Source organism: Prinia subflava, chromosome 8 (genome assembly GCF_021018805.1).
Source record: "Prinia subflava isolate CZ2003 ecotype Zambia chromosome 8, Cam_Psub_1.2, whole genome shotgun sequence".
Lineage (NCBI taxonomy): Eukaryota > Metazoa > Chordata > Aves > Passeriformes > Cisticolidae > Prinia > Prinia subflava.
This window is the reverse complement of record NC_086254.1, coordinates 4,050,363-4,256,692: the sequence shown is the minus strand read 5'-3', so window position 1 is coordinate 4,256,692 and position 206,330 is coordinate 4,050,363. Positions and strand designations below refer to the sequence as shown.

General features: G+C 50.5%; 3 protein-coding genes across 14 annotated transcripts; all 3 read right to left on the bottom strand.

Moving 5' to 3' along the window:
* Nucleotides 1–4,795: 4,795 nt before the first annotated feature.
* Nucleotides 4,796–97,725, bottom strand: CAMKK1 (calcium/calmodulin dependent protein kinase kinase 1). Of its 2 annotated transcripts, none has more exons than XM_063402437.1 (16): nt 97,633–97,725; nt 59,766–60,284; nt 51,296–51,343; nt 49,649–49,702; nt 42,537–42,588; nt 41,840–41,973; nt 41,226–41,262; nt 38,976–38,997; nt 36,323–36,411; nt 24,868–25,067; nt 24,154–24,207; nt 23,182–23,255; nt 18,964–19,051; nt 17,628–17,756; nt 17,198–17,301; nt 4,796–9,612 (listed from the first exon to the last, which is right to left on the bottom strand). In XM_063402437.1, exons 2-16 carry the CDS (start codon nt 60,204–60,206, stop codon nt 9,540–9,542), a joined length of 1,599 nt encoding a protein of 532 aa, XP_063258507.1. In that variant the 5' UTR covers nt 60,207–60,284; nt 97,633–97,725; the 3' UTR covers nt 4,796–9,539. The 2 variants fall into 2 exon arrangements, with proteins under 2 accessions (XP_063258507.1, XP_063258506.1); XM_063402436.1 differs by lacking the exon at nt 97,633–97,725 and adding an exon at nt 97,467–97,488.
* A 6,105-nt stretch (nt 97,726–103,830) lies between these two features.
* On the bottom strand, nt 103,831–115,700 carry P2RX1 (purinergic receptor P2X 1). 2 transcript variants are annotated; one of them, XM_063402434.1, is made up of 13 exons: nt 115,375–115,700; nt 111,885–112,032; nt 111,408–111,479; nt 110,891–110,960; nt 110,270–110,366; nt 109,958–110,038; nt 108,616–108,757; nt 107,373–107,503; nt 106,671–106,761; nt 105,939–106,004; nt 105,247–105,339; nt 104,673–104,720; nt 103,831–104,420 (listed from the first exon to the last, which is right to left on the bottom strand). In XM_063402434.1, exons 1-12 carry the CDS (start codon nt 115,509–115,511, stop codon nt 104,676–104,678), a joined length of 1,173 nt encoding a protein of 390 aa, XP_063258504.1. In that variant the 5' UTR covers nt 115,512–115,700; the 3' UTR covers nt 103,831–104,420; nt 104,673–104,675. The 2 variants fall into 2 exon arrangements, with proteins under 2 accessions (XP_063258504.1, XP_063258505.1); XM_063402435.1 differs by having other exon boundaries at nt 103,831–104,357.
* A 5,169-nt stretch (nt 115,701–120,869) lies between these two features.
* On the bottom strand, nt 120,870–176,089 carry ATP2A3 (ATPase sarcoplasmic/endoplasmic reticulum Ca2+ transporting 3). Of its 10 annotated transcripts, none has more exons than XR_010081033.1 (23): nt 175,875–176,089; nt 155,435–155,452; nt 154,544–154,626; nt 153,268–153,372; nt 152,368–152,506; nt 149,152–149,232; nt 148,701–148,786; nt 147,721–148,185; nt 141,961–142,049; nt 139,326–139,428; nt 139,002–139,133; nt 138,077–138,202; nt 136,820–137,038; nt 136,024–136,359; nt 135,715–135,935; nt 134,858–135,060; nt 133,953–134,038; nt 133,199–133,332; nt 132,656–132,773; nt 131,911–132,028; nt 129,906–129,978; nt 123,531–125,799; nt 120,870–123,458 (listed from the first exon to the last, which is right to left on the bottom strand). XR_010081033.1 is itself a non-coding variant. In XM_063402424.1 (22 exons), exons 1-22 carry the CDS (start codon nt 175,990–175,992, stop codon nt 125,724–125,726), a joined length of 3,129 nt encoding a protein of 1,042 aa, XP_063258494.1. In that variant the 5' UTR covers nt 175,993–176,089; the 3' UTR covers nt 120,870–125,723. The 10 variants fall into 10 exon arrangements, 8 of the variants coding, with proteins under 8 accessions (XP_063258494.1, XP_063258503.1, XP_063258497.1 ...); XR_010081034.1 differs by having other exon boundaries at nt 123,585–125,799; XM_063402424.1 differs by having other exon boundaries at nt 120,870–125,799.
* Nucleotides 176,090–206,330: the final 30,241 nt, after the last annotated feature.

Genomic DNA, 206,330 nt, shown 5'->3' with positions numbered 1-206,330 from the left:
CCCACGGATACCAACAGCACGGGCGCAACCCTGACCATTGAGGTGGCCAGGGAAAGCCCACAAGTCCAAGTGGGAGCCCAGCCCGAGCCAGGGGAGCCGTCTCAGGAGCAGGTGGCGGAGCAGCAAGTGTCCTGGAGGCAGCAGTGCCCGGCCCACAGCTCCCAGGACACTGTGCCAGGTGTGCCAGCTGGCAAGAGCCCGTGCCTGGAGGTGGAGGGGATCCTTGAGACACCAAGGAGCTTCCTCCATCTCCAGGAAGCTGCTCCTGGCCAGCCACCAGCTACCAGCCAGGAGCTTCTAGTAGCAGGTGAGATATTCAGAGGAGCTGTCTGAGGCTCCCCTGGGGCTCTTGAGGGGCATTCGCAGGCCAGGCCAGGGCCTCTGAGAGGAGCCCAGTCCCTGGCCATTTTCAGTGCCTCTGGTGCCAGGGCTTCAGAAAACCCCTCTCTGGTTTGCAGGTGCTCCTGAGATCCCCCTGTGCAAAGCCTCGGGCTGCAGCCCCGGCTGTCCAGACCACCAGAGTCCAGCCCAGGACGCCGGGGCCAGCGACGGTGCCGCCCTGCCCCGCTGCCCTGCGGCTCGTGCAGCCGCCTGTGCGCCCTGCGCTGGCCCAGCTGTGCCGCTCGCCAGCCCCACGGCTGCAGGGCGGCGGGCGCTGCCCGGCGCGCAGCGGGAAGCAGGTCAGAGCAACGGGGCCCGCGCTGGCTCGGCCCGCTTCACTCGAGGGCACTTGGGGGTTGGTGGGCGCAAGGCTGATGGCTCGGTCTCGGCCGCAGGGCAAAAGAAGACGCTGCTGGAGCTGTACCAGCTGGGCCCGCAGCTGGGCAGCGGTGGCTTCGGCACCGTTTTCTCGGGGACCCGCGTGTCGGACGGGAGTCCGGTAAGTGGCCGCCACGGGCGGGCACAGGAGAAGGGTCAGGGGCGGGGCGGGCAGGGCTTGAGCTCAGCCCCCCGTCTCCGTGGCTTGCAGGTGGCCATCAAGCGCGTGGCCCGGGACGGCGTCCTGCAGTGGGTCGAGCTGGTGAGTGAGCGGGGCCAGCGGCACAGGACGGGCCGTGGCGGGCAGGGATAAGCCCGGGCCCGAGGGCGGCAGGCGGGGGATGGCGAGGGGAGCGGGTGTGAGCTCAGCGTGCGAGGCCGAGCGTGGCGGGCCCGGGGATGCCAAACACCGGTGGGCGGTCCAGGCCGAGGAGCACCTCCCAAGCACTCCCTGGGCGGGAGGAGTCCCAAGCACCAGGGAGGCTGCCCAAAGGGCATCCCAGGCAGGGGCCAGCGCAGCCAGAGGGCAGCATCAGGCGTGCTGGAGGCCTTGTCTTCTCCTGACAGCCCGACGGCACCCGTGTTCCCATGGAGGTTGTGCTGATGCAGACGGTGGGCTCTGGCTGCCAGTACATCATCCAGCTCCTCGACTGCTTTGAGCTGCCTGACAGCTTCGTGCTGGTGATGGAGCGTCCGGAGAACTCGCAGGATCTCTTGCACCTCCTGCTGGAGCAAGAGTTCCTGTCCGAGGAGGCGGCGCGCTGGCTTTTCTGGCAGGTGCTGTATGCCGTGCAGCACTGCACGGCCTGCGGCGTCCTGCACCGGGACATCAAGCCACAGAACCTCCTCGTGAACCCGGAGACTGGCGAGCTGAAGCTCATCGACTTTGGTTGCGGCACCTTCCTCCAGGAGCGGGCCTTCACAACATTTGCGGGTGAGCCCCAGGCCGGGCCCTGCCGCCAGTGCCAGGCACTGCACGGCCCCATTCCCTCCTGGGCTCTGGGGTGCAGCGCTCAGCCGGCTGCCGCCTGCCCTGCGGCACGGGGCAGATGCTGTGGCCCAGGAGCCGGCTGCCAGCCCTGCCCACAGAGGGGGGCTGCAAAAGCCAGGCCCCGGCCCCTGAGCTTGGCAGGCCCACAAGGGCTTAGGCTGCTGCTGGCCTTCTCTGCCTTGCAGAATGGGTTCTCGGCTTGGGCCAATTGTCTGGGGGATGCGGGGTGGCCTTGGGGGAAGTTGTGGCCTCTGGTGCAGCCCCTGCCTCTGCCAGGGCGCTGGCACCAGGCTCTGGAGGGCAGCAGCCTGCGCCTGGACAGCGCCGCCTGTGTCCCCTAGGAACACGCGCGTACTGCCCACCCGAGTGGATCGGCCTTGGCTGCTACCAGGGCCACACGGCGACCATCTGGTCCCTGGGTGTGCTGCTGTATGTCATGGTCTGCGGGGACCTGCCCTTCTGGGAGGACCGTGACATCGTGTGGGGGCAGCTCTTCTTCAGGCAGCAGGTCTCTCCAGGTGGGTATGGGGCCTCAAGAAGGCAGGCTTTGGCAGGGGGCTCGGCGCAGCCCAGCACGGCCCTGAGGCAGCTCCGCGGGAGGGAGGTCAATGTGCCCTCAAGGGCCGGCTGCAGGAGGTGGCCCGTGACGGGCTCGGTGTGGCACGCTTGGCTGAAGGAGGTGGCGCTTGTCCTGCCGTGCCGCTGTCCCGCAAAGGGCGGCTCTGGGCACACGCAGCGTGGCCCGGGCTCTGCAGGCGCCGGCAGCAGCTGGGCAGGAGCTTTCTGCAAGTGACCGGCGCTTTCTGCCTTCTCTCCCCAGAGTGCCAGCATCTCATCCGCTGGTGTTTGTCCAAGCACCCCGCGGACCGGCCACTGCTGGAGCAGATCCTGCAGCACCCTTGGGTGTGGGGCGGGCGTCTTTGATGCCTTGCCCGAGCCTCTGCAGCACCCATTTACCGAGTCCCATGCAGGACTGAGGGCCTGAAAAATAAAACAACCACCCACCTATTCCAGGCTGTCAAGTCTGGTCCTTGTTAGCAACTCCAGCTCAAGGAACGTGTTGGGGAAAGGGGCAAAGAGAGTGTTCCCTTCAGTCTTTGTTATGCGTTTGATGCCTTTCCTCCACACAGGTATTTTTGTGCCTTCAAGCACAAGTTGTAGTACAGATAGGAGGAGCTTTAGGAAGGCCAGTAAAATCCAACAGTAGAACACCTGCTTTCAAACTGATGCCGCCACTTGGGGTCTCTCTATCCTTCTCTCCCCTTTGGGTTGGCCCGGGATTTTCTGTGGTTCTCCCTTTCGGGGGCGCCAGGGGATGTCCTTCCTTTTTTGCCCTGTGGGGGACTGGCAATCCTTCGTCCGCTCTCCCTTTTGGGTGGCTGGGGGGGTCTCTGTCCTCCTCCTCATCCGGGGAGGGACAGAGGTGGTCCATGCTCCTTTCCCAGATGGGGGACCCAGCACCTCTGTTCTCCTCTCCCCTGGGGGATGGCCGGGGTGGTCTCCCTTGTGTTTTCTTCATATGCGGCAAATATCAGGGAAAGCGTTTGATGTGTTATTTTGTTTGATTTCTGCCAATTTTAGTTTATCTGGTCCCCGGGATGTGCTTGAGGGGTCTCCGACCCTCTCACCTGGGGGATGCTTGGGAGGGTCTCTAGGACTGAGGGAAGCGTTCCTGTCCCTGTCACCCCGCAGGATGAGCTGGAATTTCTCCATCCTCCTTAACTTTGCTGGGCTGGTGGAGGTTTCCGACTCCCAAAGTGGAGGGGGTGCCGTCACTGTCACTGTCCTCTCACCCTGGGCGGTTCTCTGTCCTCCTTACCTTTGAGCTGGCAGTGCTCTTGGTCGCCCAGCGCTTTTAGGGGGGCCCTCTGTGTCTGTCCCCCTCTGCTCTGGGCGGGGCAGGCGTTGTGTCTGTGCTCTTCTAATTTAGGGGGACGGGATTTTCACTGCCTCCTTTCTGCTTTGGGGGGGCCAGCGTGGGCTCTCCATCCCACTCCAATTTAGGGGTCCAGCATTCTCTCCATTCCCCTCTGATATGGGGGTGCCAGCTCTTTGTCCCCCTCTGATTTGGCGGGGGGCTGGCACTGTCACTGTCCTCACAGCCCCTGGCCGCTCTCTGTCCTACTTAACTTTTGAGATTGCCCTTGGGCTTGGGCTTAGAGTTGCAATTGGGGCTGGTTTGGGGTTTAGGGCTAAACGTGCCATTTGGTTTAGGGCTGAGCATTTGGGAAGGGCCTGGAATTGGGGCTGGGCTTAGAGTTAGGGCTGGCTTTTAGATTAGAGCTGGGATTGGGTTTAAGGTTGAATGCAGCATTTGCCCTAGGCCTGGCCTTGAGATTAAATCTGGGACTGGGATGAGGTTAAATCCAGGCCAGTGAGCGCGTCTCGATGCTGAGTGAGATCGGGATCAGCAGCAGGGTGAGGTTTGGGACCGAGCACATGCCCAGTGGCAGGGGAGAGGGTTCACTGCAGGTGTCCCTGGCATCGTCTTCTCCAGGCTGAACACCCCCAGCTTTCTCAGCCTTGCAACATCACTGACAGGGCTTAGGGAGATGCCTTCACCTTTTAATTTTTTTTTTCAATATAAAAATGAGAGAAGCTTGGTGCCTCTGGCTTCCTCTCCTGGAGGAAGATGCCTGGAGCAGGGCAGACTCAGCCAGTCCTGCCCCATGGCACCAGCTGAGCTCAGGATTTGCTGGGGTTTCCACAACTGTGCTGAGTGAGCTCTAACCCAGGCCAGCCCCAGCCCCTCTGCAAAGGAAATTGCACTTTTCTTTGGAAGCAAATGGAATGAAGGCAAGACAATTTCACCAGCCCCATTACAGCAAGAGGCTGGAATAGCTGGGGATGTGTCACCTGAGCATGACAGACAGACCCCTGAGCTGCTTCATCCAGGAAAAGCCCAGCATGGAAAGGGCAATGAAAGGAATCCCTCCAAGCCCCTTTGCTGGAGCTACAAGCACAGAGAGGGGTGGAGCAGCAGAGAACACCCAAAAGCCAGCAGCCAGTGCTGCCTTAGGAATGGCACTCACATCCAGGGTCATCTCTGTGGAATTTATTGTCATTTTCTCATCAGTTCTACAGTACAAAAGCATGCAAAAAATAGCCTCTCTCTTCATGGTACATATTTACAGTGCAACAGCCACGTGCTGTCACAGTACTGAGTGCATTTACATCATGCTTGAATCATAGCAGAGCACATACAGGGGCAGAGGTTTAACTTCAAGTGCAACAAGAGACTGAAATACCAACAGAACAGGCTTAGAAATCAGAAAGAGCAGCAAAATTACAGCACAGAGGATCTGCATTGTACCCTCAAGAGTTGCAATTCATGTTTTCTTGAATTTACACCATTTTTTGGAGCACTTTGATTGATGGCTTGTGGATACTGACGGAGGGTGTGGGCTCTGCCAGCAGCAGCTCTGAGCATACATGGCTTTTCTTCAGGAAGGGAAGGAGCAAGGCAGGGACTGATGAGCTGCTCTCCTTCCCTCATCCCGTGGAAGGCTGCATTCACAGCAACAAGGTCATGGCATAATCCAAGTTAATTCAGCCTGGGAGGGACTCGAGCAGAGCATGGACTTGTGTAGGAGGATCTCGGCCAGAAAGGAATGCCTTGCACTGCTTTTGCTCAGCAAACTCCACTACAAATGTGCCCTGCTAAAGCAGAGAAGTTTGGCACCTCATCCAAGTTCTATTTCCACACAAACCCTCCACTCTCTGCTGCACACCAGAGGTGTTCAGGCTCTCAGTGGCACCTCTGGCACAGCTCTTCTGCCTTGGGAAATTTACTGAGATCCTTGTCCCTGGGAGAGCCTGGGCTTCTTAGGGGCTGGGACAAAGGCCCTGGGCTGGTGGGACAAAGCTCTTGGGGTTTTTGGGCAAGATGGGAGGGAAAGCACTGAGCTGGGAAGAGCAAACAAGGTCCCAGCCACACACCACAAACAGAGGAATTCCCCCATGGCAGCACTGCCAAGGGCTTCAGGACAGAGTTGTGCTGAATGAATAGAAAATTTCTTCCAGCAGCTCCTCCTTGCAAGTCTGGCAATAAATAAGGAATGAAATCACATCCTGGGAGTTATTTTACCGAGCCACTGTTTGTTTTACGTGGAGCAGGTACACTGTCCCTTGTCAGGCTCCCTCTGGTTGTAGCCCTACACAAAGTCAGCTTTCCCACCAGTAGACCTGATGCTGAAAACTTCATCTGCTTGCGAGTGTGACATTCACAGCAGCACATTCCTGCCCAAAGGAATGACATGTGCATTCCTCAGTGCAGGACAGAAGAGACTTGACCAGGATTTTTGCTTAGCACTACCCCCCAGAACAAAAAGCCTAGAGCCATTAATTAAGACAAATCCATCTCCTGGAGATCAAAGAGATGTGCTGTTCCCCCAGATCAGAAATTTCTTTCAAGAAAATCATCCTCAGCCTGGAAGAGGCTGGAAAACTTGACAAGGTGCAATGGTGTTGGGGAAACAGGAGCTCTCCTGGTGACTCTGAGCCCAGCTAACACAGGCCAGAGCATCCCAGTGCTCCAGGAACAGCAGAGGTGAGGATTTGGAAGGGAAAAACACAGAGCACGCACCAAAGCACGAGTGTGCCACACCTGCTCTGCTCGCTGCCCTGCGGAGCCCACACTGAACCCTCTCCCCTCCATCACAGAAAGGAGCAGACAAATATTTACCCATTCAGCTAAAGAGAATGGTTTTACTCAAGAGCTAAAAGCGCTGCTTTGCCAGGGATGTTTATTCTCAAATAAATCCCCTCTCTTCAGTCTGTTCCTTTCTTCAGAGCAGAACCAGTGTTGCTCTGAGCTGCTCTAACATGCACATAAACAAGCAAGGATTTCATTGCAGATGAGTGAGTAGAGCCCATTTTTGCCTATCTGAGCGTTTCTCCTGCTGCCAGGGCACATTTTTCATCTCATTTCATGCAAGTTTTCAGGCTGCTGTTTGTGACACGATAGGGGTGATTTCTGGGGTATAAAGGAAAGACTGTTGGCAGATTTGCTGAAGAAGCAAGGTGTGACATGAGCTCAGAGCTCAGCTGTACAACTTGAGGGGTTGGTTCTTGGACCTGTGGGAACAGTGCCAGAAGGATTTATTTTAGCTGAAAGGGCAAATATTTCAAAGTAGATTTTGAGATGATCATTAAAAAATATCCATTCCTGTCCAAAACTGAACTGATGATTTAGGTACCATTAAAGAAACATGATATGGAGCTCATTTGTACTTACCAGTTGTTTGCTTTGCATTCACTGAGGCTGAGAACAGCCTTCCTGCAGCCTTGCCCCACCAGCTCCCACCCCCTGGGCATCACTAAAATAACCCCAACTGCCTGGGTTAGCCAATTATTCTTGCCACAGATTAAAAATACAATAACTAACCCCATGTTTGCATTCTTAGAGCTCTTTGAGCACAACCCAGGTATTGCTTAGACTTAGAAGTCCCACAGGGATGAGGATTATGAGAACTCCCTTTTCTGTCTGGGGTAGGGCATGTTCCTGAGGTGTGTCCTTGTTCCAAGGTCACTCCCTGGCCCTGTCCTGGGGACACCGGTTGGAGAAAGATTTTTCCACAAGCTGGAGGACAGTTTGCCCAGCCTGGCCCTGGCGTGCAGCAGGAGCTGGTGGCACCACAGCACAGATCACTTTGTATCCAGAGATATTTGTCCCTTCCACAGGCAGCGATTCCACCTGGACAATCTCTCCCATTTGCAGAATCCCCTGTGCTCTCAGACTTCTCACTCCCTACCTCTGGGTACTTAAATCTTCATTACAAGGCAGCAGGATCCAAGCAGAAGGTCCAGAGTCCCAGGCTGGGGAAGGATCAGGGCCTCCTCCTGGTGCAGGCCCAGGCTGCTCAGAGGATGCTGAGCTCACAGCTGATGCAGACACCAACAGGCAGGATTTAGCACCTGGAAGCAGCAGTGCAGAGCTCAGGCCTACAGCAGTAACCTTTCCAGGATCCAACACCATTGCCAGCTTTCAACATTAAAAGTCTCCATTAAATAGAGAAGCTGCAATGTTATTTCCCATTTTGCCAATATTTACAGGTGAGATGCAAGGAAGAGCCCAGGCTGATGACTGCTGGGCGTCCCACTGAGGTGGCTGAGGATGAGTGAGGGGAGGTGACGGGCTGGGGACAGACAAAAGGCACCAGCAGCAAAGCCCAGCTATAAAATGTTGGGAACCATCAATTTGGATTGCAGCAAACAGAGCAGGAACACCAGGACACACCAGTAACTATCAAAACCCTCGTACATGTGTTCCCCTGCACAAAAAAATGAGGGAACAAAGTCCCAAGTCCTCAGGATTAACCTAAAAACAGACACTAAGATGATTATGTAGGAACCAAATTTAATTACATCCTTTCTTTAAGTACTATAAAATAAGATTCCAATCCCAGTGGCTTCCCAGGGGCATGTTCAGACCCCATAAGGCTCAAGGGAAAATAATGACATACATTTTGACAGATGGATGTCATTGGTTTTTATTCTCTGAATGGAGGAGTGAAATTCCTGATTATCCACACAGTCTGTACAGTCAACAGCCACAGAAATGGCTGTATTTGCCTTTTTGTGTTTGCCTTTTTAAGTGCAATCTCTTACTGGTTGTCAAACTGTTGAGATGAAGCTTCTAACCCCAAGTTTAGAAGCAATCTATGGATAAAATAGCAGCATCAGCACATGCATAAAAATCAGAGTCTTAAAACAAAATTAAAAATTAAAGCCTTTAAAAAAATGAAAAGATCAAGTTGTGAACTTGTGCTCTGTAGCTTTTGAAAAAGCCTCCACCAACATTTTCCATCCTAGCAACCTCTCCAGTTTGGGTCATTTTCGGGACACTAAAGTTTAAAAGCATCAGGTACACAAGAGATGAGTGAAGAGAAGGAAATGAAATAAAATAAAGCCCAAATATGCCACTCGTTTCAGCTGGAGAACATGGTCCCATGGGTGCAGGACTGAGTGCAGCTGATGGGGTCCTTGGGAATTCCCATTCATTCCCAGCTCTTCGGGAAGAGCAGCCCTGGCAGATGTCCCTGGAGCACTAAGCTGTTCTGTGGAGCAGCATATCCCCATGTTCAGAGCTCTGTGACATTCCAAGGCTCATTGCACATACAGGGAATCTCGTGTAACTCCTCTGCTTGACAGCACTGCCCTGACTAAAGCCATGGCTGGGGCAGGACTGATACTGTGCAAAACTGAGGGCTAAGAGGAAAAGGGAAGAAAGAGGAAGAAAGGCAAAGGGAGGGACTGTGTTCACTCCAACAGCAAGATCTCATCCTCATTTACTGATATCCAAAAACATTTTGCCATCAACTCCACACCATGAGCAGGACTCCTGATGTACACAAGCGCTTTACCTGTGCATTAAATAAAACAGTTGCCCTCCGATATAAAACCTGTCTGTAATGCCGTTTTTTCTTTCCTGATGCTTGAAGTAAAGAATGCAAAAACGCAAGGAAAACTCTCTGGGGGGAAAAGGACCCTTGAGACAAACAAACCCCCATTCCTCAGCTGAGACCCCCGAGGTGAAGCACAAGTGGAGAGCAAGGCACACACGGAGGAGCCCCGGACACCTTGCCCAAGGAGCGCGGGCGCACTGCCCCGAGGCCGGCCCTGCTCCTCGGCTGCTCTGATCCTCCCGCCTGGCTTTCTGGCTTGCTCCGCTCCTGGTGGCTTTAGTCTGGTTCTGGCTTTGCTGTGCAGGCCCCGGGCTGGGTGATGAGGGCAGATGTGACACCACGAAGGGCACGGCGGCATGGCCAGCCCGTGGCAGCCGCCGGCCTCAGGACGCGGCCTCGTCTTCGCACACGTCAGGCAGCTCGGGGTCCCTGGCTGCTTCTCTGCTCCCTTGTGTTCTACACGGGGGCAAGGAAACAGAGACATTGTAAGCACAGAGCAGGGCAGAGGGGGCTTCTCCCAACCCAGGTCAGCAATATCAACAGGGAATAGCAATGAACCAGCCTGCTGTGCTGGTGCCATGTAAACACCTCAGCAATATCCCAGCACGATGCCCTGCAGTGATGTGCAGCTTGTGCCCGGACACCTGCTTGGCCTCTGCTCCCAAAAACTGAGCTCTGCACTTCCCTGAATGCTCTTCTCCACGAGGAGGTATCTGGTTCTAGGGGAAAGTCTTGCAGACCAGCAGCGTGGTTTCCAAATTATCTAGTTTGCATTTGGAGAGTTCTGGCTTGCTCTCCTTCAATCTGATTTTTTAATAAAGATCAGAGTGATGGGTTGATCCCGCAACTGCTTCTGCAAATGTAAAACAAATGTTTCTATCAGAACCCAGTTTGTTCTACACGAAACCTGTGTGATTTCAGTTTCTGTGAGTTTGCCTGGTTCCCAAAACAGCAGTCCCTGAAACCTGAGAGCAGCAGCCCTAGAATTTCAGCCAAGGTCACTTACTTGCATTGCACATACACAATAACTCCAGCCTTTTCCTCCTACTCCTAACTTTTGATGTTTTCTCATGTAGAAGGCTTGAGCTGTACTGCACTCCAGGGCATCCTTGAGAAGCAACATTTCCACCACCCAGCCACCCTCAGACAGCGTGTGACTGTCACTGTGAGTGGATGGAGAAAAGGGGACACCTCCAGGTGCCACCCACAGCAGAAACCGATCACAGGCAGGTGACTTCACCTAAAACACCCGTTTCTCCATCATAAAGATATCCACAACACAAAGGAGGAGATAATCTCCAAGCAATTGTGTCTCCCAAGTGTCCAGCGTCGCTCACACCAGTCTGGCTGTATCACAGAATCATGGAATGGTTTGGGTTGGAAGGAGACCTTGAAGATCATCTTGCTCCACCTCCTGCCAAGGGCAGAGACTCTTTCCACTATCCCAGGTTGCTCCAAGCCCTGTCCAACCTGGCCTGGGACACTTCCAGGGATGGGGCAGCCACCCTGTGCCCAGGGCATTCTGCAGAACCTGCATGGACAAGCCAGCTTGGCAGTGGAGTGCCAGTGCAGTTGCATGTGCCTGGAGCACAGAGTGTTTGGGGAGAGTGGGCTGGGGGTTCTGGGGGTATTTCCTGGCTAGGAACAACACAAAGTACAAACAGGACTAACCCAATTTTTGAAGAAACCAGAAATTATCAAAAATCAGGTCCCTTTCTCCCTCCACTTCAGCAAAGCCCTGCAATAAACCTGACCTTGAACCTATGAAACATTTCCCAGCAGGGAAGGCTGAGTAACAGCCCTGTCTTCAGTGCCTGTCATCCCCCTCTTCAAATGATTGATCACCTCATTTAGCAGCAGAGGCTCTGTTCTGTGGCAGCTCAGCACAGCCCCACTCCCTGTCTGGCATCCTGCTCCTGTCAGGGCTGTCTTCAATGCTGTCCCACCACTCTGAGCAGCTCTGCCTCTCCAAACACCTCAATGTCAGGGTGACAAACACCAGCCAAAATGCTGGGGCTGCCTGAGAAGCAGCAGGGATCCAGTACCAGAGCTCCATGTCTGCACAGGAGCCGGGCTCGTGCTGTGAGGCCTGAGGCTGGATGGGAATCTCCTGTAAATAACTCCTGGTAACAAATAAGACTCTGTTTCTCCTACATTTTTTAAGCCACAGGGGAGCAATGCTTGGTTTGTGCAGTTACCCAGGAGAGTGGATGGCTGTCACCCACAGCAGCTGTGGAGGGAATCACAGCCACAAAATTCACACGAGTTTTGTGTCCAGCAAGGAATGAACCTCCCACACTGCCTTCCCAAACACAGGAGCTCGGGACACGGATGGTGCTGGGCAACCTGCACAGCACAAACACACACCCCTAGCAAGTGTTTCATTCCTCCACTGAGTCCCCATTCAGTGCAATATTTGCCCTCATGCAGGCTGCTCAAGTCCCTTCCTCCCGAGGGAAAATGCAGCAGCAGGAGGCAGTGGCACCAGCTGTCCCCGCCGGCGCCGTCCGTCCCCTCCGCCTCCGCCTCTGCCTGCTCCTGCTCCTGCCTATTTTTGGAGGATCCCTGCAAGTCCTTCCTCACTCAGAGTGGGCAACATCCTGGCTCCGGCTCATCCATTTGTCTCAGAGCAATAAACCAGGCCAGGCAGAGTCTCCAGAGTGCTGGAGCTGCTCCCAAAGGAATTTAGAGATGTGTGGTTGTTTCCAGTGTCTCAGCCCAGATCTTCCCAGCCTGGCTGGAGGCTGTGTCCTGCCTGACCCTTGGATCCTAGGCCTTCCCAATGAGGTGTCTGTAAGCAGCTCATCGTGGTTTGCATTAATGTTGTTATTTAACAGAATTAACTGGACCAACACTTCCTAGAAGGGTCTGTGCGAGTGGTTGGAGAAGTGACCATGTTTTGGTGAAGTCCTGGCTGGGGTGAAGTGGACATTTGGAGCAACCAATTCTGGTCTGCCCAGAGCCCTCCCAGTGCTGCACCAGAGGCAGAAGCACAAGAAGTTGTGGAGCATCTGGAGCAGAGATCCAGCCCTTTCATTTGCACAACCACTAAATATTAAACTCAAATTACAAAGCTCAGCCTTTCCCAAATTCTGTAGCTATTCCCTCTGCAAACGTGGGGCTGAGCACCAGTTCCTGCTAAAACCCAACTGCTTATTTCCCTCCCTAAAAGCAGCTGAAATGCCAAAGAATCACAAATAGAAATAATAATGAAAAGCATACATAAACATTAGTGTCACACACACAGAATGACTGCAGGAAAACTGCTCCTACAGGAAGGAAGGATGGAGCTAAATGCTCTCACTACCACACAAATCAAACAGGCTGAGGAGGGGACACAGGTTTCTACAGCACCCAGGGAAACACAGACATGGAATTACCTTAAAGATGGATGCAAATACACAGATGTGTTTAAGAGGAATCTGTCCCTGAGAACAAAACAATGAGACAAAGGAAGAAAGTGATCATGAAGACACTGGCAGCAGGTGAAGGAGCTTGTATTGCTGTGCCTATCCAGCCTGGAGTGCAGAGTGGAATGGGGATGGAACATCAGCCACATTTACCTGAAGGACAGGTGAGGACGGGCACTGGTAGCGCTTGTACAAACCCACCCCAGCCCCTACCACTGCTGGAAGCTCCCACACACTGCTGGTGCCCAGCTGTGCTTCCCTGGGCCGTGTCATTTGGCACCTCTGGGCTTTTGTGTCCTGTCAGCACCTTGTGCAATGGGGCAGAGCCCCACGAGCACTGGGCCCCTCACTGGACCTGCTGATGGAGGGTCCTTCCAGAGGAACACCCTGTGAGGATACCTGCCTGCATGTGGGGCACGGCTCTTCCCACAAAACATGCAGTTCTGTCTTTGGGAAAAGCTGGTTTTGCTTGGAGGCCTGGGGCAGACACTTTTTTAATCTCCTTTCCCCCCTTGGCTTCCTTGTGCTTAACCTACATGGATAATACGGCCCTAAGGGCAGTGTGAGCCCTTTTGGGCTCTTTTTGGGAAGGCTGGAAACAGGGTAGGCTTTTAAAATATCAACTGATCCCCCACAGAGGAGCTGACAACCACATTTCATCAATAGTATTAGCAGCCATAATGGGAAAGTAAATTGTGTCTGTCAAAACACAGCAATTAATTTGATAGGTAGTAGTTGCAATAAATGAGAGCAATAAAATGTGGTGAAGCCAGTGCTGACTCAATTAGGAGAAATGTGGAGCAGGCAGAAGAAATGCTGCAAACACTGCTACCAGAAATCCAGAATTTAGCTGTGAATGTTGAACTGGGCTTAAAAAATATTATGGAGATGGAAAATTAGAAAAGATCAGTTGCTTCTGCAGCCACCATTGATGATGGGCTGGAACCTGGCCACGGTCTGCAGGATGTGTGAGACTCCCTGAATCACTGCCCCTCCTGGGAGATGCTGCATGAAAGGCAGGATCCAGTGACACGTGGCCACTGCCCAGCTGACAGGGTGAGGTGACAGCTGGCAGCACTCACACCATTCTAGGTGTGCAAAAACAAGCACTGCTAAATGAGGCATCTTCATTTTAGTTCCCCTCCACCTGCTGAGTGTGTCTGCACTGAGCATCTGCCTTTTAAACTGCTCAGTGCTGATAAACAGAGCAATAAATAATGGCCAGGAGAGGATTCGCTTCTTCCAGGTCTAAAGAGTCCTAAAAAAACTTTTCTCTCCTCCCAGTATTAACTTAAGAACTGTTTCCTATCAGTGGTGTCTTAATGGTGTCCTGTAAAGGCATCAAGGCTACACCAGCAGAGCCCTGCTGCTGCCACAGACACCTGCACAGGCATCTCCAGGAACAGAGCCCAGCACGCTGTGTAGGTAATGCAGGGAGAAATTAAAACAAGATTCAGCCACATGATTTAGTTTCCTCCTCTCCAAATCCCAGAGAGTGAGCTTGAAGGACAGCTCCATATTAAGAGTCATCAATTAGGCACTGAATACCAGAGAGCCTCTGGTACCAGAGCTCAGCTCAGCTGCCAGAGGATTTCCTACAGGGTACATCCTCAGAAATGGCACAGATGTAAGATGCTTGAAGCAGCACTGAGTGGGGCTCTGGCAATTTCACATGCAGCCTAATTAAATAAATTGAATGTGGAACTGGAGTATTCAAATTGCTTTCCTTCCTTCTTCTGTAGAAACACAACAAATTATTTCCTACCTACAACTAGAAGGAGATGCAGTATTACAAAAGCTGACTTGTGTCCCTCTAAAGACACTGCCACAGGGGAGAAGGAGCTCTGTAGAGGAGAGCTTGGGAATGTGTGGCTCATTTTTCTCTCAGCTCCTCCTGGGCAGCCACATGTCCAGAGCACAGTGGTGGCTGCAGGCACTGCTTTTCTGGCATGTCCCAATTTTGGGGTCCCCTGTCCAGCTGCAAGGGTGATGGACATGCAGAAACTCTGCAGAGCCTTACTACACCAAAATTATCTGCTCCTGCAAGATCCTAAAACTTTACAGAAATCCAGACTCACTTGAAACTTATTTTAACACAGTTCTATTCATAACACTGGCACTTTATATGTGTAGCAAGGGTGTTTTTTCTAGGGAACAACCCATATGAATTAGGAAGTGGATGAGCTTGGTGTCTACTCTGTTTGTCCCTGAGGAAATAACACTGTCATCAAGAGATAACTCAGTGAACAATGAATATTTCCCATTTAGCCATGGTTCACTTGAAATTAACATCATTAGATCCAACACATCTATTTAAATTTGAAGTTATTTTCATTAGATTCAGTCAGTAAAGCATTTTCCCAAGTTTGAAATAATAATAATCCATATGCCTTAAAAGGAGCATCCCTGCTGTGGTGTTTAATATACAACACCATTTTTTGGAGAGACTTGGCAAGGATCTTTCTTTTAAGCAACAATTTTGAGATGAGTTCTCAAAGCTCCAGTTGTGCATGAAATAATTTAGGATTAAGTCAATTGTTACTGCCAAAAATTGGCACTGATGGCACGAGACTGAGAAATTAAGCACAGGGATTAGTGCAGTGGAGAATTGGCACACTCACGTTGATTTTGGGTATTTTTGAGTGCTCACACAGCTGGGCAGAGGCCAGCCCAGCATGGCTGCAGCTCCATCCCTGGCCTGGCATGGTTTTGTAAACTAAGGGCACAGACACAGCAGCACAACAGTGGAAATTACACACTGCTTTAAAAAATAACCTTTTAGTCTGTACAAGGAGCCTGAAAATACACAGGACCAGAATGAGCTGAGATAGGAAAAGATGCTGGGTTTCAATGAACTGAGAAAAATCTGACTAGCAACTTTAAAAAGGAGACAAAAGTGAAGGTTCACAGCTCATCTTGAAGGCCTAAGAATATTTTATAAAGGACAAGACATTGATAATGTGGCTGATCAGAAGTTTCACAACTACCTGAGATCAAATGAATTTTGTTTTTTCTGAGCAGATACTAAAGCATCCAGCTCCAGGCAGGAACCAGCATCAAGGGTCAAGGAGTTTTCCCACCACCTGGGTGAGTTTTCAAGCATCTCAAATGAAGGTAGAAGGGAACAGATCTCTTTTGGAAACAGGCTTAGGGTGACCACCCTGAAATATCAGTTCAGGCAGGGTTTGAAAAGAAATTCTGCTTTGCTCCAAGTTACCTGTCTAGGACAGTGGGAAGAATAAAATACATTTTTCTTCAAATTTGGTAAATATTTCCCCATTTCAGAGCAATGCAATGCAATGACCAGGAAGGATAGTGAAGATATGGGTAAGGACGTGTGTCCAATTAGCAACAACTAATTTGGGAGGCATTGAGAGAAGAGAAATCGGGGCAAATCCCTTGTGCTGAGATGCCAAAGGAGCTGTGAATGCCACGCTCCAGCTGTGTCCCACAGCAGCCCTCATGAACAGGGTGTTTAAATGGACACCAAACTGGCCATGGACACCAAGAGAAAGTCTTCACTAAAGTCTCCAATACACAGCTGAGACCTGGAACATTGTCATCCCTGACTGAGCTGAGCCCTTAAATCCCCACACACCTGAGAGAGACAGAGAGAGACTCCTCTAATTGTGTTGTCAATGTGCAGTGAGATTCAGTCCACCCTCGTGGGAATCTGCTAGGAGTGGTGCTGGGATTCTGGGTGGAAAAGAATCATTTTGGGACAACACAGCTTTGTTGTCAGCCACAGCCTTATAGATCCTGTGAGGTGAGGACTTTATTTATATAAAAATAATTGTCTCAGATCAGGCTGCTGGTCCAGTTGGTATTTACTGGACTGATGGCCCAGAATCCTGGCTCTGAAAGGAATCAGTGACAAAAATGAGGGAGAAAGAGTAAGAACCAAGTAAAGGACAGCAGAATTTTCTCCCCATCCCTGTACACACCATCATGGTTATAAACTGCTGATGAATCTGTTAGTCATCAATACCTCTGTTCCCTTTTTAACCCCAATTTGGTAATTTATACCCAACCTCCAAAGTATCCCCTTGCAATGTGTTCCACTATTTCATTAACTGGCAAAAACCTGTGTCCAAAAATATTGTATACATTCTCAAGTGAAAAAGCAATTTCAAAGTCTTCTCTTTTGTCTGACCATGTCTCTGCCCAGACTTGGGCCCCAGGTCAAATCCCATCATCTCATTTTGGGTTCAAAAACTGCCCATTTGGTACCATTTCTGTTGTCCATAGAAAGGAGAGAAAAATTAAACCCTGCAATATAAATTAGGGTCTATCCAAACTAGACCCTAATTAAACTTATTTTACTTCACTAATCTCTAATGGAACTTTGATCACAGCAGTATAAACTAACAGGTGAAATAACAGACTCAAGTTTAGCACCTTACATGTGTTTAGGTCAAACCCACCTTACAGAGAGAACTGCATCTATGAAAGAGTTTTTAGGCTGCAGTAGTACACTGTATTTCAACCTGAGAGGACTTGAGGTAGATTATATCTCCAGTGTTTGATGCAGAAGGGAGTTTTGTCTTTAAATGCTACAGAAAAGATTTGCAAAGTGCTTCCCCCACCCTCCCTCCCTCCCCACAGAGCCAGGCCTGGCTGGAGGTACCTACATCAGCAGGTTCCCTGGAGCAGACATGGATCTCTCCTCCCGCCTCGTCTGGACCTCAAAGGGATTCCCAAAGGAGCGTTTCCTTAGCATGGCCTTCACGAGGATCTTTGAGGAACAGAACAGAGCAGTGAGAACAGCAGGACTGACTCCTGGAAGCTAGTTCAAAGGAGTAACAACAGCTTCTTTAATAATTCAGCTGACATTTTACAGCACTACAGCAAAGGGATCCACAGAAGAGCTGCTTGAGACAGCCACGCTGCTGCAGTGCTCACACACAACAAGTTCACACTGGGTCAAAAGGCCAAGATTTCATGCCAGGAACACAAACGTCCCCTCTCCAAACCTCCTCCAGCAGCTGAAGGCTTCAGCACAGCCCCCTGCCCAGAGGAGGAGGTGTATTTCTGTGAATTCACTCAGAGTTTCACACGTACCACGGCTGGCAGGCTGGGGATGGTCTTCACGGAGTTCTTGACCTCCTCCTCGGTGACCTCCACCACGGAGCAGTGCTCCTCCTCCAGCGGCAGCGGCTCCGCGCCGCCCCGGCTCAGCCACGGGTGCACCTGCAGGGGACACACAGCTCTGGCTGCCACAGCAAGGGCCACAGGGCTCCCTGCAGGGCAGCTCCCAGCACTGCTCCTTCTCCCACTGCCAGGGGTGTTTGTGAACCAGCTTCCTTGGAAATGGCTGCACTGTGGCTCAGTGCTGTCACACCTGTGCCACCAACCAGCACCACAGCACCCTCTGAAGCAAGTCTGAAACACTTTGAAAAGCTGAGTTATCTGGAGGGTTTTCATTTTTTGTCTTGCATGCAGCAGAGCAAAGGCCCCTTGTCTTGCTGCCTCTCATGGGATGGGTTCTTGGCTGGGAACAGGAAGAAAGCCCTGTCTGAGGGCCGGGGCTGAGCACAGAGCCCAGCCTGACACGTCCTCTGTCAGCATCCCAGGCAAGTCCCCAAGCACAGCAGCCATCTCCTGTGCACAGCCAGGGACAAGGGCCAGCACTCAGCTCTGCTCTTCTACACACAGGCCTTACACTGTGCCTGCAAGAGCTGTCAAGTGAAATCCCACAAATACAGCTCCAAACCTGGCTTTGGCCTCCTGGGCATGGAGGGAAGGGATGTCACGATTTTTTTCCCGTCAGCTTGGGTGGTAATACTGGTGTTGGCCTGGGACAAAGCAGAGCAGAGCTTGCCCTGCAGAGCATGCTGACGGATCTCTGGAAATTTTGAGCTCCCCCAGCAGTCCAAAGCCTTGGAGAGGGGTGATAGGAGGACAGCAAACCCATGCAAACCCAGAATGAAACCACAACCTGTGAAGCATTGTGCTCTGCCAGGCCTGCTCATTCTTTCTATTATTAAACACCTCCCAAATTATGGTGGTAGAAATAAAAGTGCTGCCTTGAGGCCACAAAAGGACCAGAGGAGGAACACACATCCAGTCCCTGGAATGCACATCCAACACTGCCAGCCCAGGCTCTGCAGCTAGCAGCTCCCCTGACAGTGTTGGTTCTCCCAGGGATTCACTGAGATCAGCCAGCTTTTGAGTAATTTTCATTTAAATAAGTAAACAAGAAAGCTTTTTGTCAATATTCCCCAAGCAAGAAGCAGGGATGGAGCTGTGGCTGCAAATGAGTGCTCTCCCTTTCCAAGGGAGGGTGCTAGAGACAGCTCCTAAAACAAACCCTGTGAGCAGCTCTGCCTCATTGGAAGGTACCAAAGGACATAAGATCAGCTGAGACTAAAAACTATGATATCAAGGCCCAAGTTACCTTTATTTCAGGGACTGTTATCCTTGTTTCTGGATTTTTGTCAAGCATGCGCAGAATCAGTTCCTTGAGCTCGTCACTGATCTGTGCTCTGAGAGAAGAAAACAGCAGCACACAGTTAACAAGGGAACTGTAAGTGCAGCAATGCACAGTTCTTACTGCAGTCACCTGGTGGAGAATCTGCCCTGCTCGGGAGATATTTTCTCTGCAAACCTGGCTTGAAAAAGGAAGGCACCACAGTCACTGCTACAGGGCTTGGTCATCCTGTTCTGCCCCCTAACACAACAGCACAGGCTCAAAATGCAGGATGAGGGGTCAGGTGAAGGGGTCTAAGGACATTCTTGAAGGCAGCACCCCGTAGGGGAATTTCTGAGGGGAGATTTGGAACAACAAAGTGTTCCTGAGAGCAGAACTGGAGTTGAACTCTGAATCAGGAGGGGCACAGCTTGATTTGCTGAACCTGCATCATGAGCAACTGTATGCTGGATAAAACACCCCCATCTGACATTCAAGTTCCCAGCTCAGCTTCCAGGTTGTGTTATTTAAATTGCTTCCAGAACACTGATTGCAGGCAGCCTGTAGCTCAGCATTCCCTACCTGCAAAGCTCAGCCTTAGGGTAACAAAAGGAGGGAATGAAAAAACGCAGCTAAGAGAAATACATCTAAATTTTTAACTGTTTCCAAGATGTAAATGTGAGGGCACCTGAACCCAGAAGCCACTCTATTGACAAGGAGCCCTTGGTCCTGCAGCCCCAAGGCTGCAATGACTGCTGTGGTTAATGATGCAGGAGATGCCTTTAAAATGCACTAGATCCGAATGATCAAAGTGCTACTGCAGTAAAATGCCAGCATGTGACTGAATTGTATTAGGCAGCTGAAAGTCTGTGTCACAAATGACTTTTGAAGAACTGCATTTCTTCATGTAGATGGAAGTTAGCAGCATGAAATGTCACTCCCCAGGAAGGCTGGATTTGAGACTGAGAACTACAGTGAGCACCCCCTCTGCACCCCCCTCCTCAAGCAGAGAAGGGAATAAACTATCACAAACCAAAATGAAAACCACATCACAGCAAGGGATATTTCAGTCTGATGAAAACAGAGCTGCTGTTTAATAATTCATGGATATTTTATTTGGACTTTGGCTACGAGATCTTTACAAACAACCACAAGGAAATGCTGCTCGTTCAGAGGCAAAAAGGGGGTTCAGTTTGAAGTCTAAACCCTCAGAGTTGCATCAAGGGTCAGCTGTACACAGGCAATAGAGCCCAGACAAGGGGAACAACAGGGGGAGTCCTCAGAGACTTAGGTGACAATTTCAGCTGGAATGGAAAGAGTTTCAGCTGCTCTTGAGATGAGCTCCAGAGGAACAGCCACAGGCAGTGACAGTGCATTTAGCAGGTCAGAACAAACAGATTCCTTTCAGACACCACACTGATGCAGGTGAGACAGCATTTTAAAAATACTTAAAATCAGTTCTGTGCCAAAGTGTCAACAGCTTTACTTAAAATACAAGAAGTAGAATATAAAATCACCTAACATTTCTGGGCACCAGATTGATTTCTATGCAATGCAGGATTAAAGTCATAGGGAAAAGCTCCATAAAAAGGATCACCAGGTGTCAGGGGGGTTATGGCCAGGTAACAGATCCCAGCCCCCTGTCTCTGGTTTCCCTGCTCTCCAGTCTGCAGCACAGTGTGAACACTGTGCCTGATGGCATTTTTCATTTGAAAAGCCTGCACTGCCTGGGACTTCTCACATCCGTAGTCCAGTGAGAGCTCTCAGGAAAATGCCAAGCACAGAGCTCAGCATCCATTCGGGAGGGCTGCCAGCAGCACAGATCACTTTACAGGGTGCCCCCAGGTCAGGGAATATTGTCCTGGGCTTCACCAGCAGGGACTGGGCAGAGCTTCTGGCTCTCCTGACATGTCTGAAGAGAAGCTCAGCTTGCTTTTTAGTCATGCCAGGATCCTCAGGGTATGAGCTAAGCCCTCTTGCCTCGTGTCACGCCAAGGACTCAGTGACATGAATGGGAACCCCAGTGCCATAAATATTTATCCTGGTGTCTCTAAGGGAAGGGACAGGATGGTGACACCACTACAGTCAGATCCATCTGTCCTAAAGGTTGTCAGGAAACAGGCAATGAGTTTCCATGGGCTGTGTGCAAACAGGAATGTCTCTTTTGTAGCCATGGTGAAATAAATTGAAACCAAAATACTCCTCACTACAGCGAGGTGCTAATTCTGTGGGAGGTCAGGGTGGATCCACTCCAGTGAATTCCATGTCTCTGTTGCTGCCTCTAACAAATAGATGTGGTTTGGACAGCTGTCAACACCTAGTAACCCTCAGCTCCTCCAACAACATAATCAGGGGTGCAGCTTTTTTTAGACTGGGAGAACAGGTCACTGAGGAATCCACATAAATCATGCAGCCCAATTATTGCTGAAGGAAATGCCTGAATGAAGGAATGGATCTCAGCACAACCCAGTTAGCCCATTAAATGTTAATAACTTACTGCAGAGGCAGATGGGAACAGTCACTTGTAAGCTGACTGCTAACCCAAATACATGGTGGCTGAGGGAGGGGTGGGAGTTTTGCCAGCCCTGAGCAAGGGAGAAAACTGCCAGGGGAACATAAACAGGTTTGGGGTTTTTTGGCTGCAGTGCTGTCAAGACAAAGTCCTGTTCCAGCTGCAGGTGGGGACACAGCAGTGGAGCATGAGCAGCCTTTGTGCTCCTAAAGCCTCAGGCCCAGAATCCTGCCAGAATTGCTGCCTGCCCACGCTGGGGCCTGAGCCCCAGGAGCTCCAGAGACCCGCGGGGCCCAGCTGGGCAGGGGGGCTGAGCTGTGGCTGTGCCTCCTCCTCAGTGCAGGAGGAATTCATGCAGCCCGTGGAGCCCAGATGTCTAAAACAGGGCACCCTGAGAATCCAAGGCTTCCTGTGGAATCAGAGGAAGTTTGGGACTGCCAAGGTAGAGGCCCAGCCCTTTACCGTAATGTGAAAATTCAGGGAGCATCTCACAAAAAAGTCTTGCCTTGCCATAGATGTTGGAAACATGCACACACCACAGGCTCCCTGACAACATCCCTCCCTTCCTCTCTAATCCCACATGTGCCTCTCATTATTAGAGTTTTAATTTGTGATTGCTCTAAATCAAGTAATTTTATCTATATATTTTTATTCAAATGAGCAATTAAGTCAAGAATTCTTTGCTTGATGACTGTGTGGATTTGGGAAGGAAAACAAAGAGTCCAGCTCTGGCTACTTCATCTGTCAGGAACCAGGGGAAACAAATTCTTCACCAACAGAAGACCACCAAAGGCCTGAAGCTGGAGGAGATGCTGGAGTGGCCAACACTTGAAGCTGCAGGAATGGTGACCATCGAGGCAGCTGAGCACACAGGAGAGCCATCACCTCCTGCCACACTCTGACAACACCACAAACATCCTCACCTCCCTACTGAACTTCCACTGCTGAAATGCCACAAGAGTGGCCTTGGCTTGTCCCCTGCACTGCTGAGCACCTGCTGTGAGCACGGCTGCCCTTCCCACCTGAGCATCCCAGCACTGCCACTGCCCCACGGGGGTTTCCTTCACTGACCAAGGCAGGGTGGCAGCAGTAGCACACAGGTAAACTAATTCCTGTTTTTTTCATAACTGGCCCCTCTCTGCCAGTGCAAAAGACAAATCCATGTTTTCCTGGGGTGTGCTGGAGGAGTGGGATTTGCTGAGCTGTGGCTGCAGATCTCAGGACAAGCATCCTTCCATCAGACAATTCCCCTGGCTCCAAGGGAAGTCCACAGGAGAGGGATGTGTTTATTTAGACCAAGACCGAGGTTTATCACCACATTGTTTTGGAAAATGAAAATATTAAATCATTCTGGTGGCTGCTGCATGGGGAGAAAGAAAACTCCAACCAAACCATGCATCCAGCATCTCCAGAGTCAAGTATGTAGGGAAAAACTTCCTAGATCCTGGAATCCCTTCACTTCCAAAGAGCCATTTCCTTTAGTCCCTGTCTGCACAACAAGGACAGAGGAAGAACAGAAGCACTTTTAAACACCTCAACAACATCACCAGCACAAAACACATGTGAAGGACCCAGGAGAGCACAGAGCACCTCACCCACTCATGTCCATCCCTCCGTGGTGACCCACTGTGCCACACAGAGAATAATGCTGAAAACTAACTTTATTTGACAGTAGCAGAGTAAAGGTTACTCACTCTTCTGGGAACTCCACAGGCTTGGTCTTGATCCTGTTATGAAGACCCAGAATATATTCATCTATAAAAGGGCACTGTAAAACAAACAAGAGATTTTGCAGTTGTCCAGGATCCTGGCAGCACTCAGGGATTTGTCATTCATGTAACACCAAATACAACCTCTGCACTCCCTAGATTTTACACGGAGACGGAAATAAATTAAATCTCCCCACACACAATAAATTGATTCATTCCTTATTAAAAAATAAATTCAGAAGAACAGCAGAGGCATCCAAGGAATACATAATTGGACTGGAATATCCTCCTTCATGCAGGCTGCCAGGTGACCATGAACTGCCTCTGTCACCTTCCCTGGCCTCTTCTTACCCCAGAGCTGGATGCCTGGTGCCTGTGTGGTGGGGCCTGCAGAGGTCTGTGCTTGCACAGAGCTTCAGGTGACACTCCTGGCCACAGACACTGCCCACACCTGCTGTGCTGCCCACCCTGGGACAGGGGGTTCTGGCCACAGGTGAGGGAAAAGCCACAACAGGACACGGAGTGTGCAGAAGGCAGCACTGAAGAGTTGCCTCTGCCAAACTGGACCCCTCATCAGTCCTAACTCAGCTTTGGCAGACAGAGCTTTCTGTCATCTGCTTCCAAAAGTGCAGTTTGGGATCAACCCTACACCTCTATCCAGGCTCTGGCTCATTTCTAAATGCAGGCAATGTGGATAACCCCCCTCCCAAACTGCTGGTGGTGCTGCTGATGCTGCTCTGGGTTTGCAGCACAAACAATGGCTCCACATTCAGGGCCCAGTGCTGGGAATGATCCTTTCCACAGATCACAGCATCAGCCCCCCTGACCTGCAGGGGGATTTTTGAACTTACAGAAGGTAGGTCTTTGTCTCTAATCTCTGCCTTTATTTGGAAAGGAATGAGTCAAAACCAGGCAGACAGTGCAGTGCAGGGCTCCAGCAGCTGAAAGGCAGCTTACCTTGCCATAAACAAAGCAGTACAGGGTGATTCCCATGGCCCACACATCCAGTGCCTGAAAGAGAGCAGGAACAGAGGCTAAAGGAGAGGCAACACAGATGATCAGAGCAAGCTGGATTTCCCCTCCAATTCAGAAAACACTATCTGTATGGATTTAACATTTTCTGTGTCACTTTGAAGTTGGGTTCCTAAGGGCAGCTCTTGCACACCTGGGGAGTGAGGGCTGTGCTGGGCCAGGCATTGCTCCCTGCCCCTGCTGTGACCAGCAAGCAGCCCCTTCTTTCAGGAAATGACACTGTTCAGGGCTGAACCTCAAAGGCTTTCCAGACAAAAGAATCCCTGTTAGACTCCATCCCTGTGTCTGCATCACCACCCTCGGCAGTGTCTCTCACTTCCAGGGAATCAAGAGGTGACCTTGGTGCTCAGCAGCCCCCTGTGCCTCTTGATTATTTTGGAGGGGAATCAAAGGCTCCCTCCTTTCCCTTTGGGCAGGGAAAGGGCTCTGGCACGGCTTCTGCCCAGGCAGGGATCCACAGCAAAGTGTCTGCACAGAACAACCAACGTGAGCTGTGCTGGACTGGAGAGAATCAGAGCTTCAGTTTCACTAAATGACAGCTCTACTTTGTGCTACAGTCAGGATGGAGGTGTGGCACTGCCCTTTGTGCCACACCTGGGGGTCCCAGGGGGCACCAGCTTGAGCAAAGACCTGACCTACCTTCCCACTGAAACTTTTGCCAGTCTGTGAGATGGCCTCGGGTGCCATGAAGGCTGGTGTCCCTGCCGTGCTGGAAAGCTGGGCATCATTCCCTTCAAACTGATTGCTGACACCAAAATCAGCAATTTTGACGTGGCCATCATCTCCTAAGAGCAAGTTGGAAGGCTTGATGTCCCGGTGGATGATCTTCTGGTAGTGCACTGAAAAATACCCAAAGAAGGGAGCGTGGTCAGCCACGGCAGCCAACACCCCCAGGGGAAACCTTTCCAGGAGGTGAAAATAAAGGTGCAAGCTCAGGCAGCACACTGCCAGCTGCTGCTGGAGGTGGAATATAATGGAGCAGAAGGGCCATTTCCTACAGCCATTCCTTTTTGGTACCTCACTGGGACACAATTCTCAGAAATACCTAGGAATTATGCAATGAAAAGACACAAACTCAGGGAAAGCTCAACCAGTGGGAACAACCAATGCTGCTGGAGAAGGAAAACACTCAAATCCTGCAGATTTGCTTGGCCTCACCAAGCCAGCTGCTGTATTAAAGGTTTATGGGACCCAGATAAAGAGGTTCACTTTTAATTTATTTATTTTGAAACTGCAATGCTGTGAAGTTCATCAGAAGGGGCAGAACCACAGGCAGACCGAAACAGGTGACAAGCAGCTGAGTGCCAAGCCCAGCCAACAGCTCAGAAATCAGCGGGCATTTCCAGCTCAAAAGATGGAATAATGGAGCTCCAAGCTTGGAGGCACCCCAAAGAGGCACCCTTTATTTAGCCAAGCTTCTCAATGAGAATAGAGAATACAAATAGAGAAACAACCTCAACTTGCTCTGCACCACCCCAAACCCCCACCCTGGCACAAGCTCCCAGCCATTCCCACCACTGCTGCACCTCCTGTGGCCAAACCTGGCCCTTCATTCCACAGGCTCCAGGAAAGGCTCCAGCTCTGTCTCAGCTTCATGAGGCCAACCCTGGGCACCAGCTGAAGTGCTTGTACACTGAACATGAAACAAGCCCTTGCAAAGAGCTTGGAGGCTGAGATGCACTGAAAACAACAACAAAAACCACCCTTCTTGTGCAATATTGCAGTTGAAAGACATTTCCAGGCCACTGAGGGAGGCAGGGAGCTGTAGGAAAGTGGCTGATTTCTCAGGAACTCAGAGAACTTGAAAAATAAAACCCCACCAACTTTCAGAACATGAAATGACCTGAAAAGCAGAACAGTACAAAACCCAGGAGACTTTACTAAGGGAACAGGAGGAAATCCTCTAATCCAGCCCTCCCCAGAGGACCAGGACCCCCTGGCCTCATCCTCCCCTGGCTCCAACCACTGTTTTCACATTTCCTTCTTGCAAACAGAGCATGTTTGTTTTTATATCTCCCCATGAGCACTTTTCATATCTCCTAGGAAATACACATTGGGTGGAGGAAAATGCTGGTCTAACCCTTTCCTGCTTTACAAACCTGACCAACACACTGCCACAAAGGCAGCCTGCCCTATGGAGCATCCCAGCCTGTGCTTTAGGACCAAGAATGAACAAACTTCATTTAACTTTCTGCTCTTTTCAAGCCAGCTTTCCAGCAGGCCACGCTTGGGGAGGGAAGTCACACTTGCAGATATTTTTTCTGCAAAGGCCTCTTCTCAGTTTGAAGCACTGTTGGGGGATGCTGTCCTTGGCACGTGAAAGAGCTGCTCTGGAGATCCAGCACACAAAACTTATTTATGTCTTCTTCCAGATGTGCACCAACTGCATGGCCAGGCTGTGATGGGAGGCAGTTATTGCTGTAACAGCCTGCCTAGACAGGCAGGATAAACACCAAAACCCTGCAACAACAGTAATTAGGAGGAGACATCTGCTCAGCAGCAGAGCTGGTGGCAAGCTGACATTTCATTATGGTAATATAGGGAGAGCAAATAAGAGTGAGGGGGGAGTGAAGTTTTCCTTCAAGACATGATGAGCTGCCTTTCAGGCAGGTGTCTGCTGTCATGCCTGATGCCACAGGGCTAAGAGTCCCAAAGCCTCTAAAAAGCCCCAAAACAAATATGGACCATATTTGTACATCCCTGGAGCTTGGTCTGTGAAAATTAAGGCAAGCAAGTACTCCAGGGCTTTTTATTATTTCCTTTTTATAGGAAAGTAAAAAAAACACAAACAAAATAAAACCACAAACCATTTTCTCTATCATATAACTGTGTATTTTGTAAAATACATTCTCTGCCTCTGCACCATGTGATGAAAGTTGAGGAACACTGTGGGCAGTTTTCCAGCTGCCATGTGTTCCCTCAGTGCCCATCTCTGCTGGTCCCCAGCAGGTCTGGACACTGCTGACTGCTGGGCACAGAAACACAGAACAAAGAAATCAGAAACACATCCTCTGCAAAAATCAAAGCCATCAAACAACGGCTCATTTGGCCAATGAATATTTGAGTTTCCAGGTGAGAACATTCCCATGCCCTGGGGGCAGTGACAGTCTGACCTGGGTGCTCAGAGGAGAGACAGCACAAGTGAGTGAGCCAGGAGTGAGCCTGGTCTCTGGAATGCCACATCCCAGGGGCTTCTGGACACCTGGCATCCACTGAAACAAGGACAGACTGGGCTGGGAAGGGGACAGATGCAGAGGGGAGGTGAGTGGGCAGGGGCAGTGCTGGGAGCAGTGTCCCACCCACACACCGTGCTGCTGTGAGTGACAGCAACCAAAGTCTGCTCCCAGCAGAAGGATTTCTGCTATCTGCAAATCCCCTTCCCTATCCAGCCTTTTGCAGAGGCAACAGCCACGAAGGGAGAAGGACAGGGGACTGAGCACCAGCTGGTGTAAATGAACATCACAGCCATAAAAACTGGAAGAGCAGTGCCCACATCTGTCAAGAAATGATTTGGTGTGGAGCTGCTAACCTGATGAAGGAAACCCAAAATCTCTGTTCTGTTCTGAAGAAACAGAATCCGAAGTCCCAGCCTGCAAGTTCTGTGGGCATCCTCCCCTGCACAGCTTTCCAAAATTAACTTCTGGCTTCAAAATGCACAGGCTTATCCTCTCCTGTGCTGTGCCTCGCCACTGGTGCAGAGTAAAATCTCCCCCCAAGTCTGCTTGTAGGCAATGGGCAAGAGCTGCTTTGTTTGGGAGCTGCAGGAAGGAAGCAGGACTGCTCACCTGCAGGACACCAACACAACTAAGGCTGGAAAAACTTCCCAACCCACCAACTTGTGCTGCCAGTCCAGATCTCCTGCAGATAGAAAGGCACTGCAGGGAGAAAGGCAGGGGCCAATGAATCCAGCAGGACTGGCCAGAGGCTGCCTGGAGGTGCCTGCCGTGACACACATCCCGCTGCCCTGGGGGAAAGGTGCTGGTTAAAGCAGCATGATCTGCATTTCCAGCACAGCACACAGAGGAAATGATGGTGTTATCCCTGCAGAACTCCAGAGGGAGAGCTCAGCATCTCGGAAATGAAAGCCACTAATGACACCCTCCAGACTGTTAATGACTGTACAGAAGGGACAAAGAGCACAGGAGCCACCCTAAGGGGAGCAGGGGACAGCCACAGTCAGTCTAACACAATCACCAGCATAAATTAACCCTCTCATTTCACCATCCTGAAGCATTTGGGAGCAAGCTTCATCCTCTGCAGATTTGAGAGCAGCAGGTAGGAAAGGCAGCCTCGTTAGGATTAGTTCACTAAAATCCAGGACCAGAGGTCCCAGAAACAAAACATGTGTCCTGTCCTTAGAATTAAGGACACATTGTGACACCAAGAGGAGCAGGGCTGCATCAGGCTCAGCAGAGAAGGAAAAGCACTTTCAACATGTAAATCAAACCCCTAAAGGTGTTTTAAACAAACATAACCTAATAATGATCTGTATTGCTGCACTTAAACGTGCTCCATGAGGATCTGGGAATTATTCTTCTTTCAGACAAAGTCATGACCTCCACTTAGCTCCCTTTATGAGCAACTGGGACCCCTAAAGTGAATCCATGCCTTTGAGAGAACTTCCAGCTACCCTGTGTCCTGCTCAAAGAGCAAGGCTCTGTTTCTTTTTGCTTGCTGCAGTACAGAAGGAATCACAAAGCAGGCAGAGACTGCCTTCAGACCCAGCCCAGCCACGGGATGCAGGAAGCCTTGGGAAGGACCCTCCCACTGGTGCTGCCCTCCAGGTCATGCACAAGGCCACACCAACAGCTGACAAACACTCATTCCCATGCAAATGCTCTTGCCTGCACCCCTCCCCAGGTTAAAATCGATGCTGAGCTGCCCAAGCAGGGCATTTTGCTGAAGCTGCTTTGCAAACTGACAAAATGGCTCCACATGTTGCTTTTACCTGGAGAGGCTTTTGCTCTTAAAGCAGGGGTCAGCAGCTCACCAGAATGACTTCCCTAGGCTCCAAAACACCCTGCACTTTCTGTGCTGACAGACCTGATGCAGGGCATAGATTGGTATTTCTTCATAATGAAAATGAAACCACCTAGGATATCACAGAGCCCTCAGGACAAAGTCTGATTATGCAGCGCTCTGTGAAATTTGGTTTTATTAGACCCATTCTTCATTTCAGTGGAAAGGTGACACTGTTTCAGGCTTATTTGCATCTAGATAACAATCTCATGGATTCCTAGAGCATCATCCAGGAAAAGATCTCAAATGTGTTACAAATACTTATTTGTTAACCCTCACAGCCACCTCATGAACAAAGGGCAGGTGAGTGCCTGGGTACATTTTATCACAACTCGTGTTAGAAAGCCTGACCAGGGATATCTGAAGTTGGATTTAGTCAAAACCTGGAGCTCCAGGGTGCTGAGAAACAAGGAAATGATGCCTAAAAGTCTGGTCTGTCTCCAGAACTTGGGTGTGGAGCACTATTGCCTAAGAACAGCCTGCTGAAGGCTGATGCTGAGGAGACAGAACCTCAAAGGAGGATTCAGAGCTCTCAGGGTGTGAGCAATCCTTGGGAAAGGACCATCCTTCCTCTGGCCCTCTTGATTTCAGACATAAAGGCATGCTGAACCTACTGTAGCTGGCAAAAACCTGCACTGGGTGTTCAAATTCAAGCCCATATGAAAAAAACTGCCGAAAATAAAAGGTCTTCCTGAAAATCTGGATTTTTAGGGCTTTTTTTTTGTTTGTTTGTTTCTTCACTGCAAATTGAACTGAGCTGGTAATAGCAGCCAGCTGTGATCCAGTAGATGGAAGTGGAGAAAAAGTGGATTTTGGGGAAGTTCTGTGCTGCTGGGCCAGCTGGTTCCTATCTGTACATCCTGTCTGGGTCTCCACAGTTCTGCTATTGCCTCCCTGCTCCTTGGTAAAGCCCTGCTGAGCACATCACTCCTTTCTGCTCAGTCCCCCAGCTGCCCTCAGTGGGACTAAACAGCTGATTCCCCAATACTGCTCATTCTAGACCCCACAGCCTTCTCCTTTCAGAGGGAAATGCCTGGGAACTGTCTGCCAGCAAATCCACTAGCAGGGAGTGCAGACCCAGAGGAGCATAAAGAGAAGTGGTTCAAAGATATCTTGTTCCTTAATCCTTTTAGAAAAGGTGCTTTGCACTGTACTCCCCTCTGGAAATCTTGGAGATCCAGCAGGTTAACACAAAGTTGCTAAAAGCTTATTTAAAAATTATACATATGAAACTTTGCAATGCACTGACACGTCCTGCTATTTACTGAGGCCAGTGCTGAATTCTGCCTGATTAAAACCAGAATCCCATTCCCATTCAAGGGCAAAAGCAATCCATATGGTGCTACTGCAGAGTCTGCTTAGTATGACTCTCACACTGCCCCTGTAGCAAAGAAATGATTTAACACCCTCTCAGGAAAACTGCTGCACCACCATCCAGAGCTCAAAACAGATGGCTGCTCATCGTCCACAGTGCTCTGCTGAGGAAGGGCTGGAGGACAGGGGTGACAGGGGCTGTCCAGGGGAACACCCCATCCCATGCTCAGCTCACTGCAGGAGGGTCCCAGCTGTGGTGGTGTCAGCTCTCTCCACTCTTTTGCTGCACCCATTAAGCCTCTGCCACTTGGATAAGTTGCTTACACCCAAGTTTTGCACCCTCAGCACTACCTGGCCCTTTGGAGGAGCTCAGCTGCCCTCTGTGCTCCGTCTGCAGCTGAGCACCCTCCTGGCAGAGGCTGTGGGGTGGATACTGCCAGCAGGGAGCAACAGGGAAGAGAGGCAGGGAACCCTGCAGAAGGTGTCCTTCTGCACCTGCCCTGCAGCCCACACGAGCACAGCGTCAGCAGCAGCCCCAGGGGATGTGCAGAGCTCCCTGCCAGGGCTGCACACACACCAGGGCTCCCAGGGAATGAGGGGAGCAGGGTGCAACAGGCAGCAGCTACTGACAAAACAACAACACAGGCTGTGCCAGGGGCTGTGTCTAACCCCCAGCAGGCACAGAACTGCATCAAACAACAACAAAAAAAAATCAAACTGCCTGATCTAAAGAGGCTCCAGAACATTTCTCTGATCTTCTCCATCAGCTAATTACTCTCACTCTTGCACAGGGTCCTTATCGATCAGTATCAGCAACACTTGCAGCTCATGAAAGAGTTCTTTGTTTGGTTTTTATCAGCTAAGGAGAGCTTGTCTGCACGTGATAGAACACAAGCCAGCCTCTCTTCTCCTGCTAGTGTCACTTATAACACCCAGAACCTTGCAGCTGTAGCTCTCACCTCAACACGCTCTGTTTGAGGAGCTCCAAACTTGAAGCAGGCAGGAGGCAGCAGCAGGGAAGAGGTAGGTCCCCATCTCCCACATGGGAGCAAGCAGCTTGCTGGGACTCACATAGAGCATGCAGCAGCTCCACCACAGACTTGTATCCCAGCTCTGCTGACCCACACCAGCCTGAGGAACTCACATCTGGCAAGAGCCAAACCACATCAAACCATCTACACCACTGATGCTTTAGACTCACCCTGGGTTTAGCCTGCACTAGATATTCTTCAGAAGACACAAGCCTGTGTTGGTTCATTTGCTTAAATTTTCTTTTAAGATAATGGAAATTATACTCATATATTGATAACCAAGTAGATTAAGCCTTATCTCAGCAAAGGCAGCTTTGAAAAGCCAGACCCTCTGTTAAGGCTCCAGGCTCAGCATGCAGGGCCCTGGGTCACTGCAGTTCTCACTGCAGAGAGCTGCTGCTGCAAAGGGAATTTCCCAATGGCTTTAGCTGCATGTCATTACCCTCCCTTCAACCCCAGAGCTCAGAGGAGCTGCAGAGCCTTCCTCTGCAGAGCGGAGACCAAAACTGCCCCCCTTAGACACAGTCACAGGAGAACTGCAGGCTTTGACAGGGAATGCAGGAAATAAGGCTCTTCTTCTTCAGCAAGGCTGACAGAAACTGTGTTTAGCTTCTCGTGACTCGAATACTGAGCCTGCAGCTCCAGAGCAGCAGGGACAGTCCCTGTGCTTCATCTGGACTGTGCAAGTCAGCAGGGCTTTCCCCTGGGTCACACTTGTGTGCGTGTTCTGCCCTCTCTGCTGCTGCCCCGTGTCACAGCCAGGCTGCTGCTCAGGCAGCCCTTTTGTCTGCTTATTCTTACTCCTTACTCAGGCTCTTACTACATGAAGATTCTCATGTCTCAGTTTGTCCTAAAATCAAACTGGGATACCTACCTGGCATATCCCTCGTGTCTTTTGGTGAAGCATGATGACTATTTCCTCTCCAGCACACCCATTTCTGCTGAGTATTTCTATAAAAGCAAAGTTTGCCTTACTAGAAGGGAGACTGAAGTTTAAATAATCCCAGCCAAGCACTACTAGAGGGGAGTTACAAGTGGAAAGGGTGGCAATTGCACATATCCCTAATTCACAGCGATCCTTAAGCACATGCTTTAGTTAATGAAAGAAATAATCCAGCAAACTTTCCATCCAAAGGACTTGAGCACACTCTGGAATTACCACCCTGGTGGTGCTTACACAGAGGCCAGACTGCCTCCCCAGCTCCTGAGGGTGTTTGCAGGGCCAGCACTGCTGGAAAGCCTTGAAAGTGGGAGTAAAATCACTGTCCTTTGAAGGGCCCATTCCAGCAGGAACCCAATCACAGTTTGCATGTTTAAACAACTCCTGACCCAGCCCACACCACAGAGCCCAGCTCTAGACAGGGGCACTGAAACAGAACACAAAAATCAGTAACATCACCATGCCTAAACTCAAAACATATTCCCAGCATTGCAGGGGCCAGAGGAAGGGAGACTGGACCATGGGCAGATCTCCCTGACTCTCAGACCTCGGACCAGTTTCTTCACTGCTGGGTGAACAAGGCTGGGACTGTGCTTGTATCAAAGGGCTCTCCTGGTATCAGATACACCAAACCCAGCCAGCCAGCCAAAGGCAGGTGACAGCAGGTGACACTGCCTGCATCAGGGAGCTCCTGCCTCTCTCCAGGGCTCTGTCCCTGCCTCCCTCCAGGCCTAAGGCAGGCTTCCCACCCAGCTCTCATCACCTGGACCACTGCCTCCCTCCAAACCTCCCCCACAGCCAGCCCCCTCTTGCAGGAGGCCTCCACCCCAGCAAACTCCATGAAAAACCAGTGAGCCCAGTCCCCAGGGACACACAGTGGTCACAGACCACAGGCCACCACCGGTGATTTAAAAGGTCAGCCCACATCTCCCCCCACCTTGGCTCCTGCAGCCCCTCCCTGCTCACCATTAACACCTTTCAGGCTCCAACAGGAATCCAGTTTGCAACTTCTAACCTAATAAAATCCAACCAACAATGATGCATTTGCTGCTGTGATGACTCTGAGCTTCAAGCAGCTGCATGGTTATTGAGCCTCCCAAATTACACAACAATTATGGATGCTTACTTTAAAATTACCTTGCAATCTCTGGATTGCCTGGCAACACTTTTCCTTCAGCATGCACAAACGGTGCACTTTTCCTCTTAATTACACAATAATTGCCATGCATTTACCCAGCAGTTCAGAGAGAACACCATTTTAAACTTTCATTTGCTAATAAAATAAGTGGTTACTCAATGGTCCAAAATAAAGCATCCTATTGTTCCTGTTGCTGGGAGTGCTTGGGCATCCTATCATTTATTGTTGAATTTCAGTCTCTCTGTTTAAGACTACCCCCACTTAGCTGTTGTTTTTTTTTTTTCCTATCTACTAGACTCAAAGTCTCCTCTGAGCAGGAACTGTTCCTGCAGCAGCATCCAGCACAGCAGAGTTTGGATCTCCCAGCTGAGGCACACAGGCTGTGCTGCAATCTGAATGCTAATGTGAATATAAAAAGCTGCATCTCCATCCTTCAAGCTCTACTCAAAGCCAGTCTTGATATTCCCATTCATATATTAACTTCTACCAACTTTCTGGAGTGACCTGACTAATTCTGGCAGCACCTGGAAGCTTCTGGACTGTCAGGCTTGCAAACACTGATTTTATTCCTTGCTGGTTTTAGACAAAAAATGAGGCAGTGCTGCATTTCAATGTGGAGAGGGACTGAGACCCTGCAAGCATTGTTCCTCTGTCTCAGCAAGGCCCATCATGCTCAGAGACTTGTTCTGTCTCAGTGGTTGAAGCCAAGTGGGTAATTCCTTTTGGTTTAAACTGGCTACCTGATTATTTTGTTTGCTATCCATTAGTTATTGTGTTTTTAGAGACAGAAAAGATTCATTTCCTGTCCAGCACTTCCCTGACACTTAGGATTTTAAAAGCCTCTGCCATAGCACCCTTCCCAAGATAATTTTTCAGTCTTAACAGCTTTGCTCATATCTCTGTATATAAGATATTGCAGGACCATCCTGATCCTTCTTGGGCCTCAGTTCTAGGGAGCTGTTTCTAAGGCAGGCTGAGCCAAGTTGCACATAATATTCAGGATACTCCTGGTCTGTACCTAAGAGCTCTTGGCGATCCAAACAACTGCATAATAACATTTTCTACTTTCTTCTTTCTTTCATTCCAAATAATTCCCCAAATCTTGTTAGCCTTGTTGAATGTCACTACGTAATGGGCTGGCATTTTCAAAAGAACTCTCCAGAATAAGGTCTGAGTGAGAAGAGATAATTTAGAGCCCATCACATTGTATGTATTTTCAGTGTTGTTTCTCTCCCTCGTGTATTACCCTGCAGTCAGCAACATGAATTTTTATCTGTCATTTTATCATGCCATCACTTGCTATCATGGCATTTTCCTGCCAGTCTTCCCAGTTCTAACAACTGTCCTGAATAACTCAGTGCCATCAATCTCTCTTTTTGTCCTCTACTCTTTTCTGGTCATTTAGGAATACACTGAACAACCCAGCCCACATTATGGATTCTTGTTTAACTGTTCTGGTGACTTTTCTCAGTTGTGAAAGCTGTATTCCAACTTTCCTGATTGCTAGTAATTAATCCACAAGAGCCAACCTAAGAGATTTAGGAGCTGCTTTATGAGCCACTGTTAATGGATCTAATCACAAGCTGTTTGGCAATTGAAACACAAGGCAATAACAGCATCACCTTATCTACATATTTGGTGTCTCCTCTGGAAAACAATCAGACCTCCAAGGTGGGAATGTCCTCTGCAGAAGCTGTACTGCCTCTTCCTCCCCAAATTCACCATGGGCAATTCTTCAGTGTGCAGAGGGAGCAGCCAGTGCTGAGAGCACTGAACTCCCAGAGGAGCACCAGGATCTACCAGGCACAGAGCCAAGCTCAGCTCACCAGCAGCTGAGGTACAGCAGCAGTAACTGTGTTCAGGATGCCTTCACACAGACCATTCCACCTCGTCTTTAATTCAGGAACCCCTCTTTGCTCACCCTGCCAGGTTTGTGCCAGCAGGGACATGTCAATGACAGTGGGGACAGAAAAATCCCTGCCATTCACAGACCTGTCGTGGTCTCCCTGTACTCTGCAGAACAGGCACTCAGCAGTGAATGTGGCCTTAGCCACATGGGAACAAGATGTCACCAAAAAGGTGACAATAATTAAACAGGCTACAGAGAGGAACCCTGCTCTGGAGTCTGGGCAGAGCCTGGGAACACACTTGATCCACCACTCCCCTGTGAGGGCACAGCAGTGCTGGTTCTTGTCACTCCACAGCCCTGGGTGACAGTCACCCAGATCCAGTCACCCGGATTCTGCAGAGGGGTGGACAAGGACAGACATCCTCCCTGTGCTGCTCACCAGCTCTGCCACGGCCGGTGCTTGCCCTGCTGAGCTAGAGACAGGGATTGTTCCAGCTGAGGCTGACTGACCGAGTCCATGACACTGCACCATTTTCTGGCTCTGCTGCTGCCTTCAAAGACAGTCTCCAAAAAGAAATAAATGGAAGAAAAAAGAGAGGCACTATCTGCCTAATGTCCTTCCCAAGGGTTCTGTGACACTTCCAGGCTAAACCCAAGCTGAGCAGGGCCACCTCCAAGGGTGACAACCCCAGGGGACCCCTCTGGCTGACCCAAGAGCCCCCCAGGGTGCAGCTGGCCCTCCCCAGCTGAGCAGGGGGCTGAGGCTGTGCCTCTGCAGGGCACTGCTGGTGCTGGGTACTCACAGTACTCGATGCCCAGGACGATGTCTCGGAAGTAGAGGCGAGCCTGCTCCTCGCTGAAGGGCTGCTCGCAAGGCACCTCCATGACAGGCCTGTGGGGAAGAGGGACAGCAGCTCAGGGCTCTGCAAAAGTGCTGGAGAAGATGAAAGTTTAACAGGAAAATTTTACAGATAGGAATGCTTAGCAGAAGGCTCTCTGAATGTGGAACCTGTAAGTGAAATAGAGATGGAAGCAAGTTTTGATATAGAAGGATAAAAGATGTTTAAGTTAGGGATTGCTGAGTAAGTTGTTACTGAACAAAGGTTAAGATGAGTTGGAAGGAGATTTCACAATTAGAACAAAGGATATGTTGACCACAAACAAAAAGATGTTTTTACCAAGTAAAGATAAATCTCAGGAAAACCCTACACAAAGAAAAAGATGTTTTTACCAAGTAGAAAAAAGGTCTAAGAAATTTCCACTGCAAAACAACTTTAAGTTTAAACTGTAACATACTAACTTGAGGTGATTGGATTGTGCTAACCATAGTATGGTAATGTTAATCGTTGTGATAGGCTATAGGTAAATGTAAAGGTATTGTGTATGATGCTGATTGGTTTTATGTATTAAGATGCTTGGTAAAGAAAACTATATAATGCATTGTAACCAAAACTAAAGTGGCTTCAGGCATGCCTGTAAGCTGTGGCTGGCAGCTTTAGGCTGGGCTCTGTATACCCACAACCCAGGACTGTAACACCATCTCTGCAATAAACAGCATTTTGAAGAGCTGCTTGTTATCCCACATCTCTCTCTCTCTCATCTCTCACAGAAGGGCACTCACACCCCTTGCTGGACGAGTGTGTTCTCCATCCCCATGTCCCAGGCTCCCCAAAGGCCCTGGGTGCTGTGACACAGGATGGAGGTGTGTCCATTCCTTCTGGACGTGGTGATGCTTTGATTACTGAGCTTGGCTAGTGATGGGTGGCTTTGCACAGCCCCTGAGCCAGCATGAGCCACAGAGCCCTCAGCACCATCAGGATTAACTGCTGATGTCTGCTCAGAATCAGACAAACTCTACTCATGGACGGTCCTAATGGGAGAGGAACAAAGCTGGATCTGGCCTTTGGCTTCCTGCTAAAGCTGCTCGTGGCTGTGAGCACCAGCATTCCCAGAGATCCCAGTCAGCAGTGGGGACAGTGACATTGCTGTGCACTGCCTGTCCTGCCTGCTGGAGCTCAGTCCTGATGCAGTATCATTGTGCAGCTGGTCTACACTGGGGCAGAATCTAGACATGAACCACTGGCTCAAAGGTTAAATGGAAATATTTTCAGTGCATTGTGCTAAACTTCTTAAAAAACCTGTTTAGCTGCTCAGGGTTCAGCCACCACCAGAGCTCAGCCATTCAGCCCTGAACAGCCAAGGATACCTGGTCAGCTTCTCCTCTCCTTTCTTTGAATGCTGCCACTGCTGAGGGATGCACAGTCTCCTCTAAAGCCCCTCTTCTGCCTGTGCCTGCTGAAAGCTAAGGACAAAGGCTGTAAGAGCTAGTCAGAATCTCCTGTTCCCCCGTGGAGGAATGGCTGGAGCATTCACTGCACAGAGGGCTGGTCCTGCCTGTGCTCAGCAGCTTGGCTTTGCATTTGGACATACCTCCACTGACTGGAGCTGCATTTGAGTGAGTGCTCCTGGGACACCATCCTGGCAACCCTAGCAGAGAACAGCCCATTGCCAAAACCAGGCTCTGTGGCTCTTCCCCTCAGCACCCCGCAGAAAATCCTTCCTGCAGCATTTCCCTCTTCTCCCTTGCTGCCCATTTGATTGATGACCTTCGTCTCCCATTCGCATTTTCCTGCCACTGCCTTCCCTCCTTCTTTTATGCACATTTTTCTGTTGCTGAGACCAGGGAGAAATAATGTGTGAGCAGGGCTGGCAGAGCCACTAATGGAGTCTAATTGCCTCCTGCCAGAGGCAGCCAGGCTGCACTTGGATGAGCCACAGGTTCCCCAGCCTCAGCTGTTTACAGGAGCTCCCTCTCCTACAGGACAGGCATCAGCCTGGTCACCAGGGAGACTGTGGAGCCTCTTGCCAGCAACCCACCGGAGCTGGCAGCTTGTTCATGGGGCCAGAGAGAAAAATAACCCCTCTGGGAATCTCCTCCCTGCTGGGCACAGAAATCATGACCTCCCTGGGACTGCAGAGCTGCAGAATCAGTGCAGGTGTAGCAAAGAGCAGTGAGGAACCTCTTACCACCTTATCCCTTCTTCCACTATGCAAAAGAAATGTGCCAACAGAGCAGCCTCCCATGAGGGGTTAGTGCTGAGGACAAAAGAAGGCAGCAGGTGGCAAGAAAATCTTGATGCAAGCACGCACCCCTTGTGTCAGAGGAAGCCACAATGTGGCTGGAACCCAGCAGAATATTCCTATCCAAAGCCTTTCTTCCAGGCACCTGATGAGGAATTTGTTCTGCAGAGTCTGGCACCAGGATGTGTCCTCCCAGCCCATTTCTATTCACTGCATCATTCCAGGCTGTAGCAGTGCAAAGGAAATACAGCTGGGGTTTGCCTCTCCTGCAGACAGGGTTTGCCCCACTGGACATATCAAACCCCCATTTCACATGGGAACCTGATGATGAACACCAAAATTTTCAACAGAAGGGATCCCAGGAGAGCTACTTACCCTTTCCTCATGAGGTCAAACACTGCAAGAAAAGGAAATAAACCATGAATGAATGAGAAGAGCAGCCTGAGCTTATTTGTAATTCATCACCTACAAAAACACATCCATTCCCATACCTGCAAAATCAATTTATCTCTACTCATTTCTCTTCCCTCACTCGTGACAAGGACACCAGAGGAGGCAAAATGAAAATATTCATCTCTTCAGCACAAATATCCCCCCTCCTGCCAGCTCTGCACAGGGAGACAGCGGGTACTAATTTATCAACCACGGTGCTGCTGCTCTGGGTGTCAGCCCTCGTTGATTTGAGCCCTGTTGTACCTCCAAGGGAGGGTGTTTGGTGTGATATTGCTACTAAATTGCTGATAGTGAAGGAGATGCTGTAGGAACATGCTGCTCCATTTCTGCTGTGTCAATCAGCAGCACAGCTACAGCTTTGGCAGAGCCCAACACTCCCGGGTGAGAGCGACTGGAGAGGATTTGCTGGTGTGAGCTGAGGTTTGCAGAGCACGTGGGTTTGTGTGACTGATTAGGAGGTTGGTGAAAAGTGTTTTTCTGATCCTGCTCTGCCCTGTCCTGCAAACAGGAGAAGGATCTGCTTTTCTCTAGAGTAGGGGAGCTCTTTCCCCATGAATTATATGGGGATTTCTTGCACCTCCCAAGAAATCTGAGCGGATCCCCTCCCCAAAGCAGCGGGGTGTGGGATCCTCTGAAGGTACAAACACAACTGGGCAGCCTGAATTGGCTCATCTTGCCCTCCAGGCTGAAGAAGCTGCAGCTTGTGGAAGCATTTAGTTATTTAACCACCCTGTACCTTTGCAGGTTGCTCAGTGCCTGCTGACACCCCATCCCAGACACACACACAGCTCACAGCAGTGCCTGACCCCAGCAGTCACAGGCAAGGAGCAAACACCACTTCCTCCAGATCTGCTTTGCACTGGGGGGCATTTTTGGAAGGAGAAAGGTGCAGTTATCATCACCTGGGGCAGCAGCAGGAGGGAACAAACCCACTTGCAGGAAGTTCAGCCCTGAGCAGTGCTACTCCTTCTGCCAAGGGAACTGCAGAGGCAGGAGCTTGATGTGCCTGGACTTCATGGGCTCCCAGGCAGAGGAACGGGGTGGTGGAACAAGGACAACAGGGACGTGGCTACTGTCAACACTCAGGGACCAGCACAACCCCCAGTGGGACCAGCAGACTCCTGATCCACCTGTCCTGCTGCTGTTGCTGCTATTTCTGGGACAGTTCTCTCGCTCCACATGTAGAGAGTGGTTTAGGTTTGGGTTTTTTTTCCCATCTGCAGCTTTTTACCTCATCTCTCCCTTTACTTCCATCCCCAGGAGTTTCAGGCCTTCAAACACCCTCCCTACCACAAGTGCCATCACTTTGAGATGCTGCCAGATGCCACTGGCGCTTCAGCCCAAAGGAAAAAGTGGCCTTTCAAAGGCAAATGGCTTCATTTGCTAGGCAGAGTCCTCCTTCACAGCAGCCTCAGAAGTGTTCCATAATTAGTTCATGAGGAGCAGTCTTTGAACCTGCTTCATCAGGAAACAGTTTGGGGAAGCAGAGATGTAAAAGGGTCAGTCATCCCCTCCTCCAGCCTGTCTCACAGGGCACCTCAGGGCCTCCCAGGCCTGCCCCTCAGTGTTTTACCCAAAGGGGTTTGGCTGTGGTTAGGACTTACAGGGTTTGGAGGAGAGGAAGACAAAACCAGTGGAATTACCTCTGCACAAACACCCAGTCAGGCATGGCTTCCCCACCAAAGGCAGGAGTGCTGAGGAGGTCCTTAGGAGGTTCTGAGGCTCACCAGGGTGGTCAGAGTCTCTGCAGGGGTCACAGGGAACACCCCCAGACAAGACTGGAGCCACTCTGGAGTCACTACCACTATCCACAGCCCACAGAAGTTTCATAGCAGGAGGACAAGGAAACCATCCTGCCCCCTTCTCTTCCCTCCTGGCTCCAGGACTGGAACCAGCTCAGCAGAGGGGAGGGCAGAGCAGCTGTCAGGTCTTTTCAGTGTCCCCATGGCAAAGAGATGTGCACAGCTGTACTGACACAAGGTTGCCTTACCCTACTGCACAGGGCCTTTCCATCCCAGCTGCATTTACAGGCGTTTTAACTTTGCAGAAACAAATAAGTCTGCTGAAGCTGGCACAAGTTTCCTCCCGTATTGACCCCGAGTGCTGGTACGTGTCACTTGCATCACCAGGCCTAAGCCCAGATGGTTCTGTTAGCTTATGAGACTCACATACCCATGTACAAGTTGTCCTCTGCAGGATCATCAAGGACCTGAGAGATCACAGAGGAAAGAGGAAAAAAGTGAGAAACAGCAGGAAAAAAAAGATTTTAAAGCAAGTAACACTCCCAGCGCACTGTGCTGAGCTGCAGAACACTGAGAACAACTTTGGCTAATATTTAGAGAGTCCTGCAGAGTGGGGTTTTGGAAGACAGATTTTCCTGTCTCCAGAAAAATCTGGGCTTCTGCCTGTATTTGGAGAAACAGCCTACCAATAAAGGCACTGCTTGTCCTAAACTAACCTCAATCAATAATTAAAATGGCACTGAAGCCTTGCACTTGTGCACCTTCCCAGGCTTGTCTGCACACAAGTTCCACTGATCAAAGCTCACTGCTATTTCTACCAGCACAGTGAGCTGCCTTCTCCTGGGCAGCAGCCCAGAGTGCAGGGTGAGTGTGCAGTTTGTCCTACACAGTCAGTGAGGCTTTGCTTGGAATCACCAGCTCAAATTTCTGAACATTTATTTTAAACCAATTCTGGCTGAATTAGGAGCAGTTGAAGAAAAATCCTCTTGTTGCAATACAAAGCAGACTTGTTTCAGCATAACTTAAGGTGGAAAAGCAGCTCACCTCTATCAGCTTAACGATATTGATGTGGTCCAGCTTCTTTAGGATGGCTATTTCCTGATAGACTCTGTCCAGGGGTGCCATGGGTTTGGGCTGCTCTCCAGAGGAAGCTTTTGACCCTCTGGGAGGAGGCCGACCTGCAAGTGTGACAGCACAGCAAAGAATTCCTCATTAGGCAGCAGCACCTGCAGGATGAGCAGCCCTCCCCCCTCTGAAGGTACCTCCAGCTGTTCTGGAAGATCTCACCACCTTCTTCTCATCCCAAAGCTTTGCAGTCTCCCACCTGGAACTGAGATCTCCAAGCCCCTTTCAGAGCAGCTGCTCCCAGCTTCCCAGATGGGTCTGGGGCATCCCAGGGCCCAGCCTGCACCCAGTGCTATCCCAGGGGGAGAAGAGACTGAAAGGAGGGGGAAGATCCTGCCTAATTTCCAGTGCCTAATTAGGCTTCATAAATGGTGAACATGGAAGAGTCGCCACTTCAAAGAGACTCACAAAAATCAGAGCCAGGGATCTCATTAGTGGGTATGCTGAATTTCCCTGAGGCTGTATGTGCCCCCTCACCACCCACTGCATTTTAACCAGCTCCAACTGCATGGGCAGCTCTCACAGGAGGCCACGTTCTGCAGTCCTTGCAGACAATGTTTCTACAGAGAGATCTGGCTGAGGACAACAGGCAGACCTCTAAATGTGAGATACCCACGTGGAAATCCATACTGCTTCAAGAGCTTCTTTTTGGAGAGGACTTTCATAGCCTGGAGGAAGAAGAAAAAGCATTGTTAAAGCTGAACAAGAGCCTAAGAGCTGATTGCTGTGACCTGGGAGTGTGCTGGGCATCAGGGACTGGCTCAGGGCTGCTCCTCAACCTAGAGAAGGGTCCTGGCTAGTGGTGGCCACAACAGACAGACACTGACCCAGGCTTTCCTGAAAGCACTGCTAGCCATTTGTTCCACTCAGTTTTCCCCATGAAAAAAATTGATTTCTTTTCAAATGGACAAAGAAAAATGAGCCCAAAAAGAAGCTTCAGGGAAGAGGGGGGTTGCTGTGGCTGACCCACTGTTTAGGATGATATTAAGGCCATGCTCCAGGTCAGAGCCACTTCAAGGCTGCTTCATCTTATGTTTTGTGTTGTCAGGGGGTATAAGAAGGAAACTGAACCCAGGTAGCTGAGGCATGGGAAGGGGTCAAGGTAATTCTTCCTGCCATCCAGCTGGCTTTAGCATAGTGGCAAAAGGCAATCTGAATTTAATAAACAGTTTTTGTGCTTCCATCTGCTCTGTGCATTAATAACCTTTTGGAGGGCCACTCAAATGCCCCAAGTGGCCCAGTAGATGAATATTTAATGAGAAACCAGCTCATGGTACAATTTGTTTAAGAAAACAGTCTGTGCTTCCAGGAGCTGGGATGGTCACTCACTCCTTCCCCTAGCCTAAGCAGTTACTCCTGTTAATAAAGCATCCAATATGTAATTCCCACTGGAGTGATCCCTACAAAATCTGACTAACCAAGGAGTCCTGCAGGACACGGTTAAACACGCAGGAATTTTGCATTAGTACCACAGAGGCAGGGTCTCTGCCCACTACCTGTTTTTAACACACAGACCAGGAACAGGTCACCAAACCCATTCCAGTGAGCTCCTTCCCAAGCTGTTGTTCCTGTCAATGATGGCACCACATGCCCAAGCATTCCCACCTCCCATCAGTGCTCCCAGTGCAGCCAGGTCCATGGCTTGCTGAAAGGATTGTTATTTTTGGTACTGATCCAGTGGAATCCTCTGGATTTGCACCCGTGTAATTGAGAAGAGGCACTGTGCAGTGTTTCAATCCTGCCTGACAGCTCCAAACCAACTGTTAGAAATGATGGTGTTGAGAGACAGACTCAGAAGTGCTTATCTTTGACTTAGCACAGCTCTGTGTCCAATACAGGCAGCCAAATGACTCATGGTCTGCTGCAAGAGGATCCAAGATGTGCACAACCACCTCCAAATACGGCCAGGACCAAGCCTGGAGGACTTCCTACGCTTCCCACTTTTATCTCTCCATAATGAAAATTTATGAGGAAAATCAAAGGAATTGGTACATCCATTTCTCTTTCAACCATTGCCAACCCAGGAGGAGAATATTCCTCTTGCTCCAATCCCATCTTGAGTCCTTGCTGCCTTCTGGCAAGGACAAAATAGAAAATGCAATTTGCTGCTGAAAGCTCCCAAGTTTGGGAGTTTGGGGGCCTCAGCCTGAGGAACTGAACCATCACCACCAGCCATGAGCACATCAGGATAGTCCTTTCCAGAAGAAGCTGGAGGGGGCAGGAAGGCTCAGAGAGGAGCAATAGCTAAGACAGGACTTGCTCTCAGGGACAGAAATGGAGGGAACAGGAGCTGCTGCTGTCACCCAAACTCCTTGAAGGACCCTTGAGGGGCAATGGGGGGTTGTGCATCGTAGGTGAGTTGTCTGCAAACCACCACAGCTGCTGGGAAAGAAGCACCAGGACATGCTTGTACCAGTTTTGAAGCACCAGCATCTGCTACTGCACAAGCAGGGCTGGCTCAGAAGAGAGGACCTGTCCCACTGCGCTGACAAACTCAAACAGGGACAAAAAGCAAAGTTCATCATGCAACAGGCCAGAACCACTTAATTATCACAAGAGCAGAGAGGAGGGCACGTGGCTGTGAAGCCTCACTTTAATTACAGCGAGCTGGCAGGACCAGGCTTCCTCCTGAATTGTGGCTGCTGTAATGGGAGCATCTAAGGGATGCTTCAGCAAACCTCTCCTTCCGGGCTCACACGCATGACAGAGCCAAAGACATTTGTACTCACAGGCAGAGCTAATTACCCAGATAATGCCTTTCTGATAAAGAACCAGCTCAGAGCCAAGCTGAGGGATTTTCCCTTTGCACAGGCAAGTGCTGCTTCAGTCTTCTCAGGATAAGAGGGAGCCTGGAGATTTCCTCCACACATCCTCCTCCCAATTCACACGTGGACATGGCCTTGACATTTCCCTTTGAGAAACAGCAGGAACCGTGTGCTTTTCTCTGATGTATGTTTATTATCTAAGTTTACTGCTGTCTTCCTATCAACCTTACAGCTGGAAACCACAGGGAAGCTGCCTAAGGGAAGGGAGATCCCAGGCTCATGGAGAGGAGGAATGCCTGTGACACAGCAGCTTTCACAACAGTGAGCCCACAAGCTGTGGGTAATGACAACAGCAAAATGGCCATTAGTTTTGGGAAGGAAGGGTGACAAAATGATTGAGCCAAGTGAACTTATCACCTGTCCTTGGTGATGCTCTCACAGTGCTTAGAATGTCATTTTATTTGCTAAGGGAGACTTGCACTGCAAGGGCAGAAGCCTGAGCACAGTCCCTACCTACAGCTCCCAGGGGAGTGAGATACTGCTCAGAGGTCCCTACTAACCACCTAAATCCTCTGCTAGTGCATGAGGGCACATTGTGGGAATGCTGAACAGACCAGAAAGTGTTTCCAGCCCTTCTTCACCTCTCCTACCTAACAATAAAATCCCTCAGACGAAGCAGCTGAGAGGGAAGCTCTGCTAGGAAAGAGGAGTGTTATGAACGGAAAGAAAATCCTAAACCAGACAGGCTTAGCTGCCATGGCCTTAAAATCCTTCTCCTGTGTTTGTCACCTTCTGTCCCATCTGAGCAGAATTCCCTCATCAGGCTGTGCCCCATCCACGCCGTGCCCCCACAGCAGGGATGCTGTCCTGGAGCTCACCTGTCCCCAGCTGCCTCCCGAGGATGCTGCTCTCACCCCGGGTGACCCAGCCCCTCACAAACCCTCAGCAGAACAGCACGAGGCCTCAGAGAAAGCCAGAGATCACCTCCCTGCTCCCCACTGCTCTGGGGTGCAGCTGGCAGGGGTGCAGCAGCTGTTGTGTGAGCAAGAGGATGAGAAACGCAGGAGCTGTGCCTTCCCTTTCTGCCTGGATGGCAACCAAGGGGATTCTCCAGGGGCTGCAAAGTTCAAGGCTTGCTGCTGGCCACCTTCTCAGCAGCAGCCCTTTGTTCAGCCACTCCTTTTGTAAACTTGGAAGGAATTTGTCTCCATCACTGCGACTTGGTAGGAAACTGCCCCCCATGCAAAGATTGTGAGGTACAGAGGCAGAGAGCACAATCACACAAATCTTGTTTCTTAGGAAACAAGATTAAAAAAGAAGGATGAAAAAAAGAAAAATCCACTGACAACCTAAATGCTATTGCCTTATTCCAGCAGTAGCATAACAAATGCCCATCACAACCACTTTTCTTTGCAAGCTGATTTAGAGATTGAAAATAGGAGGAAAACATGACCTGAGGCATCAAAGAATCAAGTTCCATCAGCACAATGATTCCAATCTAGATCTCTGCTTGGACACATTTGCCTTTGCTTTTTATTTGCTGCTTTTTCACAGAACTTGGCCTTTGATTTTTCCCCCAGTCATCGTCAAAGCATCTCCTTCAAACTGAGCCACTGAAACCTTTCCAGTGTAAAGGGTTCCTTGGCAGAGCCCCACAGAAGCTGCTGTAACAGCTCCATGTGCCCCAGGAGCAGCTGGGTCCTCTGCTCTGGCAGCCAGCTCTGCTTTCCAGTGGGGTCTCCTCCTTGGAGGGAGCACACCTGGGGCAGAAATCCCAGTTTCCATGGTCAGACACATTCCCTGCATCCACTGCTGTGAGCCAGGACACTTTACAGCCCTCCCAGGCACTGCGGGTGCTCACAGCAACCGAGGGCAAAGCTCTTAGAAGCACTCCCTCATCTTTAATGGGAGGTAAAAAACCCACAAAGTAAAAACAACCCATCTACATTTTTCCCCAAATGTGGTGATTGAATTTTTTTTCTTGAGAGTTTTTCCTAATTCTAGGCCAGATCTGAAACTCATTAAAGCAGCAGCAATCTTTCCTTTTGCTTTGACAGGACCTATATTCAGTCCTTGCTCCCTATAAGCTCTGCCTTTTTGAAGGGAGCTAGCAAAGAGTCCCACACCTCAGCCAGAATCAGGAGCCACACTCTGAATTACACACCCAAATAATTTTTTTGCCTATTTCTTTACAATTTTGGTCCTTATTATTGCAGCACACTAGCTTAAAGATGATAAAGAAGGCAGCAACACCCTGAACCACTGCAAATGAAAATCAGTTATTGAAACAGGGTATCATAGAATGGTTTGGGTTGGAAGGGACCTTAAAGGTCATCAACTCCAACTCCCTTCCATGGGCAAGGACACCTTCCACTAGATCAGAGACCTCCAAGCCCCATCCAGCCTGGCCTTGCTCACTAAACACCAACCAAGGGCTGATTTCCTCCAATTACCTCTTACTGCTTTTCACCACTGAGATGAAAAACACCATCCAGAGATAAATCTGGGGGAAAACAGGCACACAGGAAAGGCCCTTCCCAATTATTAGAATTACAATTGCTTCTATTAACTGCTGGTAAGAGTCAGGATGCACTGCCGAGGAAGAGCCGGGGATGGGAAGGACAGGCAGGGCAGGATGGAGGTTGTCTCAGCTCTGGGAGAGCGCCAGGTCAGAGCTAAGCAACCATTAGCCAGTGCAATCAGCACTGTTTCTGGAAGCTTTGAAAAGCTCCTGAGCTGCCTTACTGTCTTGGAAAAGCAGAGGTGTCTCCATCATGGCTTGTTCTCCCAGAAAACACAAGCACAGGTAGCTGGGAGGATGAGGATGTGACTGCAGCTGGGGAAGGGGACAGCTCCCCCTGCCCCAGCCAAGAGGTGAACAAGGCCATGGGACACAGAGCTCAGAGATCACTGCCTCACACAGCAGCCTGCTCCCTCCTGTCCCTCACAGCCACACAGAGCCCTGGCCCAGCCCTCCACACACCTCCCAGGATCACCTCCACAGCCCCAGGATCCCAGCTGGGATCCAGCTCAAGCCCAGCAGGAGGATGGGGCGAAGCAAAGAGCACATCCCTGCAGTGCTGGCACTAAGGGGTCCTTGTGCCCTGCCTGCCTTCAGGTGAGGCTCAAACAGCCCCCAGGCACGGTGCCCCTCCCAGGCTGCAGCACCTTTAAAGTGTTTGCTTAGATTAGAAACAGAGATTAAGTGGGGATTAACCAACACACGAGGCTAACCTGCAAACAGGCTTTCACTTCTGGTTTTGATTTGACCTGCTAAATCTACATGCATGGGGTTAATCTGCATCCAAAACAGGGACAGGAATGCAGCAGGCAATGCTATCCTAAACCCAGCTCTCCCCTGCCAAGCTGTAACAGATGCCCTGCCCACCACTGGGCAGCTCAGTGGGATTTCCTGAACAAAAGGGCAGTGCCAAAATGTAAGGATTACAGTTTCCAAAGGAAAAGTATTTTCAGCTGGAAATAAATATGACTTATAGATGTGATGCATTTCCACTCTGTGCTACTGGTGCTGGCATGCCTGTGCTGGTGGGACAGATGGATCAGGGAAGCCAGGCTGGCACCATCACTCTCTGCAGAACAAACCATCCTGCTGCAGGGCATGGCAGGGAGGATTTGGAGGGCAGCAGAGAAAAGGAGCCATTGGAAAAAGCTCCAGTGCAGCTGTGAATCAGCTTGGAAAGGACGGGAGATGGAAAGAATTGTGGCTCCTTTCCTTGGCCAGCTCCAGGGCACCTTGTCCAGATTTTTGTCTCATCTCTTCCATCCTTCATTTCAAGACATTCCTGCCACAGTTTCAAGCCTGCTGGAAGCACAGAAAAGCTAAGGAATACCCACAGGCATACAATTCCCACCTGACCCTTTCAACCTGGTGTGTCACTTGTAATAAAGATTCAGGGGGGAAAAGCTATCTGGGGAGCAGTGGGGAATGAGCATGCTTTATGTTCCACAACACATTCTCATTCCCCTTTGTCCCCAGGCCAGCAGGGACAAGCAGCAGCTCAGGGGACTGCCTGGGTGCTCTGATGGGCCCATTTTCATCCACATGCAGGAGCAGCAGCAGGACACGTTCACCAAATGCAGCTTATCAGGGCTGTGTTGGGTTGAGTTTCAACAGCACTGCAACCACACAGCTCTGCTCAGCAGATTCCTGCCTTGGGATCCATCAGAAACTGCTGGAAGCTCTGTCCAGGAGCCTCCAGGCACAGCCACACATAGCAAGGAAGTTTTCCTTCCTTCCAGCTCCTGCTCTCAGCCTGAACAAAACAAGCCACAGGGCAAGCCCAGGGACATGAGAACATCTGCAGGCAGATTTTGCAGGAATTCCAGCTGGGATGGTTGGGATTCAGCTGTCTCTGTAAGGGGAGGCACAGAGCAGGAGCTTTCAGCATAAGCAGCCTTTTGGAATATGAAACTCTCCAACTCTGGCTTTGTTGAACCCCAAGATTTGCCTTCTGTCTTGCACCCTACACCTCATGCCCTGACAGTGAGGCTCGTTCAGTGTCCCCCAGGCATCCCCCAAGGGGGCAGGATGCAGGGGAGCTTGGCAGTGCCCAGGCACACCACACTGTCAGCATTTTTCTGAACAGAAACGGGGGAGAAACACCTCCCATTCCCTTACAAAACGCCTGCTCATTCCAGGCCAGGCTCCCAATGCACAGCAGGTGCTGAATACCACCACCCACATGCCTCTAATTTCAGGTGACCTGCTTCATAGCTAGAAAATGCCAAGGCAAATCAGCAGCGTGGCTCTGCAGCCTGCCTGTTACATAAGGCACCCACCCGGTCCCCTCCCGCGCGGCGCCTCCGTGCCCAGCGGGAGCCTCAGCTCCTGCCAAGGCACCCAAATCACAGAGGAACCTGCTGAAAGCAGCCAGGTAGAGAGGAACCAGCTCTCGGGGGGGGACAGCAGCAGCAAAGAGGAGCAGAGGAGAGACACACTTACGTAATACTTGTCATCGTTCTCGTTGTAGGCCAGTTTCACAACGCCGTAGGAACCCTAAAAATAAACAGGAATTGCACAGTCAGTTGAGCAGCTTCACCTCATCTTCTTGCTGGGAGAAAAACAACTCCTGAGGCCCCAGACCATGCTGACCCCTGAGCAGTGTGCAGGTGATGTGAGCCTGCAGCAAGGCTGTATGCTTTGGCAGCTCTGTTGGAGCCACGGGGCACTGGAGGATTGTCGATGTCTGGAGGAGCTGAGTACCAGCAATCACCTCCTGCCCTGAGCCAAAGCCACCACGGCTGTCTGAACTCACACAGGGCTGGGGAGCAGAGAGAAAAACCTCCCAGAAAACTTTTTTTTGGTGCAAATTTGGAAATTCTGCATGGATACCTTTCCTTTTCCACCAACCACATGCTGCCCAGGCAGGTGCAGACCTGGGACTGCTGCTGCATCCACAGCTCCAGGGACAGCCTGAAGCCAAGCTCCATCCAAACTGCTGTTTTTTCAAAGTTCCAAGTGAACACTCATTTTATGCAAGTGAGACATGACCAGGTATTATCCCTGACAGATGCCTGTTGAATAAATGAGTGGGGTGAACACCAGAGCCTTCAAAATATTTCTCTTGACTTCACTGAAAGTTGAAAGAAGGTTCTGGTCTCAGAGGAGACTAATAAACCATCTGGCTGATCCAGAAGCACAGCAGACCCTCTACCAACCTCACAGTGCCCATCTGCTTGGGAAGATGGTGACCCTGTGACCCACAGGGAAGGAGGCAGGGACAGATCCACCTGAGAGAAGGTTTCCCACTCTCCTTAAATCATACAGAAGTCATAAGTAGGTCTGAAGCTGCGTGTGAGTTTGGGATGGCATCTGCTGTGCCAGCAGTGGTGTCTCCAGCCTTACTCCCTGCCTGCCAGCAGCCAAATGCACAGCCCACGGCACAGATGGTGGGGGTGCCATCCCACAGCCTGAGGCTTCTTGTTTTGGAGGCATTTGGGCTAATTAAACTGCTGGTGAAGGTCTCTGCTGCTCAGGGTGCAGCCTCCTCTGACTGCAGTGTTCCAGCTGCAGAGGCAGACGCAGCTTCCAGACAGCACCACTGCTTGTGGACCCATCTGCAACGGTGGCACGTGGCCAAAAGTGCAGGAGTCTGAGCTGCTCACCAGCCCAGACCTCTAAATAACTTCAGAGGAACCTCTTTTGAATCACTCTGCAGCTTTTAAACATGCACTAGAATTAAACGAGCATTCCACATGATGTAAAAACTTTAACTAGTCCTGATGGGGACCAAACATCTGCCCTGATCATATTTTTGGGGTTTTTTGTCCTTGTTGTGTTGTGTTAGTGTATCAAAGGCTCTTAGTGTTACATTTGGCAAGCAAACACCCTGAAAGGGAGCCAGCTTAACCACCTTCTGAGGGAGGAAAAATAAATTTAGATTTCAAAGGAAGTAGCTCCACTGTGACCTTGAACAAAACTTGCTCAATCTAATAAGGAAAAAAAACCCCAAACAATTAAAAAAAACCCAAACCAAACACAACTTGCAAGGAGTCTTGGCCAGTGAGGTCCCTTGGGCTGGGACAGCCTTTCCACCCCTACTCACATGTGTGACACAGGCTGGTGACCAACACGAGCCCCAATACATACCTTGCCTATTTCACTCTGCAGCTTGTACTGGTTTAATTGCACACAGTCCTGCAGATGAAAAGGAGAACATAATTAGAGTATTGGTAAATGAAATGACTGAGTTTGAATCAGGTTCAACTAGTGGCAGAGTATTAAATAATTAATCTTACTTAAACTGGTGTATGTTACACTATAAGCACTGTGGTGGTTTTTTTTTTTTTTTTTGACAACTCAAGATATATCAAGTATGGGCTGAATTCTGATTCTGATTGTGCTGGTGTAAAACCACCCCAACTCCCCAACACTGCCCTAGGTTCAGCCCAGAGGGCCTGACAGCAGCCCCTGGCCTGTTTACATTAACCCTCTACTGGACTGTGCTCAGTACCAGGCAGGAAAACCCCTGTCCCTGCTTCCCTGGGCTTTCACAGTCTGTGAAAGCTGTGACCCCAGGGTCACAGCATGAACCTGTGCCCTTCCCAGCACCAGCCTGGCAGAGACAGGGCCACTCTGGCTGTGCAGGGTGGCTGTGGCTGCACCCAGAGGAAGCCTCCCCTGGATCGTGGGCTGCTCTTCCAGGAGAGCACACAGAGCCCAGCTCCTCTGCTGTGCCACACAAGCAATGGGTTCCCTTCAGCTGATAGGTATTTGCTAAAATAAATCACCCAGAGCAGGTCTGGCCCTGAAACCCCACAGGGTTGATGGGGTGCTGGGCTACTCCACAGACCAGGAGCAGCACAGGGGGAAAACAAGGTGGAACAAAGATCCATGAGGCACCTGATGTCAAACCCACCTTCCCTTAGAACCGTACAGCCTAAAGGAAAACATTGCACTGTGAGGGGGTCCATGGGGCACAGCACAGACCTGGCTGCAGAGCCAAGCTCTGGGCAAAGCTGGAGAGCTCTTGCTGGGATCTCTGCAGTGCTGGCACCAGGCAGAGTGGGCTGCAGTGGGGTTTGCCTTGGTCCTCACTGAACACAGCACTGAACTGCACTGCAGGGCAGGGAGGAGCCCTCACCTCGGTGGGGTGAGGAAAAGTAGGAGTTTCCAAGCCCAGGACATGGTGTGGCCTGAGCCTTAGATGGGATGCACTTCCCAAGCCAGCATCTTTGAACATTTCTCCCCAAGGCTGCTGAGAACCAAAGCAGGCTGGAAATTCACAGCCACCCTCTGTGCTTCTTTGGGAACCAAGCTGATATAAAACATGCAGACAGGTAGAACAGCCTTCCCATAAACCTCAAAATAGCCCTGCCATCTACAAAAGCAGCACCCCAACATAAAAGCGGTGCCAGATGCCTTGAGTCCATTTGTAAGAACAGGGGTGTAAGAGTCCCTGTCCCAGGGAGCATTCCCACCAACAGCAACACTCTGCCTCTCAGGACCCAGCACAAGTGTGGGAGATGATAATTTTGACTCTTCTCCATCACCAACCAGAAAACATTCCTAATGCTCCTAACTCAAGAGGTCATCACAATAAAAAGTAAAGAAATGGGGGACTAGTGACTTTTAAAGCCTACAAGCTGTGGCTTGTCAGGAATACAAGGAATGGTTTAAATCTTGATCTTGTTGCCAGGGAAGGAAGTTTTTTCCATCTCCCTGACAGGGAAGAACAGCCAGCTGTGAGTAATGGGGCCATAGAAGTGTATTAACTCTGCTGCTAGCAAAGCACATACCTTTCCAAAGGTAAAAACCAATCCATCAGAACCAGGAGCACCAAGAGAGGAGAAAGCATGACCCAGCAAAAGCCAAAAGGTAAGGCATGAGGGGCCTGAAAGGATGCCCTTCCCCCAAGGAGGGGGCAGCATACAGGAATCCAGGGTAGAGACACAAGGAGGACAAATTCCCCTGCAAACACTGTGCCAGCAGATTCACTTCCCAGTGTGAGGCTGTGCTTTGCCTCGTGGTGATTTTCACAAATTCAGCAGAAACACTTTTCTGATGGTTTCTCCTGTCCTGGTTTCTCTGTGCTCAACTTTGTACCCCTCACCTAGTCCTGTGGAAACTGCAGTGCTGCAGAGAGTGAAACACCCACTGGAGCAGCTGGGACAGGCAGGAAAAGCAACCATTCCTCCAAGAAAGCCTCCAACCACTTCACATCTCCTGCTCTGCAAACCAGCAGCCTTGAAATGACCAGGTCTTGCTATGAGGCCTCTTCCCTGAGCAGGAATCACTTGCAGGAGTAGATACAGCCTTTCACACACAGCCATCAACTCTTTGCTCTGCACTCAGTATCCTGTTTCAAGCCAAGCTGGCATCTCTAAAGCACCAAGTGCTGCTGCTTCTTGCTCACAGACTGCCAAGGAAGCCATGGTGGCATCTTTTCCCTCCCTCCAGAAGGAGCAGAGCCCCTTGTGTGGGATGCAGTCCAACCATCCATCCATCCATCCTGGCAAACCCACACACAAAGCAGGGAGAGTGTCTGTGCCTTATCCCTGTGGCCAAGCCACCAATTCCTTTGACTCTGACCTTCCCACCATCCCTGTTACCTCTGGCCAGATATTACCATTCTTATCCCCCACCAGACTGATGACCTGAAGCATCTCCCTGGTGTTTCACTGCTGCTAGATGGAGCTTGTGACACCAGAACCACCATTTTAGGGACAGTTTTTTGAAAGGGGTGGATAAACACTGGGAGGGAACACCCAGAAAGGGTCCAAGGGAAAGGCAATGCCCAGATGTGCAGCACAGTCTCCCAGAGCTTCCACTCACTGTCACCACATCCTGCCTGGCCCACACCCCCATCGCTCTCCACTCAGATAATTCCTGGTGGGAAGCACCAGCACTTCAGCTTCTGCTCTGCTCCCAGCACTTGAGCTGAACACAGCAAAAATCAAAGCAGATTATAGGTGTTTTCTATTTTTTTTCCCCTGCTGAAAAGACCATAATTCACCGCTGAAGCGACTCCTGCCACGTGTTGCTGCAGACGGGAAGGGCTGTTATTCTGTTATTTGGTTCTCCTGCAGGAAGTGGGATAATTATCCTATTCCTTTATCAGAGAAAAACACCTAGCTCTGGGCCAAGTGTTTCTTTAAGATAACATTGTACAATTCTCTTGATTTCATCACGCCGATGGATTTGCAACTGCTGATAAATACAAACAGAGCAAGAACCTTAATGAGATCCTTTAATGAAAAGCTGTCACCAAATTAGACTGAGCCAGTCCAAGTGAGCAATAATTGTTTCACCTTAAAAAACAAGATGCTCTCTCTGTTAACAAGGTATAGTTAAGAGAGGAAGGGAGAGGAATCAATGCCACAGAAACAAAAAATTGGCCAAAAATCATAAAGCGCAGTGCAGCCCAGGCCCAGGCTCAGTTCCAGAAATCCACTGTGGCCACCATTGGGTGACAGAAACCCTGAGAAACTGAGAATTGAGCCTTTGCTGTCCCCAGGGGAAATGCATGGATGGGAAGGGAGAACCAGAGCTGATTTCCAAAATCAGACATTTCTGAAAACAGACTACATACATATGTATGCCTACAGACATATAATGGAGAACACATATATAATGGAGAATTTTGTCCCCTAAACAAAGCCAAATTCTATAATCTGAAAAGAATTTTCAGCAATTCAGAGATACACCTTTAAAGAGAGGCATGGAAGAAAAATGAGGAAGCACTGGTTTAAACTCATCCTGCCTAGAAGGGGAAGTGAAGGCAGTTCTGAACACAGGCAAAATGAAAAGCCAGAAAATGCATATTAAGGGCAGCAATGAATTCAAATTACAAATTTGTTCAGGGACAGAGAAAGATGGACAGGAAGCCCAGAACTTGTGGTGGTAAGAAAATAAACAGATTTTGAAACAACATCCAAAGAGAAGTGCAAAAATTCAACCCAGCCCTGCTGCACTGCACTGGGCAGAGCACAGCACTGGGGCTCACCCACCTGAGACCCCAGAGCTGATGCAGGAGCCTGGGACTCGTGGGACCAAGGCAGACCCTTCCCAGCCCCTCTCCAGCTGCAGCCTGGGGCTTTCTCCTTCTCTCAAACCATACCCTTAGGTTAGAAATGCAACTTTAAATAAAGGTTAATTAATCCGAGGAAAAGAAACTAGCCATGTGGGGGAGTCTTCTTTGAAGAATTTTTCTCCAAGTATCTTTAGTCTTTTCAAGAGCTCCAGTTTGAAGACCACAGTAAGGCCCCTAGAAGAAATTCACCTGGGGGACTTGTGAGGCTGGAAGGGGAAGCTCTCAGCCCACACTGAGTAGGAGCCCAGTTCTTGCCTCTGCCCTGGTCCCACCTGAGTTTACCTTTGTGCACAGCAAGGAAATCACTTTATGAAGAAAACCAGGCAGCTCCCAGGCCCTGGAGGAGTGTGAGACCTGGATCAGCTGAGCACCAAGGCACTGCCTCTCAGCTCTTGACACCAGTTGCTCCAAACCAGCTGGCCAAACAAGGAGAGGGCTGTGATGAAGATGGGGAAAGGCAAGGAAAGAAAGGACAAAGAAGTGATTTATTTTCATTGCCTCTGGAGTAAGCCATGGACGTCCAGCATAGGAAAATTCCTGTAGTCAGCTCGTTTTCCTCCCTGCATCCAAAGCCAGGAGCATCTCCAGAAGGCCTGACTCACCCTCTCCACTCCTGCTGAAGCACACGTAGCTGCAGCTGATACCAGGACTGCAGGGACACCTGGAACAGTCTCCCACTGATCCCAGAGCGGGGAGACACAACGTGGACACCAGGGCAGGGGGAACTGGGGTTCAGGGAGAGAAAGAGAACATGTGAAAGGGAAAGGAAATTCAGCTGGAAGAGACTGTATAAAGCAATTAACTGTGCTGGCAGGTCTGAGGAGAAAGCCTGAAAAAAAGACATGTTTTATTCTTCTCCTAACTACTCTTCACGTAAGATTTTCTTGGCTAACTAAAAAGGTTGCTTTAAAACAGCAGACTCTAAAAAAACAAACAACAAACTAAACCCACCAGCACTGCACTTTCAAATGCACTTTCAAATTCCAACATGCAGCACCTCTCCTCTTTCACAGGCCCAAGACCTGCTCTTGTAGATGGAACAAGCTCCATCAGTCACACAGGGACAAGATGCTCATGTACAAACATCTTCAGAGAGTCTTTCCCTGCCACATACAAACACCAGGGCATCATCTGGGCAGCAAAGCAGAAACTGCTGCTTTTAGCAGCCTCTGGAAAATCCTCTCCTCTTGCCTTGCTGCCAGCACCGAGCAGGAGCTGGGAATGTCACATCAACAGAGGCAAAGTGGGCCTAAACTCTGGGGCCTGTGCCTCAGCTCTGCAGCTTTATGTACCCTTAATAGCTTCAGCTTAATCACTTCTGTGCCACAGCTAAAGGCAAAGCCATTCCCTTGTCAGAGCAAAGCACTGATAGGCAGCAAGGCAGCAGAAATCCCATCAGGCATTCCTGCCAGGGAAGGCAGCACTGAGAGGACCTTCCAGCCCATAGGCCATGAATAATCTACGAAAGGAGGGGAATAAACAAGGAACTTTTAAAATTACAGATCATCTTTTTGATAGAGAAATGACAGATAAGGTTAATTAAGAACACAGTAACAGTTGGGAGAGCAGAACACGTTACTTCTCTCGCAGAGTTAACACTGCAGACCCAGACTTGTCAGCAGTGGTGCAAGATGCCAGCAGCTGCCAACTCTTTGTCCAAGGGCAGTTGGCTGATTGGTGTCTCTGGGAATAGTATTTGTGCAAGACAACAAGTCCCAGCCCTGCTGCAGCCCTGCCAGCCCAGGAGCTTCCACCTGCCTAAACATCAAATCCAAAAGCCGTGCTCAGAAGGCAGGTGTCTGTGGAATAGGTCCCAGTGACAGGACAACTCCAATTCACTGCCTGCTGCTGCCACTTGATAAATCCTCCCTCAGCCTCACAGGTTCAGCTTCAGCTCTTGGCCCTCTTGATCCCTGAACAGAACTTTTCCTCTCAGCCTGTGAACAAACATTAAATCAGCACTAAAAAGCTCAGCAGTATCTCTCTAAGAGAACACAATGTTCTTCCATAGTTCATCAATGGAAGCAGGGCATTCAGCTCTGCTGTATCCCCACACAGCTCATCTCTCCAGATCAGTCCAGGATACAGCATCAATGACAGGCAGGCACTGAGCTGCCATCCTGCTGGAGAGGGAAGCACACTCACTCTGAGATGGTATCAGCACAACAGGAAATTGTGACATGCAGCTGTGCCATCCATCCCTGCTCCTGACAGACACTGCCTGCTCATGGTACTGATAAAGCCTGAGTGCTCCTGAACTCCATCTCCAGCTTTGCACAGACTGTGACTGACCCGGGCAGTGGCCACGAGCGGGAGCAATCAATGTTCTGCTGCTGAAAGGCACTGACTGAGGGTGCCAGAAACCCAAAACAAGGGGAAAGAACCAACTCCCAAATGGCCTTAGGCAGGTGAGAGGCACTGACTGGAATAAAAATGTGCAGCTTGCCTAGAACAAGGTGTGCAACGGAGCCATTTGCAGGCAGGTCAGGGCAGTGCTGGGTCTTGTCAGTGACCCACCAGCCTCGCTGCTCACTGAGGGTCTGCAGAGCAGAGCGACCAACAGACACCCAGCAGCAGCTACTGCCAAGTGCACCATGACTGTATCTCTCATTTAGGGCTGATTTTATCCCCAATAGGACCAAAAGCCTCAACATTAGAGACCCTGGTAACTTTGAGAATCCCTGACAGAGAACAAAAGATCTGCTCTCCATTTCTTTCAGAGCTCCCTGCTGTCTCTGTCAGCTGCACAGCTCAGATCAGGACTGGCAGTGCCTCTCTCAGCCACCAACACAACAACCCTTGAAGAGCCCCTTGGCAGGAGCAGTGGTGACACAGGGCACTGGAGCTGGGCTGTGTGAGGCTGCACACTCACCTTGCTGTCACACACTGCTCACCATTCAGTGCCCAGCCTCAAATTTTACCCTGTGTGCAAGCACGCATTTTCCGAATCCTTTTGCTCTTTATAGGACATAGATACTGTCCCTGTAAATTGGGAAGGAGCAGCGCAGCTCCTGAGAGCACCTCTGTGAGGGCAAGCACCCTCAGAATGTTCCCAGCTCGCCCAGGCTCCCTTCCCACTCTTACCACAGCCATTCCCTGTTAATATGAATGATGGTTTCCAACGAGCACAGCTCTGCTGCACCACAGCCGTGCTCTCTTAGTGACATCAAAGTGACCATGAAAAAGGCAGCTGCAAGAGCAGGGACACAAGAGCTCCACATCTGCATTTCAAACCAAGCACTTCCCACCCCCAGGCAGTAACCCTTGCTCCCCAGGATGCAGATGCTGTGGAAGAGGATGGAGTACTTTGAATTTGCTTGCAGATGGGAATGTGCCAGTCACACTTGACTGCAGTTATATTGAAAGATTTCAGAAAAAGCCTCACTCCTGGCACAGTCACAGCACTGCAGGATGGGAGAGCTGGCACTCAAGTCACGTCCTGCTTCCAAGAACTGGCTCCTTTCCCCCCTTGCCTCCCTTATTAAAGCATATGGCTGCTGTCAGAGAAGCTGCAGTCTCTGCAGTGCACCTTCTGCATGCATCCTCTGTCAGCTGGGGATGCACCACCCATCCCACAGTTGATGTGACTTGCACAACTCTCCAGAGGACAAGGGCTGATTTGATATGCACCACCATCTTCTCAGATGTGCAAGGGAAAACACTCACTCCTCAAAGGGGAAGCACCAAGTCACACAGATGCTAAGCTCCAGGTCCCTTGGACCCACACTGGCAGAAGTCTGAACTGCAGTGATTTGGGTCCCTGCATTGCTGCAGGCATCTAGGGCATGACACTGGGCAGTGTGGTCTGAACAGCCCCTCTGCACTGCAGCACATCCAGCCTGGGAATTGCAACCATCACCACTTCCATCAAGACATTCAACCACTGACAGCACGTCACAGCTCCTCCAGGACAGGTCTGGGACCAGGAGAGCAGCTGCAGAACACCCACAGCCACCCCTCTGAAGGAGAGTAGGGTCACAGCCTTCCCTTATCACTGCTGTTACAAATGCTTTAAAGAGAAAAGAAAACCCTGACAGGAGCCAGGCATTTAAGCTCTTTATAAAATTAAATCGTGCCTTCAATTACGGCAAAACACAATAGCAGATACATAATCTCCAGAAGTTTAAATCCATAAAATACTATCAGCGAAGCTGCTGTGACTGCTTAATTCCCAAAGGGCACCTACAGCAGGGACACAAGAGGAAAGGCATTTGGCCACAACCCTTTCTTTGAACAACCTGAAAGACTTCCCATGTGCTACCATGACACAGGGGTCATGGTCCCTTGGCAGGACTATCCCAGGTAGGTGAGGGCTAAAGGAGCCAAAAGGTCAGGGCTACACCCAGCAGAGCTCTCCAATTCCAAGCTAATACAATCCCTGGTTCCAGGGATTTTTCCACAACCCCCCTCCCTTAAAAATAACAGTGCTTTCAGATCTACCACTCCAGAAGACTGAAGGCTCCCATTAGCACCTGAGAAAGACTTACCTTCCCTCAACACCTCAGCTGTAGGGGAGAACATGCCTACCTCAGAGTCAGATATGGAGACCCGATTGGACTCTATCGTTGGTCTCCTCATTATACGTGGTGATGGCCCTGTGGCATAAGGACCAGAACCTGGAGTGTTGCTAGAAGCTAAATAACCTCCTGATGATCTCTCCTGAAGGGACAGCTTCCTACTTGATAGACCAGGTCTAGTTAGAGGTTTCTTGGGAAGATGCCTCAAGTGAGCATCTTCTGACTGTTGGGAAGGCAGAAATTCACTGATTCCCACGTCACTGCTGACTCCATTTCTTTGGATGTCCTTTATGTTATCAGCAAAGACCGTGTCATTTTCTTCAGGGTTGTCTTCACCATTTTGGTCACTTTTGTCTGTGACAACAGACACCTCTATAGCTGCCACCCTCTCCACCAGGTCAGTCTGTGTGTCCATGCCTCCATCCATGACATTTGCTGGAGAGTCCCCCATGGCTGTGTCCAGCTTGTTTGGTCTCAGATGGTCACGCAGAGAGCAGTGATGTTAGTGCTCAAAGGCTCCATGAAATACCTGAGAGGAATCACAAACAGAGGTAAACTGAATAATAATGTCCACACAACACAAATATAATCAAACAGTCATCCCTGGCTTCTTCCAGCATGCAAGAAAGTGAAGGCAAAACACTGGCAGGCTGTAAACAAGGTACAAACACACAGACTGAAAGGCAAACCCAGGCACTGAGCTAGACAGGAAAGAGATAAAAATGAGATTTTATCTGATGTGTAACAAGTGACACAGCTAAAGAGAACTTCTCCTTCTGTAGCCAGACCTACAGACAACCAGAGCTCATAATACTGGGAGCAGCATCCCAACAGCTGAGGGCCAAGGGTCGAACTTCTGACCTCTTGAATTCTTATTTATAGGATACAAGAGCTTCTGGCGTGTACTCAAACCCAACAGGCACAACAACAACTCCACAGCCATTTAGGGCTCCCCCGTAGTCTCTCTGCTGCCCTGTGGGACATTAGAGAGTGTCACAGAATGGCCAAGCCTGGTGACTTCCACATTGCAACATGGTAAGCAAAAGTAGAATTTAAAAGCAAATCGGGTTCCAGGGTCACCCCTGGCCCTACATAGTTGCAGTCTGTGTGCATGCATATGTTAATCTTGCTGCCCACCATGTATAAAAGCTATAGTGAGTTGCAAATCAACAATGCTTAATGATTAAAGAGTGGTGGGAATCAGCTTTTCCTCAGGAAAAGACCTACAGAACACAAAAGTGCAATACAAAGCTAAAACTGCTGCATAAAATCGCTGTTTCCTGGATGCTAATTTCAGTCTCAATTTAAAACAGATTTCAGTCTTCCCAGCACAGTGCAGAGCAGGAAATGATCCTCTGCAGCACATGGCTGTCAACACTTAATCACCTCTGAAGATGCAGCACTGCATCATTTCATCCCTCTGCCCAGCTTCTGGGGATAGTGGGGAGTACTGAACTTCACTCACAGCATCCTGGCCTGCATCCAGTGAATTCCAGAGCAGCCTTAACCCTGAAATATTGCAACCTGTGGTTCTCTGTATTCAAAGCAGGTTATGCATAAAACCCCAGCAAGCCAGGTGACACTTGCATCTCCATTTCATTTACATGAGGATAGGGTGGGGGTCAGCGAGTCTGAAGAGCCCCATCCAGCGTCAGCCTGGGAACACACACAGCCCTTGCCAAGCAGCACAGGTGGAGCTGGGCTCAGAGCTGCCCAGCAGTGCTCAGTTAAACACACTACAGCGAGCTCTGCTGCACAGGGATGACCTCCTGAGTGCCCCCATGGCAGCCAAGTTCAAGCAATCTTTTATATCAATGAGAAAACCAGATTAAGATCTCGACTGGAGGCTTCACCCTAGGTCATGTGCCAATCAGGGATACATGCTGGGCACTCGGTGTCACAGAAAGGGAATATCCAAAGCTAAGATTTTCCTCTCCACATCCCACTATTCACCTCCTTTCTCCCTCCTGTCTTTTCTGCAGGCTTGCTTGAAACAAATTGACAGAAGTGTCACTCACTCAAAACAGTAATGAAATGGTGAGATCAGCTTTAAAAGCTTCTATTAAAACTATATTTAAACACATCAATCCCAAAGCACAAATCCCCTTTGGAGCCAGGGTGCAGGCACTGGGGGTGGCTGTCAGCAGTGAGGGAAGGGGTGTGGGGTTCAGTCCAGCACTCACTGCACATGGCCCCACAAACCTGGGGCACGAGCTTCCCCTCTGCCAGACCTCCCTGCTCTCCAAACCCCCAAACCCAGGCTGCAAAGCAGCAAGCCAACAGTGACCCTTCCAAACCGATTTGGGGGGAAGCCCTCCAAGGATTTGCTGTCTGCAGAATGCTTTTGTGAGGTCTGGAAAGCTTCTGAGCTAAACAAGGAGCATCAGGTCAGGGCAACTGCAAGCCTGCAGTCACCCCACTTCCTCTGCAGAGGCTTTCCCTGCACTGCGGAGCCTGGGGAGCAGCACATTTCCCAGTGACACACACGGGATGCCTGCATGCTTGGCTCTAGGGGAGGGTCATCTCCTCAGCCCCAGGGAAGCACAATCTCCAGCCCTGCCTGTGGATCTGGGCTCCCCAGGGCTGCTCTGCACGGCCAGGAAAGCCCCAGGCACATCCCTGCTGCCAGCAGCCTCTGCCAGAGCTGGGCTGCAGCTCTCCTGGCAGGCTGGTACATCGCAGAAATCATTCTAAATGAAGGCAAGGAGGGAGCAAAAAGGCTTCCACCATTTAACCCAGCTTGCCCATGGGATAGGAGGAAACCTCCAAGGCTACCCTGCACTAAAAGTTGTTTCTTCTGCCTATAGAGAAAAAAACCCAAGACCTTTCCTTGATGCAGCTTTAGCCCCTGGACAGCCACAGCTCACCTCACTCCTAGGCAGCACCAAGAGGAAAATGAATCTGCTACTGAAGTCTGCAGCTCCTAAACCTTCTTCCCTCCTCTCTCCATGAGGTTTTCCCCATATGTGGGAGCCAAGGGAAGGAAGAATCTGCCCATGTTGCTGTGTGGCTGGGTGTGAAAGCCCACAAACCACCCACCTGGACTGAACATTTGTGAGCCTCGTGCTGCTCAGCCAGCAGGAAAAAACAGGCCAGGAGCACTGGGAAGAGCAGCCAGCAAAGAGTGATGCTTAAATCAGTCACCTGAGCAGCTCCTCACCACCCAGACCAGGCACCCAGGGGTTCTTCCCCTCAAAAGCTGAAGCAAACTTGCTCAGTTCTAACCCACAGCACAGGCTGCAAAATAAATCTTCAGCTAACTGACAACTGAACTAGATAAACTAAAGATAAACCCCATAAATCAGTCCATCCAATCAAAACAAACAGACCTATACACTGTTGAAACAAATAATACAGTGCTGCTAAAAGCAGGCTAAAAAATCTAGCAAGACTTTAAAGAAAATAATTGTTCATCTGTAGAGCTGGGCTTTTTTTCAAGTTCTGCTCTTTTGAAGGATTCCTTTTCACTGATAAATCCTCCAAAACTGTATTGGAAACCAAAGATTTCTGAATAAGCAAATCAGTTATGCACAGCCCACTGTGTATAAACTCAGTACAAAACACAACTATTAATTTCTGCAAGGATAAATCAATAGTGGATTTGCAATTTTTCAGGCTGCGGCACAACCATACCTTGCTGTGATGGAAATCCCAGCAAAACAGAAATTCTGCCACCACCATCTCCCAGCTCCTGCGCAGCTTTGCTGTTCCTCTGATTCCCCAGAACACTGAACACCTGCTCTAGAGCAGAGCAAAATGCTGCAGACACGAACCAAAGCTGCAAACAAGCTTATATGAGCAAAATTAATTTACTTACAGATATCTTATTTACCATTTTCCCCTGTAGCTATTCCTCTGCTGCAGGCAGACTGCCACTTCAACCATGATTTTCACAATGTATTTATCAAATGGCTGCACATGTTTCCCAGACTGGCACTGAGCAGAGAATGGTACAAAAAACCCTTTTGAAAGGAATATGATCCTGGAGAAAACCTCTCTGTATTTTATGTGGGAGTGGGAGATGAGCAGATGCAATTCGTTTTGCTGCTCAATAAAGTATTCCAAAGCATTGTCTGAAAAATAAAAAACTGTAAATCCAGTTTACAGCCTGGTCTGTCCTCTTGGCTGACTAGAAATGTTCCTATCAGAAAGGATGGGGAGGCTAAAAGGCCCTAGCCACAGCAAACCCAGCTTCATTTCCCAAATTTGCTGCAGGCTGTAGGAAAGTGACTTTACGGCTTTGTTGCAGTTCCAGGTGAAGGGGAATGACGCTGTTTCTTCGTGTCCCTGAGAACACACCTGCCCTGTGCTGAGGCCCCAAGGGCCCCTGCAGTAAAAGAATCCCAGTGAGCAATAACTGCAATGAGCATTTGCACAGAAAGGGTTCAGGCAGCGACTCTGCTGCTCACTCAGAGGCTTCAAATGCTCCTGGCTGGCACCAGGGCTGGCACACTGAGACCTCCCTGCAGGCACGTCCTTCAGGTACCTCTGAACCACACAAGACCCTCAGGCACTGTCACAGAGAGGTCCCAAAGATCACAGCAGCTGTACTCAGTGCTTTACTGTACACCTGCAAGGTCAGGAATGAGGCCAGGTTTTCCAGTCAGTGCAATGATCCATGTAGCAGGACTGGCTGTGTGCAGAGGGGATGTCATCCCCATCACCAGCATCCACCAGCTCAGGTGAGACCCCCTCCAGGAACTCCCTCCTGCCTGGGGCAGAGCTGGCAGCACACCCAGCCCTGGCTTGCGTGTGTTTGTTCAGACATTGCCCCCAGCAGCACGGCCACGATGAAGGATCTGCTCTGACTGCTGCCAACAGCAGCAGAACCTCCCTTTAAGGAGAGGAGCAGCATGTCCTGGGCTGGGCTGCCAAGTCCCTGGACAGCTCCTCAAATGACATTTTAGAAATATCAGGTCAGCAAGTCCCTTCCAGAGCCAAAGCTGTCTCCTCACACCAAGCAACACAGACTAGGAGGATTTCCACCCTGGAGTGTCTCCTGTGCTCCCAGTTCTGCAGCACTTCCCCAAACACTGCTACCCTGATAGGAGGGAGATAATTCCACACTCCCCACCCTGACCTCATCAACTTTTTATACATGTGGGAGGCACCTGCCCCAAGGCCAGCCAGCTCACTGCAATACCTTTAGTCTGGAGAAGTTTGAGGGGGACTTGGGTCCCACAGCCATGCACTGGAGCAACATCTGAGCTGCCACAAACCCCACAAGCAGTTTGCAACACATGGAACTTCACCTATAATGCACCAGCCATTTATGGGTCTCACTGCTGTGGTGGGAGAGCAGCTAGAGGGGTCATTTTTCCTGCAGTAATTAAATTCAGACCATGCTGGCCCACAGTTCAGCTCTGCCCACCCTGGCACACCAAGCAGGGCACCTGAGGGTGAGATTGCCTCCTGCCCATCTCCACTCACACTGCTCCTGCCAGGAATCAGGCCTCAGAAATGCAAATGAGCCTATTTGCATCTGTGAAAACCTGTTTCAGACATCACTGGCCAAAAGGCAGCCCAAACCAAGAGGCAAAGGACAATAAGAAGTTGCAGGTCTGTGAAGCTAAAAAGAAGCAAATCTCTTCAGTCTTTGCAGGGATAATGAAGGCAGGTGTACTCCAGACTGCTCATTTGGACTGTGTCCTCCCTGGGAAGGGGCAGTAATCACTTTGGGTACTAATTTCTGATTGGAAGCAGAAGACATTAACACAACCTAAATGATAAATAAGAACATACTGTTGGTGCTTTTTGCACACACCCCATATGTTTGCTTTGTCCTGGGGCTCACAAGGCTCTTGTTTCAGGGCACAGACAAGCACATCTTGCTGAGAAATCACTCAATCCTGCTGTAATCATCCAGTCACTCTTCTCTCCACAGCTCCTGGCAGTGAGCCTGGCTGTTGTGCCACAGCTGAAATCACATCTAAAGCAAGGTGCTTTGATGACCTGTGTGAAGCTCCTTGCACAGCTTTAAGAGGAACCAGGGAATAAGAACAGCAACTTCTGCAATTCAAGCACTGTGTGAGAAATCTGAAAAGTAGGTTCAGACCCCTGCTCCTGCCAGACCTCTTAAATGACAACAAACATCTCCAGACCAGTCTGGAAAATGCAGTGTTCTACCTCCTTCTCCTCCTCAGTCCTTTTCAAGGCAGGGTGCCTTCCAAAGGGATTTTGGGGCCAGTTCTGCCCCTGAGCTACAGACAACAAGCACCCCAAGGTGAACAACTCTGTGCTTGTCCTGCCCTCCTCTCTTCTCCCCAAGAGGCTCCCTCTGAAGGCAGAATCTGGGGTTTCCATCTGATGGACTGATGCTTCCATGGATGTAAAGTACAGACGCACATATGAGACACAGGCTGAGCTCAGCAGTGATCTCCTGTGAAAAACAGAAGCTACACACTATGAAGGCCATGTAACCACTTTTAAGAGCAATTAATACCATATTTAAAATATGTTTTGAAACTAGCCAGGATGCTGAACCAAGATCTCCAGTCTACCAATCTACAATTCAAGAGACAACAACCACCTTGCACAGTCTTGAGCCTGTAAAGTTTTACAAAAGATTTCCCAACTGCATTATCTTTCATCCCTCCACGTTCTAATTATATGGTTAAATACATTTGCATAATCAGACGCAATTACACTAATTGCATATATAAGCAATAATCAACCAAAAATTACTCTGAAGAAAAAAGTTTCTACTTAAGGAAATTTCTGTAACAAGAAAACACTGAGGAATGCCAAGTCTATCTAAATGAGAGTGATATTAACATCAAACAATCCAGATAATGCAGGTGAAACAGGAGCCCTGCCAGAGCATTACCTGAGTGCAGCTCTGTTGGCACATTTTAACCACGTCTTTGGTGGGGACAACACCAAAGGACTGAAGAGGAGTTGTACTCAAAGGAGTTGCTCCTTTGTACTCAAGCCCTGGCTATAAATGACTTTGGTAAGGCAGGTTTGGCTGCTGTGTTTTATTGTTTCATAGCAGAGATTCAGCGAGACTTGTAGGCATCAGCTCCTGATGCTGGACTATATTCACTTCTGCTTTAATCTTTTAAAGCTGTTTATCAGTGTATGAGCATCAGAGCTGCTTTTATTTTGCAAATTACAGCTGGGAAAGCACGAGGAGCAGGCAATGAGAGGCACTCAGCCCACATATCCCAGAGTTTTTGCTTTCAGTGGTGCCAGGTGCTGTGACTCACCATCTCTGCAAGAGCCCAAAGTGACCACAAACCAGCACATCCCAGCACCCAACTCCACACCGACTCTGGCAACGACCTGAGCTCAGATTGTAACAAATCCCATTTGCCCTTGAGAGATGGGACACAAAACCCTGTGGGGGAAGGACCCTGGCCACTGTTCCAGCCTGATCCCAGCTCCTGCTGCTGTGGCAGTGAGGGATGGGAGGATGGAGGAGGTTGGTGTGGGCAGAGAGCCCAGCTCCAGTCCTGCTGTGTCCCCACCAGCCTCACTGGGTGCCTCACGTCCAAGTGACCCTAGGGAAAGCAGTGTGAAGGATTTGGGCATGTTAATATGCACACACAGCCTGGACAGCATGGGGACCCCTACTCGGTTAGGAGTCGGAGGAGAACAAAATCCCATTTCTAAAGCTGCCCTCAGCCAACACCAACTCAGACCTCAGAGCCTGCCTAGCCCAACCCCTCTTCCAGTCACCATCAAGAGGGCAGGAAATACCCCAAATGCAACCTGCTGCACAGAGAAAGCTGATCCCCATAAATCCATGGAAATGCAGCCTCCCAGCCAGCACCTGTAACAGCACTTGGGGCTCCAGCTTGAGGGGGGCACAGACAACATCAGCTCCCACAGGAGGATCCCATGTAGGGTCAGAGCAGGACCTGTGCATGGAGGGAGCAGGCTCCTGGGGCTGAACATGAGCAGGGGAGAGGAGGAGGAGGAAGAGGAGGAAGAGGTGCCATGGTTTGCTGTCACTCTCCTGGGCAGCGTGATTCCCAGGAGAGGAGGCAGTCGTGGAAGGGAGCACAGCTTGCTGGAGGTGGATTTAAACAGTGAGGGGGTGCTTCAAAAAATAACTGAGAATGTCAGATTATATGAAAGTTGAAAGACTTAGATTATTTGCAAAACACTAACAAGTAAGGCAGTAGCCAGGCTCTGTTGATTAATGAGCAAAATAACTGCCTCAGAAGCAGGGAGGCTTTAATATTTAGGGCCTTCATTGCAATAATGTTTTTCCAAACATCTGTACCATAGCAAGGTAAATGGCAGGTTAAAGAAAAAGAAGGTTTTCAGTTGTTCTAAGGGAAAGGGATTGGTCACAGGTGAGCCATCTTCTGCTGCAATCTGTAACAAACCTCAGAATTGCCACAGAAGATGATACAGACCCATGTATTACTGTTTGCTGTGATAAACAAACTGAAAATGAAGGAATCAAGAGGACCTGAACAGCCTCTCAGAATGCAAGGGCTAAGTCTAATATTTCCACAATGGTCAGATCCCCACTGATCTCTTGGGAGCAGAACCAGGCACTCAAATCAAACCTGTCTCTAAGCCAGTTTCAAAGCCTTCAGGTGACTTTGCTGCACAGCAGGACTGGGGCACCAGCAAGAAGCCTATGGAAAGCACCTCTGTGGCACAGAGAAAGAAAAGGGAATAGAAGAGAAACAGAACTGAAAGCAGAACTCAAAGCAATGAGCTCATGCACAGATTTGTGTGAACAGCAACAGCTCAAGGCACCTGCCCTCTGGTTTTAGTGTAAGGGCTGGTTTTTAAACCTGGTAAGCCCAGCCTGCAGCAAAGGCTCTGGAGCAGCCAGGCAAGCCAGCTCTCACACAGACCAATCTGTCACCCTAAGGAACAGGAACCAAGTGCAAGCAACAGCTGATCTCGTGGGACTGCATCCTGCTTCCACAGCAGAGCCCATGAGATACACCAGTAATTAAATAAATTAAGGGGGAGGAGGGAAGGAGCATCCTGGAGTTGTACAGACAGGCTGCTGCTTTAGCAGCCCAAGCTGCACATTGACACCCAGATGCTTCCAGGACATCTCTGCTCTCCTCCACAATTTATTCATTTCACCAGCACATTTCTCTGCTCTGCCTGCCTCCCCTGCAGCCACCAGCATCTTCTGTACTGACTGCCATGGCTAACTCTGCTTTCCAGGTGCTCACAGAATTCCTATTGCTGCTCAATACATAAGAAATCGATGATAGGAAGCAAATCACTGCAGGACAATGCTGGTTATTCAGTTTAAGAGCAGCATAGTGGGATCTGGGGAAGGACACACACAGATAATCAACACAGCAAAAGAATTCAGCATCAAGCACCTTTGCCAGGCTCAGATCTCACAGCACAGAACAACACTTTAAACAATTGTTTAAAAAGCATCCACAACAAGCCCAACAAGCCACCAGGCAGAACATGTTTGCATTTATACATGTCAGGTCTTAGAGGTTTATCTCCCTCCCAGATAAGGAGAGAGCTTTCAGCTGCCTTTGAGAGATCTGGAGGTATTTCAGGGAATATATCAAGTTGCTTAGTTCTGTAAGCTAGCTGCAGTGAAAAGTCTTTTCAGCATTTTAAAAACATTAATTTCCACCTGTTCCAGGATTGCAAATTTACAATACAAGTGTAAGCACAGAACACTGCAGGCTTTCCTCTTCCCAGCAGTTCAAACACGGGTAGAGATTTCTATTCAAGGTGATCTCTGCAAAGAGTTTTAACCAGGGAAATTATCCCAGCACCCATCTCCAAATGTCCGTGGGCTGAAGGTCTTCATCAACAAAATTCTGCCAACCTGCATAGCCCCAGGCAAAGGGCAAAGCACAGAACTGCACAGGGCAAGGTAAAAACAATCTACTCTCTACAACAAGACAAATGGACTTTAAATTCAGAGCTCGAAGTATCTGTTCTGTTTCCACATGGATAACTTCCATCGTCTGATAATCCTCACGTCTTTAGAAACCCCAGGACTTGAAAACATGTCCTCAGATAACCTGCACAATATCAAAGGCAGCAGCAGCAGAGAGGCTCCAGACAGAGGGAACAGGCTCTGGGGGATGAACAACAGATCCCACAGGAGTCAGAACCAGGTACACCACAACAATTACCCTTGCCCTGCACACGCAACCCACACTTGGAAATGGGCAGCAGGCTTCTCACTTCCTTTGAAGCCCTAAGCTTTAGCTTTTTAAGCCTAAATGCACTTTCAAAGCCCCAAGGTCAGTGACTGGAGATTATCCAGGCAAAGGCTGCTGGGGAGGAAGCTGTACTTTTGAGTCACTGCAATGCTACCCCTGAAATTTAGGCTGACGGCAAGTAAGCATTGGTCAGAGGGAAAAAGGCTTGACAGCACCAAGGGGCCAACAATAATTCCCAGGTGCAATGCCACCCCAGGGCACCCTGATTTCACCCCAGTGAACAGACTGAACCCAGGCTGGGGTTCCAGGCTGTCCTGGGACACCACAGCAGTGCCCCTGTTCTTGTGGCTCAGGGCAAGTACTGTGCATTGTCCAGTACTTTCTTTCTCCAGAGTTAGAAATGATGCAAAGCCACAGGAGCAGTGGACAAAGGCAAGTTTGTGGTCACCAAGTCAGCAGGTGCAGGAGCAGAACAGGGAGTAAATCTGCTGGCAAGGAGGTGTCCAGACAGTTTTTGAGAAGGCAGGGTTCAGTCCTGACCTGCATGTCCCAGTGAGACACAGGGAGCTGCAGGAGGTGCTGCCCCAGCTGCAGGCGCAGGGACAGAACAGACACAGCCAAGTGTCGATGGCAGCACACACGGGAAAATCTCTGTGCACAAAGCTCCTTCCAGCCTCCAACCTGGGCTGCAGCACCTTCCTCCTGCTGACAGCAGGCAAAGCCAAAACCTTGAAAACAAGAGAGTTAGAAGCCATCAACCTCCAGAGGGCTCCTCTCTTCCCTGCCCTGAGCTCCACTGCAGCTGATACCAATGCCAAATAAAACCTGAAATTGGCTGTTTGCTGCGAAAATGTTCAAGGCAGAGGAAAGGCAAACACAGTCTAAGATGAAAGGGTGGTAAGGAAATAAGATCTGTGCAATTTAATAGCAAGCAAAGACGTGTGGAAAGATGGGATGTGGTTTTCCAACATAGTTTGAGCACTGCTCACACAGCCTGGCCTGCCTCCTGCCCAGGAAGAGAGCAAAGAAGGAAAACTCTGAAGCCAGCTGACTTGGGCACTGGTAGCAATACCTGATCCCAACAGCTGTATCCTATGTCCTGGAAGACATCCCTGTGGTACAGGTTGGGGTGTCGCTGGCAAATGAATTGCACTGCTCTGGCTACTCAGATATCCTTCTCCAGTTGCTATGGGGAAAGAAATCAAAGAACAAGACTGGTAACAATATGAAAAAACTAAGCAAAGCATGTGTTTAAAAGCCTTGCTGGCTGCCAGCCAGGGGCTCAGCACCTTCCAGGTTGTATCCCAGAACAATTAGTCTGTATGCAACCACTGAGTTTCCCAACACACTGCTCATCTCTGTGATGGAGATGTTGGCTCCACTCCAGCGGAACACTTAAACACATTCTTGAACTTTAACTGTGCTCTCAGGACATCAGAATGGGTGATCACCCCTGTGCCAAAGTGTGAACACAAAAAATCTCAGCCTAAAAAATGTGGAAATGCTCATAGGAGTGTCTGGGTAAATGTGTTTCACATGTGTCTAAAAGAGAGCTGCCCAGTTACTGTGGGAGCCATCCCAGGACTCCTTTCCCAGGAGGAGAGGAGGCCAACAACATTTTCTTCCACATTTGCATTTTCTTAGGCTAGCAGGGCTCTTGTCAAAGCAGTATCAGAAATAGCTCTCATTGCATTCATCCTCTTAGGAGGGGTCTACCTCCATCCATCTTTCTTCCTTCCACCAGTGCACGTTGCAACAGAGAGAGCTCAGTGCGGAGAGGTGACCCCCTTGGAGGCAGCTTTTGAGCTATCCTCATCTGGAAGGGCTTTTTGTTCAGTAACAACAGCAAAACACTAATATTATTACTATTACTACTACTATTTTTAATATTATTATTGCTATTATCATAATATTACAATGTATTAGTACCATTCTTTTGCCTTGCAAGCTAGCAACAACAGGTAAATTAGGTAAATTTTGAAAACATTTTGAAACAGAACACAAAAAACCCTTTTTCTGCAATTAAGAGACAAAGCAAACTAGAAGATTTCTTGAGGAAGTGAGAGATTCCTCTTGAATTATCTGAGAGGAACTGTTGATAAAATCCTGCACACCTGTGACCCAGGAGACCTAGCACAGACAGCTAAAGAAAACTGAAAACCTACAAGCCTGTGAATTATCCTCTATTACCTGACAAAAGACACCCATAGGAAAACTATTTTTAGCTTTCCTTTCACCAGTTCTGTTTAACAATAAAATCCAGTTCTTCAGCTGTTTTTGAAAATCTTGCCTAATACATTTCCACAGTGCCTGCCACCTGCCATAACCTACCTGTGTTTTACAGACAGTGCTTACTCACCAAGGGCCAAAACCACATTTACACAGAGGAGACAGGAGAGACACTCTTGCCCAGAATCACCCAGACACCACCTCAGTGGTGAGTGAGAGAATCCCAAATTTCTGATTCCCAAAGTCTGCCTGTTTCATGCACCTTTGTACTCTTCCTATAATGAACACACCTTTGGAAGGGTAAATCTATAACAACTCTACATCGTCATTCCTGACACAAACCAAAACTGGGCTCACGCTTTCAGACCTGCTTCTGATGGTCAGTGCATCCCCATTTTCAACACTTGAAGCAGTGATAGGAGTTTAGCCACACCCATCTTAGCAAAGCCTAAGCCTAAGCCAGCAGCAAAGCCCCAGGTCACTCCCTGTGTGCCTCTCCTTCAGCTGCAGCCCAGCCACATGGGGCAAGGGAGATGCACAGATCACACTGTGCCACTGAGCTCAACTGATCCCCCAGGAACTTGCATTAATCAGGAATTAGATCAGGAATTGCCTACATTTTGTTTGTTGCAGGATGACTGTGACATCAGAGAGATGAAAGATCAGAAAGAGGAAGAAAAACCCATCAGGTTTACTTGGTATATAAAGCTTACAGTGGATTACAAAGGAATTTCCCTAGGCTCTCAGATATGCTATTCACTTGCTTACATATGTGCATGCTTCTGAACAATCATAATGCAATTTCATCAATATTTTGATACTAGAAAAAATATAATTACATATAAATAAAAGCTGAGAACAAGGTTTTATTTGCATAGCAATGTTGACTGTTTCAGGGGGCAGCTTCCATCTGAGGGTGTTTTTACTCACTGCTGGTGGCACAGGAGTTTGAGAATAGGCTCAGACTTGCACCTACCCACAAAAGGGATTCACTAGAGAATAGGCTGAGAATAAAACTTGAGAAGTCTAATCTAAGGCCTGAGATCACTCTGCCTGACCAGGAAGCAAACAGCAAAATTTAAGTCTCACATTTCTGTGGAATTCAGACAAATCTCCTGGGATACACCATACTCACAAGATAGAGCTGTTTCCTCTTGTGTCTGATGAAACATTCCATCATGTTCTAGATGCTAGTAAAAAAAAATCAGTGGCAGGGGTGGAAATTTTCAGCTCATCTCCACCCATCCCATTCTGGAAGCACCCAAAAGAGAATCACTTATTCTAAAAGTGACTAAGACATGAGTCATCTGATGAGTAAGCACATTGGCTCTGCAAATATTATTCAATCCATGACCATATCCGAGTCATTTCATTACCTAAATCATTTATCCATTTTATACATTAATGCAGTAGCACTCCAAGGCCAGGAAGAAGCTCTTGTTTCCAACACCAGGGTAATTGCAGCTTATCTTGTCCTGCTATGATAGAGCACTGCCAGGAAAACCCTGTGCTGAAACAGCAGAGCAAAACCTCATGGCAAGTTTGCTTATTATACACTGCTCCGAAAGTCAGCTTTGGAGGTGCCTCCAGCCTCAGCCAACACTTGAATTAAGCTGTACTGGCACCAGCCACTTGTGCAGCTCAGCACCCCAGCAAAGGCAAACACAGGTCCTGCTGCAGGCAGCAGGATGCCAGCAGGGCTCCGTGCAGGCAGTGCCAGGACTGCAGCCAAACGCTTTCAGCGTCCTCCTGTTACTCTCCCAAAAGCTCTCATATGAAGCTGCAAAAGCAGTAAGTCAAACCACTAATGAGGCTTAACTATCTCTCCATTCTGGAGGAACATGAGCACCTCACAAAGCAAAGATTTGCTCATCTTTACAAGCATCCTGTGGGATACGTTCACGGGCAAGGAACTGTGCTGGGGAGAAGATATATTTCCCAAGAATCCTTCTTAAGAGACTCCAATAGATACCTTGATGGCATTTCAATGCTAGCTTAAGATCCAACAGGAGATCTGTGGCTGATGTTCCTCTGCCCTCTTCCTAAAATCCTGGAGAGCACATCAGGGAGCAGGTCTGGTCTGTCCTTGGAAAGCCCCTCACACCTCAGCCCCAAGCACAGCAGCAGGGATGCAAACAGCCTGGGCACCCCCTGAGATGATGAGTTTGTTCAGCCTGTTTTACAGCCCACTGCACAACCTTTCCTCAGGGCTGCTGCTTTCTCTGTGTTCCATCAGCACAGCACAAAAAGTACACTTGTAAGTGGAATAACTTCAAAGGACTAATTTAAGTTGTTCCACACCATTCCACTGGCATCACACTATGACCGCTGTCTTGATATTGCACTTCCACAGCTTTAGGTTTTCTGAATATTTTAACAGATTTACAGGAGAACACAGACAGGGTTTTCACCTGAATGGCCAGCCCTGTGAGCATCTGCCTTTACATAAACAAGGGTAAAAGAATAGATTTCTCACCAGGGGGTGAAATTGCAATTCACCTCTGCTGGACTATATATTATCAGTTGCCACCACCCACCTGCTTCCTCCGTGGAGCCAAGGCTGCTCTGCCTTCATTATTCCCTTTGGCACTGAGGAAAACTTTTCATCCCTTTGCTCTAAATCCAGTGACCACAACTCAACCTCTCACAAAGGTCAAATGACAGGACTTAATCCCATGCACACAGTGAGCCTTGGCTTCACAGCTGCCGTGCTGGTGTGGCAGGGATCTTCCTTGCCTGAAATATTAGATCATGTCTGCCCACAGCTCCTGACCACCTTCCCACATCCCACCTCTTTCCAAGAAATTCAAGTTCACCACAAACTAATCTGCTAAAAGGGAAGAAGACCCACCTCTGGAAGTTGAATGGAAGACAGCCCACACAACAGGCTGGCCTGAGGATGAAGAGACTGCACACAAAGCAACAGCCCAGAAAAGGTTTGCTGTTACCACAAAGCAGCAGGTGCCAGCACTGATGAAGGAGGATGAAAAGGCTGAAAATCTCCACAAAGGCTCCTTACAGCTGCCTGCAGCTGCAGGTACAAGATGAACACGGGATAAGCTGGTTTTCAGCACCATTACAGCAAACACCTGTGAAGCTGCAGTGGGCTGACACTCACCCCCAGAGGGTTTGGATGGAGGTCCCTGCACTGACAGCTCAGCTGTGACCACAGCCCAAAGGGCAGAGCTGCAATCCCACCAGCACATCACCATCCATCACTCCCCACGGCGATCCAATCAGATGCACCAAGAGTCTCCAGGAGGGAGGAAAACCCAAGAGCCTTCGAGAAGAGTGCCCAGCAGCTCCAACACAAATCCACTTCACACTGAGGCAAGCACAGCCCCTCTCTCTCATGCTAAAGGCATCCTTCAAAATGAAATTACCATGTCTTCTGCCATGCCTGTAGCATCGTGAGATCTGTCTGGTCCCTACTGGGATGACTGCTCTGTGTGTCTGCCTCTGTCCAGCCACTCTCCCAAGCACTTGACAGGGCAGCAAGACTTCACTGGCCTCCTCCAGCTCCCCTGGCCATCACTCACTGGCTGCTGGAGGACTGCAGACCAGCATGGTGCCATAGCCCTTTGAATTTATGCCTCTGGAACTGGAAAGGGAATTCAAGGACAGATAGATCCTCTGAGCAGACAAATAGCTGTACCTTGGGGAAGAGAGAGGCAGGTAGAAAGGAGCTTAGTGTTTTCCTTAATCCCTTTCTCTGGGAGTTCTCTACAGAGGTCTAAGGATGGTCTCACCTCTGCAAACCCTTCTCCTCAGCAGTTTGCATCCAGCCCATGGACAAGGCAGGACTGTCCCCAAGCAACACAATGCCACAGCTCCTTCCTGGCCATGCAATTCAGAGGGAAGCAAAGAAGCAGCAGGAAAACACCCTGGGTAAAACACTTTATAAAGACCATCAATTACAACCACACCCATTTCAAGCTAAGGGTTTCATTCTGCACAAGTCCCAGAGAGGTTACACACTTCACACAGATTTCTCAGCCCACCATAAGCACATCAGTGAAGTCAATAATGAGAGATCTCCCCACAGATGGATCTGTGTGCAGCCACCACCATCCTGTCCCACTGCTGGCACTGCATCTGCTCCATGGAGGGGCACTGACTGCAGCCAAGGCAACTCCACTGCCACTCTGCTTTAAATAACCAGAGCTCTCTGAAGTCATTAACTCATATAAACATTTCATGTCTGTTTAGGGAGCTCCATTTTTACAAGCATTCACACATGAAAAGCAATCACTGAGTGCATTCAAGAAGAGGTAGAATCAAGAGAGGAAGAAGCTTCTGCTATAAATAGTGGAACATTTCTTGTATTTTGTGCCACGCAGTCTTAAAATCCTGTTACCTTCAACATCTGCATCTTCACTTTATATGTTCTGCTTCCCCAAACTGCTGCTGTATTTTTCAGAAAGTCAAGCGAGCCAGAGCCTTTGTGGTCTGCCCAGGGGAGACTTGTCTGGCTAAAAATTTGTGCTCTTTCCCCTGCTTTCCCACCCTTCTCTCCTCCCTTTGCTATATCTTGACTTTTAGACAGTAAGTTTGAGTTAGGGTCTGTCACCAACCCTGTCTGTGTACAGCACCAGTGCCATCACCCAGTATGAACCATCAACAGTATAAATGCAAAATTCTGCTTGTACAGAGGCTGGCCCAAAGCTCATTGGAAAAACATTTTTCTCCAATAGCACATGGACCTGAGCCAGCATGAACAGAAAAGCATGATTTGCAAAGGTGACTATTTGGAGAATACAATCATGCAAAACCCTCATCCTCCATCAGAATGTCTTTGCACTTTCCAACAGAACAAAAAGGTGTGTGCACATGTACTGTATGTTTTTATCAAGTGCTTTTGACATAGGAAGCATTTTGATGCCATGGTGATGGGTGCATCTTGTAAGCCCTTAAACATAATAGACAGAGATAAACCTGAAGCCAATTAGGAAAACAGCACTGCTGTGCTTACATGATCCACAGCTACTCTGAAAGGGACAAAAATTTAACTCCTATGGAAAAGATCAAAACAAAAACCCAGATCCATTGTTAAACAGATTAATCAGACTCTTGGAAAGCTCATGGGGGATTGGGTTCAGTCTCTGCAGCTGTTATTAGCATAAGCCCTGTACAGCAGTAACAAAAGACCTGCCTAAGTCCCACGCTCCTGTTTACTTTGCAATGAGACTCTGCTTGGGCTCACAGCATTAAACATACACACTCTTAATTAAGGGGACAGGACAAGAGGAAGGAGTTGGCTGAAGTTTATATTGCAGCAAAACAAAACTCTTAATGGCCCTTTTTATAAGGGTAGGACTACCAGTATGGAAGGAAACAGAGCCCCAGTGCCAGCAACACCTTTCCTGATCCAGCAGAGTCTGGGCATGATGCTGTGCAGGGCCCCAGCCCAGGTACAGCAAGAGCCAGTCCTTTCCCAGGGAGATGAAGCCCTGTCAGGGACAGGGGAGAACCAGGGATGAGCACATGTAAAGTAAGGAAAAGCACACTTGTTGGCTGGAGCAAGCCTGGAGCAGATGGAGCATCATCCAGCTCAGGAGGCCAGACACAGCCACAGAGGGACTTAGGGCAGGAAGGCTCCTGCTCACAAGTGCAGCAAAGGTACAGCCAAGAGAAACCCCCTCAGCACAACTCCAGAGAGGCTCCCCACAGCTGCAGGGACTGCATGGGCCCCTCCTGTGCCACTGGCTCCCGTGAGAGGCTGCAGGGACCTGCTCTGGGAAATGGGTTAATGGCATCTGGAGTGAGAAGTCTCTGCAGGAGAGCACTCAGGTAAGCTGAGAAACATCCTGCACCCCTCGTTGGGGGTCAATCACATGCTTCCCAAAAATCCCCAGATTAGAATTAAATATGATGCTGCCACCTCCAGAACAAAAATTATTCATTCCATAAAAAGCATTTTCATACATCTCTCTTATGACTCTTCCATTCCTCTCCAGGCCCACTCACTCCTCGCCCGCAGAGGAGTCATTTGATGAAGGAACTTTTCTGATTGCAGCATTCTGCAAACTTTTTCTGTAGAAGGGTTAAAGGAGCATATTCCTGCAGGGATGGCCAGAGGAAAGGGCCTCTGGTTACAACAGTGACAGCAAGGGACAGGGGATTCCTCCCACTGCAGCTGAGCACGACATCTGCTTTGCTGAAGGCAGAGGTAGTCCTGCCACCCCTTCCACTGTGATTTTATCACACTGTTTTTCAAGATGTGCAGATCAGAACTAAGTAACTATCTTAACACACACTTCATGTGCTTAAGTCTTGTTACAGCTAAGCAAATGCTTAAGGACATGCATTGCTTCAGGAAGCACTGCTGGGTGGGATCTGTGTTTTGCTCACGACCAGGCTTCGCATGAATCCAAGAGGTTTTCCAGGCACAGCTCAGGAACCTGGGCAGGAATAGAGAGGTTGGTGCCTGGTCTCACATACAGTAACACCTAACAATGGGTGCAGGGGGCATGTGGAGCCAGCAGGCTGCTGGAGTGTGGCCTGAGAGCCCATGGATTCAGAACCAGGGGCATGGCTGAGGCAGGTAAAAGCCACTTTGTTTTTTCATGCACTTCTCTACTCCAGCCTAGAGGAGGAACCACTGCTGTAGAAGCAGGGAAGAAGCATTCTGGAAGTCCCTGCTGGCAGCCCAATGCTTGGGAGCAAAGTTTAAACTCCTGACTGCCATCACTTCATCAGACAGAGTCAGGCACTTTAACCCCACCTTGCTGCTTCTCCACAAACTGGAGCCAGCAAGTTTTGTGGCTGGGGCTGGAGGACTGAGCCATCCCTGAGCACCTCCCAGATCCCACCCACTTCCCCTGGTGCTTGCACCAAGTGCCACACTCTCACTTTCCACTGCTCCAACTCCCATTGTCCATAAATCAACTGCAGCACTTGCATCTCCTGAAACATTTAACTGGGACAAATGCCACTTTAGACTGCTGAAGCACTGCTTGGTGAAGACTACAAAGAGCCATAACACCAACCAAAAGATTTCAAGTGGTAATTAATCAGCTACAATAATAAATAATACATATACTTTCAAGTGTTTACTCATTTCCTGAATGTCTCCCATAAATATCTAACCAATAAAGCACACTTTGAGCAGTGGCACTTGTATCTTTTCCCTTCTGAGCTAACTCTGTGCTATTTACTTAAAATAGAAAATTCTTTAAGAGAAAGACAGGTTGAAAGGTAACAGAATTTTGGAAGTAGCTTGAGCATTCAAATTTGCTCTGAACAAAGAATACTTAATGCAAGTATTTAAACTTTTCTCAGTCTTACCTTATTTTATGGACAAAGTTTATGCACCTGTTTTAATCCACTCAGTCAGTAGGGTGGTGTACAGCTCTCCTCAGCAAGTGTCACATGTGATGCTCACTGGTGAGGCTGCACTCCTGCCAGGGCACAGCTGGCCCATGCAGCTTGGAAACCAGCACCAAGATAAAATCCTGACCCCAAAAACACAGCCCTAGAAACCTTCACTGAAGTACAGGAGCTTTGCTTTTCATGTAGATGGAATTTCTAGTTCAGGCTTTTGAAACAAAGTGTTGAGTTAAAAAGTAATATACAAGAAATTAGTGCAGATCTCCCCCCAGAAAAGGAAACCAGGGTTGTGAAAACACTGGAATGCTCTCCACAGCCTTTGGCATTTGCCATAAGTGGCTGGAAAAGGCCAGTGTCATTTGGCTCTTTGCAAGGTTTAAATGAGCTTCAGCCCTTTGTGGAGGGCTGGCCAGTTTGACAGGGCTTACCTTATGACAGTGACCTCCAGAGCCCTGAGGACACCCCAGCACAGTCAGGACCAAGAGCTGCTCATCCCCATCATCCTCCCAGGGAAGCTCCTGGGTCCCACACCAGCCTCAGTCTCCTCTCCACCACAGCCCAGGGACACTCAGCCATATTCACCCATCCCACAAGGGCTGACCAGACTTTTAAGCTACAAATTTATCAGGAAGGTACAAAAAACCTACCTTAATATTCCAGCTGGTACCTAATCCCTTCAACTCTCCTGGAGAGGTGCTTTTCATTTCCAAAAAGAACCACGAGTTAATGTTCTTGCCAGTGTCAGAGCAGCAAAGCCTCTTTTCACCGTGCAGGGCCCAGGTGACTGTCTCCAAGGGATTAGCTGTTACCACATTTAGTTCAGTAAAGGGTTTATCTCAGCCATGTTCACAAAGGCAGACTCTGCAGACATTCGCCGCCTGAATTCCTGGGGACTGACACCTTGAGCAGCCGCAAGGCTTGGAGCACACCCGGGAAAGGCATGGAATGGTAATGGGTAGGAGCAGGTAGTTTTTTACCCCTCTCCAGTGCAAGAAGCCAGGGCAAGAGACAGCTCTTTTTGAGGGATAAAGCCACTGTCAGCTGCCAGCCAAGGGATGACAGGAGGGTGAAGGAGCAGGAGGGGTGAAGGAGCCAGGGACAGGAGAGAGAAGATTTTCAAAGCCCTCCAGGCAGGCACCAAGTCTCTGTGCTGATGGTCACAGCAGCTGCTGTCAGGGACACGTGGTTGCCAAAACCATGAAATGTATTTCAGAGAGCCTCTGAAAAGTCCACAGGGTGAAACAACTGGACTTGTGCCACCAGCTTTAATCTGGAGCTCAGTGAGACTCTGCTAAGCACTGTGAACCAGCAGCAGGGCTAAGGGAGGGATTGGTGTCTGCAGTCACCTTGAAGGTTTCAGAGCAGACCACCATCCAAGCTCTTCTCAGACCACTGAGACCTTCCATCTAGGAAGAGGAATCATGTCCTAAAAACCTCGACTTTGTGCACCACTGTTCCCTTGGCATTGATCAAGCATTTTGATTCCTAACTTGCTGCCTGCTCCAACCTGAGCAGTGGCTCAAGTTTTTATTACTGCCAAGGATAAACACTGAAGCTTTAGGACTGCTTCTTAAACTGTTCACCAGAACAGAGGGAAATTCATATTTTCCCTCTTGCTCATTGAGAAAGCAGGCTGGGGTGGGGCTGGAAAGACTTACAAAGCCCTGGGATAAGAAATTCCACTGTGGTGCTGCCTCCCCCAGCTTGCAGTGGGCTCTGCTGGCATCTCACACCAGCTGGCTGAGCACTCAGTGCCTGCATCGTGCCAACACGGCTGCCTGAACCCTGGAGAGAGCTCTTCTAATGGCAATGTCAAGTGGGTGAACAAAGAAATATCAGAAAACAGGGCTGGAAGGAAAATGCCTGAAGATATCAGTGAGCGGGATATCACTGGGCACTTAGAAGAATGACAAAGGCAATTTTCACAAATGGAAGGGTGAAATAAAGGAGAAATGAGAGTGAAGATTGAAAACAATTTCCTACTGTTTGGCATGCTCTAAAATTAGGGCTGTAATAGATCTCATCAGCCAGCATTTATTTTCCATTCTGAAGACAAGAATTCAAATAAGCTGCAGCAAGTGAAGCACTTGCTTAGCTGAGCAGCAGACCTCGAACACAGGCAGCAGCACAAACCAGGCTGTTCAAACCCACCTGGGTCTTGCTTGGGATTTTCAAAAGTGAAAATTCAGGCTGGAGACTCACTTTCCTCGACCACATTACAACCCCACCAGTACAGACATGACAGAGCGTCTGGAGCAGGAGGGGACAGGCTGCCCATGGCAGAGATTTGCTGCGTTCGTACAACTGGAGGAGACAACTGAGGGAATCCCAAAGTTACACTGCCTGGAAAGGACCTGAGGCAACAGGTTACACACCATGCTTTGGGAATCCCCTGCTGTTAATTGTCCTGATGGCTCTCACAAGCCCTGCTCACCTGGCTCTGCCAGAGCCCTGAAGGGGCTGGGAGCCCCCAACAGCTCCAACATTTTGCTGTGACTGCCCAGGGGAGTTCAAGCTCACTCTGGGGACAGAGTTTGAGCTCTCACCTGGCTGAACTCAAACTCTGTCCCCAGAACCTGCACATGGGTCACCAGACCCCAGGTGGAAATGCTGGCACACATCTGAACCCCACCTGCTGCTGTGCTGATCTGCACATCTTGGGGACCAGGCCCACAAAGTCTGGCACAAACAAATGCTCTGTGGTTTTGAGTTCAAAAAGCAAACAGCCCATCTCTACAGGCCTCATCTTGCTCCTCCCACAGCTACACTCCCTCCTTCAAGCAGGCACACACATGTGAAGGTATTTTACACACAGGGGGAGTATGGACTACCAGGGACACACAGCAGTGCCTGGGGAGCTCTGGAAAAGCCCCCAGACTCAGCTGGGAGCAGCAATGGAAGCACTGATGTGACACACCCACTGCTCTTTCAAAGTTTAAGAACAAATCCCTGATGACAGAAGAGAACTGGCAGCATCACTCAGCTATGAGGTGTCAGAGATATTTCAAGCAGCCATTCCTGAAATATATTCTCATGCAGAAACCCAGAAAAAGTCACCCCCTCACTCCCCCAGCTGCCTCTCTTTGCATTACTGCTAACATGGATGTGACTCACTAGAGCTGGGTTTATATTAAACTCCTGAAACAGATTGTTTGGCTGTTATGTAAATCCAGTAAATGTTAAAACACCAGAATAAATCAGTCAGGCAGTTACCACTGCCAGTTCTCCAGAGACATCCAAAGGACTGATTTTTTTAAAAGATAGAGGTGGTAAGAGATGAGGGGGAAACAATAACAGCAACGACAATAGTAATAACAACAACTATAATATCACCACAGCCTTTCAGCACTTTTCAGGGAGAGCTGTGCCAGTGACTGCAGTGCCCCCACCACTGCTGATACCAGTGTCCTGCCCAGCCATACACAGGCAAATCCCCCAAATTCTGCTGTGCCCAGGCTGTGCAGCATCACCTGCACAAGGCACAAACTCTGTGGCAGCAGAAGTGCCTCCTTACCACGCCACCTGAAACAGCAATGCAACCTCAGGGGAGGTCAGTATGATAACACTGATGCTGGAGATAGACTTCAGCCATATCATGCTTTAAAATAAAATAAGCCCCAAACGAGGCATGAAGATTGTTCTTCACAGGAAGGAGGTTCTTCTTTAGGAGCTGCCTCTCTCCCATGGTGCAGAGGGCATTTGCCACTCAGAGAAGTCTCCTGCTCACAGTGACATCAGCAAGCCAGCACAGGAACAGATTTTAAAATTTGCAAACACAAGTGTTTTTACCCGAAACCTGACTCCAGGTTTATAAACAGTCTATGGGCCAAAGGATTAGTCAGAAAAATTATCTGGCAAATAATCTGCAAGAATAAGCAAAACCAGAACATATCACCATCTGCTCACGGGTAACTCCTAAGGCAGAAATGAGGAGCCTTCAAATTAAAGCCTTCACTTTGTAATTGTTGATAACCAGGCCACTGCACTCAAAATGCTCCCATAGCTACATTAGCAACCAGAAAAGGAAGCAGACAGAAATTAGGACCCCAAATTTTAGTTGTAGTGTAAAACATTTTGGCTGAACTGCCACTTGCATAGGCTACACAGCTCAGACCAAGCCCATACTCAGCTTCAAAAGCAAGTGGAACCTGTGGGTCTCTACAAATGTGAGCCCCTCTGGGATTTCCACACCACTGGGCACATCTGGACAGGCACATCTGGGCAGGACACAGTGACCTGCCCAGCCCATGCACCGGCGGAGCACAAGTTACAACTGCCCTGGAGGTAAGACTGCAGAGCAGCATTATCACAGCACTGAAATGAAGAGATCTCCGAGCTGTGTTTAATTAAACATAGTCTGGGAAAGTCCCTGCTTTTGTTAAACACTGCCTAGAAAGAAAAGGGCTGAGTAATCCACCAATGGGGAAAAACACACTCTTTAGCTACAAGGTGTTATTATTATAGGCTTAATATCAAAATGGCTTGTTCAGCTTATTAGGCTGGAGCAAACACTCCCAGCCTTGGCAAGACCAATATTACAGCTCTATATTTCACACCTACATAAGCACTTGTATGGAGAGGAGTCTCCCATCTGGAGAGGGAAGGCATTGATTTGCACCAGGTTTCTGTGGCCCAGTAAAACTGGTCAGACAGACAGCAGAGGAGCTGTGTCTGTACTGGGCACCAGCAGGAACAGGAGCCTGCACTGCAGCAAGGACAGGGAAACCAGTGGTGGGAATTGATCACCCTGACTGGGGCCAGCAGCATCACAGTGGGTGGCTGCAGTAGCTCCACGCACGATGGCACAAGCACAGGCCATCAGGGCAACACTCCACAGGTCTCCTGAACTCTGGGGACACTGACCAGCACCATAAATCCAACACAGACCTCACGCCCTGGTTAACCCTGGACCACTGGCTTTCTCCTTCTGCAGAACAGAGGTGATCACTGACACACAGGGAAAAGGTTTGGGAGCAGAGGCTTGAGCAGAGCTTAAGTTACTGCTTCTGTGCCTTGGGGACAGCCCACCCCAGCAGCCAGGGACTGCTCTGTGGCTCTGCAGCACTCTTGGGTTGGTGATGCATTGCTGCCTCCAGCACCCACTCACCTGCCTGCAGGTGCAGCCAGCCCCAGGCTGACCCTCCACCTCAAACACACAAGCCTTTGCAAGTAATAAGTATGTGAGCCTTTCACGACACCAAGACATTTAAGGGTCTTTTTTGAATACTTGGTGCAGCAGAAGCTTTCACTTCTTAAGTTGAAAAACAAATCCTTTCGCTGTCTTTTATTTGTTAATTAAATGTGTTCATTGTATTCAGATCTCATTTTTTGTGCATAATGTTTTGCCCATCTGTTTGATTAAAAAAAGAACCCAACCACCCAGCTTCATTAAGCTAATTGGATGCATTCAGCCTTTGGTTAATATTCTGAAGTAGTTTACAATTATTCTCCCCAGTTATTAAATCTCCTCTGAGAATCTTATTTTCTGTACTAGACTCTTTATTAGCCAGCACTCGAGCTGGACTGCATTTGCCCACTCTTTACCCACATGCAGACATCCCACCAACTCCCTCAAAGGTTTGTGATTTAAGACATGGAGATAAATTTGTGCCTTGATCTGACACTCTTCAGCTCACCCTGACCTCAAAACAGAGCATCTTCCTCCCTCTAGGCAAGAGGGTTCAGCGCTTCAGGAGGATGATGAAGTATTAAAGAGAGAACTACAAATTCTGCATCCTTTGGGAGCTCCCATGTGAATACCAAGACTTTCCATGCTGAGAAAGAGCTGCAAGAGATGAAGCTTTCTCCACATGTACATTATGGAACTGTGACTGCTGTTCCCTCCTGAACCAGCACCAAGTTTGAGATGTAGGTCAAGAGCTTCTAGAAAACAAGCCAGCAGATCATTTATAGGAAAAGCCATACTGAGTCAAGCCATGTATCCACCCTGCCCTGATTTCTGTCTCTAGCAGTGGCCAGCAGTGGATGTTGGGAGGAGTGCTGCTGCAGAAACCAAGAGCTTAAAAATAGGTATAATAATGAGGAAAAGTTTAGAGTTTGGCCTCCTGACAGCACCTCCTGGCTTCAAGCAGTCACTCAGGGAGCCCTGACAGAACATCTCCGAATTTGTTACAACCAATCTGAAGCTGTTTTTTCAGTCTCCACAACATTGTAGGGAATTGAGCTCTGCAACATGACAAGCATTGTGCAGGAAGCATTATTTGTGCCACACCTGCCAGACAAACTGGGGAGTTCAGACATCCCAACACCAATTCTACTCATTGTCAGAGAGGATAAACCCCACACACCCCCACTGCCCATGACCACAGCCCAGGCTCAGCAGGAAGCCAGCACAGGCTCCCTGTACAGCGCTACAGGGCCAGGGAAGAAAATTATCTCTTCTATTTGCTTCTGCAGTATTGTTTGTATTTAAAGAAAACAGCCAGTTTTCATTCTCTTGTTATAAAAGGTGGTTACACTTGCAAGAAATCACTTGGTAGTAATTTAACGGAAGGAGGAAGAAATTTAGAGGTTGAGGCAGCTGTGATTTGACATGGGCTGACCTGGCACCTGAGGAGAACCTTAATGACATTTCCTTCCAGCCAGCCTGCTCTCCTTGGTTCACACTGTAATTAGCTTTCCCTTTTTGACATCCAGGCAGAAAGCCTAGACCACACTTGAAAATTTGGCCACATTATTACAACTTTTCAATAGCCTGGCAACAGCATCAATTAATAGAGCTCACTGCCCCACTGTGCTTAATGCTTTAAGAAAGGCAAGCTTTGGCTCAAAGAGCTTAGAATCAAAGCAGCCTTTAAAAACAGAGCTTAAATGTTGTAGTTTAACTTGGCAGGCAGGTAAACACCACACAGCTGCTTGCTCACAGATCCCTTTCCAGGAATGGGGGAGAGAACTGAGGGGGGGGGGGAAAGTAAAATTTGTGAGCTGAGATAAAAACAGTTTAATAGGACTTTAAAAGAAAAGAAAATAATTATTAACAATTTAATTAGAATATACAAACCAAGTGATGCACAATGCAATTGGTCACAGCTGCAGACCTGTCAGGCAGCTCTCCCTCCAGCTGACACACTGCAGGCGAGGTGGGATGATCCCCAGCTTTTATGGAATCTTATTCAGCTACAGTGAACAGCTCTGCAGCCCTCCAGAGAGGGGAGGCATGTGGGATCAGGCTTCATTCCCGACAAGCTCTGCCTGCCTCCCTGAATATGTGGCCTTCCCCTGGGGACACAGTCCAAATGAAAGAGGGAGCACCAAGAGCCGGGTCTGAGGTCCTGGGAAACATCAAACAAGCTGCTCTTCTGCAGCTCCCATCACCAGCAACATTTCTTGAACTTAGCCTTCAAGAGAAATCACAGTTGCCAAGGACTAACTCAGACTGCTCCCTATGTGCCACCAAGGAGTAGGTGAGCTCTGCTGCACATGCCTGAATCAAGAAATAAGCAAGGCTGGAAAATTAATGTTGTTAATCAAACTTGAAAGCAGTGCTGCCTCCCAGCCAGGGGTTACTCCAGATGTGCTCCATGTCCTGCATCGTGGGCTTTGGCTGCTTACTCCTCACATATGTCCCCAGCAGGGACAATGACCTTATCCATCTGTGAAAAGGTCATGGGTCCCAACAGGAAAAACACAAGGCTGCAGATTTCCAAAGGGACAATCCCAGTGCTTCAGTTCCCTGAATTCTTTTCTTTTCAGGCAGAATCCATCTCATGCCACAGACTCCAGTCCCATCCCTGAATGCCTGTCCAGAGAAACAGGTCAGTGCCTGTGGGAGGGGATGCACCACCCCAGGCAGCCATTTGGGAAGAAGGCAGCAGCCTCACAGGGAAAGCTGTCCCCCATTAACCCAAGCAATGCAAGGAGGCTGGGGCCATCTCCCTTCCACCTGATGAACAGTGTGATCCAGGGGATCTGTGCCAAAGCTGGCAACAGCAATAGCAGCCCCACAGCATTATGTAAACTATGGATTGCCATCCTCCAGTGAAGCCACTAACACCCACAAACCCAAAAATCCCTTCAGTGGTTTCTTCTTGGGATCAGCCAATGTATCAGACAGCCCAGAGCCAGGAAAAAGATGCACCTGACTAGGAGAGACCTGCAGCAGCACACAAACACCCAACAGAAGGGACACCTACCCTGAAATTTGCTCCTCTCACTCCCAAGCTTCGTTGTTTTTCTTAAGATTATGTCTGCAGCTAAATGAACACATTACAGCAGAAATTTTACTCTTAATTTGTCCCTTGGGTGTTTTGCTGACCCTACCAAGAACTATATTTAAATTAGCAATTTCCTGGCTAGACTCATTTGCAGTCCCTCCCCCTTGCTGCCTGTGCAAGTCTGGCCCAGAATCCAATTAGCTACTACCACCCTTTAAATCAAAGGAATTACACTCAAACAAGAAAAATAAAATTAAAGATTTTAATTACTCCATTATTATATGTCTAAATACTTACAATTCCCATGCTCTCTGGGAGGTGGTCTCGAAAGGCTAGAAAATGACAAGTTTCCAAAGCAGACAAAATTGCAGCCAGAACAAATAATTTGACAGGAGACTCTGCCCAGCCCAATCACCAGAGCATGTTTGGTTTGACACGCTGCAGGGCTGGATGTAGGACCTGCCTGGCACCACGGAAGGAGCAGCTGCTTCCCAGCACCTGTGAGAGGTATGAGGAACCCAAAGGCTTCCAGCTTCTCCCACAAAGGAGCACCTGCATTCCATCTGGTATTAATGGCAGGAATCTGCTCTCATCAGCATCAGCACCACCCTCCCCAATGCCTTGGAGGTGTTCTCATTGCAGCTTCCAAAGTAAAGGAACAGGTTTGGTTCTGAGAGTTTGCTGGTTCACACTGAGTCCTTGGCCAGCTTCAGCTGGTCCCAGTGACATCCAGCAGTGTTCCCAGCAGTCCCAGCTGTGCACAGGAGCCAGGCAAGGAGGATGTGGATTCCCAAGGCCGTAGAGCCCAGGGGAACAACAGAGAGGTGTTTGTTCCTTTCCCTGTCACATCCTTTAAGGCTCCAGGTTTTGCAGGTCAGGTTCCCAACTGTGTGATGCTGTGGATGTTCAGACTTGATAGTGGCCTCAGAGGACCTTCAGAGTCCCTTCTGGACAGGCTTTCCCACTCCCCTCCTGCTCACCAGCCTGTGCCCCAGCTCTTGGCTTCCTGCCTGCCTCCAGGAGGTGCTCAGCAGATCCCCCCAAATGCCTTGGCTCTGGTGAGTCTCCACAGGACTGTCTACCCAGGGCATGGGGCTGGGCTGGGCAGGAAGAGCTGTTAGGTTGGAAGACATCAGGAGAGCTGATGTCATTTGGCTCAAATTTTCCAACTACCAGCACTGCTCAGCTTGGGAGATGCCAGGGCTGCAGAAAGGTTCAGAGGAGGTCAGGACTTTGGAATAGCCAAAATGCTGCTGGAAATTGTGTTTCTCAATGTCAGCAAATAAGGAGTGGCTGGGATGAGTTTGCTTCAAGGTATCAACTGTCAGGACCAAACAAGCTTCAGCTCAGTCCATCCCAAGCAGTGCAGTCACCTGTACCTGCTCCAGGAAAGCACAGGGGCTTCACTCAGGCCCCTCAGGAGCCACACCTGCCACCGATCCAGGTTACTGCAGAAATCCCACAAAGGAACAAAACAGCTCCTGTGTTGGATAGCTCAGCCTCCTGAGAAGTGGAGCAGGAAGGGCTCCGTGTGAGGCACAGGCTTCTTGCCAAGAAAGCACAACAACAACGGCAGAGGCACCAAGTGATCCACAGGACACGACAGTGGAAGGGACAGCTCCAGAGAGGCCCGAGTCAGTATGTGTGAGTGGTGGGACAGGGATCGGCTACAGGACGGAGCACTGCCAAAATAAATGCATTAAAACACTACAATGCTCTTTCTTCATTGACTCCCCAACATCATGCCCTTCCTTTTGAGGGGAACAGATGGACATGGACAAGGCTGTCAGGCACTTTTGCAGAAAGCCATCAGCTAGGAAAACCAAATTCCCCAGGTGATGAGCAACTCCGAGCCATCTTCCCCTTCTTTTGCGGGCAGCTACACTGACAACTTGCAAAAATGCTCTGCAGAACTCCCTAACCAGTTTGATGGTGAAATGTCAGCACATTTCTAGGTTCATAAAAGCTGGGACATGGGAGGAGAGAGGAAAGGAAGGAGATTGATTGTCTTAGACGAAGAGATTGGAATGGATTTCACAGCAGGAGAAGGTTTCAGGGCAAGGAAAATTTTATTCATACCTGAAGAGCATGGAATATTAAAGACTCTGCGTTTCATTTCCTCCACAAGGCCTTTGCAGAATGAGACTCTCAGCACTTTGCAGTAACCACAAAACATCCTCAATGAACGCAGGTGGTTTTATCCAGCAAAACCTCAAAAATACCTTGGCATTGCAGCCATGGCCTCAGCAGGAGGCTGGTGCACCCACTGCATGGAGCAAGCAAGGGAGAGCAGGGAGAGCCAGGGACCTCCCTGGGATCCTGGGCAGGCACTGAACCAAAGGCAGCCCAGCAACGTGCTGCTTTTGGGGTCAAAGAGAAGACACCACTTTAGGTAACAGCATGCTCTGTGCACCCCCAGAGCATCTGCCATTTTTTGACTCAGATCTGGAGGCTTATTTTCCATTACTTTGGTACTTTGGACATTGTTATCACCTGGGCCTGATGCTGCACAGAGAAAATGCTGGTTCCTGCTGTGATGTTTGTGCTCTTAAAACAATGAACAATGAGGCAGGCAGGCAGATGTTTGGATGAGCACAAGGAAAGCTGTATTGGCTTTGTTCTTTCATTCCTTTGGTGGCTGAGAGGATGTGCCACAGAAGAATCAGTTCCCACACATGGGACAAACTCATACTGTCCTCTGGTATCTGTGATAATCATTCTGCATGGAAGACAGATCCAGTGGCAGTCAGGTGGTGCACAGACACTTTTCAGCTCCTTGGAAACAGCAAACGCTGAAAATTAACCAAAAATACCAGTTCCATTCTGCATTCAAACTTCAGTCAATCTATCTGGCACATCGCAGTGGACTCCCAGCAATTGCTATGAATAAAGCTTGCCTTTTCACCATTCTTCAAAGCAAATTACAAGCACTGCTCACATCAAATTGCATGAGAAAGGACAAAGCAGAAGCCTGATCAGAGCGTGGAAGCACCCTGGAGGAGATGGCTGATCTAACCTGGAAGTGCACATTAATAACACAGCTGAGAACACTGAAATTCATGCCCACTACTACCACAGGACAAGCTGAGCCACAAGACCTTGTTCTCACTGTCATAACAAATCACACCCTGCTCATGCAGTAACCCTATATCCCTGAGGGGACACGTTTCTGTTCCCCCTGCACTCAGCAAGGATTGGCCTCACAACCTGCACTTGGGACAACTTTCACTTTTCCAGCCCCATCCTTCAGCCTGGGAATGAGGTGCTGACACAGAAGGGCTAAAAGACTAATCTCGGGTCTGTTTTACACTCTGCCTGCTAGCCTCAGATATCATTAACCTTTGTCAGTCAAGCTGCCTGACAGCTACAGTAAGGTCAGTCCAGATTCCAGCATCAAAGCACCAGTGAGAGGTCAGCAGATGCATTTCCTGTCCTCATGCTGCCACTTGAAGCAGGCACACCATTAGCAAATAGACCCAAACCCTTGGTTCCAGCACAAATAATATCCCAGAACAGCACTACCCAGACAGCATTTCCAAAACCAGGTGTTAGGAAGTGTCAAAATTAAGACTTGACTCATTTAAGTGGTTTGCTTCCACCTATAATAATTTGTCATAGGAACACTGCACCAGGTCCTACTGTCTTTCAAGTACCTTGATTTCTTTGGCATAGGGTTACCACCTTCTATACATCACTAGTATCCAAACCCAGTTCTCCCTCCCTCCCAGCTTCTCCACACTGACCTGTAAGCACTGACAAAAGACAGGGGAGGAAGCTCAGAAGCAATAGAATACACCTCTCCAATGCAGCACTCAACTCATTGAGAGATAAATTCATCCTTTTTCTTTCATGCTACCATCAATCACTTCTCACACACTGCAGGAAGGAAGCCTCCTTCCCCAGTGGAGCTGTGGTTCATCCTCAGATCACATCCTTGCCAGGCTCCTAATGAGGAGGCAGCTCACACATCTTTCAGCTTCTTGTCCACAAACAGTCAAGACTCCATGGGCTAGGCTGGAATGAGGGAGAGGGAGGGTCTGGTAGCAGATACCCAGCATGAAGCAACAGCTACAGACTCTTCTAGGCAGGGGTCCCTTTGAGCATCCCAAATTCTCTCTGAGACCACGTTAGAGCACACTAAGGCCACCAGCTGCATCCAGCACATGAGGAGGTGCAGGGGCAGGAGAAAAGCTCTGGCAGTGCCTGTGTGTTGCCAGTACCATGGTGAGTAAGCACAAAGGCAGGAGGTGGCTGAGAGTAACTTTGACAGAGCTGGATGCAACAGCAGGACAGCGTGGGAGCTGTGATAATTACAGCCAGCCTCAGGTAGGTACACACACGCACACACCACTCTGAAAAGCTGTGCTGGCTTTTTTCTTTTTTTTTTTTTTTTTGCTACTGCTGCTCAATTCCTTCCGCTTTATCTACTGTGGATGTGACAGCCTCCAGCTGTGGGCTTCAGAGGGCTGTGCCCATGTTATTTGTGTACAGCAAATCCATCCTCAGCAGCTCTTTTGGGGGTTTAGGACTCATTTCTGTTCCATAGAATGGAAATCTGAACAACTGCTGGGAGTGGGAGAGGGGAAGAAGAGACAGGCACCCACAATAAAGTCTCATGACAGCAAAATAGTCTTTGAGTTAATAAATACACGCTACAAAAATTAAGCAAAACCAAGACAAACCAGGGAGTGGGTGGTCTGAGCTCTGCTGCACTCACAAGACTGCAAGACAAAATTGTGACCAATCTCTGCAGCAGAGGCACAGCTGAGGAACACCAGCAGGAGAAGAGCAGCACCTGAGTGGGAGCACTGGTCCAGCACAGCACTGAACGGTCACACACAGGCACCACAGTCCAGGTCACCAGGGTAGGATGATCCCACATCCCTTGGTACCACTGATTCACACTCTCACCTCAATCCCAGTCACACATACAACACCATCACATCCTCAGAAAGTGTTATTTAGCCTGGGTTTCCCCAGAGCTTAATGCTCTGTCCTCACAAGGTCACAAAATCACAGTGTTGCTTGGCTGAGAAAAACAATCAGCACACCCCAAAAACATTCATGGGATATTGCACAGGAACTGCAGGCTTCAGGGATCTGCTCTTCCACCTTGGCACAGGGCTCTGTGCTTAATACAGGCCCCTTTGCCCCATCTCTGCTCTGCAACGACTCCCACCAACATCCCAGCTCTAAAAAGGATGGGACTTAGTCCTCACTTATACTGCTGTGAGTGAGTGGAAACCACTGGAGACAGGGAATTGCAGAAGGCAGGAAAAATGTAAGGCCTTGAATTTGGCTCCACTGCCCTCAGGGAAGCAGCTGCCACTGGGCACCAGTACCAGCAGCATGGAAAGATGAACTTCCATGGCTTTTCTGCTTGTCCAAAGCATACACATGGCTGCTGTGCAGAGACTACAGCACAGGAACAGGGAAAAGGAGAAGCATGTCTGCATCTCAAAGACACATATTCAAGTGCTGCTCCAGAACATCACAGCTTTGCTGCTTAGACTCACACCAGAATAATTAGAGCAGTCACTGTTAACCAGCTAACAGCTTCACCATCAACTCTCTGAACAATACTGAAGAAGCCATCACAACATTTCACAGCCAATACTCTAGAGAAACACTCAAATCACCCCAGACACAAGCAGCCTAAATTAATCCCACACGGATTCTAGCAAAGAGAACTGCAACTATTTCAGCAGTACTCACCCAAAAATAACGCCTTCCCAGGGCAGCAACCCAAAAGAAACAAATCTTAAAAAAACCACACCTTATGCACAAAGCATGACTCAGCTCATGCACTGGATGACATCAAGAAATAAAACACAAGGGTTCATACTTGGCCAGGTTCACTCCCTAAACCAGCAGCTTTGTGGGATATGAAGCTCCCAGCTGCCATGGGACAGCTCTGCCCTTCAGCTGCCAGGCTCAGCCTACTGAGAAGCTGTGTCCTCAAAAGGGTTTGGGCTTTCAGGAGAACTCCCCTATCTGGGGACACCAGCACCTGAAAACAACAAATAAAATACAAAATTTCTCCAATGTCAGGTACTTGACAGGTATGACATTTGTGCTTCTCCCTCTGTTTCTATCCATACAACTCGTGTCAAAAATATAAAACAAAGTGAATATCTAACAGGTATAGATATATTATAAAATAGGTATGAATATATAAAATAGATAATAAAACTGAAGAGTGCAATGAAACACGAAAATCTTCATAAAAACTTAAACCAGCAGAAAAAGTGACCAACAAATCCAGGCTGCAAATTCTTAAGCAAGTTAGAACTGCAAGTTCTGCAGTCCTTGACTGCACCTCAGCCTCAATGACGCAGTCTATAAAATCTTTCTCTGTGATTAAGGACTCAATCTGTAAAGTCACCACCTATGGCCAAATACACAAGCCTGAGAAACATCCCTGTTTCTGAAGGGCTGGAACACATGTACTCACACCTCACCCACCACCACAAATCAACAGCCACCCTCCCACACATGGATGAAAATCACTGTAGCTCCTTCCCACCATACCATGTTTCAGATTACTATCCTTCTCCAATTTATCAGTTATTAGTATCTGTTCTCTTTAGAAGGTTTTAGATACTTTTCTCCAACCATGTTAAGCTTAACCACTGTCTTAATTAAAATTACATGCTCAATCACATGGCATTTTTTGGTATCATTCATTTACTGGTTGTACCTGATACTTTATCCATCACCAATATCCCATATCAATCATCAGACCTGCCTCTATGTCTGCGTTATGTCAACAATTGCTTTGCACACTTCAGTCATTCCCACAGCCAGCCACACACATTCCTTTTTCAACCACATAATTTTGGTGACTGGGTCACCCTCCTCCATGCTGGATGTTTGCTTCTTAAAGCAAGTGACATCCCGTGCCTTCCCACCCTGCAAATAAAGGAAAAAAGTACTGAAAATCAGAGGCACAACCATGAAGACAAAGACATGAGGGGAAGAATTTTTACAAGGGTTACTGAATACCTGGTTGTCCTCAGAAGAGTCTCCGCTACAGTTTAAGACACAAGCCAATAAGATTTTACCTCATACCAACTCTCTACTTGGCTTTTACACTGACAGCTCAGGCCTTGATGAAGGAGTAACTTGTCATCCCAAAGATGAAGGAGTAACTTGTTTCTTTACTCTTTTTCAGCAAAGGGATGGCTCAGCTTCCTGAGCCTCCCTCTCCACCTGCCAAGCTGCAGCAGTGGCAGGGCTGAGTAGCAGAAAGCATCTGCCAGAGGCTCTGCAGGAGGAGTCTCCCCCATCCCAAGTTAGAGGCAAAAATTCTAAAAAAACCCAAAACTTCTGCTTCCCCATCCTCCTTCCCACTCAGGAGAGCTCCTACTATAGCCTGATGCTGCCCAAAGCTGGGCTCTGCTGCTGACTTGACACAAAACATTTCCCTTTCACCTACTTGTGTTGCTTAACTCAGCACCCCCACAGGGCCCTGGAACCAAGGGAGATCTCTCACGTAGGCAGAACCTGCCTCCCCTACACCCAGCCTTTGTCAGGGCTTTGAGCAGCTGAACCTCAACAGGGCACGTGGCCATCACCCACCTGTGCTTTAGGGCACTAAAGGGTATCCTCCCTCCAGCATCTTCCCAAGGCAGACTAATTGCACACATTGATTTCAGATCCTACCAAACTGCCTTCCACAGCTCCAGCACTCACAAAATCCTCACACCAAGCTCTTTACCAACACACATCCCTTATCCACTAGCTTGGTGTGCCTGGATTTTCCTCTCTGCCCCTTGGCCTGGCAGATTCCTCCTCTGGAGACCAAAACCAACCTGCTAAAAGCCATCCAGCAACCTCAGCCTTTTCCTGAAGCCTCTTACAAAGGAAGTTTCTCCTTCCCCTGTCCCTAGGCAGCAATGACTCTATAAAGGCTCTCTAAGGTCAGCATTGACACTGAAGAGAAGATTTGGCTTTCAGACAAAACTATTCTTTCCATAGTTCATCAGAAAGTGGCACAAATACAGGGTTAACACATCCTTCAGTAACTTCAGGGAACAAATATCAACAAAAAGAGATGCTCTACCCTGCAAGCAGAGCCTTGCAGGCTGAAGCAGAATGACACAGCACAGTGCCACCTCTTCACACCCAGCCAAGGTCTAAACCACGGAAATTTTTGTCGTGACACTGCCTAAATAGTGCTTCTTGCTCCAGCAAAGAGAACACTGTGACACCATCCTTCTAGACATCCCCTCTGCTGCAGGCTGAGGACATTCCTTCTGCAGCCACCCTACAAGAGCCCAACACGGGAAGGGAAATCCCACAACACCTTCCCAGCAAAAGAAAAGCTGGGCCTTGAAAATCTAGCTGGTGCAAGGACAATTAATTGTATCAGGCAAAGACATTTAGGGCTTAATGAACACATTAATTAGAGAGCACAGAGCAGCAGCACAGGGTTTGAAAGCCATGACAGAACTACAGCACATTCTGGTTGTGTGGAGTGATGGGGAGACTCACTACTCTCTGAGGCAATGCCAGGACAGGTGAGGTCCCCTTGCAGCTTTGCTCCAGAAGCACCTGCATGGGCAGCTCTGCCCACATTCTCTGAGCCAGGAGCTGTCCTGGGAGCACCCACACATACCCTACTCCAACCCACAAGAGTCATCCCAAACTTAAGGAGAAATAGCTGGAGACAGCTCCAGACAGAAGGCACTTCACGCCAGGGAACACAGCTTCCCTCAAGGAAAGAAATCTGTTGGGACCCAGTGACCTGGTACCTGCTGTGACTTAAAGCCCAGCCTTCAGACCATATCAAACCATGACATGCCTGAACTCCTTGCTGGAATGATAAAAGCCTGGTGCTTACGCTCCTGGTTGCTAAGATCTGACCTCCATGCAAAAGCCAAGGGAGGAAGCCCAGGAAAGCAAATTTATTGCTCTGCCTGGAGTTTAATCCTGTTCACACCAGGCACCCCAGCCCAAGCACAGGGCTCGCATAGCAAACCATGCACAGGACGTGTTGGAGCACAGCCCCAGTATGCTGGCTTTGGTTTTTCTCTTCAAGTAAATGAGATAGTTGCTCTCTGCTTGCCTTATCCTGTTTCGGAAGCAACACTTCAAAGCCATCCCATGTCAAACTCTAGAACAAACTGAAGCTGCCAGAGATGCCTCACAGGGAGGAAGTTAACACATGATGGGAAGCTCGATGAGGAATTGCAGACTACTGTAAACAGAACAGCAACAGTTTCCTATTAAACAAAACACTTTCCATTAAGATATAACCACAACAGAATGGTAATTTTACCATCATCAGAGCAGCTGCAGAAAGTGGTATCATTGCAGGATCAGCAGTTTTCCTTGTTCACAGCACACAGGCCTTTGGGAGCAGCAGGTTATTGTCCATCAGAGCCAAGGTAAGCAGAGAGGAAGATAAGCCCCTCTCAGGCCAGCCTGGCTGCCAGGTGTGCGCTCCGACACACGGCCAGGGCAGGACAGCTCAGGCCAAGGCACCGACCCACGAGAAAACCCAAACTTTGAGGAGCTCAGGCTGATCCCAAGGGCAGCAAGGAGCAGGGTTAGCGAGCGTGACAAACCTGCACGGAGCTCACCGCACTTCTCACCTTCTTATCTGCCCCCTCGAGAAAAGGGCGAGAGACGGCTGGCACGATGGTCAAACCGCCCAAAATCCCAGCTTTCAGAGGATGTTTGTGGGTTTTTTCCCTATTTATTTCTGAGCTCGGTAAAATCATCACCTCCGGAGCTGCAGCTGCCGGGCGCATCCCCGGCCGCGCCGCAGCGGCGGCTCCCGCAGCTCGGGGGATGCGGCGGCTGCCCGCGTCCACCCGCACCGACACCCGCACCCCACCCGCGTCCCCTCACCGGGACGCTGCCCCGTGGACTGTCCCCACAGGCTGTCCCCTCCCCGCTTCACGCGCCACTTGTCGCTATCTGCCGAGGGGCTCGCAGCCCCGCGGACGCAGTGTGTGTGTGGCGGGAGGGGTCCGTTCGCGGGGGTCGCCCTGTCCCGTCCCCGGGGGCCGCTCACCTGCCCGCGGCGCTGCCGCCGGGTCCCGCCGGGTCCCGCCCGCCCCGCGGCGCCGCCGCCGTTCGCGCCGCCCGCCCCGCCCCGCATTGGCCGCGCCCCGCCCCGCTCCGCCCGCGCCCGCGCCGCCCATTGGCTGCAGGCGGCCGCGCCTCCCGGGGCGCGCGCGCGTGTGGCCGTGAGGGAGACTGTGGGGTGGGGGCCGTCAGGGGGTTAGGGGGAGCTGGGGTTTGGGGCAAAAAAGACCAAAAAAAAGAAAAAAAAAAGGAAAAAAAGAAAAAAAAAAGCTTTTTTTTTTTCGTGCGGTGTCCAGCCAGAAGCGCATCTGGGGTGCGGGCTTTTGGGTTGAAACACGGGGCTTTTTGCTAATCACAGAATCAGCTAATTTGGGAAAGACCTCTGAGATCGTCCAGCCTGTGACGGAACAGAACACTGAGAGCCGCGTCCAGGGAAAATGACACCCTCATCTCCCTAGGCAGCTCGTTCCAGTGCCTAATCACCCTTTCTGCGAAGAAATTCTCCCTAAATACTCCGTGATATAAATGATCAGGGAAGGTGGCACTGGCACGATGGAAGTGGAGGGCCCGCCGGCCCCGAGCTGAGGGAGGAGCCCAGGATCCCGGCACACTGCTGTCCCCTCACACAGGCTCTGTAGAGTAGTAACACCCAACCCTGACCATATACGCTTCCTAAAGTCTTGCAGCGATGGGGAGAAATGCCACACACCAACTAATCCCACTGCTGTTCTTCAAGGAATTCCGGCAAGCAGATGCCCTCTTTGGTTTGACTCATATTTTGGCTTTATTTTTCCCTCCCACTCTCTTTTACCTTCTTGGCTCGTAGTGGACTGTACCCCTGGGTCGAGGGGTTCCCACTGCACCCAGCAGTGGGATTCATGGAGATGTTGATTTTGCAACAAGTGACTTGTGGCAGGACTCGGTGGGCTCTGTGACTCCACTCACAGTCAAGGTCCCCGCCAAGAGTCTTGGATTTAGCCAGAGAGCTAAATGGATTAAATCCACATCCTGACTCAACCCACTGCAGACTGCTGCTCCTTCCTGCTGTGACAACAAGCAGATAGAAATGCCTGTGCCTGCTTCCAGTGAGTCTCAAATAATCCTCTGCTTTGGAAACAAATTAATTCCTTACCATGGGTTTTATAACTCGACATAACATATTAATAATGCATCTTGCGGTTTACTACCAACTTTTCCATCTCAAAAAAGCTTCCCCTGTTGTCACTGTGTTGAGAGAAGTATCAAAACGTAATTAAGAGGCACTATTCATTAAAACAGCAAAGTCATCTTGTAAGGCTAGCAAAGAGCATGATTTTTTTCATTTGCTCATTCTGTGGGTATGTTTATTATAGTCAGCCACAGCCTGCTGCTATTTGCTATGTGCATCCAAGTCTTACTTTTCCTGCAGAAATGTGCTTTGTCACCCTGGCTGGTCACAGGCAGCTGAGCAACTCTCTACAGATGAACAGGTTTATTCAGGGCTAATACCCTTTCACTTCCATCTAAAATATTTGTGCATTCTCTTTACCAATTTTCAGTCAAAACCACTTGGAATTGAAATGTTATGTGGCTCAAATCTTGACTACTAAAGAGTTGCTACATTCAGTGAAACGATTCCTGTTAGAAAGCTACAAAGGGTTGTGCTTCCAGCTCATCACAGAGAAAACCCAGTAGAGATCTTCCATGACCAGGAAGCACTGGGGCAGTGAATTACTCTTGGGGCAGGTGAACAACAGCATGATAACCAGTGAGAGGATGGCAGAGCCTGCAGCATTTTAGGGTAACCAAAGACATGTACATGTGGCACTTAGGGACATGGTTTAATGGCAGTGTTAAATTTGTAGTTGGACTTGATGACCTCAGAGGTCTTTTCCAACCAAAATGATTCTGTGACTGTAACAGCACAGCAGAGAGTCCCATCTCCTTAAATCTGTGCTTCCAAAGCTGTTGGGGTCTTCCAGCAGCTCTGGATATTAGCTAATGACACTGATTAGACATTATCTCAAGGCAGCCAGCAGCCTGAGCCCCTGGGCTGTGTGTTTGCCATGGTGGACTCTCAGGAAAAGTAAGATAAGCCCATGAGCAAAAGGAAAATGTCCTCCCAGCCTTGACTAAAAGCCCCTAGCAACTTCCTTGTTGGCTGCCTGGGAGTATGTGCCCACGACCCAGGAGTGTGCCTGTGCCTGAGCCTGTGGAGGGACTGTGCTCCTGTGGCTCCAGGGCATGAGAGATGCTCTGAAAGACAATAACATGTAAGCCATAACTGTTTCACAAAGGCTTTCAATTCAATCAAGCAGGGCTTGCTCATGCAGGGCCAGCTCAGCTTCTCCTGAGCAATGAGTGAGCCTTTCAGCCTCCTGCTCCTCTTGTCTTAATTACACTGCTGAGGAGGTTTTGCAAGGGTTTCAGAAGGCATTTGGACTGATTCATTTGGCTGTGAGATGTTTATGAGACTCTGGTTGTTTGGAAAGTGCTGATATTTGTCCTCTAAAAATCTGCCTCTGTTAGCACCAGGCAGTTTAAACCACCAGTGATGTCTGAAGCATAGTTTAGCATCCATATCAAGGTTTGAAATAATCAGTTCTGGCAAAGACTGTGAGCACTTCACTTAATGAAATAACCTGGTTCGCTCAGCTCAGTCAGAACCTGCTGTTTCTTCCAGAAAACAAAATAACCCAAAATTAATCATATGCCTCAGCTTCTCTTTTCATCATACACAGGTGCTTACACTGTAGAGCAGTTGTGGCCAGTGGAAAAAGTCACAGATAATGTCTCTCTGATGCTTAGACCACAATGGCTATAACAATGTTAAAATAAGACTTTGATATTTCTGTTCAATAATGATTGAGTGGGGTTGGTTGGTAACTGATTTTGCACATTTTTTGGGTGCAAAGACTGGGAATTTGTTTATTTAACCTGTCCTTGAGTTACAGTCATAAGGGGGAGAGCTTACATTTCCCCAGGCACATCACTAGTACGTTTAGGTACGAAAAGATTTAAAGCCATCATTTTTTTATGAAATCTCTTAGTGGTGCCATAAAGCTGAGCAGGATCTATGCTTGGTACTGGTAGGCAGAGCTCTGTTAACTGGAGCGATCCTGATTCACCCCTGCCCCATCAGGTGACCAGGCTGTCACTATATTCAGAATCCATTCGGACACTTTTGAATTTTACGCTTTCAAAAATAAGGCAGTAAAGCAATTAGAAACAAATAACAGGAGAGAGCACTTCACCGAAGACAGACGAAGATTATAGTGTGGCATAATTAATACAGGGCTGGCAGCAGTGAAAATGGACTGTAACAACCACACTGTCCCCAGGAGAGTGGCTGCAGGCTGAGCTGCAGATATCAAATGCTCAAATGGCCAAGAATCTCCTTTTGCCACCCAGCACAGTCTGACCTGAGAATGTCCAGCTGTGGGACAGAAGGAAATAAAAGCATCCTTCAGAGCTGGGAGGATATGCATGTTCCTGCCAGTCCTTCACTGTGTGTCAGCCAGAGGATTTATCCAACTGAAAACATGCTCCCACAACAAAAGAGAAAGGGAAAGAGTGTAACCAGAAAGGCAGGTGCTTTTTTAGGGAAAAATCCAAGAATGTCCTAAGTGGAGGACTGGGTTAAAAATAACAGGGAGTCTGCTGTGCCAGAGAAAGAATGAGTGGGCTTAAAGATAGAAGAGGTTGCACAGGAAAGGAGTTATCTACTTCTTGAGTGTTACTCATTTTAATTTGCCTTGTTACAGTGTCTGGAAGCACCAGGTGGAAATCAGGGCCTCATTGTGCTGGGAATTGAGCACAAACATAATGATTAAATGTTGCCAGCTCTGCAGAGATTGAAATATAATTCCTCATCTCTGCAGAATCACTAACCAGCATAATTATTGCCAAATAAATTTTTCTGTAATTGCTTTTCTGGAATATCTGTGCTACTTGATTTTTTTTTTTCAAAATAACCCTGCCTGAGGGAGTGAAAAGATATCTGCACAACCTAATAGCCTTTACAGAAAACAAAAACTGGTCAGAAGCAGAAAATTCTCACTACATTTAAATCCATTTTTAAAAATTATTTGCTTGTATCTTGGTTTCTGATTCTATAAAATGGGAATAATCACACTGCACTCATTGCTTGCTTTTGTCATCTAATACCCATGATCAAGGCAAGAGTCCTCTGTTAGACGTGTGGAGCACTGACACCATCACATACAAGGGCTTGTTGATGCTGATGTAAAGATCAGGGATGAGCTGGATAATATACATTCTTTCTTGTGTGTTTTCTGGGACAGTGTTTGAATTGCTGAAAGTTCCTTTTCTATTAGTTATTAACTGTGTAAAAACCAAAATGCAAACAAACAAGAAGTGGGAAAAAAAAAAACCAAAAACCACACCAACCAAAAAAATCCACAAACAACCCAACTCTCAACTGGCCACAGAATGAATGGGAAGAAACACAGCACACTGTCATTGAATGGGTCCATGATGACCAAATCCCTTGGGATTCTGTAACACTTCATCTCAGGTCAGAGAGCAGCACGGCACACTGGCCACATCGTAATTGCTTCAAATGCAGTTGTTTTCTGGCCACAACACAAGGAAATTCTGCTAAGAGCCACCTGGGAGCCACAGGGCCCCTGGCTTTGAGGAGGAGTTTAGGGGAAAGAATTAAAATTGCAATATCTCATTCTGCTTGTTGCAGAAATGATGAATGAAAAGCAAAGAAAAGGATCCCCAAAGATTGTGCATTTAAAGAAAACAAGTTAAAGATATGAAAAATAAATCCTTCCATGATTTTTAAAGTATGCATAAAGCATCCATAAAGCAGCATTGGGACTTTTAGAGATCCCAAATTTAGAATAGCAACTAGAGGGGATCATTTACAAGTTGCGTTTTTCCTGATTATATATTCTGCCTTTTAATTCTTCCTAGGAAAGAATAGGGATTTTGCATTACAAGCAGCTTGGAAGATTAAGCAGACAGAAACATCACACAGCTCTACCTGCAGCCTTGCATTTGTTATTTTAAGTTTTGACCGGAAATTGACCCGGTATAAGTGGGTGCAAAAGGTTACCTGAACACCCTCGCTTCTCTGTCTCCGGAAACTGGATTGTCCCCAGTCGCTGTGAAATGGTCTTGCAGTCCCCTCTGCTGGTGGCAGCTTGCTGGGGAGCTGCACCGTGGCACCACATGGGACCTGCTTGGGCTTCGATGGACCCTGCAGGAGAACCCCCGGGGCGTGGGGATACCCCCAGCCTCCACTGAACAGGCACCGATTCCTCCAGACACCAGCAGGCTTTCTCTACCCTCCCTGCATCCTTAGTATAAGCGCCTGGCACCTCTGACAGCAGCCCAGGAAAGGGTGAAAAAGTTAACCATGAATAACCTTACAAAAACCCACCCTGCCTGTGAAAGCTGAGGGATCCTGCTGAGGGCAAATGATCTCCCCACAGGAAACGGATGGCTTGAAAGTATGGCTTGAAATATTTGTTGAGCTTATGACCAAATATCACCCGCATCTGTTTATGGCACACATTCTTGTGTCCCTGAGAGCCTGGAGCAGTGCTCCTGCAGGCTCTGACTGCATTACAGCCCTATAGCTTCTCCACTGACCGTTGGGATCCACTTTAAAAGCAACCAAAGCAAAATTTTCCCCGGGGAGGTAAAAAAAGACATTCAGAGAGGGACTATGCAGAAAGTCAGTGTTGATGTGTCCTGGAGAATGGAATAGGACCAGCAGCGCAGGGCAGGGTCTGCTCACAGGGGTGTGGAGTTTGAGCACAACCCATGATGTGCAGCTGCAGGTGATCAGTAGTGCAAATCTTCTGGCACAGAGGGGAAGTTTATTTCCTGGGTGCAAAGAGTTGGTTTGTGAGGCTGCTGCTGGGAAACTCTTTCTGACCAGCTAACACTGACTGGCATGGGCAGTGGAGGCAGAGCTGGCACAGCAGCATGGATGGCCATGGCGGGCAGTGTGCCAGTGCTCCCTGCCAGCCAGGCTGTCTGAGGAGGAAACCCAAGTGACAACTCTGATATAACAGCCCCTGCTCGTGGCAGGAGGCCCAGGAGCCCTGCAGGGGAGAGCAGTTTCTGAAGGAGTCATCACTGCTGGGATTACTTTGTATGCATAAACCCTCCAGAATCCACTGCAAACACCGTGCTCTGGGGCAAGCATAGGCACCACACAGGGATGTAGTAGAAAAACTAAAGGTTTAATTTTTTTTTAATAAAATACATCCTTACAAAATAACCATTTTTCTCCCAGGCAGAGGGGCTGGGCATGGTTCCTGCCAGCTCTCCTTCCCTCCTCTTCTCAGTTTGGAACTGTTCAATGGTGCTTCTGAGGCAGAAGAGGCAGCTGTGCTCTCCCCAGGGTCTTCAGATGCAAGTGACCTGGCATGGCCCTGGCATACCAGGCAGGGTGCAGTGTGAGCCCTTCTGAAGGGCCTGCAAAGGCAGCAGACCCAGTGCTCTGCAGCAGGGCTGGCAGAGAGCCCCAAGATCCCTTAGTCTGACCCTTGCACAGCATCGTGGCATGTCCCTCTGTGTGCTGGGCTGGCCAGCCCTGCCCTGGCTGCAGGGCACCACCTTCACATGAGCTGGTGCTGAACGCTGCTTCTGCTGGTCTTGGGGCTGGCCCAGGGAGGTGATGGGATGGTGACCGAGTTTTAAGAGAAGAGGAGGAGGAAGGGGGTGCAGGTTTGTCAGTCAGTGTGGATTCTGCTGAGACAGAGGTGCACAGTGATTTCTGGTGTCTTGCCTCCTGGTGCCCTTCAAGAGATGCTGCCATTGAAGATGTGATGTCAGTCCCACATCCTGCATCCGTTGCTGCCCCATGCAACTGCTTATGCTGGGAAATGCTGACCCCACATTAGGCAATGCAGCCCACAGCTCAGATCTCCTCCAAGCCTCCCTGGAGCCCTGCTGCCTTCCTGAAACCCTCCTGCCTTCCCACAGGCCTTGGGACAGCCCCAAGACCTATAGCCCTCATCCCTGCCAGATGTATGCTAGCAGGGCTGGGGAATCACCACTCACCTCTCACTGTGTGTTGTCTGTCTCCTTTTCCTTCTTATGCGACTTTGACTGGGGGTTAAATGAGAGAAAACAAGGGTTCTGTTACAGAGCTGCTCCTTTCTAATGCCAGGGAAAATGTGATTGGGCAGCAACTCCTAACCCCCAGTGTATACACATATTTTCAGATGAATTTGAGGGGAATTGTTTTTGTGTCCTTCTGAAGGCCATGAAACATTCCATGGTCACGGAGATATTCCCAAAGAGCAGAAAAAAGAGACATTTTCTAGTTTGCTAAAGCACAGATCTACCCTTACTTCCCTTAAAGCAATGCAAGTGTTACCAGATCTTGGAATATCTGGGGTTAAAGGGAGAGAATAAAGTTATTAACAATATAACTTTAATGAGTCATGCACAACATCTCAGTAATTCTGGAGAGAAGATTCATGGATCCCAGTCTACAAGAGTCCCAAGGGCTCAGGAAGGCGCCTGGTTGCCCCTCAGCACGGATGTTTGTGTTACAGCGTCATTACTCATGCACACATCCACACACACCCCCGCAAGAGCCTCTGCAGGGCAGGCACTTGCTGTTACTTACAGGCTCCGGTTCTGCATATTTGAATTTCTTCTGCTTGTAATAGTCTCGTCCGTGGAGAAAATGCAGCAGGAGCAGGTCACAGAGGACAGAGGCCTTAAATCAAAGCGCAGTTAAGTTTGGAGTTGCCCTCCAAGCTCACCTGGACCGCTGTGTACTTCCAGTTCTTCCCAGTTTGCCCCACAATTTAGGGGCAAACTTCTGCTTCATCCCACAACATGGCAGTTGTTGAAGTCTCCAAATGTCCATTTAGGACAGAAGTGAAGTGTGCTGTGTTCAATAGTGGGTGATTTAAACAGAAATGAAGTGTTTCCACTTTAGGTTAAGTGCAGGGCAAAACACCCTTTGAGCTGTGCCCAAGTCTTTAATGACTATAAGCAAATTGGATGCTGGGTTTCTGTCCTGCATGAAATACTGCCAATCACCTGCAGACCCTCTCTCTTATGCCAGCTCTAACTTTAAACTATCAGGATACCAAGAGAGCCAGCTTTCCCTTCAGCCAGGGACCAGCAGGAATCTATTTTCCTGAACTAGCAAGGCAGGAGAGCACCTCCTTTCCCCCTTTTGCCCATCCTTTGATTCCCTGAGCAGTAGCCAGTATTTCACTGTGGCTCAAGGACACTTCCCACAGATGTCACAGGCAAGAAGAATAATTTGAGAGTCTCCATATAGAGGATGGAAATATCTGAACTTACCACTCCAAAAATACCAATTCCAGAGCCAATTGTGGTCATGGTCGGGATGATGTCAAATTTGCCTGCCTGGATAAAGTCAGAGAAAATAGGTGATAAGTTACAGTCAGCCCAGGGGAAAAAAAAAGGGTGCTCGAGCTGTAGGTGGGGCTCGGCAAAAGTGCCTCACAGCAACCCAAACCACAGCCACAGCACACAGAGAAACAGGAGCTGGGAAAGAGCTGGTCAAACAGAAAAATATTGGAGGCTGGTTTTAGGCTGAAATAAATTGAACTTACTTTTCCTCCTGTATTTTTAATCTAAAAAAACCAACCAAAACTAAGCAACCAAACAAAAATATACACTTTGAATATTCTCAGTGGGAACACAGTAAGGAAAGCCTTGTCTCCCAGAGGGAAGAAAAAGACAAAATAGAAAAATGCAAATGTTCAGTTTTTGGAAATATCAGTAAAAGGTTTTGAGTTTCCATAGGTCCACCCCACTCCCATCACCAAGTTTTTTAGACAAAACCACAGATCAAACTGCAGCTGGAAGGTGTGACCTACAAAACATGTTTTCCTTCTCTCTTCCCTTCCCCAGTATTTTCCAAGGGTTCCTGTGTGAAGGCCAGCACCCAAGGAAAGCATTCACACTGGTTTTCCTGATCCCACAGGACCCTGGTGCTGTGCTACAGAGCTGGTGCCTTCCCAAGGATATGGCACTGCTGTCCCAGGGATCCAGAGGATCCACTCTTACCTTGCCATTCACCAAAATGTCGAGCCGGATCCCAAACACCTTGTAGAGTGTCCTCTTTTCCATCCCATCTTCTTTGTAGTATTTGGCATATCTGTGCAATTGGATGGTAAGTGTTAATGGTCTGCCAGGGTGTCTGACAGCCCCTGCAAACCTACAGCATCAGGATCTTGGACAAAGATCTGGAATGTGCTATCACAGACCTGCTCCTGACCTTCTCCTTAAACCCCTGAAGGAGCTGGGCTCTTGGCACCTCTCCTCTCTGTGCCTCAGCTTTTCTGCCTGCAGCTTGGAGTTCCAGCTCCTGCTCATGCTGTTTGATCTGATGTCACCAAGTTCTGCGTGCAGCAGATCTTGATGAAACACTTGTGACAGTGTCACACAGAACAGAGGATAGAGACTATGGGAACACATGAGATGATCCTACACCAACTCCAGTCTTTCAAGGGGCTTCCCAAAAGCTCAGCCAAGCAGGAGAGCCTGCAAGGGGGAGGAGATGGAAAGGAAATGGGGCAATTTTGAAGCCAAGGGGTGTATTATCACTTTTCTCATGCCATTTAAAAGAGCACTGGTACTGCTGTTTGACCCTGGAAAGGTAGTGAGTATTTTGAAGGACAGTCTCTGGCCTTCTACCATCCCTTGAGTGGGAACCTGAAAGCTGTCACCTCTGAATTATGCTTGGAGAAATAATAGGTATTTCCTTACCTGAAGTTGAACCCTGGTGAAACATTACTGTCATCATTGTAAAGGCCGTGGAACTGGTAAATGGGTTTGCAGTACCGCAGGGGCCAGTCGAGGTCACAGTTCCAGTCTATGGTGATGCCCACCACTCCACCCTGCAGCCAAGAGGGGAGTCACAAGGTTGCCTCTCCTGGGACCTGGCCCACACAGAGAAATGCTTTTGCTCCTCATATATGTCCTGTCTCAGTGCCATGAGGTGTCCTGGCTCTCCAGATGCACGGACCCCACTGCTGCCTCAAGCCTTCCTGAGAGCCTTGGCTTTGTGGCCTGTACATAATCCCTTGCAGAGGCTCTTGTTTCTGCCCTGAGTGCTGGATACACAAATAAATTTGTGCCCTCTTGTTCCTGATCAGAATCCTGTGCCCAAGGCATGGTCCTGGGAAACAGTGCTCACCACAGATCCCTTCTGGTCCGCATGGGACAGCCTCACCTTGCCTGATAATGCCCAAGAGATTGCTCAGAAAATGCAGGAGTTCTTCCTCCCTCCTGAGCCCACTCCAGGCTGTAAATAGCTGTGCCCCAGAGGCTTGTATTTTTGCACCTTTAATACACAGAATCTTAGAATGGTTTGGGCTGGAAGGGACTATAAAGATCATCTTGTTCCAAATCCTGCCACAGGCAGGGACACCTTCCACTAGACCAGTTTTCTCCAGGTCCTGTCCAACCTGGCCAGGAATGGGACAGCCATAGCTTCTCTAGGACACCTGATCCAATCCATGCAATATATGCAAGCCTCTGATTTTATTCAATGTCTGGCAAAGTTATCACAAGGCTTTGCAGTGCAGAGATAGCAGATACTCCCTCACACCAGCCTGAGGAGTGTTAGGCAAAGCTGCATTGTGGAGCCTGGGGAAAGGCTGCAGTTAGCACTGTGCAGTGACCAATATTTGACTATCCAGCTGGGATTTCCAAGCTCAGTCAGATGGGATTTGGCCACACAGATCTAGTTATTCACTGCTCAAATTAAAACAAGCGGAACCCTGGGATTTACTGCCAGTGGGTCAAATCTTCTCAAGAGTTTCCAAGAAAAATGTAAATATTAGGCCATGTCCAAGGAGATTCATAATCTTTATGAGATAATTCTGACACTTTTGTTTTCTCAAGAATTCTTGAGAAAACAGAAAATCATCTCAGCAGCTGGGGATGATTGCACTGCCAGTGTCCCTCTCCTATCAACAGCAAGGGACATAATTTGAAACTGAAGTACCTTAACAGCCAGGAAGGTAAAATTCTGACCCGATTCCTTCACTATGTATCCCAGTTCAAACACGGGACATAAGGAATCAGTGCCTTTGTGATAGGTGCATTTCTTCAGGTACTGCTTGGTAACGCTCTCAACCAAGTTGCGCCTGTGAATGAAAAGAGTGAGAAAGATTCTCAGTAACACAATAATTTGGGTGGGAAAGAACCTCTGTAAGTCCTTTGCCCAGTCCATGTCGCTCTCCTGTTCACATGCCAGCTTGTCCATGGGCTCTGCTAGGCAGTGCTCCGAGTACCAGCAATTCTTACCTGGGACATCTCATGGATAGTGAGTGTATCCCACACCTTTTACATTTAGCTGGAGTTTGCTATCTCCTACAGCAAGGGTTAAAAGGAAAGGGCAACTTCTTGCCTTCCATCCCACTCTTTTGCCTAAAAACATCCTGTCTGTGAAGCCTATGGTTTTGTAAGACTTGTGCCTTGTTCAACCTGATCCCATTGCTGATGCTCAGCAGTTAATTGTCAGCAGTGATCAAAGGCGGGAAGTTTCCCCACAGGCCAGTTGGGTTTGGCACAGTCCTTGCCACTGCAGCCAGGACCTGCTCCCTCTCTGTGTCCTCTTCAGCCTGCCCTCCCTCAGGGCACCTCTCCTTGCAGCTGGGGGTGATCTCCTCTCCCCAAGCCACCTCTTGGGATGCACTGTGAGGTCAGCCCAGGACTTCTCCAAGCATGCTGGCTGCCAGGACACTTAACTTTGGCTGCAGCATGGGGACAAGGTCAGCCTAGAGAGAAGAATCTGCTGTCTTCAGCACAAATAGCTTCTGTTAGCTTGTTCCAAATCAGCTATATGGTCACTGCCATCAAAAATCCTCTTACAAGTGTGCCTTCAGCCAGCAGCATTTCCCCCAGTGCTGCCAGGAAGGGGCCAACCCCACCCTTTGCTGAAAAGTTTGGATCTGTGATGTTAAGGGGGACTCTGGGGCACCAAGCTTATCTTGACCATGTGGTATTTTAATTTGATCTTCAGAGAAGAAAAATAAAGAATTGGAGAAACTATATTTTCATGTGTGACTTGTGAGGGTAACTCAGGAGAGGTCAATTCCAGAAATCTTTCCAGTAACTACAGCTACCAGCTGAGGTGGGACGGATTTTGGAGGGAAATGTCTCAGTTCCTATGAGCTGATATGAGGTTCAGTGCAGCAGTTAGAGTAGTCCTGGGATCACTGATGAGGTATGCAATCCTCTATACGAAGCATCCAGTTACACCCATCCAGCTAAACACACGGTTTCCTCTGAGGGACACAGCTGGAGGAACCAACCAGGAACCATCCCCCCAAACCTCTCCTCACCTGGACACCTTGAACTTGGGGAAGGTGATACTGTTCTTGATGAACAAGGTGAACTTCTCTGCTTCTGACAGCAGGGCAGGGCTGAAAAACACAAGTGTAGACGTGTCCATCAGTTGGCTCTCCAGACTCTAGAGAAAGCCCATTTGGTGGAAATTCACCCAAACTGAGACAAGCAGACCCAGAAAGCTGGTGGTCTCATCCCTTCCCTTTCTGGTCAGGCTGTCCTGGCCACATCCCATAGAGCCCCAACTTGGTCTGCCCTACACCAAGTGCAGCTGGGGTGGGAAAGAGGGCAACAACATCATTCCTTACCTGGGAACATGGTAATCAACTTCAACAGGGCACCAGCCAAAGATCTCACAGGTCTTCACAGTGCTGTTGAAATGTACACACTTGCCAGTCTTGAGCCCTGTGGGGACACAGCTGCTCACACCCCTGGATCCTGTGAAATCTCAGCCTCACACTGGGATAGATGGGATCTGGCTGGGGTTCAGCTCTGCCAAGGGCATTCAAGACACAAAATGCTCAAGGTTTTGGCACCTTTCTGAAACAGGAAATTAATTGTGGCCTCTCAGCTCAGGGCAGTGGTTCTCTTACAGTGCTGTACAGAGGAGCAGCTGGAGATTTTTCTTAATAAAAACACACCTAAGAAAATGCTGAGCTGATGAGAGGACAACAGTCTGGGGGATATGGCTTAGTCCTGACTAACCTTTTGTTGGCTGAGCTGTTTGCAGCTCAGGTATCTTTCAAAAGAGCAGAACTGGACCAGCCCTGGTGGGAACTTCAACCAGCATGTCAGAGGCTTTTCTTAAACCCTGTCCAAACAGGTCCCCAGCCAGGTGACACCCCAGCCAGGTGACACCCTAGCTGGGCAGCTTTTCTTGGGGTGTCTCACCAGAAACGCCCCGAGGCCCCCAGGGCCGTGTGCCTTACCCTGTCCTTGACGGCTGTATTTCCCTTTGCTGCAGTCGCTGTCCCGTGTGCACAGCCCGGCGTCTGGCAGCTGTTTGGAGAAAGCAGCACCTCTTAGTATCAACCCTGCAGCTTCAATCCCTCTGTCCCTCCTGCCTCACCAGACAGCATTTTTCTTGAGGGATACATTGCTCAACTGCAGCCAGGCCTTGTCCATACACTGCTTCCCAACCAAGGCTGTCCAGATAAAGCAGGAAAAAGGGGCAATTTGTTCACTCCAGGCAGATGTTTTCATTTAAGCCTCAAGTCTGCTCTGCTTGATCATCACAAAAGGAAGAAAACTTAAAAGGATTATGCCTGTTTTTCAGCAGAATAAAAGTCTTCACATAGCACACAGGAGTCAGGAACAATAATACAGGGCTAGGCTCTGGCTTTTACTACACCTCCCAATGTCAGAAAAACTCTTTCCACAGTGATACCACCACAATCCCCCTGAATTACAGAAGCTGAGCCCACTGAAGGAAGCCGATGTGTTTACCTCTGGGCAGGTTCCTTGTTTCTGACCAGGAGTGACAATGAAGTTGGTCATCACCACGAACGAGTTGTCCCCCTGTGGAGACACAGCCAACGAGCTCACAGCCAGCACAGGGTCTCCTCTGTGAGGAGCTTCTTTTTGGGTGGGGACCTGCAGTGCCACCAGCCCCAGGGACAGTGGAGGACCCTGCTTGCTGCATGAGATCCTGCTCCACAGGCACTGGAGGAACCTTGATCCTTTTGTGATCAGCCTCAAATGTGCCTCCTCAGCCATGGTGGGTCCCAAGTGCCAAATGCTCCCCAGGGAGAACCTTGGCAGAGGTTTGTGGCAGGAGCAACCTCCTTTCCACCACAGGGACACCCTGTCATGGTTATCCCCACAGAAAGCCTTTGCTGAGGACCCATCTGCAACCCAGCACATGGGGAAAAGCAGCCACTGGGACAAAAACAAACCCTTAACTCACCCACTCTAACTCCTTACCTGGGGTGGAAAAACATAGTCCACCACATCCCAGATGTGAGGACCCAGGACACTCTCGTTGGTCACGGTCAGCCCTTTCAACTTCACTGAGACTGAGCTGACGATGCTGTCCTGAGACTGGTAGCCCTTCTCGTAGAGGAACACCCACCTGGACAGGGAAAGGTGGCAGGGTGAGCATGGCCATCAGCACTCCTCCATTGGGGCCCAATTCTCAGCACAGACCTGCACACTGGGGCTTTTTCTACCAAATCTCACCTGGGGAATCATTTGCCAAGTTTCTTACTGCCTGTTACTCTTGGATGAGGGACATGTTGCTGAATTTTCCTACTCTTTGCCTGAGACTTGTGGTAGCTGCAGGACACGACTTTCATGCCAGGATGGTGTGTTTTGGGAACTGGGACACATTTTGTGGCTGAGGGTGTGAAGGCAGGTGGAGTACAGGAACCATTGGTCATTTGGGGTTAAAGCCTATGGCAGGTTTGCAGCTTGCAGGTTTCAGTGACCTGCCTGGATATTCCTGATCTCTTGATCCACTGCAGAGGAACTCTCCAAAACTCAATGCCTCCAACACAAAGCTGAGTGTGGACATGCCTCATATCCAGAGCCACTGTTCCCCGCCAGCAAAGGGAATATGGAGCCATGGCCCTGAGTGCAAGAGGGCTGCAAGAGCAGGGTTAGGGACACTGCTGTGTCTGGAACAGGGCTCTGCCTGCCTTTCCCAGCCCATCACACAGTCATTAGGGCAGGCTCCTGACACTATTTAACCTACAGCATAAACAAGCTGCTGCTGGATTAACTCTGACTCAGGGAGACTGTAAACATGGGCAAGCAACCATTTCGGGTAGTGCTCCCGGCGGCGCGGAGCATTCTCGGCACTAAAAAAGGAGCGATCTGGATTTTGTCCCCACTGCTGCAGGCATAGATCCCGCTGGCTGTGACAGAGGCAGCAGGCTGCCCATGGGACAGCCCACGACAGCAGCCTGGTGTGTCAGCCTCACCTCTGACACCTGCCTGATGGCAGAGGGGAAAATGGGGAACCCCAGGTGCTGTCTGGAGGTTTTCTGTTTGGTGCTGGACCTTGTGAGGACTTCTTGAAGAGGGAGCTTTTTAGCTTGCAGCCACATTGGTATCCCGGGACTGAGGGCAAGAGGACCTCACAGATGGCATCTGCTCCAGTGCCTGGGGATGGGAGCAGAAATTCAAAACTGCTGCCTCTCTAGCTGGGACACCCAGCTCCAACATCCTCTTCCAAGGCAGAGGCCCATACTGGATTACACTGGTTACAGTGGGCACCTTCCCCAATGCCCTCGGGGCTGCAGAAGATTGTGAACTGGGCAGCACCAGGGGCAGAACATTTCCTTAGATCAGCCTCCAGCACAGACTCCACTGCTGACCTTATCCCCCTCTGGCAGAGCTGACTACGGGCACACAGGGCTGGGCAACCCCACCTCCCCTGCTGCAAAGCCAAGGTCATGACAAACGAAACCATTTCCCATGAGCCAGTAAATGCTGCAGCAAGCCCTGCCCAGCTTGTAAAAGTCCCCTGGTGTCAGCCCCTGATGTGGCAGAGCCACCAAGCCCTCTTTCCTTGCCAGCCTCCTCTTGTGGCTCAGCCCACAGCTCCTTGCATGCAAGATTTCAGGAAGTGAACCCAGAAAGCAGCCGGCTTTGCCTGGCCAACAGCAATACCACCTTATCACAGTTATCACAGGAAAGAAGAGCTGCTCCCCAGGGGTGACATGGGGTCTCACAGGGGGGTTGGCCCCACTTGTGTGCACTGAGGGCACTACCCATGTCCTTCTAGCAGAGTCATGCATTGGCACACATTTCCATGAGCATCCCCTGCCTGCTATGAAAGGGGGACAAAAGCTGGGAGAATGGTAAATGAATACACATTTGGCTGGCATATTTGCTTTCAAAGGACAGAAAATTTCAGGCCTTGTGGCTTGGGGAGAGCAGTGAACTGGGGGCAGTGTTGTGGGCAGGGAACTGAGAGTAGTGCTGTGGGAAGGGAACTGGGGGCAGTGCTGTCAGCAGTGAGGGGATGTGAGGTGCTGGTGGTGCTGTGGGCAGCTGCAATCATAGGCAGCCCCTTGCTAGAGGAGCCCAGTCCCAACAAACTAGGAAAAACTTGGGAATTACAGCAGCTGCATCCCATATTCCTCCCTTCTGCCACTGGCTGTCACCCCCTGGCTGGTTCTGTTCCTGCTCCCTCCTGGTTACCTGTTTCAGTTTAGCCAAGTTGCTTAAGCCACGTTTCCTTAGTTCCTCTGCACAATCATCTGTGCCAGTTCCCCATCCACGGGAGCAGCTGCCCCTAGTCACATTTGGGACTGGACCCCTGGGACTTCACAGTCTCAATCCTTTGGACAAAGTTTCTCCCAGTAACACCAGTGCAAAACTCTTTGCAAAGAGCTTCCTTGAGATCTCGGTTGCAGTTTTGCATGAGAATTACCCTTGGGAGCCAAAGTGCTGATGGGCAGGGTGGGACCTACGTGGGGGTCCCACATTGATCCCATGGGAAGGTTTTTACCCTTTCCAGGGAGTCTGTGCTAAAAGGAGGGATAGGCACCTCTGCTCCCCACAGTGACTTGCTTGCACCGAGGCCTAGGAGCCACTGCCTTTCCTCTGCATAAGACACTCTGCACCCCAAAATTCCCAGGTTTTCCAATTCTTTGTCAGACACCCCCTTTCCTTTCAAATGTCCTGCCCTGAGGCGCTTCCCCATGAAAGGGTGCTGGTCTCCCTCTAGGGCTGAGCTCACAGCAGCCACAGGGCCACAGCAGAGGTTTACCATCCATCACATCCCATAGCATCATCCCACAATGAGGGGACAGGGACAGAGTAACTGTAGCAGGAGCAGTAGCCCTGGGGCACCTGAGGACACACATCCTCACCCAGTTCTGATCCCGCCTGCTCCACTCACTGCCTTTTTTAAGCAGTTACCCTTGCTTTGCATTGGCTTTTGGAGCTGTCTCCCAGAAGCAAATAAGACCAGGAATTTTGGAGCCAAGCTGCGTCTCGGCCACAGCGTCAGAGCGGTGAACAGGGAGATTTATGGCCCTGTCTTGAGCCACTTGGGTCTCACAAATCATTGCACTGGCCCCACATGCCTCTTATTTAATATAAATGAAAATAAAAATAACAACAGATTCTCAGGCCACCGTCCAGCAGCTGGAGCAGGATTTGGATTCTCTGCAGTGAGAAGACGGGGCCCCGGTGTGCGGAGCAGGGCTGGGAAGGGATGAGCCTGCAGCCTGCACATACAGTAGCTTCTGGGGTGGATATGGGGACTAAGCAGCCATCTACAAGAGCCATGGTGGGACACTAGGCTGCACAGGAACAGTCACAACAGGAGGGATGCGAAGCCATTAGCAATAACCCCCCTGCACTGGGATAAAGGGGATATAGAAGCCCCTCTCTCTCCATTGTTTTTTAACCCAATAGCAAAGCATTAATTTTAGGGAAGGCAGGTGCTGGGGAGCCTTACCCGATGATGTACGCCAGGACGATGAGCTGGATCAGCCGGAAGGTCAGTCCCACCTTCTTGTTCCTCACCAGCACCATCCGAGGGGTGTCATACTCGAAGAGGAAGGAGGACACCCTGTCTGTGCACTTCTGCCCCATGGCTGCGCCAGGGCTGCGCCGCAGCCTCCTGGCTCTTCACTGCGCCGTGGGTTGGGCCGTGCCCGCCGCCGCTCCGGCAGCTCCTCTGTTTGCAGAGGAGGAAAAAGAAAATAAGAATGTTATCGGCGTGGCTCTGTGCACATCTGGGCTGCTGGGTTTCCTCCTCTGCGCAGGGATGAGGTTTCCTCTTCCTATAAGCTCTGGGCTGGGAACAACGGGTGCCCTACATGGTCTTGGGGGTGGGACAGGGTGTGGGAGGGTGCAGGGCCACCCTGCTGGCAAGCCCACATGCCACCAGGACAAAGCCATCTACCCGTGAGCGATGCTCCCTCGCCGGGCAAGGATCTTTCCTGGGGACAGTGAGGCTGCAGGCAGGGCTCAGGATGAGCAGGGGCCATGAGGCATCCCTAGGGGCAACAGTGAGATGTAAGAGATTGTGGGAGTCCCAGGAGAGATTTTAGGAATTGGGATATCATCTTTCCTGCCACAGCAGCCACCTCAGGCTGTGCGTTCTGAACCCATGTCCTACTCTTTCCCCCAACTCTGCCCCAGAAAAAGGGTCAGGAAAGAGAAGGGGGAGCACCCAAAAGAGCAGCTCAGCCATTCGGAGCTGACCCATGGAGCAGAAGGGCACCCAGCTTGGCCCCCTCCCGTGGTGAGGCCAGACAGCTGGGGCTTGGCTCGTTCCCAGCACTTGCACTGGGCTGGGCTGGGTGCATTTGGAAGCATTTCCAGCATTTCCTGAATGGCCCAGCCGTGAGCAGGGCCGGGCAAGCCGGGGTCATGGCGAGTGACTCTCAGCAGGGTGGTGCAGACAGCACTTTAAACAAATATCACTGAGAAAGGGACTGGATTTGAAAGTGTCAGACTGAAACTTGGGGGCCAACAGCTGCAATGGGAAACTTTGGAGGGGGTTGGCTCATTGCTGGGGAAAGCACAGAGGCTGTGGATAGGGGACCCTGTGCCCTCAGTGCATCCCACTGGGCAGCTCCAGGGCACAGGCCTGCAGGGGTGAGCTCTTGTGATGTGGAGCACTGAGGCTGAGGGGGGAGCATGGGGGCTCCCAAGTGTTTCTGGGGGAAAAAGAGAATGTTTTCCTTGGAAATCCCAGCACCAAGCTGCTTCAGCACTCCAGGCAGGGACAGGTTCCATGTGCCCCAGTTCATCTACTTCCACCCTTGGCCTCGAAGGTGACACTGCCTCTCTGCAGCCACCGAACCTGGGATAAAGGCTCTCTCTGCAGGAGGAAATAGTTTTGGAAGCATGGAAAATCTTAACCTCCTGGGATAAGTCTTTCCTCTCAGGATTATTTCTTTTAGCATCACCACCTCTCAAGTTCACTTGCTGATTGCTCACTGTCACATTAACCTTTTAACTCAATATATTACAGACCTGACAACTGTGAAAGAAGTGGAACAAATTAATTATCTTTGCTGGGCAATAAGGAAAACTGGGGGAAAAGCAACTGAAACATTTATCCGAATCTTTTGAGCGTACCATGAAGCCTGGGAATCAAAATCAGATCATCCCGCGTTGCAAGTGACGTGATGCAATCCCAATGCCCAAGTCCTCAGCAACATGGAAAGCTGTCAGACAAGGAGCCAAAAGCAAATACAAAATGCTGATGTTAATCATACAGATTGAAGGCTGATACTGCTATTGAGTGGAGCAGACAAACCTTATAAGCTTAGATATCTGTCAGGAGAGAAGCAAATAACTTACTGTATGAAACGAGGCCTTTTAGGGAAGGCTGCTCACCCTTGCCAAGGCCATGGGGATAATGAAAATAGGACAGCTAAATTTAACAGCAAAATGACTTGTAAAAGAGTCACTTATAACCTCCTCTCTGGTACTTGGAGTCAATAAAATGGTTATAGCATGGATTTAGCTAAAATACTTTCCATTGGGAGATAATATGCATCTGCCATTTTATAATCTCTTGGAGCCATGTTGCAGCTGGCGAGTGGGACCAGACCCCATCTGGAGTGATGTGGAGAGCAGAAGACCCCAGCCTGGAACACCAACAGAACCTGAATCTTTTCCTGGGCTGATACCAGCACCCAGCATGGGCACCCACTTGGCCACAGCATCCAAATATTTGAAAAAACCACAGCCTAAACGCTTGTGGGTTCACACCTCTCCCACACCCACGCCATCCCTGGGATTGCCACTCCTTAAATTACTTTATCACTGGGAATTTAGTAAGTTTGCCCAGGCATTGCTCACCTATGTGGCCCTGCAATGGTGCCATGGTGGTGCCAGGTGGCTGCCAACACACCTCCCTGCCTCTGGCAGATGGTTATCGAGGGACAGTGCCCTGCTTGGGCTGTTCAGTTGTTAATTGACTTGCCCAGACAGGGCAGTCACTGGCCAGAGATGCTGAGATCATGGGGCTGTGATGCTTCCAGCTGTGGTGCATGCACTGGACTGTTCTGAGGCCAGGCTGGGATGTCTGTTTGCTGTGATAATAAATATATTACTGTAACACCAAATGAAAAATAAAAATAGAAATAAGAGGAAGAGGTTTTTATCAGCCTGCTGTGTTAGGTGTGGCCTGGGGGCTGACCCATAACCCTCTGCACCAATACCTACACATAGCTGGGACCTTGGGGATGGTTTTATCTCGGGTTCCCACAACTGGTATGGTGCTGTCAATACATTCACAGCCATCTTCTCTGAATAACTTTTGTATCTCTGCTGCTTCCAAGCAGAGCAGGCAGGAGGCACTGGGGGTGCTCTGCCTGGAGTGACGAGGTGCTGCTGCAGGAGCAGTGGCAGCTGGAGTTTATCTGCAGCAGGTCCTGGGCACTGAGGAGAAATTTGCCCAGGGCAAGAAAGCACTGAAAGAACGGGAGCTGACCTGAGCAGCATGAAAACAAAGGACAAGATGGGACAACACAGGGACACAGAGAGTAGAACTGGAAGTGTTTGAGGCCAGGTTGGATGAGACCTTGAGCAACCTGGTCTAGTGGAAGGTGCCCCTGACCATGGGAGGGGGTTTGAACGAGGTGATCTTTAAGGCCTCTTCCAACCCAAACCATTCTGTGATTCTATGACTCTAAAACCAGGTAGAAATAAGGAAAATGAACCCATCTAACTCCACCACCCCTGGGAGGGGAAAATGGAAGCAGAAACAGCAAATGAGGCTCTAAAGCCCCTGTGTTTGTGTCTGAGATTGTGAAGACCTAGGGCCAGATTTCCCAAACACTGTCCTGGGTCAGCTGGCAGTGACTGGTCCCCAGTGCCAGGCTTTGGCCTCATCCAGCATTCCCAGCTCCAGCTGGGCCAGATGCCAAGGGCATTGAGGGCTGGTGGCCCTCCAAGTGTATCCCTGGCAGTGTTGTGCAGGGCAAGCACAGGAGTCCATCCATGGCTGTGAAGGGAACTCCTTCCCCTGACCATTAACCACACTCAGCCTGTGCTTGGGGCTGAGAGAAAAATGAAAAATCTGGTATTTTTAAGGGAGACATTTGGACATGCAAGTGCACCATTACTTTGAGCTGGGACAGGAACTGCTGGAGCACAAAGATGGTTCTGAAAACCTCTGCATGGGGCTCAAGCCCACCCACACCCAGGGAAGCACTGCTGTGGAGGGCATAAAAGCTACCAGATATTTCCAGGCTCTCAGACATTGATGGGGGAAAAGAAAATATAAAAATAATGATGAAGCTCATTACACAACCCAGACTAATGCTTGGCAGCATCTAGCACAGAGCTCTGAATTTCAGCACAAAAATGTGTGGCACGCTGCAGATCCATGGATGGGGAGGAGTAACACGGAGGCAAAAATTAAAATATGGTGGTGGGCACACAGGGGACCTGCTGTGGTCAAGGTTGCCAAGAAGAGCCCCTGAGAGCTGGTGGCTTTTCCCAGTAATTTTGGCTACTACAGCCCCCTTGCCCTCTCCAGTTGCAGGAGGTGCTTACACTGCACCGCTGGCAATGGAAAGGGGAGGGTGGAAAAAAACTGGCAGATGAGAGCAAGCGAGGTCCTACAAAACAGCATGTTCAGTTTTCTTTCCAATTTTAACTTGTCCTTGACCTCTCTTCGCTCCATCCCAGCAGGGCTGGCTCGGCTCTGTACTTGTCCCGTGCTGCAACGCCCTGGCACAAGATGTTTTTGGTGGTACTCACCCCTCAGAAGTGACATTTCCATCCCCAGTTGCTGTGACAACACATCTCCCTGGAAATACTTTAGCAATAGTTTAGCTATTGCCAAAACAAACATGAACCCGAGGTGCTGAGGGTACCAAAAGGTGTCAGTGGCCCTGTGGCCATTGTGGTCTCCAGAAATGGGGATGCACATCCAGTCTGGGGGCTGTGCCATGGGATACAGGGATTTCTTTGGTAGGGTAATACCTGTTTTCTGACTCCTGCCTTCAAAAGACAAGCATAACCCCAGGTGATGGTACCCAGGGGTCCAGGGGCTGACACAACATCAGGAGGGGGATTTGGGGTGTTTTTGCCTTCCCCACTGTGTCCTGAGACACCATTTCTGGTATGGGGGACTGGCTTGAGGGCCACCTCCAGCCATGGCAGTGGTGCTTCTCTTGCTCTGACATTAGTCTGCAAGGGCAAAGTGGAGGCCAAGCCACGGCCCTTTCCCAAAGCCAGCATGTGCCAGGGTACCCCTTGTCCCTCTTTGTAACCCCCTGTGCGTTACAAAGCTTTTGGCTTGCCTTGTGCACCACCTTTGTCCTGATCACAGCATTGGGATGGAATATATGGGGCCACATCCCAGCAAAAAAGCACCAAGGGTAGATGTTGCCATGAAGACAGATTTGCTCCAAAACAGGACCTGAAGCTGGATCAGGATTTTCTGCTTCAAACATCACCATGGGCAAAGCTCTGGATAATGCAGAGATGGAAACGCGTGGCCTCGAGCCTTATGCCATCCCCCCAGAGCAAGCCAAGTTATTTAATTATTATTTATTTCACAATTATTTCTTGTGGAGGTTACTGCAGGGCTTATTTAAACCTCCCCTCCCAGCTGGGGGAGATAAGGTGATGACTATTCTGGATACAGTCAAAATTAGCACTGTTATTTGTATTCTTGTGCCCCACGAGTGAATGTAAAAATTCCCAACAGTCGTATTATGCCACTCCGCTCATTTCGCCTTTGTCATCCCATGCCAGGCACAAGCTCAGCTCCATTTCTAGTTTGGCTCCTCTGAAAACCCACAAGAACTCCTGATCTGGTGAGCACAACTCCTTTTACGGCTGAAGAATGTCCTCAGGCACTCCCGTATGGCTCCATGGGCTCCCAAATGTCCCCCAAATCAGCCACAAATGGGAGAAAAAAAAAAAAAAGGTAAAACAACAACAACAAAATAGACAAAAAAAAGTCTGTCAGAGTCATCCAGTAAAATTGCTTTTATTTCTGTAATTTTCTAAGTATAAAACAAATCAGCCCAATATTGTGTGAACAGAGTGGATTGTATGGATGTGACCACAAGGAGCCTTCCCACGTCTTCCCGGCACACCTGGCTATTTACAGTCAGACAAAGGACATGGTTTAGGAAGCAGTAATTTTGTGGAAAAATATCTCTCGTGTAGTAAAATAGGAAACCTCATTTCTTTCAGTTCTACCCCTCAGATAACACCCTCCCACCCCCCAAGATATAACAATTTACCTTTTGCTATGAAGCACAATCTCAGAGATTTCTACATTTGGCTGTTCAGGCATCTCATATAAAAAAATCAGCATATCCCAGACTGAAGCCACTGAGGGCACCCACTGGCAGTTCAGTGGTTGCCCTCCTCTTGGTCCCAAGTGCCCATCACTCCAGGCACACAGAGATTTTGGCTCATTTAATGCCCCACTCACACCAAAAGCTGCATGGCACCACAAGAACAGGTCCCGGGAGCACAATTTACCCTGTGTCACCTCCTCACTGCAGCCCTGTAAATCCTAACCCCAACTGTGCACACAAGATCTGCATGGGGTAAAGCCCTCTCCTTGGTGGGTACCAAAAACCTGAGTCCCAAGCTGTCTGCCCTAACAGAAAATGCCACTGTGAAGAAGTGGGAGAAAACAGAGCCCTGATGGGACTGAATCTCTGGCATCATTTATACCAAGTGATGGCCATGCCAGATGTGGTCCAAAAATCACAGTAAGTCTTAGGAGTTGGTAGTGGGGACTGTGGTATGTTTGAGTTTCAGGAGTGATGTAATGCCAAGGTCACTGAACCTCATGAACATCTCCCAGCCAGGGCCCCTGTACAGCTCAAATCATTATTTGAGGAGTTTTGGTGGAGTAGGACCCTGACTGGGAAGCAGTATTATCAACCTGATGTACAAAAGAAGGACCAAAAATTAATGCTGAATTTTCCTATTGCTCCCCCTTCTGCCATCCACACCATAAGCAGAAACTCCAACTCAGTCCCAGATTTGATGTTCTTACAGGAACAAAGTCCCTCAGCCCCTCCATAGAGCCTGTCCCTCCCAGTGCCCTCTCCAGTGCCTGGTGGTGCCATCCAGCCTTGGCTGAGCAGAGCATCACCAGAAACACACACACACGCACAGTTCACAGTGCCAAAACCCAAACTCAAACAAAAACCTCATCCAGACCTGGGCCACAAAACACAAATAAAATGCAGGATGCAGCACTTTGCTCTTTTTCCTTTTCCAACGTGCCTCCCCCAATGGATCACACACCACAGGGGGAAGAGCTCATCCAGCAACTGGTCACAATGACACAATATCCCAAAACAGTACAAGAGACTTTCCACAGCTGATCACCCTGGTGCTCACCCCAGGAAGGCAGGACTTTTCCCTCCCACCTTGGCTGTACCCCAGCATGGTGCTTGGCCCCTGAGGAAGGAGTATAAAGTGCTCATGGATAATCCCATGCTGCCATCCAGCACGTCCTACACCCTGCATCTTGTGGAGGATCTGTCAGAACAGCCCATCAATGCTAAAGGTCTTGCTGGAAAGACCTGAGTTTTATTTATAGACTTCGAATATGCCAGGCAGCACCATCAAAATAAAACTAAAAAGGAAACAATTCCTAACCTCTGGTGCCAAGAAAAGCAAGGATCCCAGAGGTTTATCCCTAAGCTGCTTTTTTAAAAAAAGCTTTAGGGCAAAACAGCCACCCAGTGTCCATCTCCCTTGTATTGCACAGTCAGATGCCTTGGTAAGACACAAGAGCCTATCCCAAAGTGATGGTCTTGGCTCTGGGATCTCCAAGTTTACATAAGAACATGTTCCAGCCTGTAAAAGCTCCCAGCACGCGGCTGCTGGCACACATGCAATAAATAACTACTCTGTGATTTATCCTGACCTTTCACTGAAGAATAAAGGGAAAAATACATCTATGGATATTTTTCTACTTCATTAAGTCGTTTGAAGCACAAGCCCCTGTAATCAAAAGTATGGAGGGAAACCTGTACTCCAAATAATTAAAGGATGGGGGAGAGACAAGAGATGTGGTCAACCATTCAGAAGGGGAAATGGGGACGTGTCAAAATGGTCCCTCCTAGCAAGGAGGCCACGTGCTCCAGGCAGCTCTAGTGCAGATTACCTGGGCTTTTTTGTAGATAGAACTGAAGGCTCACAGCAGAAATAAAATGCAATTTGCTGCTGCTGCAAAGAACAAGCTGGGACACAGCCCTGGTTTCTTGCCCATGATGGCTCAGGGTTTGGTAACTCACAGTTGTGACCCAGCAATTGCATGAACAGACTGACACTGCCTGGGCTTTTACACAAGAAAGTTCTCCACACCACACATATTTGGGTTAAATTAATAATCCTCCACCAGACATTTAGTCCAGGGAAAACAGCATAGCTCAGGAGGTGGATGGACCAAGCAGGTTTCTGTAGGCACAAGGGACCAAGGCCACCACGTCCCAGGGAGATGCCATTGGACAGCTGAAAGCCCTGCTGGAGCCTCCTAACAGGGCTGGGATGCTCTGAATCCAGCCTAACCTCTGAATCCAGCCTAGCCTCTGAATCCAGCCTAACCTCTGAATCCAGCCTAACCTCTGAATCCAGCCTAGCCTCTGAATCCAGCCTAACCTCTGAATCCAGCCTAGCCTCTGAATCCAGCCTAGCCTCTGAATCCAGCCTAACCTCTGAATCCAATCCAGCTTTTCCCAAACTGGTTGTTAGCCTCAGAGAAACAGAGAAGCTGCTTCCTCTGATGACACTGAGCTGGAACTAAATTCCCACTGGTTGTTTTTCTGCACAGAGCAAAGGAGATGGACTCGATCATCTTGAATGTCTTTCCCAACTTAAACAATTGTTTAGTTCTGTGACCTGTATTAAAACAAGGTGAAATCCACCCTTTTAAGGAAGGGCAAACCACATCATCTACAGCATTAGTCTTACTGAAGCCTTATTTTGAAGGCTTATACAGTACCTGGGTCATGTCTTGGTCCTCTACACCAGGGTGGGTCTCATCCATGGTGAAAATCTTTGAACAGGAATTGGTTATCCCATGGGACCAACTGATTAAATCATTTAGACAGAACACATTTGAAAAATAAAACTTCTTCAAGACAAAGTATAATAAGATTTTAAAAAATCAGCAACAATCTTCTAACCACAGAGTATCTATAAAGATCTTTTTAAAGAGCTCCATATTAAAATTCCTTGAATACATTATATATTAAATACAGTAACAACATTTCATGCAAGGTTTTCTGTACAATAAATCAGCTCAGTAGTATAACAATTCTGTACATTCCCATTGGTCTGGGGGCTCTGCTCATCTTCAATGCTGGTGATGGAGAAAAGAAAGGAGGGATGACATTTGGCACCTACTGTACGGAAGGAGAGATGCTCTTGCCCAGACGATACAGAAAAACACTGGAAGCTTTAAAGAGGCAAAAAGTAGAAGAGAAAACCCAACAGCAAAGGAGCAAATGCTATCCCAGACCCTGGCTCTAGTGCTGTTGCTGGAATGTAAGAGAAAGGAAAGATACAGGCTCTGGCTAACTAAGTATCATCAGTATGGATCCTAGGGGACTGAGAGGAAAACAGAAGGGAGGATTTGGAGAGCTGGAGAAGAAACCAACCACTGTCGGCTTCTCAGCTGACGTAGCTCAATGGAGAGAGAAAAATGTAATGGATCCCAAAATCCACTCCTGATCTACAAACCCTCACTGGAGACTGTCTCACTCCTGCTGTGGAAAAATCCCCAGAGGGCAAGATAAAGTTGGTGCCTTACAAAAAGGGATGCCACAACAAACACCACTCACAAGAAAGACCACGTTATGTACAAGAATACATTCATTCCCATCTTGATCCCTCAGCAAGGATGCCCAGTGCAAGTCAGTGATGTTCTCCAAAGCAGAGCACATGAAGTCATGGATGTGCTCCTAAACACTTAAGCTCTACTCCTGCTAGGGAAATAGTTAAAAAATCACTGAGAAAAGAAAGTGTGACCAGGAAGGAGTGGTGGACATGAGGAATGCAAGGTGGGCATTCCCTTGCTTTTCTTTGCGTGCTTGCCCCTACAAGGAGAAGGACTGCCTTATACAGTGCAGATGGGATCTAGCAAGATGCCAGATGGAGAACAGACAAGACTTCATCGTGCTTTGGTGCTGGATGAGCCTGAGAAGGTGCTGGGCTTTCCATATGCAGGGATCAAACAGGACAACGTGATAAATAGGGAGAACTTCGCCTTCCACCACATGCACCTGACCTCGACGTATAAACACACATCCATGAGGTTCACACCAAGGTTGGACACACTCTGAAGCTATGACCAGCTGCTGCAGCCATTGGAGCAGAGCACAGCAGCAGCAACACTGTGGACACCATCAAGGCTCAACAACCCCAACACACAGCCCCCTCTCCTCTCTCCCTGCCCTCTCTCACTGCCAAGCCCTTCCCAGCCCCTGAAGCTGCCTTGTGCATCCCATCCCACTGGGGGATGTGGCCTTAAATCCAACTTCCTGCCCTAATCTCTCATGAAGGCCACCTTGCCTGTGCTCACTCAGTCAGGGTGAAAATTGGAAAGAGGGTCTCAAATTTGGCAAGAACAAATCCCAAGGAACCACATTACAATGATTCAGATCCACACAGCTCCATCCCCAAACTCTACGCCAGCTGTCCAGTAATTGCACTCATATGTACAGGAAAAAGAAAGCTACAGAACAAAACAAAATCAGTATTTTTTTCTTTTCGACGATTCACCCGCATTTGTCTGATAGTCGGACACATGCATGTCCTGCTGGCTTTAGCGATGGTCACGCATGCAAGACTTCAGTCCGAGTTACAGCTTAGGGATCCTTTAGCTCGGAGTGCCGCCCTCGTGTCACTCATTTCTTGTCCTCTTCTCCTGAAACAAAGGGCAAAAAAGAGAAGGAAAAGTATTGGTGAGGGTTCAAAAGCAAGCCAGCTCCATGGTTTTGTTACCAGGAGTGGTTGCTCCCAGGTTGATCCCAGAAGGAAGCTGGGATCCTGTCTGCACAGAGCTGCTGCTGTGGCAGCTCAGGCTGCGTGAGGAGGATGCTGGTTCCTGGGTGAGGAAGGTCTCTGCAAGAGTTAGGGAAAGGAAGGAGGTGGAGCCACGTGGGAAGGTGAGTAGGCAGAATCCCTCCTTAGTGCTCCTAATGAGGCATTATCCAGGGAAAAGCAGAGAGGAGGAAGCTGACTGCATCCTCCCACCCACCCCAGAGCCCAGCCCCACTGCAGCCAGAGACATGGATACTGCTCCATGGGCTGACACACTTACACACACACTACCCACGTACCTACACCCATAAACACCTCCAGAACAGTGAGCAAGGACCAACCTACTCATCACAGCCACCGTCCCAGGGCTGCCCTCCTACCTTCCCCCTCCTTCTAGATGGATGGGGTTGGACATGGAAGGTAACAGATAACACATGGCCTGTAGGAAAGTGGTGGTATCCAGATTGAACTCCATGTGAGCAGCCTCAAAATCCCTGCCAGAACTTGACTTACAGCAACTAGATCTCCAGTTCTCAAGCAGTTGACAGGAGTGTCCTTGATCCCTTAGGCAGCAGCTGCCCTCTAGCCCGGGGTAGCTTGGTCTGCCCAGAACAGATTATTTTCCTTACAAAAAAAGCACTCAGAACCAGCATTTGCTAAGGAGAGTGTGATAAATCCATTATCATGAATCTTTTGACTGCATTTCTCTCCCTTTCACCACTGCACACATCACGAAATACATCTCACTAGGGACTGCTGTTCCTGTGCTCTTGATAAATAAGGGTCCTGCCCGGGGTTACCCGCGAGTCTCCGCGCCTGCTGCCAACCCTGGTGCCGACAGCTTTCAGGGGAATTAATAAATAACAGGCAAGAGAAAGGGGAAAGGCTTTTTTGCAACTTCTGCCAATTTTTTTTTCCAGTGCTGGCTGCAGAGCCCAGCTCTTGTGTCCTGGGATAAAGTGGTTTGCTGTGATGGCAGCATCCCTCTGGATGACACTGCGGGCTTTAGTGTAAAGCAGGGATGCTGGCAACTGCACTGTAGTAAATATCATTGCAATAATCAAAATTAATCCCCTCCCCACTGCAGCAGCATCTCTTCCCTCTCCTCCAGCTGCTGAACAGTCCCTACTGGGTGACACACCAGTGGTAATTTGCCAGTCATGGCACTTCCCCTAAACACATCACCCCATGGTTGTGCAAACAGGGAGGAGGATGCCATGGCATGTGGCAGGCAGGGACAGGAAGGGCACATGGCTGCAGTGTTTAACCACAGTGGATGCTCTTCAAACAGTTGCTCTCAGGTCTCTAAAGTAACACAATCCTGGCATGGAGCAAGTCATGTGCTTCCATGAGCCCTGCAACCAGCCAGGCTCCAGCTCCCAGATATGCAGGTCCCTGCATGCCAGTGTCCGTCTGTCCTTCCCTCACACTGTGACAGCAGCGGGGGGGTGCAGCACCTGTTTGCAGGGGTGATGGGATGGTCACAGTCTCTCTGGATGCTGCCTCACACCAGGGGTGTCACAGCCCTTCAGTACTTGCAAACCAGCAACTGAACAATGTGAACCCAGCTCCTCCAAGGTGTGCTCCCCTCCAGACAGCTGAAGCTTTTGGGGAGGCTTTTCCTTACTGCTTTTGACTTTCCTCAACAGGTGAAAGGTGCTGCTGGAGGGATGCAGGCTCCCACTGCCAGCCCAGATCACTCTCTTCACCAAGGGAAATGCTGCAGCCCTTGTAGCTCTGAAAACTGCACATCTCCCCCACCACACCAGGACACCCTGAGCTTCAGCTGAGACCACAGACCCCAGGAGAAAAACGAAAGGGAAATTGTTCCCTCATCCCTTTGCAATATCAGGGCAGCAACACTGGCAACTTCCCTCTGCTCTTCCATTTCTAAAGCATGACACAGACACATATGAACAAACAGGAGAGAAGGAGGAATAAAAACAAAAAGCAAGGCAGCAGAGCTGTAAAATCCTGTGTGCAGATTCCAGCACTGGAAGGTGCAGTGCTGCTCTCCTGCAGAGCATCCCACAGCTCAAGGGAATACTTGGCCCAGGGGGGCACATTCCTCTGCCAGCACCCAGCCAAGGTAGCTCCACGCACAGATTACCCTACAAGGGCAGGCCATGGCTGCAGGCACTCACTCCCGGCTCTGCCGTGCCAGGGAGAGGGATGCTGCCTCCTCTGCAGGGAGCACGGGCAGCTGCAGCAGCTCCTGTGCTCCTGGAGGAGTTTTGGGGGTTTCTCTCATACCCAGGTGCAGGTGCATGGGGGAAAATGAGGGTGAAGAGCTCATTTTTGTTTGCTGGAGGGTTTTTTGTGATGGGACAGGGAGATTTTGGTCCCTGCAAATTTTGGGCTGTCTCAGATGCAGAGCTCCATCTGCCCCGGCAGGGAGTGTGATGCACTTGTCACTGCAGTGCCACCTCTGCCAGCCACTCTCCTCTGGGAGGATGCTGAAGCCTAAAGCTGATGCCAGCTTTGCAGGGAGGTGGCCAAAGCTCCCTTGGTGGTGGAGATGTTCACCCAACTGAGCAACCTCACCTGCACAGCAGCTGCAGGGGCAGGAGACTGCAGGGCACTGTGCTGCCCATGGGAGAGGGAACAGGGACCTGGTGGGGACAGAACAGGGTGGGGTGGCCACCATCTTGCACCTCCTGCAAAATGACCCCTGGGGGGCTGCTGTCCTCACTGGGCACAAGGACAAACAGCTGCCTGAATGCTAATCTGCAACAAAAGACACCAAATCAATTCCTGTGCATCCAAACTCCTGGGTTTCCTGATTTGCCCTGCTGCTGTCAGGGCAGGCATGTAGTTGTGTTGCAGAAAACACGTGCTGTGTGATTTTGCACCTGCTTTTACCACAGCACAGGTGAGAAATGGTGATGCTCTGCACCCAGACAGGGCCTGCTGCTGAACATGCTGAGAAAACCCCAGCAGCAACTCCAACACCTGTGAGGGGTTTGCTTTGAAATGGTGAACATGAGGAGGTGCAGGGACAGTGCAGGAGGGGAGCAGGGTGGCCCCAGCAGTGGGCTGATGGTGCACAGAGGACATGAGCACTGGGGTTTTCTCAGTGTCCTCCCTAGATTTGGTACTTCTTGAGAACCACTCAGAAAAGAGACAGAGACTTCTGCAAGGCCTTGGCACAGATGCCAGGAAATCTTTCTCCTGCATGCCACAGGACTCGGAGAGAACAAACACTTGAATGTATAGAGCATGGAAAACATTAAAGATCCTACAGCAAGAGATCCCTGAGGGTGATGAGCCCTTGTGTGACAGACCCCTGAGAACATCTCCGTGTTCCTGACCAGAACATCTGCAGCTCACACAAAGCCAACCTCAGCCGTGCACATTCTCAGTCTCACGTTCACATCACCCCCCAAAACTGAGACAGCAGAAACCTCAGAGGGGCCAGAGAGGAATGAAGGCAGCCAGATATGCAAAGCATGTGAGATGAAAGGCTGGACAGAGCAGAGGGATGGGGAGAGGAATGTAAAGCACTGAGACCACAGTGAGAACTGAAGAGTCTCAGCTTTCTGCCACTTCAAGGGCAAGGAAAATCCAACATAATGGAAACACAACTTATCTAAATCACATCAAAGGAGAAACTTTTCCATGCTAAACCTGAATCAGCAGAACTCACAGCAATACATTTGCATTCCTCAGCTGAACACCCTTGGCCATCTCTTGGAAGGTCCCATGCTGGAGACCATCCCCAAGCAAAGTAGCCTGGCCCCTGGCCAAAACTGCCATCAAGCAGCTACTTCACAGGCTTGTTATGCCTTATTTTGAAACAAAACACAGAGACCACTGCAGGAAAGGAGATCCTGTCTGGGGAGAGTCCCTTGGCTCTATTATTGTATCTCTGTTCTGTATCTAAGCCATGTTCACCCAGAACACTCCAAGCAGGTCCAACACACAAGCAAGACACTGCAGGAAGCACAGGGATACAGGGATGAGACACAGGGATGAGGTAAGGAAGCCAACCCTTGCTCTGGAGTCCTGCAGGTATTCACCTGGTGCTCCCCGCTGCACTTGGGTCTTACTGTCCTGAGAATGCCTGGTAAAAAAATCACAAGACCACATATAAAAGTGGCTTTTGGAGGTTTTTTCCTTTGCTTTTCAAAGGCCAGGGAATCAGGAAGATGAAGAGTTTCAATTACTTCTTTCAATTCTTATGATTTAAGCGTGGTGATTTTGCCACAGAGCCGTGATAGAAGAGCTGCATGGGAAACCCTGGATCCATGAGACAGAGCAACCATGAGCATCAGCAGCATCGTGACTGTGGGGATAAGGGAAGCTCAGAGGACCTGGAACACTGTAAGTGTGCCAGGGGAGGAGAAAACTGAGCTGCTGAGCTGCCATGATGGCACTTGAGAGGATCACGTGCCTAACAGAAATCTTGTTGTGCTTGGAGCTGTGCAGGCAGAGCCAAAGAAAAGCCCTTCCTCCAACGGTGCTGAGATTTTATAGAGAAATACAAAGTGTGGGAGAAAGACAGACTCAGCCCCAGACCACAGATGGTGGAGACCCAGGGCATGCATGCATTAACCAGCTCTCCTACACCCCAGCCCGGTACCACGCTGTAGAATTGATGCTACAGGATTGTAATTGGGGGACAAAACAGACCTGGGTGTCTGATGAGAGATGAAACAATTCAATAAGAACAGGCTAGAAACAATTTCTATCTGGTTTGTAAAAACAGGAGCCCTGCACCTCTGTTTATCTGAGCAATTGCTGAGTTTCTGCTCAACACAAGGAAGAAAGGCTGACCTGAGCACCACCTGCACACTGTGACACACTGATGGGGAGGGAGACCTGTCTGAGATAATTTCCTGCCTGCAATACTTTCCCATCCCACATTTCCAGGTACTTGCAAAGCTCTGCTCCATGAGAAACCAAACACAGCTCTTACAATACCTCAAAGCCCTCCTTGACAGGGCTGCCCAGACCTGCCTTCATCCCAGAAAGACAAGAGTGGCTTTGCACAGATTTGCTGGGTCATTATTACAGGGTGAAGGGAAAAAGAGGGGTTTGCTATGACACAGGTTGCCCTAGGGGTGAAAAGATGGTTGGAGCAAGGTGATGGTGTGGAAGGACATCCAGTCCTCACACTCAAGATTGTCCATCTGCCTCCAGAGCTTCCCTGAGCAAGGACAGTGCCTTTCCTGCCCTCCTTCTCCCTGCTATCACTGTCAGGGCAAGCTCACCCCAAAAATAGAATAATTCTGTTTTCTGCAGAGGGGCCACCCCTGTGGCAGGCACAGCATTGCTTGACAGCCCTGGGCCTGCAGCCACTGCCAGAAAAACCCATGAGCTTAACTCAGTGCTGAGATATCCCCCACAGCAACATCTTTTACAAGAAATGAAAGAAAAGATGAAATCATCCCTTTGGAGGGCTGCCCAAAGACATGCTGTGATTTACAGCATGGAGCCCAGGAGCACACAGGAACTGCTGCTCCAGCGTCACAGGAGCTGCTTCTCCTCTGCTCCTGCCAAGGGCTGCATCCTGTGAGGCCAAGGGCAACCCCATTAAAACCAGTTTATAAGGTGTTCAGCTCTCAACTGGTCTTAGCACAGAGGTTGCCAGCACAAAATAAGGATGGACAGAGAGGGGTGGAAATCTGAGAGGAAAAAAGAAAGTTTCTGTTAGAAATCACTGTTTGATTTGTTTTGCTTTATAAGCAAAGGGATCCAGTTCCTGGAGGTTTGAGAGGAGCTGAATTAATAACCGGTGGCAGATTTATCTAATGCTCCAGCTCCAAAGGGAGCATTTCCAGCAGATGTAATTCCCAACTGCTCTGCCAGGCGTGGCACCAGGAAGGAAGGGAGTAGGAGAAAAAGCCCCTTTGCACAGCAAAGGTGGGTGAACATGCACATGCAGACATCACACGAGCAGTGGAGGGGAGCGAGGGGTCCACAAAGGCACCAGGAACCCCAAGCAAAGTGCCACGGAGCCACCCTCACCCAGGGCAGTGCAGACCATGCTCACCATCCAGGTGGTTGCGGGAAAGGTACTTGAGTCCTTCATCCAGCAGGATCACAGGCAGGGAGATCTTCATCACGACCACCCACTGCGGCCAGCTCAGGGGGGTCACCTGGAAGATGAGCTGCAGGTGCAAAGGACATGTCAGTAGGGAAGCAGGTGGGGTATTTTGTTGTTTTAAGGATTACATTGTTGTATGGCAAAGGCTGAGAGAGGGTCATCCCAGGTATAAAGAGGGAGGATCCAGACAGCCCGAACAGGAGGATTTCTTCAAGGTCTGTCATGATCCAAGGTGGCTCTTGGCCAAGACGGGTAAAAAAATATGTTCTTCACCTCTCCTGCAAATGGGGAAAGTGAGGCACAAGGTAGGACTGTGTGTTGATGTGCTCACAGGTGCTTAGCAGGGTACAAGGGACAGTGCAACCTCCTGGGTACAGAAACACATTTCATCTTAAGCACCTTTGGGCATTAACTGAGGCATCCCCAACCTTGCAAAGGAAAGAGACAACTCCTAAAGGGCTGAGCCACCTTCTGGAGACATCTAGAGCCTTTGCACTGCCCATAGGGAGCGCTTCTGACTCCTGGCTCATGGGGCAGAATGACTCCTATTTTCCATGCTGGGTTGAGTCATGGGACCTGGTCCTGAGGGCACTTGTTGGGAACAACCATCCCAGAAGCTTCCAGACCCAAAGACTGCTCTGGGAATGTCCTTGTCCATAGAAGGCACAGGGAGGTTACAGAAGACACTCACAGGCATGGGCTTGACATAGAGGATGAGGAAGTGCAGAGCCATGGACATGATGATGGCCCCCAGCAGCCAGATGTTGAGCCACGGTGGCATCCGCAGCAGCGACTGGTTCTCAGAGACACTGTGGAAGTGAGGGGACAGCGTTAGCCCCAGAAACCTCCCTGCATCTTCCCATGCTGGGAATTTCATTTCCCTCCAGCATGCAGGGCCATATGCTACATCCTTTATTTTCCAGGCTCTTCATCTTCAGGCTTTGCTGCAAACTGGATCTGAATGCCCAGTAAAACCAGCAGTGCATGGATTAGGGCTGATCATTAATGACCAAATCACTAATGAATGCAGATCCAGTCCTCCCTTCACTGCTCTCAGCCACAGCACACTGCCTTGGAGGAGTTTCTCTATGGAAAACCCAGTGGTCCCCTGTGAGGAGGCTCTGAATGGCTCTGCTGAGCCAAAGCGAAGCCCTCAGCCCACCCACACACACTCAGACCCTGCACAAAATCAGCCACGCACAGAGCAAAGAGAGCAGCCCTGTGGCCACCACACCTGTTCAGAGCATTGCACATTTCGATTGTCACCAGCACAGACAGAGCCATCGTCGTCGGGTATCGCGACTCGAAGATCTCACAGTCAATTCCCTCGAAGAGGGGGTTGTCCTCAGTGCACCTCATGAAGTTCCTCTGTCAGCACAGGAAACTGCTGGTGAATACATGGCAGAGCAGCAGGAAAGGCAGGAGAGAGGAGGAAGAGTCGACTGGTTGGGGGGCACACGATGAACTGGGTTGCTGTTAAACATCCTACAGTTCAGAGCAACCAATAAACTGCCTACAGTGACCCAGCTTCTGTCGGGGTTGGGCTTTAGGGGTATGGCTGGACACTGCCTTTGAGGCTCTCAGGTGCAGTTAGGAAGGAGTTTGAGCACAGGTCTCCATCAGAAATCCATTGTGCATTGCACATGCCATGGGGATGTGATAGCACCTGCTTTCCCCCTACCCTGCAGTTTTCTCATTAGCTACAGTAATGTAATGTGAGAACAGATCCCTTCCAATATGGGATGAGGCACAGAAGCTACTTTCAGCTTCTCTGAATCTTTCTGAATCTGAAACTTTCACTACCATGCTGGTGGCTGGCAGAAGCAAGGCTGGAAGCAGCCTGAGGGAAAGAATTTGCTTCTGTTTTAAATTACTGTCTTCTCCACTAGGAATCTGGAAATGCTACAACCAACACAGAGAAATGATAGATGAAAAGATCCCAACACAAGAATTCACACCCCCACCCACCTGCTCCCCTCCTGACTCACCAGCTGATGGAAGGAGACCTGTGGTCCCTCGGCGTCGTACAGGAACCACCAGGTCGCCGCGCCCACCGTGGCCAGGCCCACGTACACTGTGGCCAAGAGAGACACCCTTACCCCAGCCCCAGAGAGGGGCCCCTGCCCCACCACACCCAGGTGTGGAGGGCCAGGGGCTTATCCCTAAGGTGGCTGTGCCTCAGCCCTCAAAGGACCGAGGCAAATGGGGAAAGATTCCCTTTTAGATCACCGCGAGGAAAGCTTTCCTCCCATGGGCCTTTGCAGACACATGTTAGTATTTCTTAGGTTTTGCTGTTCTATTGGTTTGTTAAGTTTATGTCACCCTATTCAGCCCCACTCACCATATGTGCAATCGTCCTAGAATGTTCTCCCTTCTCTTGAACCCCATTGGGTTAAATTTTCCTCAGTGTTACACCCCTGTAGTCCCCTCAGTTTATATTTACTCCTTTGCACCACTTTTTCCCATCCCTATTGGACCCTGAACTCAGACCCGCCCTAGCTGTCTCGTTTATAACCCTGTACCCTTGGCCCCCTCCTCACTCTCATCCCTGGATTTTACTTGAGGCTGTTGCATCCCTGAACCCATATCCTGCATCCCTGGATCCCTTTGCTATTCCTGCCTGTGCTCCTGAATGAACAGCTTTGGGATTTCAAAGGAGAAGCCCATCCCTTCGCTTAGTGTAGCAGCGTGCCCGGGGCTCAGAGACTCTGGGTGCTCTGTATGACCCAGGCACATCCTAACACCCACCTCCCACCCAGGCACATCCTAACACCCACCTCCAACCCAGGCACATCCTAACACCCACCTCTGACCCAGGCACATCCTAACACCCACCTCCAACCCAGGCATATCCTAACACCCACCTCCGACCCAGGCACACCCTAACACCCACCTCCCACGGCCAGGTAGCGGAAGAAGAGCCAGCCACTGATGAGGGGCTCCTTGGGGTTGCGGGGCTGCTTGTCCATGATGTCCAGGTCAGGGGGGTTGAAGCCCAGCGCGGTGGCCGGCAGCCCGTCCGTCACCAGGTTCACCCATAGCAGCTGCACAGGGATGAGGGCCTCGGGCAAGCCCAGGATGGCTGTCAGGAAGATACTGCAGGGGAAAAACAAGAGATATGAAATTGGACAAGCTCTAGGCAGCCAAGGATCTGTGTCATGCAAAGGGGAGAGAGTATCTGGATCTGAAACCCCAAAATGAATATTCACCCAAAGTCCTGCAGATGAACCCACAGCCCCTGATAAGGAACCTGAAGCCCAGCATTGATTTTGCAGCTAAAACTTGTTTCTGTTGCTAACAAAATTTGCTTTGCAGTTGTAACCAAATTATTGATGTCCCCACAGCCACAAAGGTTCCCATTCCCAGCACAAACAACCATGGTGAAGTGCAAGGGAAAAGGATGCCCAAGTGATCCCAAGGCTGTGTTGATGTTGCTGAGGACTGGGAGGGATGGACAGGGCAGGGATAGCTGTGACTGGGTGACAGCAACCTGTGCACAAATATCTACACCCAGATCAGGCACTGGCATGGGCTTACATAGGTGATACTTTAACAGAATGGGTCCTGCAGGGTGGCAGCATTGTAAAACTACAAAAAAATAAAATCCCCCTGCCCTTGGGGAATGGGACATGGTGCCTGGGATTGCCAGTTTGGGCACTACATGCTGCTGACTGCAGGCCACCTGTCCCAGGGGATGTGTCCCCCCACTGCTGCTCCTGCAGCATGGTGCCCGGTGTGGGAGGCTCTCACCAAACGACCTCCCCGACGTTGGAGGAGATGAGATAGCGGATGAACTGCTTCATGTTGTTGTAGATGGCTCTGCCCTCCTCCACGGCCGACACGATGGTGGAGAAGTTGTCGTCAGAGAGCACCATCTCAGCAGCTGACTTGGCCACAGCCGTGCCCGACCCCATGGCGATGCCAATCTCGGCCTTCTTCAGGGCCGGAGCGTCATTGACGCCGTCCCCTGTCTGCACAGAGCCGTGGTTCAGTGTGCAAGGGGCTGAGCAGGGCAGGGAGGAGGGCACAAGGGGTGGCAGGGCATCCCCGGGGGCTCACCATGGCCGTGATCTCATTGAAGGACTGGAGGTACTCGACGATGCGGGACTTGTGCGCCGGCTCCACGCGGGCGAAGCAGCGGGCCTCGCGGCACGCCTGGCGCTGCTCCTCGGGGGACAGCTCGTCGAACTCCCGGCCCGTGTAGGCCTTGCCAGACACGTCCTCGGCCTCGGAGAAGATGCCGATGCGGCGGCAGATGGCCACCGCCGTGCCCTTGTTGTCACCGGTGATCATGATGACGCGGATGCCGGCCTTGCGGCACATCTCGATGGAGGAGGTGACCTCTTTGCGGGGAGGGTCCAGCATCCCCACACAGCCCACAAAGGTCAGGTTGTTCTGGGTGGGAGAAATGCACCCCAGACACACATTAACGCCTTGGGAGGCACTCATTTCCCCCCCCTGCTGCGAAACCACCCTGGGCTTCACAGGGATTTCCCCTGGGAAGAAACTTCCAAGAGGTTTCCTACCAGCTGCCCCATGGATGCACTCTACAGCCCAAATCCAACAGGATTCTCCCATCCCCTCTGCTCCTCCTCACGTTTTCCCTTTTCTCCCCTCTTCCCCATCCCTCACAATGGTCTCCAAGGCCCTCTCAGCTGTCACTCCACAGGAAAACACCCTCAGTGAGATGGGGCTCGTTATCCTTCAGATCGGCCCCTGAGGTTTGCAGGGGTGATGAGCCTTTACGCTGCCCACAGAGAAACCAGAGGGAAAATACTGCTGGCCCAGCTGGGAGCATCTGGGGAGACGCTGGGAATGAGGAAGGAAGGTGCTGGCCGAAGCTGCAGTGCCGTACCTCGTAGTGCACGAAGGCGGCCGAGTCGTGCAGCTGCATGGTGTCCCTGCGGGCGGGCGAGTCGTGCGTGGCCAGGGCCAGGCAGCGCAGGGTGTCGATGCCCATGCCCCAGTCGCGGATCCTGCCCAGGATCCTGTCCCGCACCGGGGCCGTCAGCGGGACCTTGGCCGTGCCCACACGGACGTGGGTGCAGCGCTCGATGACGCTCTCCGGGGCGCCCTGCGGACGAGCGGGGGCTCAGCGGCTGCAGCCCAGCTGGAGGGTGGGCATCTCTGGCCAGGAAGCGCCAGAGGGAGGGAAGCCGCCAAGTTTGGGCAAAGGCAGAGGAGATCTCCCCAAAATTCCAGCACACTTCTAGTGGCTCAGGGCACTAGGTGGCAGCCTCCGACCGAGCACACCGCGATCACAGCCCAAGACGAACCCGCACCAGGTCACCGAGAGCGGGGTCTGCTGCCGAGCCGGCTGACTCCTGCAAAACCTACCCATCCTCCCGAGACACTCCCGCCCACAGACCCCTGTCCGACCTGCAGGGGATGAGGGCTGTAAATCTGTGCGGAAAAGAACATGGGATACTCAGCGGATGCTTGTGATGCCTTTGCAATTCAGGAAAACGTCCTTTAGCATCCCGGCATCTCAGCCCAGCCCTTCCGACCCTACAAAGGACCCTGACATTGCTCTTTAACACAAAACTTTCAATCCTTCTATTGCACCTCTTAAAAAGCTCGCCCAGGGCCACAGATCCAGAGGCTTCAGAGGGTCCCAGCCCAACTTGGAGGGCAGAGTTCCCCTACCCAGATCATCTCCCAGTGGGAACAACAATACCCAAATCTTCTCAGAGTCAGCGGGGAGAAATTCCACCGCATCTCTTCTCTTGGGAAGAAAATGCCCTATGAAACACTATTTTATTTCTGGTTACAGTGGAAAACTGAACATCATCCTTTGGGCATTACTGGCATGCGGAGGGTCCCAGCCTTTAATAAAGGCAAGTGCCCAAATCCTGCACAAGGGCAGCTCTCCCTTGCCCCAGCACCAGCACACTCAGCATCTTTTCCTCCTTCTAGATCGCCTCACCCCCTTCTTTCCCTAATCAATATGGCACAAACTCACCTCCTCACTGACCCCACCAGCCTACCCTGGATCCCCAGGGAGATAGAGAGTGAGAGAACTGCAGAGCATCATCACTGCCCTGTGCAGGAGGGGCCAAATCCTGCCGGGAGTGCAGGGGAGGGCTGGACCCTGCAGGTGCTTTGCCCCTACCTTGACAAACATCTTGCTGCCCGTGGAGTTGTTGCCAGGCCCGCTGGGAGTGCAGTACACGGACATGGACTTGCGGTCCCGGGAGAACTCGAGGGTGCACTCCTTCCTCATCAGCTGCTTGATCACCTGCAGGAACAGCACTGGGCTGAGCCAGGACACGCCAGGGACACTGGTGCCCTCTGCCTTGGTGACAACCCTGCTGAGCCCCCGGGATGGCAGGAGAAAGGCAGCCACACAGCCAGGAAGGATGGGACAGAGCTAAAAGCTTACAAGCTTTCCGTATCAGAAAGGAGTCAAGAGGTTTATTACAACCTGCACAGACCTATCTGGGGAAAAAATGCTGGAACAGAGAGCCTTTTGAGCAAGTAAAGACATTATAAGATCTAAAGTGGAGGAAATACAGACCCAAAATAAAGTGTATTTTCACCCACGAGGACAGGGAGACACTGGAGTAGGGGAATAGTCAGCACAAGATATTTTCATGTCAAAAATAGATGTTTCCACGGAGCAAGTGTCACTGGGGCAGGCAAGGCTCAGGGGAACAGGGTTTGGTTCATGCTGGAGGGCAGCTGCTCAGTGCAAACTGGGCACCTAAAGATAACTCCAAACTTCCTCATCTGCAGCCAGAGCTTGGGCTGTAACTCAGAGGGTCTCTCCTCCCTGAGCAGGGACTGGACTGAGTTGGAGCCTCAGGAATCACCTGCTCCAAAGCTCCATGTAGGTTGGTCCCCAAGGCCCTGGCAACAGCCCCCCAGGGCCATTCTTTCAAAATAGCTCACCATGAGAGCGTGGAAATCACATCCTTGTGCCAAATCAGTCCCTTAGATCACTGAAGTGTTTATTGCCCAAATATCAGACATCCTAAACCCCTCCTCTCCCTCCTGCCCCCCAGTGCTGTAGCTCACAGGAGCTCATGTCCACTCACTGAATTGCAGGCATTGGCTCTCTCCACCTTGGAGAGTTTGCTGAGGTCTGTGTTGAAGACATTCATCTTCTCCACCAGGCACGTCAGGGCTGTTTCAGTGGCTTCCCCCACCTTCTCATAGACTTTTTTGGACTAGAGGGCAGAAAAAAAAGAGCTTAAGCTTTAGAGCACATCCTCTACGTGCTGCTGCCACCCCCAAGGATGCTGCACCCACCACACCACAGCATCCCCCTGAGGGAAGGGGATCCCACGGGACAAGCTCTACTGGCTTTGCCCTGAAGCAGAGCAAGAGCATCCCCCCACCCTGCCCTGGTGCCCCCACACCTCATTGTAGTCCAGGGAGGAGTCATTGCAGAGGGCACAGATTGTGGCCAGCTCCACCAGCCCGTCGTACTGCCCGCACTGCACCGGCTGCTCGTCCTTCAGGCTGCGGGCAGAAAACAACCACAGCTTACACAGCTCATACCCTCAGCTGCAGACAGCTCCCCCTAAAGATCCCTTCCAGGGGGATAGATAGCCTACATACCACTCTTGTAGAACTGGAAGCAAAAGCCCAGTTAAAGCCCCAGTGCTGGCAATAAATCCTTGGGTTCCTGTTTTGTACTTTATTAAATGGGGCAGGTCTAAATTGCAAATAAAGTATCACAGGAGGCAAATAAATTCTGGAAGTGGCCCAGAATAATTGGGGAGCTGCACAGGAGCTCAAAGGAGCAAGCAGGGGCTGCTCACAGCCTAATGATGAAGGTGATGGACCAGAACAGGGGCAAAGAAATTCATGTTAACATCTACCCCCTCAGGGGTTTCCATTTGCTTTGAATCCCGAGGAGCTGTGGAACCAACAGCAAGCCTCTTCTCCTCCCTGTGATGCTGCTTCACACTCCACAGGGAACTCAAGGGAGCATTTAGGAGCAGCAGAGAGCTTTAACAGCTGCACTGCTGTGACTGCTTCCAAGCAAGTGGTGAACTGTGATCTCTGCTTCCTAAATAACAGCTCTTTGCTACGGAAAGGAGCAGCCCTGAACACTCCAGGCAAGCCAGATGCTTCTCCTCGCCTGGTGGTAGGAATGGTAGCAGTGGTTTTGAAGGAAATAAAAAATTATCCTGGTTCCAGCAGAGGTAACTGCAGGTTAGAGCTGTATAAACCCAGGCGGTCATCTGCTGGCTGGAAAAATAATTTGTCAGGCATTTACTAGGATCAGCTTATTCCACTGTTGGTTCCCAATGGAAAGAACATTTTGGAGCCCTTGTTACAGCTCGGGAGCGGAAAACACAGAGCAGCCAAGAAAATCAGAAAAATCTGTTTGCTGAGGGAGACGAAGCCACACTGGGCTGTGAGTGGGAAGGGAGATCCACTGCTCCTGCCCAGAGAGGCTGCCTGGCCCTGGGCTCACAGGAAGGGACAGTGGGTGGAGGAGGGAGCTGCAGACACACCAAGCATGGCTTTTGCAGCATGTGATCCCCTGGATATTGCTGGGAAGGGATGGGAGGTTACAGCCCCACCGTCAGCAGTTGCTGATGGAGCCAGGTGAGACCCACGTGCTGGGAAAATCATCAGCAAAGGTGCTGCTGGCTGGGTGCTGTGTGAGCAAACCCAAGGCCCAGCAGGAAACATCCCCCTGCCATGGCCAGGTAAAAGCAAAGGAGCATTTCAGTCCCATCAGCCCTGGGGGACGGGGGGTTCTCTCCGTGACACCCCAGCAAGCCCACACACCCCTCTCCACACACAATGCAGGCACAGGGCTAAAGCAAAACTCAAGAGCAACACAAATAGTTGCAGGCCAACACCAATTGTTGCAGGGCCTGAATGCAGTCCCCAGAGGACAAGGGACACTGAGCACCAGAGGTGGCAGGCACAAGTCCAGCCCCCCGCTCCTCCTCAGTTTTAATGGAAATGCACTGACTGACACCAGCTTATGACTTGGCTGAGTTTTTAACGGAGATTCCTAGCCAAGGATCAAATTGGCTCTATAAATATTCATGAAATTAAGTCTGTGGCTGAGATGAGTTACAGCTGCTCCACGGATGAGCAGAAGGGGCCATGGTGACAAATGTGTCTGGGATCAATGAGCAAAGCAAAGGGGAGCAGAGAGTGCTCCCACCACCAGCTGAGCTTCTCATCTGCCTTCTTCCCAGACTTTGCCACACTGGGAGCCACCCAGTGCTTCCAAAGGAACAGGAATAAATAAATACAGCAGCAGAACACCCCATGTGTGTGGTAGTGCTCCAGGGAAAGACTCTCAGCTTCACTCCCTGCCCTTGCCTGCAGCTCTGCAAAGGCCGTGTCTGCCCTGAGACACAGCCTGCCATCAGCAGGATTGTGACACAACCAGGGACACCAGCCACGGGAGCCAGCCCTGCTGTGCACACAGGGCTCAGGGAGAACATTCCCTGTGGGGTTTCAGCTCTTTGCAAGTCCCCTTGAGCACTGCTGGTGGCTCCTAGACAAGCTGCACTCCTGCACTCTGCTTGGGGCAGGGGCAACAGCTGCGAGTCAATGCCCAAACTCCAGAAATGTGGACAGGCATCACCTACTGCAAAAAGCCTCATTCATCACCATTCCTACATTTGTCATCTTCTCTGGCTCACAGGCAGGCTTGTTTGATTGGGATTGCTTACAAAGGGAGAGCCAAGAGTGTGGAAGCCGCTTTGCTGAGCAGTGGGAAGGCAGAGCCAGGGTGAGCACACCCAAATCGAGGGGGGCTGGATGTGAGGGACAGTGAAACAACTGCCCTGGTCCCCACGAACAGCAGAGTGCAGTCACCCAGCACTGGCAAGCCCAGCGTGGCCAACAGTGCCCAGCGGGTATCCCCATGGACAGGACTGCAAACCACCATGGAAAACCCTCCCTTCCCCCCAGCTCATAGGGTGGCCATGAACCCCACCCTCCCATCTCCTCCCAGCTGTGCTGCCAGCCCAGGGCCACCCCGTGTCCCTGCAGGGGGAGGGGACCCCCACTCACATCTGTCCCTCGGGGGTGTAGGTGGAGCCGGTGATGCTGAACTCGTGCAGGCTGCACTGGGTGCCCTCCACCTTCTCCATGATGAACATCTGCCAGGAGGAGAGGTGCAAACAGAGCATTAGGCAGCAAATCTTTGGTACAGCCCTCGTGCCCAGCCTGGAAACAGCTGGCACTGTCCCAGTCACAGCCCTGCTGGCACCAGGCTCAGGCCCATCCCTGGTCAGCCACTACTCCTGGCTGTCCCCAAATCCTTCCAGCTCTCCTCTGCCTTTTTCATGTTCACCTCCAGCTCTTTCCTTCCCTGGGAGAGGAGAGATGCCAAGCCTGTTCTTAAGAAGGTGCCTGTGTTTTTCTTGGAGCAGAGAAGGAGCTGGGTCAGGGTTTCCACTCCTGCCCTGGCTGCCCTGAAAAGCCTCTGCAGGGCAGGATCTGCCACCCCTTCCCAGCCAGCTCTCAGCCACTGGCCTTGTGCCTTACTGGGATCACAGCTCAGTAATAAAACCCCAGTGAGCCATTAAAGTCCCCCACACTCTGTTTTTAGTGATTTTTGCCTTTCAAAATCCTTCCAGTATCTCTTTTGCTGCTGTCACGAGACAAATCCCTCAAACTCTGAAATAAAATTCCCCTCTCCCCCAGCTCTCCCAGTCCCCCCTTGTCCCCTCCCAGCACAGCCCACCTTTGAGGGCAGCATCCCCTGGGAACAAGGGTAGGGCCTGACCCCAGCCAAAGAGACAGTTCAGAGATGCTAATTTCTGCTTCTCGTTATTCATGACCCCCATTGAAGCCAAAAAGCAACATAATAAACAAATAAATAAGTAAATAAATAAATAAATAAATAAATAAAACTGGTTTGGCAAATGCATTTCCCTGGCTGCAGGGAGGAGCCAGGATTTAATTTGGCTGCAGAGAAGTGCTGCTCTCCCCAGCTCTGTGAACTTGCTGAGTGCCTCCAGAAAGCAGGTGCAGGGAAAATTGTCCTGCTCCACCCTGTCTCAAAATAATTGTTTTTTCCTCTATTTATTTTCCTCTGGTTATTTGAGTTGTTCCCAGAAGAGGGAAGCAACAGATGCTGGAGAAATCAGCAGGCATCACTCAGCACCAGGGATGCAACAGCTCAGGTTACCACCCACTTCTCTGCCTTCCACGTTTCCTCTGGCAACAAACAGAGGTTAATTTGCTATTATTGTTAATTATTGTTAATAATACAAGGACACCACGCTGGCAGGTGTGAGCCTCCCCCACACAGGAGGTGTCCCCAGGTATGAACTTAAGGCCAAGGCAAGCATTAAGGGCACGTTCAGGGCAGCACACTCCCAGCACGTTTAGCACCAGGACACCCCAGTGGGTTTGGTTTTCTCACCTCCCTGTTTCACAGGCTTAGGCAAATGAGCAGGTTCAAAGCACACATCTCCTGTTCTGAGCCCCAAACAATCTCCCTGTGACTGCCCAGCTGTTTGCAGATATCCTGTTTATTGGGATAATGCCCTCAGGTCCTTTCCCAGGGCCCACCATGGAGGCCCAGCAGCATCCCTGAAAGGTTTTGAAGAAAACAAGGAGCAGAAGTGCTGCACAAGAGGTGTCCCAGGTCCTCTGGCAGTGGGTGTAAACTCAAGAAAGAAAGCAAAACCACATCCTATTTCCTTTGATAACAACCCCCCAGAGGGGACAGCCCCAGAACCTGCAGTGATGCCCCCAGTCTGAGACAACATCAAAAGGAACCTTCAAAGGCTAAGCACCCATCATCTTTTTCTTGAGACACCCAATGCCATCAGCCTTCCAGAGGGCCAAAATCTCCTGGCCTCTGCAGGAAATGGACTCCTGAAACACCAACCAGACTCATTTATTAAAAAAGCTGAAAGCACCCACCCCAGCCACTGATGGGTTTGCCTGATATGGGTCTGTTTGTTTTCAAATGCTCATGGCTACAAAACAATTATTGCTTTCACAATAGCGTCCTTCTTATTAAAAAGGGGAAAAGGGAAATAAAAAAAATTTCCAAGCTCTTTATTTTTCCATGCCTTTTAAAAAAAGTGCTACATAACCCACAGAAACCAGAGGTTGTATCAAATTTCCTGCTGCTCCCAGCTTGCGTGACTGACTGAGCAGGGGGCAGCCAGGGCCCTGCAGAGGTGTTTGCAGGGTTTTGGTGTGATCAGAGGATTACAGAATGATTCTGGCTGGAAGGGACACTAAAACTCATCTCATCCCACCCCCCTGCCATGGGCAAGGACACCCTCCACTATCCCAGGGTGCTCCAAGCCCTGTCCAGCCTGGGCTTGGACACTTCCAGGGATTCAGGGGCAGCCACAGCCTCCCTTGGGCACCCTGTGCCAAGGACTTCCCACCCTCCCAGCAAAGAATTTCCTCCTCATATCTAATCTAAATCTCTCCTCCTTCAGCTTATAGCCATTGCCCCTTGTCCTGTTGCTCCAGGCCCTTGTCCCCAGTCCCTCTCCAGCTCTCTTGGAGCCCCTTTAGGCACTGGAAGGGGCTCTGGGGTCTTCCTGGAGCTTTCTCTTCTCCAGGCTGCAGAGCCCAGCTCTCCCAGCCTGTCCATGTTTTGGCAGATTTCCACCTGAAAAGTGGGCAGGTTTGTGGGCAGTGGAAACAGTCCAGAGGAAATAGCTGTGTCTTAAGCAGTTAAGAGTAGAACTAAAGTTTCCATCACAAAAATAATATAAATAATATTAGGAGCAGTAGAAAGAGGTGGGAATGCTGCAGCTCGGCTGGGGGCTGCTGACAAGTCAGGCTCACAGAGGGGCTGCCCAGTCTATTGTGACCAGTGCCACAGTGTCCAGCAGCTCCAGAACACAGCCAGCAGCACCCCAGGGCTTCCCCCTGCCCTGAACCTTTCAAAGCCACGCCAGTAATTTGGGTTTTAATGCAACAGAGAGGCTGGAAGGAAAATATAACTACACACTCATGAAGAGTGCACCCTTCTCCCAGAGGGTTCCAGCATCTCTCTTCCTCTCCTGTCCCGTGGATCCTGCCCAGCCCTGGGGCAGCACATGGCAGCAGCTGTGGGCTTGTGAGGAGGACAGGTGTGAAGGATTCATCTCCACTACTCTGTATTTTCTGTAGTGTCTCTAAAAGGACTCCTCATCAAGAGGCAGACAAGGCAGGAATGGCAAGAGCTGTAATCTCAGTCACTATTCCATCAATCAACCCACGGATCAGCACCACTTTTCCTCCTGCACTGGAAGCAGCCCCAGCCAACAGGGACCCACTGGCAGCTGGCACAGCCCCTGGGGACCCCCAGCCAGGTCTCCCAGTAATTAGTGACAGGTTCAGACAGACAGCAGTGCTGAGCCAAGGCACAGTGCCCTGGAGAGTGCAAAGCCAACAGTGCCCGGGCAGCTGCACCAGGGATGGGAGTTTGCATGTCCAAGCTTTGTGGAAAATAAACCCCTTTCTGCTCTTGTTCCCCAAAACACCAGCAGCCATCTCAAAGACAGCCAGGTATCACTAATCACCTCCTCGCAGACTTGGGGTGCCAGCACCTTCCCCCTCACCCCGAGCCCACATCCCTGTTTTGGGTCCTGATTTTCAAATGCCACCTTCCCAGAAAGTTAAGGCAGGATGCATAAAAGGGTGCTGCAGGTTTTAGGAGAGTGATTTAAACATGTGACACAGAGAGAGCTGTGATGCTTCTGTGTTCTTTCTCCCCCTGCCAGGCTCCCACTGCTCCCAGCTCTGTGGTTATTTCATGGTTGAGGGGAGGCTGTTCCTGGCTCCTCCACGGCCTGGGGGAGATGGTGATCCCAGAGACCCCCAGCTGACCACACGGTGACACAAAGCACAGCTTTACTCTGCCTTACCAAGCGGGTTTGTGGCTTGGTTCCTGTAACCCTGGGTGGACTTGAGGCCACAGCAAAAGCACCCAAGTCTCAGTCATGGGTGGATGAAGTCCCCAGCACAAAACACCTCATTTTGGGCGGCTTTGGGAGGCACAGATTCACCCCTGCTGACAACCTGGGCCCTGCTGTGCTGGCTCCGGCAGCACCCTGGCCATGAGACCCAGCACCAGAGACACAGCACAGCTCTTGAAACCCAGCTGAGGGTTTGCAAGCAGACTGAAACCTTTCAGGAGTCACTGCACAGCTCGACAGACCTGATGCCAGCAGTGAGACAGTGAGCAGACCCCGCTCAGCAGCAGGCCCTGCAGCCTGCTCACCCAATTAATGGGCAAGCTGATGAAATCACAATTAATACATTTTCCCAGGTTATTGATAGGGTTTTCTGGCTGTTCAGCCCCATGGCTGAGCTGGCTGTTTGGCACAGGAGCGTGTCCCAGGCACGCCAAGGCTGCCCAGCACAAATATTTACCCACCTGCCACTGACAGCGCTGTCCTGCCCACGTCAGCACGGGAATCCCTGTCCATTAAACATTAACAGCCCTGGCTGTGTGTGCTGGGACCAGCCCTCCTCCCAGGGACTGCCCTGGGAGCCAGGATCCAGCCAAGTGAATAAACAGATGTTGGGACGGGGTTATGGGCAGAGGGGCTGGAGGATACTTTGACTTCTTAACTGATTTTTTTTTTTTTGCGAAGTTGCTGAGTTTATTCTGAGTTTTATTATTGCTGAGTTATTGCCAACACCAATTGATCCCAAAACCCTTGTATGCCACTGCCCCACTCTGTCCCTGTCCCTGCCTCAGTATCACTCTCCTGACTGTGCCACACTGCAGGGGATGGTGGCACTTCCCAAGTTCAAAGAGCATTCCCTCTGGCAGGGAGGGGTTTGGGAAGGCATGGTCACTCCTCCTTCTCCTCCTGCAGTGGGCACAGCTCACTAAGCACTGGGGTCACCCTGTCCTTGCTTTGCTGCATCACTGGCTCTGAAAATGGGGCTAGTGGGAACCTCCTCCTCACTGAGACATGGACAGTTTGTCCCTACTTTGTTCCAGCCCTGTCTTGTTCTGTATCATTCACAGGGCAGAAATACCAGACATTTCCATTCCTCTGCAGTTTGTGCTGAGCTAACCAGTGGCCAAAGCCCGTGGCCGGTTTGCAGCACTGTCACAGCTTCCCACCACTCTATCTGCGTGTCAGAGAGGAGGGACATTGGCCAGGTCCCTGTTTTCCCACAGCAACACATTTTCCAAGGTTCTCCTATAAAAACAACACGCCAAAGCCATGTAAAATGCTTTCCTGCCACTCATGGATTAATGGGAAAACTGAGGAGTACTCAGATGGTCCAGGCTTTCCTAACAGGTCACCTCTCCACACGGCCAGCCATGTAGGAACAAAACTCTCTGGCAGATGAGGAGCCTCCAAACTCTCCACAAACCACCCCAGCGCTCCCTCCATCAGAAATGCTTTTCATGGCTCCAGACTTTGTAATTCTGCATGCTCCAGGATTTCTCACTGGTTAGGTTAAAAACAGGGGGGAAAGAGCATGAGAGCAGAGGAGGCTGACTGCATCAGCATCTCCAGGAACTCCATCTCAGCGTCACATCCCAGCAGGAAGAAACCCACATTCCCTGGAAAGTGACCCCTGAAATGAGACTGCAACACAGCACCTCCACAATGGCGTGCTGATAAAAATGAGTTTTCTAATTACACCCAAGCCAAGAAAAACCCTGACCCTGACTGACCCTGGCTAGGAGAACCTCGGCGCTTCCTATCACCCCTCTCCCCTGCCCAGCCCCAGGTTCCTGAGGTGACACAGCTCTGCTGGGACACACAGCCCATCACCACAGCGTGGGGTGCTCTCCAGCATCCCCCCTGCCCCTGCAGAGCCCAGCCCAGGGGCTCTCACCCGGCACACGGACATCTGGTTGGTGGTGAGCGTGCCGGTCTTGTCGGAGCAGATGACGGAGGTACAGCCCAGGGTCTCCACCGAGGGCAGGCTCCTGACGATGGCGTTCTTCTTGGCCATCCTGCGCGTGCCCAGCGCCAGGCAGGTGGTGATGACAGCAGGCAGCCCCTCGGGGATGGCGGCCACCGCCAGCGCCACCGAAATCTTGAAGTAGTAGATGGCGCCGCGGAACCAGGAGCCGCCGTGCACGGGGTCGCTGAAGTGGCTGATGTTGATGACCCAGACGGCGATGCACACCAGGAAGATCACTTTGGACAGCTGCTGGCTGAACTCGTCCAGCTTCTGCTGCAAGGGCGTCTTCTCCGGCTCGGTCTCCACCATCTGGTTGCGGATCTTCCCGATCTCGGTGTACACCCCCGTGGCAATGACGATCCCCACGGCCTTCCCAGCTGCAATGTTGGTGCCCTGGGAGGGGAGGAGAGGAGCAGAGGGGTGTGTGGGCATGAAACCTCTTTGTGGGTTGCTCATTGTGAAAGGAGAACATGAGGGCTTGGTTAAGGGGAAAATGGGACATCTTGGGTTTTTATATAAACCCACCCTAAGGAGCAGGAGAGCCCTTCCTGAGAGCTGTAACCCCTCGAGGACTTGACTTCTGCTGGAGAAGAACATGCAAAACGAGGAAACCCAAATTTGCAATAGCTCCAGGCTCAACCACAAACCTCTTCCCCATCTATAACGCATCCTACTTGACGGAAAAAAAAGCGCTTTGAGATTGCCCAAGGTATTTAAAGGCCTTATGTGCCACAGCCCAAATGAAATCCAAATGAAGCAGCTTCTTATTTTTATGGATTTGGGGCTCTTTTTATGGATTCAGATCTTATGCATGCACTCCCTTTCTCTGCTCAGAGATCTTGCACATCCACCAGCCTCTGCACTTTGGAGAACCACAGGAGAGGTGGAGACAGGTGTAAGGGACTCACAGAGAAAAGCATGTTCTTCTTGTCCTGGTTGACAGCCCGGGGATCAGGGATGGGGTCAGCGTGTTTGATCACCGACACAGACTCCCCTGCCAAGACAAGAGGGGAGAGATGGACCAGCCATGTTCCCTCTCCAGCTCAGCTCACCCCTGTTCCAAGCCTGCATCACAACGCCCCACAGCGCTCCAGAGCAGCACTCTGCCACCAAACTACCCAGACATCCACCACGGGGATGTCAAACCCCACACATCACACAGGAAAGCCCCAGGCTTGGTGTTCTGCAGGAAGGACACCCAAGCACCAGACACATCTCACCCATGCCGTGACTTTGAGGACCTGGGAAGGTCCAAGCATCATCTAAATCTTGCTCTGACACCCCTTCCCACCCCAGCAAAGTTCCAAAATTTGCCTCCAGGACTACAGCAGGAGGAAGCTGCCTGTGCCCCACACGCACCTGTGAGGATGGACTGGTCGACCCGCAGGGTGGTGGAGCGGATCTCGATGATCCGGATGTCTGCTGGCACCTTGTCACCAACTGCAAGGACAGGAGCAGAGCAGCTCTGGCAGGTGGCACTGGCAGCACCCAACACCCCGGGAATGGGGACAGCAAACCCCTGCACAGCAGCACCCAGCCTGGAGCAATGAGGGTCCAGCTCCTGGCAAAGGGTCCTGCCCTGGGATACCTCATTTCTGCATTTAAAGCTTTGTTAAAGGTTAATTTTGTCTGTCTGTAATTTTCAAGTCTGCCCTCAGCCAAGCCCTGGTGGTGCCCTGCCTGCTGTGCTGCATCCCCTTCCCCACCATGTCCCTGTCTCTCCTCTTCCCTGCAAACTCCCTCATTTTGCCTCTTTCCTGCAAAAAAACCCAGAACATCCCCATGTTGAAGCAATCCGAGCTTCCTAATGCCAGCCTCAACCCTCATTCAGGTTTCTCTGGGCCAACTGGGAGCTGTTAACAGTGGAAAATCTTCTGTGCCCAAGACAAACAACCATCCCTGGCTCTCCTGGCATGGCACAGTGGGCACAGGTGAAAGCTGCCCCATTCTCTGCCAGCCATCCAACACCACCCTCCAAGGCACTAGAGCTTCTTAAAAAATCAAACAAAAACCCAAAAAAATCCAACAAAACCCACCACATTTAAAGCTGCTTTTCCCACTGGGTTTCTTCCTCCTGCTCCGTTATCAGCTGGACACAACCATGTTCTGACACTTTGGAAATACTGAGGCCGAGGGAGCCCTGGCTCCCAGCCCCTCACATCCCTCACACAACGCTGCCAGCTTGGCTCTAACCCTGCTCCAAATCCCAGAGTTTAACGAGTGCTTCCTCCCGGGGCTCGTAAACCCCCCGGCACAGCGGGAAGGGGCTGGCCCCGCTCCACCACCCAGCCACTTATTCCAGCTGCGCATCCCAAGGCTCCAGCACGCAGCAGCAACATCTGCCACCAGCCAGACCTCCCCTGCCCCCTGTCACACCCAGCTGGGGTCACTGAGCTGGGGGCTGCCTGCACAGACTCCCCAAAACATCTGCTCCGTGCACAGACTCAGACTCAGCATCTGTTCAAGAGGGCTGGAGCATCTTAGAGGGAGCAAAAAGCTCCTCTGTTGAATTTCTCGAAGAGCCAGGTGTATTCAGCTCTGTGAGGGTTCAATACCTCCTAGGGTGTCCAGCACCTCACAGAAAATGGCTTGAAATAACTTGTGAGACAGCATGATGGAGTGTGTCTTGAAAAAGCAAAAAGGTTTTAATTAAAAAAGAAAATAATACAAAACAAAAGAACAAAGCTGTTCACAGTGCAGGGACAGGTCCCACACACCTGCTGCAACACCATAAAAATGCACTGAGGAGCCTCGTGCTCTCCCTCAAGTATTGGATGATTTAGGTGGGTTTTTTGGCAAACAGCCCAACAGAGAATAGCTACATTTCTGAGGAACAGGTAAAGAGACCTATCAGTGTTTTCGTGTTGCCATTGAGCCAATTACTGCCAGGACAGCAAAGAGGTTTCTGGGTCCTTTATCTTATAAGAACAGCAAGGGGTGAGTCTTAAACCTTTCCCTATATGGGAACACCTGCTGGGGTGTGGGGTGCATTCCTACACTCCTCCCTGGGAAAGGCAGGAGGGCTTGCAAACACGAACTAAACCTGCAGGGGAAGACTCTTGCAACATCCAGGCACAGAGAGAGCCCTGGTGCCACAGGGGTGGCACTTGCTCCAGGGTGCACAAGGCATTATTATCCCAAGGCACAGAAGAGACCTGGCCCAGCCATTAGCCGGGTACTGAACACGTGCTGATCCCCCCAGCACCACAAATCACCCAGGAGAAGGAGAGGAAAACAGGAGGACACTGCCTGGCCATGGCCACTGGCACTGCCCGAGCACCACAGGGGTCACAGCAACCCATGGAGCTCCCGAAGAGATGCCCTGCCTGCACTTTTTGGGAAAGACAAAAGCTGCCTCTACCACGACACACTTCCATGGCCTTGTCACAAATGGGCAGAACTCAGCTGGGTTTGAGCAGCCTGCCAACTTCCAACCACCCCCTCCTTGTCTCGCTGTAACAGGTTTCCTGCTCCCTACTGCCAAACTTTTTGCATTTGCACATGCAAACAGCAGCCAGTCCCTCCTGCCTGTGTTGTCACACATCCAGGACATCACCTGGATGTCCACTGCAGGTTCAAAGCTTTTCCTCGTGGTGTGCTTTCCTATCAGGCGCCTGACAACACCCTCACCACTTTCCATGACCTCCTCAACCCACAATTTGCCAATAATTTGCAAAACTCCTCCAGGGAGCTCAGCTCTTTCCGCTCCAGTCGCAATGCTGATTGGGCCATTAAAAAGTAATATTGGGCTGCTGATGGGCAGGCAGTATGCGCTTGATTTGGGGAAAGATGGCAGAATTCTATTAATAATTCATTAATTTAATTAAAGGCCAGGTCAGCAGCCGGACTGCATTGCCAGAGCTGGATTGGGAGTGCTGCCAGCTCACCCAGCTGAGGATCTGGCTGGCTTGATCCCACCTCCATTATTTTTGTATTCATCTTCCAGCTGAAGCCCAACTAGAAGACATAAATAACAGCAAGCTGGCTGGGCACGGGAGGGATTGCAGCATGTTTCCACCACCAGGGCCACAAGGAGGAAAGGAGAGGATTAGTTTTGTGGCTCTGGGGGTTTACAGCATCATTTTAGGAACAAACAGAATGGAATAATTGGAATGCATCCTCCTCAGCTCTGCCGGGGCAGGCAGCAGCACCCCAGGCAAGCTCTGCTGAGTGCAACAGGAGGGCTGGGGGGGTACAACCCCCCCAGAGCAGAAGCAGCCTGCAGCCCATCCCCTCTCCTCTCAGCCTCCCTGGATAAGCAGCCCCAGCTCCCAGGGAAGCCCTCCCACACGGCTGCCTGCAGCAGCACCCAGCACTGGCCCTTCACCCACGCCTTGTCCGGGGCTGCGCGTGGGAGAGGCGCTCCCAGAAAGAGAAAATCTTGGCGGAAAATGAAAACTTCTCCCAGTTCTTCCAGAAAAAGGGAAAACCCTCCCGAGACACAAAGCCTGCGTCAGAAACGGATGCTGCTTTCTCTTTTCTGCCGTTCTCTGATGCTCAGGCAAAGCCTTTGGGGCCCCCCCTGGCCAGCAGCACCCCCCCAGCAGCCCCAGGCCCTGGGGTGACAGCCCCTACCTGCCACCTCCACGATGTCCCCGGGGACGATGTCGCGGGCGCGGATGCGCTGCACGCCGCTGCGGTCGGCGCGGATCACCTTCCCCATCTCGGGCTCGTACTCCTTCAGCGCCTCGATGGCACTCTCAGCGTTCCTCTCCTGCCACAGAGAGGGGCAGAGCTGCTGGTGCCAGAGCTGCTGGTGCCAGAGCTGCTGGTGCCAGAGCTGCTGGTGCCAGCAGGCTCCTTCCCCACCCGCTGCAAAGGCAGGAAAACCCAAAGCCCAGCCCTGGCTCTGGAATCCGTTTCACACCACGGATGGGACAAGCACCACGTCTTCTTCATCTCTGCAAAATGATTCCAGCTGGTTTAAACCACACCAGATCCTGGACACTGCCTGCATCTTTGGGGCTGATCATCTCCTTCTTGGTTTGGGAATCAGTGTATCCCAACCAGCTGTGTTTTTCCTCATCCAGCAACCTCACCTCAGATCAAGCTGCAGATTCATTCTTATAATGAATAGATACAAAAGAGGAGCATCACTGGCTGGAGGATTTGCTCATCCCCAGGAGGGACAGAGTGAGGTGAGGGGCAGCAGCCACTGTGGCTTTCTGATAGACAGAGCAAAGACCTGCCCTTGGAAAATGCATTTGGCCCTGGAGGACAAGCACTTTTTGCCTGGATAACTGCAAGATAAGCTCCAACCTGCAAGAATTGCCAGAGGAAGACTGAAAGAACGAGCCAAGAGGCAGCCACTGGTTGAATATAGGTGTGCAGGGGCATGGGGAAGCACAGCCAACATGAAAACCAAACCTTTGGAAAATGAGTTTTCAAGGGCATGAAGGCACCAGACCTTTAGATGAGGAATCTCAGCCACGTGGAGCAGAGACCCCGAGGGCAGGCGGGGGGGCTGTGCCTCACCTGCCACACGCCCACCACAGCGTTGGCAATCAGGATCATGATGATGACTACGGGCTCCACAAATGCCGTCGTGGTCTCCTCTCCTTCTTCAAACCACGCCAGGATCTGGGGGCAAGAGAAAAGAAGGAGCACAGTGGGTTTCAAACAAGAGCAGCAACGTTTTAAGAAGAAAGATGGAAACAAGAGCCAAACAACAGGTGGTTATTTGCTGGAGAGGAAACGACCTGGGGGTGGCCAGACCCACATGGCTTGTTCAGAGAGTGGAATTCCACATCCCACTGCTGGAGCCTCCACTGCTCTGCTGGGATGAGCTGATGCATTGAACAAGTGGGGCTGGAGCAAAGAGCCATGCGATGCCTGGGTGAGTGTTTGCACCAGGAGAGCCTCTCTCTTTGTGTTTAGAGCACCATGGGGAGACCAGGGCCATGAGCTGATGAATGGGGAGACCAGGCAGCACTGCAGCCCCTCCTGGCAGAAGGTCAGTGATGAACACGAATAATCAGTGCAGTAAGAGCAGCTCTGCAGAGCAGGGGCTGACCCTGTAGCTCCTACCACCCTGAGCCCCCTCTCCACCCCACAAAGGCTTCATAGCACAGCACAAATGAAGCACACACGAATATTTCCACTCCATTTAACTGCTCATTGACCTGCACTGTGTCAGTACAGCAACACCTCTCTGCTCTGTCACAGAGGCACTGCCACAAGGACCTGACCTCAGCACAGGGCTCCACACCTGCTTTACCTGCATTCACTTCACTGCATGTTTTGGGAATGTGTTAAACCCCACAAGGGACCAGCCTTCCCCCTTATCTACCCATGAGGCACATCTGAAAGGAAGAGGCAGGAGTCTCAGCTTTGCCATCCTAGTGCCAAACACACACTCAAAAAATCAGTTGTTCTCCAGCACCTTGATGGGAACCATCTCCATCTCCTCATGCAAAGTTGCTCCCAAAGCAGATTGTGGGCAAAACTGAACTGACAGTTCAATACTGGGGCACTGCAAACCAGGCTCAAATCATCAGCCTAGAACAGCCCTGCACTGGCAGAAGGCAGCCCAGGGAGCTGTTTGATATCACCTTTGGATGGATCAGCATTACTGAAAATCCTCCAGTCCCACCTTTAGGCAGATGCAATGATATTGCCCCTATGCCCTAGAAACCACTGCTCTGCTGCTGCATCTCCTTCATCCACAGGCACCTGCCCTCCTTTCCCCTTTGGATGTCACCTGAGGCCCTGTGTGCCCCAGGAGGTGCCACCCCAAGCCCTGGGTACTTACAAAGGACAGAAAAGCTGCCATCAAAAGGATGCGGACGAGGAGGTCCTCAAACTGCTCCAGCACCAACTCCCAGAGGGACTTCCCTGGTGGGAAAACATGAAGCCAAGCACAGTCAGTGCTCAAAAAAACCCCAGGTAGACCCCTGAGGCCCTGAGACCCACAGAACCACAGCCCTGCTGGCTTTGTTAGCGTAGGAAAACATAGAACCACACAGAGGCGATCATATGCGGTTCTTTATTCCAGCGCGCGGGACACCGGGGTGATAATACACCCAAATCTGATGTCCAAAGCATACAGAGTCGATTCGTGATTTTTATAGTTTAAATTATACACATGTTAACTAACCCCCACCCCTAGATACTGATTATCCTATTCCTTAGTTACTATCTTAAATCATACCTACGCTTCTACCCTGATCCACACTTGATTTGGTTAAAACAATAGCATGGAGCTGTTTACAGAAACTGACGCTTGTTCCCAGCTAGCTGCGTCAAGTTCCAGTTGTACCTTCTCTACTTTCCTCCCCTTACATATTACTCAATCTAGAAATTATATTTTTTAACCCTCCACCAACAGCTTCAGGGCCGAGGGCATTGGGGAGGACATGTGGCATTGCAGTGGGGGCTCTCTCTACAATGAAATGCTTTCATTTCTGGCACTGCCCTGGTTTTACTGGGTCTGTTTTTAGCTACCAAAACCAAATCCTCTGTGTTTCTATTCACAGAGGTGGCCTCACCATCCCAGGGAAGCTCTACTGTCAGCCCAGCTTTCTCTGGGATTAAAAATAAGGTTAAGAGACCCCAAAGAATTCCTTCCCCAAATTCTTCCTTGTCCCCAACACCCTCCACCCAGACTCAAGGCAGGTACTACCACCTCCAGCCCATGACTTACCCTCTTCTGCAGGGAGCTCTGTGGGTTTTCAGCAGCAGCCCAAGGAGCACAATACAGGAAAAAAAAAAAAAAAAAAAAAAAAAAAAAAAAAAAAAAAAAAAAAAAAAGGTAATTAGTGATTTGGATCCAGACTAGCAATCTCTTCCCTTATGTCCAGCAGTTCACTCAGCACCCCAAAATGCAAATTTTTCTGCACAAATTCCCACATCAAAGTGGCTTGTCCCTCAAACTTCTCAGTCCAACACCAAGCAAGCAGCCCTGGAAACACAATTTCCCTGCTGCAGGTGGCTCCAGCTGCATTAATTCCTACACTCAGCCTGCCTAAAAAAATATTCCTCAGGAGCTGCCCTCTCCAAATCCAAGACACAGAAGTCCAACCATCCCATAAAATGCCCTGCCAGAAGCCCCATACAGCCCCACTGGGGACTGTAACTTTCAGACCATATTTCCTATTAACCTGTTGTACTTTACAGCCTGCAACGCTCTAGGAAACCAATCCAAATCCCACACTCATCTGCTCCCAGCTGTCCTCCTGAACCACCCAGGGGGTGCAGAGCCTCCAGCCACACTCTGCCAGCCAAACCCAAGCCCAGCCACCTCCAGAACCTGAGAGCTGAAACCCAGGGGCTCCCAGGCACCCAGCAGAGCTGGCCCAAGATTCCCACATCCCCAGGAGGTGACCTTCACCTTGGCATGCACTGACAATCCCACAACCACTGGACAATGTGATGCCTTAAAATTTTAGCTTTTTCATTTATTTTTTTTAATTTTAGATTTTATATTCTCCACAGATTTGTAATCCTGCAGTTCTTTAGTGTGTGACTCCAAACTCCACACACAGTGTGAGCTGCTGCTTCCCCATTTTGGTCAGACACAACAATTCCTCTCCAGGCCTGGGAATCAAGGATACCTCACTGCCTCAGGCCTGAGAAATCTAAACAAAAGTGAGTTGGGGGGAGAAAACGTGGGGTAACTTACTTCATTACCTGAAGCTGTAATTGGAAGATGAACCCCCAATATGCAAACGGACCAAACTTATAAAAGTGTGAAAACCATGACCTTTTGAGGGGCTTTGTCTGCTCTAAATGTACCTGAAGGCCCTTCAATAAATATAAATATACTGCTATTTATTCCCTTAATTTTGTCTGGCCTCTGTTTTGGGGTAGTCCCTCAAAGGCATCAATGCACACACCCTCCAAGGGAATCTCCCTGGTCTTGGACACTTCCAGAGATGAGGCAACCACAGCTTTTCAGGGTAACCTGTGCCAGGCCCTCCTCATCCTCACAGGGAAGAATTTCTTCCCAATATCCCATCTAACTGTACTCTCTCTCAGTGGGACATCATTCCCCTTGTCCAGTTACTCCATCCCTTTTCCAAAGCCCCTCTCCAGCTCTCTTGTAGCCCTTTGAGGCACTGAAAGGGGCTCTGAGGTCTCCCCAGAGCCTTCTCCTGTCCCCAGATCTCTCAGTCCACTTCTGCACCCCATGGGGGTGACAAGAAATAGGTGGCAGCTCTGAGTTAATGATCAGACTCAATGAACTCAGAGGTCTTTTCCACCTTTAACAATGCCATGATAAAACAAGATGTTTCTCCAACTCCTTGTGTTTCTGGGAGGGAATGAGGGACCAGGTGAGCCCAAGAGGAATCAGCCCCAGGCAGACACTGATGCCCCACCACTGTGGTGGCCTCCAAACACCCCCAGCCTGGAGCCCTGAGTGAGAGCAGAAGTGAAACCTGCTCAACTGTTTTCCATCACCTATTTTCATCTAGAGGAATGAAAAAAAAAAACAAACAACAAAACAACAAAAAACCAAACCAAACCCACCTTCACTAAACCAACCAATGAAAACAAGAAGCCTGAATGCATTCATGCTTCAACTGTACCAGGTTCTCAGTCCTCACAGACACACCCAACTATGAGTTGGTTCAAACCCTGGGTCAGGCTGCTCTGATCCCCTGCCACTGTGAGACACACACCAGTACATAATGCCTATAATTATTTTTATAGCAACAACAACAAAAAATTAATCTTGGAGCACCTTGGAGCGTTTCAACTCATTCTACAGAGCCTGTCAGAGCACAGTGCTCCTGTCCCCTCACAGCCAGCTCCTCTCCACCCCCAGCTTCCTCTCCCCAGCCCAGAGAGCCTCCGAAATTAAAAGCAGAAGAGATCTGCTGCTGCTATTTCCATCCAGGCTCCACTTCTAAGGGTGCAAGTGCGCAAGGCAGGAGGGCTGAGGGCAGGCAGGTGCCCTGGGGAGGCAGCTGGGGGACCCCAGGTCTCGGCTGGGCTGGGGTGCCCTGGGGTGACATTGCACCCTGAGCAGCCACCCGAAACAGCACAGTGCTGCCAGTGCCTGTCCCACACCGTGTTTGCATGAGCACTGGCAGCAGGGCTGCTCACAGGGCCGGGACTTTGCATGAGACCTTGATCAGAGCCCCACAGAGGGGTTCTGTGAACTCAGGAAACACGAGCACGGTGACACTGCCACCACTGCCCCCACTGCCCCCACTGCCACCAAACCCCAAACACAGGCACCTCCCAAACCCCAGTTTTGAGAACAGATCACTGTTCTCAGTGATCTGAACCAGGCATCTCCCTGCTATCAGTGATTCCTTCCAGCACTATTCAGGTGGCAGCTCAGCACCGAACACCCAGAGAAAAAAGGGCAGAAAGTCACAATCAGCCCACGTTTTTGGGGTGAACTGATAAAAACACACGGGAAAACAGGAAGGTTTGGGGCTGGAGCTTCTTCCTGTCACATCCCAAGTCTCACTGGAAATATGAGGGTTTTCTACTCACCAAACCCCAAGTTCTTTGTGTGAGTCAGCCCCATGGCACCAGCAGTGCTGCCATGTCCCATCCAGCCAGGAAACCCACCACAGGCAGGGAACCAGCAAAATCCCAAATCTGTCATTCCCTTGGGACAACATGGTGAGTGCAAAGAGGCTGGAATGGAAACTCCTGAAATAGCCCCTTGCTTTGAACAGTGGCTCAGCACAGAAATCCAGCTCAGGGCACGAGCTCCCTGATCCAGAACACAAAAGTGACACCATCAAGAGTGGAAAGTGGTAATGGTGGCTCAGAGAATCCCAAAATGGGCCACCCACATGCACCATAAATATCCACCTTCCCCAGCTGAGCAGTCCCATCACGGGACCTGCAGCGTGCGGACACATCAGGACACATCTCCTGCTCCTCTGCATGGCAGCTTTGGAGAGCAGAGCCAAGAAAGTGGAGATTTCCCAAGGGGTGATAGGAGCCATCACAGGGCCATTCCCACCAGCAAACGAGCTGGGTTCATCCAAGGGAAGCTCCTGAAATGGTGAGGGAACCATTTCAGGAGCTTAACTGGGGGTTAAGGCACCCCCAGTCCCACCACCCCAGAGGGCTTTGCCTTGCAGGGACTGCTGAGCATCTGCAACCTGCTCTGAGCTTGTCACACCACGGCATCTCCCCTGGCTGTGCCATCACATCGTGAGGTGACATTGGCTCGTGCCAGGCTGCAAAACATCCCCACAAGATGCTCCGAGGGTGCGCAGGGAGCCCGGGCGCCCCGGGCAGCCGCGGGGCTGGCGTCGGGCTATTTTAGCAGGAGGTTAATCTCCAGCTCCTGCCAACTCAAACAGGGCTGGCAGCCCACGGGCTGGCGCCTGCAACATGGCAGGGCACGGCGAGCAGGTGATGAGAAGGTAAATAAACACTGGTGCCACCCACGGGCACGGGCGGCTGCCCCGGGGCTCCACGACAGCTCCGCGTCCCCGGGGACACCCAGCCCCGCCGCCCCGGCCAAAGCAAACACAAACTGGGACAGGCTGGCCTTGGGGGAGCTTTGTCCTGCTGGAACAGCAGCAAAAATCCCTGGGGCGCATCCCTAGGGCAGCTGGGGTTTCTCCATCCTGCACTGAGGTGCTGCACCCCGCCCTGCTTCGGGGGAAAGTGAGGCACAGGGTGACACTGCCACAGGCCAGCACAGGGCACAGCTACCCCTGGGGCACCTTAGAGCCCGGGGTGAATCCACAGCAGCCACACCTGCAGGGTGAGCACTGAGGTTCCGTTTGCCTTCACCATTTCAGGAGTTTCCCTTGGATAAAATCAGATTTCCCTCATGGGGAACACTTCTGCCCCCAAATGATTGTGGGAAGAGCACGATGCCCTCTGGGAGAATAGTTATGAGCATCACACCCAGGCCCAGATTTCTGCTCTAAATAACTTAATTCAAGCTATATTTCTGTGTTGTAATAACTTTTTCTCCCCCCTTGCCTTTAACATCTTTTCCCACATTCAGGGAAAGGGAAATGGATACTCAAAATAAGGGATGCACCCAATTCTTTTGGACTTTGCTGGCAGGCAGTAAAATAGTAGTGAAAAGGGTAAGAAAACCCTAAAACAACCCCAGCTGGGAGAGCAGCTCCTGTCCTGTGACACAAAGCAGGAACCCAGGCAGGGCTGCTCTGGGATCCTTCCAGCATCCCAGAGGACAGCAGGCAGGATAAATTGTTATTTTAACCGGCTGCCTCTCCCAGGCACGGGAAGGATCCCATCCTGCAGGGACGTCTGCTCTGCCCCATCCCCCTGACAGCCAGCACTGCTCCCCAAAACTGCTGGGCTGCACCACCACGACAGGCTTTGCCGGGGTGTTTTAACACAAACTCAGCCCATAAATCACATCCTCGAGGTGAGAAGTGTGAAAAGCAGCGGTGTGCTCGGGTGTTTTGTTCCCTGGGATGACAAACACTCAAAGCCTGACGGTGCTAATGCTCCCAGAGGACAAAACAGCCCAAGAGCCGGGCTGTGCATGACTTCAATCACCCACACGCCTTCCCTTTGTGCCCGAGCACGGCTGCAGCCCTGCAGCATCCCTACAGCATCCCTGCAGCACCCCTACAGCACCCCTGCAGCATCCCTGCAGCACCCCTGCAGCACCCCTGCACCTCCCAGCTGTGCCCCTGTGCCAGGGCAGGAGGAGGCTCTGCTGGGGAACAGGGGCACCCTCGGGGTGCAGCACAGGGACTGTGCCTGCTTCAGCTTCTGTTGGAACATTGCTGCAACCCTGGGTGCTGAAACTATCAGGCTCTCTGCTTTGACAGGTAGTGACCCTCAGGAGGGCTCTGACTCTGACCTGAGATAATGGGAACAGCTCCCAAAACTGAGTGAGAGCACTTGGGAGTGTGTGTGTGCAATTTTTGAATGGCACAGGGTGAAATACTTAGAGTTTGGGGTTTTGGGATATAGAATATTGTAATATATATAAGGGACAATGTGGAGGGATTTGGGCATTGCCTGGGTCCTTCTTCACTTTCTTCTTCCTCCTTCTTCTCAGGTTTGGGTGATCTTTTCTAATTAGTCAGTGAAAGCCTGCACTGCAGACATTGAGTGATCTTTACCTGGGTTATAAATAAAATTAACTTAGGTGCTGGGTTTTAATTGGTTTTGCTTATTTTTTAGAAGTCCTTGAAAGGAGGGAGAAGGGGCCATTTTCTTGCCTTCTTAGACAGAGCTCACACCTTGTGAGACTGCAACTTAGATAAGAAACAATAAACGAGATCCCATCGCATCTTCTGTCCAGACCTAGCAAGAACCAACAACCTCCACACCCCATCCCCACGGCCGTCACACCAAGATGGGGGCAAACACCCCCCAAAGCTCCCTGAGCCCTCCAGCAGAAAAGCCCCACACCTGAAACCCCAAGAGCCAAGCAGGCACCCGAGAGCCATCACAGCGAGGGGCTGCCCCCTTGGCAGGGGGTCACTGACCCACGCAGGGAAATCCCAGCCCTGGGTGGGCACAGCTGCAGGGAGAGCACTGAGCCCACAGGCCTGCAGCAGCCAGCATTTCCAGCTGTGCCACCCAAGGAGCTCAGGAAATAACCCTGCATTAAAAACCACCCCAGGGCTGCAGGCACAGCACTGGGAGCAGTCACAGAATGGGTTGGAAGGGACCCTAAAGATCATCCTGTTCCAACCCCCTGCTTTGGGCAGGGACACTTTCCACTATCCCAGGCTGCTCCAAGCCCTGTCCAAGCTGGCCTGGAACACTTGCAGGGATGGGGCATCCATCCCCATCCTTGTGCCACAGCCAAGCTCTGCTTTGTCCCACAGCCCGGTCCCAGAGGGTTCAGCCCTCCCCTGTCCTCCACCACCCCCAGGAGCTGCTCACAAAGCCACGGGTGGTTTCCTCCTGTGCCTTCCCCTGCAGAGAGAAGGCAGTGGTGGCTCTGGGTGTGCCCTGGGTGGGGAGGCTCTCCAGCCCCAGCACCTTATTTGCCTATCGCTTCACAGCTGCTTTTTCCTGTGTGCCAGGTGAGCTCTGCTCACACCAGCCACAGCCACCCATTCAGGGCTGCTTCAAAAGGCATCACAAAGATAAAATAAACGAGATACAACCCCCCTCCCATGGCAAACACCACTGGTTTGCTGTTCCTGTAATTCCCCAGGGTTCACCCCTGCTCCAGCCGTGCCCTGCACTTTGCAAAAGCCCAGAACCCTTCTAGCTGGGGGATCCACTGCCCCAAAATAAGCAAATTCAGGCCAGCTGGGGATGGCAGCCCGGGGTGGATGAGTAGCAGATGAGGATGGATAGCAGAGGCTTAAGGGCCAGAAACATCCTTGCTGTTTTCCAGGCAATGCTTTAGGGTAAAATGATCCAACCGTTTTCCTCACTGGTACCTAGACGCTGTCAATAGCTGGCAAAGAAATTCAGCCTCAAAAATTTCTGGTTTGGGTCACGCAGCTTCCTGGGGCAAACAGAGCTCCAGAGCAGCTGCTCATGCCACCCTCACACTGCTCTTCCCAACTCACAGGTTCTGAACCCAGCCCAGCACCATCAATCCCCCCAGGACAGTGACAGGGTCCCCGTGGGGAACTGGGGGCACCAGGCACCCACTGCTGCAGCTGTGGGGAAAGCTGAAAGGGTCATTTGTTCCTTTTGTGGCCAGCTGAGCTGATCTCAGCAGGTCAGGGACTAGGAAGTGCAGTTATCCTGGATGTGCCCCTGAAGAGCAGCAAAGTAAAAAGCAAACCCAGCCCAGCGCTGTCTCCTTCTCCCCAGAAAATCAGACACAGCATCCCTGCGCAGGAGGAAGAGCCACCACACCATGCCCCACTGTGCAGGGGGAGGGAAACAGGAATGGAGGAGGGAGTGTGGCATCAGCCCAGTGGTCCAAGAAACCATGTGAAATGAATAAGGAAAGCCTCACCCATCCCACTTTAAACTTCCCTTCCTTTATCCTTGGAAGTGGCTCACCCCCAAAATGTTGGGCAGCACAAGGTTCCCCCTCCACTGCAGTTCTGCCATAAACCCTGCCCAGCCCTGAGCATCCTCCTCCCATGCCACAGTGAAAAGCAAATGTCCTGCCAATATCCCACCTCCTTTCCTTCATGCCAGGAAAGTAAGAACAGAAGATTTTTCCCATTTTGTTCTGAAAAATGAAGCTGCCACTCGGGCTTGCCGCTCCAGCGCCCATGCGGCGTTCGCAAGAGTGAAGCCTTGGAGAAATTGAAAGGAGAAACCCTCAGGGAAATGAGACTTCAAGCAATGTCCCCTCACCCCTGTCCCCATCAGCACCCACAGCAGATCCCAGGATCGCTCTGGGAGTGGGAGGGAAGGAGGAAACCCGTGGCTCCAGCCGGGGATGGATTATTTGAGCAGACTCAAAGCAGCGGTTTGTTCCCTCCTGCACCAACGCAGTGGAAAGAATTTCCAGCTCCGGCTCCCCGGTGGAAAAGCTAAAAATCTGCATTTAAATAGTAACGGTTTTGGAAAAAGAAGAAAACAAACCAAAACCCCCACAACCGCTACAGGAGCTTGAAGGAAATAAAGCTAAAGGTTTGGTGGATTTTTTTAGTTTTGGGGTTGTGTTGGGTATTTTTTGCTTCTTCCTATCTCTGCTCCAGGCAGATCCTTTCCATAACTGCAGGGAAAGGCAAGGGAGTGACTCTGCCTCATCTGGGAACCTTCTGCCAAAATTACCACAGCCCCAATCAAGGGACATGCTGCAACTTCAATATATTCTCTTCTTTCACCCTAGAAACATCATTTGATTTCCTTCTTTATCACTCTAAACTTAATTTTTCAGCTAAGTGTTAATTAAGTTGGGAATTTTTGGCCAGTGATTCCTTCTCATTGTTTTGGGCTCTGCTGCAGCCTCCTGCCCTTGGCTGCTCCTCACATCCCTGAGATGCTCAGCTGCCACCCAGAGCCAGCTCCCAGAGCCAGCACAGGGAGCAACAAGCCCCAGCCAGGCCAGGGGACAGCACAGAGGGGATTTGTAGCCCCTCCAGGCACACTGGGCAAAGTGGCCACTTGCAGTGACTCCAACACCCAGGGAGAAAATTTAATAACATTTTCCTGGCAGTGCTGGGAAGCAGTTTAGGAAAGCAAGCACAGGGAGCTGCACAGTGCCAGGAGTCCCAGTGATGCCCCCGCTGCCAAGTCAGCTCAGAGAGTGCCCAGCCCCAGGGGAGGAACCAAAATTGGGCTGAGCCTTTCTGCTGAATTCTGCAAGAACCGGGAAGGAACAAGGTGGGACTGTGTTTGGGATTTTTTTTTTCTAAAAATCCCAAAGGATTTAAGAAAAATCCTATTTTTTCCTAAAAATGCTTGAGCTGAAAAGACTCCAGGTAAGAAAATGAGAGTAGGATGCATTTTTCCAAAGGGATGTATTTGATTCTGGAGGAGAGATGCTGCTCAGAACACAGCAAATTCTGTTGTGCTCAGGGGGGGGAACAGCAAAAGTCCCCAAGGACCAGCTCCAATGTCCCTTTACACTGAGACAAGCAACTTCCATGAGGCTGGAAGCCACCACTAAGGATATCACACTTGCATGTCTTGAAAAATAAACCAATAAATAATAAAAAATAAGTATGAAACAAATAAAAAATCACATTACAAATGCAACTAAAGTTACTGAAACAAAGCCCCAAACCTGCAGCATCAATTTTTAAAAGGGGGGAAAAAAAGAACTACAGGATATTGCTTTTAAATCCAAACCACATCTTTTCAAGATGAGGAACCTGCTCGCCTTGACCCCTGCAAAAGCTGATGTTTGTTTTAATTGCTATGTTTGAATCCAAATGTTTTAATCAATCCTGCTGCTGCCTGCAGCCAAGCCCCAGGGCACAAACTGCATTTATGGAGCATGAAAACCCAGACTGTGAACACTGGGCTGGAAATGTTCCCTGCCCCAAGCTGGGGGCTGAATGGACACAACTCCATCCTCAGTGTGCTGTGGTCTGGAGGGACTTGGGTTGGAGTATTTTTTTCCATTTGTTTGTTTTCTGAAGGAAATGCTTCCCTCGTGGCAAACCTGTGGGGAATTCTGAAGTTTGAACCCATCCCAACCCATCTCCCATGATAAATGAACTCAAGGATGATAAAATCCATCCAGTGCACCTGCAGGGTGATGCATCCCCTGACCCACATGGGTGCTAACAAGCTGCTTTCACTCTGAGAGTAGCAGTCATTAATTTATTTTGCAGAACTCCTTGCCCTGCGTGACCTCCCCCACCCCTCCCTTTGCTTTTTCTGGTATCTGTTCTCAGAGAACAGTCTATTTTCAGCAATCCTCTTGGATGGGTTTTCTTGGAAAATGAAGTCCACCCGGCCCTTAGTTTGGATTATATCAGAAGAAAAAAATTTCTGTAGGATAGAGAAGATCTGTTTTTCTGGATGGGAAAAAGGGGCAAGCTGGACAGTTAATACTTTTCATGGATGGACTCTCTGAGGATCACACATTTCTGTGTAGTTGAAGGAGTTCCTTTCCTGGAGTGAGGAAAGGAAATCCCTGGAAATATGAGTCCCTTCTAGGGTTTTTTTCACAATCACCTTCCAAATATGTATAATATCTGTGTGCATGAATATAAAGATGAAATATTATACATATATATACATACATGATATAAACATGTATTTGTGCATAAGGATAAAATCTTTAAAATCTTATATATATATGTATGTATGTATGTATGTATATACATAGACATATACGGGGATATCTAAATATATTTGTGTGAAAAAAGGGAAAATAATTTGAATTTTTTATAAACAGAAGAGGAACCCCAGAACGGGCCTGAGCCAGCACTGCAGAGCAGCCCCTTCTCCTGGGGCAGAGAAGATCCCTGGCTCTCAAAGCACGGAAAAGCCCAGAAAAACCCCAAAGGACACCCCAAAGATGACCCGAGGGGACCCGGAGCAGGCGGGGCTGGAGCGCAGCTCCATCACTTCCCCTCTCCCGCCCTGCGCTGCTGAGCCAGCCCTTTTCGTTTTGACTTTTCCACTCGCTCCCCACATACTCCTTAATTTAGCCCTTCTGTTGACTCGGGAGGCTGCAGAATGGAAAAAGGAAAAGTGCGACCAGGCAGGTGAAGGGAGGGTTATCCCGACCTCGGCAAATCCCAAATCCCAAATCCCAAATCCCGGGGGACGGGGCCACGCCAGCTCCGCTCCTGCTCCGGCATCTCTGAGCTTTCACTGCCCGTGGCGAAGGATGCAGAGCAGAGAATCTCCCCCACCCGCACAGCCTTCCCAAAAAGCTGCTGGTTTGAGGTTTTGGTTTTTTATCACCAAGAGATTCAGGGAAAACTGTTTCCAAACCAGAAGAAATAATAGTAAAATCATCATCATCATCATCAAAAACAAACAACAAATAAAGAACCGAAACCCAAAAACACCCCCACAACCAAACAAAAACAACAAAACAAACAAACAAAAAACAACAAAAAATCCTAAACCCCTGTCTAATAAAGCACATATCTAACAGAAAAAACCCCGATTCTTGCGTTTGCTCTGAGGACGCCTCTGCAAGCGCTCCAGGGGGTTTATCCTGAAAGACAAGGTTAAAAAAAAAAAGAAAAGGAAAAAAAAGGAAAAGGGAAAAAAAAAGCGTTTTGGTTATTCATCAGGGCAGGAGGACACGGAGCAGGAGGACACGGAGCAGGTTTCGCAGCAGCTCCTGGCACGGCGGTGGCTTTGGGGAGCCGCGGAGGGGCCCGGGCACGGAGCGCCCCCGGCCCGGCGCTCCTCCCGCACTCGCTGCCGTCCCCTCCCCGCCTCCCCCTCGGAAACACCGAGTGCTTCAAACAGCAGGAAACACCCGAGGCAAAAATACCGCGGGCAGGAACCCGGGGCACAGGGGACACGCAAGAGCGAGGAGCGGATTTCCTCCCCAAAACATCGCAGCTCCGCCGGGCAGCGCGACCCCGCCGGGCCGGCAGCGCTGCCCCCCGAGCGGGGAAACAGCTTCTTATTGCCTGTGCTGTGCTTCCCTCCACAAAGGGGCCTTCTGCTCAGAGGTGTCCACAGGGACTTGAAAATGTATGGGGGGTGGGGGAATTTTAAAAATATATTTATATATTTATATAGATTTTATCTATTTATCTCTTTGTATTTATGTATTTATATAGATTTTATCTATTTATATCATATATTTATATTTACACATTTTATATAATATAATATATAATATACGTAAATATATAAATATATTATATTTGGTTTTATCTGTTTTATTTATATATTATATAATTTTTATATATATATAAAAGCTATCAGTGGGTTAATAAGTTATATTAGCTGGATATCAAACAAGACATACATAATGTCAAATGGGAAATTATATACATACATAACATCTCAAATGGGATATATGTGTGTATATAGAGAGAAAAGTTATCAGTGGGTTAATAAGTTATGTTAGCTGGTTATCAAACAAGACACATACATAATGTCAAATGGGAATTGATGTACATATATCACAACTCAAATGGGATACATATATGTATATATATATAAAGTTATCAGTGGGTTAATAAGTTATATTAGTTGGTTATCAAATAAGACATACATAATCTCAAATGGGAAACGCTATACATCTCTCAAATCTCAAATGGGATATATGTATATATATAAAAATCTCAGATTGGACATATGTTACTCTCAAATGGAGCACTTATGTATAGTCTCACACATGTACAATCCCAAATGAAACACGTATATAAAATCTCCAATGGGATGCAGCAGTGTGTGTGCAATCTCAAGGGGGTTCATGTAGGACCAGAGGGTACAGAGCCAGGACCTGCATCAGCGCATCCAGCACATCCCTGAGCATTTCAATTTTAGGAGGATTTTGGTGATCAGAGCAGTGACACTTAGGTTTAGGGCTGCCATAGACCTAGACTTTAACAAGAGGTACAGCATTTCAGATTTCGGCCATCACAGGTCACAAATTGATGCCACCACATGTCCTGGATGTCCAGGGGTGTGCTGGACCAGGCAGCACACGGGCACATGGGATCACCACCAAACCACAGCCTGACCGCAGGCTCGCCACCTCTGCGGGTGAGACAGAGAAAAGGCTTTTATAGGGTGATAACGAGCAGCCAAACCTCAAAAACTGGGAGGTTCCCACAGCAAACCAGCAAATGCTTGTTACAGACACGAGGCTAATGGCTGGCGAGGATTAATTCAGCATTTCTTCAAAAGAGCAACACTGGACTCAGATGTGACCCTTCCTCCAGGAGATGCCTGGCTCGGCTGAGGCACCCACAGCGTGGAGGGGAACCCGTCAGCATCAATGGGAATAACGGGGTGCTCATCAGCATCAATGGGAATAACGGGGAGCCCACCAGCATCAATGGGAATAACGGGGAGCCTGTCAGCATTAATGGGAATAACGGGGAGCCTGTCAGCATTAATCCCCATGGGAATAATGGGGAGCCCGTAAGCATCAATGGGAATAACGGGGAACCCATCAGCATTAACGGGAATAATGGGGAGCCCCTCAGCATCAATGGGAATATTGGGGAGTCCGTCAGCATTAATGGGGATAACGGGGAGCCCATCAGCATTAATCCCGATGGGAATAGCGGGGAGCCCCTCAGCATTAATGGGGATAACGGGGAACCCATCAGCATTAATGGGAATATTGGGGAGTCCGTCAGCATTAATGGGAATAACGGGGAGCCCATCAGCATTAATGGGAATAACGGGGAGCCCATCAGCATTAATGGGAATAACGGGGAACCCATCAGAATCAATGGGAATAACGGGGAGCCCATCAGCATTAATGGGAATAACGAGGAGCCCTCAACACTAATCCCGATGGGAATACCGAGCCTCCCGTGCAGCCCTGTCCTCACAGGCGGCGCTGGGATGCAGGGGAGCAGCCCTGCCTGCAGCCCCTGCCTGCAGCCCCTGCCTGCAGCCCTGCCTGCAGCCCCTGCCTGCAGCCCCTGCCTGCAGCCCTGCCTGCAGCCCCTGCCTGCAGCCCTGCCTGCAGCCCTGCCTGCAGCCCCTGCCTGCAGCCCCTGCCTGCAGCCCTGCCTGCAGCCCCTGCCCGCAGCCCTGCCCGCAGCCCTGCCTGCAGCCCTGCCCGCAGCCCCTGCCTGCAGCCCTGCCCGCAGCCCCTGCCTGCAGCCCTGCCCGCAGCCCTGCCTGCCAGGGGTTAACCGCCCACGGAGGAGCCTCCGGTGCATGCTCACGTCATGGAAACACTGGAGTAACCACAGTTTTCTCTGCTGCTTTTTTGCCTCCGGTTTTTTTCAATGTTTCTACACTTCCAGCCCAGATCTCTGCTACCTGTTTTCCAGCGAGGTAACTGGTATCAACTCAGCTCCACTGAGCAGCTGGGGATTTTTTTAAAAAAAATATATGTTATTGTTATGCTTTCTACTTCCAGTGCTACCAACACTGAAGTAATAATAAAAAAGATCATGAGTAACAATACCACCAAAAAATAATTATCAGATGCAGAGTAACAAACGGGCTGTGGGGTTGGTGCTTTCTGAGTTTTCTGTGTATTGACATTGCTCTGGGTGGGACTGAAGCCCCAGACAGCTCTGTCCTGCTGCCACCCACCCACCCAGAGTGGCCACAGGCCCTTCACCTCCATCCATCCCTCCCACCCATCCCAATGCCCTCAGCATCAGCTGTTTCTCCTGCCCAAGGTGCTCCAGCTGAGCAGGAGGGGCTGCCTGCACTGCCTTTACCCCATCTGAGATGCCATGGGAGGTCATCCCTGTGTGCTACGTGAGAACCAGGGGAAGGGGAAGGGAAAAAAAGGGGGAGAAAAGGGAAAAAATAAAGAAAATATAAAAAAGCAAGCAGAAAAACCCAACACTCTTCTGACAAGGCATGACCTGCCTTGTAACAGAATGAGCTCACAGGTATTTCCACCCTGTAACTGAGACCATGAGTGCCAGCAGTGCCAGAAAACACCACCCTGCTCAGCTCCTGGTCCATATCCCGACTCTTCCAGTCCATTCCTGCACTAACCCACATGCCACCGGGCAGCCCAGGAGCAAACAGCCCCATCTCTGCAGCTCCACAGCTCCTGATCAGCAGGAAGAGGCAAGGACTGGGCAGGGAGCACTGCCCAAGGGCCCTGAGGGGCTCCTCCCATCGGAAATAGTCAGCAGGAGTTCTAGAGCATCCTTGTGCAACGCCAGCACCCACCTGTCCAGCATTACCTGCCCAAAGAGGTTTGTTATTCTGCTTTTACTGCCCTAATCCCCCACGGAATGCAGCCCGGGTGTTGCTCTTAACGTGTCAGTCCTTCTTTCAGCAGCCCTGAGAACATCAACGGGGATGGAGCATCCTCTGGGCCTCCAGGTGAGCTGGGTGGAGCAAGGGAAGGGTTTTGAGGCTGCTCCAGCCTCAGCAGTGCCTCACAGGCAGGAGCTCCTTCCCCAGGAGTGGGGCAGCACCAGCTGGGAAAAGGGCACAGGATGCAAACACTCAACATCTGGCTCATAGCTTACAAAAAATAACCCTAAAAAAACCCCACCAGCAGTATTTTGGAGGGGTATCAGCATCCCAAGTGACTGAGCAAGCGCTGTGTGGGAGAAAATCAAAGCTGGCTCCTCCAGAGGTTTGAGCACACAAAAAAGCATCAAACCACCTCATTTTTCAGGGCTATGAAAACAGAAGCACCTCGGGGCCGCCAGCAGCCCTGTGAGGTTTCTGATGCCTTTTTGATGTCCAGTTGAGATCCCTGATGAAAATCACAGGACAGCACCTGGAACGCTGCTCTCCAGGGAGGTTTTGTGCCCAGAGGATCAGCCACAGTCTTGAGAGCTGCACAGGGCAGCTGCCACCACCAGGAACAGCACCCATCTGCCTGAAATCACTTGGAGCCTCCCTGCTCAGCCCTGCTCTGTGCCAGCGTTTGCAGCCCTGGCCCCTTGTCAGAAGCATCACCTGGGCTGTGGCTGTGCCAGGACACAGCCAACCCACAGGCAGGAGCCTCCTGTTCTCACACCATCCCTTCTGCAGGAGCAGATCAAAAGCAGAGCGAAAAGGCAGCAACTTGGATGCTTCTCAAAAATTAAAATTCTCCTTGGGAGGAAGAAAGCAACACCAGGCATAGAGTGATGCTTTTTATTCAAGAAAAATGGGTTTGAGGGAAGCTTTAGAAGGGGAAAACTTACTTGCAAAATAAATATCAATAGGATTTTCCAGTGATTTATCCTGTGGGGAGATGACCACAGAAATGGAACACTTCAAATCAGATCTGGAGATAAGAAAAGGCTTTAAACATGCAGAAAGACCAATGGTGCTGAAATGGCAAAGGGCAGAGATGTGACTTTGTGGTGATGGCAAGTTTGGCTCTAGAATGGCCATAAACTCTTGGCTGGAGTAGGTACTCCAAAAGAGACACCTGAATTACTGGGGGAAAGGATTGCCCTGGGAGGAGGGGGGTATTTTGCTGCTAGTGGTGTTTTTGGAGGACCCGTTCCAGCCCCTTACTGGAAGCAACACATCCCAGGCCAGCATCTGGGCATCCACAGTGCATCCAGCTCCTCTTAAATCAATGTTTTGTAGCACCAGCTCTACCACCCCCAGCTTCAAAACCAGCAATGAAATAAAAATATTCATGAAATAACACTTGTGCCACAAGGCAGACCAACCCCAGGGGTAAACACAAGAGCTGCAGGCACAATCCCTTCTCCCACAGCAGAGCCTTCTTGCCCTGCAAATCTTCCTTCCCTGGTTCCTGCAGCATTTAGACAGCAGATGTCAGTTTTTCTGAACATTGCTCCTGATTCACAGTGTTTTTTAAAGGTAGGTGTGAATGCAGGTAACCCCAGAGGATGGCACAGAGATGAAAATCCCAAGTTTCCTTGTCAATTACGGAAACTTTGTGTAGCCTCTCCCCGAATCTGAAGGCGCTCGCAAGGTTTGAATGCCTCTGCATTTCTCCTCAGGGAAAGGACTTGGAGGAGGAGAAAAAAACCCTCCACAACCCGTAGCATGTTTATGAATCAGACTGCTAAGCGTGTGTTTCGGGGGTGGAAAAGGTGGGCGATGCACAGAGGAACAGAGCGCAGAGTTTGATGAGTCAGAAAATGCTGCTTTTCCTCTCCTTGCTGCCACCTCAAATATTTCAGCGTGAAATAGGAATTCTATTTCTTTTTCTTTTTTTTTTTTTAATATTATTATTATTGTCAAGAGGGAGCTGGAGCATAACCTTGGCTCGTTAGCAACCACCAGCAGCTAATCCAACGTCAAGCCCCGCTCGGCGGGCGGAGTGCACGCAGACACAGGCGGATGTACACACACACATCCTGGGAAAGGGATGGAAATAAATCATACATCAGAGCTGTTCCTAGCAAAACAGGGGCTCAGATCTGTGCTCATGCCAGCTCCTGGAGAATGAGCCTTGGTGGGTTTGAGGAGAGCAGCAGCAGCACAGGCTGGGTTGGGGTTGGGGGTGTCTCCTCCTCCCGCCCAGGCACGCAGAGGGGAAAACAAACACCAAGATTTGGGGATCCTGAATGAGGCTCACAGGCACACAGGGAGGTGTGGTGGAAAAAACAAGCGAATTTGCTGGTGGGCTTTGAGCTGAGGCTGGTTTGAATAACACTGCACCCTCAGTGAGGATCTGCAGGGTCCCACAGAGGGGTCACCCCGCAGCAGGGCGGGTGGAGAAGAGGATGGGTGAGCCCCCAGGGAGGAGGCTCCTGCCCAGCTGAGTTTCCAACCACAGCAGGGCTTCTGCTTCAGACTCAGAGGAGATGAAACACAAGATGAGATAAACACCCCTATGCTGAAGCCTCGAGTTTGACTCTGCTGACATTCACAGCCCATTTAGGTTACCGATGGAGCAAATAAAATTATGCATACACGCTAATGCCAGCAATATCCTGCCTGAAATGTATGCTCATTTACACTCAGAAATGCATTTAGAAGAGATAAATCAGAGCTATATTTAAAACAGAAATATCATTTGTCTGTCCACGAAGCAACTCCTGTTTGCATCTGTCGTTCCTTGGCAAAACTCAAATCATTCCGAGGGAAATCATGTCCCTGGTTTTACATTTAGGAAGGAAAATGTTTGCATGCCTGTACCCCCCCTGCTCAGCCTGCTATAAAATAACAGATGTGCATTTGGTTATTTTTGTTTGTTTGGGCATTTTTAAAAGTTTTGTTGTGGTCTAAAAGCAACCTGTGGAGCTTGAAGCTGGTGGATGGGATGAGGTACAGGGAAACACCCTGTGAGACATCCAAAGCATTTATTAATTAAAATCGACTTGGGAGATTCAGAATTGCCATGGTGAGACCTAAATGTTCTGTGGCTCCTCCAGTTTCCTTGGCAAATGAAAGGCCACGCTGACAGCACGGATGACAGAGCTGAAAAGAGAACACAAGCTCTTCCTAATGGAGAAATATCTTCTTCCACTCCAGTAATCAGCACTACACTGCTTGGCTCCCCAGCCACGAACTGGAGATACCAAATAATCGGTATTGCTCTCTGTTTCCTCCTGCAAATGTGTTTGTGAGCACTGGATCTGCAAAAAAGCAACTTTAGGCTCCAAAAGAATACCGCCCCCAAAAATGAAATAATTTTATATCAGTCACACCAATGATGGCTGCTTCTCACTTAACGTCAGAGCTCGTTGCAGCTCGTATTTTTTTTAAATGCAATAAAAAAGCAGCAGCCAGCAGCTCTGTGAAGCATGTCAGGAGGCAGTTTTTCAGAAAGATGATGTATTTTAGATTGTGATTCACAACCACACTGGCAGTTTGGAGTTCAAGATTAGAAGGAAATGAATGAATGTGAGACAGGAGGGTGCGAAAATGAAAGTAGCTGGAGCTTAAGGCCTGCTCTGCACTTCGAGCCACACGAGATTTTTCTTCCCCTTCTGTGTGAGCTCAAACGAGTCACCAAACTGCCCCACACTTCTGCTGCCAGAGATTAATTTAACCTAAATTGAAATGCAATTTAATACAGCCTAGCTCACTGTCCCGAGCTGCTCCCTTGAGGCACCCTCACCCCAGGCAGCTCCCCCAAACAGGACACCCCAGGGTATCCCAGCACAGCCTGGGAGGTTGGTGCCTGCTGCCACAACACAACCTGCAAGTTCTCACCATGCTGGAAAAAAAAACCCTTTTTCTTAAAATCAAGGTTTTAAACCAAGCAAACCACACAAGGTCCCTATCTGCATGGTTTTAAGCTGTTCTAAACTGTTTATGTCTCATTTGCACCATGAGAAAAATATAAATACTGCTCAGAAATTGCAGAAATTCCAAATTCTTAAAAACCTTCCACCACATTTCACTGGGAGTTGCACTGCCCACATCACTGCTCTCAAAATTCAGGCACATCACTGTGAGCTGTGCAGTACAGGAGCTGCAGGGCTGTGCTTGGAAAGACACAGCACACCCCAAAGTCAGAAGCTCTCGTGAACCAACAGCCTGTGAGAAACCCAGAGCTGGGGTGTGTGGGAAACAGCACTGCCGAGCCAGGGGAGTACAGAGCCACTGCTTGCAAGAGGAGGAAGCAAAAAGAAAAATAAATTAAAGGCAAACTAATTGCCACCACTAACCCTTTGCTCTGCACCTACGTCACAGCTCTGAGCTCCCTTTTTTCAAGGCAGAGCCCGGTGCCACTGAGCAGCCAACACGCCTGACTCAGTGGTGATGATTCACCTGGGCAAACAGAGGGACAAAGCCACCAGGAGCCCCACAGTGGTGATGCCCATCGGTGACACCCTGCTGCAGAGCACCCTGCAGCCACACGTCCCTGTGGGGCCAGGGCAAGGTGCAAAAATGGGGTGCAATTATACCCCGAAATCAGCCCCACCACCTGTTTGATAAGGATGTATTTGGCATTAAGGATGTATTTTGTCTTCAGCCCCCAAGGCAGAGGGGCTCCTCCCAGTTAACCAGACAGGTCCCCAGCTGCCCCTCTCCAAAATCAAACCCAACAGGGGCAGATGGGATGCTCCATTGCAGGTGCTCCACGGAAAGAGCTCCCAAGCCCAGCCCTGACCATGCTGCTCAGGGAATGGAACTGGAGCTGCCTGGGACAGGGAGCACTGGTGGGAGGGGGGCCCTGAGCACAGCTCAGCACAGGACAGCTGCTCACAGGGCTGGGGGAGGCACAGCCCTCCCAACAAACAGAAATGCGGCAGCAATCCTGCCAGCACCTACTCCCTGAGCCTCATCCACGAGGATCAAGCAAAAAGCAGATGCAACACTCCAGCCCAGGAGAGAGTTTCCACACTTATCTCCTTGCAGAAGTTTGAGAAGGGACTCACTGCTCCAAAGCACCGGAGCAAAGCACCCCGAACCCTCCTGTTCCCTGTGCAGAGTTAACGACCGAGCTCGGTCACAGCCTGAACAAAGCCGCCCTAAAATCCCCTGGGTAGGTGCGGACACCGCACCAGCCCCTCCTGGGCACACGGAATACTTTCCAAACACGCGTTTAAAGTGCCGTGGCGATGCCCAGCTGCCCGCAGAGGGTGTCCCGGCTCGGTGTGACACACGGCAGGGCTGGGACACGGCCGGTGTCCCCACACCCCTGCTGTCCCACAGCAGCACCGCAGAGAGATCCCCCCGCTCCCGCAGCTCTGCCGGCTGCTCTGGGGCTCCTCCCGACACCCGCAGGCTCTGAGACCTTCCCCGCTTTCCTTCCTGGTGACCAGACATCGCCGGCCCTCCCCGCCTTCTGTCACTCCGCCAGCGGAATTAACACCCCGCTAATTGCCGACGTTCCTGGCCGCCCGTAGCCGCAGTAATCAGCCTTTAATTAAAGCCAGTACATATTGCCCTGACCAACAGGTGTCCCGAGGCACATCCCCAGCGATCCTCCGCACAGCCGCGGCCGGGAGGATGCTCCGGGGGGACCCGTGGCAGCGCCCCGGACCTTTCCGGGGAGGACCCCGGTCCACATCCCGGTCCCGGTGAGGAGGATCCCGATCCCGGCGGGCAGGACCCCGGTGCACATCACGGTCCCCGGTCGGGAGGATCCCGGTCCGCATCCCAAACCCGGTGAGGAGGATCCCGGTCTAGATCCCGATCCCGGCGGGGAGGGTCCGGGTCCACCTCCCGGTCCCGGTCCCGGTCGGGTCCGGCGGAGGGTCCCAGCCGGGATGCCGGGGTCCCGTTAGCGCTGCCCCATCCCACCCGCTCCCCGCATCCCGCGGCGCCGCACTGACCATTGGGGCCGTACTTCTCCCGGTTGCGGCGGACCTGCTCCGGGCTGAGCCCGCAGCTCTCGCTGACCCCGAAGCGGCGGAGCACGTCGAGCGCGGGGATGCTGTGCGCCGCCTCCATGCCCCGGCCCGGGGCTGCTGGCCGGGGGCGCAGGAGGCACACGGGGCGCCGCTCGCACGCCGATGCCTCGGCACCTCTCGGCCCGCCCGGCGCCGGGCCCGGCCCCGGCACCGCCCCCGGGCCCGCCCCGCCCCGCTCCGCCTCCCCCGGGCCCGCGCCCCCCCGGCAGCCCCGGGCAGCGGCACCGCGGGGAGCCCCGGGACCGGCACCGGGCCCGCTTCGCCCGGCCCGGCCGTGCCAAGGCTTGGGAGGGACCGTAAAGCCCATCCAGTGACACCCCGGGGTGGGCAGGGACAGTTTCCACTGTCCCAGCCCTGTCCAGCCTGGGCTTGGACACTTCCCGGGATCCAGGGGCAGGGCAGCCTCCCTGGGCACCCTGTGCCAGCACCTCCCCACCCTCACAGGGAAGAATTTCCTCCTCATATCTAATCTAAATCTCCACTCCTTCAGTGTGAGGCCATTGCCCCTTGTCCTGTTGCTCCAGGCCCTTGTCCCCAGTCGCTCTCCAGCTCTCTTGGAGCCCCTTTAGGCACTGGAAGGGGCTCTGGGGTCTTCCTGGAGCCTTCTCTTCTCCAGGCTGCAGAGCCCAGCTCTCCCAGCCTGTCCATGTTTTGGCAGATTTCCACCTGAGAAGTGGGCAGGTTTGTGGGCAGTGGAAACAGTCCAGAGGAAATAGCTGTGTCTTAAGCAGTTAAGAGTAGAACTCAAGTTTCCATCACAAAAATAATATTAAAAATTATCAGGAGCAGTAGAAGGAGGTGGGGATGCTGCTGTGGGGTCTAAGGGGGCTGCCTAAGAGTGACGCTCTCTAGGTCCCCTCCAGCACCCTACTTCCAGCTGGAAGCTGAGCATGCCCCAACCCTGCTCCTACTCTGCTGGAAGCACAGCAGTTCCATGTCCCCTGCCTTTGCTGGGATCAGGATTATCACTGTGTGATAGCAGCAGGAGCCCTGGAATTACAAATCCCTGCCTGACACCTGTGGAAACCACTGGCACTGTTCCATCAGTGCTCTATACCCAGTTGTGCTGGGCTGCCTTGGTCTTTGGAAATGTGAGATTTAAATTGTCACTGCAGGGAGGCAGAGAAAGGATCCAAGGGACCTCCTGTGTGGTAAAAGCTGAGCACCAGCCTCACTCTGTGTGTCCCAGACACCCTGGGACTTCACACTCCTCAGTGCTCCTCGTCCCCACGCCGAAGGCAGAGCATGCACGTTTGAGGAATGGGCTTCTCCAGGAGGCACTTCTGTTTTTTTAAGGATTTAGCCAGCAGGACTGGCCTCCACCCATCTCACTCCCCTCTGTATCCAGGTTCCCTGTCCCCTTCCTGCCCGGCTCTGGACAGGCCACAGCTCCAGTTACACCACACAAGGGCTTTACATCATTTTTGCAATGGGCTACTTAAATGACTCCTTCCAGCAGCAAAATGATTGTTTTTAGCAACTCCCCCATGCAGCAGAGACCACCAGCAGCATCATAATGAGCTGCCCTGATCTGGAAAAGGAGGGTTGCCCCCCAAATCCCTGTACAATCCAGCTAAGGGTAACCACTACCACCACCACGTCTGTGGGACTTTTCATAGTGCACCTGACCCGACCAACTCACTCCAGTTTTCCATGACCCAGCTCAAACCTGCTCCCAGTGACTCTCCCACTGTGAACACCAACTTCTGACTTTTCAGGTACTTCCAGTTTACCCACTGTTGCTGGAAGAAGCCTGTAGTTGAGGGTGACTGGCACTGCTCCCCAGCTGAGAGGGTGACGAACTCAATTTCTGCAGAAATGTACCCAAGGCAGAGCCAGAGACAGCAGCCAGTGCAAGGAAGCGACAGCAGACATCTCAGGGAGGAGCTCTCATTTATTTCTGTGTGAATTCATTGATAGAAAGTGTTTTGTGGCTTGGAATGAAAGTCCTGAAGAAATGCAGGTTCAGTTTTGAAGTTTGATAAGCTCATTTTTTCCGGTTCACCGCAGCTGAGGCGTGGGAGGCAGAGGGTGCTCCAGAGCTCAGCCCAGCCTGTCACAGGGATTCCTGCAAGAAGCACAGCTCCCAGCCCTGCAGGCTGTTCTTTCTTCAAGCTCTGTCATGGGGTTTATCTGCCTCTCATGAGTGTTTTGGGAGGAGAAGTGCTGTTTCTGCTGCTGAGCCCTCCCAGGCAATAGTGCTGCCCTTGGCCAGAGCCTGTCCCAGAGCTCCCTGGCTCGTGGGGCTCAGTGGTTCACAGAATCCCAGCATGGACCAGGCTGGAGAAAACCACAGTAACTCATCTGGTCCAACCTTCCTGCTCCAGCAGGGTCATCCCAGAGCACATGGAGCAGAGTGTGTCCGGAGGGTTCTGGAATATCTCCAGTGAGGGAGACTCCACACCCCCTCTGGGCAGATGTTCAGTGCTTGGTCAGTGTCAATGAAAGAAGTTCTTCCTTATGTCGAGGTAGAATTTTCTGGGCATCAATTTCTGCCCATTGCCTCTTGTCCTATTTCTTGGCACCACTGGGAAGAGCCTGGTCCATCTTTGTGACATCCCCCTTCAGATGCTGACAGACATGGATGAGATCCCCTCTCCGTCATCTCTCCTCAAGGCTGAATGGGCTCAGTTCCCTCAGCCTGTCCTCATTACAGAGATTTCCACCAGGTGCCTGGGAAGGATTGATGTGATGTGAAAATATTAACACATAATGTGCTCTTGACCAGGGGCAAAGAGGACCTGATGCAGTAGATCATCCCCAAAGCTTGGAGCTGCTCTCAAAGCAGCAGCTCTGGTGAGGTGGGACGGGACCCCTCATCCCCCAGCCTGTGTGGGAGCTCATGAGGCAGCTGCCCAGGCCTTGCTAGCCTATTTCAGGGCAAATGTGCTGCCCTTAGGGCAAGAGGGTTCTTGGTGTCCTCCTGGGCATGGTTTAGATGCGGCCCCACACCACAAACCACCCGAGAAAGTGGAGGTCTGGTTAAATGCTCCTTGTGCAGTGGAGAACAGAGACAAGACAGAAATCTCAGGCTGTGTGACTGTGCAGGTACCACCTGGAGACCCTCCCTGCTCTCCCAGCACCTCCTGACCCTTTTTCCACCCTCTCTCCCACCAGCAGCTCCTCCAGGCCAGCAGTGTCCCCTCACACACGAGTCCCTGCCACCAGGCCAGGCTGTTGTTCCTGCTTCTCCCAGCTTCATCGGGTGATGCCAGTCCTTGTGCTGGAAAGGAGCACAAAGATGATGTCCCAGCTGCAAAGGTTAAAGTTTGACAGGGCTGGGAGCTACTGAGATGAGGGTTACAAAGGGAACATCTGGCAGCCCTGGTAATGAGGCAGCACCATCCACCCCACCTATAATTAAGCAATCCACGAAAACCATTAGCGACTGGAAGCTGTAAATTAGTCAGTGAGGGGGAAATGGACTGAAAACTCACTCAATATTGCAAGAGAAGGGTCCACAGACATCCCGGGCTGTGGAGGGAGCGGGGCTCTATCCCTGGCAGCCCCTCGAGTGTGGGGGTTCCCTTCTGTATTGGGTCAGCCCTGAAACAAAGAGCAAACCTCCTTATTTATCTTGGCTTCTCCCATGGTAAAAACTTTTGGAGGTAGACACGCTTAAGTGAGCCATAAAAACAAGAAAGGAATGGATTTAACACCTCCCAGGCTACTGAGGATTTTTTTATTATTATTTTTTTCCGTGGCTGCAGTGTGGGAGGAAGAGCAGGACCCAGCCAGGGCTGACTGAGCGCTGCGCAAGACATGGAAGCCTACAGGCAGTTTTGATTTTAATCTTGTTTCTACAGAAGGAAATCAGGAGTAATTGTCCCGAAAGCTGTGGATCTGTGCTGCTGCAGGCTGGGGGTGAGGGGGGCAGGATGGGGAGCCGGCCCAGGGTCAGCAGAGGCTGCCAGTGCCTCTGCTCCTCACTCCAAGGCTTTCACAATCCGAGGGAGATGAATCTGTGCTCTCCACTTTGTTCCTCTGGGATGGGGAAAAAATGATGCTCGCTGGAAAGGCTGAGGGAGCAGGCGGTGAGGACAGCAGGCTCCGGCCAGGCTTGGCGGTGATGGAGAGCAGGAGAACAGAACAGGATGACAGGAGAACAGGAGAACAGGAGAGCAGGAGAACAGGAGAGCAGGAGAACAGGGGAACAGGATGACAGGAGAACAGGAGAACAGGAGAACAGGAGAACAGGAGAGCAGGAGAGCAGGATAACAGGAGAGCAGGAGAACAGGGGAACAGGAGAGCAGGAGAACAGGGGAACAGGAGAACATGAGAACAGGAGAGCAGGAGAACAGGAGAGCAGGAGAACAGGGGAACAGGAGAACAGGATGACAGGAGAGCAGGACAACAGGATAGCTGGAGAACAGGAGAGCAGGAGAACAGGATGACAGGGTAACAGGAGAGCAGGAGAACAGGAGAACAGGAGAACAGGATGACAGGAGAGCAGGACAACAGGATAGCTGGAGAACAGGAGAGCAGGAGAACAGGAGAGCAGGAGAACAGGAGAGCAGGAGAACAGGGGAACAGGAGAACAGGAGAGCAGGAGAGCAGGAGAACAGGAGAACAGGAGAACAGGATGACAGGGTAACAGGAGAACAGGATAACAGGATAACAGGGGAACAGGAGAACAGGATGACAGGAGAACTGGGGAACAGGATAACAGGAGCCCGAGTGAAGGGTTAAGGGCTGCCAGTGGCAAACACGGCCCGAAGGGCTGGGGGGAAAGCACAGGGCTTGGAGCTGCCTGTTTTATCCTCTGCATTCTACACCAACGGGGTTTAAGCATCCACACAGCCCCGACTTGCTCAGGTCAAGCTCATCCCAGTGCAGAGGGCGGTGGGTGGCAGATGCAGGAGGCAGCCCTCGGGTGAGCATTCCACACCTTTCCAGGGATCTCCCTGCCACAGCAGTGGCAGCTCCCAGCAGAGGAGCTGAGAGCCCAGGGAGAGCCAAATTTGGGGTTCACTGCCCCAAACAGAGCAGCTAAAGCAGCACCAGGGGGTGTGAATCTCTTCTGTCAGCAGTTCTCACCTTCCTAAATCAACCCGGGTGATGGGCAGCTGCCCCATGTCCTGCTCCAACACCCTCCCCTGGCTGGCACACACAGGGATATTAATTAATTAATTAGAAGAGACAGTGCCACTGCCATGTGCCATCCTGCTCCAGGCTTGCTCTCACTGCATACCCCAGTTCACAAAAAGCAAATCTCCATCCAAAAGGGACAGTCAGGAACAGCTTTCTTTCCTTCTTTCCTTCTTTCCTTCTTTCCTTCTTTCCTTCTTTCCTTCTTTCCTTCTTTCCTTCTTTCCTTCTTTCCTTCTTTCCTTCTTTCCTTCTTTCCTTCTTTCCTTCTTTCCTTCTTTCCTTCTTTCCTTCTTTCCTTCTTTCCTTCTTTTTTTTTTTATTTTTTTTCCACAGCAGCTTAGATATTTGCTTTTCCTACGGAGAAAAAAAAATAATACTCCTTGAAATAACAGTGTAAGTCTTTTCTAAATGTTACACGCCAGCCGACCTTTCAGAGCCAGGCTTAGGGGTTTATTTCTAATCCCCTGGCTGGGACTTGCAGCAGCTGTGGGTCAATCCTGCTCCCTGAGGGCTCAAATCTGACCACACGACACTCAAGGCTGGAGCTCTGGTGTTCACACCCTTCCTGGAAACGTGTTCCCTTGGCTGAGCATCCCGTGCTGCCCTGGGCACCTTGAGGTGCTGTGGGATGTGGTTACTGATGGGATTTGGCTCCTTGGAGCACAAATGCAGCCACTGAAGGTGGCAGGGCAGCTCCAGGCCTGCCGTGCATCCCACCAGGATGCAGGGGAGGGTATGGAGTTGCAGCACGGGGCTGCAGCAGTCCCAGCCCTGCAGAGCCCACCTCGGGCCGTGGGTGACAGAGATGACATCCTGGGAGCACCCGGCCAGCACAGGATTTCGAGGCAGGCAGGGTGTCACATCCAGGGAAAACGAGGAGGAGCAGTCTGTGTGGATTTTCTGTGGCCACGGCTGCACAGGACTCTGTTTTCCAGCTCTGGTCCCACTGCAAACGGCTCTGAAAATGAGGATTCACTCAAGTGTCAGGCTTTTACAGCAGCAGCTCTTAGGCACATGTTTTCAGGTTTTCTTCCATGGCCCTGTCTACAATTTAAGCTGGAAGTGGGGCTTTCCCAAGTGCAATGCCCCATCTGGGGCATGTCTGGAATGGTTGCCCAAACTAGATTTGAGCTTGGATCCTGTGGTGTTTCCAAACTCCCTGGCATTTTCCCCCAGCAGCACACTTAGGAGCCTCTGTTTGTGAATCCAGACCAGTACTGGCCCATTATTAATTTTTTTTAAACTGTATTCCAGTTCCTTTCAAAGGCAGGAAAATACATTAATGTCCATTAAAGGGGGAACACCACAACACTCACACTGACACTCAGATGGGTTTTTCCCTGATGCAAAATGCCTCCTGGAAAAAAAAAAAAAAGTGCCTTTGTGGTGTGTCATTCTTGGGATTTTGCTGGAGTTTAGGAAACAGAGAAAACAAATACAACAGGAGGCTCCCAGGCAGCACCAAGGGTCCCTCACATACCTGGGCTTGGATTGATGGTTGGGGTGGGTAATTCAGCCCTCTCTCCCTGTGGGCAGAATTTCACTCCGTGTTTCCTTCCAGCAAAAGCAGGAGCCAAAAATGGAAAAAGGTCTGGTTTTCACCAGGCAGAAGGAACGATTCCTGCTCTCCATGGAGATGTGATGTTCACCGAGGGGAGGGTGAGGGCTGGAGGCTTGCTTGGCCCTGGACCAGCATCACCAGGGTTTGCCTCCCTCCTTCATATCCTCAGCATTTCCCCTCCCCTGCCAGGCAGGGATTGCAGGATGTCCCAGCACCAGGGACTGCTGGTGTCCATCGCCAGGGGACAAACATCACAGTGGCTTCGAAGGCAGAAATACCCACAGGATGTGGGGATGTAAACAGGGATACAAACAACCTCGTCCCTCCTCAGCCTGGCCCACGGAGGAGGCTGCCCTAGGCCAGCAGGAGGGTCTCATCCCAGCATGGAGCTTTGGAATCCCAGGGGACATCAGCACCCGACACACTGCATGGGATACTGAGCTGGGCTTTTACTGCCATTTCTTTTTAAGACTGAAGAGTGGGAAAAGGGGAAACAGGGGGTTTGTGACTGCATGAGTCCTTCCTGCAGTTTCCTAGGAGATTGGCTGCCCACACTGAGGCACGCTGAGGACAGGAACGGAGCTTTTCCCCTGCCCTGCACTCGTCTCCTGTTCCCCTGCAGGTCACCAGGGTCACCCTGCTGAGACCTGGGGCTGCCCTGATCTCAGCCAACACCTGACCTGCACAGTGTGATAAAAATAAAGTAAAATTTTAAAACACTTAATTTAGAAAAAAACCTTTAAATCATTTAAAAATAAAAATAACAAGATTTTTAAAACAAAAAGTTAAAAAATAATTTGAATTTTTTAAAAAAATATTAAAAAAAAAAAGTTAAAAGCCACTGGGGGCTGGGCCCTGTGCACCAACCAGCCTGGGAGAAAGAGAGTCAGGATGTTCCAGCCTCACCTCTCCAGCTGCAGAGATCCCACCAGGGCCGTCACGCCCTGACATCCAGGAGGGAACCCTGGATGTGTCACTAGGATGGAAAATAAACTCCATGCACAGCCTGGAGCCGAGCTGGGCAGTGAGCATCCTGTCATCCTCCAGGCCCTTTGCTGCCTCTGAGCCATCAGAAAGGTGCCAAATCGGGTCATTTGTGACATGTCTGCAGCAGTGGGGCTCAGGGAAGTGACCTTCAGGCGGACTGGGAGCCCTGGCCAGGCTATTTTTAACGGAGCAGCGGGCGGGCAGCAGCGCCTTTCCTTCCTCTTTCTGCTTGGTGAGTGCTGAACAAAGATAAACCTGCACAAGCCCTCGGCTTCGAGGCAGGGAAGCCCTCGAGAGACAAAAAAAAAAAAAAAGGCAGCCCAGCAAATTTCTGTGCCGCGTTAGGATGGATGGTTCAGGAGGAGAACTGGGAAAACACGGCGGTGACTGTGCGGATGCGTTTGTAGCCAAAAAAATGCAACTGGGTGTAAAAGGGACTGGCTTGACTGAGAAATCAAGCTGGAAAAAGCAGGGAAATATAAAAGGCAGCAGCAAATTTTTTTCCCCAAAATGTCCCAGGATCTTGTTCCAGCACTTCTTAAGGAAAAAAATGGGAATTCTTCCCTTTAAAGATTTGGCTCTATATAAGAAGGGGGGGAATCCCAAATGATAAAAATCATAGGACTGTTTGGGTTGGAGGGACCCAAACAAAAGGTTTTATTTGCTGAAGCTTCTCGCACCAAAATTTTTCCTGTATTTTTGATCTTGAAAGGAGAAGCCAAGTCACCACCTCCCCAATTTGACGCCCACACCAAGCAAATTTCTCAACCATCTGAAAATTTGCCGTGAATTATCCAACACACTGCTACAGCTCCAGGACACCTTATTCTTCTGGATGCATTGATACCCCAAAATACACAGGCCACATCCCTGCACCATTCCCCTGAAAACACAAAGGTGTTTTGCATCAGAACTTTGGAGAATGGGCTGTCAGTCAGTGTAATGGCTGTATTTACAGCTTCAGAGGGTGTCTGTGTTTTGCAGGTAGTCTGCAAAAGAAGTGGAAACAATATGTGGAGGAAGGTACATAAGTATGGGGCTATTTATAGCTTGCAAATATATCGAGCGCTACCTACACGCAACATAAAAGACACCCTTTGCCAAATACTTCACGTGCTGCTGTCAGCTTCTCCATTTCTCTTCCCTGAAAAAAAAGAAATCTCCTTTATTAATCAGAGAGCAAATATATAGCCTGACAGGAACAGCTTTTGGCTCCACTAGGAAAAAAAATGTGTGATTGCTCAGTTTCAGTTTGGATTCTGAGCCTGGAATCGCTGACTGCTGTTCACACCAAGGCTTTTGGGGGAGATGTAAAGCTTTTTTTTCCCACCATTTTTTCCTTCCAGCTTGAGGAATTGGTGATGATTTCCCAGCTCCGGGCATCTTTCATGAGCATCCCTCCAAATCAAGTTTCTGTAGTTGTTCTTGCCGGGTTTGGGCCAAGTGGGTTCAGGCTGTGCCTGTGGCCAGAAAGGAGGCAGAAAATAAAGCAACCAACCCAGAAAAACCAACCAGAAAAAAAACAGTGTTTTGGAATCCTCCTCTCTACATTGCTCCAGGGACTGAGGCTTTGGGAGAAAACACATTCCCGTGGTCAGAGAATCATGGAATGGTTTGGCTTAGAAGGGACCTTCAAGACCATCTAATTCCAATGCTCCTGCCATGGGCAGGGACACCTTCCACTAGACCAAGCTGCTCCAAAGCCCATCAAACCTGGCCATGGAAACTTCCAGGGATGGGGCAGCCACAGCTTCTCTAGGGGGAAATGCCACATCTCATCCTTCTGAAACCAAGGACCACTTCCTTGCTTTTATTTATTTTGAATGTTCTTTTGTAAAGGCAAAGCTCGCTTTGCTCTCCTCACCTGAGTGCAGAGGCTCATATGGCTGCTCCATCCCAGTGATGCCTAAAGTTTTAGCTTTCCTATTTTCCAAATTTTGTACTGCCTTAGTGTGTGACTCTGAACTTCATATAAAGTGTTAGCAAGTTCTCTTCACAGTGTAGTCAGACAAAACAATCCTTTTCCAGCCTGAGAACCAAGGACACCATTGCAGCTTCAGGCCCAGAAAGTGCAAACAATGGGGAATTGAGGAGAGCAAACTGGGAGGATGGGACTGCATAACTTGAGGCTGTAATTGGAAAATTAACCAAAATGTGTAAATGGACCAAAACTTATAGAAGTGTGAAAACTTGTGACTGGTGGTGCATCTTGGGTCCATCTTGGATCCATCTTGGGTGGAGACATGGCTGGACTCTTGTACTGACCAAGGTGTATCCTCTAAGACCTTTTAATAAATTCCTGCTTTATTCCTTTCACTCTGTCTAGCCTCTGTTCCAGGCAGCTTCTCTAGGCTCCTCTGTTCCCAGATTTTTCCAAAACAGTGTTCTCACTTGCACAACATTCCAAAGTGGCTCCAAGGGGCCTCTGAGGTGCCACAGCCCCTGAGGTGTGCAGGGCTGGAAGGGAAGGTGTCCCCACCTTCCCCATGGCGATCAAGGGACAGGAAAGCAAATTCACTGCTGAAATTTGCCCCCAGTCGTCAGCTTGTGGGACAGGCATGAGGGGAGCTCTGGGATGGATGGGATGGAGCCAGGGTTGGCTCACTAGCCCCGGCACCAGCGTGCCAGGGCTGCCCCTGGCGTGGCATCACCGCGGGCAGAACGTCAGGAACAGCCCTCCCACAAAAATCTGGGAACAAAAATATCACAGATGATTTCAGGCTTGCTGAAAGCATGATTGAGTGCCTAATTCCCCACACGCACACACTCCTTTCCTCACGACCAGGGTGACTCAGCCCCGGCACAGACACGGAGGCTCCTCCTGGATCCTGCCCTTGCCGTGGGAGTGGGGAATGTCCCCTGGTGAGCCCTGGCACTACAGGGCTGAGTGGCCACTGCCAGTGCAGACAGGGCCAGAGGCCTCCCCCCACGCTGTCTTGGTTTGGAAAGACAGGTGTCTGTCAGGGAAAACCAGAGTTTCCCTTGGACTGGAGAATGTAAAAACCCCCTCCCTCCAAATTATTATAATTTTGCAATTAGGAGCTTTCAGGCAAAAATACGGGAATAGGAATAACAGTTTTTTACTAGGAATATTAAAAATGCAAATGCAGTAAAAAACAAAACAAAACAAAACAAAAACAAAAACAAAAACAAAACAAAAAAACCAACCAACCAACCAAAAAAAAAAAACAAAAACAAAAACAACAAGCAAACAAAAGTCCCAGAAAACCCTGACGGAGTCAGGAATACGGCCTGACACCCTGTTGGGCAGGGTGTTGGAAGCAGTCCAAATAAATCCTCCTGCAGTGACAGATGTGGTTCTGTTGGAGCAGAGATGATCCTGTAGACAGGTTCAGTGGTGGTGAGGTGAGTCTGGTCTTCCTCTGGGAATCCAGTGGCAAAGAGGATCCCTGGGGTCCCTGTGTCCCCATTTTTATCTGGGTAGGGAATGGTTGGCTCCTCCCCACTGGGTGCAGCATCTCCCAATGGATGATGGAATGTGTCAGTCACAGGTGAGCCTCAATGGCCCATGAACAGAAGATATCCCCGAGGGTGGGCAGTGGTGACAGAGATCACAAACACTGCCCCACCTGGTTTAACAGCTGGGCTGTGATCAGAAGGCATCTGCCCTCCTCCCCTGGAGTTACAAGATAAAGAGAATAAAAAAACCCCAAAACCATCTCCCAACTGCTTTCTACAGATGAAATAAAATACACTTGGTTTTTTTTGGTTACATAACTCAAGACACACGCTCAGCCCACGTGGCAGAGGGGAGCCCAGGTCGCTGAGGGCCAGGTTGAGCAGGAAGAAGAACATGGGGCTGTGCAGGAGGTGGCTGCAGGCTGCGGCGCTGATGATGAGGCCGTTGGCCAGGAGGGCAGCCAGGGAGATGCCCAGGAAGAGGCAGAAGTGCAGGAGCTGCCAATGGCAGCAGGAGGAGGTGGCTGATGGAGCTGCTGTTGGACATTTGCTGTGGCTGGGCATTGGGTACTGCCATGGAGAAAAGGAGAGTGAAGAGCTAGAGGAGATGCCTGTCACCAAAAACCTGGGACCCCACTGCTCCGGCTCAGCCCCAAATCCCTGCAGGACTGGGCAGGGACATGGTGGGGTGGGAAAGCCAAACCCAACGGTGTTTGGAGTGTCACCATTCCCGTGGAAGTGCCACAGGGTGGCCTCTGATTCCACGGTGGCCATGGGAAATGCTGCCCATGAACCCATGGCTGTGCTGGGCTCAGCAGGTGCAGGCACATGGAGGAAAATAAACACCTTGGCTCGAGGGAAAAAAATGAGCCCCTTGGGAGAACTCATCTCCCAAAGCCACTTCTCTTATTCCTGGACAAAGCTGTGAAGAGGAATGGCAGGAAAAAACAGTCCAGTGGGTATGACCAGAATTGCTACTGCTTTGGGGAATGAGGAAAGACACTGTCAAAGGAAAATGGGCTCCTTTGGGGCTGGCTTTTTACAGGGCTGCCTGCTCGAGGGCCGTCTGGCCCAGCGAGGTTTTGATCTGCATGGATTATTTTTAGTATCTGCAAGTCTTCACCGTGCACTAAGTACAAGCAGCCCTGCTAGAGGTAGGGAAATCCTCCCTTGGCTGGCCTGGCTTTCCTTCCTGGCAGCAGGGAACAGTCAGCAATTTTCAGGCTCACCTTGTGCCAGAGGGGTTGGAGAGACCGAGGATGACCCCAGCAATTCAACAGAGCTGACCCCAACCTTGTCTCTCACTGCTTCATTTCCCCTCCCAGCTGGTTTTTGGTGTCTCTGTCCCCTTGTCCACAGCCCCCAGGCAGGATCCTCACAGCACCTGCAGCCCCACAGCCTTTCAGGGCTGCACCACGTCCCCTGTGTGGGGACAAGTGGTTTCATGTGAGCTGGCGTGTGCTGTGCCTGCCTCTTCTCCTGGAGTCTCTCACACCAGTCTTGGCTTTTATGCTATTTTTACACTCCAAGTTTCAAGCTGTAGACATGCAGCAAATGCTCTCCAAGTGTAAACCCCAGGATGCATATATTTAGAATCCAGCATTCCTTTAAAAACAAGGTTGGTTGATTTTTTGTTTAAGGTCTGAATTCACAGCTCTGGAGGAAGGACCACGCAGGGCATCTCCTGGTACTGGTGGGATGTAACTGTAGGACTTGGCTTCCTTCCTCCCACCCTGTGAAATGACATGTGCCTGTTTTCCAGCTTCCCTGTGAAGCCCAGAAACTCTCTCCCCTCAGTCAACCTGATCACACAAGCTCATGTGTCCCCAAGTGCACTTTAAGTAAAATACAAGGAGCCAAATTGACATTTAAAACACAGGAGTCCCCAGGTGCATAAAGACTAAAAGGGTTCACAAACCACCCAGCTGCATCTCTCTGAACATGGAGCAGAGCTGAGCCCTTGTCTCCTACATCAGAAACAGCCTGGGATAACAAGATTTTTTTAAAAAAAATCGAATCAAATAAGAAAAATCACAAGAACATTTTCTGCTGGAACTGCTCACGGGGAGGGCGGGATGTCTGGAAGGAGCCTGTGCACACAGCGTGTGCCAAGGAAAGGGACGAGATGTGACATCCCTGCCGCCGTGCTCAGAGAGGTGCAGAGAGCATCCCCCTGTCTGGGGCCACCCCGGCCTCCTGGCCAGGCACCGTGGTGCCCACCCTGAATGCTGCCCTGGGGAAGCACAAACCCAGCAGCTCAGAAAATGTGATCTGCACCCGGTGTGGAGGCGGCTCTCTGCAGATGGCAGCGACAGCGGCTCCAGCGCCGGCTCCACGGAGTGTCAGCGGCTCTGCTCGGGATTCAGGGATGCAAACAGAGCAAACAATGTCATCGTTGCTAGGATCCTGGGGCTCTGACTGCCTGGCCAGGCTGAGAGCCTGCAGCGGGGCTGGGGAAGGACAGCCACCAGGAGCGGCGCTATTTCAGCTGAAGAGGAGCGTGAGGAACTTTCCCAAAGGTTGAGTCCTTTCAGTGCATAAATGAATTTTTTTAAGTGGCTCAGATTGTCAACAACACTTGTGGCTCCTGTAGGTCTGCAGGACATCAAATTGTGTCTGCTGTGGGGCTTGGGGTGGTGGCAAGAGTCACCTGAAGTGACCCAGTGCCCTGGGTTTGCTCAGCCCTGAGCTCTGAACTCATGGAAACATCTCAACCTCAGTGCACAAACTGACCAGAAACTGGCATTTATAAAACACCAGACATTCCTATTTACCTCTGAAACTCTCCCCCAGTGCCACACTGAGCACAAGGCCAGGGCAGCAGTGAGGGGTCAGGCCCTGTTAAACCTTTCTGCACCTTCCCACTGCATCCCACCCTGTGGCCAACACAAGTCATGGCACAAGGCAGACGTTCCAGTGGCAGTGACTCCATCTCAGCTTTTCTGCTCTGGCAGCAGCAAGGACATGGGACAGTGGCTTTTGCCACCTTCTGCCCATGGGGCTGGCCCAGTGGTGCCTTCTAGTTCCTGTTTTTCATGGGGAGTTGTGGGCAATACACTCACTCCATTCAAAACCAGGATTTTTCTTTTGAAAGCTCTGTGCCCAATGCATTTGTGTGCCCAAGAAGGGCAGTGGGGCTGGGGAAGAGTCTGGAGCACAAATCTGATGAGGAGCAGGTGATGGAGAAAAGGAGGCTCGGGAGGGACCTTCTCACTCCCCAAAACTCCCTGACAGGAGGGGACAGCCAGAGGGGCTGGGCTCTGCTCACAGGGAGCAGGGACAGGACAGGAGAAAAAGGCCTCTAGCTGTGCCAGGGGAGGTTTCAGTTGGATATTAGGGAAAATATCTTCACCCAAAGGTGGAGTCACCAGCCCTGGAGGGGTTTAAGAGACTTGTAGATGTGGCACTCAGGGACATGGCTTAGTGGTGGCCTTGGCAGTGCTGGGGGAGCAGTTAGACTGTGTGATCGCAGGGGGCTTTTCCAACCTACATAAAGGAAGGAATCTACCTTGTTATAAATAAAGGATTAAATAATAAATTTATTTATTTAATTAATTATTAATTATTAGAATGTATCATTCTTTTATATTATTATACATTATATGTAATATATGTTATTATATAGAATGTATATTGTGTAGGTATATAATTATTCTATATAATTATATAGAATTATATAAGATTATTTCTTTAATTAGTTCTTACAAATGAAGGAAAGTGTAGGAATCAACCTACATGTAGGAATCTGTGATTCTATGACTACCTGCTCCAAAACCCCTCAGGGAGGCACACAGCTCCCAGGGCTGATGCACCCTCCTGACACAGCTCACCCTGCCTGCTGCAGGGACACACCAGGGAAATGAATTTCCACCCAATTAACTGCTGAACTGTGCAGCCAGGGGCTGCCTCATCTGGGAACTCCAAACCCTCTGGTTCAAAGCAGCAGGACACAGGGTGTCCCTGGCACGGGGCCGAGGGGATGGGGAGGGAGAGGGGAACAGCTCACACAGGAAAGCCTGGGATCCTCCATCATCCAAACATCTGACACCCAGCCCCAGCCTGACCAGCTGCTCATCCCTGGAAATGCACAGTCCTGACCTATTTCCAGGGAACGCGAGCGCCCTTCTAAACAAACCCCTGACAAATGAAGGCAAGAAACCATTTCCTCCCTATTTCCTTCCATTAGAAATGAAACACTGCCATTAATCACCAATAAAGAAATAAAACTCCTAAATGGTCTGCTGGTGACTGGTTGAGTCAGGTCCCTCTCCTCGAGCTCACCACAGACCCATTCCCAGGCACAACTGGAATCATTCTGGCTGTGCTGAGCCAAACCATTGCTCTCTCCTGTGTTCACTGCATAAAAAAACCACAGAGGATACAGAGCTGCTGTTGGAGGACATGCTGAGTTTGCTGATGCTCAGCCCTATGTGCACCCCCATTTTATTTCTCCAATTATTTTCTTTTTACCCTGATTATTTTTTTTCTCCCTCCAGGAAAAGCTTGTGTGCAAGAACCCTTTAGGAAAAAATCACACCCTGCACTGGGTACAAGTTATTCCTGGGGAGGTTCCAGTTGGACACAAGAAGAAAATTTTTCACAATGAGAACAATCAGCCATTGGAATAATTTCCCCAGGGAAGTGGTGGTTTCCCCAACGTTGGATTCCTAAGGTTAGGCTGGATGTGGTGCTGGGCCATCTTGTCTAGACTGTGCTTCTGCCAAGAAAGATTGGACCAGATGATCCTTAAGGTTCCTTCCAGCCTGGGATTCTAGGATTCTATAAAATATCAGGATCTCTTAGCAAGAGCTGTGGTGCAAACCCTCCAGCAGCCTCCAGCCCCAGGGCTGATCCCACTCCCTGCCTGCTCCAAAGGCCAATCCCAGGAGACAGCAGGCAGAAGGACCTGGTGGCTGTGCCAGCACCCAGGGAAGCAGCCTGTCCCTGGAACACTGTGTCCCCACCAAGCCCTGCCAGGAGCAGCCTGCTGGGCGATGGAGCAATTATCCCAGCAGGGAGGAGGGCAGACGCTGCTGGCAGAGGGGGTGGGAATCCTTCCTGCCTTTCCAGGCTGGGTTTGTGAAGATAACTTCGGGTCCATTTGCTTTTTTGGAGCCGGGTTGGAATCCTCCTCATGCACCGTGGGCAGGGCTGTTTACTAATGCCCCCACAAACCTCAGTGGCCGTGCTGGATGCAGCTCCCAGCAGTGGCTCAGGGGAGGGTGCAGCATCCTGCTCTGACACAATCTCTGGGGTAGAGGGGTTTTCTTTTAGCAGCTCCCTGAATCCTTGTGCACAGCATGCAAAAAGCTCCCTTTCCTCAGGCAGCTTGGCTCTTGCAGTGATGCTGTGGATGTGGAGCAGATGGAGCTGTCCTTGTTTCTGTGCCTGGTCAGAGCCATGCTGCATTCCCCTGGGAAAGGGGGAGACTTCATTCAGTCATGGAATGATTTGGCTTGGAGTGCACCTTAAAGATCATCTCGTTCCAACCCTCCCTTCCAAGTGCAGGGATACCTTCCACTGTCCCATGTTGCTCCAAGTCCCCTCCAACCTGGCCTTGGACACTTCCAGGGGCAGCCACAGCTCCTCTGGGCACTCTGTGCTGGGGCCTCACCACCCTCACAGGGAGGGATTTATTCCTGACATCCAATCTAAATCTCTTCCAGTTTGAACTTGTCCCCCCTTATCACCTCCAACCTGCCTTTCTGGGGTGAGTGTGGACCCCACCCTGGGGTGCCTGTGTCCCCTGCAGGGTCACAGCCAGGATGGTTGTGGGCTGCAGGGTGGGGATGCTGGCAGGTGCTGCCCCACCTCCTGCTGCCCCCTGCACCCCCAACCCCAGCAGAGCCACAGTGGGACCATTCCCAGCAGGGGAGCTCACAGGAAAGCACGGAACAAACCCCAGGGGTGTCCCCAGCACTGCTGAGGGACTCAGGTGCTGCCCTGGCGCTCCCAGCCCAAGCTCCTCCATCCCAGCCTGGAGTGAGACACTTCCTGCTCTGCTGCTTATCTCCGTGGCCAGGCAGCCTGAGGAAGCCCAACACCCTGGTGCTGTTGCTCGGTGGCTGCTGGCCAAGGGTGCACTCGTGTTCCACACAAACACAGCAGGGCTGCTCCCTCCTGCTCTGGGGACAGCCCCCCGAGCTCAGCTGGCAGCAGCCAAGGGTGGCAGCGTGTCCTGCAACCAGCACAGACTGAAAATAAACATTTCTGACCTGATTTCACTCTTACATCACTCACGGACACGTTCTTGCCATAAATCCCAGCCCTGTGAAGGGGGTGGGATACTTGAAGCCCCAGGATGCAGTGATGCACCCCACGGTGCTCCCCCAAAGCCTCCAGAAACCAACCATCAGCTACAAATAAGCTCCAGCCCCTCAGCAAACTTTGGCTGACAAGTCATGAACCCAACCAGAGGGGATTTACTAAATAAATTGTGCTGGGAGTAATTTATCTTCATTAAAATACCCTCACACAGGCCACACACCCAACGAGGAGCTGGAGGCGCCTCGGGGTGAGGTGCCCGGTGCCTTTGGTGTTCTGCACCCTGCAAGTGCATGAAGAAATGCCAAAAACATGCAGAACCTTGATAAGGTCAGCGGGGAGGAAATGTAGCTGAAATCCTTGAGTTTCATAAGGGCTGTGACAATGGGCTGGAGAGCTGCCAACTTTCCTTTCACGCACCGAGTGACAAGTGCGCTTGGAAACTTCAGGCCCTCTGCAAAGAAAAGAGCTGGGAGAAAAAGAAATGTTGGAGGAGGGAGTTTTGGAATGGCTTTCTGAGTTTCAGCTCGTTTTGCTGTAACATAGTGAGGAAGGTCCCTTCCAGTATGGCTAAGCTGAGGCAGCCTTTGCTCATCCCCAGCCCAGGATGGAGCAAAGGAAATAAATATGAAATTCAGGAGCAGAGGAAAAACATAATGTTTCTAAGTAAATATTTAGGCTTTTCTGTAAACTCCCTGCTGCAGTTGCTTCCATCTTTTTGCATTTCAAAGTTGGGATTTTCAATGCAAATGCTGCTGAGCAGCCAAACTGGGCATCTGGAATGTTCCAGGGGATCGTAGGGGTGAGAGCACCCTCTGCTCTGCTGGGATCTGCCACAGGTTTGGCTCCTGGGGAAATCCTCAGTCCAGCTGGAGGGTCGGATGGAGGGAGGAATTTGCTCAGGGAGGTGTTCAGATGAAGCTTTTCTCATCCCTAGTGGAAGTGGGAGCTGTGAGGGCCACAGAGGTGCTCACAACACCCTGCTGGGGAAAGGCAGCTGTGAGCCAGGAGTCCTCGTGCAGCAACAGGAAAGGGAGACAAAGCAGCCTGTTTGGGAGCTGAGCTCTGCAGCGGGTTTGTGCTCTCACTGGGGCTGCAGAGATCCAGCTCAAAGCCCCAGGGAAGCGTTTGAACCCTGGGGGGATGCACAGGTCACAAAATCCTCCCTGGGGGCTGGGGACCCTGTGTGTCCTCAGTAGTGGGCACAGCCAGGAATGGCCATGGGGCCACCACTCCCCACCACCCCCAGCAGGGTCAGGGAGCCCTTCCCAGGGCAGCAAATGGCATCCCCAGCCAGAGCAGTTGACATCTGCACAGGTCACCGGGTTTGCAAAGCGTTGGGGATTTGCATTTGATTAAAATTAAGTGTTAGGAAAATAAAGGCAGCCAGTTCCTTACTGCAGCTGGGCCAGGGCGAGATCCTATGGTGGGATCTGTGTAAGGGAAGGAGCAGGGATAGGGAGGGCAAAACCCCCAAATTTGGTCTAGAAGGGGCTGGAGGTGGGCTGGGACCTGGGGATGGGACATGGCCAACGCAGACGCCCCAGACACCTCACAGGGGTGGTTGGGATTTGTCGCCTCCGCTCTGACACAGAATTTGTATATGGAAAAAACATGCCAGGCACATGACACCAGAGCTGCTCCATCTGGATAAATAGTTAACTGAGTAGTCAAAATAGCCAGTGCTATAAAACAGCTGCTGGGACAGGAGACAGCAGCAGAAGCACTGCTGGAAAAACGGGATGGGAGGAAGGAAGTGATTGAGGCGAGGATGTGCCAGAGGAGAACAGGGAACAGGCAGCACCACGGAGCCCTGTGTGAGCCCAGACCCTCCAGCACTGCTAGGGCACAGCAGTGACCCCCTCCAGCCTCCCCCAGGCTTTGCTGAGCCTCTTCCCTGCAGCATCCCAAAAAACAGAGCCCATTCTCCTGTCCCAAGCACTGGTACCCAGCTCACCCCAGGGACCAGGACAAGAGGGTGACTCACAGCAGTCAAGGGGGGCACAGCAGAAAGCCCAGGGCTCCAGCAAACCTGCTCACCAGGGGAGCTGGGAGCAGGAGATGCAGGCTGGGGGGTGATTCTGGACCTGCTGGAAACAGAGGAAGATCTCACACAAGTAACACCGCACGTCCCTCCCTGGGCAGGACATCACACATCTCCAGGGCTGTGGGCGCCCTGCAAAGGGCTTGAAAGGAGGGACTGGCCCTTTTCCATGCCCCTGACTAGGCAGAGCTCAGTCCTGTTGACACACCTGACCCAGCTCCCTACACCTGCAAGCCTCACTCAATTCCCCTCACTGCTGTGCAGGGCATGGTGGCACAACAAGGGAAGGTTTCCAGCAGAAATCTCGTGGATAAGGAGGTGTTTGTGCCCCTGCACCCCAGGCAAACCCTCCAGCCCTGGGTGAGGAATGAGCTGGGAGCCTGGGGTGCCATCAGGACCAGTTTCCCCATGGCTGGGACAGAGGACATCCCTGGGCAGAACTCCCAGCTGTGCTCCTTGTTCCCCATGGGATGGGCCCAGCACCTCAACATCAGCAGTTCCCCAGCACATCCCCAAGGGAGGCTGGTGCTGCTGAGGAGGGGCTGGCACACACCCCCAGAGCCCTGCAGCTCCCATGGGAATGGCTCTGCAGCAGGAAAGGGGTGGAGCCCCTCCACACCCACGGGGGCTGGGATGCATCAACAGGCTCTGACTGCAGCAGGAGAGGGGTCGGGGTTGGAGGAGTTTGTGCAGGAGTCAAAGGAGATTTTGGGAAGGAAAGGGATGACAAACACTGTGACTCTAGAGCCACTGCCCTGGGGACACCAACTCTGGGATGCAAAGTGTCCACCCTGCTGCAGCCCACACAAGAGCTGTGGGGACAGCAGGGCTGCGATGCATCTTTAATCCCAAGGGAAAACCCCGAGATAAGGCTGGATGTGGCCGTGATGTGATGCTACATGGGTGATGAAGAGCAACTTGTGAGCCCACAGCCTTCCTGGGACCTCTCCATCCCTCCCCTGCTCTGTTTCTCCCACCATGGGCAGGGATGTGATTCCCCAGCCCTCCCCCGGCCCCATTAGTGGTCATTACTAATTACCTGAACCACTGCATCCCCTCCAGTGCAGGGAAACCCCCTGGAGTGATTCCCACACCTGGGGGGATGTTACAGGGAGAAAACACACCTGAGCTCCCCAGCCAGAGATGGGTTTGCAACAGGAGGAGGTTTTCTTTTCAAATGCTATTTGCATGATCTCAAGGTGCGACCTGCAGCGCTCGTTAGTTAATGATTTCTAATTGATTTACTCAATCCCAGCAGTGCTGCTGGTGGGAGCAGCAGATGCTGGGGGTGGGTTTGAACGTGGCAATAGGAAGTGTTGCAGATGGCTCCAGTCCCCAGAACTAGGCAGCACAGGATGGATTAAAAAATTATTATAAGATTTATTAACCCTTCAAGAATTACTGTTCTATGATAAAGCAGGAGAAACAGGGATGAGAGCCTGCTCTGAAAGTTCCAAGCTGGAAAAGGCCACAAAATGTCAATGTTCCCAGGAAGAATTAGGGAATAAAAACAGTTGTTCTTCTTTAGCCAAAACATCATATTTCTGCAAAGTCACTTTGTTTGCTTTGTGATTTGTCAAAGCTGGTAACAGAGTGCAAAATAAAACAAATTATTTCCAAACAAGAGTAACTTTACAATAAAAAAATGTAAATATTTGTGCCGAAGGAGTGAAAAGGGCTGCTCCAACACTTCCAAGATCTTCCCTAACCCCTACTTCCCCACCCAGCATGTTTTGCTTTAGTTTTAACAAGGAATCAACAGTTGGAAAAAGCTTTTGGATTTTCCAGTGGAAAAGAGCTGGAGGGACACTCTTCCTACAAGTTCCGCCAATTAGCGCCTGGCTCCCCGGCCCGCGGCCGCTGTGAATTTTCCACTGCTGGAAATCTTAAATATCAAAACTGGATGTTCTCCTCCAAGACAAATGGGACCGTGCTCAGGGCAGCTGCAGCCACACACTGCTCCCTGCAGCCCCCTGGCTTACAGGAACCTCCAGCTGCATGTGACCCGTTCCTCCTGGAAAAGGGAGAATTTCCTTTTCATTTTCCACCCCACAGCAGCTCGGTTCTGTCTGCCCGTGGGACAATGAGCAGGGGGAGAGCTGGGACAGCTCTGGAATCCTCCAGCTGCTCCCCTGCCCTTCCTGCTTGCTCACGCCCCCCCGGAGCAGCTGCCCAGATGTGCCTGTGCTCCAGATGTGCAGCATCACTGCAGACCTGCAGCAGCGTGTCCCCACAGAGCTGGAAGTGGGAACATGAGTCATGTTACATCTGGAATTTCAGGCAAGACCTGACAGCTGGAACACGGTGCCAGGGGTCAGAGCGTGCATGGGGCTGCCCCAGCACAGGGGCAGACGAGGTGCAAGGCCTTCGTGGTGTTGCCAAACCCAGCCTGGTTTTATTAAGAGCATTAAAGGTCATCTTTTTCTTCCCCCTTTTAGAACTATAACCCACGCACCACGCACCAAACACATCCCATCAATCAGAAACACAATTTCCACCACATTAAATATTTAGAAGCTGTGCCAAAGCAGCAGGACAATAAAGAGCAATATGAAATAAAGAGGTCTCATCTAATCATTTTGTTGCACAAAATTAGGGCCCAGTCCTGGGAACTGCTCCTTGCCCCAGCCCATCCTTTTCACCAGTCAGCTGGAGCTGTGGAGCTGCAGTTGTGCATCCTGAGGTGTCTCCCTGCTCTTTTCAGCATCCCTGGGGGAGCCAGGAGGCAGCTCTGGGGCTCTGGCCCAGGGGGTGAAGCCCTGCAGCCCGGGGGTGCTTTCCCTGCCCTTCCCTCTGGAGTTTTCCAGAACTTTCCAGAGCTGTCCCAGTGCTCGCAGTGCAGCAGCAGAGCCAGCGTGACCCGGCCGTGCTGAGGAGCAGAGCAGGGGGCACCAAGAGTGGATCATGCAGGGTTAGGGATGGGATCAAACCCCAGCTACACCTGGAAGGGGAGGAAATGAAACACGGGAAGACACAAGCAGGATTCTTGTGGTCAGCTCACCCCACAAAACCCTCTTTGCTCACAGAATTGCTCCTGGAACCCATTGCAATCCAAACCTGGTAAAGGACAAACCCCTTGCAAATGCAGGGCGACTTCCCCTGGATAGTTTCCATCTCTGGGTGTTTTTTTTCTGGGAGCACAATAACCACAAGTCATGAATGTGGAATATTTTCCTTTCTCAAGTGTCTCTAAAAGGCAGTGCAAGCCCTTGGGAAGGCTCCTGGTGCCAGGGAAAGCAGAGTCCTTCAGGGGAAAAGCCTTTCTCCACACCGTGCTGAACCCAGGGGCTGGGGCATTCCCAGATGTCCAAGTGGACACGTGAGGTTGATATCCCAAAATGCACTAATTTGGGGGAGTTTTATGCTGAGAGAAACATCCAGTGAGAAAACCCCATGATGTATCTGCAGAATCCCTGAGGAGGGGCCATGGGGACATCACCATTCCTGACCCTTTCCAAGGAATCTGCTTCACCCGGGGCTGCAAACACCATCCCCTGCTCCAGACGGGAATTTTAAGGGTAATAACCAGAAAACAAAGGGGCCTTGGCTGAGCAGGCTGCTTTGAGCCCACTGCCTGCAGAAAACTGATCCCAGGGGAGCAGTGAGTTTCCTTAATCAGCAAGGGCGAGGAGGGCACAGGACCAGGGCAGGGCTTTTCTCAGGATTTTTATTTAGGTGGCAGAGAAATCTGACCGCAGCAGAAAGGAGCTGGAAAAACAAACAGGTGTGTCCGGCAGCAAAGGGGCCGTAGCTATAGCAATGGGACAGGCCCTGTTGACAAAAGGCTGCACAAAGGACCTTCTTGAGAGATTAGAAGAGGTTTACGAGCTGCCAGGGTTTCCCGGGAAGGCGCCGGGGCTGGATCACGGCTGTGGAAGGCAATTGTTGGAAAGCCAGGACGGGGTGCAGGCACTGAGCACAGATCTGCCTCCCGCAGCATCCCCCGGGCTGCAGCCAGGGCAGGGCTCTCAGCAGCTCATGGAAGGTGTGTTTGTGCACAGGGCTGCTCCAGCGCTCCCAGCAGCACGGCAGGGGCCCAGCTCTGCAGCAGGCACCCCAAAGGGATGGCTTGTTATGGTTTATTTGGGGCATCACCCAGCTCTGCCTGCCAAACGCTGCTTTTCCTGCTTTTCCAGCCGGGGGCTGCTGCTCTCTGTAGAGGTGTCCAAGGTTTGGGTGGGGAGGGCAAGTGCCCTGCCCAGTGCTTTGGCTGGGCACCACCCTCAGGCCTCCCTTGCTCCCATCCCAGGCCCAATGGGAGAGGTGAAATGCTGCTGCTGCTGGGTTCTGCCCTGATGGCAGCACCTAAAGCCAAACCATGAACAGTAGCAGGTCAGCCCAATACCCATCACAAGGTGTCCCCTAAACGGCCCCAGGCTCCTGTCCTGCCTTGTCTCTTCTGCAGCCCCTGCAGAAAGTGAGGCTCTGGTGCAGCAAAAACCTCCTGGGAGATCCAGCAGCCAGAAGAGACGTGTCTGAGGCAGGAGTTTGGCTGTGCCACCAAGGAGGAGCTCAGAGGGTCACACTGCAGAGCCAGGCTTGGGAGCCAGGGGAGGACTGGTGGGACACCAGCACCAGCCTTTGCCCAGAGATTCACACTTTGAGTTCTGCCACAGACAGGGGGTCCTGAATGCCCAAGTGAACCCACCAGCTGGGGCTGAGCTGCCATTGTCTGGTTTCATTTATCGCAGGCTTTCCAAAGGTCTAGTCTGTAATTAAAGCCAAGGATCAGTTGCACTGACAACTGTGTGACCTCACGTACAGCCACTCCACTCCACAGCAAGGAGAAAAAGCCTTCAAAGGAAAAAGCCAGAGATTGCCTTGGGCAGAGGATGGACCACAGGCACTGGCAGCCCATGGTGGCATCGTTGCTGTGTCCACCAGGGTTACAAAGGGCTGATGGGTCACTTGTGTGCCACAAGCCACATTCTGAGGAGGGAACAACCTGGACACAAACCAGGGAGGCCAGGGCTGCCTCAGAGCTCTGGTGCCAGTCTAAGGTGAGGGACAGGGTGCTGCTTTCTGGGGGAAACCCAGAATTCCCCCAGGGAATGCAACCCCCTCTTTCACAGGATCCCAGGAATAAAAGGAGAAGGTTTTGAGTGCTGCAAAAGGCAGAGCTGTCCTCGCAGTGTCACACACGGGGCTGGCAGCTCCGAGAAGCCTCAGAGCTGCCTTCAGCCAGGGAAGCTGCTGCATCTGCAGCTGCCCTGGCCCGCAGAGCCCGGCTGGGCCTCGCTCCCTGTGGGCAGCACCAGCACCGAGCGGCTGCAGCCGTGGCCATGAACGTGGCTGTGATTGTGGCTGTGGCTGTGATTGTGGCTGTGATTATGGCTGTGATTGTGGCTGTGGCTGTGATTGTGACTGTGGCTGTGATTGTGGCTGTGATTATGGCTGTGATTGTGGCTGTGGCTGTGATTGTGACTGTGGCTGTGATTGTGACTGTGGCTGTGATTGTGGCTGTGATTATGGCTGTGATTGTGGCTGTGGCTGTGATTGTGACTGTGGCTGTGATTGTGGCTGTGATTGTGACTGTGATTTTGGCTGTGGCTGTGATTGTGGCTGTGATTGTGGCTGTGATTGTGACTGTGATTTTGGCTGTGGCTGTGATTGTGGCTGTGATTGTGGCTGTGATTGTGGCTGTGATTGTTGCTGTGATTGTGGCTGTGATTGTGGCTGTGATTGTGACTGTGATTGTTGCTGTGATTGTTGCTGTGATTGTGGCTGTGATTGTGGCTGTGATTGTGACTGTGATTGTTGCTGTGATTGTGGCTGTGATTGTGGCTGTGATTGTGGCTGTGATTGTGGCTGTGATTGTTGCTGTGATTGTGGCTGTGATTGTTGCTGTGATTGTGGCTGTGATTGTGGCTGTGATTGTGGCTGTGATTGTGGCTGTGATTGTTGCTGTGATTGTGGCTGTGATTGTGGCTGTGGCCATGATTGTGGCTGTGGCTGTGATTGTGGCTGTGATTGTGGCTGTGATTGTGGCTGTGGCCATGATTGTGGCTGTGATTGTGGCTGTGGCCGTGGCTGTGATTGTGGCTGTGGCCATGGCCATGATTGTGGCTGTGATTGTGGCCGTGTTCGTGACTGTGGCCATGATTGTGACCATGATTGTGGCAGTGATTATGGTTGTGACTGTGGCCTGTGGCCGTGTGGAGCAGGCACTCCTGGCCGGGACACGCCAGTCCCAGCTGGCAAAGCTCCTTGCTTGGCTGCCTGGTGAGGGCTCAGGGTGTGCTTAAGGCAACGAGCTGAGGAGGAAATGTGATTTTAGGTGGGAGTTGGACTGGCCAGGACTGACAGTGAGTTGGCCTTGGCACTGAGGTCGGCAATGAAGTCGGCATCAATCTAAGGCCATGGGGTACGAGATGCTAGGAAGGGAAATACCTTGTTATGGAGAGAAGAATGGGATTGTGGGTATAGTTATGTTAATGAAGTAGCACCATATAAGGTTATGTTCTGAGTTCTTGTCTAGGACTGGTTAACAACGTTTTGCATATAAGGTAATGTTAACGTTCACTGGTTCGTGCCCTCCGGGATGAAGTCTATATATTGTTATGTTTGCCCCATTGTTGGGTCTTTTAAGGTTGCCTCATATCGCATTTGGCTTATGTTCTTTTGTTGGCTCCAGCTATTTATTAAAGTTATTTTTCAGCCTTCCTCAATCATTCCTGTCCCTATTTTCAATTGCCACCCTGGCTGGTCCGGTTTGTGTCGCATCGCTGGTGACAATTTTAGAAAAACTCTCAAGGAGCAGCAGCCACTCATCCCAGAGAGCAGCACCACAGCTGCCCTCAGCTTCACTGGGCCCCAGAAAGAGGCACTGAGTGTTGGAAAAAAGCAGGGGAAAACCCCAAGGATCTGGAGGGGTCTTTCTTGGGCCTTTCTAACGCTGGTTTGGAAGAGGAAGCCTCGTGAAGCACAGCAGTTCCTACAGTGCACGGCAAGCACAAGCACAGGGGACAGGCACTGGGACCTCCTGGACATCAGGCCACATTCCTTATCCATGGATGCTCCCCCTCAATTCTATGCCAGCTTAATTAAAGACAAGCTCTGCTGGTGCTAAGCATTATTAGTGCAAAAAGTGAGGAGAGACTTGCTTTACCTCAGAGGGGCTTTGAGTTTCTGGTAAATAAAGCAATTATTTTCAGCTCCCCGGGTCCTGCCCCCGCAGGATTGCCTTCCTCGACCTAAGGAAAAGGCAGGAGCCAGAGCAGCGAGCACTGAGCCACCCTCCAGATGCCACCACCACTGAAGAGGCTGAGCCATCTTCTGCAGAAAAATAAGGTGGCAAAAGATCAAACACATCACAGTGTATTTTGAAACCAGTGATTGAGAGGGCGAAAAATGATGTCATCTAAAACCCAGTAGTGTATCCAATACTGACCCCACAGAGGATGAAATGTTCTTTTTAAATATTAACAGTCACAGCAGGAAGGAACAAAACCAGAAACCAAAACAAGCAAACAAACAACCTCCCCCCTTCACTCCCTCCTCCAGAGAAAAACATTGGTGGGGAGAAAAGAGCCCAACCTGCTGCTCGGAGGAATAAAAACCCCAAGGTGTGAGTGGGGAGACTTCTGGGAAACCATTGACATTTTTGATGAATGAGCTTTCTGTGGGTGGTTGATGTAGAGAAGGGTAAGAAATGCAGACATGATTTATTCTCAAGCAAAATGATGAGACTAAAGGTCTCCTGACTCAACACTTCTCCTGACTCAAGAATTCATCTTTTTGTTTTGTGCCTTTGCAGATTCTGCTGGATGAGAGGGAAAGCCACACGATTTGCGCACTTCCCATCAACAGCACCGTCTGTTTAGGCTCCAAGGCAACAAACCCAATTTAAAGCCTACCTTTAAAAGCTGAACTAGATGTGCTTAAGATTACACCTTAATTCCATATTTAACTTGATCCAAGATAAGCACAGTGATGAACTGAAGCCTCGGTAAATATCTACCTACATACGCACATCGAAGTCTTATCGTAGATGACTTATTGGAGAGGAAAATCTACACAGGATGCTTTGGCTAATTAGAAAGTATAAAATCCTAAAGGGGAAGCATTTCCTGTGATTCCTCAGGTGTTTTGTTGGTTCTTGGAAATGTTATGTGGTTTAGGAGGTTAAAACCTTTGGGCGTCTGAAAGGCAGTGAGGTGAGAACAGAGGTCCAGCCCAGAACATGAAGGTGTGTAAGAGATCAGAGAGTCATGGAATAGGATTGGAAAGGACTTTAAAGCCCATCCCATTCCACCCCTTCCATGGGCAGGGACACCTTCCACTGTCCCAGGCTGCTCTAAGCCTTGTCCACCCTGGCCTTGGGCACTGCCAGGGATGGGGCAGCCACAGCTGCTCTGGGCACCCTGTGCCAGTGTAAGGGGAATAACTCATACAGGGCTAGAAATGTCTTAGGCTGCAATGCAAGATGGAATCAGAAGTGTGTGTTCTGTTACCATCTGTTAAACCAGCTGGGGCAGGGTTCTTTATCCCTTCCAGGACCCATCCTCCCTCCAGGGGATCTCTGCTGTCCATGGGCCATCGAGGCTCCCTGCAGGGCTGATCCAATTCCATCATCCATGGGAGATGCTGCACCCAGGGGAGGAGCCCAGCATTCCCACCTGGATAAACCCTGGCATTCAGAGCCCAGCACAGCCTGTGTGCTCTGCATTCCCACCTGGATAAACCCTGGCATTCAGAGCCCAGCACAGCCTGTGTGCACTGCATTCCCACCTGGATAAACCCTGGGATTCAGAGCCCAGCACAGCCTGTGTGCACTGCATTCCCACCTGGATAAACCCTGGCATTCAGAGCCCAGCACAGCCTGTGTGCACTGCATTCCCACCTGGATAAAACCTGGCATTCAGAGCCCAGCACAGCCTGTGTGCACTGCATTCCCACCTGGATAAACCCTGGCATTCAGAGCCCAGCACAGCCTGTGTGCTCTGCATTCCCACCTGGATAAACCCTGGGATTCAGAACACAGCACAGCCTGTGTGCTCTGCATTCCCAGAGGAGGAGCAGACCCATCTCAGCACCACTGGACCTTCAGAGGAAAACTACACCCTCCTACAGGATCATCTCTGCTCCAACAGAGCCACATCTGTCACTGCAGGAGGGCTGGACTGGACTGCTGCCAACACCCTGACCAACAGGGTGTCAGGCTGTATTCTGACTCTGTCAGTGTTTCCTTTTTTGTTTGTTTCCTTTTTTATTTTTACTACTACATTTTAAATTTTCCTAGCAAAGAACTGTGATTCCTATTCCCATATCTTTGCCTGAGAGCCTCTTAATTTCAAAATTATAATAATCTGGAGGGAGGGGGTTTACAACTTCAAGGGAGGCTCCTGCCTTCCTTAGCAGACACCTGTCTTTCCAAACCAAGACAAGAAAGAATTTAGTGTGGCCTTACCAACACCTACTGGATGTGATGAGCCAGCTGTGAGCAGATGCCAAAAAAGTGTTTTGGAAATCAGCCTGTAAGAGAAGCTACCACTGACAAACATTTGCAGGCACTTCAATTCACATTTCCTTAGGTTTCATAAAACTGACTTTTTCCATGCAACGCAAGTTTAAATATTTGTTATTTGCACTGCAAATGTTACAAAAAACCCCTCCAAAACGCAATAAGATTTATGTAGTAAGATTATGGAAAGTCAGACAGTAGCATGGGGGATGGAAAGAAGAAACCAGCTGAAAAAAAATTAATTGGTGGTGTCAGAAAGGGATTAGTAGGAAAAACTCCCCAGCCAAATGCTCAGCACTTGTGAGGAGAGTCCCCATCTTTGATACAGACCTGTTATCTCTTCTCCCCCTCTTTTCCCATGCTCCCTAAATCCAAACATGGATTCTTCTAATATTCAAGGAATGGGAATTTCTAAACGCCAAGTAGCACTACAAAACTGCCCAAGATTCCATCTATTTATCAGGAATGCTTGTGGATGTTTCCAGATGGAGGAAAAAAAGAGTCTGGGGGTTTTTTTCAAGTGTTTATTTCTGCATTTATTTCTCCCACGTGTGAGGCCCATTGCAGTCTGGGCTGGAGCTGGGTACCAGCTTTTTATTATTTGTTCTTTCTCAGGTAAAAATCAGGAAAGATTTTACTGCAGGATAGACCTGATTACATTAGACCTGACCGTCATGGAAAGAATGAGCTTTAATCTCACTTCCTTCACCCCTTATTCACAGTGGATTTCTTTCTTATTCACTTGGATCAGTGTTGACTACTTTGCTTTAAATGCAGAGGTGAGGTGGGCCAGACTTCAGTTTCCCTCTACAAAACCCAGCACAGTTCCTGTTTTTCCAGGCCATGTTACCAACAGACATTCTTTGTTCCAGTTATTATCCAGCCTGGCCTCCTGGTCCAGTGCTGAAAACCAACCTCTTTACATACACGAATGTGTTTTCCAACATTCTAGAGCTTTCCCTAAAGGCCAGCTCATGCTTTTCAAGGCTCCCATGGCTGTGGTTTTATCCCCTGGAAACAGGAATGATGTTTGTCCTGGTGCTTCCCCAGCAGACCGAGCACAATTCACTTCAGGGAGATTCACCATTGAAAAGGGGCAGGATTAAATCAGATTATTGGGCCCTTTTCTGCCCCAGGGTGCCCAGATTTTATAGCAGAGTATTCCAGGGAGTTGCAGACAGTCATTCCAGGTTTAAAATGGTATAAAGAGGCAGGTGGTGCCCTCGTGTTTGTGAAGGTACAAAAAAGCTCACTGGAAACACCAGACCTGAGCTGGGCTGTGAAAACACAGGGATTGGGCCAGTTCTGTTTTAAACACAGCTCAGCCTTCTCCTCAAAGTCGATTTTTCAAAAGTCACCCACCTCTAAGCTAACTTGCAACCTACTTGTGATCTCTTGGAAGAAAAAGTCTTACTGAACTTGACCTGAGAAGCAAAGTGCTGTGGACGTGCCCTCTGTTACATTCCAGTGCCTGGCACCACACCAAATTTCAGAGCAATTACACTGATTTTTTTCAGGTTTATCAGCTGAAACCTCAAACCTCAGGGA

What these genes read in the sequence shown, in the direction of transcription:
- CAMKK1 (XM_063402437.1), bottom strand. Translation starts at nt 60,206, where the DNA reads ATGGGGGACTCTCCAGCAAATGTCATGGATGGAGGCATGGACACACAG. An exon ending in GAAGCAGTATGGATTTCCAC is followed by an intron (nt 41,974 to 42,536) that starts GTGGGTATCTCA and finishes TCACACTTGCAG; the next exon opens with GTCGGCCTCCTCCCAGAGGG. An exon ending in ACTGCTTTGTTTATGGCAAG is followed by an intron (nt 23,256 to 24,153) that starts GTAAGCTGCCTT and finishes TTTGTTTTACAG; the next exon opens with TGCCCTTTTATAGATGAATA.
- P2RX1 (XM_063402434.1), bottom strand. Translation starts at nt 115,511, where the DNA reads ATGGGGCAGAAGTGCACAGACAGGGTGTCCTCCTTCCTCTTCGAGTAT. An exon ending in GTCCTGGCGTACATCATCGG is followed by an intron (nt 112,033 to 115,374) that starts GTAAGGCTCCCC and finishes TTCCCTGTCCAG; the next exon opens with GTGGGTGTTCCTCTACGAGA. An exon ending in ATACAGCCGTCAAGGACAGG is followed by an intron (nt 110,367 to 110,890) that starts GTAAGGCACACG and finishes GTGTCCCCACAG; the next exon opens with GGCTCAAGACTGGCAAGTGT.
- ATP2A3 (XM_063402424.1), bottom strand. Translation starts at nt 175,992, where the DNA reads ATGGAGGCGGCGCACAGCATCCCCGCGCTCGACGTGCTCCGCCGCTTC. An exon ending in CCGCTACCTGGCCGTGGGAG is followed by an intron (nt 134,039 to 134,857) that starts GTGGGTGTTAGG and finishes TCTTGGCCACAG; the next exon opens with TGTACGTGGGCCTGGCCACG. An exon ending in AGGTCTCCTTCCATCAGCTG is followed by an intron (nt 133,333 to 133,952) that starts GTGAGTCAGGAG and finishes CTGTGCTGACAG; the next exon opens with AGGAACTTCATGAGGTGCAC.